Source organism: Nyctereutes procyonoides, unplaced genomic scaffold, assembly GCF_905146905.1.
Source record: "Nyctereutes procyonoides isolate TBG_1078 unplaced genomic scaffold, NYPRO_anot_genome, whole genome shotgun sequence".
Classification (NCBI taxonomy): Eukaryota; Metazoa; Chordata; class Mammalia; order Carnivora; family Canidae; genus Nyctereutes; species Nyctereutes procyonoides.
In genome coordinates, this window is record NW_026575135.1 from 7,953,339 (window position 1) to 8,214,845 (window position 261,507).

General features: G+C 39.6%; 5 protein-coding genes and 1 long non-coding RNA gene across 6 annotated transcripts; 3 read left to right on the forward strand and 3 right to left on the reverse strand.

Moving 5' to 3' along the window:
- Nucleotides 1–50,255: 50,255 nt before the first annotated feature.
- SHOC1 (shortage in chiasmata 1) lies at nucleotides 50,256–131,238 on the forward strand. Its single transcript, XM_055301551.1, has 26 exons — nucleotides 50,256–50,334; nucleotides 56,121–56,208; nucleotides 63,662–63,846; nucleotides 70,844–71,006; nucleotides 71,245–71,366; nucleotides 72,712–72,852; nucleotides 73,831–73,932; nucleotides 77,458–77,566; nucleotides 82,653–82,747; nucleotides 84,065–84,307; nucleotides 88,390–88,806; nucleotides 90,670–90,798; nucleotides 91,752–91,928; nucleotides 95,255–95,359; nucleotides 98,298–98,476; nucleotides 99,510–99,582; nucleotides 104,570–104,639; nucleotides 106,090–106,268; nucleotides 107,953–108,070; nucleotides 108,896–109,007; nucleotides 110,534–110,655; nucleotides 114,862–114,955; nucleotides 119,791–119,922; nucleotides 121,620–121,769; nucleotides 122,469–123,432; nucleotides 127,334–131,238. Exons 1-26 carry the CDS (start codon nucleotides 50,328–50,330, stop codon nucleotides 127,432–127,434), a joined length of 4,377 nt encoding a protein of 1,458 aa, XP_055157526.1. The 5' UTR covers nucleotides 50,256–50,327; the 3' UTR covers nucleotides 127,435–131,238.
- A 2,087-nt stretch (nucleotides 131,239–133,325) lies between these two features.
- On the reverse strand, nucleotides 133,326–140,089 carry GNG10 (G protein subunit gamma 10). The gene is made up of 3 exons (XM_055301550.1): nucleotides 139,929–140,089; nucleotides 135,203–135,334; nucleotides 133,326–134,282 (listed from the first exon to the last, which is right to left on the reverse strand). Exons 1-2 carry the CDS (start codon nucleotides 140,007–140,009, stop codon nucleotides 135,209–135,211), a joined length of 207 nt encoding a protein of 68 aa, XP_055157525.1. The 5' UTR covers nucleotides 140,010–140,089; the 3' UTR covers nucleotides 133,326–134,282; nucleotides 135,203–135,208.
- Nucleotides 140,090–140,194: 105 nt separating this feature from the next.
- LOC129494667 (uncharacterized) lies at nucleotides 140,195–162,362 on the forward strand. Its single transcript, XR_008661372.1, has 2 exons — nucleotides 140,195–140,563; nucleotides 161,081–162,362. It is a non-coding gene; the product is annotated as an uncharacterized LOC129494667 (long non-coding RNA).
- On the reverse strand, nucleotides 148,836–175,770 carry DNAJC25 (DnaJ heat shock protein family (Hsp40) member C25). Its single transcript, XM_055301549.1, has 4 exons — nucleotides 175,389–175,770; nucleotides 154,593–154,745; nucleotides 152,093–152,563; nucleotides 148,836–150,070 (listed from the first exon to the last, which is right to left on the reverse strand). The coding sequence occupies exons 1-4, from the start codon at nucleotides 175,719–175,721 to the stop codon at nucleotides 149,948–149,950; spliced, it is 1,080 nt and encodes a 359-aa protein (XP_055157524.1). The 5' UTR covers nucleotides 175,722–175,770; the 3' UTR covers nucleotides 148,836–149,947.
- A 24,463-nt stretch (nucleotides 175,771–200,233) lies between these two features.
- On the forward strand, nucleotides 200,234–221,311 carry PTGR1 (prostaglandin reductase 1). Its single transcript, XM_055301787.1, has 11 exons — nucleotides 200,234–200,466; nucleotides 201,750–201,830; nucleotides 203,196–203,311; nucleotides 204,860–204,905; nucleotides 205,924–205,980; nucleotides 206,461–206,628; nucleotides 209,515–209,632; nucleotides 210,341–210,496; nucleotides 212,983–213,091; nucleotides 216,352–216,470; nucleotides 221,114–221,311. Exons 3-11 carry the CDS (start codon nucleotides 203,206–203,208, stop codon nucleotides 221,222–221,224), a joined length of 990 nt encoding a protein of 329 aa, XP_055157762.1. The 5' UTR covers nucleotides 200,234–200,466; nucleotides 201,750–201,830; nucleotides 203,196–203,205; the 3' UTR covers nucleotides 221,225–221,311.
- A 14,264-nt stretch (nucleotides 221,312–235,575) lies between these two features.
- ZNF483 (zinc finger protein 483) lies at nucleotides 235,576–247,092 on the reverse strand. The gene is made up of 6 exons (XM_055301788.1): nucleotides 247,063–247,092; nucleotides 244,920–245,460; nucleotides 242,903–242,991; nucleotides 241,679–241,805; nucleotides 241,211–241,306; nucleotides 235,576–237,948 (listed from the first exon to the last, which is right to left on the reverse strand). The coding sequence occupies exons 2-6, from the start codon at nucleotides 245,305–245,307 to the stop codon at nucleotides 236,405–236,407; spliced, it is 2,244 nt and encodes a 747-aa protein (XP_055157763.1). The 5' UTR covers nucleotides 245,308–245,460; nucleotides 247,063–247,092; the 3' UTR covers nucleotides 235,576–236,404.
- Between the last annotated feature and the right edge of the window lie 14,415 nt (nucleotides 247,093–261,507).

Below are 261,507 nucleotides of genomic sequence, written 5' to 3' on the forward strand. Positions count from 1 at the left end.
ATTTTGTTTTGTCTTAAGTGAGAATTTGTCGTTTATTTTATGGCGCTCTCTCTCTCTCAACCTCTCTCCTTACTCTTCCTTGACTATCAGTTTTTTATCTCCACTCAGTCCTCTTGGTCCCTAATTCAGAGATTTCATAATCGTGGATCAGAGGCGATATTAAGGATAAGACAGATCTAGTCATGTACCATTGGGTGTCTTGGCTTATATCCTGGTTGCAAGGCTATGATCTGGGCCTTGGCCTTCTTTGGTTTGCAGTTCATCAGAAGTTATGGTCCCAGGCAGCAGTTAGCAGTAGCTAATTTTCACTCCATTTTCACAGTGTTGAGAATGCCCACTACTGCTCAGGGTTCTGAGCTATGTGTCTGGCTCCAGTCTCCTGTCTCACAGGCACATTTTTAATCCCTTTCACTTTATAAAAGGCACACTTTGAGCTGCCCCAGCTTTAGTTCTTTTTACTGGTTTGAGTTCTGTTCCATTTTGGATTTTTGCATTTATCTGGTATTTGAACCTACTTATACCTTTTGGATTTTTTTCTTTATATATTTTTTTAAATTTATTTTTTTTAATTTATTTATGATAGTCACAGAGAGAGAGAGAGAGAGAGAGAGAGAGAGAGAGGCAGAGACATAGGCAGAGGGAGAAGTAGGCTCCATGCACCGGGAGCCCGACGTGGGATTCGATCCCGGGTCTCCAGGATCGTGCCCTGGGCCAAAGGCAGGCGCCAAACCGCTGCACCACCCAGGGATCCCTTTTCTTTATATTTTTATTTTTGCTATGTCTATGGAGCAAAATGGGATCTCATGATATAAATCCACTGTATTATCTTGATCTGAAAGTCTTCTGCTTCACATTTGAGTCATGACTTTTTTCTAGATTTCTTTTCCTCGGTATTTCTAATGGCTTTTCTTTCTTCTTGATTTATTTGTATTTATGGTTTCCTAACGTTTCCAAGTTGTCAAAAATATTTTTTTAAATACTGAGTTCCCTTATTTATGTAAATTTTGTCCGAGAGCCCTTAACCTTCCAGTTTCAATCTGGAATATCTGCTCTATAGACCTACTGATTAGCTTTGTCCAGGAATTTCCTTTCTCTGTGCTTGAGTTAGATTTGTACACTGTTTTCTGGATTCCATATCTCATCTTTCTTGGTCTGTTCTCTAAATTTGCTGGGGTTACTTGGAAGGTAAAATTTTAGCTTTAGCTCTTTTCACACAAAAAGAGATGAAAAGATATGTTTTCTTTTCTGATTAATAGTTTTAGTGTTGGATTATATTTTGAAAATAATCTTTCCTTAGAACTGTAAAATTCTGGAAGGACTGTATATGGAGGGACACATTCTGGAAGTTGTCTCAGGGACATTAATGATCAGAAATAGGTAAGCAGTCCCTTCAGCCTCTGGAGGTCTGTCTTTACAACTGGTTAAGGTGCTTTAAGTGTGAGGACATTAGAAAGGGGTATATATCAAGCTATCAGATGTCTCTGTAGGGCATATTAAGGACTTTGGATAATCTGGAGGTTAGCTAAATTCTTTTTAGGACAAAGATAAAACACCGAGAAATGGGCTTCTCTGGTCTGAATTTTATTTCATTCTTAACTGTTCCTGGTCAGAGCAGCTCCCCCCCTGAATTCCTCATTTCCACAGGCAACCTCTGGATGGTAGGGTAGTCATAATCAAGCTCAGGTACAGAGCATCTGCATGCTTCCTGTACCAAACAGTGCCCAGTCATCACTGGGGCTGGATTGCTGAGATATCACAGGACAGAAGGAAGGAGAAGTGGAGAAATGTTTATACTATTATTTCCCTGGTTTGTGAGATAAGGCATTATCTACCTGCCTGCCCAGTGCATACAGGACCATCAGTAGGGCATGAGGTAAGCCTCTAGGTCTATCTCAGTTGCTTCGAGCTTAATCCCTGAGATTACCCCTCATGCTTCTAAGGCAGACTTCATTTATTTATTTTATTTTTTAATTGGAGTTCAATTTGCCAACATATAGCATAACACCCAGTGCTCATCTCACCAAGTGCCCCCCTCAGTGCCCATCACCCAGTCACCCCAACCCCCTGCCCACCTCCCTTTCCACTACCCTTGTTCGTTTCCCAGAGTTAGGTGTCTCTCATGTTTTGTCATCCTCACTGATATTTTCACTCATTTTCTCTCCTTCCCCCTTTATTCCCTTTCACTAATTTTTATATTCCCCAAATGAATGAGTCCATATGATGTTTGTCCTTCTCCGATTGAGTTACCTCACTCAGCATAATACCCTCCAGTTCCATCCACGTGGAAGCAAATGGTGGGTATTTGTCGTCTCTAATGGCTGACTAATATCCCACTGTATACATAGACCACATCTTTATCCATCCATCTTTCGATGGACACCGAGGCTCCTTCCGCAGTTTGGTTATTGTGGACATTGCCCTAGAAACATCGGGGTGCAGGTGTCCCGGCGTTTCACTGCATCTGTATCTTTGGGGTAAATCCCCAGCAGTGCAATTGCTGGGTCATAGGACAGTTCTATTTTTAACTCTTTGAGGAACCTCCACACAGTTTTCCAGAGTGGCTGCACCAGTTCATATTCCCACCAACAGTGCAAGAGGGTTCCCTCTTCTCCACATCCTCTCCAACATTTGTGGTTTCCTGCCTTGTTAATTTTCCCCATTCTCACTGGTGTAAGGTGGTATCTCATTGTGGTTTTGATTTATATTTTCCTGATGGCCACTGATGCAGAGCATTATCTCATGTGCTTGGTGGCCATGTCTATGTCTTCCTCTGTGAGATTTCTCTTCATGTCTTTTTCCCATTTCATAATTGGATTGTTTGTTTCTTTGATACTGAGTTTAATAAGCTCTTTACAGATCTTGGATACTAGCCCTTTATCTGATACGTCATTTGCAAATATCTTCTCCCATTCTGTAGGCTTTTAGTTTTGTTGACTGTTTCTTTTGCTGTGCAGAAGCTTTTTATCTTGATTAAGTCCGAATAATTCATTTTTGCTTTTGTTTCCCTTGCCTTTATGGATGTATCTTGCAAAAAGTTGCTGTGGCCAAGTTCAAAAAGGGTGTTGCCTGTGTTCTCCTCTAGGATTTTGATGGATTCTTGTCTCACATTTAGATCTTTCACCCATTTTGAGTTTATCTTTGTGTATGGTGTAAGAGAATGGTCTAGTTTCATTCTTCTGCATGTAGCTGTCCAATTTTCCCAGCACCATTTATTGAAGAGACTGTCTTTTTTCCAGTGGATAGTCTTTCCTGCTTTGTCGAATATTAGTTGACCATAGAGTTGAGGGTCCACTTCTGGATTCTCTATTCTGTTCCATTGATCTATGTGTCTGTTTTTGTACCAGTACCACATTGTCTTGATGACCACAGCTTTGTAGTACAACCTGAAATCTGGCATTGTGATGCCCCCAGCTATGGTTTTCTTTTTTAATATTCCCCTGGCTATTCGGGGTCTTTTCTGATTCCACACAAATCTTAAGATGATTTGTTCCAACTCTCTGAAGAAAGTCCATGGTATTTTGATAGGGATTGCATTAAATGTGTAAATTGCCCTGGGTAACACTGACATTTTCACAACATTAATTCTGCCAATCCATGAGCATGGAATATTTTTCCATCTCTTTGTGTCTTCCTCAGTTTCTTTCAGAAGTGTTCTGTAGTTTTTAGGGTATAGATCCTTTACCTCTTTGGTTAGGTTTATTCCTAGGTATCTTATGCTTTTGGGTGCAATTGTAAATGGGATTGACTCCTTTATTTCTCTTTCTTCAATCTCATTGTTAGTGTATAGAAATGCCACTGATTTCTGGGCATTGATTTTGTATCCTGCTGTACTGCCGAATTGCTGTATGAGTTCTAGCAATCTTGGGGTGGTCTTTTGGGTTTTCTATGTACAGTATCATGTCATCTGCAAAGAGGGAGAGTTTGACTTCTTTGCCAATTTGAATGCCTTTTATTTCTTTTTGTTGACTGATTGCTGAGGCTTGGACTTCTAGTACTATGTTGAATAGCAGTGGTGAAAGTGAACATCCTTGTTGTGTTCCTGATCTTAGGGGAAAGGCTCCCAGTGTTTCCCAATTGAGAATGATATTTGCTGTGGGCTTTTGGTAGATGGCTTTTAAGATGCTGAGGAATGTTCCCTCTATCCCTACACTCTGAAGAGTTTTGATCAGGAATGGAGGCTGTATTTTGTCAAATGCTTTCTCTGCATCTATTGAGACGATCATATGGTTCTTGTTTTTTCTCTTGCTGATATGATCAATCACACTGATTGCTTTACGAGTGTTGAACCAGCCTTGCATCCTGGGGATAAATCCCACTTGGTCACGGTGAATAATCTTCTTAATGTGCTGTTGGATCCTATTGGCTAGTACCTTGTTGAGAATTTTTGCGTCTGGGTTCATCAGGGATATTGGTTTACAATTCTCCTTTTTGGTGGGGTCTTTGTCTGGTTTTGGAGTTAGGGTGATGCTGGCCTCACAGAATGAGTTTGGAAGTATTCCATCTATCTTTCTGAACAGCTTTAGTAGAATAGGTATTGTTTCTTCTTTAGACGGTTGATAGAATTCCCCTGGGAAGCCATCTGGCCCTGGACTTTTGTGTCTTGGGAGGTTTCCGATGACTGCTTCAATTTCCTCCCTGATTATTGGCCTGTTCAGGTTTTCTATTTCTTCCTGTTCCGGTTTTGGTAGTTGTGGTTTTCAAGAAATGCGTCCATTTCTTCTGGATTGCCTAATTTATTGGCATATAGCTGCTCATAATAAGTTTTTATTTTATTGTTTTAAAGATTTTATTTATTTATTCATAGAGATACAGAGAGAGAGAGAGGCAGAGACACAGGCAGAGGGAGAAGCAGGCTCCATGCAGAAAGCCAACGTGGGGCTCGATCCAGGGTCTCCAGGATCACACCCTGGGCTGCAGGCAGTGTTAAACCACTGCGCCACCGGGGCTACCCTCATACTAAGTTTTTAAAATCATTTGTATCTCCTTGGTATTGGTGGTGATCTCTCCTTTTTCATTCTTGATTTTATTAATTTGAGTCTTTTCTCTCTTCTTTTTAATAAAGCTGGCTAAAGGTTTATCTATCTTATTAATTCTTTCAAAGAACCAACTCCTGGTTTTGTTTATCTGTTCCACAGTTCTTCTGGTCTCTATTTCATTGAGTTCTGCTTGAATCTTTATTAACTCTCTTCTTCTGCTGGGTGTAGGTTTTATTAGCTCTTCTTTCTCCAGCTCCTTTAGGTGCAAGGTTAGCTTTTGTATTTGGGTTCCAGTTTTCTGATGGATGCTTGTATAGTGATGTATTTACCCCTCAGGACTGCTTTTGCTGTATCCCAAAGATTTTGAACGGTTGTATCTTCATTCTCATTAGTTTCCATTAATTTTTAAAATTCTTCTCTTATTTCCCACTTGACCCTTTCATCTTTTAGCAGGATGGTCTTTAACTTCCACGTGTTTGAATTCCTTCCAAATTTCTTGTGATTCAGTTCTAGTTTTAAAGCATTATGGTCTGACAATATGCGGGGACAATCCCAATTTTTTGGTATTGGTTAAGACCTGATTTGTGATCATTTAAAACCATTTGTTCTCACTCCCACAGGAAGTAGTCGTGGCAGTCAGTTATCTGTGCCTCTATGAATATGATAACCCTGTACCACGGATAAAAGTAAAGCTTCCAACAGTATGGAGGCAGGGTAGGCTTGGGACAATGGAGTTTTCCACCACTTAACGATGCAGCATGTTCTCTTTTCTGAGGTGGTTTGGATAAAATTGGGGTGATGAATTCCTCATAAAACTAGTAAACCCCAAGATATGCTAAATACTTTTGAAAAAGTCCTATTTCAAAGCCATTGTTAAATTATTAGGTATCACATGGAAGCCTTTGTTTATGTGGACCAGTAATCAACCTGTGAGTCCTTAAACACAAATCTAACACTTAAGCCATTGTTTACTATACCATAGCCAGGAATATCCATGTCAAGCTAGATTTTTCAGAGTAGGAGGATGTCCCCAAACAATAAGCAGTGTACTGTCACGGTTAGCACTTGGGCTATCAAGTTAGGTTTCTGGGTCCTTCCTTCCTCTCTCTGTTACTTACTACCTAGGTAGTAAGTAACCTAGGTGACCTAGAACAAGTTATGGGCCATTATTAAACTTCAGTTTCCTTTTCTGCAAAATGTGATCAAAACTAGTACTTAATCCTACAGATGTATGGTTAGGCCTAAATGGGATAATCATAAAGTACCCCGCATAATGCCAGCACAGAATACGTATATAATACAGATTAGCAGTTATCAATAGCTATTGCTTTAGGAGGCCCTTCTGTATTCTTATCACTAACCACTGGAAGGTGATGGCAGGAAGGTTATCCAATAATCTCAGTAGTCCAAGAGTGTTCTCAAAGGCCAACGCATATCACAGGACCTGAAGAGCCAGGTCTGTTCACTGCTTTAACTATAAGTACCGCAAAGATCCAGCTTCGTGAACACCCATGTTCTGGGGTTGGTCTCAAGGTTGGCCATCAGTGACACTGCACAGCCATCTCCAATGATAAGCCCAAGGAAGCTGAACTCATCTTGCACCAGAAGGAATTCCCTGTTCCTCACAGAAAAGCTCCAAAATTGCCATAGATTTGAGAAGCTCCTTAGTTTTAAGTTTGGAAAAGGCATACAGCCATGTCACGGGAATACGTTTCACTGTCATACACATTCATACATGCAAAATGGAAATGAGTTACCTATAATTTAACTTTTAGCTCTGGAGTCCTTATTTCATTGATAATGGAAAACCTAACCCTGTAATCCAAAGTAATCTTGGTAACTTCTATTTTAAATTCAATTCTTTTTGGATAAATGGTCAAATTGAAATTTTTTTCCCTTCACCTTTTTCTGTCACTTTTTAGTAGTCACCTAAGATCTGGATGATCCGTGTCCTGGGTAGTCTATCACCTTGACTTTAGGGGAGAGAAATATGTTTTGCGGTCATTAGCAAACCACCCCATGGCTTCTGCTGAGAGGAAAAATTCATTTCCTGTGTAATGGCTGTCAATTGCCACTCTAACCATGCCAAATTGTGTGTCCTCTTAGCATATCAGTCATCAGGGCTTCACAAGTCACTCCACACCCCCTGTCTTTACATTCTAGTCATTTCTATCTTCCTACTGGGGGCATGGGAACTTTTTCCCCAATTTTTAAAAATTGTGGTAAAATATACATCACATAAATACTTCTATTTTAACCATTTTTTTCCATTTTAAGTGTACAGTTCATTGGCATTATTGTTCATATTCTTATTTTTTAAGAGAATGTATTTATTTATTTATTTATTTATTTATTTATTTATTTATTTATTTATTTATTTATTTTTAGCGTGTGTGCGAGGGGGAGGAGGGGCAGAGGGAGAGGGAGACAGAGAATCTCAAGCAGATTCTACGCTGAGTGCAGAGCCTGACATGGGGCGCAATCTCAGGACCCTGAGATCATGACCTGAGCTGAAATCAAGGTTGGATGCTTAACCAACTGAGCCACCCAGATGCCCCTCATATTCTCATTTTGTGAGACTATCACCACTACTCATCTTGACAACTTTTTCATCATCTCAACTAAAACCCAATACCTATACAACTTTCCATTCTCCCTCCCTCAAGTCCCTAGTCACCATTATTCCACTGTCTCTGAATTTGCCTATTCTAAATATATGCCATATAAATGGAATCATACAGTATTTGTCCTTTTGCATCTGTCTTATTTCACTTAGCATAATGTTTTATAGGTTCAATCCTATCATAGCGTCCACCAGAATTTCATTCCTTTTTATTGTGTGTATATATATATATATAACACATTTCACTTATCTGGTCACTTGCCAATGGATATTTGAGTTGTTTCTATCTTCTGGCTGCTGTGAATAATGCTGCTGTGAACATAATTACAAAAATGTACGTTTGAGTTTCTGCTTTTAACTGTTTTGAGTATATAGCTACAAATGAAATTGCTGGATCATATGATAATTGTGTTTGATTTTTTGGGGAACTATCATACTGTGGCATAGGAACTTTTGAAGGTTCTCTCACACCATGCAAGGTGTGCAGAACACCAAGAAGCTGCCTTAGGCCCAGCAATCCGGTGACCTCATTTAGCAACTGCCCCTCCTCAGTTCAGATTCTCTCCTAGAAAGTAAGCCTTCACTGTAAGGTGTGCTATCTCGTCAGGCAATATTCTGGGGAGTTTGATGATGGTTCTGCTCTGACAGCCCCCTAAACCTCAACGGAATAGCTAGCTGATGAGTTTCTTCAATATTCCTCTTGAGACTCAGCCTAAAAACTGTTAAGGATAGAAACTTAACCCATAAAGACAAGTTCCTTTCATGTCCTCTCCAATTCTGTTTCTCCTGCCAACTCCTAGAAATCTTACTTTCTTTTGGCTAGGAAAACTGCTCTTCCAGCATCCTATATTGTTCCAAAATCTGGTAATTATGGTATAAACTTTATATTTGGATTTTGGCTCTTGGTTTTCAAAGACAAGCTTCTGAACTTAAAAAATACCTCCACTCTCCAACAGCCCAACTATTGCAATTTAAAAGTCTGTGCTTGTAAGCCTGTTTTCTCTGCTATCAATTTCAACAGCCTACTTTAGAATTCAAAGCCAAGAATTTGACTTTTTGTTCTTGACTGTATAGGCCCACCCCTCCAGATCAGTATCTTTAGAAGCTATTGCTTCCACCCAATAGCTTGTTTAAGAAAGCTAGGAAGAGGATAGCTTGTTCAAGAAAGCACAAGGGTCAAAAAGAAAACAACCTTCAATATCTCAAAATATTTTCCAGCTGTTCCCTTGGCTGCACCACAGATCATAGATACAAAGTGTCTTACATAGTTACTAGGAGTATGGAACCAGTTAGCCAGAGAAGAGCCTGAGACAGTTTCTCAAAACCAACATACAACAGAACATCAGAGAGCTCTGAAACCTGAAAACTCAGAATAATAGGATATTCATGCATCCTGGGATGGTAATCTTAGCTAGATAAATTCCAGGATCCTAGGCAAATACCCTGGGCATTGAGAGCTGGTACTGGCGACTGACTTTGACATACTCTCTATAGGTTGGCTAAATCACAAGAGCCAGAAATAGGGTAACACACAGCATGGAAGTGAACTATCTTATATCCTAAAGTGTCCCTGGTACCTCTGTCTATAACATTTTAGCCTGAAAGTCCCCCTAAAGGGAGTCAGCATTTATTCTCTGATTATTTAAAAGTATTTATTAATTAGGAGATCACTATTTAGGAAGGAATTTTCTCAATAGATTGTGTGTATATTTGTGTGTGTGTGTGTGTGAGAGAGAGAGAGAGATTGATTCTAGGCACAATTTGCTTTGCTTATCTATGATACATACCAAGGAACAATACAGTCCAATTAAGCCCAATTCTGAATCCCACAAGCACAACCACAGAAAAGAACCATAAAATTGCTGAAGGTTAACAAAGGTTGATTGTACAAGGCAATTGTGATTTGATTTTCGGGGTTTATTGAATTCTAGTCTTTATCCTTGCTGTTCACTTGTTGTGGCTTTGGCTTGGTTACATTGTTTCAGTGCTTTGTTGTGGCTTTGGCTTGGTTACATTGTTTCAGTGCTTATGTTCCTTTGCTTGCAAAATGAGGTTAATTATTTAGACCAGATTCACTACCAAAGTGGTTTGTGGTTGTTGACTATTTTAATTAGCAAGTCTTTGGTACTAAGAATTATCAATATGAACCATCTATTTTCTTTACTAGTAATTGTATGGGTGGGGATGCAAATAGCACATATCTGAAGATTTTGACAGAAAGAAACCATGTGAGGGTCACCCTCCTTCAACAAGTGCCAGTTCACAAGAAATAATATGTTTCTGTTGGTATATTGCAGACACTTAGATATCTCTCCATGAATGCCCTTTTGGGAAAATAAAAATCTTAACTCTCAGGACCCTAAAAGGAAATGCAAATTAAGTTAATTACCTTCATAATTTTAGTCTTTGCCATTCTTGTGATGTATCCTATGGTTTGGGGGAATCCTACCAGGCTCTTTGTTTCCAAACTTCTCCAGTTTGTGAAAATATGTCATAGAAACAGGATTTTTCCCAAGCAGATGGAAACACATAACCTTTTAAAAGTTAATGGGCACTCATGTGAATGCTCCATATCATGTGATATCAGAATGGTTAACTACTCCCTGGCCTTCAGACAATGTTCACTTTGCATCAATTTTTGATCATCTTAAGGCTCGCAGGGTAACGAACACAGAGGGAAAGGATGATTATGTGCCAGCATGCTACTAGAGCTTGTGCATGCCTGATCTCATTTATTTCCACAACTCTAGGAATATTTTGCACTTGAAGAAATTTAATATTAGAGTTTAAGAACTTTCTTCCTATGACCACACAACTATAAAACAACAAAACCAGCATTTAGAACCTGTATGACTCCAAGTCTAGGTTTTTCCCAAGGTAACAAGTGAAAAGTATTCATAACAGTCTCTAATTTATATAGAAAGTCCCATATAAATGCTTGATATTCTTTAAATCATTATTATACATTACAGTGTTTCTCAAGAGTGCACCCTCTTTCTTCTGACAATGATTCCCATGGCCTGGGACAAATGTGGAGACACTATTTGAAGATGACTTCATTCTGTAGGGGAAGAAAGATTTTTCCTTCTTCCTTTCTAAGTTCTTTGGATGGTCTAATAATTAAACTGATATAATACAGATTAATAGGAGAAAAATATAATTTTGTATATACAGAAGCCCCAAAGATATAGGAGTAGAGAAGTTAAGGCTTATATGCTGTCCTGAGCTAAGGAATGGGATAAGGGCCCAGGGCTTCAAAGGGAATGTGGGTAATTCACAGGACTATAAGAAGAGATTTTTGGTAATTAGATGTTTGCCCTATCCTACAGAGAGGTCTTTTAGATAAAAAGTTATATATGATAAAAAGGAGCCCTACCCTACAGAGAGGTCTTTTAAATAAAAAGTTATATATGATAAAAAGGAACCCTCATACACTGTCAGTGGGAATGTAAATTGGTGTAGCCACTATGGAAGACGGTATGGAGGTTCTTCAAAAAATTAAAAACAGACCAGGATCCCTGGATGGCTCAGGGGTTCGGCACCTGCCTTTGGCCCAGGGTGTGATCCTGGAGTCCAGGATCGAGTCCCACGTTGGGCTCCCGGCATGGAGCCTGCTTCTCCCTCTGCCTGTGTCTCTGCCTCCCTCTCTCTCTCTTTCATGAATAAATAAATAAAATCTTAAAAAAAAAGAAAAAAAATCACAAACAGACCAAAATACACCCAGAATCTAGTGTACAGCTCTGTTCTCTTCATCTGTCTGACTATATTCACCCCCCTTGCCCCTTTTTCTCTTCTTCTTCTGGTCTTTTGGGTTTTTTTCTGCTTTGTTAAAGTCTTTTTAAGTTTTCATCTTTATGTTATATTCTATCCTTTCAATGTATTTAATTTTATTTTTGTATATACATGTTTTTCTTTCTTTACAATTTTGAGATGTAGTTTCTTCTAACAAACTGACCAAAATGCATTCAGGATATGGTATATTGGCTCTGTTCTGTTCATCTGTCTGTCTGTATTTTTTTTTGTCTTTTAATTTTCATTGTTACAGTTATATCTATCTTTTCATTGTATTTAATTTATTTTTGCATATATATAAGTTTTTCTTTCATTACAATTTTGGGATCTAGTTTTCTAACAAGCAGACCAAAATATACACAGGATCCAGTGTACTGCTCTATTTGTTCACCTGTCTGATTATATACTCTTTTAAAAAAAGATTCAGTTCTGAGTCTCTTTTGATTTGTTTAATGTATATTTATCTGGGGTCATTGTTGCCATTTTAGTCTTTTGTTCTCTCATTCATCTATCCCTCTCTTGACAGAATGACAAGATGAAAAAACTCACCTCAAAAAAAGAGAACAAGAGGCAGTACTATCTGCCAGGTATCTACTCAGTATAGACCTAAGGAAGATGTCAGAACTAGAGTTCTTAATAACGATACTAGCTGGGCTTGAAAAAAAGCACAGAAGCCACTAGAGAATCTACTAGAGAAATAAGAGAATGAAAATCTAATCAAGTCGAAATAAAAAAGGCTATTAATAAGATACAATAAAAAAAATGCAGGCTCTAACCACTAGGATAAATGAGGCAAAAGAGAAAATTAGTGATCTAAAAGACAAAATGATGGAGAATAAAGCTGAGAAAAGGAGAGATAAACTACTAGATCACGAGGGGAGAATTTGAGAGGTAAGTGATAATATAAAGTGAAACAAATATTAGAATAACTGGGATCCCAGAAGAAGAGAAAAGAGAGTGGGGCAAAAGGTATATTGGAGCAAATTAGGGCAGAGAACTTTCCTAATCTGGGGAAGGAAACAGGCATCCAAGTCCACAAGAACCATAGAACCCTTCTCAAAATCAATAAAAATAGGTCAACATCCCAGCATATATCAGTGAAACTTGCAAATCTCAAAGACAAATAGAAAATCCTGAAAGTAGCTCAGGACAAGAGGTCTGTAGCCTACAAGAGTAGAAACATTAGACTGGCAGCAGTTCTACCCACAGAGACCTGGCAGGCCAGAAAGGACTGGCATAATATATTTGAGGTACTAAATGAGAAAAATATGCAGCCAACAATACTTTATCCAGTTAGAATGTCATTCAAAATAGAAGGAGAGATAAAAAAAACTTCCAGGACAAACAGAAACTAAAAGAATTTGTGATCACCAAACCAGCCCCCAAAGAAATATTAAAAGGGATCCTTTAAGAAAAGGGAAAGCAAAGCCCAAAAGTAATATAGATCAGAAAGGAATAGAAACAATATACAGAAAGAGCGACTTTACAGGTAATACAATGACACTAAATTAATACCTTTCAATAGTTACTCTGAATGTAAATGGGCTAAGTGCCCCAATCAAAAGATACAGGGTATCAGATTGAATAAAAAAGCAAGATCTATCAATATGCTATCTGCAAGAGACTTTTTAGACCAAAGACACCTCCAAATTTAAAGTGAGGGAATGGAAAACTATACTAATGGACATCAAAAGAAAGCTGGGATGGCAATCCTTATATCAGGCAAATTAGATTTTAAAACAAAGACTACAATAAAAAAACGAGGAACAATACTATATCATAATCAAAGGGTATCCAACAAGAAGATCTAACAATTATAAATATTTATGCCACTAATATGGCAATTATATAAGCCAATTAATAACAAAGAAACACCTCGATAATAATATAACAATAGTAGGGGACTTTACTACCCCAATCACTGCAATGGACAAATCATCTAAGCAGAAGATCAACAAGGAAACAGGGGTGTTAAATGACACATTGGACTAGATGGACATCACAGATATATTCAGGATTTTCCATCCTTCCATCATTCTTCTCGAGTGCACATGGAATATTCTCCAGAATAGATCATATAATAGGTCACAAATCAGGTCTCAACTGGTACCGAAGACTGGGATCATTCCCTGCATATTTTTGGATCACAATGTTTTGAAACTGTAATTCAATCACAAGAGAAAATTTGGAAAGAACTCAATCAAATACATAGAGGCTAAAGAGCATCTTACTAAAAAATGAATGGGTCAAGCAGAAAAGTAAAGAAATTTTTTTTAAATTCATGGAAACAAATGAAAATGAAAACACAACTGTACAAAACCTTTGGTATGCAGCAAAGGCAGTCTTAAGAGGGAAGTATATAGCAATACAAGCCTTTCTCAAGAAACAAGAAAGGTCTCAAATACAAATCTAACCTTACACCTAAAAGGGCTAGAGAAAGAACAGCAAATAAACCTAAACCCAGCAGGAGAAGAGAAATAATAAAGATGAGAGCAGAAATCAATGAAATAGAAAACAAAAGAACAGTGCAACATATCAATGAAACTAATAGCTAGCTGGATTGTTGAAAGAATTAATAAGATTGATAAAATCCCTGGCCAGATTTATCAAAAATAAAAGAGAAAGGACCCAAATAAAATCATGAATGAAAAAGGAGAGATCACAACCAACATTGGAGAAATATAAACAATTATAAGAACATATTATGAGCAACCATATGCCAATAAATGAGGCAATCTGGAAGAAATGGATGCATTCCTAGAGATGTATAAACTACCAAAACTGAAACAGGAAGAAATAGAAAGCCTGAACAAACCATAATCAGCAAGGAAATTGAAGCAGTATCCAAAAATCTCCCAACAAACAAGGTTCAGGGCCCAATGGCTTCCCAGGGGAATTCTATCAAACATTTAAAGAATTAATACCTATTCTTCTGAAGCTGTTTTAAAATATATAAATAGAAGGAAAACTTCCAAACTCTTTCTGTGAGGCCAACATTACCTTGATTCCAAAACCAAAGTTCCCACCAAAAAGAATTACAGACCATATCTCTGATGAACATGGATGCGGAAATAATGACCCAAACACTAGCCAATGGGATCCAAAAGTACATTAAAAAGATTATTTACAAAAAAAAAAAAAAAGAAAGGAAGGAAGGAAGGAAGGAAGGAAGGAAGGAAGGAAGGAAGGAAGGATGAATTATTCACCACAACCAAGTGGGATTTATTCTTGGGCTGCAAGGGTGGTTCAACATCCACAAATCAATGTGATATACTCCATTAATAAAAGGACAAGTACCCTATGATTCTTTTAATAGATGCAGAAAAGGCATCTGACAAAGTATACCATCCTTTCTTGGTTAAAACTCTTCACAGTGTAGGAAAAGAGAGATACCTTAATATCAAAAAAGCCATGTATGAAAAGCCCACAGTGAATATCATTCTCAATGGGGAAAAACTGAGAGCTTTTCCCCTAAGGTCAGGAACACATAGCACGGATGTCCACTATTATCACTGATGTTCAACATAGTACTAGAAGTTCTAGCCTCAGTAATCAGACAACAAAAAGAAATAAAAGGCATCTGAATCAGCAAAGAAAAAGTCACACTGTCACTCTTTGCAGATGACATGATTCTATATAGAAAACCCAAAGACTCTACCCCAAAATTGCTAGAACTCATACGGGAATTCACCAAAGTGGCAGGATATAAAATCAATGCACAGAAATCAGTTGCATTTCTATACACTAACAATGAGACAGAAGAAAGAAATTAAGGAGTATCATTTACAGTTGCACCCCAAACCATAAGATACCTAGGATAAACCTAACCAGAGAGGCAAGGAATCTGTACTCATGAAAGAAACTGAGGGAGACACAAAGAAATGGAAAAATGGGGATGCCTGGGTGGCTCAGTGGTTGAGCATCTGCCTTTGGCTCAGGGCATGATCCTGGAGTTCCAGGATCGAGTCCCATATCGGACTCTCTGTATGGAGCCTGCTTCTCCTTCTGCCCATGTCTCTGCCTTCTGTGTCTCTCATGAATAAATAAATAAAATCTTTAAGAGATGGAGTACTTCCAAATTCATTCTATGAGGCCAGCATCACCTTAATTCCAAAACCAGACAAAGACCCCACCAAAAAGGAGAATTACAGACCAATATCCCTGATGAACATGGATGCAAAAATTCTCAACAAGATACTAGCCAATAGGATCCAACAACACATTAAGAAAATTATTCACCATGACCAAGTAGGATTTATCCCCGGGACACAAGGCTGGTTCAACACTCGTAAAACAATCAATGTGATTCATCATATCAGCAAGAGAAAAACCAAGAACCATATGATCCTCTCATTAGATGCAGAGAAAGCATTTGACAAAATACAGCATCCATTCCTGATCAAAACTCTTCAGAGTGTAGGGATAGAGGGAACTTTCCTCGACATCTTAAAAGCCATCTACGAAAAGCCCACAGCAAATATCATTCTCAATGGGGAAGCACTGGGAGCCTTTCCCCTAAGATCAGGAACCAGACAGGGATGTCCACTCTCACCACTGCTATTCAACATAGTACTGGAAGTCCTAGCCTCAGCAATCAGACAACAAAAAGACATTAAAGGCATTCAAATTGGCAAAGAAGAAGTCAAACTCTCCCTCTTCGCCGATGACATGATACTCTACATAGAAAACCCAAAAGCCTCCACCCCAAGATTGCTAGAACTCATACAGCAATTTGGTAGCGTGGCAGGATACAAAATCAATGCCCAGAAATCAATGGCATTCCTATACACTAACAATGAGACTGAAGAAAGAGAAATTAAGGAGTCAATCCCATTTACAATTGCACCCAAAAGCATAAGATACCTAGGAATAAACCTAACCAAAGAGGTAAAGGATCTATACCCTAAAAACTATAGAACACTTCTGAAAGAAATTGAGGAAGACACAAAGAGATGGAAAAATATTCCATGCTCATGGATTGGCAGAATTAATATTGTGAAAATGTCAATGTTACCCAGGGCAATTTACACGTTCAATGCAATCCCTATCAAAATACCATGGACTTTCTTCAGAGACTTAGAACAAATTATTTTAAGATTTGTGTGGAATCAGAAAAGACCCCGAATAGCCAGGGGAATTTTAAAAAAGAAAACCTTATCTGGGGGCATCACAATGCCAGATTTCAGGTTGTACTACAAAGCTGTGGTCATCAAGACAGTGTGGTACTGGCACAAAAACAGACACATAGATCAATGGAACAGAATAGAGAACCCAGAAGTGGACCCTGAACTTTATGGTCAACTAATATTCGATAAAGGAGGAAAGACGATCCACTGGAAGAAAGACAGTCTCTTCAATAAATGGTGCTGGGAAAATTGGTCATGCACATGCAGAAGAATGAAACTAGACCACTCTCTTGCACCATACACAAAGATAAACTCAAAATGGATGAAAGATCTAAATGTGAGACAAGAATCCATCAAAATCCTAGAGGAGAACACAGGCAACACCCTTTTTGAACTTGGCCACAGTAACTTCTTGCAAGATACATCCACGAAAGCAAAAGAAACAAAAGCAAAAATGAACTATTGGGACTTCATCAAGATAAGAAGCTTTTGCACAGCAAAGGATACAGTCAACAAAACTAAAAGACAACCTACAGAATGGGAGAAGATATTTGCAAATGACGTATCAGATAAAGGGCTAGTTTCCAAAATCTATAAAGAACTTATTAAACTCAACACCAAAGAAACAAACAATCCAATCATGAAATGGGCAAAAGACATGAAGAGAAATCTCACAGAGGAAGACATGGACATGGCCAACATGCACGTGAGAAAATGCTCTGCATCACTTGCCATCAGGGAAATACAAATCAAAACCACAATGAGATACCACCTCACACCAGTGAGAATGGGGAAAATTAACAAGGGAGGAAACAACAAATGTTGGAGAGGATGCGGAGAAAAGGGAACCCTCTTACACTGTTGGTGGGAATGTGAACTGGTGCAGCCACTCTGGAAAACTGTGTGGAGGTTCCTCAAAGAATTAAAAATAGACCTGCCCTACGACCCAGCAATTGCACTGTTAGGGATTTACCCCAAAGATTCAGATGCAATGAAACGCCGGGACACCTGCACCCCGATGTTTCTAGCAGCCATGTCCACAATAGCCAAACTGTGGAAGGAGCCTCGGTGTCCATCGAAAGATGAATGGATAAAGAAGATGTGGTTTATGTATACAATGGAATATTACTCAGCCATTAGAAACGACAAATACCCACCATTTGCTTCAACGTGGAGGGAACTGGAGGGTATTATGCTGAGTGAAGTAAGTCAATCGGAGAAGGACAGACAGTGTATGTTCTCATTCATTTGGGGAATATGAATAATAGTGAAAGGGACTATAAGGGAAGGGAGAAGAAATGTGTGAGAAATATCAGAAAGGGAGACAGAACATAAAGACTTCTAACTCTGGGAAATGAACTAGGGGTGATGGAGGGGGAGGAGGGCTGGGGGGTGGGGGTGAATGGGTGACGGGCACTGAGGGGGACACTTGACGGGATGAGCACTGGGTGTTATTCTGTATGTTGGTAAATTGAACACCAATAAAAATTAATTCATACATAAAAAAATAAAATAAAATAAAATAAAATCTTTAAAAAATAAAAGAAATGGAAAAATGTTCCATGCTCATGAATTAGAAGAATATTGTTAAAATGTCGATGCTACCTGGAGCAATCTATACATTCAACACAATCCCTATCAAAATACCATCAATGTGGGGGGAGGGGCAAGATGGCGGAAGAGCAGGGTCCCCAAATCGCCTGTCCCCACCAAATTACCTAGATAACCTTCAAACCATCCTGAAAATCTACGAATTCGGCCTGAGATGTAAAGAGAGACCAGCTGGAACGCTACAGTGAGGAGAGTCCGCGCTTCTATCCAGGTAGGAAGACGGGGAAAAAGAAATAAAGGAACAAAAGGCCTCCGAGGGGGAGGGGCCGCGCGAGGAGCCGGGCTGAGGCCGGGGCGAGTGTCCCCAGGACAGGAGAGCCCCGTCCCGGAGGAGCAGGAGCTGCACCAACCTTCCTGGGCGGAAAGGGGCTCGCAGGGAATTAGAGCAGGACCCAGGAGGGCGGGGATGCCCTCGGACTCCCGGGGACACTAACAGACACCTGCAAGCGCAGGAGAGTGCTCCGAGCTCCCTAAGGGCTGCAGCGCGCACGGCGGGGACCGACCGGAGCAGCTCGAAGGGGCTCGGAAGCGGCTCCGCGGAGGGGGCTGCGGGGCGGGAGCGCGAATCCAACAGCGCAGGCCCCGGAGCACAGGGCGCCGGGACACAGCCCAGGATCCGGCCTCCCCCGGGACAGGCAGAGGCCGGGAGGGCCCAGGACAGCGAGGACGCTCCTGCCCCGAGCTGAGCAGATCAGTGGCCCCGCCCCGGAGCCTCCAGGCCCTGCGGACAGAGAACCGAGAGCCCAGAGCCCGAGCCCCGAGCCCCGTAGTTCCTGCGGAGCCTAAATCCAGAGTTGCCATAGCAACTGCGGCTGATCCTCCTGGGGCCCCACGGGGTAAACAACCCCCGCTGAGCCCGGCAGCAGGCAGGGGCAGAGCAGCTCCCCCAAGTGCTAACACCTGAAAATCAGCACAGCAGGCCCCTCCCCCAGAAGACCAGCTGGACGGACCAGTGATACTCCCCCGTGTTCCAACACAACTTGTTTTTGGCCACTCTGCACTGAGCAAAATGACTAGAAGGAAAACCTCACCTCAAAAGAAAGAATCAGAAACAGCCCTCTCTCCCACAGGGTTACAAAATCTGGATTACACTTCAATGTCAGAAAGCCAATTCAGAAGCACTATTCTACAGCTACTGGTGGCTCTAGAAAAAAGCATTAAGGACTCACGAGACTTCATGACTGCAGAATTTAGATCCAATCAGGCAGAAATTAAAAATCAATTGAATGAGATGCAATCCAAACTAGAAGTCCTAACGACGAGGGTTAACGAGGTGGAAGAACGAGTGAGTGACATAGAAGACAAGTTAATGGCAAAGAGGGAAACTGAGGAAAAAAGAGACAATCAATTAAGGGACCATGAAGACAGATTAAGGCAAATAAATGACAATCTAAGGAAGAAAAACCTACGCTTAATTGGGGTTCCCGAGGGCGCCGAAAGGGACAGAGGGCCAGAATATGTATTTGAACAAATCCTAGCTGAAAACTTTCCCAATCTGGGAAGGGAAACAGGCATTCAGATCCAGGAAATAGAGAGATCCCCCCCTAAAATCAATAAAAACCGTTCAACACCTCGACATCTAATAGTGAAGCTTGCAAATTCCAAAGATAAAGAGAAGATCCTTAAAGCAGCAAGAGACAAGAAGTCCCTGACTTTCATGGGGAGGAATATTAGGGTAACAGCAGACCTCTCCACAGAGACGTGGCAGGCCAGAAAGGGCTGGCAGGATATATTCAGGGTCCTAAATGAGAAGAACATGCAACCAAGAATACTCTATCCAGCAAGGCTCTCATTCAAAATGGAAGGAGAGATAAAGAGCTTCCAAGACAGGCAGGAACTGAAAGAATATGTGACCTCCAAACCAGCTCTGCAAGAAATTTTAAGGGGGACTCTTAAAACTCCCCTTTAAGAAGAAGTTCAGTGGAACAATCCACAAAAACAAGGACTAAATAGATATCATGATGACACTAAACTCATATCTGTCAATAGTAACTCTGAACGTGAATGGGCTTAATGACCCCATCAAAAGACGCAGGGTTTCAGACTGGATAAAAAAGCAGGACCCATCTATTTGCTGTCTACAAGAGACTCATTTTAGACAGAAGGACACCTACAACCTGAAAATAAAAGGTTGGAGAACCATTTACCATTCAAATGGTTCTCAAAATATACCCTAAAAACTATAGAACACTTCTGAAAGAAATTGAGGAAGACACAAAGAGATGGAAAAATATTCCATGCTCATGGATTGGCAGAATTAATATTGTGAAAATGTCAATGTTACCCAGGGCAATTTACACGTATAATGCAATCCCTATCAAAATACCATGGACTTTCTTCAGAGACTTAGAACAAATTATTTTAAGATTTGTGTGGAATCAGAAAAGACCCCAAACAGCCAGGGGAATTTTAAAAAAGAAAACCATATCTGGGGGCATCACAATGCCAGATTTCAGGTTGTACTACAAAGCTGTGTTCATCAAGACAGTGTGGTACTGGCACAAAAACAGACATATAGATCAATGGAACAGAACAGAGAACCCAGAAGTGGACCCTGAACTTTATGGTCAACTAATATACGATAAAGGAGGAAAGATGATCCACTGGAAGAAAGACAGTCTCTTCAATAAATGGTGCTGGGAAAATTGGACATCCACATGCAGAAGAATGAAACTGGACCACTCTCTTGCACCATACACAAAGATAAACTCAAAATAGATGAAAGATCTAAATGTGAGACAAGATTCCATCAAAATCCCAGAGGAGAACTCAGGCAACACCCTTTTTGAACTTGGCCACCGTAACCGGAGAAGGACAGTGTATGTTCTCATTCATTTGGGGAATATGAATAATAGTGAAAGGGAATATAAGGGAAGGGAGAAGAAATGTGTGAGAAATATCAGAAAGGGAGACAGAACATAAAGACTTCTAACTCTGGGAAATGAACTAGGGGTGGTGGAGGGGGAGGAGGGCGGGGGGTGGGGGTGAATGGGTGACGGGCACTGAGGGGTACACTTGACGGGATGAGCACTGGGTGTTATTCTGTATGTTGGTAAACTGAACACCAATAAAAATTAATTTACAAAAAAAAAAATACCATCAATGTTTTTTACAGAGTTGGAACAAATAATCCTAAAAGAAAAATAATCCAATCAAGAAATGGGCAGAAGATATGAACAGACATTCCTCCAAAGAAGACATACACATGGGCCAAGAGACACATAAAAAAAAATGTTCAACATCACTCATCATTAGGGAAATACAAATCAAAACCACAATGAGATGCCACCTCACCCCGGGTCAGAATGGCTGAAATTAAGTCAGGAAATGACAGGTGTTGGTGACGATGTGGAGAGAGGGGAACCCTCGAATACTGTTAGTGAGAATGCAAGCCAGTGCAGCTACTCTGGAAAACAGTTTGGAGGTTCCTCAAAAAGTTGAACATAGAGCTACCTATAACCCAGCAATTGCACTACTACGTATTTACCCCAAAGACACAAATGGAATGATTCAAAGGGGCACCTGCACCCCAATGTTTATAGTAGCAATGTCACTATAGCCAAACTATGGAAAGAGCCCAGATGTGCATCAGTGGATGAATGGATAAAGATGTGGTATATATACCATGGAATACTACTCAGCCATCAAAAAAAACTAAATCTTGCCATTTGCAATGACTTATTACACTAAATGAAATAAGTCAATTAGAGAAAGACAATTTTATGATCTCACTCATATGTGGAATTTAAGAAACAGAGAATTATAGAAGGGGAAAAAATAAAACAGGATGAAATCAAAGAGGGAGACAAACCATAAAAGACCTTTAATCACAGATAACAAACTGAGGGTTGCCAGAGAGGAGAGGGTAAGGGATGGGGTAACTGGATGATGGACAGCGAGGAGAGCATGTGATGTAATGAGCACTGGTTTTATATAAGACTCCTGACCTCTATCTCTGAAACCAATAATATATTATATGTTGACTAATGGAATTTAAATAAATTTAAATTAAAAGAATAGGGGCACCTGGCTAAGTCAGTGGATGCAACTCTTGTTCTTAGGGTTGTGGGTTTGAGCCCCATGTTGGGTGTAGACATCACTTAAAAATAAGATCTTCATGCCTGACTGGCTCAGTCAGTAGATTATGCAACTCTCAATTTCAGGTTCATGGGTTCAAGCCTCATTTTGGGCATGTACCCTATACAAAATTATTTAAAAATTAAAAATAGAAATACCATATAATCCAATAATTCCACTATTTACTCAAAGAAAATGAAAATACTAATTCAAAAAATATATGTACCCTATGTTTATTGAAGCATTATTTACAATAGCCAAGACATGGGAGTAACCTAAGGGACCATGGACAGATGAATGGATAAAGAAGATGTGGGGGAGAATGAGATCTTACTATTTGCAACAACATGGATGGACACAGAGGGTATTATATTAAGTGAAATAAATCAGACAAAGAAAGACAAATACCGCTTTTTGGTTATAGGTGGAATCTAAAAAACCAACAAATTAATAAACAAAAAGGCAGCCCATAAATACAAAAAACAAACTGGTGTTTGCCAGAGGGGTGGGGGGGATGGGCAAAATGCATTAAAGGGAAGTGAGAGATACAAGCTTCCAGTTTCAGAATGAGTAAGTCACAGATATGGAAGGTACAGCAATAGGGAATATGGTTGATGGTATTGTAATAGTGTTGTGTGGGGACAGAGAGTAGCTATACTTGCAAGCATAATGTATATAGTTGTTGAATCACCATGTACACTTAAAACTAATGTAACATATCATATCAAATATACTTCAATTTAAAAAAAGGGGAAAAAAGTTATCTCTGATAATAGTTCTTTTTCTGGGCCAGGTCCCTTAACTAAATTCTTTTAGGTATGTAAGGAGAGAGGTAAAAGTTTTTCTTGAGTCTTCTGGGTCATAATTGACTTCAGCTCAAAATAATCCATGTTTTGATTATTTTGTGGCACATTCTGCCTCCCTTGAATTCCCAGATTCCATTCATGCCAGGAACTTAAGAGCAAGTATTTGTCCAATTTGTAGGTGAGGACACCCTGTTTACCACTTAAAAAGCCAGTTTTCAAAAGTTGTTTGGAAGTACATCTTCCTCCCATCATTTGCCCTCCCTCTGACCTTTCTGTCAGTTGTGATGTTGATGACATTTTTTGAAGCCCCAGAGTTAGGCTGGCTGTCACAGGTTTACCTCTTTCTTCAACCTTATGAAGACATGATTATGTCTTGTGACATGCACGGTGCATACATCTAAAGCATTCAGCATGGATACACAAATTTATGAATAAGGCAGAATTGTTCTCGCTTTGCTTGGGGGAGATATAAAAAGCCATGTGAGTGCCACATAGGACAGAATCAAGAGTACTTTCACCACAAAAAAGTAATGGTAATTATGTGACATGAGGGAGTTATTAGCTAATGCTTCAGTGTTAATCATACTGCAGTACAGAAGTATATCAAATCAGCATGTTGTTCACCTTAAACATACTATGTCAACTATATCTCAATAAAAAAGAAACAAGAATACTTTTTTAATCCACAAGCTATTCCACATAAAACTTCACACGATTTCAGATTAACATTCTAATACTGTTTATTTTTTACACATCAGACAAGGGGCATAAAGTGCCTTCTCTAAAGGAAAATAGGAAATACGGACTAACCTTTGACATAAATGCTGTACCTGCAGCAGCCATACTGGTAGCCATTCTGAAGTTCCCACAAAACTACATCTGTTTTGCTGCTAAGTATAGAGAGCAGCTGAAATTCAAGTATGTATGATACTAGTTTTAATGTTTTATTCACTTCAGATTCTTATAGATAAGAATGAGAAAAAGTGGCTGGGATATTGAAGGAAACACTAGAAAACCTTAGGGAAAGTAGGTTGAGGAAGGAAAGTGAGAAAGTAGATTCAGAGAGAGAAATTCTCCAGAACTCCATCCTTTATTTGCAAAATCCTGAATATGTTTACACAAAATGTCATTTATAATCAGGGTAACTATATTCCCTGGTTTGCCTGAGATAGCCTCAGTTTGTTCCTTTTGCCATGGTATTAATTTCCTTCTATATTCTCTAAAGTGTCACATCTGACTGGTTGAGATAGGATGGTGTAAGAGTTGAGAATAAGTAGTCCTATTCTGTAAAAATAGATGTATTTTTTAGAATAAAGTCGTACTGGATCAGAGCTCAACCACACAATAGCTCAGCAACAAAAAAAACCTGAGTAGTAGTAGACAGACTGGTTTGGCAATCCTTATTGGACAAAGCCCATCAGCCTGGCCTGGTATCATCCTCTTACTGTTAGGTGGTCCTCACAAAGCAACTAGCTAAATCTTTCAGCATTCATACTTTAATCCAAGGTATTCTTACCAAATAGCCAGATCAGGGATGCCTGGGTGGCTCATCGGTTGAGCATCTGCCTTCAGCTCAGGGTGTGATCCTGGGATCCGGGATCAAGTCCCACATCAGGCTCCTTCCAGGAGGCCTGCTTCTCCCTCTGCCTGTGTCTCTGTCTCTCTTTCTCTCTGTGTCTCTTATGAAAAAATAATAAAATCTTAAAAAAAAATAGCCAGATCAAATTACTGTTGGCTAATAGGAATCTCAGCACATATCAAAAATCAGGAGGTGATTATATTAGAATGTCCTTTAAATTCCCTCAATTCTGGATTTAGTGGAAGTCTCCATAATTATAGCAAATCAGTTAACAGGCCACCTACATCTATAGAAGCATTGTTCTCTTTCTAACCAGGGTTTTGGATTATTTTCTCAGAATACTCAAAGGGTGAGTATGCTGCTAAGATTCTACACTGAATTCTAATGTGTGGGTTTTTCCCCCACACCTAGCAAATTTTCTGACACTAGCTGAGTGTCCTACAACTTAACTCAATTCTAACCCAAATCTGACTCATATCTACCCAAAGATAGCATCAGATCCCACAAGTTAAGGGCTCAGTCCTACAAGACTATACCCCACCTTGCCCTCATCCCCCACCACATACACATTTCAGATACCAATCTCAAGTACAGAAAAAAAAAAATCTCAAGTACAGGTAGTCATCTATGTTTCTGACCAACAGGGTATAGATTGGAGATTCCAAAGACCTGTCCTTAGTTTCCATTAATTTACTAGAGTGGCTCACAGAAGTCAGAGAAACATTTTACTTACTACATTACCAGTGTATTATAAAAACATATAAGCCCGCAACAGCCAAACTGAAGAGATGCATAGGCAAGGTACGGGAAAAAGGATGCTAAGTTTCCACCCTCTCTCCAAACACACCACTCTCCCACAATCTCCATGTGTTCACCAACCTGGAAGCTATCTGAACCCTGTCCTTTGGGGCTTTTATGGAGGCTTCATTACATAGCTATGATTGATTAAATCATCAGCTGCTAGTGACTGAACTTCACTGCCAGCTCCTCTCTCCCTTCCACATAGGTGGGGAAGGACTAGTGTAAAAGCTCCAACCCTCAAATCAGGTTGGCAACCAGCACAGGCAACCAGCCTTAGCCTTAGGTGCTTTCCAAAAGTTGCATCATTAACATAATAAAAGATCTCTTTCTCTACAGTTAATTCCAACGGTTTATGGAGCCCTATGCCATGGGCACCTGGGTGGCTCAGTGGGTTAAGTGTCTGCTTTCAACTCAGGTCATGATCTCAGGGTCCTGGGATTGAGTCCTACCTCAGGCTCCCTCCTCAATGAGTCGTCTGCTTCTCTCTCTCCCTCTGCCACTCCTCCCAGCTTGTGCTCTCTAAAATAAGTAAGTAAAATCTTTAGAAAACAAAAACAAAAAAAGAAGCCCTATGCCTGGAACCAGAATGAAGACCAAATATTTATTTCCTATTATAAATCACAATATCACAGCTTCATTCTTTCTGTGATATTTTGCACAGATATTTAACATATATTACCTTGGAGGAGAGCTAGACTTTTCCCAACTTCCTCTTACCTCAGGCACCATTATATGTGCTGACAATCCAACTGATTTTTCTGTTGCATTTTTCAATACTCTCCCTACACTCTGTACTCTGGTACCATTGATAATTTCCCTCAGGGGCAATACTCTCACTTTGCCACTTAAATTAAAAGCAACACATAATTTGTATTAAATAAATGTAAAAAAGAAATGAATATGAAAGGGAAAGTCAAAAGAAGGAAGATAAGGAACAGAAGTAGAAAAAAAAAGTTTTTACGGAGAAGGACAATCATCATACAGTTTCACTCATATGCAGAATATAAGAAATAGTGAAAGGGACTATATGGCAAAGGAGGGAAACTGAGTGGGGAAAAATTAGAGAGGAAGACAAACCATGAGAGACTCCTAACTCTGTGAAATAAAGGGTTGCAGAAGGGGAGGAGCATGGGGGGATGGAGTGACTGGATGACAGGCACTAAGGAAGGCACTTGATGGGATGAGCACTGGGTGTTATATTATATGTTGGCAAGTTGAATTTCAATTAAAAAAAGAAAAAGTTTTTTTTTTCAGAAGAGAAGTAAGAAAATAAAACGGGAAAGAAAGATGCAAGAAGAAAGACAGGAAATAAGAGCCTGTCCTCAATACGATTTGAGGGATTAAGAAAGTTGCTCTCAATCAGAGCAATCTTAAGAAGGAAGAACAAAGCTGAAGCATCACACTTCCTGATTTCAAACTACATTACAAAGCTATAAGAATCAAAACAGTATGATTTTGGCATAAAAACAGACACATAGATCAATAGAACAGAATAAAGAGCCTAGAAATAAATTCACACATATATGGTTAAATAATTTATGACAAAGGAGCCAAGAATATACAATGCGAAAAATAGTTTCTTCAATAAACGATGCTGGGAAAACTGGACGGTCATATACAGAAGAATGAAACTGATCACTTTCTTACACTACACACAAAAATAAACTCAAAATGGATTAAAGACTTGAGCATAATACCTGAAACCATACACTCCTAGAAGAAAAAAACACAGGGGGCAGACTCCTTGACATCAGTCTTAGCAGGTTTTTTTTGGATTTAAAACAAAAACAAACAACAAAATCAAAAATCAACAAGTGGGACTACATCAAACCAAAAAGCTCCTGCATAACAAATGAAGAGATAACCTTGCCAAATAGAAAATATTTGTAAATCATCTATCTGATAACAGGTTAATATCCAATAAATAAAGAACTCATACAACTCAATACCAAAAAAAGAAACAATCCAATTAAAAAATGGGCAGAGCATCTGAATAGACATTTTTCCAAAAAAACATACAGACGGTCAACAGGTACATGAAAAAGTGCTCAACATCAATCATCATCAGGGAAATGCACTTCAAAAAAACAATGAGATATCACCTCATACCTGTTAGAATGGTGACTGTCAAAAACATAGGAAATAGAAATAGCAAGTGTTGATGTGGGAAAAAGCAAACCCTTGTGCTCTGTTGGTGAGAATGGAATTTGGTGCAGCCACTATGGGAAACAGTGTGGAAGCTCCTCAAAAGATAAAAAATAGAGTTACCATATGATCCAGCAATTCCACTTCTGGGTATTTATCTGAAGGAAACAAAAACACTAAATCCCCCCACAAAGATATCTAAACCTCCATGTTCATTTCAGCATTATTTATAATAGCCAAAGACATAGAAACTACCTAAGTGTCTAAGAAAATGTGATTTCTCTCTGTCTCTCTCTCATACACACACACACACACACACACATACACATATACACACAGGAATATTATTCAGCCATTAAAAAGAAGGAAATCTTGCCATTTACAAGAACATGAATGGACTTTGAGGGCATTATGCTAAATGAAATAGGTTTGACAGAGAAAGACAAATACAAAATCATATATATGTAGGTATGAATGTATGACTCACTTATATGTGGAATCTAAAAAACAAAACAAACAAAAACACACTCCCAGATACAAAGAATACTGTTGACAGAGCAGAGATTGTGGGGTGAGTGAAATGGGTAAAGGTAGTCAAAAGGAACAAACTTCCAGTTATAGAAGTCCTAAGAGATATAATATGTAGCATGTTGACCACAGTTAATAATACTGTACTGTGTATTTGAAAGTTAAGAGAATAGATTTTAAAAGTTCTCACCACAATGGGGCACCTGGGTGGCTCAGTCAGTTAAGTGCCTGGTGCCTGCCTTCTGCTTAGGTCATGCTCCAGGGTCCTGGGATCAAGCCCCAAGTCAGGCTGCCGCTCAGCAGGGAGCCTGCTTCTCCCTCTGCTCCTCCCCCCATGCATGCTCTCTCTCTCTCATTCAAAAAATTAAATAAAATCTTTTAAAAAAAAGTTTTCACCACACACAAAAAAATTTGTGTTGTGACCGATGCTAACTAGACTTATTGAGGTGATTATTTCATAATAAATACAAATATTGAATCATTATGCTATATACCTGAAACTAATTAGTCACATGTCATTTATAGCAAAATAAAAAATTATACATACACAAACCATAATACCCAGCCATTCACTCCTAGATGTTTATCCAAGAGAAATGAAAACACATCCACACCAAGACTTGTACACAAATATTCACAGAAGCTTAACTTGGGATAGTTGCTAAATTACCTAAGTGTCCGTCAACAGGTAAGAACAAATTATGATATATCTTTTATTTCTTATTGATATAATTGACATGTAATATTGTGTAAGTTTAAGCTGTACAATGTGTTGATTTGATATGTCTAAATTGCAACATGATTACCACCATAGCTTTAGCTAATACCTCCATCACATCACATAATTACCATTTCTTTTTTGTGGTGAGAACATTTAAGATCTAGTCTGTTAGCAATTCTGAAGTATATAATACAGTATTGTTGTGACTATAATCACTATGCTGTGCATTAGATCTCCAGAATTTATCTACTAGTTATATTGGTAGCAGAGGAAAAAAGCTAGTGAAATAAATGCTAAGTGAATGGACTCATATTCTTTTAAGATTTTTTTTAAGATTTTATTTATTTATTCATGAAAGACAGAGAGAGAGAATGAGAGGTAGAGACACAGGCAGAGGGAGAAGGAGGCTCCATGCAAGAAGCCCAATGTGGGACTCGATCCCGGGTCTCTAAGATCACAGCCTGGGCTGAAGGTGGTGCTAAACCACTGAGCCACCAGGGCTGCCCTGGACTCCTATTCTAAGATTGTCCTCACTCTCTGACTTTTGCTGGCCCTCTCCTCATCTGACAGTGTTAGCAGAGCATGCTATTTATGAGGTTGAATAGATCCAGGATACCAGAAAAAAGTACAGAGAACGTAAGAGAATGCATAGATTTATGAGGAAATTTTACATGTCTTGGTTACTTTTTTTTACCCCACCTATTCTGATGGAAATTTGAGGAAGCATACAAATCAAATTATAAATTAAAGAAAAAAAGTCCTGCTAAGTTAAATGAGAGCACTCAGGCTAAATATAGTTACTGCAATTGACATTTTTTTCTCTGAAATTGTAGGCAGCTAAATCCTAAAGGAAAATATTCTAAGTTAGGTAGCCATTACAGGGAAGTATCCTCTATTTCTCTGGCTTCATGTCCCCATGCAGTATTTCAGCTAGAATAATACTTCTGGCCTTTCTCTTCACCTCTCACTTAACCATAGAAAGAACAACTGGCATTAATAAACATATTAGCATCTACAAGGCTCTGTACAGAGAAGGTTAACACTAGTCAGTTCTTGCCATGTATTAAGTAACTAGTGCCTTCCAGATAGGCGTGAGGTTGCCGAACTTTGCCTATAACAGGATAAGGAAGTTTGATTTTAAGGTGAAGTATCAACAAGTCCAGTCTAGACATCAAAATCTTGTCCTCCAATATAGTTTTTACAGTAACTAGCGAACACTTTTGATTTCCAGTTTTGATCTGTATATATTTCTCAGTGGAGTCTGCCAAATTTTTATATATCAGCCTTCCTGATATACATATATATAATATATAAAATATATAGTATATAATCTATAATATACATATTTGTATATATATATAAATTTATTTAGAAATAAATTGACTCAAGAGTTCACAGTTTGGTGGGGGAGACAAATAAGTTAACTAGCATTTACAGAACTGTATGATAAGTCTGTAACAGAGGTAAATACAAGATATTGCGGAAGTATACAAGAGCAGCAGTTTCTTAGCTCAGATAGGGAGGAGTGAGAGAAGAAAAACCAGAGGTGACCCGAGTTGAGTCTTTATTTTTTTTTAATTTTTATTTATTTATGATAGTCACAGAGAGAGAGAGAGGCAGAGACATAGGCAGAAGGAGAACCAGGCTCCATGCACCAGGAGCCGACGTGGGATTCGATCCCGGGTCTCCAGGATCGTGCCCTGGGCCAAAGGCAGGCGCCAAACCGCTGTGCCACCTAGGGATCCCGCAAGTTGAGTCTTTAAAGAGAAGTAAGAGTTTTCTGGATGGAGAAGAAAATGTTCTAGGAAAGGATGACCAAACAAAGTAGCAAAGTAGGATATTAGGAGAAAAATGCCATGAAATATTTAGATTTACTTATTATTTAACTATAAATCAAAAGTTCATGTCTTAATATGCTGAACTAACTTTACATTCCTGAAATAAAATCTATTTGGATCATGGTATGTTCAACTTTTAATATGTTGTTGTATTCAATTTGTTAATGTTTTATTTAGAATTTCTGCATTTATTTCATTATTAACTGGCCTATTGCTTTTTCTTTTCATCTGCTATTCCTCACTAATTTGGCTTCTTAATTTGTTTTATAAACTTTTTGGCTTAATTTGTTTATAAAGTTTTCCATCTTTTTCAATGTTCTGTAAATAATACTGTTCCTAAAATTTTTGGGGTGCCTGGGGAGTTCAGTAGGTTAAGTGTCAGTCTCTGGATTTCCACTTAGGTCATGATCTCAAGGTCGTGAGATTGAGCCCTGCACTGGGTTCCACGTTCAGTGTAGAGTCTGCTCAAGATCTTCTCTTTCCCTTTCCCTCTGCCCCTCCTGCTGTTCACTCACTCTCTTTCAAATAAATAAATAAAATATTTTTAAAAAATCTTGGGGATCCCTGGGTGGCTCAGCAGTTTAGCGCCTGCCTTTGGCCCAGGGCGTGATCCTGGAATCCCAGGATCGAGTCCCGTGTTGGGCTTCCTGCATGGAGCCTGCTTCTCCCTCCTCCTGTGTCTCTGCCTCTCTTTCTCTCTCTCTATCATAAATGAATAAATAAATATTTAAAAATAAAAATAAAATAAAAAATATTGACCTAGTGCCTTTTTCAGAGGTAGAACATTGGTAACATTTTCCATTTTTTCTTCTGTTGTTGATCAATTCAAGTTTTCTGCCTCTCCTTGTATCAATTTTCATAATTTATATTTCATACATAATATCCTATGTTGTCAAAAAATTCACTTTATTGAGAGTTAAACCTTGAGTACTCTTGTAATTTTTAAAAAATTTCTTGGATATTTATATGTGGTTGTTAATTCTATTTTTTTTTCATTTTCAGTTGTTTTCTCTTTTTTCAATTTTACAAGAGGATTGCTTGTCCTGTTAATACTTTCAATGGGCTAGCTGTTGATCTTATTTATCTTACTTGACTTTTCAAATGGATCAGACACATTTTCCTTTTCATCACTTGGCTCTAAGTGACCTAAAATTCTTTAAAAAGTTATGGGAAATGCTGAAAACAAACATTCTCAGTTTCATACTTTGCCTACAGCTAGATCTGTATGTAAGAAAATGAGAGCAAATTATTCCTTCTTTTCCTGAATCCCACTTCATAGCCCCTTCTATGAACCCATAGAACCCATAACTCAAGCTGCTAATCCGAGAGTCATGGATAAATTACATCCTTGAAATAAGTAAGCTTTTATGGGGTGGGTGCCTAGAAAATCAACTATTATTTCTAACATTTCTGTGAGGCAGTGATTTCTAAGATGATTCACTTAACAAGTATTTACTGATTACCTACTGTGTGCAAGGCACTAAGCAAGGAACTTGTTTTAAGAGTAATTGTCTTGGAGAACATGGAAGACTCCTAACTCTGGGAAACGAACAAGGGGAGGAGGGGTGGTGACTGGGTGGCGGGCACTGAGGGGGGCACTTGGTGGGATGAGCACTGGGTGTTATTCTGTATGTTGGCAAATTGAACACCAATAAAAAATAAATTTATTATTACAAAAAAAAAGTTATGGGAAATGATAGCAATTCACAGGAAAGGGGAGCCCTCTGGAGGCTGAAATTTCAAAGCTTAGTGTTTACTGAGATTGCACTCCATAATCAAAATTAATAAAATGGCCATTCATAAGAGGAAAAAATTTCATTTTTAACAATAGTACATAAAACACAAATAAATTTAACAAGAAAAATGAAATGTGTATATATACTACATAATCATATAATCATAGTATTTATAGGATACTTACTGTGTGCTAGGTATTGTTTTAAGCACTTTAGATATATTAACCCATTTAATCTTCATGATAAATCTAGGATGCACTATCATTATTATCGCCCATATTACAGGAGGAAGAAATAAAGAACAAGTACACAAAGGTGAAAGAATAGGTTACATTGCTAGTAAATGGCATAGCTGAGTTTGGAAACCAAGTAGTTGATTCTTGAATATATGACATAAAGCACTATGCTTTATTAAAGTGGCACGTGCACACACATGCATACACAAATACATAGAAATTGTAAAATTATAAAATCATTGGGAAAAATGACAGAAGACTTGAGTAAATAGAAAACCATATTAGGTTCTCTGATTCTGAAGACTGTATACTAAAATGATTCAATTCTCCAAATTAATCTATCACTTTTATTTCATCTTAATCAGAATCTCAGCAAAAGAAAATATAGGATCTTGACAAAATATTTCTTATGCTTTTTATTTTTTTAAGAATAAACCTTAGAGGATGCCTGGATGGCTCAGTCAGTTAAGTGTCAACCTTCAGCTCAGGTCAAGATCTCAGGGTCCTGGGATGGAGCCCTCCATTGGGCTCCCTGCTTGGTATGGAGTCTGCTTCTTCCTCTGCCCCATTCCCCTGCTCATGCTTTCTCTGTCTCTGTCTCTCAAGTAAATAAATAAAATATTTTTTAAAAAAAGAATAAACCTTAGAAGGGTGCCTGGCTGGCTCAGTCAGAGGAGTATGCAGCTCTTGGTCCTTAAGTCATGAGTTCAAGCCCAATATTGGGTGTAGAAATTAAATAAATATATAAATAAATAAACCTTAAAAAAATAAGCCATAAATGGTAGCCAGAATTTAAAAAAAAAAAAAAAAAAAAAAAAAGAACAGTAGTGGGAGCACCTGGGTGGCTCAGTTGGTTAAGCATCCAATTCTTGATTTTGGCTTAGGTCATGATCTCGGGGGCATGAGATCAAGCTCCAGGACAGGCTCCATGCTCAGTGTGGAGTCTGCTTGTTTCTCTCTGCCCCTCCTCCTACTTGTTCTCTCTCTCAAATAAATAAATAAATACATAAGTAAATCTTAAAAAAAAAATAGCATATGAGATTGCTGCCCAGAAATTAAAACTTTAATAGTTAAAACAGTGTAAATACATAAATAAAATAAATAAAAAGAGCTCAGCAGTAAATCATCAATAGAAATAAATTTAAAATCTGGAAAGTTTAGTTTACATGTATAATAATTTGTATATGGAAATATATGATAAAGATGTAATTTAAATTAGAAGGGAAATCAATAATTCATTAAACTATATAAGAATATTATTTTAAAATTTAAAAAATATATATTTATTTGAGACAGAGAAAGAGAGAGAGAGAGACCAAGCAGGGGAGTGGCAGGCAAAGGAAGAGGGAGGAGCAGGCTCCCTGCTCAGCAGGGAGCCCGATGCGGGACTCAATCCCAGGACCCTGGGATAATGACCTGAGCTGAAGGCAGACACTTAACTGAATGAGCAGGACCCTGGGATAATGACCTGAGCTGAAGGCAGACACTTAACTGAATGAGCAACCCAAGTGCCCCCCCCCTTTTTAATTTTAAAAAATATTTATTTGAGATAGAGAGAAATATTAAATTATAAACCTATTTCATGCCTTACATACATGCATAGAAACACACACATGCATGGACACACAATCCCAGAGTTTCTAAATGTAGAGGATAACATGATAAAAACAGTAGAAGAAAATATATTTGAATATCTGTATAATTTTTGCAATAGAGGTGACCTTTCTAAACATGCCCCATAAGCAGACAATAAGGAGACAGAATGACAAATTTGGCTGCAGAAAAATGAAAAACAAAAATTGAAAAATTACTCTCAATTTTCTTCCTACCCACTGATTTTAAATAACACAAAAACTTGTTTGTTAAAGGTGTGTGGCATGGGTGTTCTTAGGTGGATAATAATACAGACTCGAACCTAATGTTGCCTAAGATATTTTATCAGAATGGGAGGGTTTGTTTTCCTTCTGCCTAAATGCTATGTGTGAGGATGAGTCACATCCTAAAGTGTTGTTATTCTTGGTGGCCAATAAACCTCTCATGACTTTCGACCTCAAAGAATATGTTCTTAACAGACATTTACTCACTCATTCAGCTCATATTTGATAACTACTATGACCAAGGTATAGGGCTAGGATATACTGGGGACCAAAATTCTGAAGCCCTACATAGTATAGTAGAAAGAACTCTCAATTAGAGATAGATCTCTTGAGTTAGAGCTTGGGTCATAGTGGAATATTTCTGCCCTGTGGCAGGTCACTTGATCTCTCTGAGCCTGAGTTTTCCTATCTGTTATTAAAGTATAATAATACCTCAGAGAATTGTTATGAATATTAGAACCAAACAAGCAAAGAAACATTTATTGAACTCTTGCTCTTTGCCAAGTTCTTAACATATTTGAAGGAGAGTTTATAAAATTCTACACAAAAATGTTACTATCACATAATGAGTTCCCTGTTCTAAAGGAGGTAAAAATATGGGGCACCTGGGTGGCTCAGTGGTTGAGCAGCTGCCTTTGGCTCAGGTCGTGACCCTGAGGTCCTGGGATCGAGTCCTGCATCAGGCTCCTCTCAGGGAGCCTGCTTCTCCTTCTCCCTATATCTCTGCCTCTGTGTGTGTCTCTCATGAATTAATTAATAAAATCTTTTTTAAAAATAAAGGAGGTAAAGATAGAGAAAGGGCAAAAAAGCATATACATAGTTTATAATATTAAAATTTGTAAGTGAGAAAAATTTCATCATAAAAAAAGGAAAAGATCAGAGATTAAGAAACTTGGCTGGGAAGCTTGAGTTGGGCTTGAAAGTGGGTGGGTATTTGGACCTCTAGAAATGTATGAGAAGAGTACATAGACAGTGGGTATGATATGAATGGGAGCAAAGAGAATAAAAGAGAGCATGCAAAGAACAGTAGTACTTTAACAGGAGTATAGAGTAGATGAAGGTCGGCAGGAGCTGGAAAAAGTCTGGAGCCAGATCACAAAGAGACCTAAAGGCCAAACTCGTCTGTCTGGACTTGACACCTTAAGGAGTGAAGAGTTGTGCAAAATGTATGCCAAAACTTTGGCATAAGACTGACCTGGATTTGAATCTGCTCCTCACATCCTAGCTATAGTTTTGAGCAACACACTTAAACTCTGTAAGCCTGAGTTTCTCATCTATATGATGGAGATACTAATACTAACCTAAGTCAAGTTCCAAGCATAGTATCTTGTAAACAAAAGATGCTGGATGTGGCATAGTTATTATGTATAGGCAATGGTTGATTACTAAAGAACTTTGATGAGAGTAGGTGACATAACCTAAATTCTACAGCACAATGCAGACTAGATTAGAGGCTGGGAGATTAGTTAGGAGAAAATTATAGGAGTCCTAGGGGATACAGATAAGTTAAAAAACAGAAGGATCAAAATAAGAGTTTTAAAGAATATTTTATTTATTTTTAAAAGATTTTATGTATTTATTCATGAGTGACAGAGAGAGGTAGAGACATAGGCAGAGGGAGAAGCAGGCTCCATGCAGGGAGTATGATGTAAGACTCCATCCCAGGACTGCTGGATCACACCCTGAGCCAAAGGCAAATGCTCAACTGCTAAGCCACCCAGGCATCCTTTTAAAGAATATTTTAAGACAATATAATTAAGTGCCTTTTAGACACAGAGAGAACCTGTTGTAGGGGATAGAATGAAGATCCATGGGAGGAAATAACCTGTGAACTAAATTCTGGAGGTGGTAAGTGGGGATGAGATAAAAAATCCAGAGAGAACAGTACCCTTTGCCTGATTTCTTATCTGTGTTATTCTGTGATACAGAATGCATTATTGTCAGCATCTTAAATAGTTTGGAAAATAGGGTAGGGCATAAATATTGGAAGAGGTTAGTCTTGGAAAGAAGAACATTTTTCCACAAAAAGAAGAAAAAAATGCCAAATAAAACTATGTGGACATTTTGATATAAAAAGAGAAAAGTGAGGGAACACAACTTCTCACTCAAGAAAGTGAAGTTATCTCCAGGGAATGGGGTAAGTTATATATGTATGACTAGGAGAGTGTGGATATAGTTTAGTCTTTAACCTTAAGATCAAGATTTCTCAACCTTGGTACTATTGATATTTTGGGCTGATAATTCTTAAGGGTGGTGGTAGACTTTCCTCTTAATTTTAGGATGTTCATACCAGGATCCTGGCTTCTGCTAATTAGATGCCAGTAGCAACCCTTCCCCTAATTATGACAACCAAAAATGTCTCCAGATATCCCAAATGCCCTCTGGGAGGCAAAACACTTCAAATGAGAACCACTGGTCAAGCTGTTGGAATATGACAAGGGGCCTAAAGATATGGACATTATCTTGAGACTCTTATTTCTTTTTTTTTTAAAGATTTTACTTATTTATTCATGAGAGACACAGGGGGAGAGAGAGAAAGAGGCATAGAGAGGCAGAGGGAGAAGCAGGTTCCATGCAGGGAGCCAGACATGGGACTCGATCCCAGGTCTCCAGGATCACACCCTGCGGTGAAGGTGGTGCTAAACCACTGAGCCACCCGGGCTTCCCAAGACTCTTATTTCTAACATTCAGAACATTACTGGCACATACAGACTCTCTCATTCACATATATATATTTCATATGTATATACGTATGTATATTCATATACATATGAAATATATATAGATAATTAGCATTGAAGGACCAGCTGAAGCTGCATAGCATATATTTGTAGTAGAACCAATAAACCTGATTTTATGGTTTTATTATTTTCCCCCCAAATTACAGAGAATCCAGGTGTAGAACAGGTGGGAGAGATCAGGAAGCTAGATGCTAAAGAAAAAGATATTTAAAAGAGAAGGAAGGTGCTCAATAGTGTTAGATATTATTGCTTCTGGCTACTTTCTTTTTTTTTTGTTCCTGTAAGTAACAATACAAGTTGCTAACCTACTATGTTTGTACATACCAAACACGTAGTAGGTGTTCAAAAGTTATTTGTTAAATTAGTTTACATTGTGAGGTACAAGATTGGGTCTAAATTCAAAATATGAAGTTGTGAGAACTGCTGTTTATAAAGCAACATTAAGACTTCTTTTGGAGAGAAAAAGAGAAATTGTTTGCCCGTCTTGTATAAGGATGATATTGGCTACCATGGATATTTGTGATTTGTTATAACTTATTATAGCTTCAATTTGCAGTTTAGACCTTAGGAAGTTATTTATTTTATAAGTTGGTTCATTTTCCATTAGGTACACAGTGGTTCTGTTATGCTTTTGTGATTCAAACAGCTAGATTTCCCATAGGTGTGGTTAATCTGGTGAAATAACTAAATGAGGTATCTATTCAATTATTCTGTATCTTTACAATTTATTTGTTAAAACAATAAAGAATTATTTCCTTTTTAAGCTCCTGTAACTCTTATGACATTAATTTCCTCAGGGAACAACTAGTTTTTTATATAAGTGTCTTATTTCTCCTGCCACATTGACAGAATAGAATCATATGCTCTCCCCAACTAGTGTAGTTCCTTGCACATAATATGTGCTAAAAATTACTGATAGGGGCAACTGCAGGATTAGCTGATTAAGCATCCAACTCTTGATTTCAGCCTAGGTCATGATCTGAGTCATGAGATCAAGCCCTGGGTGCTACGCTTTGCGCTGAGTGTGGAGCCTGCTTAAAATTCTCTCTCCCTCTGCTCCTTCCTTGCTAAAAAACTGATAGATTAAACCAATGAGTGAACAATTACACCTCACTGGGTGGAAGTCGAAAGACCTATATCCCTATCTCACCTATGTAATTTTTGGCAAATGCCTTAATTTCACTGGACCATAAAATATGAGAAGCTTTAGAGTGAATGTTACTCAGAGAAATTTTTTATTAAAGTGTAGTTAGCCCTTCCATTTTTCAGAAGGAAATGGACACTCAAGTACAACTGTTCATTCCAGCCTAAGGCTTCTTTAGGGGAACAGAGTCAAGTCCAAAACGGATAATGTTTTTATCCTAGCCAGAAGCTTAGCTTAGGTACATTTTTTTTAACGTGTGTATAAGATACAATAAACATTTAAGGTATGAGATGACTCATAATCAGAAAAATGTTTATGGGTTCAACATGTGGAAAAGAGAAAACTGATAGTGTTTTTAGGGACAAATGTTGCAAAAATAGGCTACGAAACATTTGGCTTCTGTATTTGAAGAAAAGGTAAACTACATGAATATGAAATATTAGGTTTTCCTTGTATACTGGTGAAAATTTCTTTACATGCTGATGCTACCACAGCTTGTTTCTAGTGTTATTATCTAGTTTAATTAGATTAATTATGTTGTGCCAAAATGTTTGCTCTCAATCTATGATGTAAAATCATTCCTTACTGATCAAAAGATAGTATGTGACTACACCCGTAAATTAACAACCAAAACACAAGTTACTTATGCAACACATTTGTGCAATATTATTTCATTCCATATATCCAGATTTTCTGCATAATCTGGTTCAGACTAATCTGCAACTCCATCTCAAATTGACTATAAGCCATATTTATGCCATGTTCGCTTTGGCTGATGTGTGTTGGTGTGTGTAATATTTTATACACATTAATGATCCTGCAAAAACACTGAACATCTACATTTAATAGAAAATGCAAAAAAATTTTGATTATTTCAGAATGACCTGGTGCCAAATTTCAAGTAGTGAATTAAATATCTATTTGAGAGATTACTCTAAATGTTTAGAGATAAAACATTGTGCTAGTGTATACAAAGCATATAAAGATAATTAAGACATGGTGCATAGCCCACCTTCTTAATAAGACAGCAATCTGGTAGAAGCAGGCATGAATAAAACAATTATAAAGCATGAAAACTGTCCAAAGTGGGACACTGAGAAAAGCTGCAAGAGTGCCAAACAGGTAACAACTAATTCTAAGATTATCAGTGGGAGGAGTAAACATTTGAACTGAACCCTGTAGCATAAACAGGTTCTGAACATGTGATCAGGATATATATAAAACAGCAGGAACAAAGACTTGCAAGTCGAAGAATCTGGGAGATGTTCAAAGAATGGCTAATGGTGCAGGGTTCCAAAGTAAACGGGTGGAATAATTGTTACATGCTAAGAATTTCAGATTTTACCCTGTATGTGATAAATTACAAAGTTTGAGCAGGGGAATGATATTCTCAATTAGTTGTTTTGGAAATATCATCCTAGCATCAGTATACAGAATTGTTTGAAGAAAAAAAAAATCAGAACAACATCAGACAAGAATTCATGAGCTTCTCAAAGGCTAAGATCTGTTTCCATTATTTTTGCATTTTCAATGCCTAATATTGTGTTTGGCACAAAGTATGTTCTCAGTAAATATTAAGCATTATTACTCTGTCCTCTACAGCACAGCATGCGAATACAATAATGAAGCTTATTATTATTAGAAGAGATTTCCATAAATGTATGGAATTGATCTGGATAGCAGGGGGTTTTTCCAGTTTCCTTTATGGCTCTTCAGCTTCGTTTATATTCAAGTGTGTTAAGGGGACCTGGGTGGCTCAGCTCAGGCAGTTAAGTGTCTGATTCTTGATTTCAGCTTGCTCATGATCTGTATTGTAAGATGGAGGCTCACACCAGGCTCTACACTCAGTGTGGAGTCTGCGTGGGATTGTCTTTCTCCCTCTGCTGTTCCCCGTGCGTGCTCTCTTTCCCTCTCTCTTTCTCTAAAATAAATAAATAAAATCTTTATATTCAAGTGTGTTTAAATTGACTTCCACCTAGATACAAAATAATAATAATGTAAGTAATGGTGAATTAAAATTTATAGACATATAAAGAAAGCTACTTTTAGAAATTTCCAAAGACAAGCAGGAGGAAAATCTTTGTTAAATATATGGCTAAGAGTAAATGTTCCTTTTAAAGAATCTATGGCCACCCTAAAGCATGGACTCTGAGCCAGACTACCTGGGCCTACAATTCTGTCCCATACTTTCTAGTTGCTTAATCTTGAGCAAGAACTTAAGTTCTCAATGTTCCAGTTTTCTTACCTGTAATATAGTATCCAGTTTATAAGTAGTTGTAAAGTGTTTAGAATAGTGCTTGGCACATAGTAAGTACTCAATAAAAGTTAGCTATGTTCAAATTATTATTCTTACATGGAAGAAACTATTATATATTTCTCAAAATCTGTTCTTTCCTTATTTTAATAATAGAATATCCAAGTTGTAACTATGCATATGACTATTCAGAATAAACAATGAATCTTCTAGCCTTTACTACAGCTAAGAGTGACCACGTGACTACAGCATAACCAACGAGATATAAGCAAGCAGAAGTGTCATGTGGCAGCTTAAGGGAACCTTCCTTGAGAGTCAACTAGATACTTACTAGATATTCAAAATTAATTAATAATGAAGCTGCTAATGGTTGGTAAGGACACAAAGCAACAGGAACTCTCAAACAGTGCTGGTAGGAGTATACATTGGTATAATCACTTTGGAAAACAGTTTGCTATTACTGAATAAGTGTGATGATATGCATACTCAATAATCTAGAAATTCATTCCTAAATTATATTGCAGAAAAATGTATATGTATAAGTAGGACATATGTACAAGGATATTGATAGCAGCATTATTTATCATTTGGAATAATCCAAAGGTCCATCAACAATAGAATGGATAAATCAATTGAGATATATTTATATGATGGTATATTCAGCAATGAAATTAACATACATACAACTGGCATCCACTGAATAGAAACAAAAACCAAACTAACACAAACAGCAACATTTAAAAATAAGCAAAACTGTATCATTTAGAAACGCATACTTGGGTGAAACTAAAGAAAAGCAAAGCAGTGATTACCATAAAGTCAGGATTATAGTAATCTCTAGGTCTAGGGGGAGAATTCCTCAAGGGAGAGTTGTGATTAGAAAAGGGAACACAGCTTCTGAAATTCTTGCAATGCTGCTTTCTTTACTTTGAGTGGAGGTTGCATGGATGTTTCTTTAAAGTCATTTTTTAAGCTATAAATTGTCTTATGCATTTTTCTATATTAACATTATATTTCATAATTTTAATTCCAGTTATATAAAGAAGCATTGTGCCCTTGGCCTCTCCTCTTTTTCATTCCTTGCTCTATCTTGCTGCCTGAAACATAAATACTGAGACCATGAAACGGAGGACCATGAGACAGAGGGCCACAATACACGAATATGAGAGCAATGAGCTGGATAGTTAAGTCCCTGAGGATTTTGTTGGGCACAGCTGCCATATCAGACCTGAACCTTTTAGTTCTGTACCTCATTTGTGTGACAGAGAAATAAATTTTATATGCTTGGAAATTTTCTGTTATTTAAATAGTCAAATCTGATATTAACTAACATACCTATATACAAGATCTCCACAAGACAACCTAATGAATGGAAAAATCCCCTGATCTTGTACACACACACACACACACACACACACACACACACACACACAAATTAGGCAATTAATAGGATTCACAGAAGAAGAAATCCAAAGGGCTTATGAACATCTAAAAAGTGTTTAATCTCAGCAGTAACCAGAAAAACGCAATTGAAAACAATAATGAGGGATCCCTGGGTGGCGCAGCGGTTTGGCGCCTGCCTTTGGCCCAGGGCGCGATCCTGGAGACCCGGGATCGAATCCCACATCGGGCTCCCGGTGCATGGAGCCTGCTTCTCCCTCTGCCTGTGTCTCTGCCTCTCTCTCTCTCTCTGTGACTATCGTAAATAAATAAATAAAAAACCTTTAAAAAAAAAAAAGAAAACAAAATGAGAGCATTTTTCTTGTCAGACTAGCAAACATTTTTAAAGAGCAAAACATTCATTTCTGTTGAGTATTCTGGAAAATGATCTCTCAGGCATTTTTAACATAACTTGCTATAAATTTTTGGAAGGTAAATTGACACTATTAAATTTGAAAAGCTCTTACTATTTAAGGCAGCAAAGCAACACATTTATATCATAGGAATAACAGCAATAATATTCAAAACTCTATGAGAATTCTTGCCATATTATTTGTCAAGGTAAAAAAAAACAAACCTGAAAACAATCTATTAAATCTATCAGTAGCAGAATTTTTTGAGTAAGTTACGGCATATTTTTACTATGAAATATTATGCAGCTGTTAAAAATGAGTTAAATCTATATATGTTTATCTGGAAGGTTGTTCATGATGTATTGTTTACTGTAGAAAATAAATCACTCATTTTTATGTAACTGGCCAAACCCTTTTGTATGTGCATGTCCATATAAATTTGTATGAACATATAAGGAGGTAAGAAAAGACAATACCCCTGGGTGGGGGATGGGGTAACTGGATGATGGGCATCAAGGAGGGCACTTAATGTAATGAACACCGGGTATTACATGCAACTGAAGAATCACTAAGCTCTACCTCTGAAACTAACACCACAATATGTTAATTAATTGATCTTAAATTTTACAAAGACACACCCCAGATTAACACTGGTTATCTGGGAATAAGCTTAGTAATAGAGATTACGTTTCCTGCGTTCATTTTAGGAATGGTTTTACTGGTTACAGGGAGTCTAAATGTGTTAACTTCTGTTAATTTTTACAAAATCATTTAATTTCGAATTAGTTTTTTTTTTAAAGATTTTATCCATTCATTCATAGACACAGAAAGAGAGAGGCAGAGGCACAGGCAGAGGGAGAAGCAGGCTCCACGCAGGGAGCCCGATGTGGGACTCGATCCTGGGTCTCCAGGATCACACCCCAGGCTGCAGGTGGCACCAAACCGCTGCGCCACCAGGGCTGCCCTCGAATTAGTTTTAATCCAAGAACACGCAGTCAGGTACCTCAAGGCCAGACGAACATCATCCTACTGATAACTGCCAAACATTAAATGCAGCCAACTGCACAAACCTGTACAAAATAGAATGAAGTCAGTAACTTGGGAGAATACTATGGCTCATCCACTGATGTTTCTCTCTTTCTTTTTTTTTTTAAAGACTTTATTTATTTATGAGAGACACAAAGAGAGAGAGAGAGAGACACACACACACAGGCAGAGGGAGAAGCAGGCTCCATGCAGGGAGCCTGACGCGGGACTCGATCCCAGGTCTCCAGGATCACACCCTGGGCCGAAGGCAGGCGCTAAACCGCTGAGCCTCCACTGATGTTTCATAATTAGTATTTTGTTAATAATTAACTGGAAAGACACCCATATGCTGGTAAAATAAATAAATGCATGTTACTTCTTGCAAGATCGTGGGAAGAAATTCGATGCCGAGTTACGTCACGGAAAGGAAGGCGGCAGTTAAGAAACACCGAGACAACCCTTCTTCCCGATTCTCACACGAGCGTGTCTGCGAAGGGGCGGCCATCGGTCAAAGTGTACAGTACGCATGTCCCAACTCCAGCTATCTCGCCGCCCTCCTCTAACGCCCTTCCGCCGGCAAGGCCAACACCTGAATCCGGCCTCCCCCTCCCTCTCGCTTCTCCGAGTCCCTGCACCTGGGGGCGGGTTCCCCCGTTTGCCTCCCGGAACGCTTCCGCCCCTGCTTCCCCGCTGGCACCGTTCCGTTCGGCCAGGATTAAGCTAATAACCAACATTAGAAGCCCAGGCCCCCTTGGCCGGACGGCCCAGCCTTTCATACCGGTTCCTTCTGGCTTCCCACCACCTTCCCCACTGTCGCTGTCCCCTCGGGGCCACCGAGGCTTCGTGCGTCGGCCACGCGAGGACGCCAAACACCCCCGACGCTGAGCCACCGCAGGCGGAAATGCTGGGAGCTCGAGGGGCGGGGCCTGGCCTGCGTGGCCAATGGGAGCGCTGAGCCCGCCCCCCCCTGCGCCGGAGATCACGTGAGCAGTAGGCGGGAATTTTCTCAGGCGCCGAAGGGTAGGTGGCGATTTGATCCCCGGGGAGCCGCCCTGAGGTGCTGAGGGGATGAGGGGAGGGGGGGGGGTGTTCTATGAGCAGAAGAGAAGAAGAGATCAGGCTGGGGTAGAGGATGGCAGCTCCAGAGTTTCTGGAAAACAGATTTGTGAGGGCGGCTTATGTGGCTCTGTGGGGCTGAGACCCCAGCGCCCGGGCCCGCGTAACCTGATGAGGCGGGAATAGGGAGAGTGCGGGGCGCAGAATGGCCCGGGGATCTCAACCCACTAACACCGAGTTGTATGGATCGAACGATGTGAGGAAATGTGTGAGCCTTGCCTCCTCTGCGGTGTTTACATGGCTCAAGTGTGGTTTTTAGGCAAAGGAGTGAGGAAGGGGAGAAATCTCCTTAGGGAAGCCAGCCCCCAAAATTCGTTCGCTCCTACGTGTCTTAAATAATCTTGGAAATGATGTTCCATTATGGATACGTACACTTTAAAAATGTAAAAGTTTTTATCTCAATTATGTGTCAGTAAAACTGGGTGGGAAAAAAAATTCTGTACCTTAACTTCTCTGGCCTTCTGCATAAGGGCCTAACCTAATTATTTTTTTTTAATTTTTAATTTTAAAAGACTTTATTTATTTATTTATTTATTCATGAGAGACACAGAGAGAGAGAGAGAGAGAGAGGCAGTCCCCTACTTCACTCCAAAGGGCTACTCCCAAGGGGCAACTACTTTAAATTATTTTAGTGGTTTCTTCTAGAAGTTACCTCCCAAGTTTGTTTCTTTCTTTTCTTTCTTTATTATTATTTTTTTTTTGGTTAAGATTTTATTTATTCATTCATGAGAGACACACAGAGAGGGACAGAGACACAGGCAGAAGCAGGCTCCCTGAGGGGAGCCCGACGTGGGACTCCATCCCAGGACCCTGGGGTCACATCCTGGACCAAAGGCAGACGCTCAACCACTGAGCCACCCGGGCTGCCCTCTAACCTAATTACTTATATGCATTTCCATTTTGACCCTGATCAGGAGGTAGCACAGGAGAAATAAAATCTCTAGAAACAGATAAGGAAAAATAATTCAGGAATTGCTGCAATTCAAAAGTTGATTATTTTTAAAAGACTTTTCTCTTTAGCTATGATTTTGCTTGTCCACTCCCTTTGATTTTAGAAATAAGGCTGACTTACCTCTTCCTGTCCATCCACTATTATAAGATGGTTCAAATACCTGTAATCAATGAAGTAAACCTGATAGGTGAAAGGAATTCTTTGAATATATATGATGTATAATATCTTATTTTACTATTATAGGTTCAGCATGAATTTAAATGATTAACTTCAACACAACAGTAATTATTGTTCAAAGTAGTTGATGAGAGTGACAAATCTGAAGTGAATGGAAATACTAGGCTTCCCAAGAAAGGAAAATTTAAGATGAACACTGCTGACAATAACCGAATGGATTAAGTAGAGTTGTTTTAAACTTTTTGAAATGACTTTTAGAATGAGGCACAGTCAGATGATGTTTTAGGAAAGCACAGTATCAAAAAATGGAAATTCTAAATTAATATTTACCTCAAAGATTATTGATACACCATATGGAGAAGGTATGGAGGCACAGTGATTAGGAAATATTTCCAGTGGGATCCCTGGGTGGCTCAGTGGTTGGACATCTGCCTTCAGCCCAAGGCGTGATCCCGGGGTCTTGGAATCAAGTCCCACGTCAGGCTCCCTGCCTGGAGCCTGCTTCTCCCTCTGCCTCTGTCTCTGCCTATCTGTGTGTCTCTCATGGAAAAATAAATACAATCTTAAAAAAAAAAAAGATGTAAAAAAAATAAAATATTTCCAGAGAAGTAATCACCAGTAAGAAAATGCTATGTTAATCTTTAATTAAGATTGAACAAGGTCACCAACACTATATTGGTGTATTCCCCACATCTGTTGATACCACAGAACCTAGTAATATTAAAAATAATTCAGATTGCTTATTGGGTTTTTCATTGGAAAGCTTATGTAATATCCAAAATGTCTTCTGATTCATTAATCAAATAAAGTAATTGTATTCCATAACCATTTTGCTCCTAGTATTTTAAGACAGTAGTTGAGTAGTTAAGAATGTTCAGTCGATGATGACTGAAAATAGGAATAGATTCATAGCTAATTAATGTAGATGAGCTCTTAAGGTTTTCTGGTGCAGTACCTTCACCATAGACAAGGGAACAGGTAAACTTCAAACAAATTTAAAATCATGAGGGACCCCTGGGTGGCCCAGCGATTGAGCATCTGCCTTTGGCTCAGGGCATGATCCCGGGTCCTGGGATTGAGTCCCACATCAGGCTCCTTCCAAAAAGCCCTCTGCATGTGTCCCTGCCTCTCTCTCTGTCTCTCATGAATAAATAAATAAAATCTTTTTAAAATTTTTTTTTAAATAATAAAATGATAATGGAACTAAGGTAAAACATTTGGATTAAAATGTTTGTTTCACTCGCTAAGAACTTACTGACAAACTACTATGTGAAGACTTCTGGTTTACTTCTGAATCCCCCAAAACATTTTAAATAACTGATCAGAATACTAAGAACTATCTGATACACTGGACTCTGTCGTACAGTGACTCTTATAAGCTGTAATTGCTCCAGTTCTCACATAAATGAGAACCATCTTGGACTCTTTCAGCATTTTAAATTTTACTTATTGCTAAATTTAAAAAAAATGTTTATTTACAATAGTTACCCATTTATCTAAGAATAATATGTCATTGTGGCTTTCTGAGCTAAGTATTAGGGAATTCTAACTTCAGCCTTTTTTCTTTTTTAATATTACTGAATTATTTTTCATATTACTTTTTTTAAGTTTTTATTATTTTATTTTTCAGTAATCTCTACTCCCAACATGGCATTTGAACTCATGACCCCAAAATCAAGAATCACATGTTCTTCCTACTTAGCCACTCCTGGGCTTTTTATTTTTTAAGTAAAAGACTAGAATTTCCCAAATTCTTCTCCCCTGCTTCAGCACAGTTTTATCTATGGTCATGCTATTTAAAGACCCCTTAAGAAATATGGTTGTCCTGAGAAAACCACTGTACCAGTCTTGCAAATTCCTGCCTCTTTTGCAACAAAATGATCACAGTATGTATATATTTCAAACCACCAACCAGAAGTTATATGGATTAAACAATATATGAACATATATCAAAAATAGATTAACAATTTTATATCAACATACATTATTTTCATATTAGATTTAAATCATAGTAACTAATGTTATTTTTAAAGTTAACTTTTTTATCATTTAGTGCCTTTTTAAAAATAAATGAACTAAAGTTTTGTGATTAAGAATGGTTTTCTACTCCTTGCTTTGCTATTTTGCCAACATTTAATTTTAATTTTTATATTTCCAGATACTGAAATTTGTACCGCTTTCAAAGAAAGAAGACATGTTTTCAGCATTCAAATATTGTGCAATAGACTACTTATATGAGGTAGACTGTTACTGGATCGCTAACTACTAAGAATTATGATATGAAAATATTATCTGCATTCACTATAAGATTATGATAATTGCAGTAGTTCTTAGATTAATCCTTAGTTTGATTAATTACTTTGACATTTATTTAAACTTTCTTCCCACTTCTACTATACCTTAAAAATGCCATTTTTAGAAGGAAATTATTGATAATGCAACATGCATTTGAAGTCAGCAGAAAAAGAAATTCTTGGCATATTTGGGCTGCTTTTATGAACATTCTTGAGTGATCTTCCTTGAAAAGAGTGGGGAGGGAGGGATCTTCATGAGGAAATAACAGTAACAGCATATATTGACCACTTACTATGAGTGAGATACATTGCTCTTTTGATGGATTGTGTCACTTGATCATCATAACTACTGCAAGAGCAAGATGCCATTGTTACACAGGTGTTACAGTTTTACAGGTTAAGAAACTCATGTCTAGAGAACTTAAACAGCTTATACAAAGCTGAGACTCCAGTACATTGTTAAGAAACTAATTGGGGTAATCGTCATACAACAATTCATTGTTCTTATGATCTTAATTGACAGGTTAAATTTTGATTTTCTTTATAATCTTGACCTCATTACTGGGAAGAAAAATTTCTCCAATGTAACTAAAACTCTGTTACATTTTATAGAAAATAAGAAAGACATTTATATATCTTCAGGTTTTATTATTTCTTCCCAACTGTGAGAGGTAAATGTGTTATTATAACATATACATGGTAGGGAATCAGATGTCATTGTTAAACAAATATACTTATGAATATATTGGCCACTTCAAAATTCAAACATCCTTAAACTTTTATCCTTGTCCATGGTATCTTAGTTTCTTGTTCATAGATCACACCCCATGATATAGTACAAATGTGATACTAGTTGATGGCAAATCTTGCAAAAGTTGTAGAATTTTGTAAGGTTCATGAAAACAATGTTGAGGAACCACTCAAATAACAGGTAAAGCTATTGTCAAATGAAGACCTTGCAATATTAGATTAGTTACAGGTAAGAGGAAGAGAATGGTTTGAATATTAAAGGAGTTAGAAATGCCTTGGGAATATTTCGGTTAAATAGATTTTTAAAATATCTTCCCTGGGTGGCTCAGTGGTTGAGCATCTGCCTTTGGCTCAGGGCGTGATCCTGGAGACCTGGGATCGAATCCCACGTCGGGCTTCCTGCATGGAGGCTGCTTCTCCCTCTGCCGGTGTCTCTGCCTCTCTCTCTCCCTTTCTGTGTCTCTCATGAATAAATAAATAAAATATTAAAATAAAATATCTTCTTTATAATCAAAAGTGAAGTAACTCTTATCATGCATATCATTATATAATACAGTTTGTAGGAAAATTTTGATTAAAAAACAGTATGGTTACAAGCCAATTATAAACAAAATTTTGTTAGATATAAAAATTCTTTTTTTTTTAAACTTAATTCTTATAACTACTTCATTTTTTTAGATAAAGTGTTAATCAAACTTTTTTCCCTTTTTGCTGTGAATCGTTGGTCCTCATTTTATATAAATTACTTTAACTTATCTTTTCTTTCTTTGTACAATTTATTCTTGGTTAGTTAAGACCTCTTATTTAATATGTATAACACCTTCAGCAAACATAAACTAGTTTCCCAAGAAACTATCATTTGTCAAAATATATAGAATAACGAATTTTATGGGAAGTTGAGAGTCACTGAGGAAAAGCTTCATAGAGGAGATATTGCTTAAGATGGACCTTGAAAGATTAAATAGGATTTTTTTTCTTGATAAATAAGGTTTTGATAATCTGAGAAGAATAGCAGGGCATTTTTCAGAAGCACACCATAGATGATGAGCTTGAAGAAATAGTTCTATTTGTTGATTTTTTTTAAGTTAGAAAATTATTTGCTGGTTGTCACAAGTTTAATAATGCAAAGACATAGAAAACAAAATCAAGACAGCTGTGTTATACTGTTAAGTGAAAAAAAGCATATTGCTAAATGGCATACTATATAAATGGTGTGATCTCACTTTCGTCAAACGCGCACACACACACACATTTTAGCCTAGCCTAGAAAAAATGTTGGTGGAAAATATGCCAAACTATTACCAATATTACTAGGGACCTTGACTTTCTCAGTTACATGTTCTGTGTTATTTTATATTTTGTAATAAGCAGGTATTACCTTCAGATAAAAATAATATAAATTTAAAAGAACAGAATTTTAATATTCTGAATATTGATAGTTAAAGCTGATGAATGTATTAAATGATTTTATAATCTTACTTTCTTACACAGACTGTAGTTAGAAAGAAGTTTCACAGAGATGCCTTACTGCTTCGAATCCCTTCATGTTTATATCAAGACAAAAATTATTATGGAGAAGTTATTGATGATAAGTTTAGGAGGCCATGGATGAGAAGTAAGTTTTATTTTTTATTTCTCAAAAAATGTATTTAATTTTATTTTTCAAATATTTATTTTTATTTTTTTGTATACTTTTTTATTGGAGTTCAGTTTGCCAACATATAGTACAACACCCAGTGCCCATCCCATCAAGTGTCCCCCTCAGTGCCCATCACCCAGTCACCCTATCTCCCCACCCATCACCCCTTCCACCACCCCTTGTTCATTTCCCAGAGTTAGGTGTCTCTCATGTTCTGTCTCCCTCTCTGATATTTCCCACTCATTTTCTCTCCTTTCCCCTTTAATCTCTTTTACTATTTTTTATATTCCCCATATGAGGGAGACCATATAATGTTTGTTCTTCTCCGATTGACTTACTTCACTCAGCATAATACCCTCCAGTTCCATCCACGTTGAAGCAAATGGTGGGTATTTGTCGTCTCTAATGGCTGAGTGATATTCCATTGTATACAGAGACCACATCTTCTTTATTTTTCGATGGACACCGAGGCTCCTTCCACAGTTTGGCTATTGTGGACATTGCTGCTATAAACATTGGGGTACAGGTGTCCCGGCATTTCACTGCATCTGTATCTTTGGGGTAAACCCCCAGCAGTGCAGTTGCTGGGTCATAGGGTAGCTCTATTTTTAACTCTTTGAGGAACCTCCACACAGTTTTCCAGAGTGGCTGCACCAGTTCACATTCCCACCAACAGTGCAAGAGGGTTCCCCTTTCTCCCCATCCTCTCCAACATGTGTTGTTTTCACCATTCTCACTGGTGTGAGGTGGCATCTCATTGTGGTTTTGATTTGTATTTCCCTGATGGCCAGTGACGCAGAGCATTTTCTCATGTGCTTGTTGGCCATGTCTATGTCTTCTTTGGTGAAATTTCTGTTCATGTCTTTTGCCCATTTCATGATTGGATTGTTTGTTTCTTTGCTGTTGAGTTAATAAGTTCTTTATAGATCTTGGATACTAGCCCTTTATCTGATACGTCATTTGCAAATATCTTCTCCCATTCTGTAGGTTGTCTTGTAGTTTTGTTGACTGTTTCTTTTGCTGTGCAGAAGCTTTTTAAAAGTGATGTCAGGGATCCCTGGGTGGCGCAGCGGTTTGGCGCCTGCCTTTGGCCCAGGGCGTGATCCTGGAGACCCAGGATCGAATCCCACGTCAGGCTCCCGGTGATGGGGCCTGCTTCTCCCTCTGCCTATGTCTCTGCCTCTCTCTCTCTCTCTCTCTCTCTCTCTCTCTCTCTCTCTCTCTGTGACTATCATAAATAAATTAAAAAAAATTTTTTTTAAAAAATTAAAAAAAAAATAAAAGTGATGTCAGAGCAGCCTGGGTGGCTCAGCGGTTTAGTGCTGCCTTCGGTCCAAGGCGTGATTCTGGAGACCCGGGATCGAGTCCCATGTCAGGCTCCCTGCATGGAGCCTGCTTCTCCCTCTGCCTGTGTCTCTGCCTGCCTCTGTGTGTGTGTGTGTGTGTGTGTGTGTGTGTGTGTCTATGAATAAGTAAATAATTTTTTTTAAAAAGTGATGTCAGAGTTTAGCACAGTAAATTATTAAGAAAGTGTGATTTTCTTCTTAATTGTGTTGTGTTTATTCATATCAGAACTCTAAGAAGGTTACAAATTAATATTTTTATGACAGAATATAGGTGACAAAGTAGGGAATTGGGAAGCTTTTATACTAGATATGAATAGAACAAATAAAATATATGTAGATGATGAAGTCTTAAAATATTCTAGCATTGTAAACGTTTATGGTGTTATAATAGGATCTTACTCAACTGTAGGAGAGCTACTTTAAAATGTTATGATACACTGCAAATAAAACTATTTTTAAATGCATATGTACAAAATATATGTTTTGCTCTTATCATGTCATGGATTTAAGAAAGAAGTAGCTTCCATAGAGGAGTCAAGTTAGTTAGCAACACTTATTTAGCATGTATTATGTACCAGGCATGTTATAGGTGCTAAGGACAGTTACTAAAAAGACAGAAGTAGTTCCTTCCCTCAGTGGGTTTTCAGACTGAAAGAAAGATATAGCAATAAAACCATTAAATATAGAAGCTAATGTCTGGTATTAATAAATGTGTAGAAAAGACAGTAGGGTAATGTGATACGAAATTTAGTAAGGAGCACTGATTCCTAAGATGCTTAGGGAAGGAGGTGGACATTTAAGTTAAGATCTGAATGAGGAGGGATCCCTGGGTGGCACAGCGGTTTGGCGCCCGCCTTTGGCCCAGGGCGCGATCCTGGAGACCCAGGATCGAATCCCACGTCAGGCTTCTGGTGCATGGAGCCTGCTTCTCCCTCTGCCTGTGTCTCTGCCTCTCTCTCTCTCATTCTGTGTGACTATCATAAATAAAAAAATAATAATAAATTTAAAAAAAAAAAAGATCTGAATGAGGAGAAGGCAACAACCATAAAACAATATGGGGGTAAAGCCTTTTAAGCAAATGCAAAGTTTCTGACTCAGGAATAAAGTTGATGAGTGTAAGGACCAGAAAATTAGGCCATCAGACAGATTAATGAAAACAGGATATCTAAGAAGTAGGTAGCTTCTGAAAGATATGAGGTACTGAATGCCATAATATGGAGTTTATTTGTCTATATTATAGCTAATGTGACAAATCATTGGACAGTTTTTAGACAGGGAGTGACATAACCTGATATATGCTTTGGAAAAATCATTCTGGTTGTCTGGAGTATAGAAGGGTGGGATTGGGAGACAAGAGTAGAAATGGTAAAATCAATCAGAAAGCTATGTATTGATTCAAAATCTAGATTGCTAAGTGAATCTACACTTTACATAAAAGATGATAGTAGCTTGAATTAGGTTTATATTAATGGAGGCGTAAGGAGTGGTTGAATTGCGATTATTTTAGAGGTCCAGCCAACAGTGAGAGAGTTAAAGAAAAAATAGAACAATAAAGAATTTCTTCTAGGTTTTGGACCTGAGCAACTGGGTGGATGGCAGTGCTATTTTCTTTATTTTTTTTAAGATTTTATTTATTCATGAGAGACACAGGGGGAGAGAGAGAGGGGCAGAGACACGGGCAGAGGGAGAAGCAGGCTCCATGCAGGGAGCCCCACGCGGGACTTGATCCCAGGTCTCCAGGATCACACCCTGGGCCGAAGGCGGCGCTAAACCGCTGAGCCACCCGGGCTGCCCTCAGTGCTATTTTCTAAGATAAGGAAAGGCTCATGGAAAGCCAATTTGTGGCTAGAGTCAATAGCTCTGCTTTGGCCAAGTCAAAATGCTTATTTAGGCATCTGAATGAAGACATCAAGGAGGCAATTTACTATATAAATCTTAAGCACAACTGGAGTTTCAAATTGGAGTAATCATATATGGATTGCACATAAACTTATGGAAGTGGATGAAGTCACTAAGAGCATGAGTATGTATAGGGCAGAGAGCCTAGGACAGAGCCCTAGAACACTCCAGATAAGAAGACAAGTGAGACAGAAAAAACAGATGAGTGTAGTATTATAGAATTCTAAAGAAAAAAGTGTTGCAAAGAAAAAATGGTCAAAAGCATTAGTCCCTGTTAAAATATCAAGTAAGATGAGAATAGTGAGTTGACCATTAATTAGCTTGACTAAATGTAGGTCATTAATGACCTTGGAGACGTTTCACTGGAATATTTGGTATGGAGGCCTAATTGGAATGTGTTGAGCTAAAAAAAATGAGATGTCAGGTGTGAGATGGTGAATATAGGCAACTCTTTTGAGCAATTTTGCTATGAAAATAGAAAATGAGATACTAGCTGAGGAGAGAAATGCAATAAAAGTTTTCTTTCTTCAGATGTGTGATTTAAAAAATGTGATAAGGAAAGAGACTATAAAATGTTTGCCAGTGGAAATCATCTTGATATAAAGAGAGAAAATGATGATGTAGGAAAGAAAAAGGATAACAGTAAAAGGAGATAGTATCAAGAGCACAACTGGAGGCCTTGGTATAAATAAAAGCCAGAATATTTTTTCCATTACAATAGATAGGAAGGCAGGGTTTGTAGGTAATTAAGCCAGTGAGATGGTAAAATTGGTGGTAGAAGATGAGGTAACTCTCTGTATCAATTTTCTATGTGAAGTCAAGGCCCTGGACTGAGAATGGTTAGGGGGAGGAGTATTGAAAATTTGAGAGGTGAAAGTGTTATATCATTGTCTTAAAGAATGAGAAAGCCAGGGGACACCTGGGTGGCTCAGTCAAACATCAGACTCTTGATTTCAGCTCAGGTCATGATTTCAGGGTACTGGGATGGAGCCCTACACTTGGCACAGAGTCTGCTTCTCCCTCTGCACCTTCCCCTCCCTGTGCACCTTCCCCTCCCCTTTCTCTCTTTCTCAACGTAAGTAAATAAAATCTTTGGGGGAAAAAAAAGGAGAAAGCCAGTTTGGTTGGGAAGGTGTACTATTATCATCTATCAATGTTTGGTGCCCATTTGAAATTTATGGTCATAATATGAAATTGGTTCGTTCAGCATGACTGGATGATCTTTTTCCCCCATAATTTTCAGCTGTTCTAGTGTATGTACACAAGTAGAGAGTCGGAGTTTTCCTAAGTTAGTACAAGGGAAAGAGAGGCAAGGGAATCAAGTGTCTTTGTAAGGGCGTGATTATGGGACTGGCTATGGAAACTAAACTGTAAGAGAGAGAGAGAGAGAGAGGAAGGAAGGAAGGAAGGAAGGAAGGAAGGAAGGAAGGACGGAAGGAAGGACGGAAGGGACGAATATCTTCATTTTACAATGAATATTGTAAAAATGGAATGAATCTTAATTAGATTGGAAAAAAGATAAAGAATAGCTTTCATCAAACTCCTAGCTAAAACTACAGAAGGAAAAATAAATAAACAGAAGGAAAAATGAGTTTATCATTTTGTCCTATTTCTTTTTCTCTTTTTAAAAACAATAATAGTATTAAGAGCCAAAATTTATTTTTAATATACAAGGCCCTGTTCTAAGCAATTTTTATGTCTCATCACATTTAATCTTTGCAATACTAGAAAAAGGCCATTAGTATTATTCCTAATTTGTAGATAAGGAAACTGAGGTACAAAGTGGTTAAGAGGTTTACTCAAGATCAAACACTTAATAAGTAGCAATACAAGTATTAAAATGTAATCAGGGTGACTCCAGAACCTGTACTCATAACCATTAAACTTATGTATTTTTTTTTCAATGACACACAGACTCAGATGTTAAGTGATTTGTTCAAGATTACAAAACTAGTAAGAAGTAACATTGGTGGTTGAATACATATCCTTTGACTCTTAACTTCACTCAGTTGCTTCTTCTGATGTTAATATATGACATGATCTCTCTCTCTCTCTCTCTTAAGGAACCAAAGGTCTAATTTGAGAGAGAAACTATAGATAAATTTAAAAATGTGCTTTGTATGATTATGTACCAGAGTGAGTGCTACTGATAATTATGGCCCTTCAAGGAAAATATATCAGAACAAGATGAAATGGTTAATTATAAAAGCTTTATCAGGAATAATATGAGCTGTTGAACAGGACTTTCTAAATGGTAGTGCTGTATAAGCAAAAGAGAGGCTGTAAAAATGAGGATGATATGTTCAGGTAATATTGTTCTGATTATAGTTAAGGAGTTTTGACAAGGGTGAATTGTGATAATGAGAAAGATTATTTAAACATTTGGAATCTGGTATAATTTTGGGAAAAGTACATTTGTGAGCAAATAAAGATAATGTAAAAGGTTCATGTTTGGCTTCCTGGTATTAAGTGCAAAAGAAAATTCTAGAAGCTAATGTTTACCATTCTTCTTTCTAGTTTCAGCTGTTTCAGTGTGGGGAATGACAGATACCTCAGTCTTGGATCAATGGAAAGCAAGTCTCTTTGTGGAGGAGTTCCTAGAGAAGTATGTGTCCTTAACCTCAATTTCCTCTTTACATTTAGGAGGGAAACAGTAAGTTCTCCAGACATATAAAGAGAGAAGATCCTTTCCTTTGTATCCTCACAGATTTTATTCTTTATTTTTTTTATTTTATTCTTTCATCTGAAGAAAAAGCCCTAATCTGAACACAAAAAAACAGGTTAATATACGTGATTTATACCCCTTTTATTTTTCCCTCATTTATCACATATTAACTGTTCTCTATGCATTTGTGTTATAAAACACACACAGAAACAAAGCAAATATGTTATTATACTTCTTGTAGAATGTGTCTATAGGATACTTCATACTAAAATCAGTCTTTTTTTCCTGAGTATAAGTGCAATTTCAAGGCTATTTGCTAACATACTTTGTCAGAAGATTATTAGTTCAGTCATTCACCAAATATTTATTATATACAATCCTGTATGCTGGATACAGGATACACAAATAAATAAGACACAGTCTCTACTCTCAAAGAACAGAAGAAAATAGGGAGTAGAGATTTATAAATAAATAATTACAAGAAAATACAATGAGAGAAATAGGAACACAGCATAATATAAGGAAGAATATCTAACCCAGTCTACATTGTTAATATAGATATAAATTAGAGATTTCAGTGCAAAGGTAATTTACTCTGTTGCTTCATTTTGTACAAAGAGTGTCGATGAGACCCAAGAAGGATTTAGGTATTATTCACATTTCCAGGCTTTAGTAATTTAAGTTGTCCTTAGTTGTGCTGGAAAGAAATAACCAATTTAAATGTGTCCCAATTCAAAATACAAAGAAGCCTAATATACCATTTCCAACACCTAGGAATTTAAAAGTCAGGTTAGGAAGATAATATATAGACATAAAAAATTAATCATTTAAGAATTAAATGATAAGATGACTATCATAAAGTCTAATCACAAGGCATTAGGCCAACACAAAGTATTTATTGCGTAACTAAACTGAGCGATGAGGAAGCAGGAAGGCATACTGAAAAGAGTTCTGCTCCATTAATTAAAAAATGTGGATTTCAGGTCTTGATTTGAAATGTCAAGTAGTATCTACTTGACAAGTCATTTTCTCTCTCTGACTTCACTCTATCAGTATAATGATACTGGATCAGTGTTCCTCAAACTTTAATGGGCATATGAATCACCTGATGACCATATTAAAAATGGAGATCCTGATTCAGTTGGCCTGTGTTGGGGCCTGAGATTGTGTACTTTTTTTTTTTTTTTAATTAAGTAGTCTTCATGACCAGCTTGGAACCCAACACAGGGCTTGAGATCATAACCTGAGCTGAGATCAAGAGTTAGACGCTTAACTGGCTAAGCCAACCAGGCACCCCAGAATCTGCTCTTGTTGTGTGCTCCTAGATGCGCTGATATGCTGGCCCAGGAACCTACCTAAATAAACAAGAAAAAAGATGATCTCTAAGATCTCTTTACCCCATGAATTAGATTGGTGGGACTGTGCATTTATAAGCAGGAAAGATCAGCTTTATCAAGAAGTAGGAATTGAGGGGCCCCTGGGTGGCTCAGTAAAAGGTTAAGCGTCTGCCTGGGATTGAGCCCCGAGCCTGGGCTTCTTGCCCAGTGAGGAGTCTGCTTCTCCCTCTACCCCTCCCTCTGGTTTCTCTCTCTATGCATTTGTGTTGTGTTGTATCTCTCTCTCCCTCTCTTTCTCTCAAATAAATAAATAAAATCTTTTTAAAAAAAAGGTAGAAATTGAGCTTTTCAATCAAATTGGACATTGAAGGAGAAACTAGCTTGAAAGAAAATATTTTAGGCAAAGGAAACAGCATGTCTGAAGGCATAGAGCAAAAATACGCAGTAAGTCCTCAAGAAGGCAATGATCTAGCTACTGACTCACACAAGATTCATGTATAGGAGAAATGGGAGGTCTTGAAAGAATGGACACCTGATCTTATCTGACCTTCCCTTCATTTTGCAGTACCAAGATAGAGCCCCCGGCAAAGAAGGTGGACCTGTGGCACCACCTAGATCACATTTACATTTCTCAGCTTCCCTATAACTAAGCATAGCCATGCAACTAAATTCTTCCCAATGGGATATTAAGCAAAAGAGGCTTATGCAATTTCTGGGAAATGTCCTTAAAGGAAGCAGCATGTTTTTCTCCTTCACTTCTCTCCTTCCCAACACTGAACTAGAGATGACTGACTCCAGCAATCAGCTTGGACTATACTAACAAGAACTAAATGTATGAGTCAAAGAATGGGACAAAGGAGCTTTAGTCTCTAACACACTGCAAACTGCTTTACTAGCCATGGACTTCTCAACTCCACTTTGTATGTATGTTTAAGCTATTATTAATTTTAATTTTGTCTCGTACAGTAAGATTTAATTTTTAATAGACTTTATTTTTAAAGAAGTGTTGGTTCACAGCAAAATTGAGCAGAAAATACAGAGATTCCTCATGTTAAAATTTAATTTGAAATAATTCTGCTACTGCAATTTTGTTACCTAATGGACTTTAGGAATAAACATTCTGATCATTAACACTAACTAGAGTTCCTAAATCTTGCTTTTCCTCTCATTCTCACCTCTCTTCGTTCCTTGTTTCTGTTTTTGTTACTTAATATTGATTAGAAGGCCTCAATTCTTTTATTAATTTGTTGGTGTACTATGTTTTAACATATATGGGCATTTACTGCCATTTCTTCCTAAGAAAGCTTATGTTCTGCAAAATTACACACTAAAAATAACAGGACATACAAGAAAATTAGCTGCTGTAGTCAAAGTTGCAAAACTTGCAACAGAGCACCAATGAAAATAACTATTCTAATTTTTTAAAAAGCACCAGCAAAGGAAAAATAAACAAAAAAACCTTCACCAGCATAGTTTAAAGACATGTTAAATTCCTAATAAATACATATTAGAATAAATATAGCACTCCTTTTAGCTTGATGGACAGGATAAAGAAGGGGTTGAGGCTATCAAACTATGGAGACAAGGGCAAAATGCAAAAACATCAGGGAGAACCATGCAATAAACTGCCTAGCTTCCAGGAGAGAGCACATAGCCAAGTAGAGTAAGAGGAAAACTGTGTAACAATATTCCCTATTCCTTGTCTTGTTGTATTCAGATGAATGCAATTGAATGCAGAGAATTGCACATATATTTATTTTCTGTACACCTTGTAACTATTATGTGAGGTGGATATTACTATCCCAATAGTAATATGAGAAATATGAGAAACTGAGACTCATTAAATAACTTGCCCACAGTCAATAGTTGGAGCTCTTTAAATACTCAACCCCCCCCCAAAAAAAAATACTAAAATCCTAGTCTGTCTGGCTTCAAACCCTATACTTACTCTATGTTTGGTTTATGTTTCAGATTTCTTGAAATATGATTCATAACCATATAATTCACCCATTTAAAATGTCCAATTCAGTGGTTTTTAGTTTATTGACAGAGTTGTGCAGTTATCACCACAATCAATTTTAGTGCATTTTCATCAACACAAAAAGAAATCTTATACCTATTAACATCCACTCACCATTTTTTTCTCCTCCTCCGGACAGGCAACTACCAGTCTACTTTCTGCTTCTCTAGATTTGCCTATTCTGGACATTTCATATAAATGGAATTGAATTAAAATCATACACCAGTTCTAGTATAGGGAGGGAGTGTAGTTTCCCCAAACAACAAGCAATGCTCTGACGTCGACTGGGTATCCTGCAGTTAACCCAAGTCTGACACTATCTACCCAGAGATACCATCAGATACCATCTGTTAAGGTCTCAGTCCTACAAGACTGCCTCCTCTTTCACCCTACTTTAGAATCCACTTGCAAACAGGTTATGACCCACCTGCTATAGATTGGAGGTTCCAGTAATAACTCCTTAGATTTGATCAACTTGCTAGACAGACTCACAGAATTCACAGAAATATTTTATTTACTGGATTGCCAGATGATTTTAAAAGTATATAACTCAGGAACAACCGGATGGAAGAGATGCATAGGGCAAGGTATGGGAAAGAGGCATGGAGTTTCCATACCCTTTGTCTTCACACCACTCTCTCAGCATTTCCCTATGTTCACCAACCCAGAAGCTCTCTGAACCCCATCCCTTTGTGTTCTAATGAAGGCTTCATTACATGCACATGATTGATTCAGTCATAGGCCATTGACAGTTGATTCAGGCTCCAGCCTTTCTCTCCTCTCTGGAAGTCAGAGGGATGGGGCTGAAATTCCAGCCCTCTGATCACATGGTTGGTTCTCTGGGCAACAGAGAGGTTTTCCAAAAGTCACCTCATTAACATAACCAAATACACCATTAGGAAATTCCAAGGGCTTTAGGAGTTCCTTGCCAGAAATTGGGATGAAGACCATATATATATTTCTTATTATAAAACACAACATGACGCTTACAATGTGGGATCTCCTTTGACTGGTTTCTTTCACTTAGCATAATGTTTTCAAGGTTCAATTGTGTAATAACGTGTATCAACACTTTGGGTTTTTTTAATGGCCAAATAATATTCCATTGTGTGGACATAGCATATTTTATTTATCCATTTTATCCATGTCCATATTTAAAAACATATTTATCCATGTCCATAGTTGATGGACATTTAGGTTGTTTTCAGTTTTTGGCTAGTATGAGTAATGCTGCTGTAAATATTTGGGGGTAAGTTTTTGTGCATACATATGATTTCATTTCTCTAGTAGTAGAATTACTAGATTATATTGGTAACTCAGTATTTAACTGTTTGAGGAATTGCCAAATTATTTTCTAAGCAGCTGTACCATCTTGCATTTCCACAGGCAGTGTATGAAGGTTATAATTTATTTACATCCTTGCCAACACTTGTTATTTTCTGTCTTTTTTATTATAGCCATCCTAATGGGTGGTTCATTATATGTCATTATAGTTTGGATTTGCATTTCCCTCATGGCTAATGATGTTTAGCATCTTTTTATGTAATTTGACTTTTAGTTTATCTTCTTCAAGAAAATGTTTATTCAAATCCTTTGCCCATTTTCCATTTGGCTTATGTGTCTTTTTATAATTGAATTTGAAGAGTTTATTATATAGTCTAGATACAAGTCCCTTATTAGATACATGATTTACAAATATTTTCTTCTGTGGATTGTCTTTTCACTTAGTATCCTTTGAAGCACAATTTTTAAAAAATTTTGATGAAGTCCAATTTATCTGTTTTTTCTTTTGTCACTTCAGCTTTTAGCATCATATCTAAGAGGCTTTGCCTAAGTCACGAGGATTTATTCCTCTATTTTCTTTAAAGAGTTTACCTGGAATTTTTTTTTTTAGACACAAATCAGATCATGAACTGTCTCTGTTATAACCTACTGAAAGTATCCCATTGCACATTGAATAAAATCTAAAGTTCTTACCAGTATTATAATGCCCAACATGATGTAGTCCCTGCCTACCTATCTAAATTTACTCTGTTTCAGTCACCCTGACCTTTCTGCTTTTCTTAGACTATGCCAACCCTATTACTCCACTTTAGGCCTTTGTATAGCTCATTCCCTGCCATTATTCAGGTAGCTGTGGAATTATCAGCTCCTCAGCTGCCTGTTCACTAACTACCCTCTAATAGACCTCTTACCAACAATCTGGTTCTTACTTGATGCCATAATATTTTATTTTATTCATAACAGTGTTCACCACCTGACATTATGTTATTTGTTTGTCTCTCATCCCATTAACAGGTTAGCTTCATGAGGGTAAGAATTTTATTTGGAATTCTACTACTACATTCTCAGTGCCTAAAATGGTATTAGCACACTGTGGATACTCAGTTCATATTTCTTTTAAGTTAAGGAATTAGTGAATTGGAGTGAATTTACCCAAATAGAATGATATGGAAAGAAAGCAAACATCATTTAGATTAGAAGCCGGTGAAATATCAGTATCTACAGTGTAGGCGGAGGAGGAGATGTCAGTGAACAACGAACAGATGATATTGGACATGGAGGTAGGAGAAAATCCAGGAAATAACTTTTCTTCATAGAACATTTATATCTAAGAGGAGAGAACTGACTGGATTTTCTTAAAAATGTAGTATCAATGATTATTACAAATTACTGATCCTATTAGTAGCATTTAAAACAAAAAAAAAGATAATTACAATCTAAATGCTACAATTTAAAAGTCTATAAATATTCACACAGGAATCAATGGTCTTATGAATAATATGGACCTGGGTGAGCTTGTTCCTTATATTGTGTTAAAGAGTAAAGGAGAAATTTAGAGATTTTTTCTATCAATAATTTGAAGATACAACATACTTTTCTCCAGTTACATTGGGGAATTGCATTGATTTTGGTTCTTTCAGTCTGTGTAGGTAATTATTGAGGCTAAAATATTCTAGGATATCAGGAGGAAAAAGGCATACTAGAATGTGTAGTTAAATTGCAAGTAATATATTTATTTGTTAGAAAATTCATTTAAAAGATCTCTTATAAGTCCAAATATCCCAATGTTACAGACAGTGGTAGATATACCTGGATGAATCAGGAAACAGGCAAGGAAAGGGCAAGGTCAAGGGAGCCAAAAAATTGCCCATGATCAGCAACACCAGGATGTTGTTAACACTCTAAGCTTGAAGGAGCAAGGGGACTGAGCAGTAATCAACTCAGTAAGAACTATGGCTAGCTGTAGGAGAGTGGCTGCCTGACATGAGATGTAATTGATGGTACAAGAATGCAGCCACTTCCAAATTGTGGCCCAGGAGAAAAGGATTTGGGAACAATAATATCCCAACTTGTCTCTCTTCCCACCTTTGATCTCCTGCCAATACTTCCTATTGGCTGAACCCAACCAGAAGCAGAGAGCAAGCGAGCTTAGTTCAGGCATGAAGATGACGTTCCCAGGTTGAAGAACAGAATATAAAAGGTTGGATAATGATGTGGAAAAGCAAACATTGAAAATCCAACATAAGGAAAACTTGACAATGCATGGCAAAGTCTAAAAATCTGTATACCTTTAACCTCTTCATTTCTGTTTTTAGGAAACATATTTTGAGAAAACAGGCAAAGGCACAAACATATCCCTTGCAGTATAATGGCAAGCAATTACAACAAATTTAAATTGCCAACAATAGGGACTGTTTGAGTGAATTATGGCTTACCGATACAGTGGGATCTTGTTCATCCATCAAAAATGAAGTGAATGTACATTGATTAACATATAAATGTACTCGTGTTTTATTGTTTACCAGAAACGGCAGGTTTTATAATACTATATATATGAATCCATTTTTGTTTAAAAATATCCAAAACTAATTGAGAAAGTGCGTATTTTTTTAATTTGTCTCAAGTGTTGGGGCTAACTTTTCTCTGTATCTGTTAGAATATTGTAATTTTTCTACAATGAACATATACTATTTGTTAATAAAGATATTTTAAAATGGGACATCATAAAATCAGTAATTTTATAATGTCATAGAAAAACAGTTACAGGAGTGATGACCGAGATTGACCATGGGTTTGAGGAAATTGTTCCAAGTTCAAACCCAAACTCTCCAATCGAAATAGAGGAAGCCAGTTTATATACTGATACGGACTATAATGAAGTCTTTACACCTATTGGCGGTTTAGAAAAATGTTCAACACTTCAAACACAGAACAAAGGTGAGACATTTGTTATTTCTATTGTTATAAAACATTTCTTACTAACATACAGATTTTCATTTTGATGAGTGTTTTTGTTTTATTGGATTTTTAATTTTTCTATTTTTTAAGGGTATCCACCTGCAAAATTATAATTCTAAGCTTTGCCACATTAGGAAAATATTTTTGTGTGTGTGAATTTGATTGTTTTTGGAGTTTCTGTGTCCTGGACATCAAAATAGCCTCAGAGATTTGATCATACTGTGCTCACACCATATTACTATAACCAGATCTGATGACAGCAATCTGTTATAACATTAAAATAGTAGATTATTAAATGATGGCTGTATTTTATTTTCTAAAATATGCTCAAGATTTTCAGTCTCATCTAATTGATATGAAACCATAATTCAAAGTACAGATGCATTAGTTGCAGTATTACATCAGGAAACTTACCTCGTTTTTACAAGTTTACCATAATTAATAATTAAAGTACATTTTATCCAAACTATATTCCAAATTTTCATCTTCCTTGAGGGTGCTGAATTCTTCCAATAGTGTAAAACTTGCGAGAACTACCTTTAAGACTTAAAGTTTAAGATATGCTATAGTGTGAGCTACAATAACTTAATAGATGATATATATAATAACGGTTCTTTTACTGCTGTTTTTATGTAAATACATAAGTTGTGTATAAAATTTTTACTGTTGGCAAATAGGTATGTGATGATTTAGTTAGATCCCTGTTAGTTAAAGATGAAAGAGTGTGAGAGATTTGCATTCAAGACTAAACTTGAGGGGCACCCAGGTAGCTCAGTTAGTTGAGCATCCAACTCTCTCGATCTTGAGGTTGTGAGATGGAGCCCTAGGTCTGGCTCTGTGCTCAACAGGGAGTTTGCTTCTCTCCCTCTTCCTCTTCCTCTTCCCTCGCTCCCCTCCTCCCCGAGACCCCCCCCCCACTCATTCATGCACACAGTCTCTCTCTCTCTCTCAAAATAAACAAAATCTTTCAAAAAGAATAAAGACTAAACTTTAGAACATGATATTTTAGGAATAATCTGAATTTGGAGTCAAAAGATTTGAAGATAGTCTAAATCTCCACTTTAAAAGTGGTGTAATTTGAAGACAGCTGTTAAAAATTTTATGGTTTTGGGGACGCCTGGGTGGCTCAGCAGTTGAGTGTCTGCCTTCGGCTCAGGGCATGATCCCAGAATTGTGGGATGGAGTCCCACATTGGGCTCCCTGCAGTGAGCCTCCTTCTCCTTCTGTCTGTGTCTCTACCTCTCTCTCAGTGTCTCGCATGAATAAATAAATAAAATCTTAAAAAAAATTTGTATGGTTTTCAAATTTCTTCTATAATATCTTTTAACTTATTCTTCTAATTTCTTATAAAAATACTTGTGGGGATCAACTAGTATATTTGTACACGTAATGAGATAGTTTGTAAAAAAAATGACAGATATCCAAACATAGCTATTATTATTAATGTGGAAAACTAGAAGCCATTATTAGTAAACTTCATGATATCTGTCATGAACCAGAGTCAGAAACTTCCTAAACTACTATTCAGTGAATGAAAATATGCTTGGGTTTCCAAATACATATAAATTATCCATATCCTATATTGCCTTAGGGGTCCTGTGTCATTAGACATCATTTTATAAATTTAGATTTGCCAATTTCATTTATTATCTTTGCAGCTATATTGATTGCTGCCAGATTTATAGATATTTTGGTCTCATTGTTTAAATCAAAAGGAATGCATTCTGTTTTGAAATTCAACTGATACTATAAATTTTGTCTTAAATGTAGTTAATTACCAAATTATATGTTAATGTCAAAACATATGTTTCTTTAAGACAAAAACAGTGGGTAATTTTCTTTTATTGTTGGTGTGTTGATATATACTAATATTCCTACAACACTCACATATTATTTGTCAATAAATGTAATTATTTTATGAATATCATTTCAGATGTCCTAGCAATATATAAGCAAATGCAAATGTAGCTTTATTTTAAATTTAATTTTATTTTTATTATTTTTTTAAAGATGTCCTTATTTATTTAACAGAGAGATTGAGAGAGAAAGAGGAGAGGGGCAGAGAGAATCAGGCAGATTCTGGGCTGAGTGTGGAGCCCGTTGCAAGGCTCAATCCCACTACCCTGAGATCACAACTTAAGCTGAAACCAAGAATCAGATCCTTAACTGACTGTACCACCCAGGCATCTCTATTTTTGCTTTAAAAAAAATTGTACATGCAGACAGTTTAGAGAATCAAATAGTTACTCAAAATTTGTAATAAAAAGCAGCAGTCCTCTGACTTCATCAACTACCCACATGTTTTTTTTCTGTTTTTAAAATGTATTTAAAGTGTAGAATGTGATAATTTAATATATATACATCATAAAAGATTCCCATCATTGAATTAACACATCCATCACTTCACATATTTACTTTCTTTTTTTTTGTAAGAACACTTAAGTTCTATTTTCTTAGCAAATTTCAGTTATACACTGCATAGTATCAACTATAGTTACTGTTTTATACATCAGATCCTCACACTTTATTCATCTTCTAACTAGAAGTTTGTACTGTTTTACTAACCTTTCCTATTTCCCCACAGCCCAGTCCCAGGCCTTGGCAACCACAATTCTACTCTGTTTTCATGAGTTCTACTTTTCTTTTTTATTCCACATACAAGTGATATCATGCAGTATTTGCTATTCTCTGCCTGGCTTATTCCACTTAGCAAAATATCCTCCATGTTCATCCATAATGCAAATATCAGGATTTCCTTCTTTTATAAGATCAAACAGTATTTTCTTAAATCTGTGTGTATAAAACACATTTTAAAGAAAACAATATTTTCTTTACCAATTGTTTTCTTTAAAACACATTTTCTTGGGATCCCTGGGTGGCGCAGCGGTTTAGCGCCTGCCTTTGGCTCAGGGCGCGATCCTGGAGACCCAGGATCGAATCCCACGTCAGGCTCCCGGTGCATGGAGCCTGCTTCTCCCTCTGCCTATATCTCTGCCTCTCTCTCTGTGTGTGACTATCATAAATAAATAAATAAAAAATTTAAAAAAAAAAAACACATTTTCTTTATCCACTTATCTGTGGACAGACCCTCATATGGTTTCCACACCTTGGCTGTTGTAAATAATGCTGCAATGGGAGTACAGATACCTCTAAGACAGTGATTTTGTTGCCCATCTGTGTCTTCCTTTACAACATTTATCTTTTTTTTTTTTTTGTCTTATTGTGCTGACTAGGACCTCCAGGACATTGTTTAATAGAAACAGTGATGTTACCATCCTCATCTCATTCTTGACAGTAAAGGAAATACTTTAAAGTTTCATCATTAAAAATGATGTGTAAATATCATTTCAGTGGTGAATCATTTACAATGCCTATGTCAGTTTCAATGGTTAAATGTTGGAAGAATTTACTTTATTGGGTTGAAGAAGCTCTTTCTGTATTGAGTTTGCTAAGAGTTTTTGATCATGAAATAGGACTGAATTTTATTAATGTTTCCTACATCTGTTAAGATAGCTACATCCTGGGGATCCCTGGGTGGCACAGTGGTTTGGCGCCTGCCTTTGGCCCAGGGCGTGATCCTGGAGTCCCGGGATCGAGTCCCACGTCGGGCTCCCAGCATGGAGCCCGCTTCTCCCTCCTCCTGTGTCTCTGCCTCTTTCTCTCTCTCTCGCTGTCTATCATAAATAAAAATAAATAAATAAATCTTTAAAAAAAAAAGATAGCTACATCCTAAATATGAAGAATGTCCCTTATTAAAAACTTCCAAACCTTTAATCTAAACATAAATCGTTTTTCTATTGGGATCATATTGTGTCTGCATTATATTATTTTTAATTGTTAACATTATCTTGAGAACATTTCACCCTGCACTTGGCTTCAAAAGCATTCTTTGTTCTTTTAATGACTGCAGTTCTAAATCTTATGTATCATACATTCCCCAATTTGAGAACACTAATGTTTTTAATTTCAAATATGTACATAAATGTATGCTTCCATTTCCTATTCTTTCTGTAGAGTAAATTCATGGAAATGGAATTATTTAATATAAGTATTTTTTTAAGCCATACACTCACTAGCATGATATGAGAATATCCTATTCATACTAGCCTTATCATCATTGGGTATATTTACTACTGATATTATGTTAATACATTTTAATCAATGTGATGGGCAGAATTATATTTTACTTGGATTTTAAAAATTATTTATGTTTGGGGTACCTAGGTGGCTCAGTAGGTTGAGAGCGCAATTCTTGATTTTCGCTAGGGTCATGATCCCAGAGTCCTGAGACCAAGCCCCGCATGGGGCTCCATGCTGGACAGGGAGTCTGCAAGATTCTCTCCCTCTCCTCTCCCTCTGCCGCTCCCCCTACTTGAGCTCATATGCACCCACACACTCACTGTCTCATTCTCTCTCTAAATAATAAATAAAATCTACAAAAATTTTTCATTTTTACTGGACATTTGCATATTTTTATTTTGTGAAATGATTTGCTTATCTATTTTTCTCTTCTTACATTTTATCTGTACATGTCAAAGATATATTTAATGTATATTTAATTTAAAACTAACCAGGCCATCAATGTTTTCCTTTAAGGTTTCTTTCATTGCTTTTATACTTAGAAAATTCTTCCTAAAATTAGAAAAATATGTATTCATGTTTTCTTTAAGATTTTCCTTAAGATTTTGGTATCATTTATGGCGTAGTCTTTCCTTTCTTTACTGATTAGATATGCCACTTACAAAATATGCTAAATCCTTGCCCACATTAGAGTGTTTCTGGATATTATGTTCTATTAATTTGTCTATTATTGTACCATACAGTTTTAATTATTTAATATATAATAATAACATGTATTAATAGTATCTTATTTTTTGTTTTTAAATTTTTTCCTACTCTCATGTATTCTTCTAGATTTACTTTCAGTAAATCAGTTTTTTAATTTCCAAAAGAGATCTCTTGAGAAATTGTAATGCCATTGAAATTTTTTACTTTTTTTTTTTTTACCATTAGTCTTACTAACCAGGAAAATGATTTATCTTGACTTTTATTCAATTTTTTAAATGGTCCTCATTAAACTTTTATAATTTCTTTCATATTCTTTCTGCACATTTTTGTTACGTTGATTTCTTGATGTTTGTATACTTATCATTATGAATGAATTTTCCATTAATTGGGGGGAGGGTTATATACGTTTGAAAACCGGAGATTTTCTAATTTTTTTTTAATCAGGCACCTAGTGAACTCCTTTATTTGTTTTCATTTAGTAATCTTGGGTTTTCTAGGTAGATAAAGGAATCTTCGGCAAGAATAAACTTGTCTGTCCTATCAGGTAGATCTTGACTGTTTCTTTTCATAGTTAACTAGCAAAATATTTGCTTCTTTACAATAGAGGAAAACAGTCTTCTCATATCTGTATAGAAGAGATATAATAAAGTAAGGACTCCAGGAAGTGTTGTATAACCTTAAGAATATACGGAAGTAGCACCCTTCGTAAAACTTTTGTGTGGTTACAAAGAACATTGGTTGTAGTGTGTTGCTGCCCTCAAGTGGCTCTATCAAAAATGAATGGTTGGAAAATAAGACCTCATAACTGGTAGATGTTTCTTTCCATAGACTTGCAGAAATAGTAGGATGAGCCTACTCATCTAGAAAGAGAAAATGGCTAGAGGACCTCTTGGGGATATAAACAAATGCTGTTTGGATTTTTACTACTAATACGACTTCAGTAATCAGAATGGATATACAAATGAACTATTTTTAATTGTCAAACATAAGCCCTGTTTAGATATGGAATCGATGCTAGCTCTCTTTGGTATATAAAAGAACTATGCCAAATTTGTTATGGGAAGCTCTTGGCCATTAAATTATCAGAAACTTGGCAGGTTCAGATAAGTAATCTCTTAAGAGGCTAGTTTATGGAACAAATTCTCTTTTGGCACTTCAAGGTAACACCAGGCAAAGGGATGTTTCCTGGCTGCCTGCTTAACACCACATATTTATTAGACACATGCATGTCAATGATGTAGTTGGTCATGGGAGTCATCACTCCATGCTATTCCTCTCTCATGACATTTTAAATTTACTTAACTGAAAGGTTATTACCCAGAAGAAGAGATTGTTGTTCCTGCTTCCTTGTAGCTTTGGCTTTGGGGAGTTTGGCTTTCTGAATAGCTCTTCATCTAAACTTATTATTTTCCCTTTCTTCCTTCCACTCAGGAGCTTATAGTAGAATGGGAACAGGTTTTACATTCCTCCCTTTGGTTCAGAAAGTGTTAAAGCACTGACGTAGTTGGCTAAGATTCTAAAGTAACCTGAACATAATAGGGTGGAGATCGATGGGAGAAATTTATTCCAGTAATTAACTGTTAGCATTAGTGTTTCCTAATATATGATGTATCACACTTGTCAAGTACTTTGCCATATTACTTTCATTATAATCAATTGCCAAAGAAAATTTTATTTCTATTTTATACCAGAAACAATTTTTTAATCATTACAGTGATAGAATCTGAATTGATCTCATTTGTAGGTTTTGTAGACCATCTCCTTTCCCTACATCTCTGAGCCTCTAGGGATGAATTCAAGATTTTAAGAGGTAAAATGATGCAGAGAAAAGACTAGGTTCCACAAAAGTCAAATGCTTTTATTTCTTTACAACTCTGATTAGGCTACCCCTGGTTATTTTGGAGGATATGGCTGCAAGATATTTTCCACCAATTATTAATCTTTGTTGAAAAGAAAAGCCATTACAACTCTTTCAGGATGTTTGGTTACTAGTCAGTGTACTAAGTAATGCTAAAATTTACTGAGCTTTTGCCTATATGCCAATCCTATGCTGCATGCTTTATATGCACAATACAATAAAGAATTAAAGAATTTAAAGGATGTTTAAATGGATACTTGGAGTAACTAACTAAATCCCTTTGTGTAACTTTTAGATTTTTTCTTATTCCTTTACATTTCTTTTTTTCAGATTTATATATTGATGAAGAAATACTTTTTGTAAATAACTTGATGACATATAAAAGTCAACTACCAACTGTGCATACTCTGTTGAGTAGGCTAAAACCATTTTTGATAAAGGACCCCATTTTAGATTTCAAAGAACAGATCTTCACAGAAGCTAATTTCTTCAGGTACTTAATTGTCTGATGCAAATATTTTTAAGGGAGAAAATATCTTTGTATGCTCACAAGTCTAGATGTTATCAATAATAATATTTATCATTTATCTTAATTCCAGGTTTTTCTCTTTTTTTTCAATTCCAGTTTTGATCATTGTGTTAAATTATTATTTAATTTGGTTGGCTACATTTAGTATGTACCTTGCTTTTTTTTTAGTAGACACTAATTTAATGTTTTATTTTTTGTTAAGGGAACATTTCTCATTTCAAGGAGATTTGAAAAGTCTTGTGAAAGAAGATTTTTACATGCATAAAGAGAACTTTTGTCAGGAAAAGCTAGAAGATACAGTAGGTTTAAATAAAACTAATACTTGCTTTCGGTAATATTTTTATAAAAGTTGGTAAAGCACACTTTTATAAATTTCAGTAATATGCATTGACTATCTACTATTGTCAAGTTAAAAAAGACTTGGTAATAGGTTAAATATACCAGTAATGGAGTCAAATTTACTTTAAGATAGTGGTTCTAAACTGTGGTTGCACATTGGAATTACTTGGAGAGTTTTAATAAAATCCTGGAGCCTGGGTCCTACTCAGATGTATTTTGGTTGATATTGTGCAGCCGAGGTATAGTGAATTTAAAAACATCTCTTAGTGATTTTAATAAATCTACCTGGTATAGAACATTAAGTGGTCATATTCTAATTAAAAAATTGGAAACCAGAGCTAGAAATGTTGATTTTGATTTGTGAGTTACACACAAAACAGCACTATGTCAGAGAAGTTTCTCATTGAAGTAGTAAGAATAAAGATGATCTGAGACTTCATTTTAGGTGCTGCCTGTGGTTAATAAGGAAGATAGCATCATTACATATTAAAGATCAAATTCCTCAAAGGCATCCCTTCTTTTTTAGCATACAGTTCCAATAGACACAAAATTGTTACTATGATATTATTATGTAAAGAATTTTAGCAGTTGAGAGTGCAAAGAATTTTTTACAATTTAACAAACTCGGAAAACTAGGCCCATATAAATTCAATGCATTTACAAATTAAACATTTTTTTGAAACAACTGAAAATGTTTCATATTTGGGGCTTTTCTTAAGACATTCAAAGAATATAGATAGAAATGTCAATATAGATACAGATACAGATATCATAAGGCATTGAAAGGGTTTCCTTACAATTAAAAATGTTAATATACATGGTGAAAATATTAATTTACTTATTAGCTTCTTTTCTAGTCCCCCCATCCCTCACCTATTAGCTCTGAGAATTGTGCACATAGAATCCTGTTCTGTAGGAATAAAAAAGAAGTGTATTTAATGACATGTAGCAAAGATCCATTCCATTTCATCTACCCTTTTAACTTCTCTCCGTTCACTATTTCTCATCTACTACAGTGATTATTTTTAATTCAGAAGTTTAGAAATTTGTTATTAGGCCAAAAGAAGATATTTCTGCATCTAGAATACTGTACATCACTAGTATAATCAGTGGCCATAAAAGACATTACTCAGAACATTGCTTGTAGTATATTTTTGGCTACTATACCTCTATTTTTTAAAAAGATGTTTTAATAACATTAAAATTTTTGAATATTTAGTTAAAATTTGATACACCAATTAAACAAATTATATCTGTTTGTGAGTCCAGAAATACTTACCTGGAAAACCTCCCTAAAAGCTTGTTTTACTTATACTATTTCAGCCATCAATTTTGTCTGAGTGTGAATTCTTAATATCTACAAGCTCCAAACAAGAAGCTGATATTCCATCACTCCCCAAACTGAAGGAATCATTAAACTTAGTTCCAGAAATAATAAATTATGCAGATGAAAATGAACTTTTCAAAAGAGGTGAGAATAAATTTAAAAATCCGTTACTTGTAAAAACTATTTAATAGTGTTTGTTATAAAAGCACTTGACTAAACTGTTTCCTGTTTAAAAAACCTCCGGATTTTTATTTATTTATTTTGAACTCCCAGATTTTTAAAAAGTGTTCTGCAGGTAAATCTTAGAATTATTGTTGGTGAGACTCTTTTCTCATTGTCTTTCTCTTTATACACTTGCAAACTTAAAACATCTCTGAAATTAACCATTTCAATATAATTATACAAGTAAAGCTAAATCACCTATGACTATACTAATTTTTTAAAGTTGTTTTCTAATAAACAATGACAAAGTAGTAACAACTTCTATGCTGACTTTAGTTAGATATGGAGAAGCTCAGAGTAAGATCCTGATTCATGGAATCAGGTAACTGGGAGAATCATAACCTAAAATGTAGATATTTTTTATCCCAGTTAGACTTTGTCAATATTGTTGAATTTTTCTGATGACAATTTAAGCCCAGATATTTAACTACTCTTTTATAAATTCCAATTGAAATCATTAAAGATATATAATATTAGGGAGGAGTGAAGGGAGATTTATGATATCCATTGAAAACAGGGATGCTTCCCATTACTAGATCACAGACTTGAAGGAATTCTTACAGACAAGACTAGATCAAGTATCAGCTTACAAATCAAAGCAAGGGAATGAAAAATCAGCCTGAGTAAGTTAATCAAATTCATACCAGAACTTGAGAATTTAGCCGGGCTTAAAACTGCAGGGTGGCCCATTGGCTTATTAGCAGGACACAAATCCATGAGTGCTAACGTAAAGGACAAGTGACTTTATTGACTGACTGTTAGGTTCCACTCCCAGCCTGCAGTTGGCTCTGATAGTATACTAAGTAAAACGGTGTCATTGCCACAGAGGAACGAACATTACAAAAAACCTGATGTGGTAGTTCTTATGCTGATAGTAGTCTTTCTTACTTTTCTTTTCAGATCGTACTGCCAAGCATGGAAGTGACATTGAGGATATAAAATGCAGCTCCACAGAAATTTTGGCCATTCAAAGCCATTGTGAACCAGAGTATAGTGAACCAGGTAGAAATTTTGGATGAATCATTGAGTTTATCAGCGGTTAGCTATATGTGATATAAAAGTATAATACACTCACATGTAAGGTCTACTATGAGACAGTTTTCATGTTTAAAATTTTATTATTGCAATCCAAGTTGTCATTTTTTCTCTTCTCTGTCCATTTACATTTGTTACTATCATTAACCGATTATCCTTCTAGCATCAAAACAGCATAATATACAGAGAGTTACAAAGACTGAGGAAGAGGAACGGAGGAAATAGCATTAATATTTAAATCAGAAATCTTATTATAGTTCAGTAAATAAAATTTTATATTTTACCTCATTATTAGTAATCTTGCTGACCTTTGTGCTTTTGTAAATTTAACTTTTTAATCGATTAAAACAATCCTGGGCAGCCCGGGTGGCTCAGCGGTTTAGCGCCACCTTCAGGCCAGGGCCTGATCCTGGGCACCCAGGATTGAGTCCCACATCAGGCTCCTGCATGGAGCCTGCTTCTCCCTCTGCCTGTGTCTCTGCCCCTCTCTGTGTGTGTGTCTCTCATGAATAAATAAATAAAATCTTTAAAAAAATTAAAACAATCCTATCATTATTGTTACTAATATTATCATACCAGATTTGGACTCTGAATCTTCTTTTGTTCCACTGTAATATCAAGTAGTGTTGCTTCTTAATTATGTTGATGAGGGGTACCTGGGTGGTCCAGTTGATTAAGCATCTGCCTTTGGCTTAGGTCATGATCCCAGGGGTCTGGGCTCAAGCCCTGCATCGGGCTCCCTGGTCTGCTTCTCCCTCTCCCTCTGCCCTTCCCTCTGCTCATTTACTCTCTTTCTCTCTCTCTCTCTCTCTCTCTCTCTCTCTCTCTCATAAATAAATAAATAAATAAATAAATAAATAAATAAATAAATAAATAAATAAATAAATAAAATATTTTACAAATTGGGTAGCTATTTTGATGATACTATTATTTAGTTACATTTATTTTATTATTTTATTTATTTATTTCAGCGGGGGTGGAGGGAGGTAGGCAGAGGTAGGGGGAGAGAGAGAATCTTACACAGGCTCTACGCCCAGTGTGGAGCCTAATATTACAACCCTGAGATCATGATGTGAGCCAAAATCAAGAGTCAGATACTTAACTGACTGAGCCACCCAGGTGCTCCTGTAGTTACATTTATAATTAAATCATATTAATCATCTATTTGGAAGTTTACTGCTTTATTTATGAAAGTGTTAGAAACACACTGCTGCTTATGAAAAAATGAGTTTCAGTTTCTTTTTCTTTAATAAATTTATTTTTTATTGGTGTTCAATTTACCAACATACAGAATAACACCCAGTGCTCATCCCGTCAAGTGCCCCCCTCAGTGCCCGTCACCCATTCACCCCCACCCCCCGGCCTCCTCCCCTTCCACCACCCCTAGTTCGTTTCCCAGAGTTAGGAGTCTTTATGTTCTGTCTCCCTTTCTGATATTTCCTACACATTTCTTCTCCCTTCCCTTATATTCCCTTTCACTATTATTTATATTCCCCAAATGAATGAGAACATACACTGTTTGTCCTTCTCCGATTGACTTACTTCACTCAGCATAATACCCTCCAGTTCCATCTACGTTGAAGCAAATGGTGGGTATTTGGCGTCTCTAATGGCTGAGTAATATTCCATTGTATACATAAACCACATCTTCTTTATCCATTCATCTTTCGATGGACACTGAGGCTCCTTCCACAGTTTGGCTATTGTGGACATTGCTGCTATAAACATTGGGGTGCAGGTGTCCCAGCGTTTCATTGCATCTGAATCTTTGGGGTAAATCCCCAACAGTGCAATTGCTGGGTCCTAGGGCAGGTCTATTTTTAACTCTTTGAGGAACCTCCACACAGTTTTCCAGAGTGGCTGCACCAGTTCACATTCCCACCAACAGTGTAAGAGGGTTCGCCTCTCTCCGCATCCTCTCCAACATTTGTGGTTTCCTCCCTTGTTAATTTTCCTCATTCTCACTGGTGTGAGGTGGGATCTAATTGTGGTTTTGATTTGTATTTCCCTGATGGCAAGTGATGCAGAGCATTTTCTCACGTGCATGTTGGCCATGTCTATGTCTTCCTCTGTGAGATTTCTCTCCATGTCTTTTGCCCATTTCATGATTGGATTGTTTGTTTCTTTGGTGTTGAGTTTAATAAGTTCTTTATAGATCTTGGAAACTAGCCCTTTATCTGATACGTCATTTGCAAATATCTTCTCCCATTCTGTAGGTTGTCTTTTAGTTTTGTTGACTGTATCCTTTGCTGTGCAAAAGCTTCTTATCTTGATGAAGTCCCAATAGTTCATTTTTGCTTTTGTTTCTTTTGCCTTCGTGGATGTATCTTGCAAGAAGTTACTGTGGCCGAGTTCAAAAAGGGTGTTGCCTGTGTTCTCCTCTAGGATTTTGATGGAATCTTGTCTCACATTTAGATCTTTCATCCATTTTGAGTTTATCTTTGTGTATGGTGAAAGAGTGGTCTAGTTTCATTCTTCTGCATGTGGATGTCCAATTTTCCCAGCACCATTTATTTATTGAAGAGACTGTCTTTCTTTCAATGGATAGTCTTTCCTCCTTTGTCGAATATTAGTTGACCATAAAGTTCAGGGTCCACTTCTGGGTTCTCTATTCTGTTCCATTGATCTATGTGTCTGTTTTTGTGCCAGTACCACACTGTCTTGATGACCACAGCTTTGTAGTACAACCTGAAATCTGGCATTGTGATGCCCCAGCTATGGTTTTCTTTTTTAAAATTCCCCTGGCTATTCGGGGTCTTTTCTGATTCCACACAAATCTTAAAATAATTTGTTCTAACTCTCTGAAGAAAGTCCATGGGAGTTTCAGTTTCTGAAGCCCACCCTATAAATATGTAATTCTGTGCTGGGCCACCCAGACTCCACACTTATTAAGGCAAAGAATTAGTCTCCATTAATACTATTTACTTAACATCACCAATATTTAGTATGAAGACAAAAATAGTATTGTCTCCTAAGTACTGACAACTTAAGTTGTCAGAATTGAAAGCATAATTATACATAAGACTCTTAGAATTTCTCTCATACAGTAAACTCAATAAAGTTTAGTTGTCAGTGTATTTTTTAAATCACTACTATCACTGTTGAGACAGCATGTGATATATGTGTAATTTCTTATAGATGGAAATTTAAAACTATTATTTTGTATTTCAAGTAGCCCAAATGTCTTTTTATTAAAACTTTGTGTTGGGGATGCCTGGGTGGCTCAGCGGTTAAGCACCTGCGTTTGGTCCAGGGATCGAGTCCCACGTCGGGCTCCCTGCAGGGGGCCTGTTTCTCCCTGTGCCTGTGTCTCTGCCTCTCTCTCTGTGTCTCTCATGAATAAATAAATAAAAATCTTTAAAAAAAATAAGTAAAATAAAACTTTGTGTTGTAGCAGAATGATCAATATAATAGTCACTTACAAAGAGTTCTAAACTAAATTTTATTCAATGTTTATGTAATTAATTATTTTTTAAACTTTTTGTATTCTAGTGGAGTTAGAAATGCCATTAACTCATCTACATCTAACAAACCAACCTTCTTCCGTGACTTCATTATGTACAAGACTTCAGACATTTCCATTTTCTCCTGTTTGTAAAATGTAAGTAAAGATTATGGCTAGAACTCAAATTACAATTCAAAATAACCAGTCATGGGCAGCCTGGGTGGTTCAGCGGTTTAGTGCTGCCTTCAGCCCAGGGCGTGATCCTGGAGACCCAGGATCAGGTCCCACGTTGGGCTCCCTGCATGGAACCTGCTTCTCCCTCTGCTCGTGTCTCTGCCTCTCTCTCTGCATCTCTCTGTGTCTGTCATGGATAAATAAAATAAAATCTTTAAAAAAAAATAACCAGTCTTTAATTAAATCCCTCCATATAAAAGCAATTTCCAAGATACCTCTGTGAAAGAATGTAAACAAAAACAGTGTTTATAGTAAGCAAATAGAATATATGAATATATATGTACATACTTATTTTTATACGTATAGAATATCTTTAAAAAGATGCAAGAATCAAGTAACTTTGGTTATGTCTGGGAGGGAACTGGGTAGCCTGGCATACCCATGGGAGCTAGTAAGTGATATAGCCAGGTTCTTTCATATTTTTCGTATTTTGAATGTGAACATATTACCATTTAAAATAAATAACTTGAAAAATTTTAAAGATCTGGCACTAGAACAATTTGCTTAGGATATTGCCACTGGATACCTGCCAATGGAGCTCCCACTATTGGCACTCACTGCTATGAAAGACAGTGTAGTTGTATATTTATTTGCTCAGGCTGCCTTAACAAATACAATAGATGAATGGCTTAAACACCCAGACTATGGTAAATTAATTTAAATTTATTTAGTTCGGAGGATAGAAGTCTAAGATTAAGCAGGACTGGATTCATTATGAGATGTCTTTTCTTGGCTTCATCTTAGGTAACTGTCTTCTATCTTCTTTTTTTTAAAAAAAGATTTTATTTATATATTTATTTGAGAGAGAGAAAGCATGAGCAGGGGGAGGGGCACAGGGAGAGAGAGAAGCAGACTCCCCGCTGAGCATGTGAGGTCTGACACTGGGCCCCTGAATCCCAAGATCATATCCTGAGCTGAAGTCAGCCACTTAACCAACTCAACCACCCAGGTGCCCTGTCTAGCTTTCTCTTCTTACAATCTTTCCTCCATGCATGTCTATGTCCTAAATTCCTATTCATATTGGATTAGCTTCTACCTTAACCACCCCATTTTAACTTAATTATCTCTTTAAAGGCCTTGTCTACAAATACAGTCACATTCTGAGGTACTGAGAATTAGAGCTTCAATATATGAATTTGCCCTCCAGTGGAGTCTGAGATAGCTTTTGTTGCTATCTTCTACCATGTGGCATCGTGTATCTTAATGTTTTCTAAATTAGATCAGTCTGCTATCCGGAATTGTCGCTGCATTTCCTTTCTCTTATGCCAGTTACAAAACTAGGAGCATAACCAGTCCATCCCCTTTTATCCCCACTGTAACCTTGAAACTTAATGAGTCCTAAAATAATACACTTTCTGGAAAATTACAGGAAAGTCTACAAGTGTCTAACGAATTATTCGCAGAATGGATGCTGTGGGAGCTGAGTATTGAGTTTTGAGTTCTTAGCTCTGATTGGCTAATCTGTCAGAGGAGAATTCAGAGGAGAATTCCAGAGGGTTTTTGGGAGCAACTGGAGCAACTTATCACTAGCTGCTCAGGTTTCTATTTAATGGTCTCAGGAAGGTGTCACAGCACACAATGAAGGAGTCTGGTATTGAGGGCCCCAACTAGCAAAGGATTCATCTGGCAAAGGATTGTGTCATTTGGGGAATAAACCTATGATATATAGAATCTACCGTGAATCAGAACTGCCCCTATCCGATTCTAACTCTAAAAATAATCTCACAGAACAAGTACAGAAACTACTTATAATTTGTTTAAATACTTTTAGTTCCTTGGCTAAGGTGCAGATGTTTATTTGCAGGGCATGTACTATCTTTTTTAGTGCTCTTTTACTTCACATACCCTAATCCATCTATTAGGGCAGATTGATAATCAAAAACAGAAACTAGCAGATATTAGTACAATCTTGAATTTCAATCGGATATTAAAAGTATTTACTTAATTATCATAAACTTTTAATCACACAAGCTATATATCTACTTACTCTTATAACTCAACTAATTAGAACTTACAAAACTTAAGTCTTTTCTATGTATTATTATTTTCATAAGTTAGAACAAAAAAGGCTTTTTAAAATTAGCCATAGGTTCTAGGGCCATTGGAAACAACTTAAAGAGGTCGTCTCATCATGCTACATTCATTAGCAAGAGGTAAATCACTTCAATTTGGTTTATGAATATAAAAACCTTAAAATTCCTGTTTAAAAAATGGATTTTCACCTCAACTGTGAACCTAAAAACAAAGAAAAAAGTGTTAAAATAAAAAAAGAAGGGAAAAATAAAATGTAGTGTTACTGTACCTTTAACTTGATTTTATGTCCCCAGTTACTTCTATTTCATAACACAAGATTTTGGCTGGAAATATAACCAGTTAACAAATATTTTGAGTGCTTACCACATGTCAAACTCTATGCTAGATTTTCTGAAGCTGAAAAGTCTGTGTAGCATCAGACTTTATTTCCATGCTGATTACTGAATTACGAACTTATTTTTATGTATGACTAAACAATATATCAAATTCAGACATGTCTTCAGAAAGTTATATTAAAAGTAAGAATATTTGTTTATTTTATGGTCTCCTGTTGGCCTTGGCTTGCCTTCCTTTTGCCTTAAAGTAATTACCTATAATCTGATGAGTCTGCTTGTCAAAGAGATCTTGGTGTAAGGTTCAAGAATTATCTAGAATCTCACATTTTGCCACCTCATGATAGATTTGGGATTATGTTGGTAAACTGGATAGCTTAGACATAAAACCTAGCTTTCTACTATCTGAGACTGTCAACTTAACTAGCAGTACTTATAATTAGCGTGCCCATATATGTCCCATATGAACAAAGAAACAGAATACAATCAATTCTTTCTTTGCAGGGGGTTGGGACACCTGGGTGGTTCAGTGGGTTAAGTGTCTACCTTTGGCTCAGGTCATGATCCCAGGGTCCTGGGATCAAGCCCCACATTGAGCTCTGCATTGGGCTCCCTGCCCCATGGGGAGCCTGCTTCTCCCTCTCCCTCTGCTGCTTCCCCTGCTTGTGCTCACTCTCTCTCTGTCAAATAAATAAATAAAATATTTTTAAAAAATTCTTGCCTTGGAGTGAGAGGTTTGGGGGCATAGATTAAAGGGTTTGTGGATTAGTGTTATTTTCCCTACCAACGCCATTAACTTCATAGCTACTGATAAACTATGATTTACACTAATTGTCATGCGTCTTTCTTCCTTTCTCTTCCTGGTACCCCAAGACATGCAAACAGACATACATCACTCACACACCCACTGAGTTTGAAGAACCTGAAATAAACTTTAGCACTAAACTTTTACCTTCCTAAGAAGTTAGAGGGGACAACTTTTTCACAATGACCCTCAACCAGGAGTGGCTCCAGAATTTGTTTAGAACGGACTTGGGGACAGCAATTTCATAAAAATTTGTATTAAAGCTATTGTTTTATATATATTTTTTTATTTTGGGTGGCTTGTAGGGTTGGTGCCAGCACACTTCATGGAAGGAAGTGCTAAAACCCTCCTAAGTCAGCCTCCTCTGGCTCCAGGTTCCCTTGAGGGATGTGGAGGTAGGGGTTGAGATATAGGCAAAACAGGAGCAATTCAGAGGCTAACAAATTCCCAAACCTTCCAAGGGGAGGAAAAGTAAGTATTTGAAACTTGGTCTGTAGAACATGCTACTTCAGTCCACACATTTATAGAGTAAATTTTTCACTTGCTTTTGAATGTAAAAAAAAAAATACTTAGAACAATAATTTTCTTAAGGCTCCATCCTGGGACACAGGGATCATGACCTGACCCCAAGACAGCTACTTAACTGAATGAGCCACTCAGGCACCCTGTGGAGCTTTTATTTTATTTTATTTTTTAATTTTATTGTGGTAAGAACACAATGTGAGATCTATCCTCTTTAAGTATCCGATAAATAATTATTGACAGTGTTGCACAGCAGATCTCTAGAACGTATTTATCTTAACCTAACTGAAACTCTATACCTGTCAATTGATTAGTAACTTCCCGTTTCTCCCTCTCTCCAATTTCTGGTAAACACCATTCCAGTTTTTGATTTTGGGAATGTGACTATTTTACATATCTCATAAAAGTGGAATCATTCATCTTTCCATGTCAGCTTATTTCACTTAGCAAAATGTCTTCAAGCCCATACATGTGGTTACATACTGTAGTAGTTCTATTGTTAATTTTTTGAGGAACCTCCATACTGTCTTTCAAGGTGGCTGCACCAGTTTGCATTACCACCAACAGTGCATGAAGGTTCCCCTTTTTTCTCAACATCCTCACCAACACTTGTTTCTTGTGTTTTTTTTTATTTTAGCCATTCTGATGGGTGTGAGGTAATATCTCATTGTAGTCTTGATTTGCATTTCCCTGATGATGAGTGGCAATGAGCGCTTTTTCATATAGCTGTTCGGTAGATGCTCCCCATCAGGTTGAGGAAGTTATTTTCTTTCTTTTTTTAAAAAAGATTGATTGATTGATTGATTGATTGATTTAACAGCGAGAGTGAGCTAGCCCACAAGCAGGGAGAGCTGCAGGCAGAGGGAGATGGAGAAGCAGACTCCCTGCCAAGCAGGGAGCCCAACGTGCGGCTTGATCTAAGGACCCTGGGATCATGACCTGAGCCAAAGGCAAATGATTAACCAACTGAGCCACCCAAGTGCCCAGGAAGTTATTTTCTATTCCTTCTTTCCTTAGCATTTTATTGGGAAATCATGTTTTATCAATTTCTATTTCTGCATCTATTGGGATGATCATGTTTTTTTCTTCCTTTTGTTGTGTGTTAGTATGGGAAGTTACATTGATTAATTTTTGAATGTTAAAGCAACCCTGCATTGCTGGAATAAACTCCACTTGGTTGTGATGTATTATCTTTTTAATATATTGTTGGAATAAGTTTGTTAAAATAGTGTTAAAAAAATAATTTTCTTAAAATTTTAGTATGTAAAAAGGCTCAATATTATTAATACATTAAGCTTTAACTCTTCATTCTCAGTAATTTGCTTTCTGCTGAAGAATCAGCTCACAAGTACTGGATGATGTGGCAGTTAGAAAGCTGCAGAAGCTCTTTGAACCCATTTTTGTTTACAGGTAAAGATTAATTGATTTTTGAATGCTAAACAAAAAGTAAATGTGAAAAGGTATAATTAGTAGAAATGTATTGTCAGTATTCTTCTTATTTTTTATTACTGTTACTGTCGTTATAAAAAACACAGTTCCAAGGACACCTGGGTGGGTCAGCGGTTGAACCTTTGGCTCAAGGCATGATCCTGGGGTTCTGGGATCGAGTCCCACATTGGGAGCCTGCTTCTCCCTCAGCCTCAGTGTCTCTGCCTCTCTCTCTCTCTGTGTCTCTCATGAATAAATAAATAAAATCTTAAAAAAAAACACACAGTTCCAAAATTAGGATTTCAAAATTTTTCATCATAATTTTGTGTTGATGCTTATAATGCAGATAATGATTTAAGTAGTTGCGCTGCTTCAGTTCCTCCATATATTGTGATTTGTCATTATTTAGGTTAGAAGTAATAAGGTAGAAAACTCTATGCCACAATATCTAAGATGATAGTCATCATAAAATCTGATCAAATATATCTTCTAGTTTAGGTTCATTATAATAAAATAGAATTTCAAATTTAGTAAATCTTACTTTAATTCTTCAAAATGCTATCAAATGTATTAATTTAGTAATTGCTAAAATGGTCAAACAAAATAATGGTTCTATCTCCTAGTAAATACTAGAATAATTTTAACTTCATGATACTTCCACAGATTGAAATAAATCCCTAGGACTCCCTGGGTGGCGCAGCGGTTTGGCGCCTGCCTTTGGCCCAGGGCGTGATCCTGGAGACCCGGGATCGAATCCCACGTCGGGCTCCCAGTGCATGGAGCCTGCTTCTCCCTCTGCCTGTGTCTCTGCCTCTCTCTCTCTCTCTGTGACTATCATAAATAATAAATAAAAAAAATTGAAATAAATCCCTAAATGACTTCTGTTGCTATAATACTCTGGACTTTTATTTTTTTTTTATTTATTTATGATAGTCACAGAGAGAGAGAGAGGCGCAGAGACATAGGCAGAGGGAGAAGAAGGCTCCATGCACCGGGAGCCCGATGTGGGATTCGATCCCGGGTCTCCAGGATCGCGCCCTGGGCCAAAGGCAGGCGCCAAACCGCTGCGCCACCCAGGGATCCCTACTCTGGACTTTTATGCTATAATACTCTGGACTTTTATAAGTATTAACATCTTGAAGATGCTAGTTATATAACTTCACATTTCACTTTTTTCCCCAATGTGTGAAAAGCTATTTCATAAGGAATGTTCAGTATGATTTTATTTATTGTATTTTTCATCTCTTTTTGCCCTGTGAACTGTTTCTATTTGTTTTTGGTTTGTTATTGTTTTTTAAGTGTCAAGAACTGAAGAGCCCCGCAGCCAATGTTCAGTTACAGATTTGAAAAAGATATTTTCTATTGAAGAAGAAAGCCTTGTAGTTAATCCTATAAGCACAGAGTGGTGGAAAGAAGGAGGACTAAATCTGATAGAAACAGAAACTTTGGAACTTCTGAAAACGTATTTGTCTGGTAATGATTTATCTTCTAGTGATACTACAATGGAGATATTTTTGCCAACAAAACTACTTCAATTAGAATGTGAGTACATAATAGTAAATATTACTTGTGTGAATTTTTCAGAATGAGAAAATGTTAGATGCTGGCTTTCCACTAGGTGATTGGGAAAATAAAACTAAATTCCAGCATTCAGTATTACCTCTGGCTCTGCCAGAATTTATAACTTTAAGCTCCATTAAGCCCCATTTTCTTCCTTGAAAAAAATGAGAAGTTTGGCTAGCTCCTCCTAAAATCCTTTGTTGTCCTAAAATTCTATAGACTGTTTTTAAATTTCTAGCCATTTTCAATTAAAGTGACTTTGTTTCTTTTTATAAATGATTAATTGCTGGCCTAGTGTTTATTTTACATCAGACTAGACTCAAACCAGCACTGTTATTTTTAAATCTGACAGGTGAACTCTGGGTGTTCAATAATAATATCTAGTAACCTCTCTTTAACAATAGATAATCTATCTTTGTATCCAAAGTATTTATTTACTCACTTAACTAACATTTTTTACTTATACAATTTAAGGCAGCAAAAATGTCTTTTGAGTATCTATCTTTCGAGTTATTTTTTTATATATCCCACTATTATAAATATAACATACTTTGCCTGAATTATACCTTTTTGAGTATATGGATTGTTTTTAAATTAGTTTGTGCAATAGTAAATTTAAATCTTAAGAAATTGGGAAAGTTCACTTTTAGTTTATTATATTTATATAAATATTTATATATTTTTAATACAATTTTATGTGTATGTTGGAGACTGCTCAAGGAGATAAAAACTGGGGCAAGAATGGGTATCAACAAGAGATGTTTCAAAGACAGAAGACAGAGGGCTTTGGTAAAAAGGAAATAGACTATGTCAAGGAAATGTACACCTATCCTAAGGCCTAGATGGTTACTCAGGATGGAAAAAGAATTTTAAAAGAGATTAAGTCGATTGACAGACAAAGAAAAGGGAGAGGAAGATTTTATGGGGTCTTCAAATATCCAAAATAATGTATTAAATCTATAAGACTATGTAAAATCTTTACTAGTATATGTAACTATTTTGAGGTTAAAATAAAACATGTAATTCACCTTTACATCAAGAGAATTATGATAGTTTAATTCTAAAGTTTAAAAAACTGCAACTGAGGGATCCCTGGGTGGCGCAGCGGTTTGGCACCTGCCTTTGGCCCAGGGCACGATCCTGGAGACCCGGGATCGAATCCCACATCGGGCTCCCAGTGTATGGAGCCTGCTTCTCCCTCTGCCTGTGTCTCTGCCTCTCTCTCTCTCTCACTGTGTGCCTATCATAAATAAATTTAAAAAACTGCAACTGAAAAAGTAATAAAAATAAATAGCAATAACTGTATTAGTGCTGGCGCATTGTCAAGTTGTCAAGATAGCGGTGATCAAACAGAGAGAAGTAGAAGAAAATAATCAGAAAAGGAAGTAATGACAGTTCATATTTGCCTGCTAAACATACCAGGATATCTCTAGAAAATATCTCAGAAGTTGCAAATTGGTGACACTCTGGTCTTAGCCCACATATTATTGACCCATATTAATGTTTTAATTAACTACCAATATGTACAGTTTCAAGAGTTGCAGATAAATGATCTGTATTTTGTCCTTAAAAATTCCAAATACCAGACCTATATTCCTATATAGCAACAATTGGTTGGAGCCACTAGCAGCTCATCACTTTAGACATGCCCGTTATAGCTCACCAACCTCCAATTCCCCACAGTTCCCAGCACTCATAAATTGAGACCAGGTGTTAGTTGGCAATTAGCATTACTCTTGCACTTTTGCCTTACATTTAATATAGTTAAGAGGAAAACAAAATGTTTCTTATACCATTATCTCTAATAAAAGCAAAAACAAAAAAAATACAGACTACTTTTGGAAGAAAAAAACTCAAAATCTATCTTCCTAAAGATTATGATTTAAGCACGGGCCATATACTTCATTCATTTACATAGCTTATTTATCTGGTCCTATAGACATTTAAGTTTTTCTCAAATAAACTTTGTAAGGTATAATTTATAATAATAAAATCTACCCATTCTAACTGTACAGTTTTATGTATTTTGACAAATGTGCATACCAATGAAACTACTCATCATAACTAAGATATAGAATATTTCTATCACTAGAAAAGTTCCCTGAGCCCCTTTGCATTCTGTAGTCATTCCCATCCCTCTCTTCTTACAAACTTCACTACTGACCCCAGGTAACCTCTGATCTACTTTCTGCCACTAGGTAGTAGTTTCCCTTTTTCCAGAATTTCATTTATGGAATTATATAGTAATTCTTTTGTGTCTGGCTTCTTCCACTCAGCATAACATTTTTGAGATTCATTTATGATCTTATGTGTATGACTAGTTCATTTCTTATTACTGAGGAATTTTTCATATGGATATATTAAACTCTCCTGGATTTATTGCCAGATTTTTACTATTAGGAAAAAACTTCTATAGTGTTATTAAAGAAGTCTTTTTGTGGACATATGTTACCATTTCTTTTAAGTGAATATATGTTATCATTTAAGTGAATATCTATAATTACTCAGTCTTACAGTAGGTATATATTTAACTTCATAAGAAACTACTAAATTGTTTACCAAAGTCATTGTATCATTATGTATTCATACTAGCAACGTGTGAGAGTTCCAGTTACTCTATATCTTTGTCAACAATTAGTATTGACAGTCTTTGGTTTTAGCCATTCTTATGGGTGTGTTGTGGTATCTCACTGTGGTTTTAATTTGTATTTCCTGATGACTAATGATGATGAACATCACTTTACATGGTCACTGGCCATTTGTATACCCTCCTTTAAAAATATATTAGAAGGGAGCCTGGGTGGCTCAGTTGTTTAAGTGTCTGACTCTTGGTTTAGCTCAGGTCAAATCTCATTGGTAATGAGATGGAGCCCTGGGGCAGGCTCCATGCTCAGTGGGGAGTCTGCCTGAAGATTCTCTCCCTCCGCCCCTCCCTCTACTTGTATTCTCTCAAATAAATAAATAAACCTTAAAAATATATATATAATGGATTTATTGAAATATAATTCATTGGTATGCATGGGTGCTTCAGCGGTTAAGCACTTTTGGCCCAGGGTGTGATCCTGGAGTCCCCGCATCAAGTCCCACATCGGGCTCACATTTATGAATAAATAAATAAAATCTTTTTAAAAAAGAAATATAATTCACATACCATGCAACTCATCCATTTAAAGTATAAAAACCATTCAGTGGTTTTTACTATATCCATGGAGTTGTAATCGCCAGGAATTCTAGAACATTTTTCTCATCACCTAAAAGAAATCTCATACCCCTTAGCAGTCACTCCCCATTTTCCCAGCCGTGGAACTACTAATTTATTCTCTGTATAGATTTGTTGACCCTGGTTGTTTCATATAAATGGAATCATACAATATGTGGTTTTTTGTGATTGGCTTCTTTCATTTAGCATATTTTCACAATTAATCCTTGCTGTAGCATACATATATGAAGTATTGTTCAAATACCCTGTCCAATTTTAAATTGGCTTTCTTTTTAAATATTAAGCTATAAGAGTTCTTTGTATATTTTGGATATTGTCCTTTTTCAAGTATATGTATTGCAGATATATTCTTCTGGTCCATGGATTGCTTGATACCTAAGGTTTTGACCTTCAGACTTAATTGCAAGCCTATTGGCAATAGGACTTTTCTGAAATTCTTTGCCTGGTAACCTAGCTCCAGAAATAAGAAAAAGAGGTGCTGAATTATTGCCCTTTTTAGAAATTTATTTTATTCAGGCCAAAATTGATTTTACTTATTTATTTATTTAATCATGAGAGGCACAGAGAGAGGCAGAGACATAGGCAGAGGGAGAAGCAGGCTCCCTGCAGGGAGTTTCATATGGAACTTGATCCCAGGACCCCGGGATCACGACCTGAGCCAAAGGCAAACGCTCAACCACTGAGCCACCCAGGTGCCCCCAAAATTGATTTTCAAAGTAGTAAATAAAGTACTTCTTAGGATCAAATTATAATAATAAGAACTTACAAAAATTATCGTAATACCCAAGTAGTACACTCATTTATGCTTGGAAGTCATTTGGATATATTTATTTTCTGTTTTCAGCATCGCTAGAACATAAAAGTTGTTCCTCACCTATTGAACTTATTGATGAGAAATCTACAAATGATCATTTATTACTTTCACAAAATATTTCATCTCCAGCAAAAGAAGTACCAGACTTGTGTTTTTCTGATGATAATTTATCTGTTAAGCAACCAACAAAAGAAGAAAACCCAAAGAATGATCTAGAACCAGTTTACAGAATAAGCCAAAATAAAGAAAATGAAGATTACTTGGAACTTGACTGCGCAGTACCATCTGATGAATTATCTTCCTCTCCAAAAATTGAAAAAGCATCTTTTAAACATGGTAAAAAATGGGAGGATGATTTGGATCTTTTGAGTGACTTTATTATGCTGAGAAATAAATATAAGACTTGTACCTCCAAGACTGAAGTCACAGGCAATAAAGAAAACGATGGTGGGTAATTTAGTAATATTTTGGCACAGATATGATAGCTTTAAGGGCTAAATGTATAATTCATTACAGAAAGTAAGGAAATATAGCTCTTTCAAATAGAACATATTATTTTTCAAAGTCAAAGGAAATGGCATTCATTCATGATGATACTGACTATGGAGATAGATGTGGCTATTTAAAATATAGATATAGATACATATTTTCCAAAAAATTTAAAAGTGCATTTCAACTTGTAAAAAAAAAGCCACTATTTGTAAAACTTGCTTTCTGCAAGTTGGTTATACAGGGTCATAGTATTTCTAACTTTTATTGATCATTCTGCCATTCTTTTTTCTCCTTTAGCTGACAGTCCTCAGTATTATGACTTATATTTTAATGTATACTTAAGAATACTTTGCCCATTTGGTTGTTCTACTCTTTTTAACTTTGCTAAAGAGTTTCTGTGTTAGTTGTAACTGTTTTACATTCACTGCTTATAACTATATCAAAGGGAGTGTGTGTCATGTCATTTCACTTCTGGTAAAGAAACAATAGGTATTCTAGAATATGTTTGACATAAATTACCCAGAAGAATTAAGTACAAAAATATTTTTGTGTGAGAATTACAGTATACTTAGGTCTTATAGTCTCGTATTAATATACAATTCCACTGTTTAGTTAGTAAGCCCATTTGACTCTCAAACTAAGCTCCTTTCTCCAAGTTAGACTTGATTAGTAACAGGTAATATTTTGGTGTATATTTTACTTCTTGCCTTATTTTATAGTTAATTCAAGAGCAAGAAAGAATGGTACAACTTATTAGGCCCCCTCAAAAACTCTAGTAATTGGTATTATTTAATCCTAGTTATTCCAATTATTTATAGTTAATTAAAAGTGTACTTACAATCTATTTTAGGATATTTTACTCCATGATTTTTCACATGCATTTAAAGCTAATATGTTAAAATGGTATTACATTTCCAAAATTATCTTGTAATCATATTATTAATAGATAACATTGCTATCTAATTAACATAAGTAACTATAAATAAGTTAATTAGTTATATGTATATTTGTAATCCTCTACAATGCTTGGGAAAGAAGAAAGGAAACTGACATTTTTGAACATGGAATGCCAGCACTAAATTACATGTTGGAGATAAATACGATATTATTGCTCACCCTGAGAAGCTAACAACATAGTAGAGTAAGGCTTATAGAAAATGCCTGAGAGCTGAAGGGGGTGAGTGGTAAGAATTGTCCTAATTAAGAAAGGATGGAGGGATGCCTGGGTGGCTCAGTAGTTGAGGTCTGCCTTCGGGATCCTGGGATCGAGTCCCACATTGGGCTCCCTGTGAGGAGCCTGCTTCTCCCTCTGCCTATGTCTCTGCCTCTCTCTCTGTGTCTCTCATGAATAAGTAAATAAAATCTTAAATAAAGAAATAAAGGATGGAGACAGGGAGGACTTGGGGCATAGGAGAGAATTAGTAGCAGGAAGAGTATATGAAAAGCCACAGAGAAATGCAGTTGAGCTATATGTGCCTTTTAGGTGTCAGGAACTGTATTTGATGTTTAATCTTTATAACAATATTCAAAATAGGTATATTTATCTATATTTTATATATGAGGACACTGAACCTAGATCAGAACTGAGATCGAAACAGTGATCTGAAAAAAAAAAACAGTGATCTGTTGATGCCAAGATTCTTTATGCTACTGCCATTCAGCACTGTGTCACATCCATTAACCTGAATAGTTGTTCAATTTAATACGGACATGTTTCAAGGAAGAACTTTAACAACTGTGATCATATTACATGAAAGCATTTTAAGTAAAGCAGCATTAAGTTTTCCTGAGTAATGCAAAATAATATTTTTTTATTAGAATTTCAAGATAAAGAAGAACCTTCTTTGACTCTTCAGGAAGCAAGTCATATTGTTTGTACTCCTAAAGCTCTAGAGAAAATAAATCAGGAAAGGAGAGCAGATAATGTCATTGAAATTCAAGCATCAGGTATGATGTATGCTTTTTAAAATATATTCAAATTAAGTAAATTTGAATGTACTTTCCTGAGTAGGACATACCTAATTTTCCATGCAATTTTCTTCGCTTGTTTCAGATGTTTCTTCATCCCATTCCTACTTTCAAGATATTCCCACACCTGGAACACCCTATTCACTGCCTCTGCCCTGTTCATTGCTCTACTCCAGGGCACTCAGTATTATGTCTCCCTTCATTTAAACAGCTGCTTCCCTACATTCATTAGACAACAGCACACTGCAGCTGCTCAGGCTCTTCTGCCCAATCTGGAAAAATGAAAAATCTGAAGCTTATTCCCTGTGTTCTTTTACCCACTGTCTGGGTGATATTTTAAAAAGCTATTATTGTTTCCAATACTGACTAAAATTTTTGCTTCTGCTATGAAGAATACTGTTTGACTCTTAAAGAATAGCCTGCTTAAGAACATCATGCTCATTATTAGAATCAATAAGAAAATATGACACTAGCTTTTAATATCTTTTCATTGTTTTGGTTTAGTTTTATTTATGACCTTAAGGTGATAATGCTCATCTTTAAGTATTGATACTCTAAGTGAAAACTAGAAACAATTTGTCATTGTTGTAAATTCGTTCAGCTTAAGGTTGTAAGCTGATTGCGGAGGGAAAAGAAAAAAATTATGTGATTCTCTTTATATGGCTCTTCACACTTGTCATGCCAAATTAGTTACTGAATAAATACCATAAAATTATACTAATTCCATAGAGGGGTCTTTGTTTGTTTCATTGTTAATTAGTTTACTTAGAACAAATATCCTAAAATGAACCTCTACATAAACTCATGATTTTTAACTCAGAAAAGAATTTGGATGTAGTTCAGTTTTCTGTGAAGTGACATATTTAATTGGTTTGTCAAAAAGAGCATACCATCCTTATAAAACACTATCTTTAATGCTTTTATTTTCACAGATAGCCAGTGCCAAGCATTCTGTCTCCTAGAAGCAGCAGCTACTCCTATCTTAAAAAAGCTTGAATGCCTCTGTACTCTCCCTGCTGCTGATTGGACATTTGCCACTGTCATTTTTGACCAAACAAGGTTCTTCTTAAAGGAGCAAGAAAAAGTAATAAGTGATGCTATTCAGCAAGGTGAGGACAAATAAAAGTCAATTATTTAAAAGGATAAAAATTTATGTATTATTGTACCAAATGAGTAAAAGTTGAATATAGAAGGTATAGAAATGAGCCATGAATGAAGGCATAACTTTAATTCAGAATATGACACCCATAAGCTATACTGCAGGGTCAGCTAAGTAAGGAGAAAAAGGTAACAAATGTCATCTGGCATTGCTTCTCAGTGATGCTCCTAATTGACATATATTACTTGACAGATTCCTATTGCAAAAATCAAGTTAACCCTATTATTGTTAACATCTGAACCACCTAATTGCCTCCCAAGATGGGGGGAGGTTGAAAAATAGATTAATTAAAGTCAATCCTGGGACTTTTCTTCTGGTCAATCAAGATGGAGTAACAGGGATGAGTTTACCCTCCATTCAGGAAAAAAAGAAAAGACAAAGACAAAATACACGAAACCAATTTTTAAGACCCTAGACATGAGGCAGTGAAGCACAGTGATACCCGAGAGATGAGAAACAAGTAAGGTGTGAGCCCTATCATTGCCCTAGCTTACTGCATTGAAAGAGTCACCAGGCCATACCACAGGGAGAGATACTAGAGGCAGAGCCCAGTGGAGAATCCGTGTTGAGGAAACAGAACTGAGAGTCCAGGGAGACCAAGACAGCTAGAGTTCAGAGGATAGGATATGAGAGAGTGGAGAGCTTCATACAGAGGACTGAACAGAGTACTGATCAAAGAGTGTATGTGAGGAAACCACCTGAGTTTGGGAAAACAAACCATCTGAAAGGATTAGAGTAAGTAGTACTCTGCACTCACGCAGGGCAGGGAGTCATGCCTGCTCCCATCAGCTAGATGAGAAAAACTCATAATTTGTTGGGCACCCAACATGGTAAAATTCACAATGTCTGGCATCCAATCAAAGATTACCAGGCATAACAAGATAGGAAACCACAATCCATAATGAGAATAATCCATCAAAGCAAGCTCAAAACTGACAAAGATGTTAGCATTATTAGGGAAGGACACTGAAACCTCTTATAACTGTGTTCCATATGTTTAATAAGTTAGAGATGTAAAAAGGACACAAATCAGACTTCTAGAAATGAAAATACAATGTATGAAATGAAAAAATGTACTGGATTAATGGCAGGGTAAATATTGCAGAAGAAAAGATTAGTAAATTTGAAGACATAGCAATGGAAACTATTGACAAAATAAAACACAGGTAGATAAAAGAATCGTTAAAAAGAAAAAAAAGAGCATCAGTGTCCTGTGAAATAATTTCAAATAGCCTGACATAATAGTAACTGAAGTCCTCAAAGGAGAGGCAAAGGGGGTAAATAGAAAAAGTATTTGAAGTGGGTGACAGGCACTGAGGGGGACACTTGACGGGATGAGCACTGGGTGTTATTCTGTATATTGGTAAATTGAACACCAATAAAAATTAATTTTTTAATAAATTTTTTAAAATTTATTTATTTATGATAGTCACAGAGAGAGAGAGAGAGGCAGAGACACAGGCAGAGGGAGAAGCAGGCTCCATGCACCGGGAGCCTGATATGGGATTCGATCCCGGGTCTCCAGGATCGCGCCCCGAGCCAAAGGCAGGCGCCAAACCGCTGCGCCACCCAGGGATCCAAAAAATTAATTTACTAAAAAAAAAGAAAAAGTATTTGAAGAGATAATGACTGGAAGCTTTCCAAACTTAGTTAAGAACTACAAACCCAGAGGTCCAAGAAACTCAGTGAATCCCAAGCACAAGAAGCATAATGAAGCTACATCAAAGCATATCATTATCAAATTGCTCAAAACTAATAGTACAGAAAATTGTAGGAGCAGCCAGAGAATAAAAAAAAAAGTTGCATAAGGAAAGCAAAGATAAAGATGACATAATTTCTTATCAGAAATAGTACAAGTAAAAAGACAGTGGAGTAAAATCTTTAAAATACTGAAAGAAGGGCAGCCCCGGTGGCGCAGCGGTTTGGTGCTGCCTGCAGCCCAGGGCGTGATCCTGGAGACCCTGGATCAAGTCCCACGTCGGGCTCCCTGCATGGAGCCTGCTTCTCCCTCTGCCTGTGTCTCTGCCTCTGTGTATGTGTGTGTGTGTGTGTCTATGAATAAATAAATAAAATATTTAAAAAATAATAAATAAAATACTGAAAGAAGAGGTGCCTGGGGGGCTCAGTAGGTTGAGCGACTGACTCTTGATTTGGGCTCAGGTCATAATCTCAGGGTCCTGGGATTGAGCTGGGAGTCTACTTGAGAATAAACTCCCCTCCCTTTACCCCAGTTCCTCTCCCTCTCTCCCAAATACATATTTAAAAAATAAAATGAAATACTGAAAAAAATCCTAGTTTTCTATACTAGGCAAAAATATACTATGAGAGCAAAGGTGAAATAAAGATATTTTCATACATACAAAAGCTGAAAGAATTTGTCAGCTGCAGACCTGCACTTTAAGAGATGTTCCCCTAAAGAAAGAAGAAAAATGGTACCAAATCTAGTTTCTCTGCCCTGTTCTCATCCCTTCCAGGCCATGACTGACTTGTTTCCACAAGTCCTTACAGGGGCTGGATATACTACCCATAAATGATTCTCCTGTTGCTTCTTGTTTTCCAGTGATGACTTCATATTTGCCTTGATCTTTATTGATTGGTTTGATGAGTTTTCAAAATTTTTAGCAGAACTTTTGGTACAAATAAATATTTCATGGGCTCCCATTATATAAAATGGAGAAAATTAGAGCTTTTCTGGTTGAAGTGGGGCAGCAGGCCTAGATTCCTATCTTCTTGATTTCACTTTTGCACACAGTGCAGAAATCCAATCTATCATCTTCAAAAAGCTCTGGAACTACATGGAAAACATTAAGTAGACAGTTGGTCTGTCCTTGTAAATACATCTCTGGTTTGAGTCATATCTTTGGACAAATATTCCCAGGTGTCTCTACCTCCATTTCAGGGTATTGCTTTATGTTATAATCACTCATCTTTATCTTCACCAGTTGGCAAGCTGTAAGTTTCATTTTCTTCAAGAGTAGGAACACTAAGGATAGCTGTCTGGGTTTGAATGCCAGGTCCACCATTTATTCACAAATTGACCTTGGACAGTTACTTAACCTTATTCAGACTATTTCCTCATCCAAAAAATGAGGATCATAATAAACTTGTCTGACAGGGTTATCATTATAGATTCAGTGAAATAACCAACTTCTAAACAGCCTGGCACATAGTAAGCACCTGATAATGAATGTTACCTAGTGTTGTTAAGCATTCTGATACATATTCCAAAATTCTTATGTGTATCTTATGTTTTTAAATATGTTTTTTCTTGCTTAGGTACAAACCATGGAAAAGAAATGACATTTAAATATGCTGCTCTCTTACATCTTCTGGTAACAATTAGAGATGTCCTTTTAACGTGCGGCTTGGACACAGCATTGGGTTAGTGAGAGAAATTTTTACTTCTCCTTTTGTTCCTATTAAAATATTTCATCTGAAATAACTTACTTTTTTGAAAAAGAGGCACCTTATGAGAAATTATGTAACCTCTTTTACTTCCACATTAAATGTTATGTACATTTTGGCATAATTATAATAGAATATATATTTTTATTCTGCCTGTATCCTTTAAAAGAAATCATTTGTAACAAATTTCATCACTTAGAAGAATAGGTTTAAGATTCTTTAATCTAGGCCTGAATTACAGAGTCGTAATGGCCTTAGGCAGATTTGATTGTATAATCATTGTCATGCACTACTTTTTAATGTAAGATGATATTTTGCCATGTACATTATAGGTCTTCATTGAATGTTTGTGGCTTTGAATCTTTGCTAGCTGAATATATATAATTAATATAACCAAATTAATAGTAGTAGGATATTTTACAATTTCTTTTTTAGTTTTGCCTATAAATTAGGGTATGAATTACTAGAGGAATAAAAATCAAGATATTTTGAATACATTGGAAAATTTTAAAGATTTTAGAAATTTTTTCTAAACTATCAAATTCATTGAATACATTGGAAAATTTTAAAGATTTTAGAAATTTTTTCTAAACTATCAAATTCATTAAAATATTTGTCTCAAAAAATATTTGTCTCAATACATTACTGTTCTAGGCTCCTTATTGCAAGGATATGTAGACTTGTTTAGTAATGGTATGCTTATAGAATTGTTTTATACTTTAGAATGAAACCCATTTAAAATATAAAATGAAAATAATTTTTCTCTGCTCTATGACCCAAAAGTTTTGTTTTATCTGACCCAGACAAGTATTTCTCTAATCCAAGGTTTGATAAGTACTGAGCAGCATTGAATTACAGCTATACTCCCTCTACAGCACTGGGAGTTAATATTTGCCAAGTACTATATTAGTATTTTCTGGCAAAGTATTATAACTAAGTTATAGCTACATTTAGAAAGCCCAACATGGTTCTTTTCCTTTCCTCTCCAATTAAACCACTTGGGTATTGATGCTGGATTGTTTTTTTCCTTCCATCCCCAGACGAATATGGACTGGGGGCTCTCGCCCTAGTTTACAGTACCAGAAACTGGTATAAGGATATAGTATCACATCTCCTTCTATTTAGTTATCTGTCTTCATTATACTTTGCTTTTTCCATAAAAGATCATCAGTTCTACCAAAAGCATAACATAAGGCAGAATGTCAGAATCTAGAATATCTGAGCCCCCAGTGCTGTAGAGAGTCTTGTGACTCTGCTGCTCGATACTTAATAGTTTTAGAGAAATATTTATGGAGGATTGCTTGAGGTATGTTCACCTTTAAGTACTCTTAAAATCTACCCTAGGATTAAGTGTGACCATGAAGAACTATATACTGTATACTTGGGCTGAATTATTTTTGTTCCTCGAAGAAATACTTTTACTAAATCAAAGTTGGGCATTGCTATTTGGTTACCTTGAGGCATACTATGAAAGTAAAATACTTATTGGAAAACAAACTTAAGCTCTGTACCAAGCTTTTAACCACTAACATTTTTAGTGGAGAGATCTCTCACTTCTCTAAACCTCTCAAAATCAAAGAGTGAATTAGACTGTTCAGTTTTCTTTTTCTCTGCATAGTGCCTGAGAAAGAAATTTGGTCCATGGGGATCTGGCAGTCTGTCTTGGTGCCTTCCAGAATTCTGTATTTTTCTACCAGTTTCCAGCTTGCTATGTTTCCCAAGCTAGGAAGCTAATGAGTTTCAAGATTAAAGTATAGAGTTTCACTTCTGGGCTTTAACCCAGAAATAAATTTAGTATTGTGTAATGCATATTATGGCAGTGATATGTACTAATGGCATAAAGGATGGAGACTGTTACCCTTAAAGCTGAACATTTGTTTAAAAATAAGTAGGAGCTTGACAAGTAAGTAAAGTATGAAAGGGTATTATAGGCAGCATTAAGAGCCCAGAAGAATGACCCAGTGGGTATGCTGCATATGGTTCTGTGTAGCTAAACTGAAGAGTATAAGGTAGAAAGGAGTAGGAACTAAGCCTGAAGACATAACAAAGAACCAAACCATGAATAGCCTTTTAAGCTGCACAAAAGAGTTGAGATCTTTTTCTGTAGATGATAGGGAGCCATTGAAACAGGGATGCTACTGGATTAGGCTTCTCTTTCAGAAGGTTAGAGAATCAGGAAGATCTTTTAAGAGAAATTCCTGGGAGAGTCTGGATTTACTATGAACTTTCAAAGATGGGTCTCAGGATTCTGTGTTTAGAAACTGCTTTAGTGAGTCTGAATTTAGGCTCTGCTGTTTTAGCAGCTATACAAATAAATTATGCATAAATATCATGGATTATTTACCAAGAGCTTATAGACTAATGAGATTGTTATATACATGAATAAGAAATCAAGTATAAAAGCCAAGAAAATTCCAATGAAGTGGTATTTCCATAGGACTTGCATATAACTGTAGACCAAGGCAGGAGGCAGGAAACGATGGGATATATTCAGAGGATATATAGACTATGTTATGTAACTTAGAAGGAGACATTTTTTAAAAGATTTTTATTTATTTATTTATTTATTCATGAGAGACACAGAGAGAGAGAGGCAGAGACACAGGCAGAAGCAGAAGCCGGCTCCCTGTGGGGAGCCCGATGCGGGACTCGATCCCAGGACCCTGGGATCACAACTGAGCGGAAGGCAGATGCTCAACCACTGAGCCAGGCGTTCCCAAAAAAGGAGACATTTGATACATATTTTTCAGCTTCATTCAGTTTTGAGGTTTTCATTAGTCGATATCTTTGATCAAAATCAGAAAAGGATTAAAGAAAATTTATGACTCTTGTGTTCTGTCAAGTTTTTACCATGGAATTTCTCAAAGAACAAAAAGGCATGCCTCCCCCACCCCTCCACTTTTGTTTTTAACAGGATATTTGTCAACTGCAAAAGATATCTACAGAAACATTTTAGGCTCCTATTTGGATGACATTTGGAGACAATTGGAGATTCTACAGTTTATTAGGGAAAAAAATCCTGAAACCAACTACAAGATACAAGAACTGCAATGTCAGATACTAAATTGGATGCAAAGTGAACAACAGATTAAGGTAAGTGCTGGAATAAAGCAGATAACGGTAATTAGCTTAAATAAGAATTGGATGTAAGATCAATTTTTGCATTTAACACTGAAATTTTGAAATAGGCTAGACTATTTGGCTCCTTGGTAGTTTTCTTCTTGAGTAAGTTAACAAAAAGAATCTGACTGAGAGAAAGGGTGAGTTGCGCCATTGTTCATATATATTGAATTTTTAAAAACTTTAATTTTTATTTTATTCAGTTTTCTATGGATTGGCTTTCCAAAGCTCAAAATTATTGTCTGGCACGTTATGTTCATGAATATATACCAAATAACAGAACCAGAATAATTTATTTTTAGATTTTGAGCCAGAATCTCATCTTACATGATTCCATAAAAAAAAAAAAAAAGCATTTAGCTTTGGATTACATTGGAAATTTTTGCCCACCCCTGCCTCAAGCATATGAAGGTTGCATTGATAAAGACTTAAGAGGAAATACGTTCTTAAATGTTTTCAAGCCAAAAAACATTTCAAATGCTTTGTGCTAAATCTGGATACAAATTCGGCCTTTTTTCTTCTTTGTCCCTCCTGTCTCTATCTCCAACTCTGGTTACTTAGATAGCTTACTTGTCATTAAAGTAAAATAATCAGTAAGAAATTGAAATTTATTTGTTGTCCTCCACCATCACAAGAAAAAGCTGTAATAATAACTAGGAAAATAAAGCAACAAATCATTGGTTTTCTCCAACCAATTCAAACTTATCTGGGTTGAATTTAACTAACAGTGCAGATAGAGGCAATTTATGTATACACTTACCTATATGAGAGTACATGGATGCTAAAAATGCTCTACTCCAAAATATTTTCCTCATTGATGTTTGATCTTACCAGAATTTATTCCTTTGTGTTTAAGCACTGACATCTTTTACAGCACAAATATCTACTTGGTAATCTTATTTGTCAATAGTTTCATGTAACCAGTTAAGCTTGTTATTTTGTCACAGTAGCAAAACTATGAAAAAATAATTATTCAGAGATATATGAAATTCTTATTTTTGATCAGGTGCTGATTATAATAAGAATGGACTCAGATGGTGAAAAACATTTACTCATAAAAATTCTTAACAAAATGGAAGGTAGGGAGTTTTAAATTATACTTCTTTTGGTAGCAAATATTTGGAACATATAAAAATGTAGCGATCTAAGTTTTTAAATTAAGATATAATAACATACCATAAAATCCATTCTTTAAAAGTACATAACTGGGGATCCCGGGTGGCTCAGCGGTTTAGTGCCTGCCTTCAGCCCAGGGCGTGGTCCTGGAGTCCGGGGATCAAGTCCTACATCAGGCTCCCTGCATGGAGCCTGCTTCTCTCTCTGCCTGTGTCTCTGCCTCTCTCTGTGTGTCTCTCATGAATAAATAAATAAAATCTTTAAAAAAATAAATAAATAAAAGTACATAACTCAGTGGAATCTAACCAGTTTTTAAATAAATCTTGACTAAGTCTGCAATATAAATATTATAAGGTACTTATGTGTACATTGTATGTACCTTTGTGTGTATTATTAAGTTGACACCTTTTATTGTCTACTAGTTGCTAAATGATTCTGTATACTTACAATAACTCTATACATCAGTTTTACAAATAAGGAAACTAGGGTTCATAAGGGTATAACATGCCACATCTCACAGGTAGTAAATGAGGAAATCAGGATTTGAACCAAGGTCTGTCTTGTTCTAGTGTCATTCTTCAACTCTTCTACCTACTGTTGCCCCCTCTGCCAACCCTTTCCACCTTGTGCCATGGAACCTGTTGCTTATATGGAAACTCTTCTCCTTTTTTTATCTTCTGGTGTTAAGTGAACCCAGCTTTCCCCTGATGATACAGCTCCCCTGTATCCCTTTCATAGGGTAGCTGATAATTCTCTCTCATATATATATATGTGATATATTTATTTCATAGAGTTGAAAGGGCCATTTCTTGCTTTCCATTATCCTTACTAAAACATTATTCCTCTATCCTCTGAGGCTTTGCCATATTGCCACACCCTTCTCTACCACTCTGTATTGCCATCATTTAGTAACCCCCCAAGCATTCCCCATCATCCATGGATAGTTGTGCACCTGCTTCATGGTATTCTTTTCACTCCTAGTCCTGCAATTATCCTAGGTGTCATTAATGTGAATGACTCATTCAACACCCGGATCCTACAGTCTCATTGGCTTCCACAGCAGAAATGATATTCACTTCTTGGATATGCCATTGACCTTGTAATAATGCAGAACTGTGCTCCTTATGAACTTTAAATTCTATTACATTGTTCTCTGTCCACAGCCATCTGACCTCCTCCATGATGTTCAGCATCTAAGAGATCTGTAATCAGTCAACTCCTTATTTGTTTCACATTTTTCTCTTTCCAGAGTTGGTGATGTGCCCATGACTTTAATCAGTCTTGTCAGGCAGCCCCGGTGGCTCAGCGGTTTAGCATTGCCTTCAGCCCAGGGCATGATCCTGGAGACCCCCTGCATGGAGCCTGCTTCTCCCTCTGCCTGTGTCTCTGTGCCTCTCTCTCTCTCTCTCTCTCATGCATAAATGAATAAAATCTTTAAAAAAAGATATAAAAAAATCAGTCTTGTCCTTCTGCTGTACCTTACATTTAAACCTCAGCTCTAAATCCATCAAGACATTTAATCCCTCTGTTCCTCTACCTGAGCTCCTGAGCATTATTAAAGAAAATCAGATAGTTTGGTACCACTACAAACTTACCTTCTCTGACCTTATATGGGCTCTTAATACCTCTTCACAACCTTTCATCTTACAACCTTATCATCTGCAAACTTACCTTCACTTTTCTATTCTTTTATCTTTTCATCCTTTCTTTATAAAGGAGGTGAACCTCTTCCCCTTGAAAACCAACTTTTCACTTCTGCTTTGGATCCTATCTCTTCCTACATCAGTGTGTTCCCATCAGTTACCTCCTCACCCAGCCTTCCTCTCTAATGACTCTCCCTTAATCTTTAAGTCCTTCAGTCTTAAAAAAATAAAATACCACCCTCAACCTATCTTACCCTTTGTTTACTATTTCTCTTCCTTCCATAAGTTGCATCTTTGGCCACCTCCAAATATATTTCTTTGCTGTAACCCTACCCACTTATTTATCATGCTGTGTCCTATCTCCATGCTCTTACACCTCCTGTTCCTGCTATCATAGTACTCTTCTCCCCTTCTTTAGCAGCTAACTTCTATACATCCTTTAAAAATCAGTTAAAACGTTTGTTCAGGAAGCTTTGATTTAAAGGCTTTCACTTGTACTCTCAGTGTATTATGCTCATACTTCTAAGGCAGTACTTACCATCTTAGGCTGTAACAACTGATTCTCTTGTGTGTTTTCATCACTAGCATATCACCTTCTGGAGGGTAAGGACCATGCCCTAATTTGTATTCCCCACACCCCCTAAAATGCCTGGAATATAGAAGGAACTTAATAAAAACGAACGAAAACTGAACTAGTGAATGCCTCTCTACTTACCTAGTGGACTGAGACTAGTGAAAAAGATTAAATTGAACTATGTACAAATATTGAAAATGTCTGCTTATCAGTGCAGTTAGCAAAATTAACTATTAAATTATAGTAATATGAGAATGGAAGACTCTTTCAAGCAGAACTTTATAAGGGGCTATTTCTAGACATTATCATGTATTTAGAATCCAAATTTGCAAGCTTGGATCTTATTATTTCATCCAGTTTTCCAGTCTTGGGAAGATGAGGTCTTATCCACCAAATTCACAAGCTATTACTAGTACCAAAATGTTAAAGCAGTAATTAACAATTGTGAGCCTGAACCACTGCCACACCTGTCTGGATTTAGGGTAACTGAAAACATTTTTTTAAATTAGGAAAGTGGGATCCCTGGGTGGCACAGCGGTTTGGCGCCTGACTTTGGCCCGGGGCGCGATCCTGGAGACCCGGGATCGGATCCCACGTCCGGCTCCCGGTGCATGGAGCCTGCTTCTCCCTCTGCCTGTGTCTCTGCCTCTCTCTCTCTCTGTGTGTGTGTGTGTGTGACTATCATAAATAAATTAAAAAAAATGAATTAGGAAAGTGCTGAGCAATGTAATATTATGAAACAAAAGGATTTGGGTAACTGATGTAATACTTTATGAAGAGGTTTAGGAAATATTTCTGCCCCACAGAGAAGAATACTTAAACCCACTTAATGGGGCAACTTTTCCTTTGATGTACTTAAGACACACGGGCAAATTATTATTGGATATATCACTTGTTCTCTAGGCTTCATGCTGAACATTCTGTTTCTTTTAGCTTTGGGGATTATATCATCATTACTCTATTTCATTTCAATAAGATCTACTGACACAAAATATTTGACTAAGTTGAGAAAATGTTTTTCCTCTCTAGCAGCTCTCCTCTGTGTCTAGGAGTGAAGTCTTTTTTTCTTTTTTTCCTGTCTAGTATTAGAAAGTAGAAATTGTGATTTCATCGTCTCTGGGCTTGCAAGATCCTCATAATGCACTTAGCAAGTAATCTGCTTTGAAAACACAGTTAAGGCAAAACAGCTAAAGAGATTAGGTTTTAAATAGTATGACCGTGGGGTGCTTGGTGGACTCAGTCAGTAGATCATGTGACTCTTGATCTCAGCATTATGAGTTGAATCCCACTTTTGGTGTAGAGATTACTTCAAAATAAAACCTTTTTAAAAATATTTTATTTATTTATTCATGTGAGACACACAGAGAGGAAGAGACACAGGCAGAGGGAGAAGCAGACTCCCTGCAGGAACCTGATGTGGGACTAAATCCCAGGACCCTGAGATCACAACCTGAGCCAAAGGCTCAACCACTGAGCCACCCAGGTGCCCAAAATAAAACTTTTTAAAATAAAAATATGACCTTATAAATTTATATAAGAAGAGAAATACTGCTTATCCTCTTCTTTTTGGTACCCAAACTATTGTCATATCAAGCCAAGTAAACATTGAATTATTAAGCATTACTCATTATCACATCATGCCTTTGTGAACTTAACAACTGACAAAAGTACACTAATAAAGTGTAAAATTTATTTTGAAAAGAAATAGCTATTCTTAAACCAGTAGTGCCTACCAAAAATAAACTGTGTGGCTACAGAATTTTTGAAATTTATTTTATTTTGTTAAAATATCAGTAACATAAGAAACTTAACTTATGACATTTAGGAAGCAGAAGTGAATTAAGAAGTAGATGGCACCCAATAGGTCCACTTCATATACAGTCAATAGAAAGGAAAAAACGACATCAAAATGTAGTCTCTAGTTATTTAGTTATGTACTTACGTTTTTGACTAAAGAAAAAAGGTAAAATCAACCATGATTTTTAGCAAAGTAAAATTAAATGCACAGGGGCATCTGAGTGGCTCAGTGGTTGAGCGTCTGCCTTTGGCTCAGGTCATGCTGCTGGGGTCCTGGGATCGAGTCCCACATCGGGCTCCCCATAGGGAGCCTGCTTCTCCCTCTGCCTATGTCTCTGCCTCTCTCTCTGTGTCTCTCATGAATAAACAAATAAAAATATATTTTTTAAAAACTAAAATGCACAGAATTGATGAGTGATTCATTTAGCTACTTCCAAATTAAGATTTTGGGATCCCTGGGTGGCTCAGCGGTTTAGCACCTGCCTTTGGCTCAGGTCGTGATCCTGGAGTCCCGGGATCAAGTCCCACATCAGGTTCCCTGCATGGAGCCTGCTTCTCCCTCTGCCTGTGTCTCTGCCTCTCTTTCTCTCTCTCTCTCTCTCTCTCTCTCTCTCTCTCTGTATCCCTCATGAATAAATAAATAAAATTTTTTTAAAAAATTAAGATTTTGATCCATTTTATTTTACATAAATTCAGAATTTCCATGCTTATACATACAAAACATATATACTCACACACCAGAAATATTACCCATGCTTCAAACTTTCTGATACCCACAGACAGAAAAATAATCCAGCAAATTGTATTTTAAACAGTTACCTTGTTCACAGATCTTTAATTCATTTTTATGGTAGTGAAATATATGAACACCTAAAAATTATATATGAAGAAAACACTGGAAAACATTTTTTTGTATTATTCTTTTTTTCCCAACAGGTTTAACTTTGACTGTCATACATTCAAACAAAAGGAAAGATGTTCTGGAATCTGAAGGTGTTTTAAATGGGTAAAAATATGTATTTCTTCACCTGGGAGGAATAAGCTACTAGTTTCACAGGAAAAGCATAATTTCTCCTGGAATTTGATTTTTAAAAACGGTTTAGTAAATACTGAGATGAATCAATGTCACTCACTCTCCTCTTTCTGAAAAGTGTTTTACATTAGAATACTTAACTCAAAAAAAAAAAGAATACTTAACTCAGGTCATATATTCTATATTATTGTTGTCCAAAATTTTCATTCAGTCTTGCTTTTTAATATTCCCAAATTATCATGATCATTGTTATTGTTAGCAGAGGAAGTGCCCATTTAGATTTATCCTTGTTTATACCAGTTTTGGGGGTTTTATTGTTTCTTGTATCTTCTTTCTTTTGAGTTCTCATTCTTCCTGAAGTATCCCTTAGAAATTCTTTTGATGAAAGCATGCTAATAATAAAATTGGTGTTGACTTATCTAAAAATGTTTTTATTTTGCCTTATTTTATGTAGAAATTTTTATGTCTAATATTGAGATCCAAATAATAGAAAGTTGTAAATCAAATAGAACCCCACAAAGCATTTAACTTATGTCTATTATCTAACTAGATTGCTCTAGAGAGAAAGCAGCAGTAGAGAATTTTCAGTATAATAAGTGCTATTTATTATATGGAATTTGAAGATGGAAATGATAAACTTATGATATTTAAGTATCCCTGATTTTTATTGTTGCTAAATCATCTATGAAGTTCATTGAGAAAAAGAAAAATCATTTCAGAGTTGTCAGATAATCTGTTGTGTAGATCCTCAAAGATGAAAACCTCACATGTGTAAGAAAATGAGATTGAATTCTCATGGTGACTTGTCTGTTATTGATAGGACTCAGTTAGTAAAATTAGGATCCCTTGCATTTGAGGATGTGAAGTAGTCCAGTTTTTAGATTTTGTTTTTTAGAAAAATGTATGACCATCAGCTCACCTGGCTGGCTCAGTCAAAAGAACACATGTACTCTTCTCAGGGTCGTGAGTTTGAACCCCACATTGAGTGTAGAGATTACTTAAAAATGAAATCTTAAAAGGGGCACTTGGGTGGCTCAGTAGGTTAAATGTCTGCCTTTGGCTCAGGTCATGATCCTGGGATCCAGCCCCAAGTGTTCACTGGGCTCCATGCTCACTGGGGAGCCTGCTTCTCCCTCTGCCCCTCCCCTCACTTGTGCTGGCTCTCTCTCTCTCAAATAAATAAAATTTTTTTTAAAAATCTTAAACGTTAAAAAAAATGTATGACCATCAAAAAGAAAGATAAAAAGGAATTAGCACAATTGGAGAATAAGTCAACAGAAAATACAACAGTGCCTTTCCAAGATAAGCAGGCACAAACTAGAGAAGAATAAAATAGCCAAAAACAGTCATGATTTACTTTGGCTTTCCAAGTAAATAATGACACAAATATAATTCCATTTTCTTGGTTTTCTTTTGTCTTAAGTACAAGTTCCTGCATAATTGTACATAATCAACATATTGGAGCAGATTTCCCATGGACTAACTTTTCATTTGTGGTGGAATACAATTTTGTAGAGAACTCCTGTTGGACCGAACACTGCAAGAAATTGAATATTCCTCACAGGGCCTTCAAAGTGATTCTTCCAGACACAGTTTTAAAGAGTAAGATATAAACTAAAATCCTTTTGTGGTTATGGTAGAATGGAAATTGTCTGTTTTCTGCATCTGATCTATGGAAAGAGAATGAGCAATGGCATTAGAGGACTTGCGTTCAAGCTTGAACCTCAGTGCTCTGGGTGACCTTGGGCAGGTTCTTTATCCCGTATCTCATATTCCTCATTTGTAAAGTAAGCTTTACTGGCTATATTTGTCTTCATCCCTTTACCTTCTAATTTTTACTTATAATAGGACAATTTATTATAATTATATCTAATCTTCACCGGATACTTCAGCAATAGTATTTTTTATTGAATTTTAGGGGAAAATTCTATTGTAGTATATTGACTGATTCAGAAAACTTAATGTGCAACAAAAAATTACACAAAACCCTTCTGAAAGAGTCTAATAAAACCATTTTGTATATCATTTTGGTTTCTTTGTATTTCTCAGCAACACTGCATGTGACTCAAGTTGTGAATTCTCACATCCATTAAATTAAAAAGCCCAGGGGATCCCTGGGTGGCGCAGCGGTTTAGCGCCTGCCTTTGGCCCGGGGCGCGATCCTGGAGACCCGGTATCGAATCCCACGTCGGGCTCCCGGTGCATGGAGCCTGCTTCTCCCTCTGCCTGTGTCTCTGCCTCTCTCTCTCATTCTGTGTGACTATCATAAATAAATAAAAATTTAAAAAAATTTAAAAAAATTAAAAAGCCCATACATTTCTAGTCCCAGTGCATCCCTTTCAATACTTGCTATAAGTTACTTTCTGTCCACCTCTAATCTGAGTGGGAAGTTTGAATTCTGAGACATTCCAATTCAATTCTAAAAAATACAGTCACCATAACTATTACTTTGGAATCTTTGATATAGAGAATTAAATGTTAAGTTGATTAAATAATTGAAACATGGGCCCCCCCAAAAAAACATAAAAGATAAGCATCCTAGTTTATATGTAGAGGCTTCTTCCATTCTTTTGAAGATGAACTTAATTGACTGAGCCAATTCCTTATTTGGAGCATTTACAATGCTTCAATTTTACACTATTGTACTATGAGATTTGTAGTACCTTTAGTACCTTATGTATCTTTTTTATTTTTATATACTTGTTCTAAGAATTAAAATGAATTCCTGAATCAAAGGTATACACACATTTATATATTGCCAATATCCTTCCAGAAATGCTATCTCAATATTTGTGCAGAAAGTATGAGAATCCCTTCCCCACTATCTTTACTGTAGTAGGTGTTATTATTCCCTTAAATATTTGGCAGAATTACAGGCAGAAAATATTTTATAGTTATAGTTAATTAATTACAGATATTATCTTTGATTATATGTATCTTTTCAGATGTGAATTGATCTTGTATAGCCATTCTTTTGTAAATTGCCTATTAATGTTCTTTGTCCATTTATCTATTGATGTATTTACTATTTTCCTAATAATGTATCATATAGTACTTTTAGTAAATTCTGTTAATGCTGTTTTATTTTTAGGTAGTAGGATAACATAGTTTTTATTTTATTCTTCAGACCTTTCTTTTTTCTGACTTCTGATTTTTTATAATGGATATGTTTTATTTTTATACTACTCTTTGAACATACAATTGCTATTCTCATGGTTAGTAAAAAAGAGAAAGAACTGAAGGATGAGAAAAAAAGAGAAAACTTTATAAACTTTCTCTTATTTAGGAAGTACCTTGCTGGATAGTTTTGGTGGTTTTCTTCTGGAAATTCAGGTTCCATATGTGTTTTTTGCATCTGAAGGACTTCTTAAAACTCCAGAAATACTTCAGTTGCTAGAATCCAAGTAAGTTATTGATTTCATAACTTTAGCAAAGGTATATATATCCTAAATGGCTAAACATTATGCTATATATGTGGCATTATTTCTCTCTGATTCAAGCATGCAATTATATCACATAGGAATAGTTTTCCAGAGAGTTTATGTCAAGTTACACATCTCTCCCTGTAGTACACCATAATAATTACTGAATACTATCTTTTTTGGTAATACATATCAGTCTTATGGAGAAAACATATTTTATTATTGTTTATATTTATATTTACTTTCATTTCTTTTGTTATCTGGACATATGAGCACTTTATGTATCTTTTTTACTGTGAATTTTATGGTCATATCTTTGGGTCATTGATAATATTGAGAATGAGTGTTCTTAGAGGGCTTTAAATACGGCATGGGAAACAGGACTGTGAAGTTCTAAATGAAATACCTAAGTTCTAAATGAGACATCTGGGTGGCTCAGTGGTTGAGCCTCTGCCTTCAGCTCAGGGCGTGATCCTGGATTCCCGGATCAAGTCCTGCCATCAGGATTTCTGCAGGGAGCCTGCTTCTCCCTCTGCTTATGTCTCTGACTCTCTGGGTCTCTCATGAATAAATAAATAAATCTTTTTAAAAAAAGAAATACCTAAGGCAATGCACATCTCAACTAATTAGTCATATATACTGAATAAAATCATAATTTCATTCCTCAAATTTATAAAGTAAAATAAATTGATGTATGAAAGAAAAGGCATGGTAGTTCAAATAATTTAATATGCAGGAGAACAATACAGCTTTTCTTAAAATTTTTTTCTTGGCCATTTCATCACCCCAAAATATGATATTTTACAGATATAATATCACACTAGTGGAAAGATGCTGCAGTGAGTCATTGAAACTCTTTGGAGGTACAGAGTCTTATGTGGTGGTGACAATTGATGAACACACTGCTGTAATGTTGCAGGTAAAACTGTATAGTAAAAAATATAAATCAAATATATTAAAATATATGTATAACCATGTAATTTATTATTAGCTTTACCTCAGAGAGCTTAACTATAATCCATTAGTGATATCTTCCGAAACTTTGCAAATGGACAATAAGTATCAAAATTACCACTATGGAAAATGATTATTACCAAGCTTCTTCAATGCCTTCTAACTTTTAACATACTTTAAGAAGACAAAGCATATATGGAATCTCTAATGTTATATATTGACCTATTTCAAAATATATTTACAGAATAATTACATTGTTGAAAACCTTAAAAATAAAATAGTAGCCACCATGTTTCTTGAAAGGTGGTAGTATATTAGGGATACATGGGTGGCTCAGTTGCTTAAGCATCTGCCTTCTGCTCAGGTTGTGATTTTGGGGTCCTGGAATCAAGCCCTGCATGGGGCTCCCTGCTCAGGGGGAGTCTGCCTTTCTTTCTGCCTACTCCCCCCTGTTTGTGCTTTCTCTCTCTTTCTCTCTCTCTCTCTCTGGTAAATAGGTAAAATCTTAAAAAAAAAAAAAAGAGGGGGTAGTATATTAATCCATGATTAGTAACATGGATTTACTCTAAGGTAAGTGGGGAGTGCCTGTAAGTAAGCCGATATTAAAAAAAAGAAAATTTCTCTTTAAAAAATTCCCTATAGTTTGGAATTAAGATGTACAAATTCTTGACTGAATTTCCCTGATATGTTTGCTTGATTGAAGTACAAATTACAAAGAAAATAATTCGGTAGAGTGGAAATAAGAAGGGGAAACCAGGTTTGATGATATATAGTATAAATTAATGGCAAATATTATGGTAAAGTAGAAATCTAATCTGATGAGGAAATATTAACAGTGTAAGAATTATGTGATGGAAACACAAAGCTCTGTTAGAGGGGTTCTTAAGAGCTACTATGTCTTACATATTTAAAGTTTAAAAACACTTTTTTAGGGGGAAATACCATTTGGGAAACTGTTTTAATCTTAATTCATAGTTACATAACTTAGAGTGAAACACTTCCTGAATCATTCACTCTATCAGAAATTAATTGCATTAGAGGAAAAAGATAATTCTAGACCATTTGAGAGCAATTCCTGAAAATCCATTGATGGCTTCTATGTCATCTTCCTTAAATCAGCATTCAGTGCAGATTATCCCATAGGTTTTTGAACATATTTTGTATTGCCCTTAGGAGAGCCAGATCCCTATCGATAAAGGATTTTGCCCAAATAAGGGCACTCTGTAGGCTGCTTTCTTTATATCTACAGTTGAAGAGATTCATGAGCCCTCCTTGCTGAAGCTATCATTCGCTGGTTGGCATCTATAGTTTTTCCCCAACTACTTCCAGTGAGATTTTAAATTTTCCACAAAATGGAAGCCCATACCCATGCCTCTTCTCACATTATAATTTATGTATGTCATAGATTCTTGACATATGATAACAATAATTTCATAACAACTGTTCAACCTAGTGAATCTTTTTTATTTTATTTTATCTATTTTCTGTTAGGACCTAAAAGAATTGAATTGTGAGAAGGCATCAGACAATATCATTATGAGACTGTTGGCATTATCATTCCAGTACAGCTATTGTTGGATAATCTTATATACCAAAAAAACATTAAACTCAGAGTAAGTAAGCATTTCTTCATCCAAAGTCACGTTTATATTTATTAAGTTATTTGGTCCTCTTCTTTGAGTAAAAGGAGCTATGCAAATTTTCCATTTGCTCATCTAGTTTACTTTGAGCCCACGGATCCTCAAGGGGGAGGCATGCCCATAAGAAAACAAGTCTGAATTTTAGAGATGTTATATTTCCACTGGATATTCTTTGCAAATCATCCTCTACTTCACTAAGAAATGCTGCTTCAATTGCTTCACTTTTTACTACTTTTGAGTTTCTGGACTTGTCTGTTAAAAGATGCCGTCTTTCAATCACTTCTCTCTAAAAGCTTATTAAATTTACCAACTAAATAGCTTCTTGTTCTACTTTGTTCCATTGATATGGTTAACTTAAAAATTATAAAAAATCCATGCCAAGACACAGGCTCAAGTTATCATTATATGTCCTTCCTTTCCTTCATCTCAAAATTTTATGAACCCACATAAAAGGAAGCTGCCACTTACTATTTTTATTCTCTGCAGTCTGGCTTCTCTTCCTACATCTGTATTGATCCCTGTCTCTCAGAATCACTTCCAACCTCCAAAAGTATTTTTATCTTTCACTGCTCTAAAGTATTTATTTATTTATTTATTTATTTATTTATTTATTTATTTATTTATTTATTTATTTTTAAAGATTTATTTATTTATGATAGACATAGAGAGAGAGAGAGGCAGAGACACAGGAGGAGGGAGAAGCAGGCTCCATGCTGGGAGCCTGATGCGGGACTCAATCCCGGGACTCCAGGATCGCGCCCTGGGCCAAAGGCAGGCGCTAAACGGCTGAGCCACCCAAGGATCCCCACTGCTCTTAAGTTTTTTTTTTTTAATAATAAATTTATTTTTCATTGGTGTTCAATTTGCCAACATACAGAATAACACCCAGTGCTCATCCCGTCAAGTACCCCCCTCAGTGCCCATCACCCATTCACCCCCACCCCCCGCCCAGTTCTCCCCTTCTACCACCCGTAGTTAGTTTCCCAGAGTTAGGAGTCTTCATGTTCTGTCTCCCTTTCTGATATTTCCTACCCACTTCTTCTCCCTTCCCTTCTATTCCCTTTCACTATTATTTATATTCCCCAAATGAATGAGAACATATAATGTTTGTCCTCCGATTGCTCTAAAGTTTTGAAACCGTTGCCAGTGCTTCCTTACTGGAAGCTCTTCAGTCCCGTGACACTTCATAGTTCTGATCTTCTGTCTCTCTAACTGCTCTTTCTCTGTCTTTACCTCTTCTTCTGTCTTGTCCCAGTCTCAATACATTTGAATTCTCTACTTTCTTCTGTTGGATCCATTAGAAACCTTACCCTCTGCCATAGCATCAATCATCATCTTTCTGGTATATAATTATTTTATTTATATCTACAGGTGCAGTCACTTTGAAATTCCTGACATGCATCTCTAATGTTGTGTTAAATTTTTCCACCCTGATATTTTATAGGCTCTCAAATTTAACATGTTCCAGGGTGAATTCACTATATTCTCTATCCCCTCCAAAAGTATCTCCTCTCTTCTGCCATTTAGCTATTTATGACCACTGCCTTTCTTTTAGTCACTGAAATTAGAAAACAGATCTTATGGATTTAACCACTAGTCTCTTTTTTATCTATCGCCTGTCTCCATTTATATTACCAGCATTTTAGTTCAGATCTTACTGTTTTATGTGGACTGCTAAAATAGACTACCAACTGTTTTCCCACCTCCAGATGGTCTCCATGTTACTTTCTATCATCTGTCATACATTCAATTAATAAACCAAAAACCAGTCTCTTACTGTTTCTCTCTGATAAAAAGCCTTCACTGACTTCCCTATTATCTACTGAATACATTCATACTATTCACCCTAATACTTAAAGTCTTCAGGATATAATCCCAACCTATATTTTCAGGCTTAATTTTCACTGCCTTCCATTTTAGCCAGAAGGATTGCTTATTGGTTGGCAAACATGGTCCTTACTTTCCCACTACTACTTTTGCTGATACTTTTCTCTCTTCCTACAATATTCCCTACTTCCTCCAACTATTTGGTGAAATTGTGCCCATTTTTCAAATCCTGTCTCCAAATATCACTTTTTCTTTTCAATCTTTCCTTAATATCCTTTAATTCATGCACACATATAGTTAATTGTGACCTCTCCATCCTTTGAACTGTGTCAGGCTCCCTGCTCAGCTCGGAGTCTCCTTGTCCTTCTCCCTCTGTCCCTCCTCCACTCATAGGCTGTCTCTCTCTCTCAAATAAACAAATAAAAACCTTAGAAATATATTATTTAGTTATTAGAAAAGGTATAGAGGTCTTTCCATACTTGACATTGCATATGTGATTTTTTTTCTTTACTGACTTCCCTGTTTGATTCCATTTTTGTTTATGTACTATACCAAGTTCTTTGTATACAATTGTTATTATGTGAGGATAAGTATAAGTTAAAATGTAAGAGTCCAAACACCTTGGCTCTTGTTTCTTTTTCCATTAAACTCCAGCAAGTCATTTAACCTTGTTTTTCCTTTCTTTCAAAATTGAGAAATAAAAATCATAATTTAGGTCTAAAATCTTCATTTTGAGTATGAGTAAAGGCTGTACAGCATTTTAAGCTTGGAACTTGCTTGTAAAGCATTTAAGCTTTAAGATCTTGGAAGTATCCTATAGATAAAACTGTTCTGGAAAAAATTTTAAGTTGTTTTTTAGATTGCTATTCACCTATGTTTCAGAGGTGTAATCGATGTACAGCAAAAAAAAGAGGAGACTCACATTTATCACCCAGATTTTCATGAAAAGAAAAACTAATTATCCCCCCGCCCACCTCCCTTTCCACCACCCCTTGTTCATTTCCCAGAGTTAAGAGTCTCTCATGTTCTGTCTCCCTCTCTGATATTTCCCACTCATTTTCTCTCCTTTCCCCTTTATTCCCTTTCACTATTATTTATATTCCTCAAATGAATGAGACCATATAATATTTGTCCTTCTCTGATTGGCTTATTTCACTCAGCATAATACCTTCCAGTTCCATCCACGTCGAAGCAAATGGTGGGTATTTGTCGTCTCTAATGGCTGAGTAGTATTCCATTGTATACATAAACCACATCTTCTTTATCCATCCTTCTTTCGATGGCTTTATCCATTCATCTTTCGATGGCAGGAGTCTTCTCCTAATAGAATCACACAGAATGTGTTTAATTTCCACAGGAAAGTGTTGTGACAACACTTGTAAAATGTTGTGTACCAGGAAAACTCACTAGAGACTCAGTGCCCAAGGTTCTCACTAAAGATTGGCCGGGTATGCACCCTCTACCTAGCACATATCAAAATTCTACACTCTAAAGAAGAAAAGCAGGGTTCAGCAGAAACCACCTTGTTTGTACAATTTAGGCACAGCAAGCCACTTTTTTCAGCCACTTTTATGGAAAGAGTTTGCCTGAGAAAAAAACTAGCAAGGCCAAGAAAGAAAAACCAAGAAATTGAGAGAGCCCTTGTCTCAATGAAATGGCTTCAGTACCTGAACCCAATGATGCCTTATCCTGGACTTCTTACTAATATAAAGCAATAAATTTTTGGTGCTTAAAGTAGATAAAGATAATAGAAATATCTGGCTATAGCTCAAGACTCACATCTGAACTGCTTAATAACCATGGAAGAAAAAAGAGTGTTCTTTTAATTGAAATATAATTGGCATACCAGATAGTGTATGTTTAAAGTCTACAACATGCTGATTATTTGGATATCGCAATATGATTACCACTGTAGGGTTAGCTAACACCTCCATCACATTACATAACGATTGTTTTTAAAAGTGTTTTTTCTAACAGCTCAAGAAAAAGACCCAGGGAGGATTCTAGTTATCCTGACTTTGGTCATGTGTTTGTTCATATCTGAACCTGTTACTTTGGCCAGAGGGATAGAGTATTTTAGTTGGCACCAGTCAGATAGCCATCCCTGGAGCCAATAAAGGTATGAGTTAAACTTCTCTCCTCAAATATATATTCTCAGTATCCCCTAGATTTAACTGGATTCTTAAAGAATGGAGGTGGAACCATCTTCTCAACAGCGTGCTGAATCTGCCACATAGCATTATCTTAGCCAGATTATTCTCATAACCTGAAATGTGGAAATGCAGTGAACTAATAGGTACAATCACACATCGAATGAGTACAAGTGTAGTATTACAATTTTTTTTTTTTTAGGTACCATCTTACAGAAAAAACACTTCATCATCTAGCACTGATTTATGCAGCTTTGGTATCATATGGGCTAAAATCAGAAGAACTGGATGTAAAGGTATTATTTTCTTAAATGTTTGTTTATAAGTATTTTTCATAAACCAACACTATACTCAAACTCAAGTGCCCAGTGCAAAGAAACATTAAATTAGTAAACTAAAAAAAAAATGCCTTAAAGCTCTTTAAAGAATAGTTTTCAAGTTAATAAATATTCTTTCCACTTAAACTTCTGGTCTAAAAGCTTTTAATGAGGGGGTTGGGTGGCTTAGTCAGTTAAGCATCTGCCTTTGGTTCAGGTTTAGATCCAGAGTCCTTTTTTCCAGAGCAGAACCTTCAAAAAAATTAAAAGATTATGCATTTTCAAAAAAAAAAAAAAAGATCCCAGAGTCCTGGGACTGAGCCCCATGTCGGGCTCACTGCTCAGTAGGGAGACTGCTTCTCACTCTCCCTTTGCTGCTCCCCCTGCTTGTGCTCTTTCCAAAATAAATAAAATTTAAGAAAAATTAAAAGCCTTTAATGAATTTAACGTCATATTTTATCTCTTAATTATTACTTGGCAGGATATGAATAAATAAATATGCATTGATTAAAAACGTTGACTTGTGAAACATACTCTTTGTATCTGCTGTAGTGATCTCTAACCAGCATCCTTTCTTGGTTCTTTTTTCAGTGTCCCACTGAAATTTAGACACTCCCCCAAATGCAAGGCTCAGTCCTCTTCTGTTATCACCTTATACCCTTTCTTTAATAAATTCAGACATTCCCACAAACTTAGCTTTCATTTCTGAGTATAATTCTTAAATTTTTCTTGACTTTTCTTAAGATCTGCACCTATATTCTAGCATTCTACTGGAAGTCTCCACATGATTATCCCACAGGTGCCTCAAACCCTACATGTCCAAAACACAACTTCTCATCCTCCTCAAACTTAATTAATGACATTACTACTGTAATCTAATCAGTAGCTGCAGTGTGTCTAGAGTATGTCTCTTCATCCTACTCTCCCTGCTTTTTCTCAAGTTCAGGCCTTCACCTCTCACTTGGAGTTTCAAAGCAACTTCCTGACTTATCTCTTTATTTCTAATTATTCTCCTCTGGTGCATCATATAGATTGACACCAATTACATTTCTGAAATACAGCTGCGAACATTTCACTTCCTCAACTGTAAGCTCCTAAAGGAAAGGAAAATGTGTATTTGTTTTCCCGGTCCCTCGCACCCAGCACAGTGTCAAATATGTAGTAGACTCTTCATAAATATGTTGTTAAATTGAATTTTCTTGCTCAAAAGACCTTCCATAGCTTCCTACTTCATTCAAAATAGAGATCAAACTCAGCTAGATTCACACTTCATGATTTGGCCCCTAGTTATCCTTCCTTTAGCATAATTCTACTCACCATTTCCTGAATATGTCCACACTATCACCATACAGCTAATGGACAAACATGTCATACCAGCCTGTCTCCCACTTCCCCTTACTGCCAGCCTTCAGAGTTGTCTTTTGTTGCCCAGCTCAAATACTATCTTTAAGAAATGTTTCCCAGGTATATCCTCTCAGGATAAATCTCTCCTCCCATTCTCCCAAGAGCACTTTCTACCTTTATTATAGCATGAGATATTCACTCTTATACCATCCACCCTGGAGGGTAAGAACCAGACCCTTTTTTGTAAAATGTATAGCATCCAACATGGTGCTTTGTACACAATGAAGATGTTCAACAAATATCTACTGAATAGAATTAAATCGGAGCACAATCTGTTAGGAAAATTAACAAATGATTTATTTGAAATAGAATCCCAATCATTTTGATTATATGATGCATATTAAATATTGAAAGAAAATTCTTAGAAAAGTTATCACTGAATGACAAATGTAAGTTTGTCTCATTTATCCATTCAAGTGTGGTTTCACCTCTTAAACAACCTCTTTTCAGCTAGTGGTAAGCTGTTTTATGCAAAATATACTTCAGAGAATCATTTTACTCCTCTATCCCTGGCTTATATGATACAGTGAGTAATACTATATTCAGGTACAGTGACATGGCCCATAGAGGACATGTTCCAAGGAAGGCATTCTGGGATGGAACAGGAAGTACTGCTGAGGCACAATCCATTCCAAACAAAAGTCGGCTTCCCACCTGGATCAAACTATTCCAAAAGCTTTTCAAGTTTTACATAATAATCTTAAAGGAGGTCAGTTTTTCATTGAATTTGAGAAACAACTGTCAACTTGCTCTATTATCAATATACCAATACTCAAGCCTCCTATTCTTCTGACTTGATGACACTACCACCTTAAAGGGGGTTCCCTAGACTCATTATTTTATTTTATTTTTAAAGATTTTATTTAATTATTCATGAGAGACACACACAGAGAGAGACAGAGGCAGAGACAGAGGCAGAGGGAGAAGCAGGCTCCATACAGGGAGCCTGATGTGGGACTCGATCCCGGGTCTCTAGGATCATGCCCTAGACTGATGGTGGCACTAAACTGCCGAGCCACCGGGGCTGCCCCTCATTATTTTAGAGTATATTGTTGCTTTACTTTACTGTATTTAGTAATATGGCTTTTGGCCTTTTAGAGCACATCAGTACGGATATAAAAAAATTTTTTTCAGGCATCTGAAGAGTCTAGTGATCAAGGAAGCATTAGGAAGCTTAAGTACATTTTCTTAAACTAAAAGAAAATACTGCTTGTAGTGTTATGCTATATTTTATTCTAATGTCAAAAAAAGTTCTATAAATTGCTATGAACTCTTTTTGCAGAATTCAGATAAACATATATGCAAAATTTTGAAAACAATGTAAGGGGGGGTCCTGAATCTCCCGAAGTCTAGCTATGAGCTCCAGAATCCTTGCCCTAATAAATTAAGGTAATATTCATTACCATCACCATAAAATTGTGCCTTTTTATATTTAAATAAAAGTGTCAGATCTTCTCAAAACATCCAAAACTGCAATAAAATTAATTAGGAATCAGTGTTACTTCTGTGCTCTCTATACATATTTGGGGTGCCTGGGTGACTCAGCCAGTTAAGTGACCAACTCTTGATTTTGGCTCAGATCATGATCTCAGGGTCATGAGATTGAGCCTGAGTTGAGCCCCAGCCAGGCTTTCCACTCCACTGGGGGTGGAGTCTGCTTAAGATTCTTTCTCTCTCTCCCTCTCACTTTGCCCCTCCCCACACTGCTCACATACTTGTTCTCCCAAAAAAAATATCTATACATATTTAATATAATTTAAAGAAAGTCCTTCTTTAGGATACATGTACTCCCCAGATATGTGCTAACAGTTTTGTATTTGTTAACTTATGAAAGAAAAAAATTGCCATATTTATTTTATGAGGTTTGTAGAATCTTTGTTTCCTGAATTTTCACTACAGGACAGGACATTTATATTTCTAAGATATGATTATTTCGGGCAGTGTTCCCTATACATATTAAACTGCTAATCCATGGACTGGGGTGCCTGAGTGTACAGCTGGGTTGAGCCACTGACTCCTGGTTTTGACTCCAGTCATGATCTTGGGGCGGCAGATTTTAATATTTGAGTATAATTTTAGATATAATTTATTAAAATGTCTATGTGAAATCTAGCATATTTTATAAGGATAAGCAATTGTCTTTCCTTCTTTTAATACGATATCCTTATACCTGGGTAGCTTAGCAGTTTAGCACCTGACTTCGGCTCAGGGCATGATCCTAGAGTCCTGGGATCGAGTCCCGCATCGGGCTCCCTGCATGGAGCCTGCTTCTCCCTCTGCCTGTATCTCTGCCTCTCTCTCTCTCTCTCAATGTCTCTCATTAATAAGTAAATAAAATCTTTAAAAAAATATGATATCCTTATAGTTTTCCAATTTTTAGAACTAAATTTCTTCACTTCCATTCAGCATTTATTAATAAATTTATTTGCAATTTAGAGTCAATAATATTTAATATTTTGCTTTTTCAAGTTAAATCTAATAGTTCTCAAAAATAAGAATTTTAAAAATATAGTACAAGATTTTTCAAAATGACATTAAAAGATAAAGAATTTTTATAGATGTATTTGATTCTATATTCAAAAAGAAGAAAAGGTTTTTTTTGTTTGTTTTAAGATTTTATTTATTTATGAGTGACACAAAGAGAGAGAGAAAGAGAGAGGCAGAGACACAGGCAGAGGGAGAAGGAGGCTCCATGCAGGGAGCCCAACATGGGACTTGATCCTGGGTCTCCAGGATCACGCCCTGGGCTGAAGGTGGCGCTGAACTGCTGAGCCACCTGGGCTGCCCAGAAGAAAAGTTTTGATTTGGAGTATTTTGGGAATTGTTCATCCAATACTGGCTTATTTGATGCTAAGCTCTGTGTGTGTATGTATTAAACTTAACTCCAAAAAATGTTTCTTAAAAAAAAATGTTTCTTAATATCTCTTCCTGTCACTTGTGTTTTCCTCCATGCTCTTCTGGCTCTTTTGAAATGCCAGGCTTTTTCTTCTGCTTTCAGTTCTGTTTTTATCTTCTTCATCTTTTAGATTCATTTGAAGGAAATATGGTCCATGGGTTAGCAGAGTTGTGGTTTTTTTTAAGATTTATTTATTTATTTTAGAGAGAGAAAGGGGTAGGAAAAGGGGAGATGGAGAGAGAATCCTAAGCAGACTCTGTGCTAAGTGAGGATCCCGACAGGGGGCTCAGTCTCAATTCCCTGAGATCAGGACTGAGCCAAAACCAAGAATCAGTGGCTCAACCAACTGTACCACCCAGGTAACCCAGTCCATGGGTTAGCAGGTTAATATGGTTAGGGAACACTGCCCTAAATAATCATATCTTTTTTTCTTCTAATTACAAACAATTTTTGAATGATATATTTTGCTTCCTTAATGTTTCCCATAACCTAATATATAAAAAATATATTTTAGCTTATAATTGCCCCAGGAGTGGAAGAGGCTGCGCTGATAATTCGACAAATTGCTGATCACAATTTAATGACCTCGAAGAGAGATCCTCAAGAATGGTTGGATAAATCCTGGGTTGAAGTTTCACCATCAAAGGTTCATCTCCCAATATGTAAATTAGATATTTGCAAAGCAAATATAAATACATGTACTTGAATTCTCTTTTTGGTAGCATATTTTTGTCCTATAATGTTTGCATGAGCATATTTAGCAGTAACCATAATATACAGCATTTATTTAGATAATTTTCCAGAATCATGGGTATTTTTCAACTTCACAGCAGTATTTTAATGAGATCTTTTATAGTGAACTTCCAAAACAAGCATATTATAGGGTGATCTAATGACTTCAATGCCTAATATTTTTAAAATGTAACTTTTTCTAATTCCTAAATTTAAATATTTAAGAGTAGTAAGTATAAGAATAGCAAAATTCTAGCATTCTATTTGTCAGTAATTTGGTTATATAATTAAGACTGAAATAGAGTTGTAAAATATTTATAAGATTGAGTAGTTAAATTTTAGAAGTTTCTTTTGTTTAAGCATATTTTCAAGTTCTCATACCAACCTAGATTCTGTTACCTTTATTTTTTTAATATATTCAAATCATGAAACCATAAAAAAAGAATAATGAAGCTTTTTATATACTAATATGGAATGATACTTAAGATATATTACATGAAAAATGAAGTTGCAGTATAGAGATTGTATACTACCACTTGTGTAAAACAAGGGGAAATTAATGTTTATATGTGTTTGTAAATGAAGAAAATATCTCTGGAAGGATACCAAGAAATAATAACATTAGTTATCTGCAGAGGGGAGAACTGGGATAATGGGGTAAGGATAAGAGTTTTTACTGCACACCTTTTAGTACCTTTTTGAATTTTGAACCATGTGACTATTTTACCTATTCAAAAAATAAAATTATACAACAAATAAATAAAATATTAATGTATTCATATATTTGTATATATTTAATCACAGATTAATTCATATATTAATTCATATATTAATTCATATATTTAATCACAGATTAATTCATATATTAATTCATATATTAATTCATATATTATATTAATATAATTCATATATTTGTATATATTTAATCACAGATTTTATATATGCCTAAACAGAACATAGTACTATTGGCAAGTATGGGGATAATTAATTATGGGATATATGTATGTCTGTGCAGTTTCTCTCTTACCAAGGCATGTCTAATCTACTCACATGTCTGTCATTTGATAAATCAAAGAGGGTGCAAAAAACCAGCACAATCCAGAAAGAAAAGGGAATATGGTAATAGTAAAACATGGTTGCTGTACCATGAGATCTCTCTGAAAACACACATTTTAGACAATCATGGTCAGTTCTGGTTGATAGAAGTTCTTCCTATACTCTTCACAGCAAGGCTTTCCTGAAAGTATCATAAACATGGTTCATGTTAAACAATGATAGTAGTACATGGCCTACAAAGGGAGAGCTAAAGAAATCTTGAGGTATAAAAGTCCCCTAGATTTTCTCATTAGAGAATCTACCATTAGGTAAAACAATTGTTGTTTGAAGGAGATGAACTGTAACAAATTTTTTTGGATAAGTGATTAAAATGAATGAACTTTAAGATTTTTTCTCAATTCTGAGAGCATATGAATCTTAACTGCCAAAGTTTCTTTCCCTACTAGCCATACTTTTTTCCAGGCATCTCAAATTGAGCAATAAGTACAATGACAACAATTTTAATCTGCTAGGTTGAGCGGAGTATTGGCTGATTATTCCTTTAAACTTTTCTAGGAGGAAATGTACTTACTTGATTTTCCATCTATTAACCCACTGGTGGCTCAGCTCATGTTAAATAAAGGACCTTCACTGCACTGGATATTATTAGCAACTCTGGGTCAACTTCAGGAGCTTTTACCTGAAGTACCAGAAAAAGTGTTAAAGGTTAGTTACTTGTATTCCATAGCCTTATATGAGTTTGTTTCCTTTCCATTTGGGTACTTATTTTTACCATAATAGTTTTCAAAATGAAGTTATCCAAGTTTAATTGTTTTGGACTTCACGTAACAAAGAAATAATTTACTTGAACTAAATTTCATATTGAATTCTCATTGGCTCAATTTCATATTGAATTCAATTGAATTCATATTGAATTCTCATTATACATTTTAAAGCTATCTTATATAAATAATTCAGTACAGCCAGTTTATCACTTTAGATTATTTTGAAATGTTATTACATCCACAAGTATGTGATCACACACACTATACATATGTGCTTACAATCCTGAAGCCCTTCATTATAGTAGTAAAGAGAACTTTAGCCTTACTGTTAAAATTTTAAATTTTTATCAAGCAGATGGTAATCATGTATAACCTGCAACTAAAATTTCTGTTACAAGTGATTAGAAAATGTATTTTCTAATTATAATAATTTTTTTTTGAAATGGAGCCAATTATGTTATGTTCCTATGACATGGAGCTCTGTAATACCCTACTTATTTATATTTTGCTTTCTTTACATATAGATAAGCATTGTTATTTATATTTACTTGAGTGATGTTTATATTGTATCTGTTTATATTACTTGACTGATGTTTATATTATATGTGTATTATATTAATTAACTTTTAAAATTTTTTAGCATTTTTGCAGCATCACTTCCTTATTCCAGATTAGTTCTTCGTCCATAACAAACTCACCTCAAAGTCCATCACCTCAGGAAAATGGGAATCAGACTAATACCTTTACCTCCCAGAGTTCAGCTTCTGGCTCTTCAAACTCTGTCTTTCAAGAACATAATGAATTTTACCACTATTCAGACATAGGAGAGACAGTATACGAAGATACAAACAGCACTTCAAACTCTAAGTCTTCCCTTATGGAACTAAGAGAAATGCCATGCGTTTTACCACCTATGACTTCTTACAGTCAAGCCAATTACTGGAAAGATTCCAGTTGTAATGCTAACACAGTACATAATCCTTTCCTGATTAATACAGAATCAAGAACTGTGACTGGTAACTCCTTTCAAAACCAGAATGATTCAGAGTCAGATGTCTTTTATTTGGATCTAACACAAATGAGCTGTGAAAACATAACATCACCAATTGACACTCAGAGGAGAGTTGCCCCTAATTTCATAAGTTATCAGGAAAAGGGAACACATGATGCAAAAGGGCCTATAAAAAAAGGAGCATATGCCTCTAACTTTTCTCTAGAAGGCGCTCAATCTCCTCTTCCCTGGAACTTTAAGAAAAATGTATGGAAACAACAAAATCACTCATTCAACTTAGAGTATGGTGCAGATCAGACTACATGTGACAAATGGTTCTCTCAGAAAGATAATTTATTCACTAATCAGCAAAAATATCCATCGGATGAGTTAGAAGGCTTCATATATGAAAGTTCAAATGATGAGACTAAAAAGACTTTCTCAAAAGAATTACCATCTGTCCCTAGTTTGGATTTCTTTTGTGCTGCTGATCCTAATGTAAATCAAAAAGAATTCAGCAGTCTTTATTTCCACCAAGGAGCTGGAAAATGTATAGGACAGAAAAGGCACTCTGAATCCTCATCTAACTCAGGAGACAAGAAATCATTACCAGGTAACACTGTCTTAAGTTATTAAAACTACTCACAGATGTAATTTTTTTTAAGTTTATTATTTTAGTAGTCTACATCTCGTGTGGGGCTCAGACTCATGACCCCAAGATCAAGTCACATGCCCTTCCAACATGAGCCAGCCGCCTCTTGCAGATATGTAATTTTAAAAGAACCATTTCTAAATTTTAAAAATTTGTTTGCATTCATTATTAAAAGAATTTTCAATAGCTGTGGGGTCAAAAAGAAAATCAAAATTCTAATTATAGACATCTAAGAAAATAAATGCAAACAAAATATGTTAAATTCTTGTAGCTTTGGGGGCACCTGGGTAGCTCAGTGGTTGAGCGTCTGCCTTCAGATCAGGTTGTGATTCCAGGGTTCTGGGATCGAGTCCCCACATCGGGCTCCTGCAGGAAGCCTGCTTCTCACTCTGCCTAGGTCTCTGCCTCTCTCTGTGTATCTATCTCTCATGAATAAATAAATAAAATCTTTAAAAAAAATTCTTGTAGCTTTAGATGAACTAAGTGTTCAACTTAAGTTAAAAATAACTCAGAACAGGGCAGCCCGATGACCCAGCGGTTTGGCACCGCCTTCAGCCCCGGGGTGTGATCCTGGAGACCGGGGATCGAGTCCCACATCGGGCACCCTGCATGGAGCCTGCTTCTCTCCCTCTCCCTCTGCCTCTGTCTCTGCCTCTCTCTCTCTCTCTGTCATGAATAAATAAATAAAATCTTTAAAAAAAAATCAGAACAAGTCTAAAGCCGAAGACTAAAATTAACAAAGGCTAAAAAGAGAAGTCAGTGAATTAGAAAATTAGCTTCTTTATCAGGCAGGAATATTTAATAGGCTAACATTTTTTGAGAGCTTATGATGGGCCAGGTGCCCTTCCAGCCCTTTTATGTGGATTATTGAATTCTGACAATCCTACTAAGTAGATATCACTATTAGTTAGCTCTTCTTTACAATTGATGTTTCTGAACATTTAATCATACCAATTTTTAAAAGGACAATTTTATTTTCTCATTTCTTGTAATGATATACCTCTTAAACCTTTATTTTCTGTATCATTTCGTATTACATTGGCCTAAACATCTAGAATAAAATATTAAGTTCTAATGGCCCTAGAGATGTGGCCTTACCATGATAGGGAAAATAATAATAATAATAATAATAATAATAATAATAATAATAATAATAAATAAAAAAGAGAGAAGCTTAAGCTTCAAAGCTTCTTTTATGCATAAGCCCTTTTGTGAGGATTGAGAGAGGCCCAGAAAATCTCATGTTCTTTGTTTGTTAAAAGAAGACTTCCCCTAATACCATATGATCTCACCCATAAGTGGAATTTAAGAAACAAAACAAATGAACAAAGAAAAAAAGAGACAAACCAAAAAACAGACTCAACTATAGAGAACAAATTGATGATCACAGAAGGATGATGGGTCAAGGAATGGATGAAATAGGGAAAAGGATTAGAGAATTCACTGGTAGTGATGAGCACTAAGTAATATATAGATTTGTTGAATCACTATATCGTACACCTGAAACTAATATAACACTGTAAACTATACTGGGATTAAAAAATAATAATAAAAATAAATAATAAAATACGGCCTCCAACCTGTACAATTGACCCTTGAACAACAGAGGTTTGAACTGCATGGGTCCACTTATACATGGATTTTTTTTTGCTAAATACAATATTGTACTATAAATTTATTTTCTCTTCCTTATGATTTCTTAATAGCATTTCTTTCCTCTAGCTTAGTTCCTTGTAAGAATACAGTATATAGCACATATAACATACAAAATACGTGTTAGCTGACTATTTACGTTATCAGTAAGGCTTCCAGTCAATAGTAAGCTCTTAGTTGTTAAGTTTTGGAGAAATCAAAAGTTATATATAGATTTTTGGGTTGCCTGGCTAGCTCAGTCAGTAGAGCATGTGACTTTTTTTTTTTAAGATTTTATTTATTTATCCACAAAAGACATAGAGAGAGAGGCAGAGACACGGGCAGAAGGAGAAGCAGGCTCCATGCAGGGAGCCCGACATGGGACTTGGTTCTGAGACTCCAGGATCCCTCCCTAGGCCAAAGGTGGTGCTAAACCACTGAGCCACCGGGGCTGCCTGAGCATGTGACTCTTAATCTCAGGGTCAGGAGTTTAAGCCCCATGTTGGGCACAGAGATTATTTTTTAAAAAGACATATATATATATATATATATATACACATACATAACATATATATATATATGTTATATGTTACATATAGATGTTTGAATAGAGAGCATTCCTAACACATTATTCAAGGATCAACTGTATAAACCCCTCAGGACTCACAAAACTTGGATTTGGTCCTGTTTAATTTAATAGTCACAATTTGTTTTGTTCATAATTTTAATGGGAAGTATTCCATCCCTAGTTTTGTAGGAACTTCTGTGAGGAATAAACACTGAAGGGATGCCTGGGTGGCTCAGCTGAGCATCTGCCTTTGGTTCAGGGTGTGATCCCAGGCTTCTGGGATTGAGTCCCACATCGGGCTTCCTGCATGGGGCCTGCTTCTCCCTCTGCCTGGGTCTCTGCCTCTCTCTTCGCTCTTTCTGAATGAATGAATAAATAAGTCTTTTAAAAAAAAAAAGGAAAAGAAAATTCCATTTTTTTCTCCAGCGTGAACCAAATCAAGCATATGAATTGCTATATGTTCTTGAGCAGAACATCCCAATATATAAGATAATCCTCCCATTTTCTCAATGAGAAGTTCTCAGAAGTTATTTCTAATAAATTTTAATATTTAAGCTTTTGGGGATATAAATGGATTACTCAAATGTCTACTTACATTTAATCATTAACTAGTTATAAATATTTTTTAAATATTTAATTTATTTATTTATGAGAGACACAGAGAAAGAGAGACAGAGGCAGAGACACAGGCAGAAGGAAGCTCCATGCAGAGAGCTCAATGTGGGACTCGATCCCAGGACTCCAGGATCATGCCCTGGGGCAAAGGCAGGTGCCAAACCTGTCTCTGCGTCTCTGTCTCAGTCTGTGCCTCTCATTAATAAATAAATATTTATAAATAAATAAATAATTTTATTCAAATAGTTCACTTGAATCTTTGATACTAGATTCATTATCACTATGGAAATTTTCTACTTTTTTACTGTGGTTTCCCTGTAGCACTTTATTACCTTCAAATACATTGCTTAAGATACAACAGTTTTAAAATTCATATTAATGCAGCCCTAGACAGTTTATTCCAAAGATTATTGGCATAATCTCAAAATAATTTTCCATTTGTCTTATAGATGTGTATTTGTGATCTCTATGATGAAATTACCTACTACACTGATTTTTAAATTTGTTTATAATGGCATCCAGCTTTTATAATTATGAGATTTATTCCCAGGAATAATTACTAAAACAATTTAAAATATTTTATCCTCCTTTTTTACTGATTTAATTAACCAACCTCTAAAAGAATTCAAATCTAGGACATTTCAGGCTAATGTGTCATAGATAATACAGTCATAGAAAGTGAGTCCATCCATTACCACCTATCAAATATCAGAGCTCAGGATAAATTCCACAACATTACAGATAGGAGGTAAGGAACAGGTTTAACGAGGGAAAACTTAAATGAAAGAGCCTTAAATTCAGGGAGATTTAATTATTTGTGCAAAGCATGAGCATGCAAATATGTGTAGATGACATCAATTGGTATTGGGCCATTAGGTACAGGTGCATTTATGCTAAAAATGTAATTTTTATAGTCATCTCAGTTTTGGAAATTTTAACACTTTGTAGATAGATGAAGAAATAGGATGCACCAGAATAGCTGGAAAAAATAGCTACACTTTTTTATCATCAGGAATAAAATGGTTTTCCTTTTTCTCCTTTTGACAGATTTCATGTGCTCACAACTACCACAATTCAAAAAACGGCGGCTAGTGTATGAAAAAGTCCCTGGTAGAGCTGATGGACAAACTCGTCTGAGGTTTTTTTGAAAGAAATGATAGTGTTCTGTGCCACATTTCTGTTTTTGATGAAAATCTAGTAACAAAATGATTTAGATTTGCTCATTCATTAAAGAAAATGCAGTTGTTAGATGTTCTCAGTGTTTTTATATTAAATTTTCAGAATCTACATTCTGTCCTATAGGTTGCATCTTTGTAAGTAAAATATTCTAATTGGCATAAATGTCATAAGATCCAAATATCTTCCAGATTCACCTGAACATTGTAAGCCTTTTTTTAGAGCAGTTGATATGATATATACATTTAGAGCAATAGCAATATATATTGTCTAGTTGTCTTCTGAAGAGCTCACTGCTTCCCACCTTCCCTCCAGCAAGCCTTTTTAGAAATGAGCCTCCATCTCAGTCTGACCCTTTAAGTCAAGAAGTGAAGATCACCAGAGTCAACCCTCCATCACTAAGAAAGTTAAAATCTAGGCAAAGTTGGAAAACTTCCCATTTAAAGTGTTCCCTCCAGGGGTGCACCTGACTGGCTCAGTCAGAGGACTGTGCAACTCTTGATCTTTGGAGCATTATTAGCTGGAGCCCCACATTGGGTGTAGAGACTACTTACATAAATAAATAAATGCTTAAAAAAATAAAGTGTTGCCTTCCTAAATAAAAATTTAAAACAAGTCACTAAGAAAATATTTGCAACCTACATAATAAAAAAAGATTTATATTCCACATATACAAAGAATCCTACAAATTGATAGGAAAAAGATAACCTAATAGAAGACTGAGCAAAATATATGAATAGATATTACACTGAAGAAACAAAAATAGCCAATAAACATTTATCCGTACCTTCATTACTCATCAGACAAATGCAAAGGAAAACAAATCACCTATCAGATGGGCAAAATTTTTGAAAATTAACTGTATTTAATGTCCGCATATTGGAGAAAGAACAGTTTCCTATACTCTTGGTACAACATTTTTAGAGGATAGTTTGTATATTTTTTAATGGCTGATTGTAGGTTTCTATTACTATGGTATTTATATTCCCTTGAGTACATTTTTTAAAAAGATGTAATAATTTTATTTTAAAATGTCAGAATTTTTAATAAAGTTACATTCTTTGCAACTATTTGGTTATTAACAAAACTTTTATATGTCATCTCTAAAATGTAGGTAATGGGTTTTTGACATTAGTGGTACACCACCAAAAATGTTTAAAGATCACAAGCACACTCTTTTTCCTGGCTTCTGAAATTATCACCCTATTACTACCAAAATTGACCTCTTCCTTCTTAGATCCAAGAGACAGATATCACCTTAATTGACATCTCTTCAGTGTTTGATACTGTTAATCGTGTCCTCCTTTTTGAAAAGGGCTCAACACCACCTCTTACCTTCCTCCTCCTACTGTCTTCTTGCTATTATACTTTTATTTATAGGATGTTTGGTTTTGCTTGATTATGTAGCAGGTAGAGACTTTAAAGAGAAACTATTTCTGGAAATCTAATTGCAATTTCTGTTCTAGTCTCTTAAAGTTGTGGCAGGATTGCTTCTAAACTAAGGTAAGGCTAAGGCTTCTCAGCTTGCAGATCTCCTTTATCCTGCCTTTAATCAGCTTCCAGAGGAGAGGAGTTTCTTCATAGACCATAGACTGCAGCAAGTCTTGAGGCTAGGCTATCAACACTCATGGCCCTGCTTCCTCACTAAATGGAGTGGAAGTATCTGAGTCCTCTCAATGGCACCTGCTGTTTAAGGACACATTCTGCCTGGAACTGGAACAGTCTGTCAGAGGTATTGGAAAGCAAGTCTTATGTTAGGAGTCTGGGAACAGTGGATTATAGTAAGAGTTTTGCTTTAGCAGGGCACTCCCTTGGAGTCATTGTCACATGAGGTTGGTTGATCCATAGAAGCCCAAAGGGCCTAGCTGAGCCCTTGTTAGGGGTCCAGAAGGGTGGATCTAGCCTCCAAGATCCTCTCCTAAATTCCCCATCACAAGGAATTGTTTGAAACAGCCCCAACTTCTCAGGTTGCCTCTTGCAATGGAACCTTTTTTTCCCCCCCTCTGAGAGCATTTCCCTGTGAAGTTTTTCATGTTCCAAAGAGTTACTTGTAGGGGCTCCTGGGTGATTAGTGTCTTCCTTCAGCTCAGGTCATGATCCCAGAGCCCTGGAATGGAGTCCAGCATGGGGCTCCCTGCTCAGTGGGGAGTCTGCTTCTCCTTCTCCTTTTGCCCCTCCCACCTGCTTGCGCTTTTGCTAGCCCTCTGTCAAATAAATTTTTTTTGTTTTTTTAAGATTTTATTTATTTATTCATGAGAGACACACACACACACACAGAGAGAGAGAGAGAGAGAGAAGCAGGCTCCATGCAGGGAGCCTGATGTGGGACTCGATCCCGGGACTTCAGGATCATGTCCTGGGCCGAAGGCAGGCGCTAAACTGCTGAGACACCCAGGGATCCCCCTCAAATAAATGAAATCTTAAACAAAAACAAAAAAAAAAAGAGTTACTTGCCTTTAGATCCATTGTTGGTGATAGTGCTACTCACTTTTGAGGCCTTTTTAGAGATCTTACTGTAAGTTTCTAGGTCCAGCCCTAAGTTTGTAGGCCTCACCAGAACATCAGCAGTCTCTTCCAACTGTGGATCGACATAGATTCTCCTTCCCTTGCCACTGAGACTCAGGGCACAAATTGGAATCAACACCAGGCGTCCCACTCCTTGCCTCCCACACTAATAGCTTGGTTATGCTCCCTGACATAATAAGCCTGCCCTGAAACAAGGGATCCAATAATTTTAATAAATAGAGCAGCCTGGGTTATAGAGGAGGTGGGGAATGCAAAGAGCAATCCAAAATGAGAACTGAAAAAGTACATTTTCCTGTCTTTTTATCTAGTTTATGATTTAATCATACAAGTTTTTTTTTTTAAGATTTTATTTATTCATGAGAGACATACACAGAGAGAGAGAGAGGCAGAGAGAGATACAGGCAGAGGGAGAAACAGGCTCCATGCAGATAGCCAGATGTGGGACTCGATCCTGGGACTCCAGGATCACACCCTGGGCTGAAGGCAGCACTAAACCGCTGAACCACCCAGGATGCCCATAATCATACAAGTTTTTAGCAATACTTAAATAGAATTATTTAAATTAGATTTTATATAGTCCAGTATGCACATCTTTTCTTTTTTGATTTCTGGGTTTCCTGCCTTGCTTAGGAAGACCTTTTAATTTTTTAACTTAGTCATACAACTGTTCCCCTAGTTTTTCTTCTAATGCTTTTGTATTACCTTTCTTTAACCCATGTTTTTTTCTTTACATAATGCAAGCCCAATTTACTTCCTTTCAAATGGATGGCCAGTAATGCCAGCACCGTTTGTTAGTAAACTGTATTTTCCTACTGAATAGGAAAAGTTAAGTCTATTTCTGAACTGTTATGATCCAATCATTTGTCTATTCCTATATCGCAATAATTTTGTTTTTAATTTTTTTAAAAAAATCATAGTTTTGATTCAGCATCTTCAAAGTAAGGTTGGTGGTTTTTTTTTTAAGATTTTATATATTTATTTTAGAGAGAGTGCATGTGAAGGGCAGGGAGGGGCAGAAAGAGAGGGATAGGGAATCTCAAGGAGACTCTGTGCTGGGCATGGAGCCCATGGAGCTTGATCTTATGACCCTGAGATCAGCCTAAACTGAAACCGAGAGTCGGACATTAACTAAGCCACCCAGGTGCCCCATATTCAAAGTAAGTTTTTTTTTTAATAAATTAATTTTTATTGGTGTTCAATTTACCAACATACAGAATAACACCCAGTGCTCATCCCGTCAAGTGTCCCCCTCCGTGCCCGTCACCCATTCACCCCCACCCCCCGCCCTCCTCCCCTTCCACCACCCCTAGTTCATTTCCCAGAGTTAGAAGTCTTTATGTTCTGTCTCCCTTTCTGATATCTCCCACACATTTCAAAGTAAGTTTTAATATCCAGTAAGACATGTTTCACTCTTGCATGTTTTATACACACACACACACACACACACACACACACACACACACACACACAGAGTTTTAAAAACTATTCTTGGGGGAGGGGCACCTAAACATATCTTAAGAATTTTTTAATTGTCACTAAAGTAAAAATGGCATATAATTTCCATTTCCATTTTTAATTAGCTCTTGCCAGTATTTTTCTACATACTTTGTATCCAGTGAGCCCCTCAAAATCTATTACAAATTTGAGTATTTCTTTTCATCAGTTTTCAAAGTGTACTATTATATAATCTATAAATACATTGCTTCTAAAATGTTAGCCCCCTTTCATTTTTTTCATCTTACTGCATTAGTTAGCACCTCCAAAGCAATGCTGTATTGGGGTCCCTGGGTGGTGCAGTTGGCTAAACATCTGACTTGATTTCTGTTCAGGTCATGATCTCAGGGTCCTGGGACTGAGCACCTTGTCAGGCTCTGCACTCAGCAGGGAGTCTGCTTCTCTCCTTCTTCCCCTCCCCCAGCTCACACTCAATCTCAAGTAAATCTTTTTTAAAAAAGGAAGCAATGCTGAACAATAATAGTGATAAAAAGTATGCCTATTTTGTTCCTAACATGCTGAATGCGTCCACATTTCACCACGTAGTATGAAATCTGTTGCTTTTGATAATTAGCGTTCTCTTCCAATTTCACTTAGCCACTTAGTTCTTATTCAGAACGGTTCAATTTTGTCAAATGATTTGGCATAGATTCTCTTCTTTAAACCATTCATGTAATGAATACACTGGCAGATTTCCTTTTATCAGACTAGCTTGGTCATGTTGTATGTTCTCTTGATATACTAGTGAATTTGTTTATATTTAGGACACGTATCTATTTTAAGTGAGACATATATAGCTTCTTGTACTGTCTTTCCAAGTTTTTGCCAAAGAAGAAATTAGAATCAAGAAAAGATTTTTTTATACACAAAAGTCTGTACATAATAACGTATACAACTTAATGAGTTTGAAGAATATTCCTCTGAAACCATTATAACAATCTATGCCATAAACTTATCCATCATGTTCAAAATCTTCCTTCCATCCTATTATTCTCTGTGGTAAGAACACCTAACATAAAATCTACCTTCTTAGTAAATTTTTCAGTATATAATACAATATGCTAACCATGGCCACTATGCTGTGGAGTAGATCTCTAGGACTTGTATAAGTGAAAATGTGTTTTTTAATGGAGATTTTTTAAAATGCTTATTATTGTCAAAATGGAGAATGGAACATGTTTCAATGTTGACAGAAGGGATCCAATAGTTGAAGATAAAGGAGGAAGGAAAACTGATAGTGTAATTTCAGAGAGGATAAAAAAGATCCAGAGAACAAATAGAAAAGAGACACCTGAATTCTGACTGAATGGAAGAGATTCAGATCACTTAGACTTGGAAGTTTAGTGGCCAGTGGAAGTTTAGTGGCCAGAAGTTAAGGGAGTTTCCATATGATGGCTTATTTTTTCTAAATAGTAACACTAATTATGCTAAAAGATATATTCATTTATTTATGGGTTTATACATAACTATTTCAAAGTGCAGATGTCACCAGAAATTGAGCTGTTTCTGCAAATTATACATATTTTTTTCAAAGTTCTATGAGGACTCATAAGCAAAAATTTCATTTCCCACTTCCAACACTCAATTTCACAAGGAAACAAAAATTCATGAAGCCTTACAACAAAATCAGACACAAAATGTTGCTCCCTAGAAAATGATGAATTGGAATGCCTGGGTGCCTCAGTGGTTGAGTGTCTGCCTTCGGCTCAGGGCATGATCCCGGGGTCCTGGGATTGAGTCCCACATCAGGCTCCCTGCACGGAGCCTGTTTCTCCCTCTATTTCTCTGCCCCTCTCTGTGGTCTCTCATGAATAAATAAATAAAATCTTTAAAAAAAAGAAAATGATGAATTAAGCAGAAATTTTATTTCCAAGCTCATCCCAAGATTATTACAAACACAAATAAAGTATCCTTTTAAAAGTGTCCCAAATTAAATCAAAGGCACATTACCAAAGTAAAACACTTGTGACATTAAGAATTCAGTTAGGCCGTAGTATTTTCACATTATTTTGTTTTTAGTCATTTGCAATGTTCCAAAGATAACATTTAAACATTTTTTTAAAGACATAAAATGTAGGTTTCTGTGTGTGTGTGTTGTTTGTTTTTTTAACAAAGTACATCCACAACTATAAAGCAGAGGAACTTAAGACAAAGACCAAATCTGCTTCATACACAGGATGGAGCAATCTAATACACAACATAACATGAATCTTTCCAAACAAGTTTGTTAAGAAACAGCTCCCATATTTAGTGTTACAAATAGTCTCCTTGTTTAGAAAAATCAAGACATAATTTAATTAATAAAGTCTGTTCTCCCCCAGTTTTATACTTGCTTATTTAGAAACTGTAAATTCATGAGAAAAGAACAAGCTTTGTTATGGTATAAAAATCTTAGGAGAAACAAATTACAAATACTCAATTTTTTAACAAACAAGAATGTTTGCCTTTCCAAAATGTAAACATCCAGTAAATAAAACAAACATAATATTCCAGGTATAGAAACACCAGTAATTCACTTATGAAAGAGGTGTATTTGGTGGTAACATTTTTGTCTTAAATATAAAAGCATTTTACCAAAAGTCTGGCCATTATTATCTAAAGTCTTCCCCTCACTCCGTTTCCTTATCTGAGTAGAAACTCATCAATTTCTATAGAATTTTGGCTATAGGACCAGGCCAAGGAAAGGTCTGAAATATCTAAAAGTTGTTTGGCTGGAGAAAAGTGTTTTCTTGAGACTTGGAGGCAGTTAGTTATTCATCACTTTGCGCCTGAAAGCATTCCTCAGTGAGCTCCTTCCTTACTGCAAAGAGAATTAGGCAGATTTTCACATTAGTAAGATTTATACATAAAATTAACTAGTCATCATTTCAGGTCACTTTAGTGTTCTCAAAGTAGAAAGTAACAATATAAAAAACATCCAAGCTACATCACTGAATGAGTACCCATTAAAGTGCTTCATAAAAAGGAAAATGCTATGCCAGCATAAGACTTATTTTAATACCACAGATGTAGACATTTTCCATTAAAAGGTACAATAGTACCTGATAGCATGATTACTTCCTTCTAATATGAATAACTTTCTTTTGCAAATCTATGAAAAAGATTCCAGTAATCTATGCCCTGATTTCTTCCCAGAAAAGGAAAAAAGTGAGAATGTGGATGAAACACATTAGGACTCATGAAATTTCTAATATGCCGCCAAAAAGGTGTTTTCATTTCAGTAATCAATTTTTAAACCTCTTTTAACTATCCACGTTATCCCCTAATAGCTACATTTCTTGCTCTATTAAAACAGATATAGTCTGAAAGCCTCCAAGAAAAGAAATCACAGCTGGTGGTAGGAACAAGTGTCCTCTGGAGGGTCCGTAGTCCCAAGAGCAGCAAGCGTGCTGATAGCGCCAAGCAGCAGATCACAACTCTGGGATGGTGTTAGGACAGAAGACGGTGGGATTAAGGTCATGAAATAACTATTAGCCAACTCATTTAAAGAGCTCAAGTACATAAGGATATTAACATCTTATGAGTTAGTGCCCAAGAGGATTGAGATTCTCTCAATGAGATGTATTCCACAGGCATGCGTTCTGCTGTTTCTTCAGATACATTTTGCTGTTTCTTAATTTCCCCAACAATAGTAGATATTCAAAACCCAGTTGCCCAACCCCTTGGGAAGACCTGTGATAATGGCATGGCCCCAGTTTAGCATGGTGTATCATTACTCACCCGCCTTTAGAATAAAGCACAGGATCTGGGCTCCCGGAAGGGGTTGCTTCCAGCTGGAACACCTACCAGCAGGGCATCCTTGCAGGCATTCTGCATGCAGTACTGTTGAAGCTCTGCAGCTGCCTGCGAGACCTGAAACAAAGGGACAACAGCTTGACCTGCTGCGCACAGCCAGAGCCACCCAGCAGCCATCTAATACTCTGAAAAATGATGCTACAGCCTGATAAAGGTCCCACATCTTGTGATTTCCAAAAGTCTCTTTTTTGCTGAAAGTTCTAATAACCGAAGTCAAAGAGAAAATGTTACAATTTCCATGATTCAGGGTATATTTTTATTTAGTTGCTTCTTTTTTTTTTTAAAGACACTCGCTTTTATTATTTTTTTTTATTTTATTTATTTATTTATGATAGTCGCAGAGAGAGAGAGAGGCAGAGACACAGGCAGAGGAAGAAGCAGGCTCCATGCACCGGGAGCCCGATGTGGGATTCGATCCCGGGTCTCCAGGATCGCGCCCTGGGTCAAAGGCAGGCGCCAAACCGCTGCGCCACCCAGGGATCCCTATTTAGTTGCTTCTTAAATAAAGGAAAAATAAAGCTGTAACTTTGATCCATTTAGAATCCTAGTCTTGAGACTGAATTGCTAAAGAAATAGCACATTCTAGTGCTTCCTTTACACATTTTCACTTAAAAAGTGTGCATTGATACAGTCAGCTTTGCCATGTGAGCAAACTGTTTTAATGTTTACGAGGCTGGAGCCTTACCAGTCTGCCCAAAACAAGTGACAAGTTTTCTCTACCAAGCTTTTAAGGCAGGATATCGTATTGGTTAAGAGTGCAGCCTCTGGAATCAGGATGCCTAGACTCAGGTTCAGCTCCATCATTACCTGTATGATCTTGGGCAAAGTTAGCTTAATTTCTCAGTTTTTGTTTTCTCATCTGTGAAACGTATTTTGCAATAGTACCTGACTCGGTGAGTTGATGAGACAATCAAATGAGTTACATGCATGTGAAACACTTGGAATAGTGCTGACATAACAGTCAGCAATACATCTGTGGCAGACTGCAGAAACAGTCACAATATTTTGCAGCTCCCCTCACCAAGAAGTAGAGTCTTTACCCACCCCTTGAATCTGGGTTGGCCTTATGACTTGCTTTGACCAGGAAAATGTGGCAGAAATAATGGGCAAGTTCTAAGGCCTAGGCCTCAAGAGCCTTTGCAGCTGCCTCTCTTGCTGTGGTTAGAACTGTAAGACGACCACCCAATGAGCCCATGCTAGCCTACTGGAGGTCTTGTGGAGAAGAATCAGTGAGCCAGCTCCCACCACCTGCCTACTAACCTCCAGACATGAAAGTGAAGCCATCCTAGATCATTCGGCTACCAACCCACCCTCCATCTGATTGCAGATGCATGGAAGAGCCCAGCAAAGATCAGGAGAACTGATCAAACAGGCGAGCTCAGCTCAAATTGTTGACCTAAGAATTCCAAGTTAGCAAATGCTGCTTTAAATCACAAAGTTTTGGAGAAGTTTAGTAGGCAGCACCGATAAATATTATTCTACCTTTCTTCTTAGCCTCCATTTGATGCCTTTTTGTACATCGAGGCTTTCCTCACATTCCATTTTATGTGCACTGAGGTGTTTTGTATAAAATCTCACTCCTATTGTACAAAAATGGTTCCAATTGCTGTTCAAGTATTACTACTAGTTTGTGTTACTTTCCCAAGCTTCTAAATAACTGCAAAGTGAACTCATTATGTTTACCTCCTAGTTTCTAGAATGCTTTAGGGATTTTGGTTTCATTCATTCATGAATTCATTCATGTAAGAACAGTATTATTATATAAATATAAAAATATTATCAAGCTAATGGTTAAGCTTTCTTTTCCCTCAAAAGAAGTTCTAACATTTTCATATTAATTATAATTGGAATTACTGGTTATATTCAACAATAATTCACAAGGAATTTTAGAACCAACTATACTAATGCTTACTATTTCTCCATCAGAGGAACAGATGAATTCCACACATGATGGATAGAAGGAGACTATCTTCCAGGATCCCTGGAAAAATGGGACTAACTAGACCCTAGCCTAAAGAACATGATCAAAAAGTTAAGCTGAATGGATATGCTGAGAAAATAAGAGAAGAATAAAAGTGGTCAGCATTTCTCTAGCACTTTTACAGGAAAAAGACTTTGGGGGCCAGGGGTGGAGTGGTGTACAAGCCCAAACACGTAGAAGCTGTCATTTGCCATTGCCTTGGTTTGAGTCCATGCTCACCCAGCAACCTCGCAGAGACTTCTCCAAAACAGAGAAGGGGCCCTTAGAAGGATATCAAGCACTACAATCCCTGGGAAGGGATGCTCTTCACTAAATGCTAGGAAACCAGTGTCCTGGCGTATTTACTGGTCAGCAAGTCTGCTGAGAGCATCCATTCATCACTGAGCCCTGAAATGAGGCAAACTAGACCCTGAAAAGTCGTGACACCCTAAGGTGCTGCCTGAGAGAAGCCTACCAAACACTTGAAACCATACTACCGTTAGAACAAATAAGGTATTATCTGTGTGACCTTGGGCAGTTTACTTGAATTCTCTGGGTCTGTCGCATCACCCATAATTTATTCTTAAATGTAGAAACTATCTTGCCTAGCTACTCCACAGGGTAGGCAGGCATCTGGTCCACAGCTCTCCTTTCCCCCTCAGATGCCAACATCATCCCAAACAGTTTCAATAACCCTCGTTTCAGTTCCCTGACCTCTTTCCTCCGATAGCTTTCTCAATTGCAACAGTTACAGCCAACACCTGTAACCGATCCACATCTGAAATTTTTCGCTTCAACTTCCTACTTTCTGATCACAATCTCTCCTACCCATTTCGAACGCTGCTTCCTTATCACACTATGTCTGTTCTTTGACCTCTGGGAGAACACCTCCTCCCCTTTTGCCACGTCTTATCACCAGGAGGCTGGTGCAGTTCCTTCTCTATCCAGCCAGTGTTTTAGCCCTTCTGGCTAACCCCTCAACTGCCTTGCCCTTTGCCCCCTCCTTCCATCTTTCTCCTGTATTTCCTCTGCTCACCCACTACTTGGATCAACCACCATTCACCTTGGACACTCAGATTTCTGGGTGGCCAAATACTGCAGGAGAAGAAAAAAAAAATCCACAAGTAGGACAATCAGTCTCCAATCTCAAAGTAGCTGGGTCTTCCGAGTCACAGGTGTCTATGGATTAGGGGCTCCTCTCCCATTCCCAACAGCACTGTCCTCCACCCTCACTCTTGGGACTCTCCTCTGCCCTAGAAGAAAACCTGGCCTTCTGGGACACCCCGGTGGCTCAGTGGTTGAGCATCTGGCTTTGGCTAAGGGTGTGATCCTGGAGTCCAGGGATGGAGCCTGCTTCTCCCTCTGCCTGTCTCTGCTCTCTCTCTCTCTCTCTCTCATGAATAAATAAATAAAATCTTAAAAAATAAATAAATAAGTAAAAAGAAAACTTGGCCTTCTCCGTCACAAAGAAAACTGTCGTCATACAAGTCCTTAAATCCATACGTCCAGAAACACCTGTCTTCACACACCTTCTGCTCTCCTTTCTTCCTATCTCAGAAGGTGCCCCTCCAATCCCATGTCCCCATGCAGTGTCTCCTCTACCTTCAATTCTCCTCTATTTGTTCCCCCTCAACCTAAAACTAGTTTGTTCCTTTCCCTCAACCTCGAAATAAGGCTTTTCGCTTTCTAAAAAAAAAAAAAAAAAAAAAAAAAAAGTTTCCTCTTTAAAACCAGATTTCTCTTTTTAAAAAGCCTACGTACCCTATCACAGTCTAGATTCTGCTCCTTCCACATACCTTACTGGAACCCCTTCGGCGTCCCATGGACTCTCCCTCCCTTGTCTTACGATCCTCACTGAGGGTGAAGTTACTTTACTTACTGGTTGATGTGTTTACCGACGGCCTTCGCCGCTGTCATCGCCGAAGTCTCAGTACCTAGACGGGCGCCAACGGCGGGAGAAGGCGCCGTGGAGGCCCTGGAACACCACGAACATCCGTCTACACGGAACGCTACCCTAGCTGCTCAACACACTACACAGCACGCTTTTCAGTCAAGTGACTGCACATCGGACAGTGACTAAGCCCCACGTAACGAAAGCCGCTCCTCCCCCGCCTTGGCCCGCTTCTCGTCGCCTCAGCCATCTTTCGGTTGCTCCCGGCGGCCACACTCTGGTCCTTTCGTCAACACTGTTCCCTCCCACTGACCCCCTCAGCCTTGTTCCCTGAGCCTGCGGCCGCGCGGCCAGACACCGGGTGTGGCGGCGGGGCCCACGTCCCCCACACCGCGCTCCCTCCTCGCCCTGCGCGCAGTCTCCGTCCCGCTCGCGCCCCCGACCCGTCGCCAAGGCGGGTGCTCGTCGCCGCCGCGCGCCCCCAGCGCATCCTCAGCGCATCCTCAGCGCATCCTCAGCGCCCCCGCGACCCCAGTCTGCGCGTGCGCCCCGCCCCGCCCCGCCCCCACCCCGGCCCGGACACGCCCCCAGGGCGCTCGGCCTGGGCCGCGCTCAGGGGGTCTCGCCCTCCCTCGCCCTCTCCCGCCCCGCCGGGCCCGGCCTCCTCCACACGGGCCCGCGTCCCCGCCGAGGCCGGCCGCCGAGCCGCCGCCCACCGAGACCAGCGGCGGCGAGGGGCAGCCGGCCTCGCCTCCCCGTCTCACCGCGCCCCGAGGACGGGGCGCCGCCGGCCGCCTCACCTTGATCCTCTCCACGCCGGCCTCCAGCTTGAGCTGCTCCACCAGGCGCTGCAGGGCGTTCACGCTGGCGCCGGAAGACATGGCGGCGGCGCTGGGCTCCGAGGGCGGCGGAGCGACGCTGCGGGAGCCGCGAGGCCGGGAGCCGGAGCGCCGCCCCGGGGGCGGGGAGGCCTCTGCGCCCGCCTCGCCGCCCGCCCCGCCCCCAACCCCGCCCCCTGCCCGCGCCCGCCCCGCCCCGCCCCGTCCCCACCGCGGCCCCCCCTCGCGCCACCCGAGCCGCAGGTGAGCCACCGCGCGGGGCCCCGAGTGGCCGGGCCCGTAAGTGTCTGCTCCCCAAGCGCGGAGATGCCCGCCCCTGCGCCTGGACGCGGGCCGCCCGTCTCCTCAGCGCCGCGGGGCTTGAGGAGGAGCGAGCGCCACCTGCGGGGCCGGGGCTCTCGCGGGCGGAGACGCCCTCCTGAGGGATCGGAACCGTGACGCCGCGTGGCCCGAGCCGGGGGCGAAGACGTCGCCGTGAGCTCCTGAGGGCTCGGGTGCCTCGCCAGGGTCTGGGGAGAGGAAGGACGGATGGCAGGAGCCCCGGGAAACCGTGGCGGGGCTGTGAGTCCCCTGTTGCCGCTTCCTGGCGTCGCCAGGTGAGTCGGCAGGTAAGGTAAGCAGGGCCCAAGGCGCAGGCAAGAGAAGAAACTTCCATTCAGCCTCCCCCGCCCCCTCCCACCTCACCGTTTAACTCTGACCATTGTTTCTGTGGTGTTGCATTCTTTTTTTTTTTTTTTTTTAAAGATTTTATTTATTTGAGGGCCTCTGGGTGGCTCAGCGGTTGAGCGTCTGCCTTTGGCTCAGGTCCTGACCCCGGGTCTCAGGATCGAGTCCCCGCATCGGGCTCCCCGCATGGAGCCTGCTTCTCCCTCTGTGTCTCTACTGTGTCTTTCTGTGTCTTTCATGAATAAATAAATAAAAGTTATTAAAAAAAGACTGTATTTATTTTACTGGAGAAAGAGGCAGAGCAGGGTGAGGGGCAGAGGGGAGATTCTCTCCCCTGGGACAGGGGTTGGATCCCGGATCCCTGAGATCATGACCTCAGTGGAAACCAAGTATCTGGGCCTCAACCGACTGAGCCACACAGGCGCCCCTGCATTATTTGTTTTAATTGGGTACATTAGTTTTACAAAGCTGGCATCATTATTACTGTATGTAAAATGTATGTTTTGTGTTAATTTTTTTCACTTATGTATCATAAATATTGCCTTTAGTATTGGTCACCATTGTAGGTAGTAGATTCTTGAGCAACACAGGTTTGAACTGTGTGGGTCCACTTATGTGGGGCTTTTTTTTTTCAGTACAGTACTGAAAATATTTTCTCTTATGATTTTCTTTTCTTTTTTTTTTTAAGATTGATTGATTTGAGAGAGAGAGTAGAGGGGCAGAGGGAGAAGGCGAAGGAGAGAAGCAGACTCCCTATGGAACATGGAGTCCCCACATCTCCGGGCTGGACTCCGGGCTGGATCCCAGCACCCTGAGATCATGATGAGAGCCAAAACCAAGAATCAGTAGCTCAACTGACTGAGCTACTGAGGAGCCCCTTCCTTTTGATATTCTTAATATTTTCTATTCTCTACCTTTATTGGAAGAATACAGTAGATATTACATACAGCATACAAGATAAGTGTCAGTCGACTGTTACTGGTAATGCTTCCAGCCAACGGTAGACTGTTAGTAGTTAAGTTTTGAGGGAGTCAGTATGTGGATTTTTGACTGCATGAGGTCAGTGTCCCTAACCCCCATGTTGTTCAAGGGTCAACTGTATTCGTCAGAACATTTTGAGTAATGCAAAAAGGTAACATATTGGCTTATATAACTGAAAAACCCAGGAACTTCAGAGTAATGGATTTAATTGCCCAAATAATAGCTTCAGGGCTCTCTGTCTTTTGGCTCTGCTTTTTCTAGGTTGACCTCATTTTCTTCAGTGGTAAATAGACTCTAAGAGGTGCTGTGAAGGAATGTTCATTCCATGCTTTCACTGTCCCAGCCTAGTGTTTCTTTCCTTTCTCATTGTTCCAACAAAAACTCCCATACTGGATCTCACCAACCTTATTCAGTCCTGTGCCCACCTTGAACCAATCATTATTGGAAAGCAAGCGCTATATAGAGTATGTAGAATTCGAATGTCCAGGTTAGGTGTGCCTGGACAGCAGGAGGAGGGATGCAACACCAGCTTCCCCTTTTTGGGACTGAGGCACTCATTCTCCCGGCTGATGGGAGTAGCTGCAGCTGATGCCTCAACTAAGTCCCTCTCTGGGAACTGCCCCTAGCTGATAGCCATCCCTCCCAGTGTCAGCACCTATCCAGATTGATGTGGGATGTGTAAGACCTAAACCCCAAACCCTTTGCCTTAGGTTGGAACAACACTGAAAGATGGTCCCAGCTCCACAGTTCTTTGCTGGGATCATCTGAGGCCTTTATGGCAGCTATTTCACAGTTCAGCTCCTTCTGCACAATCCACACTCCCTAGACTCTCCCACAGGTGTTGATTTTGACACTCCCCAGTAAACTTTCTGCATGAAAATCTCTATCTTACAGTCCTTATCTCTGAGGAACCAAGCTAAGACACGCAAACTACATGGACTGAGGAGCGTAGAGGAAGATTGGTTCCCCAAAGGAAAACCGGGGTGCTGAAACCAGAAGGGGGCCAGGAGCAGTCAGAAAAGATATACCCTACATCTGTTACTTTTAATAACTGCATGATACTCCATTGTACAACCGGATCATAATCTACCTGCTGCTCTCTTACTTAACACTAGGAAGATCACCTTAACATACAGCTTTGTGCATGTCTGAGCTTGGGTCGGGGGTGGGTGGGTGGGTGGGTGCATGCATGCATTCCTAAAAGTGGAATTGATGCACTAAAAAGATAAAATTTCTTGAACTTTTCCCTACTTTATCCTCCAGAAGTGGTAGCAATTGCTAGTCCCACCAAAAGACTACTTATTTCTCTGCACCCTCACCATTCTAGATTGTGATTCTTTATCAACCTAATAGATGAAATATCGCATCTCAGATCTTTTAAGTATCTTGACACTGAACATTCCTTTTTATTTTGTGAGCTATGTGTTCAGTCTTTGGTGTGTTAAAGTTTTTCTTATGACAAGAGCAGATTTGCAAATGTTAAAGCCCTCACTAGTAACAAGTTCCCTCACCACAAAGAACTTCAATCATATCCTAGTCAAAGGATGAAAATACATGTTGGAAACATTACTAGATTGCTGAGGAAGACGGAATAGAATGGTCACATGTCAAAAAGGCATGGCAGAGAACTCCAAGCAACGGTACAGACTGGAAGGGCTGTAGAAAGCTCCTCAAAAATGGCAGATCTGAGATTTTGAAAATATGAGTCCTGCACATGGCACAGAGGAAGGGCGAGAGCATTCCAACAAGGAGAGAGCAGGCCATGCACGCAGGAATGGATGGATGGATGGATGGATGGATGGATGGATGGATGGATGGATGGAGAAGGCTCTAGTGAGCAATAAAGATACAAAGTTGTTAAGACTCAAAGTTACAGAAAACCTCAAAAGAAAAGGAAAAATTTGTGGCAAGTAATGACGTAGCCACATGGTAACACATTTTAGGAATATTAATCTGGGATGAGGATACGAAACGAACTGAAAGTGAGGAAACAAAATGACTTCAGTGATAGCTTTTTGTCTTTTTGGTGGAGAGGGTGGCTGAATGAGGCCCTAGATTGGACTATGAAGATGGGATGGAGAACAAATCCAAAGGACTAAGTCAGGCATACTCCATGGTGGTTATAAAATGTAAAGGAAGGGATGCCTGTGTGGCTCAGCAGTTGAGCGTCTGCCTTGGGCTCAGGGTGTGATCCCGGAGTCCCGGGATCAAGTCCCACGTTGGGCTCCTTGCGTGGAGTCTGCTTCTCCTTCTGCCTGTGTCTCTGCCTCTCTCACTCACTCTCTCATGAATAAATAAATAAAATCTTAAAATAAATAAAATAAAATGTAAAGGGGGGGGGGGTAAAGGGATCTGAGCAGAGACCTGGCTAGAACTGGTACCTGTAACAGATGTTAGGAAACAGGCCTAGGTTTGAAGGGAGGAGTAAAGGACAAAGATGAGTTTGGCTTAGGAGAAACCAGGTCTTCAGCTATAATGCTATGTGCCTCTAAGCTGTTGGAAATGTTAAGTGGCAAGATGTTGATATGAGAGACATCTGCTCAGCACAATGGTAGCTGAAACGGAGATTATCTCTAATTAGAAGAGGCCACTTTGGGGCTGTGAGGAGACACATAATGTAGTACTTGTGTGTCAGCCATAAGTAGCAGAAAATGTTTGGAGGTGTCTCCCATCTCTTTCATGCTGTATACACCCACCACTTCTGCCCACCTCTGCATAACTGATTGTGCTACTCTTGGAGAGGAGTCATCTCCAAGAGCCTTCCACAGTGATCCATGGACAAGCAAGCTTGGTGCCACTGACCATCTGTGTTTTGCTTTATACTTTACCAAAATGTCTTCTCATCAAGTTTTTGCGTCATGGAACTTCAGAGTGAGGAGACCTTTATATAATGTAGTCCATCCCAATTTTAGAGATGAGGAAACTTTTCCTCCCTACTGAGGAAAGTGACTTACAGAGTACCTCATAAAGTAGGAGTAGGGAAAAGAACTTTCATTTTAGCTTCCAAGAGATGTCACTGCTCATCTTGAGTACAGTCTGTTCCCACAGATGTAGTTATTTCTAGAGCTCTAAAAGTAGGTGAGGCCCATGGACAAAGAATCCTTTCCTCCTTACCTCAGCTAAAAGGTACAGATTACCAATATATTATCTTAGAAATTTGTTACATTTTTTCATGGTTAAAATAAGAACTTATAATACAGATCCAAACCACAATGAGATACCACCTCACACCTGTCAGAATGGCTAAAATTAACAACTCTGGAAACAACAGATGTTGGTGAGGATACAGAGAAAGAGGGACTCTCTTACACTGCTGGTGGAAGTGCAAACTGATGCACTCTGGAATTGCTTATTGTTTAGCAAATTTGATTTCATTATTAGGTTCTAGATTTGGCCTTAACCCATACTTAAATGTGAAGAGTATCATGTTTTTCAAATAAGATTAATTATGTTTCATCCATACACTCGTTTGTGTCAGTACCAATATTTATCTCCCTCATTGGCCTTTTGGGGGGGGTCCTCTCTGTATCTCTTGGATCTGAATGCCTGTTTCCTTCCCCAGATGAGAGAAGTTTTCAGCTATGATTTGTTCAAATATACTTCATGGTCCTCTATCTCTCTCAGCCTCTTCTGGAATCCCAATTAGACATATATTCTTCCTTCTCAAGCTATCATTTATTTCCCTAAACATTTCCTTGTGGGCTTTTTTCTTTTTTTCCTCAGCTTCCTTCCTTTCCACCAACTTGTCTTCTATGTCACTTACTCTCTCTTCCACCTCATTAACCCTAGCAGTTAGAGCATCCAGTTTGGATTGCATCTCAGTTAAAGTATTTTTAATTTTGGCCTGATTAGATCTCAATTCTGCAGTAATGGAGCCTCTAGAGTCCTCTATACTTTCTTCCAGAGCCACTAGGAACTTTCTAATTGTATTTCTGAGTTGAATTTCTGACATCGTATTTAAATCCACATTCAGTAACTCTGGCAGAGTATTGCTTCTGGTTCTTTCTTTTGTGGTGAATTCTTCCTTCTAGTCATTTTGTCCGTGCACAGTGGCTGTATGAGTGAGCTGAGTCAAAAATATCAACCACTACCTAAGTAAAATACGCCATAGATGATTCTGAAGAGATCGGAGACTAGAAAGTAAAAGAAAAAGAACAGAACAAAAGAAAACAAAAGGACCACTTAAAAAACAAATTTTAAAACAAAATAGTAAAAATGAAAAACCAAAAACAAGAAGAAAGAAAAAGGAGGGGGATCGTGGTAGTGTGGAAGTGATGGTGGAGAGAGAATATATAAAGACCCAACATCAACCACAAAAACATAAACAAGATAAAAGGGGGGCAGAATGGGAGGGAAGAGAGAATATAGTCTCACAGAATGAACCAACCTTCGTGTGTTAGAAGGTACTGACTTTCACCGTTGTAAAACAAAATGAGACAAAAAACAAAAACCCATATTTCATGTATCTACCAAAGTTAAATTGAGTACATTGAAGGAAATCCAGAAGCGAAAAATATATCTAAGACATGTAATTGCAGAAATATGAAAGTCAAAAAGGAAAAAGCTTAAAAATGAGTTGGTAAAATAGTGTAGTTAAGGCGGGAAAAAAGAAAACATTGGAATTTTTTATATAAAAACAAGTCATAATGAAAAGAGAAAGAAATGAAAAAAAAAAAGACCTCTAGCTCTACATATTTTCCCTCAGTCCTGGAGCTTTCCAGTGCTGCTTGTTCAGTAAACTTGCTTTTCCCCTGTTCTTCCAGCAGTTCTGGGGGAGGGGCCTGCTGCACTGATTCTCAGGTGTCTACCTGGGCGGAGATGCCGCGCCCCTTGCCAGGTGCGGGGCTCAGCTCGAGCTGTGAGCTGTTGATGGAGCTGTGAGCTGTTGATCGGGTGAGGCCTTTGCTCCCTAGCGGCCCCACCTCTGCCAGGTCCAAGGTGAAAAGAAGAGGGGAAAAAAATGGTCAGATTTCCAGCTCTGGAGTCGCGCTTCCGAGAGTGAGTAGTCTCCCAGTCCGCAGGCCCGGATGCCCCTGGGGTTGGGCTGGGGTGTGCTGATCCGCACAGCCCGGGGCGCCCCGCCGTGTGCCTCCCCGCCTGTGCCCGCCGCAGGGGGAGCGGAGGACAGCCAGTTTTGTCCGTCAGTGTCCCCGGATGGGGGCCCTGCACCGCTGGGCCTGCGCTCCTGGGGACCCCCTCTCCCGGAGGGAACGGAGGACGGCCGCCTGCACCTGTCGCCCGGCCCTGGGGGCTGGCTTCTCCCTGATGCCCCGAGGGCGGCGGCGCTCCCGCCCTTCACCGAGTCGGGACTGCGGTTTGCCGCGAGCCTTCTCCGAGCCTTCTCCCGGGCGCTCCTCCTCTCCCAGTGTCTGCGGGAACCTTGAGGCTCCTCGGCCTCTCCTGTGGTTCTGCCCGATTTCCCTGCCAAGCACTTCCCGTCAGGGAAGACTCCGGCTTGGATTTTTAAGGTTCCCACTTGTCCAGGGCTGGGCTTTCCTGGCTCCACTTTCGCCCGGCTGGTGGCAGTTCCCCTCCCCCACTTGTTTTTCTCCACCTTCCTACCTTGTTAGAAGCGAACACTTTTCTCTGTAACATTCCAGCTGTTCTCTCTTTACATCTCAGGTCAAATTCGTAGGTTTTCATGATGTTCTGAAAGTTATCTAGGTCAGTTTGTGGTACCAGAGGAGTTGAGGACCCCTACTCTTCCACCGTCTTCCTGCCGTTCTATTTATCTCCCTCAAATGCACAATTAGAACTCAACAGAGATCCTGTCTGACTTAATGTCTTAAAGTAGCTAGATCTATTTATAACGCCTAATAAAAACCATTTCTCTTTACTTTCCACAAAACTTTCAGTTGGGGCCAGCAGACTGATTCATAATACTAGCTGAATGTTAGCTTAGCTTAGCAATGGCCTTCACTCAAAGTATCTCCAAGGTTTGGGCGTCAAAGTTTATTGCCTGGTCAAATCCACAAAAACAAACAAATAAACCCTCAAAGAAAACGAACTAGGATTTTCTAAACAAATTCAATAGTACTAAAATATTTAATTCTCTAATCTCAACTATTTTTTCACCTAACACTTAAATCCTGTTACTAATTGTAGTTTTTAAGATTATCCGCATGGTTCCTACCTAATAGACGTGCTATGAAACACCAACCTAATTTGTAGAACTTGGAGAATTTGTAAAGAAATAAGACTGAGGAAAGGGTTAGTAGTGGAATCTGTTCTGAAGACATTTGTCATGAATATGATCCTAAGAGTAATTTTAGCACATAATTATATGGAGTGATGATAGCAATGAACAGCTATGCACCATAAACCATAAACCATTTAGATGTCAAGCAAAAGGAAATGGTGATAGGATAGCTTTAAAAAAAAAAAAAGCACAAGAAAAAATGTCTAACTAGTGAGGTTGTTGGATCCTCTGCCCAAGATTCTTCTCCAGATGGTTCTAAAATTGAGAAACTTTTGGGTTTTTTTGGTGGGGGATGGGCAGAGTATGGAGACAATAAAGATTACACTTGTAACAACTAATTGCTCTTCATTCTAGGATTTTGAAGCATATTTTGTTGAGGGAATGAAAGAGAAGAATCATAGTCATTCAGTTAAGGAGAGTCCATTTATCTTGACCCATGCAATGACCCTGATTCTAAAAGAATGACCAAACTTTTACCAAGTGAGCAGGCTGCTGGGGCTGATTCCAGAAATGAGGTTTCTATACAGCCAGGAAAATATACAACAATCTAGCAGATATGCAAAATAATATCCAACTTTACTTTGTTTTTATCAGCCAGTCTTCATGAATGCTAACATACCCCAGTCCTTTTATTATTCCATATTACTAGATTTTTAAAAAAACCTAGAATACCAAAAGTTTGAAATTTTAACAGATGGGCAAGTGCCTTAGAAAAATAGAACTATTTCAGAATTTTAGAACAGCAGAGGGGTCCTACTGATAATCTAGTTAAAGTCCTTCCCCAGTTTTCTATCTAATGAGGCAACTGAGGCCTTCACTCACAGACTAAATGACTCACAAGGACAAAACTTTCCTCAAGCCTCTTTGTATATATCACATATTTGGGCTGAGCTCCTGAAAGAACTCGTTTGTTTTAGCTAGAAAAAGACTCTGCATATCTATTATCTACACTAATCTTTTAAAAGTATGTAATACAAAAGCAATTATGTTAATCCTTGATTTAAAATGTCATACCAACAAACTTATGATATATTGCAACCATTTTATTAATATGAAGCAACGAGATAAATCCTTTAACAGGAATACTGATTGACTACCATGATTGTGGATTGATACTTTGATGCAGTATCAGACTTGCTTGAAATTATGTGTCAATTACTTTCACTTCCACATGTATAAAACATATATATTTCACTGTTTGAAAGAACAGCACACAGCCATGCACCTCCTCTTTCTGGTTTAAATGCATGTGAATACCTTCATGTACGTTAGAATGTTCATGGCTCAAGGACTTCATAATACATGAACAACTTTTCAGTACACTATTTCTGCTCCGTCATTTCTTCATTTCTTTTTTTCTTTTTTTTTAACTGAACGGGGTGGGGAAAGCGATACTGTGGTAGAAAAGACCTTTTTACAAGGTTTCTTCTGGAAAAATGTTTGAGAATACAGTTTTAGTCCTATAATGACTGTAATCAAGATCATCCTACAAGGACATGAAGGTAGATTCACTCTCCTGGAGAGTTTCTGATCTTATTAAGAATATCACAAGGGGAAAAAATAGTATAAACACATCCTGGCAGCAGACTCTCCTAGAGAGATATTTTGAACATATTTCAATCCTAGAATGACTGTAATGAAGATGACATGACAATTGAAATCATTTTGCTAAAGAAGTTTGTGTCTGAAGACACAATGTAATTAAATGCTGTTATAATTTTTTATGTTTTGTGAAAATATTAGAGGCCATGGAAGCAGAAAAATGTAGTACTATAACAAAGAATAAGGAAACACTTATAAAGAATAAACACTTAACACGTAAAAATTTTAAATGGTATCTAATAAATTTTCATGTCAAATCTTTTAACTAAACATATAAAAATTTTAAATGGCAATGAATAAATCTTCATGTCAGATCATTTAACAAAATCCACAAATAGATTATAAAAATTGAACAATCATAAATGTCTTATGTATAAAGTTTTAAGGGAAAGTTTAAATTTCTACATTATTTTGTTTAATCAAATATTTGAGGAATTTTAAGTACTGCTGAGAAGCAGTTGATATATTTCTAAAATAATTCAGTTATGAAAATATCACAATTAAAGTTTGGCATAGTAGCATTCCGCAATCCTCAATCATCCACAAATGTTAACCGTCCAGGCCCTTCATTCTTCATCCATCTCCTGTATCTCTTCCATCTGGGATCATTTGCCAATTTTTTCTTTAGTTCTTCCTCTTGTTCCTGTTTATAAACCTGTAAGTATAAATCACATTAAATGACTTTACCACCCAAAAGGAAATATTTGTTATTACCTTTATGGCATATTTACATTTTTCAAATATAACTTTAGTAAAAGTTTCCTATGAATGTAGTGGTTTGTCCTCTGAAGACCATACATCTAAGGATACTAAGCAGTTAAGCACTTTAACACTTGGTGTTAAATTAAAAAAACAAAAACAAAAAAAATCATGTACAAGAATTTAGTTAATTTTTGTCACTGATTTCTATACTTGGGAATACATTCTTTTCCTCACTGAAATCATATATCAGCTGAGTTTCAAGGGTTTTAACATTCTCTCTCTACAACTAATGTCCAATCTTAAAGAATCACACTTCATTTCTTTAATATGGTACTCTGAAAATTTAACTGATGACCTGCAGTATTTGTTGATCCTAACCAAGGAACAAAATGACCTTACATATAATCTGTATCCAAATTCAAAGATAATTATCGGTTTTTCAAAATATTTCATCAAGGTTCCTGAAAAGAGTTAAACAATGTAGGTTAAGGACAAAGAAAATTCTCTCTGTAACATCTTAAAATCTCAGGTGAAGCTAAAGTGACAAGTTTTCATAACCAGTTTCATCAAATTTTAGGCAGAAATGACCTTACTTCCAAATTTTAGGAAGTAACGACAAAGATCACCTCATATAATAACAGACAATTCAGCCCAGGTTAGCCCATGAAAGATACAGTTTTGTGAGCTGGGCTGCTTACCCTACTTAAAAAAAAACTTTTCAAGTAATTTAGAAGCAAAATAGTATGTTACCTTAAATTTTTATGTTATTTACAAGCAGGCTAACTATATCTACTTGTAAAAATATTCTTGCAATTCATAGTAAGTTACTTAAATATAATTCAGACTGGAACTCTACTTTCAGTAAAATCTATTTAGGTATCCTAAATATATAAACCTATATATACCACCATACATAAAAAGGAATGTCTATGAAACTAAAAAAATAGGGATCCCTGGGTGGCGCAGCGGTTTGGCGCCTGCCTTTGGCCCGGGGCGCGATCCTGGAGACCCGGGATCGAGTCCCACATCGGGCTCCTGGTGCGTGGAGCCTGCTTCTCCCTCTGCCTGTGTCTCTGCCTCTCTCTCTCTCTGTGTGACTATCATAAATAAATAAAAATTAAAAAAAAAAGAAACTAAAAAAATAAATATATTAAGATTCCTTAAGATTTTACTGTGCTATATTCTTTTTGTTTTGTTTCTTTAAAATAAACTCTACCCTGATGTGGGGCTCAAACTCATGACCCCCGAGATCAAGAGTCACATGCTCTACCGACTGAGCCAGCCAGATACCCCATCACTATTTTATTCTTATATTTAATATATTAGCCTATTAATTTTACCTCAAACCTGAAATAATACTATTATGATGAGATTAATAGTTCCTTTAAGTTAGCTAAGCAGCTGATCACCTCAAGGTAACTAGTGTAGCTGACAATTATAGAATATAACATTTATTAAACTGCCCAAAGTTTAGAGACATTAAAGAAGTAACTTTTCATACATATGTTATTATACAGAAGATTCTATCCTCATATATTTTGAAGTTATTTCAACAAAATTTCCATGTCTTATTCCCTCCCTGTTTTGTTTTTTTAATCTCTGTAGCTAAGTTTACATGACTGAAAGAAAATTTGGAAAACAAATTTTACTTAAAGCAATTAACAGAAAGTTGTTGACACCCCTGCAAACATACATACTATCCCACTGCAGTTTAACACAACAAATTAGACCAATCTTAAGATTTTCAACATGAGTCAACGTATTTGAAGTTTATCTTTTAAGAGAAATTACAGGTTAAAAACCCACTGTCCCACTACCAAATACAGTCACACTTTCAGTAAAAATAGTATCTTTATTCACTACTTAAATCTTGGATTTCAGAAACTGGAGTGCACTTCTGTGATCTGATCCCTTCTCATACACCAAATTTTAACTTCATAGGTAAGATGACACAAAAATCCCAGTAATTACTCACCTCATAATTCTCCTTTATCCAGAGCTCTCGTTTAAGAAAAGTTTCTTTTTGGTGGTCTTCTAGACTATCAAACTGAGACTTCGACATCTTCATGGATTTACGTATGATATATAGTCTTTCTTCTTCCCCATATTCTTTGCCTTTGATGTTAAAATTATAAATCCACCGGCAATACCAGACTATATATGAGCACAGGTGAAAAGGTGCTAAGAGAATTTGAAATAGGAGAAGGTCACATATCTGGGGTTTCTGATAGCCTCCTTTTATATCTATTTTACTTTTTATAATGTTTTTTATGATGTTCTCCTCCTCGTCACGAATTTCCTCTTTGGACTTTTTGTTTCTGCCCTTCTCTTTGGCTTTTCTGAGTAACCCCTGCTGCTTGGCAATCTCCATGGCTTGGATGCGGTATTTGGGTACTGTGGCTAGGTAGCTGATTGCCTTGTCATAGCTGTTCCACCAGCTGAAAAACTGAAATATTTAACAAAGAAAAATAGATCATTTTTACTATCAAAATGCATCTTGATGAACAGCATCCCCCCCCGCACCCAAAATCATTCTGATTAAAAATAGGGACCTCAGGAGTACCTGGATGACTCAGTCAGTAGAGCATGCAACTCTTGATCTTGGGGTCATGAATTTAAGTGCCATATTCAGCATAGAGCTTACTTAAAAAAATAAATAAATAAAATAGGTACCTTAATCATCCTCTGTAAATAAAAGATAAAATTAAACAATGCCCACATGTACATGGGACCTAAGGCTGGATGGATAAATCAGGTAAGCCCTGAGCTGCTCCAGAAAGCCATTAATTCATACAGGAGATACCCAAGATTAGGGGATAAATGGAATCATACCATACCTGTGAATTCACAGCTACCATTTGGCTTTCCCTAGATCACTATTAAGAAATCTCTTCCTCTCTTTTTTTTTTTAAGACTGTGAGACTGTGATCTACATTCTGGGGGAAGACCTAAATGGCAAAACTAGCCAGTGAGAAACTTGTATAAAAAAAGAAAAATCTGGGGATCCCTGGGTGGCTCAGCAGTTTAGCGCCTGCCTTCAGCCCAGGCGTGATCTTGGAGTCCCAGGATCGGGTCCCACAAAGGGCTCCCTTCATGGGGCCTGCTTCTCCCTCTGCCTCTCTCTCTGTGTCTCTCATGAATAAATAAAATCTTAAAAAAAAAAAAAGAAAAGAAAAAAGAAAAATCGGGCAGCCTGGGTGGCTCAGCCGTTTAGCGCTGCCTTTGGCCCAGGGCGTGATCCTGGAGACCCGGGATTGAGTCCCACATCAGGCTCCCTGCATGGGGCCTCCTTCTCCCTCTGCCTGTGTCTCTGCCTCTCTCTCTGTGTGTCTTTCATGAATAAATAAATAAAATCTTAAAAAAAAAAAAATCACAGGATACAGACTCAGGCAATTATATTCATTCCATCTCTTTCTTAAACAGTCTCAATATATCACAGTAATGCTCAATCATCTTCTGAAGTAAAAGATTCCAATATATTTGACTCTTATTTGACTAGAAAACACATAACTTATTTCACAAATATAAGGTTTTGCTAATTGTCAGAAAGAAGTCCTATTCCTTACATTTCCACACATTTCATTTGCTATTTTACTGAATGAATATTGCAGTTAGACAATAATATTATGAAATATTATAGTAGCAATCTATTACAACTAGGGGAGAGAATGTTACCAGGATATTACATTATCTAAAACAGAAAGGTAAAATTATCCTTGCTTTCCCCTTTGAAAGGAAAATACTTCTGCAAAAGCAGATTCCTTTAAAGTCCACAACCTTAGTTTTCAATAATAATTTTTTTGGCCTTATAAAGTAAATGTCATTTCTGGGAATTAAACTGAAGAAGCACTTTTCATTCTAGCAAATTGCTTCATTCTAGTCACTTGACATGTTCTTTTCCTCTAAAAAAAAAGACATGAGGGCGGCCCCGGTGGCTCAGCGGTTTAGCGCTGCCGTCAGCCCAGGGTGGGATCCTAGAGACCCGGGATCGAGTTCCACGTCGGGCTCCCTGCATGGAGCCTGCTTCTCCCTTGCCTGTGTCTCTGCCACACTCTGTGTGTGTGTGTGTGTGTGTGTGTGTGTGTGTGTGTCTCTCATTAATGAATAAATAAAATCTTAAAAAAAAAAAGTTCAGGTTTTCCCCAAATTTAATGGGAAATCATTGAAAAGTCCTGCAAAAGTAATGATAATATCAGGTTAGAAGAGAAATACTATAATAGGAGCAATGAGAAAAATATCTGTTGTTGGGTTTTCTTATTATATAATGACATTTATCATCAATTTCTTGGATTTCCCACTAAGATTCCAATGTTAATGAAGTTGGTTGAATATTTTTCTACTCTAAAAAAATTAGTCTCAACTACAGGTAAAATTTTATAAAAAGGTACTTCTAATTCAGTTTTAGTGACCAGCACTAGGCAATGTGCACTTAAGCACACACATGTAGACAGACACACACCTCCATCAATACACACCTGAAACACTGAAATAGCACATACACTGACCAAAATCACAATTCTAACATCCACTTTAGGAGCTAAGCGCCTGCTGTAGTAGTGGTAGTAATGGCTATAGTACTCTTCTGGGTGATCCAGCATGTAGTCATAATCTTTTCGAGTTTCTTCATCCTGTAAAATAAGATACCCAATTTCATAGGATAGTTCATAAAATGGCCTTAGTTTATAACTTGTTAAGTCAAACAATTTTATAACCATGTAAGATTAATGTGAATAAAAGAAATGAAACTATCAAAATCAAAAAATTCCCCACCACTCTTCAAAAGCACACATAAATTTGTTTCTAGAACTTTAATATAAGGTATAAGCATAATAAAAGTAATCTCCCCAAATTCTTAAGTGTGTTAGTCCTCCTGGAAAAAGAAAAACATTTTAATAACAACCAGGCCATTTTAGCCAGTGTTATGGTGCTAATGAGGATACTGTGTTCTTGTAACTTCAGAACATGTTATACCTACTTTTGATAATTGTTGAAAGAACAAATGTTTATCTCTATTACAGATATTCACAATCATTTTCCAGCCTTGTGCAGAAAGTTTTCTGTTGAAAGCAATGATTAAGACAATAAAAAGCAGACGAAGCCAGTCTGTGTCTATAAAACTGAATTATGCTTATCTCAAAAAACTACTGATGCAGTATAACGATGAAAGTTTAACTCTGTGACTTCAAATGATATTTTTAGCCTCTCTGAGCCTCATTCTTCCTCATTTGTAAAACGAGATAATATCTGCTCTAATTTTATTAGTTGACTATCAAATGACATTATACAAAAACATATTACAAATATATAATACATATTATAAAACTATTATAACATACTGTTACAGCCCAGTTCATAAATAACGTAACATACACATCTTTCTTAATCATACAAACATGTTGAAGAAAAATCTCGGCATTTTGAAAAGCTGCTCTGAGTCTAAAGTTGCAAATTCTTAACTAAAGGCATTTCAAAATCTACAGCTAGTGCTTTCCTACTGCACAAAGAGACTCTGGGGCCTATTCAGGACCCCCGGAGTCCTCCAATACGCAGTTTCTTAGGTTTAAAATAGGTCTGTTAATGACAAAATTTCCTCTGTACCCATTAAATCATATATTTTCTATTAAGAAATCTGATTTGTGGGGTGGCACAGTCGGTTAAGCACCTGACTTGGTTTCGGCTCAAGTTATGATCTCAGGGACCTAATATGGAGCCCTACGTCAGGCTCCGCACTCAGCATGGAGTCTGCTTGTTCCTCTCTTTCTGTTCCTTCCCCTGCGTGCTCACTCTCTCTCTCATAAATAAATAATCTTAAAAAAAAATAATTCTGAATCTGAGCACACTCTCAGTGACAATTCTCTTAGATTTAGTACATTCAAAATATTTTTAAACTCTGACTAGAATTTGAAACTAGATAAACTAGTATCTAGTAGAATTAGATGTAAATATATTTAAGGTCTATTCCATAGCGCTATATGGAGGGCCACTATGAGAACTGTTATAAAGGAGGGCCGAGTTCAGGCTCTCATCATTTTCAAATTTACTCCCTGAATGTCTTTTTCTGTCAAAAAAAAATTTCTTGGGGCAATTGCCAAACACCTCAATTGCCAATCCATTATTCTTTCTATAAGCCATTATCATATTTTAGAGCTCTAACCTAAAGATGGTAAAACTTTATAGGTCATATAGAGTTCTGAAGACTTGAAGACTAAAGCTCCATCTTTTGCTGTATCTCATTTTGGGTACTTCAAGACATCTTTTAAGATTTTTTTCTATTCCCCCTCCAGTTTTTGCCTTTTGGACTAATTTTATTTTATTTTTTTTAAGATTTTATTTATTTATTCATGAGAGACACAGAGAGAGAGAGAGAGAGAGGCAGAGACACAGGCAGAGGGAGAAGCAGGCTCCATGCAGGGATGCAGGGAGCCTGACGTGGGACTCGATCCTGGGTCTCCAGGATCACGCCCTGGACCCAAGGCAGCGCTAAACCACTGAGCCACTGGGGAAATCTCTGACTTTTTAATTTGGCCTCCCAATCTTGGCAGATGCCCTTTGAAATGTATTTCTTCAAATATGATTCTTCTCCTTGCTCCAACTAGATTCCAGGTAATTTTGAAGCTAACTGCCATACCGAGATCAGATTCCTAAAACCTCTAGCATCATTATCTATACAGAGCCCTGTGCCAGCCTGACTGTACTCCTGGTTAAAGTATACAGCAAGATCTTTGAGTGTCATTGAAATCTGCTATGTGAATGTCATGGATCCAATAGCTATTATCCATCCTTCTCTTCTCTAAGGGAAGGTCACAGTCCATAGAATCCAGATATCCCTATTCAAACATTTCACCCAGATCTTCCACCAGGGTCACCATCTTCTCACTGGTCCCTACCCGTGTGACTTACTCCATTGAGTCTTAAGCTCCTCTAACAGGATGGTCAACTATGTTGACCATAGTGGCAGATGTTCCAGCAACCAGCCACTCCAAAATCTGTACCTTGTGTCTGGCCTCTCTACTGCAACCAGGGTCCTCTAAGGAGTCCTCAAATTAAATAATTCTCACAGAAGGTTTCAGGATCAAGTCTGACTTCTCTTAGGGTGGTTTTCTTTTCCTTGGGGTCACAATAAATTTAAGTTCCTGTCATGATTAAAGACAAGAAAGTATGGCCACCTCCTGTTATAGCATTTAATCTTTACTTGGGTATACAGCTTTCTCTACAGAATGAAGAAAATTATTTTAAGTTGAGGCATGCATAATACTCTTTGGAAGGTGTTCAGGGTTGGCACAAATTGGAGTTAGTTCTCAACAGTCTAAATCAAAATCTTACTCTCTGGTAACATACAAAATTAAGAATTAACCTAGTAAGAACACAAGGATACCAGGAATATTAGCAAAAAAGAAAAGACCAGAGAACTGGACCCAATTGAGAGCTACAGGTATATACTTATTTGAAAACCATTATACTTATTTTTTCTTCTACCCATCTTGAACTCAGGTACTCCCACAATTTTTTCTTCATCTTCAATGCTTCCCCATGGCTAATACAGGAAGTTAAAATTTCTTTGGCATGAAACAAGACCTTCATAACTAGTCCACTCTTAACTAGCAACATCTCATTACTTGCCCCTCTTTTGCCCCATAGCAAACATCAGATAGTAATTTTTGCAATTTGGTTTGTTCTTCTGGTACAGCACACTCTTTCATACCTATGTCTGAACATATAATTAATTCTCTCTACCTCAAATACCCATCCCTTTCTTCCAAACCCACAATTCATCCTTTAGGACACAAATATTACTGCTCCAGAGTTAGACCACTCTTATTACACATGTACCTATTTATTATAGCACTTATCACATTGTAATCATGTTTTTTCATTTCCTTGAATGAGAATTTCTGGAAGTAGGTAGGGTAACTGACACATTAATCTCTGTATATCCAAGGCCTACCACAGTGCCTGGCATTCAGTAAATGTCATTTTAAAAATGAGTAAAATTTTGTAAAGGTTCTCCCTCGCTATAAACATCCCTTGTGCCCCACGGGTCTCTAATCTCATCAGGAAGGCTGGATGGGTGATTATTTTACAAAACCTTTGGTTTAGCAGAAATGACTATTTGATTTCATGGCTTATGAAAACATGCTACTGTGGCTAAAACGGCTTAAACCTTAAAACAGTTTAATGTCTTACCTTTCAATAAGGTAGTACTTTTTCTTTCAGCAATTTTGTGGATCTTAAGGTCCCAGGGTCAGGAGATTCCAACTTCTTTCCAAAACCAAAACCTTTATACTTGTTTCTTCCTCCTCTCTGTCCTGAGCCTTGACAAGCAGGGCAATAAGCTCCTTGTTTCTAATCTCTACAGGAAAAAATGGTGCTTCTGCTGGTGTCCATTCCATTCCCAATCCTCTTGGGCACATGCAGGAGGACTGGAACATAACCACCAATATCTAGATCAAAAGTGAACAAGAGGAAACCCACAAGCAAAGAAAGCACTGAATCCTTCCTTCTCTTATGAAAATGATCATTCTCCCCCCTCCCCAGAGGCAAAAATATATTCTGTTCTTGCCCTTGAAAGAAATAATGAACTGTTTGATCTCAATATACATAAGTTGCAATAATTTGATATTGCAGCCACTTTTACATTAAAAATTTTTAGTTACACAGATAGTAGAAACCAACGGTTTTAGGATGTTAAAAGCCAGGAATCAATAATATATGAAAACATAATAATATTTTGTTCATTTTCTTTTTTAAATTCTTTATTTAAATTCAATTTAGTTAGCATATACTGTATTATTAGTTTCAGGGGTAGAATTTAGTGATTCATCAGTTGCATATAACACCCAGTGCTCATTATATCTAGTGCCTTCCTTAATGCCCATCATCCAATTACCTCATCTCCCCACCCACCTCTCCTTTAGCAACCCTAGAGGGTTTGTTTCCTATACTTAAGTCTCTTATGGTTTGCCTCCCTCTCTGTTTTTATATTATTTTATTTTTCCTTCCCTTCCCCTATGTTCCTCTGTTTTGTTTTTTTAATTCCACATACAAGTGAAATCACATGGTATTTGTCTTTCTCGGACTTATTTCGCTTAGGACAATACCCTCTAGTTCCATCACTGTGAATGGCAAGATTTCATTATTTTTGATGGTTAAGTAATATTCCATTGTGTGTGTATGTGTGTTTGTATGTGTGTGTACACACACGTTTTCTTTATCCATTCGTTGATGAACACCTGGGCTTTTTCCATACTCTGGCTATTGTGGACAATTGATGCTATAAACACTGAGGTGCAGGTGCCCCTTCAAATCACTATATCCTTTGGATAAATACCTAGAAGTGCAATGGCTGGGCTGTAACGTAGCTCTATATTGAACTTTTTGAAGAACCTATGTACTGTTTTCCAAAGTGGTTAGACCAGTTTGCATTCCCACCAATAGCATGAGGGTTGTACCCCTTTGTCTGCATCCTCACCAACATCTGTTGTTTCCTGAGTTGTTAATTTTAGCCATGCTGACTGGTATGAGGTGGTATCTCATTGTGGTTTTGATTTGTATTTCTCAGATGCTGAGTGATGTTGAGCATGTTTTTCATGTGTCTATTGTCCATTTGTATGTTTCCTTTGGAAAAATGTCTGCTCATTTCTTCTGCCCATTTCTTGACTGGATTTTTTTGTTTTTTGGGGTATTGAGTTTGACACGTTCTTTATAGATTTTGGATACTAGCTCTTTATCGGATAAGACATTTGCAAGTATCTTCTCCCATTCCATAGGTTGCCTTTTAGTTTTGTTGACAAATTCCTTTGCTGTACAAAAGCTTTTTATCTTGATAAAGTCTCAATAGTTCATTTTCCTTTGTTTCTCTTGCCTTTGGAGATGTGTCTAGTAATAAGCTGCTGTGGCCAAGGTCAAAGAGGTCACTGCCTGCCTTCTCCTCTAGGATTCTAATGGATTCCTATCTCATATTTAGGTCTTTCATCCATTTTGAGTCTATTTTTGTGTAAGAAAATGGCCCATTTGTCCCAAAACCATTTGTTAAACTTTTTTCCATTGGATATTTTTTCCTGCTTTGTCAAAGATTAGTTGACCATAGAGCTGAGGGTTCTCTATTCTATTGATCTATGTATCTGTTTTTATGTCAGTACCACACTGTCTTGATGATTACAGCTTTGTAATACACCTTGAAGTCCAGAATGTGATGCCTCCTGCTTTGCTTTTCTTTTTCAGCATTACTTTGGCTATTTGGGGTCTTTTCTGGTTCCCTACAAATTTTAGGATTGTTTGTTCCAGTTCTGTGAAAAATGTTGATGGTGTTTTGATAGGGATTGCACTGAATGTATAGACTGCTCTGGGTAGCATAGACATTTTAACAATATTTGTCTTTCCAATCCATGAGTGTGGAAAGGTTTTCCATTTCTCTGTGTTCTCTTCAATTTCTTTCAAGAGTATTTTTTTTAAGACTTTATCCATTTATTCATGAGAGACACACAGAGAGAGAGAGGCAGAGACACAGGCAGAGGGAGAAGCAGGCTCCAGGCAGGGAGCCCGATGTGGGACTCGATCCCGGGTCTCCAGGATCACGGCCTTGGGCTGAAGGCAGGCACTAAACTACTGAGCCACCCAGGGATCCCTCTTTCATGAGTATTCTATAGTTTTCTGAGTATAGATCCTTTGCCTCTTTAGTTAGGCTAATCCCTAGGTATCTTATGGGTTTTGGTACAATTGTAAATGGGACTGATCCCTTGATTTCTCTTTTTTTCTGCCTCAGTGTATAGAAATGCAACTGATTTCTGTACATTGATTTTATATCCTGCAATTTTGATGAATTCCTATATGAGTTCTAGTAATTTTTGGGTGGAGTCTTGGGTTTTCCACATAGAATACCATGTCATCTATGAAGAGTGACTATTTGACTTCCTCTTTGCTGATTTGGATGCCTTTTATTTTTGTTTTCTGTACAAAAAAACAGATTTCCAGTACAATGTTGAACACCAGTGGCGAGAGCGGACATCCTTGTCATGTTCCTGTGACCTTATGGGAGAAGCTCTGTTTTTCTCTGTTAAGGATGATATTTGCTGTTAGTTTTTTGTATACGGCTTTTATGATACTGAGATATGTTCCCTCTATCCCTACACAATGGAGAGTTTTTAACAAGAAAGGATGCTGTATTTTGTCAAATGCTTCTTCTGCATCTACTGAGAGAATCATACAGTTCTTGTTCTTTATTTTATTGATGTGGTGTTATCACACTGATTGATTTGTGAACGTTGAACTACCATTGCACTTCAGGAATAAATCCCACCTGGTCATACTGAATAATCCTTTTTTTTTTTTCTTAAAGATTTTATTTATTTATTCATAAGAGAGACTTAGAAGCAGTGAGATAGGCAGAGGGAGAAACAGGCTGCCTGGGAGAACCCTGATATGGGACTCAATCCCAGGACCCTGGGATCATGACCTGAGCTGCAGGTAGACACTCAACCACTGAGCCACCCAGGCATCCCAAATAATCCTTTTAATGTACTGTTGGAAAAATAATAATAATAATAATATACTGTTGGACCCTATTAGCTGATACCAGGGTGAGAATTTTTGCATCCATGTTCACCAGGGATATTGGTCTGTTATTCTCCTTTTCAGTGGGGTCCTTGTCTTGTTTTGGGATTAAAATAATGCTGGCCTCACAGAATGAGTTTGGAGGTTTTCGTTCCATTTCTATTTTTTGAAAGAGTTTCAGAAGAACAGCTATTAAATTTTTCTTTAAATGTTTGATAGAATTCTGCTGGGAGACCATCCAGCCCTGGACTCTTACTTGTTGGGAGATTTCTGATTACTACTTCAATTTCTTTGCTGGTTATGAGTATGTTCAGATTTTCTATTTCTTCCTGATTCAGTTTTGGTAGTTTTTATGTTTCTTAGGAATGCATTCATTTTTTCCAGATTGCCTACTTTGTTAGCATACTATATGCCAACTTGCTCATAATATTCTCTGATAATTGTATTTCTTAGGTGTTGGTTATGATCTCTCCTCTTTCATTTATGATTTTATTTGAGTCCTTTTTCTTTTCTTTTTGGTAAGTCTGGCTAGCGGTTTATCAATCTTATTCTTTCATGGAACCAGGTCCTAGTTTTGTTGATCTGTTCTACTGTTCTTTTGGTTTCTATTTCTATTGATTTCTGCTCTAATCTTTATTATTTCTCTTCTGTTGGATTTAGGCTTTATTTGCTGTTCTTTTTTAAGGTTTTTTTTTTTTAAAGATTTATTTTTATTTAGTTATGATAGACAGAGAGAGAGAGAGAGAGGCAGAGACACAGGCAGAGGGAGAAGCAGGCTCCATGCCGGGAGCCCGATGCGGGACCCGATCCCGGGACTCCAGGATCGCGCCCTGGGCCAAAGGCAGGCGCGAAACCACTGAGCCACCCAGGGATCCCCATCTTTAAGTTTTTTTATTTTAGACAGAAAGAGAACAACCGTGTGAGCAGGGGGAGGGGCAGAGAAAGAAGGGGAGAGTCGCAGACTCATCCCTGAGTGGTAAGCCTGATGTTTGACCCCAGGCCCCAGATCATGACCTAAGCTGAGATCAAGAATCAGCTGCTTAGCTGATTGAGCCACCCAGTGCCCTATTTACTGTTCTTTTTTCAGCTTTTTCAGGTGGTGTATTTGAGACTTTTCTTGTTTCTTAAGAAAGGCCTTTACTGTTATATATTTCCTTCTTGGACCACTTTTGCTGCATCTCAAAGGTTCTAAACTGTTTTCTGAAAGTGTTTTCACTTTAATTTGCTTCCATGTATTTTTTAAATTATTTAATTTCCTGGTTAACCCATTCATCTTTAAGTAGGATGCTCCTTAACCTCCATGTATTTGTAGTCCTTCCAAATTTTTTCTTGTGGATGACTTCTAGTTTTAAAGCATTGTGGTCTGAAAATATGCATGGTATAATCTCAATCTTTTTGTACTAGTTGAGACCTTATGTATGGCCCAGTATGTGATCTATTCTGGAGAATGTTCCATATGTACTTAAAAGGAATGTGTATTCTGTTGCTTTAGGATGGGATATTCTGAATATATCTGGTATATATCTGGTCCAGTGTGTCATTCAAAACCCTTGTTATTATCAACAAGTTTCTTTAATTTTGTTATTAACTGGTTTATATATTTGGCTGCTCCCAAGTTAGGGGCATACATATGTACAACTGTTAATCTTCTTGTCTGGTAGACCCCTTTATTTTAATACAGTGCCCTTCTTCATCTCTCATTATAGTCTTTGGTTTAAAATCTAGTTTGTCTGAGATAATGATGATTACTCCAGCTTTCTTTTGATGTCCAGTGGCATGATAAATGGTTCTTCACTTCTTCACTTTTTTTTTTTTTTCCACTTCTTCACTTTCAATCTGGAGGTGTCTTTAGGGTATGAAATGTGTCTCTTGTAAACAGCTTATCAATGGGTCTTGTTTTTTAATCCCTTCTGATACCCTATGTCTTTTGATTGGAGCATTTAGTCTATTTACCTTCAAAATAAATATTGAAAGATATGAATTTAGTGCCATTGTATTCCCCGTAAAGTTGATGTTCCTGTAGACTGTCTCCATTCCTTTCTGGTCTTTGTTACTTTCGGGGTCTCTCTTCACTTAAAAGATCCCCTTTAATATTTCTTGTGGGGCTGGTTTAGTGTTCACAAATTCCTTTAAGTTTTTGTCTTGGAAACTCTTTATCTCTCCTTCTATTCTGAATGACAGCCTTGCTGGATAAAGTATTCTTGGCTGCATTTTTCCCATTTAGCCTGTTGAACAGATCATGCCAGTCCTTTCTGGCCTGCCATGTCTCTGTGGACAGGTCTGCTGCCTGCCTTATGTTTCTATCCTTGCAGGGTAACAACCTCTTGTCCTGAGGTACTTTCAGAATTTTCTCTTTATCTTTGAAATTTGCAAACTTACTATTTTATGTTGAGGTGTTGACCTATTTTTATTGACTTGGGGGGGGGGTTCTCTGTGCCTCCTGGACTTAAGTGTGTTTCCTTACCCAGATTATGGAAGTTCTCTGCTATAATTTGTTCAAATAAACCTTTGCCCTTCTCTTCCACTCTTCAAATTCTGAGAGCCTATTATCCGGACATTGTTTTGCTTTACAGAATCGGTGAGTTCTCTAAATCTCCCTTCATGATCCAGTAGTTGTCTTTCTTTTTAGCTTCCTTATTTTCCATCATTTTACCTTCTATATCACTCACTTTCTCTTCTGCCTCATTCATCCTTTTTATAGCCTCCATTTGGGACTGCATCTCAGTAATAGCATTCTTCATTGCAGCCTGACTAGACTTTAGTTCTTTTATTTCTATAGTAAGGGATTCTCTAGTGTCTTCTATGCTTTTTCCAAGCCCACTAGTATCTTTATAATCATTGTTTTAAATTCTAGGTCAGACATCTTACTTATATCCATATTGATTAAATCCCTAGCAGTGAGTACTACCTCCTGTCCTTTCTTTTGGGGTGAATTTCTCCATTTTATCATTTTTGTCCAGAAAAGAAAAGAAAAGAAGAAAGAGAAAAAACAATAACAGAAAAAAAAAAAAAGTAAACCAGAAAAAAACAAAAACAAAACACTAGATCCTAGGTGTGTTTTGATCTGCTTGTTAAAAGAAACTAGATCCCAATATAAGAGAGAAAGAAAACATATATATACACACACACATATATACAAAAAAATACAATGAAAAGAAATATATATACAATGCATATAAAAAATGAATTAAAAAAGAATAGAAAAAATTAGAAAATAACTGAAAAAATAATACTGGAAAAGACTAAAGAATAAAAAATAAAAAACATGAATGCTATATACTGTTTTCTCTAAGAGCTGAAGCTTTGTAGCCCTCTATGATCAGTAAACTGGGTGCAAGCCACTTGTTCCTGCTGGTCTTCTGGGGGAGGGGCCTGTTGCACTGATTCTCAAGTACTCCTCCCTAGTGGAAATGCATCTGTTGTCGAGGACAGGGCTCAGTGTAAGCCACTCTGCGTCCCACTATGTGGTGGTGTTTTGCTCCCTAAAGGATTTCAGCACCAATCAGTGGAAAAAAACTGGCAGTGCCCTCTCTCTAGCCCTGGAGTTTAAAGTTCGCACCAGTGAACTCTCACAGAAAAGCAGTCTAATCACTCTTTTCTCCCTTGTTTCTGTCTAAACTCTGTGTTCACCCAGGCTGTGACCAAGCGTTTTTTAACTCAGGCACACCACTGAGTTTCAGAACTCAAATTTTACAGACTCCTGCTAAATAGGCCTGTGCTTTCCTCTCACCACGCTCCTGCCTTTTGCTAGACCCCTGCCAGAGGAGTGGTCATGTGACTCTGCAGCAGTTCCTAGTTTATGGCAACCCAGAGCACAAAGCTGGTGCCTAGACTCACTGTTTTCAGCCAGCTTCTCCACTCTTGTGCCTGGGAAGTCTGCCACACTTGGGCACCCCTGTTCCTTTTATGATCCCAGGGATCCCGATACCAAGCTGTCCCATCTGGGATTCCAGCCCACTTCGCCACCTGTGCACCTTTAAGCCCCCACTGTAGCAGACTTCTAGAAGTTCTGATTTTGTGCTCTGCTGCTTATAATACTTTGTGGTGGCCTCCTTAAGCAGGCTCCCTTCCCTCCACTGTATCCCGTGATATATCCCAGATTCAAGTATCCTCACCTCCTACCTTCCAAAAAGTGGTGGCTTTTCTATTTGCAGAATTGCAGCATTTCTTTTCTCAGATCTCCCAACTGATTTTGCAGATGTTCAGGATGATTTGATATCTAGCTATATTTGAGGGAGTAGACAAACTTGGGGTCCCCTAATCCTCTGCTCTCTTAATTCTATTTTGTTCATTCTTAAAAATATGTATTAATCCCATTGGGGCACCTGGGTGGCACAGCCAGTTGAGTGGTTTTGGCTCAGGTCATGATCTCAGGATTGTGGGATCAGGCCCCATGTCGGGCTCAGTACAGAGTCTGCTTGGGACTCTCTTTCCCTCTCCCTATCAAAAAAAAAAAAATCTTTATTTTTTTATATATATCCTATTTTAAAAGAAATATACATATACAAATAATCCTTTAAAAAAAAGGGGGGGGGATCCCTGGGTGGTGCAGCGGTTTGGCGCCTGCCTTTGGCCCAGGGCGTGATCCTGGAGACCCGGGATCGAGTCCCACGTCGGGCTCCCGGTACATGGAGCCTGCTTCTCCCTCTGCCTGTGTCTCTGCCTCTCTCTCTCTCCCTCTGTGACTATCATAAATAAATAAAAAATAAAAAATAAATTAAAAAAAAAAAAAAAAAAAACGTAGGGCAGCCCCGGTGGCACAGTGGTTTTGGCGCCACCTGCAGCCTTGGGTATGATTCTGGAGACCCGGGATCGAGTCCCACATCGGGCTCCCTGCGCAGAGCCTGCTTCTCCCTCTGTCTGTGTCTCTGCCTCTCTCTCTCTGTGTCTATGAATAAATAAATAAAATCTTAAAAAAATATATAAAATAACATTTGTTTCCCTAAATTTTTTTCTAAGCCACTACATCCTACTAAAAGAGGAAGAAAATTAACTATGTTTTATTTCTCTTCTTGTTCCTTGCCCCCTAGTCACTAGTACAATTGTCTTCTCATATGTCTTCTGTCTACATGTGGCCTCAACAACTTCCATGATTTGCAGTGTCACCTAAATACTAGTGACACACAGATTTGCTTTTCCTGTGTCCTCCTATTTTCAAATAGGTCCTAATCATTTCCTAAATGTAACATAAATATCCCAGAGTAAACATGCTCAAAACCCAAATCTATCCATCCGTATCTCAGTTAATAGTATAGTATCACCATCTACTCGGTTACTTGAATTTTTAGAAACCTTAGTTATTTCCAATTCAGCGAATAATTATGCAAGGCATTAAGCCTTCTGCTGGACTCAAAGGAGGATAAAAAGACGAATAAGATAATGTTCTGGTCTCAAGAACTCTCCCTTCTAGATGAATCTAGCAAGCAAGAAAAATGGAATTTGATGTGCTGGGGGAAAAGGAGTAACTGCCTGAGATCAAGGTAATGGGATCCAGAGCAGAGAAGACGGGAGTACTGGATCTTAAAAAGTAGGATGTAGTAAAACTTATTCCAAACAAAGGTAACAGCAAGTGTTAAGATACAGAAGCATCAACGAATAGGATGGATTCATTGGAACTTGAGCACTAGGGAAATTTAAGAAGGTGTAGTAAGTATGGCCAGGAAGACTGGTTTGGATAAGAACTATAGAGAGGATCTTATAAGCCTGCTAAAGTGATAGTGTTATTGTCTGTGCTACTCAAAAACAAAATGTTTTGAAGTATGAGAACAATAACACTGAGTAAATGTGTTTATTTTTGAAAGCGAACTCTGACAATATTGTAAAGAATGGAATGACGGAGAAGGATTTTAGAGACTAAGAAGTAGAATAATTAGGAGTTTAAGAACCAATCATGTAGAGGATTAACAGTGAAGTTTCTAATTATAGTCCCTATGTGGACCATGTACTCTGACATAAAGAATTAAGGAACAGGGCATCAAGTCTTGAGAAGATGCTGGGAACATGGTGGAAGATTCTGAAATAGGGTGAACAAAATTACTGGAATCTTTTTAATTCCTGGAGCCTCTAAGATTATCTATTCCTGTAGGAGGGGTGTGCCTCTCTAGAGATTGAAGTAATTTGTAGAAAACTGGAATACAAATAATTCTTGTTTACAGAAAGACAAACTGTGTCCGTTGGAATACAACTGATTATTGCCTTATCATATTAGCCAGTTTTACAGGCATGTTAGTGTTCCCTGTTGGACTATGAATGTGTGACACTTTTTCTCTTTTGAATTGGTTTTAATATCTTACTGGTGCCTTCATTAATTAATTAAATAAAACCTGACAGATGTTCATTTTGTGCTTGTGTAAGAGTCATGATTATATCCTTTTTCAAAGCATATGCTTTGGGGTACCTGGGTGGCTCAGTTCATTAAGCGTCCTACTCTTGATTTTGGCTCAGGTCATGACCTAAGAGTGGTGAGGTCAGCCCCACACCATGCTCTGTGCACAACATGGAATCTGCTTCTCTCCTTCCTCACTCTCTGCCCCTTCCCCACCCCATGGGTGCACACTCTCTCTCAAGTAAATAAATAAACGTTAAAAAAAAAAGTATGCTTTAAAAAAAAAGTATGCTTTTTTTTAAAGATTTTATTTATTTATTCATGAGAGACACAGAGAGAGAGCGAGCGAGAGAGAGAGAGAGAGAGAGAGAGAGAGAGGCAGAGACACAGGCAGAGGGAGAAGCAGGCTCCATGCAGGGAGCCTGATGTGGGACTTGATCCTGGGTCTCCAGGATCACGCCCTGGACTGAAGGTGGCGCTTAAACTGCTGAGCCACTGGGGCTGCCCAAAAAAGTATGCTTTAATAAACATAGCAAGATTGGTTTCCAAAATGTTTAATTTAGGGTAACTGTGCTACAAATGAAACACAACTGAAAATATGAACCTAGGGAACACACAGATTTTAGAGTTGTCACAGATAGGAATTTCATCAGGAAGAGCTTAGAAAACAAAAAGAAAAGAGTACCCACCCAAAGGAGAGAACTCTAAGGAAAAGGAATGTTTAAGGTGTAGGCAGAAGAAAAGAAGATTATAAAGACTGAAAGGAAATGAGTAGAAAGATACGAGAAAAAGGAGAGAATAACACTGAGGGAGTTAAGGGAGAGCAGCTTAAACAGCTACATGATCAACAACCTCAAATGCCACAAATAGTGCCAGGAGGGAGAAATAAAGAGCAGCAATTAAATCTGACCTGTCAGACTACAACAGCTTGAAAGAAAAGGAGATGAGGCGAAGACAGCCAACAGTTTAAAAAAAAAAAAAGAAGAAGAAGAAAATTTTGACTATAGCCTTAAAAGAAGCAAGATTAAGCAAACTATACTGTAAAATACACCAACAAGAGGTTTTCAAGTTACCAAAGAGGAATGATGGGATTCCAAAAAATGGCGGAAGGAAAAGAATTCAGTCAAGAACCTCCCTGCCTTCCCCAAACCATTCTCAATATTGTTCCCAGAATTTTCCTTCTGAAAGAAACATATGATTGCATTATTTCTCTCACTATTCAATACATAAAGTTCAAATTCCTGAACACAGATTAAAGGGTTGTTCATCATCAAATCCCAAACTATGTTCTAGTCTCCTGAAACATTCTCCCTACCATGCATCTGACAGGTTTCTAACCTAGTAGTAGATCCTCTAATATCTGTGAAGAATGTAATAGGGTGTTTGTGCTGTGAATATCTCAAAATTTTCTTTTATCTGTGATAAATCCACACAAGCTAAATTAAAATCTCAAGTGCTCCGTTTCTGGCCAGAATTATATCAACTCAGTAGTTTTTATGTTAATCAGAAGCTCTGATTGGTTGTTGATAACATCGTGTGTAGGACATCACAGAATTAAAATTGAACACATTTGGTGTACAGCCAACCTTTGCCTTAAGTGGGGAATAACAGCTGAAATTAAGGTAAAAAAAATAAGTAACACTTGTGGATTCACAGCAGAAATAGTGAATGTGGTACATAAAGTACCACACCCTTATTCTGGGCCTGTGGGAGAAATCACTATCAAACACCTCATCTTTCCCACTAAACTCAGACAAGACCTCAAAACCTTTACAAGTGTTCCAGGGAGTCATGACAATCAGAGTTGACAGTGAAATGAAAACTATCTGCCATCAAGCTTACTTAGTTTCACTATTTATTGGCATCCCATCTGTAATAGAAATTTACGTTTTTTATTCTTTTTATAAATGCCCAATTATTATGAACGACTGATTAATCTGAATAGATGCTGAAAAAGAAAAACAATAATACTAAGAAGCCACAGTTAATTGTTTTTCTCCAAAACAAAGAGTCCTTCAGAGAAACATAATAAAAGTGATCACTGGTGGAAAAAACACTATTATAGTACCTAACAAAACTACATCTCGTTCCCAGAACAAGTCTTGCCTATTCACGACTCCATGTTTTTGTTGATCAACTTTTCCCTCTACCAGAAATGTCCCTTCATTGTCAACATTTTGGCAACTGTTCTAAATCCAGATCAAAGAGTACATTCTTCTCCAATCCCCAATCTCCAATACAATAATTGTATCCTCTCAGTGCTGTAATATAATCTACACATATCTTTATTGTATAACTTAAATAAATAATAACCAAACAGTAAGTATCTGTCTCCTTGTTTATGTTAAAGGCAAGAACTGTGCCTTCTTCATTGTTATGGCTTCCTCCCCAGCACCTACCTCAGTACCAATTACAAAAAGGATTGAATTGAATAGAATAAACTAGAAAAGAATAATGAACAGTAACATAAAAGGGCAGGTTATTCATAATGCCCCCCTTATGCCAAATTCTTCATAAGTCCTAAAGCCCTGCTACACATCAATCAGACTGATAAAAAGAAACTGAAGTGTTCTTGTGACTGACTTCCTCTGCCAAGACAAGGCTAGAGTAGTAAAAGGCTCTTGCCACGTATCTCTTACCCCATCAGATAACCTTCATGCCAGTAATACTGCAAGACCTTTTGTGTTCTCCTTTTGTGATTTTGCAAAATGCTGTCAAATTCTATTTTCCCATGCTCAAATGTTCAAAGTGCATTCTTTCCACCTGCTCCCGCATCTGTTCCCTCATCTGTTTATTTCTATGCCATCCTTATTTCATCTACTTCATGCAACTCTTATCTATATTAGTGTCCTCACATAAAAAAACAGAATTTCTCCTTAAAAAATAGAAGTGCAACTTTTCTCTCATGTGGGAAAATTTTTCATTGATAGCCATCCAATCTACTTTATCTGTGCCACTCTTTAAACCTACAACTAATGTAGGGTAAAATGCCAAAATAGGCTTCCCATAACGATGTCAAAATGTCAGAAATCCACTGAATCTATCTCCAGATACCAGTTTTCATTTAACAAACATTCATTATCTGATGTGCCAGACACTGGGCTAGGTGCCATGGATATACAAACAAGAAGGCAAGGAGATGGTTTAGTGGAGAGGGGAGGCCACTCAGTATTTACAGTGCAGTGTGATAAGTGCTATATCCACATAAAAAGATCCAATGTTGACACAGCAAATGAGTCCATTATTTAACTTCCAAAGTCCATGAATTCCCTGAATCCCCAGTAGTCAAATATAATAAATACTATTTCATTGTCTTAACTTTGCTTGTATTATGAAGCCGATGTAACAGTGTGTGAAATCATAATGGTCTGAAGTCCAGCTGAGAACTGTAATTTTAAGTTATTCGAGAATATAAACTAAGCATGACTGGATGAAAGCATCTGACCATGGCCTTCGCCTTCCATTATTACCCATCCTTCTTCCTCTAGTTTTCCTCAATCTCTCGATGCAGGTAGGCAGGTAGGATCTGTGACAGTATCTTCTAGTCTTACCAACTGTATTTAAGTCGTTAGGGTACTTATTTCTTAACAACCACCATGAACCCCCCCCCAAGAGGCATTTATTTGACCAAGACAACCTCAGACTCATAAATCTACTATATTTCACAAATATAAATTCCCATTTTGGTGATGTACATATTACCAACATTCAGAGCTCCTTGGTTATTAGAGGTTTTCATGAACACCACTATAAGGTTAATACAGCTTCTTATTCTTAATCACAAACATTAAAAATATTGAGACTTAAACTAATAAGAGAAATTAAAAGGTCATCAAAAAATTATGGGGGGAGGGGGGACCTCCGTGGCACAGTCGGTTGAGCCTCTACTCTTGGTTTTGGCTCAGGTTGTGATCTCAGGGTGGTGAGATCGAGCCCTGTGTTGGGCTCTATGCTCAGGGTGGAGTGCTGGAGATTCTTTCTCTCCCTGTCCCTCTGTCCCTCCCTACCCCACACGTGGGCACGGGCGCGCTGTTATCTCCGTCTCTAAAATAAATAAATAAATCTTTTTAAAAAATTAATGAGGGAAGGAAAAAAAAAAGACTCCTAGCTCGGTGCACTTACAGCTCAATTATTTCAGATTTCAAAACAGGAACAATTTCCGTTAGATACACCGTTTCAGAGATGGAACCTGTGCATTTTAGGAAACAAACAAAATCAGCTGCTTCTTCCATATGCCAGCAATAAGGAGGACAGTCTTCCCAAGTCCATCCCTCCTTTTTGGCTGGCTCTGTAGAGAAGTACACCTTTCTGGGACGCCTGGGTGGCTCAGCAGTGGAGCGTCTGCCTTCAGCCCAGGGCGTGATCCCAGGATCTGGGATCAAGTCCCACGTTGGGGTCCTTGCAGGAAGCCTACTTCTCCCTCTGCCTGTGTCTCTGCCTCTCTCTCTATGTGTGTGTGTCTCATGAATAAATAAAACCTCGAACCTTAAAAAAAAAAGAGAGAGAAGAGAGAGAGAGAGAAGTACACCTTTCATAGAGTTTACTGTTATTCTTTATGGAGAAAGATATAGTGTGTAACAAAAACAGCAAACAAATGAAGAGGACCTATGTAGGCATCTGCTACCTCCATGAGACGGTATGTAGAATTCTATCTAGGCTTCTGCATCTCCTCTTTATTCCAGAGTCACTGGAGCTCATCAACCTCTCCCACTATTCTATTTGACCTGCTCTCAGCCAAGGCCATCTGGGCCTCTTGCCCTCATTTCAGCCTGCAGATATAATTCAAGTAAAGCAGTGGTTACATTCTCATTGCCTCAAGGGGATAATTTGGAAGGCTGAGGCTTTCCAAATTGGATGACCCCAGTTCATTAAATCTTTGCATTACCCAGAAATGAAATCTCTGGAAGCTTACTCCCAGTTTTCCATTATGACAGATATAATCTGACCACCCTGTTTGTTTTTAATAACTTCCACATATAGCAAATCAAAGTCCTTTTCCTTATTCCAGGAGAATGCAATGAAGTCCCAAAAGGAAAGTTTCTGGAAGTCTTCCACCTAGAAATCCATCTCTGTAACTTTTAAATAGCTTTCATGGAGCTCAGCTAGGTCTGATTTTCTTTTTTTTTTTTTTAATTTTTATTTATTTATGATAGTCACAGAGAGAGAGAGAGAGGCAGAGACATATGCAGAGGGAGAAGCAGGCTCCATGCACCGGGAGCCCGATGTGGGATTGGATCCCGGGTCTCCAGGATCGCGCCCTGGGCCAAAGGCAGGCGCTAAACCGCTGCGCCACCCAGGGATCCCCTAGGTCTGATTTTCAAGGGTCCAAACCATCCCCAGACATCCCTTTGCTTTGACAGTTACACCGCATGGGGTGAGGAAACCACAAGCACATTCTCTTGCTCCCTCCTCCATCGGTGTAACTCCAATTCTTGTTTCCTGTTTGGAGACATTTATAGTACCACAAACCTCTTGCTGGAATCAAAATTAAAAAACTACTTTCTCCAGGCGTCCCAGGTTTTAACTGCCCAGAAGTGGACAAATGATTTTACCGAGCTTTTATTAGCTGACAAATCACACTAAAACTTTAGGGGCAGAAACTTTTAGAGGCAACCATTCATATCAGCCTCCAAATTTGTCTCTTCAAGAAAATGGCAAGAACAGAGTCTTAGGGTTCCTCCCACCGAGAATTTCTCTATTGTCTCTCTTTCTTGGTTCATGTCTTACTAACACACTCACCACTGTCTGCCAAACCTACCCATCTCCAGCCCCAGGAGAAGGCAACAGTTGCCAAGGTTTCTTCTGCCCTCTCTTCTGGAAGTTCTCCAGCCTCCCAGGGCTTCCTTATGTGCCACCAGAGCCTTCTGGCTGCTTGTCTGGTCCACTACCTTTCCCTACTGCAGAAGAACAAAGGTTGGGACTTTAAATGCTGAGTTGCCCTGGATGGAGAAGTTCTTTCTCATTTTTCTGAAGTCTTTCCTCAATCACTCTGTATCCTAAATAATAAGCAAGTAAACCCTCTGGCAGCCCAGCCCCCACCCATTCTTCAGTCAGCTGCCAAGAAGAAATAGTCTCACCAACAATAGGGAGAATACAGTGAACTTGGCATATCCATTAACAGGACTCCATGTTACATAAAGTGCTCTGGAAAGCATGGGTGAAGAGCCTTTAACTCTTTTAATTCAGTATTTTCAGCTCTGGAAAACTAATCTGGACAAACAATCCATGGTTAAATTATAGTATACCCATTCAAAGTAGTCCTTAAAAACAGATTACACAGCAACATGAAAAACTTTGCCTGAAAAAAAAAAAAAAAACGGGGGGTGGTGGTGGAAAGAAACAATGACAATCGCTGTCACATTAGCATGATGGGGCCCTTCAAGCAGTAACACATCAAATGTGATTTGTACCTTGTGATTCCTTATACGGCTTGATATCTGCAGTAGCCCAAGAAAACGGAACAGGCTACGTCTCCCCATCCCCAAAGAGCTCGATAAAACTTTTGTCAAATGACTACACCTATATTCACAACATTTCTTCCTGGCAGAAAGTCTGAGCCTTGAACCCCAAGTCATTAAGCACCTATTTCCAGGTCTTATATGGGGGATTTCTCACATGTATTCAATTCTCATGATAACCCTGTGAGGAGGTATCAGGGCTTTAATTCTGCATATGAAGAAACCGCTACTGTGACATATTAAGTCACTATCCAAGGTCACACTGGGGTGTAGGAGCCAAGAGTCAAACATCCGGTCTTCTGACTGCTTGTTCATTGTTCTTCTTAGTGTTTTTCCAGGTCCTTAAACCCCAGCTAAATGTCACATTTATTTTTACTTTTTAAAAAGATCTAACTTATTTATTTAGAGAGAGAGCGAAACAGGACGTGGGGAGAGAGAGAATCCCAAGTAGACTCCCCGCTGAGCACCAGCCGGTCTCCCCACACTGACACTGAGCCACAGGCCAAAATCAAGAGTCCGACGCCCCCCACGCCCCCACGGGGCCACCCAGACGCCCCTAAATGTCACATTTAATACCATCCCCAGAAATCAAGTTCTTGTCATGTCAGGTTGGCGCCACCACCGTCATTCAGTATCGGAGGCCTTTCCGATCACCCTGCTTTCCAAGCGTGAGCTGCACGTTTCTCACGCTGCTTTCGCGAAACTGTACGATGCCCAAAGCTTTGCGTAACAAAAAGTGCCGCAAAAAGGAGAGGGCTGTGGGGTCCTCCACGCCCGGAGGGGGCTCCCACCTTGGTTCCTTCGCAGGGCCACGCGGGACGTGGCGACCATCCCAGGGGTGGCGGCGGCGGCGGCGGCGGCGGCGGCGGCGGCGGCCGCGCCGGCGCCGGGTCTCCGAGAACCTGTCCCCGCCGCCCTCCCGCGCCCCCGGACCTCACCTTCAGAGTCTCGTAGGCGGTCGCCACCAGCAGGAAGGCCTCCTCGGCGCTCTGCGGCGTCCGCCCGGGGCCCTGGTCGCCGGGCTCAGGCCGGTAGCGGTCGGGGTGGTAGCGCCGGGCCAGCTGGCGGTAGGCCCGCGCGATCTCCGCCTTGCCCGCCGCGCGGCTCACGCCCAGCACCTCGTAGCAGTCCCGCGGGCCGCAGTACAGCCCCTCCACCAGGGCGCCCGCGGGCCGCGCCAGCAGCAGCGCCAGCAGCAGCGGCGGCAGCAGCGCCAACCAGCAGCGGCCCGCAGCGCCGGCGGCCCGGCGCCGAGCGAGCGGCGCCACCATCCCGGCCTCGGCCGCGGCTCCGGCTCCGCCGGCCCAGCCGCCCTCCCGCACTCCGCGGCGCGCCGGCCTCGGCCGCCCCGACCCAGCTCCACGTCAGCAGGCGGCGCCTCCGCGCAGGCGCACCGCAACCACTTCCTTCACGACCGTTGCTAGGGGAGCGGGACGCCCCCGCCGCCGGCCGCTTCCGGCGTGAGGCTGCCTGCCTTCCGGCCGCGGCGGCCGGGGTCCGCTCTCCCGCGGGTCCGGAGCGGGGCTCAGGGCGCAGGCGCGCGGGCCGCCGTGTCCCGTCCGCCGCGGCCTCCGCAAGCGGGCTTGCCTTTCTTTCTTTTTTTTAAGATTTCACTTATTTATTCATGAGAGACACAGAGAGAGAGAGAGACGGGCAGAGGGAGAAGCAGGCTCCGTGCAGGGAGCCCGACGCGGGACTCGATCACGGGACCCCGGGGTCACGCCCTGGGCTGCAGGCAGAAGCTCCACCCCTGAGCCCCCGGCGCCCCGAGCGCTCTCTTCTGCGTGGTTCCTTGGCCCGCGGCATTGCGTAGTCTGGCCCTCGTGCCGTCGGATGATCCACCTGAAGATGTGTGCGCAGAATTTTAAAGCCGAGGCCCCCGCCCGGACGCCTTCCTTTCACTGACCTCATGCCGTCTTTCCAAAAGGAGGATGAATTTAGAGATTCCGGGAGCTGTCTGCAACCACAACCATCTAGTTGAGCGATTCTCAACCTCCGCACTGTTGACATCCTGACCCGGTGATCACTTGCCAAGGAAGGACTGTCCTGTGCATTGTAGGGTGGTTAGCAGCGTCTCTGGCCTCTGCGCACTGGGTCACGCTCCAGTCCTGACCATGCAGGACGTCTCCAGATGGCGCTAAAGGTGTTCCGGGTGCAGGGTCGCCAGGACAAACACAGGTCACGCACCTAAATTTGAATTTCTGGCACCAATAAATTATTTCTTAGTGTAATTATGCCCCAGATATTGCATAGGGCTCTGCAACAGCATGAAGGATCTTGCCTCAAAAGAAATGTGTTTCTATCATTCACTCAGTATGTATTAAGTCGCTGATATGAGCTGGGCACTGTTGTAGGCTCTGGGGACATAGTGGTGAGTAAGGTAGACAAGATTCTTGACCTCAGGGGACATATATTCTGGTGGATGACAGACAATAAACAAGCAAATAAATTTCAAGATATAATAAATTCTCTTAAGAAAAGGGAACAAGATAAAGATATACATGACATAGAGCATACTTTCTATGTAGAGAGAGAGAGAGAGAGAGAGAGAGAGAGGGAGAGAGAGAGAATTAATGCAAACACATAGGAGGATCACCCATGCTGAAGTTAATAGAGTCAGGTACAATCATGAGAGTCCATTCCAGGACATCTAAATGGACTCGAAGGGCAAATAGAAGATGACTTGAAGGATGAGTGTTAGGAGTTTTGGGATAAGAGAAGGGAAAAGAGGGACGCCCGAGTGGCTCAGCGGTTGAGCATCTGCCTTTGGCTCAGGACGTGATCCTGCAGTCCCCAGATAAGTCCCACATCAGGCTCCCTGCCCTGCTTGGAGCCTGTGTCTCCCTCTGCCTGTGTCTCTGCCTCTCTCTCTCTCTCTCTCTCTCTCTCTCTCTCTCTATATATATATATATATATATATATATATATATATATATATATAATAAGTAAATCTTTAAAAAAAAGAAAAGAAATAAAAGACAGCCATATGCCTAGGAATGGGGATGAGGGGTGGAGGCCATGAAACTGGAGGAAGCCATGTTGAAGAAGTTGCTCTTTACCCTAAGAGCAATGGAGAGCCAGTGTGGAATTTTAAGTAGTAAAGTGACACCTTCAATTTTGCATTTCAGGATAATTACTCTGCTGAGAAAATGAGTTGGACGATGTCAGGACCACCATTATGAGACAATTTTAAGGGTCCAAGTAAGAGATATTACCCATTTCAAGACAGTAGCACTGAGAATGGAGAAAAGACCAGTGAAAAGCTGAGACACATTTATGAAGCAAAATGGGAAGTTTGGGGTCATTGGTTCTGGAGGAGTGATGAAGAGGAATACGTCATGATAATGCCCAGGTTTCTGGATTGGACAACCAGGTGCCATCTCTAAAATAAGGATCACAGAAGGAAAGTCGGCTTACGGTGTAAGATGATGCATCCATTTGGGACATGTTGTGTTTGAAATCATGGCCATGTCCACGTCAGGGTATGTCATGTACGTATTTGAAACACTTAATGATTCTTATTGAACCTTGCCTCCCATGGGGCTCTTCAGATATACGGGTTTCCCAATCCACTTCCTCCACGCAAGCTCTTCTTAGAGGAGCTCACTGGTACCTGTTCAGGGCTCTCCTTCCCCGGTGGAAGAAGTTCCCATGCTATCTTGAGTTAAAGGAAATTTTCTACACTACAAATCTGATCATGTTACTCTCCCCCAACTTGACCCTCAGATTAGAGTTGAGATACTTCAGCAGGCTTTCAGGATTCTGTGACAATCCAGGGTCTCATATGCTTTGCTTTTGCTCATACTGGTCTCTCTGCCTAAAACATCGTTCCTCGCCCACTGCAATACCCTGCAACCCCCTATATCCTGCAGGATTTGGCCTAAGTTCTCTTCTATTTGGCCTCTTCCCTTGTCAGGTCATAGTCCCACAGCTGCTTTAGAGCTTGGTGGTCAAGATTGAACTAGCACAGTTTGAAGTGAGTTCAAAGTGAGTTTGGCTCACTTTGAAGCAGACAGCACCTTGACCTGTGGCCATTATTAATATACTGTCTCTGAGCTCCACACTTAGCATTCTTTGCCCTGGGGAGCAGTACTCTGCAGACTGCACGTCCCCGTTGCCAGCTGGCTGACTTAAACTCTGCCTGTAGAGGGTGCTTGAGGCACACTGCAAGGCTGGAAAAAAAACGGACTTGTTTTGTTTCTTGTTTTTCCCTCTCAAACAGATGAATAGACAGTGTTCCCTATTCAGTGCTGGTTTCCATGTCACCACATTGGTGATGGCTCCTATTGCGGATTGAATTGGGCCTCCCCAAAAAGACACATTCAAGTCCTAACCTCTGGGACCTGTGAATGTGGCTTTTTTTTTTTTAAAGGCTTTACAGATATAATTAGTTAAAATGAAATTGCAGGGCAGCCCAGATGACTCAGCGGTTTAGCGCTGCCTTCAGCCCAAGGCCTGATCCTGGAGACCTGGGATCGAGTCCCATGTCGGGCTCCCTGCATGGAGCCTGCTTCTCCCTTGGCCTGTGTCTCTGCCTCTCTCTCTCTCTCTCTCTCTCTCTCTCTCTGTGTTTCTCATGAATAAATAAATAAAATATTTTTAAAAAATGAAATTGCACAGGATACAGATGAGTTCTAATCCAATGACCCATGCCCTTCTAAGAAGAGAAAACAGCCATACACACAGGGGAAATGACCATGGAAAGGCAGAGGCAGAACTTGAAGGTGTGCCACAACATTTCTTTTTGGGGTGATAAAAAGTTCTGGAACTAGATCGTGGAAATGACTGCATGACACGGTGAAGGTACTTAACACCCTTAACGACCAGAGAATGCCAAGGATTGCCAACAACTGCCAGAAGCTGAGAGAAAGACAAGGATAGATTCTCAGGGGCCCCAGAAGGAACCAACCCTGCCAATATCTTGCTTTCAGAATTACAACTTCAAGAACTGTGGGACAATAAATGTGGTTTTCAGCCAGCCAGCCCTAGGAAACTCATGCATCTCCGGTCAAGACCTTTGTCACCACAGGAGTGCCAGGTGTTAGCTTTCAGCAGAAGCCAATTTCTTCACAGCAGCAGGCAGCATGCTTCGGTGACGACCACACTCTCTCCTCAGAGCAAAAGAATTAATATACAGTCAAGGCATGCGTAATGAGTACAGGATTTGGGGGCGATGAAAAATTCTGGAACTAGATCATGGTAGTGGTTGTGCAAAATGGCTAAGATGCCTGATTTTATTTAAAAAAAAAAAAAAGTAAATGCAAAGGGCAGCTACTACCCATAGGGCTGAGGGAAAAGTAAACAAGGAACTCAGAAACGCAGAGGAGGCTCTTGCCCCAAGTCTCAGATTAATTTATTTTAAAGATTTTATTTATTTATTTGTGAGAGACACAGAGAGAGGCAGAGACACAGGCAGAGGGAGAAGCAGGCTCCATGCGGGGAACCCAATGTGGGACTCGATCCTAGGACCCGAGGATCGCGCCCTGAGCCAAAGGCAGACGTTCAACCGCTGAGCCAGCCAGGGATCCCAAGATTATTTTTTTTTTATTGTGGTAAAATACATGTAAAATTTACCATCTAAACCATTTTTAAAGTGTAGAGTTCGATGGTGTTAAGTACTTTGCAATGTCATGCAGCCATTTCCACGATCTAGTTCCAGAACTTTTCATCACCCTAAAAAGAACTGTTGTATTGGTTAAGCAGGCATTTACTATTCCTTTTTGCTCTGTACCCTTAGAGCTCTCTTTTGCCCCTCTCAGTCACTAACTGTAGCCAGCACCATGAAGGAGCATGCCTAACCCAAGGGTAGAACTCCGAGGGAAGATAAGACAAACTACAGGGCCACCAGGGAGGACCACGAAAGGCCAGGCCAGGGTTGATGCTAGACTAGTCACAGGACACTGCATCCTGGGAAGAATTACCCAGCTCAGGGAGGTGGACAAGGTGCTTGAACAGTGTGGACCCACTCACGTCTCACTTCCCCTCTCTCATTGTGGGCAACTCCATGAAACAGAATCTGGAATAAAATATTAGGAAAACTACTCTATGGATAGTAAATTGGAAAATTTGGATGAGATGCAAACAATCCTAGAAATATAGAAAATGCCAATATTGGTGATTGTGTAAATATTAGGGAGGCAAAAAGTCATCAGACTGTCTCTCCTGAAAAGAACAAGTTGTTACAAAATGATAGAAGACTGACTTTTGGGCACCTGGGGCGCTCAGCGGTTGAGCGTCTGCCTTCAGCTCAGGGCGTGATCCCGGGGTCCTGGGATCGAGTCCTGCATTGGGCTGCCTGTGGGGAGCCTGCTTCTCCCTTGGCCTATGTCTCTGCCGCTATCTCTGTGTCTCTTATGAATACATAAATAAAATCTTAAAAAAAAAAAAAAGAGGACTGACTTTCAAAACTCACCTCCTCATTTTATGAGGTTATTAATACTGATTCCAAAACCAGATAAGAGCAATACAAGAACATAATAACCGTGTTGACCCCGACAGGGTATGTGAACAGTTTTGCATCTTGATCCAGCAGGGATGGATGTACTCCTAACTGCAGCTGCAGGGCTATGTCATTTATAATAGTCTCCTCATAATCCTGGCCCTCAGAGCAGAACTTCTTCCTTCCTGGCGTTCTTTCCCTAGGCTGTAATAGAAGGAGTAGGTGGGAGCTTATCTATCATTCACTGGTTTATCTCATGCTAGAAGCCCCCTCCTTGAGGCTGTTGCCACCTATGGCTCAACTGCTTAGATAAAAACATGTTCAATAAATCAGAACAATCTTCTGGGTAGGTTGTGTTGACCAGTATAAATTATCTGCGTAATAACATCTTTTTTTTTTTTTTTTTTTTTAGTAATAACATCTTAAGCCAAAACATCCTTGTTACTTAAACTCTGGTCTTTGATTCTATTTCTTCTATTACTGTTTTTAAAGATTTATTTATCTATTTGAGGTGGGAGAGGGGCAGAGGGAGAGGGAGAGAGTCTCAGGCAGGCTCTGCACTGAGCACGGAGCCTGATGTGGGATTCAATCCCATGACCCCAAGATCACCACCGCAGCCAAAACCAAGAGTCAGACACTCAACTGAGAGGGCCACCCACCTGCCCATGATTCCATTTCTTTTAGTCTGAAGTTCAAGATTAGATAATCTTGGAAGTTTGAGAGAGTCTCTAATTCCATTCCAAAATTATCTGTACCCTGAATTTCTTCATAAAGTATAGGAAAGGAGAAACAATAAGTAAATAATCATTTCTTCACAGATAACTTTTCACCAAATGACTCCAATCAATGAATTAGTAGATTCACAGGCTGAGTTTGTGATTAGCAACTTGATGACAACTGTATTTAGGATTCTGGTAATTGGGATTGATCTCTACAACATTTCTAAATTGTTGGGGTTTTATTAAGATCTTATTTATTCATTTGACAGAGAGAAATAGCACAAGCAGGGGAAGCTGCAGAGGGAGAGGGAGAAGGATGCAGGGCTGGAGCCCAGGACCCTGGGATCATGACCTGAGCTAGAGATAGATGTTTATCCAACTGAACCATCCAGGCACCCTGAAATTACAGTTTAAAAGGTTAATTCAACTGGAATATGGTGGTGACTTTAAAGATACAATACCAAAGGCACAATCCATGAAAGAAATAATTGATAAAGTAGACTTCATTAAAAAAAAAAAAAAAACTTGGGGGACACCTGGGTGGCTCAGCGGTTGAGCGTCTGCCTTCAGCTCAGGTCGTGATCCCGGGATCCAGGATTGAGTCCCGCACTGGGCTCCTGTGAAGAGCCTGTTTCTCCCTCTGCCTATGTCTTTGCCTCTCTCAATCTCTCTCTCTCTCTCTCTCTCATGAATAAATAAATCTTTTTTTAAAAAAATTTAAAAATTAAAATTAATTAAAAAAAAAACTTGGGACACTTGGCTGGCTCAGTCAGTAGAGCATGTGACCCTTGTCTTGGGCCTCATGTTGGATGTAAAGATTACATTAAGAAAATTAAAAATCTTTAAAAAAATATTAAATCCTTCTGCTCTGTGAAAAACAACATTAAGAGAATGGACAGACAAGACACAAACAGAAGAAAATATTTGCACAAGACACATCTGATCAAGACATATCCAAAATATACAAAGAACTCTTAAAACTCAACAGTGAAAAAACAGATAACCTAATTAAAAGGTGGGCCAAAGATCTTGACACTTTGCCAGAGAAGGTGTATAGATGGAAACTTCGCATATGAAAAGATGCTCCACACGGTATGTCAGCAGGGAAATGCAAATTAAAACAATGAAATATCACCACGTACCTATTAGAATACCAAAAATCTGGAACACTGCCAACACCAAATGTTAGCAGAGATATGGAGCAACAGGAGCTCTCATTCATTGTTGCTGGAAACGTAAAATGATACAGTCACTTTGGAAGACGTTTTGCATTTTCTTATAAAACTTAACATACTCTGGGGCGTCTGGCTGGTACAGTAGGTAGGGTGTGCGACCCTTGATCTCGTGAGTTCAAGCCCCACATTGGGTGTAGAGATTACTTAAAAAAGAAAAAAAATGGGCAGCCCAGGTGGCTCAGCAGTTTAGCACCTGCCTTCAACCCAGGGCCTGACCCTGGAGTCCCGGGATCGAGTCCCACTTTGGGCTCCCTGCATGGAGCCTGCTTCTCCCTCTGCCTGTGTCTCTGCCTCTCTCTCTCTCTCTCTCTCTCTCTCTCTCTCTCTCTCTGTCTCTCATGAATAAATAAATAAAATCTTTAAAAAATACATGGAAAAGAAAAAAACTCTTACCATATGAGCCAGTAATTGAACTCCTTGGTGTTTACCCAAAGGAGTTGGAAATTTATGTCCACACAAAAACCTGCACGTAAATGTGGATAGCAGCTTTATTCATACTTGCCAAAACCTGGAAGCACCAAGCTGTCCTTCAGCAGATGAATGGATAAACTGTGGTACGTCCAGATGATGGCGTATCACTCAGCACTATAAAGAAATGAGCTATCAAGCCATTAAAAGACTAGAGGAAGCCTAAATGCATGTCACTAAGTGAAAAAAGCCAATCTGAAAAGGCTGCATACTGTATGACTCCAACTATATGACGTTCTGGAAAAGGCAAAACTATGGAGACAGTATAAATAGCAGCGGTTGCCAGAGATTAGAGGAAGGGATGAAAAGACAGAACAGAGAATTTTTAGGGCGGTAAAAATAAAAATACTCTGTATGACATGTGATACATGACACATGTCACTATACCTTTGTCCAAACGAATACAATGTACAACACCAAGAATGACACTAATATAAACTATGGATTTGGAGTGATTATGATGTGTCAATGTTCACTGTAGCAAATGTAGCGAATTGATAAAATATTGATAATAGGGGAGGTTGTGCATGTGTGCGGCAAGGGGCATATGGGAAATCTCTGTACCTTCCCCTCAGTCTTGCTGTGAACCTAAAACTGCTCTTTAAAAAGCCTGTATATAAACAACAACAAAACAAAACACTAAGGCCATACTTTGTAGCTCTTTGTTTTCTTATAGTGTCTTTATGTAATTAGCAGTCAGTATTTTCCAACTGATGAACAAATTGACTGATCTACCAGATGAGTAATCTGGGTAAAATAATTTGGAGTTCGTTGGCTTTTACTACATATGCGATGGTGAAACAGTAAAGATAAGAAACTATGCTAACCGTGAATTTTAGCCTAGTGCATCTACACTGTCCAACTAGAGCAGTGGGTGTCATAATTTCATACTCCCAGATAGCTGGCATTCATACCACAATGCTGGATGCCTACTGATCAGTCTGACCGAAAGGGAAAAGGTACCTACAATCTCCATTCACCTGAAACTAGAGAAAACCTCATTATAATTTCTGAGTATAAGGCTTAAAAAAAGATTTTATTTATTTTAAGATTTTATTTATTCACGAGAGACACAGAGGGAGAGAGAGAGAGAGGCAGAGACATAGGCAGAGGGAGAAGCAGGCTCCTCGTGGGGAACCTGATGTGGGACTTGATCCCAGGACCCCGGGATCATGCCCTGAGCCAAAGGCAGATGCTCAACCACTGAGCCACCCAGGCATCCCATTATTTTATTTATTTAAGAGAGAGAGAAAGAGAGTACAGTGGCAGAGGAGCAGAGGGAGAGGGAGAAGTGGACTTACCACTGACCAGGGAGCCCAACTCAGGTTCATCCCAGAACTCTGGGATCATGACCTGAGCTGTAGATAGCCGCTTAATGGACTGAACCACCCAGGGGCCCACTCTGGGTATAAGACTTTTAAAAGGTGTTTCTATTCAAATTGAACATACTTTTTTCCTACTTACATTGACTTGCTGGCCTCGAAAGTTGATTTGAATTAAGTGAACAAAAGTTACACCTACATACCCACTAATCAATAAATAGTTGAGGGAGGCCTGGGTGGCTCAGCGGTTGAGCGTCTGCCTTCAGCTCAGAGTGTGACCCCAGGACCCAGGATGGAGTCCCACATCAGGCTCCCCGCAGGGAACCTGCTTCTCCCTCTGCCTGTGTGTGTGTGTGTGTGTGTGTCTTTCATAAATAAATAAATAAAAATCTTTTTTAAAAATGGTTGAAAAACCAACATTCCATATACAATGTGGGGTAATACGGTATTTTAAAGTTCTCTATACTAAAAGGTAAGGAATCAGTACCACAAGATCTTTTTTTTTTTTAATTGAAGGATATTACAAAACTAGGAAGGAAAAAAAACGTGAATTCAAAACCAGCATTGCTTTTGATCTTTCTTTTGGTCAAATCTACTAGTGCAGAGGTCTCCTAGTATGAATGAGGGGGTTCATGGAATTGGAACACCACCAATGTCATTGCCAAACAGGTTCTTTTTAGGAGGAGAGAGGGAGAGAGAGAATCTTAAGCAGTCTCCATACCTATGCAGAGCCTGACATGTGGGGCTCCATCGCACAACCCTGAGATCCTGACCTGAGCCCACATCAAGAGTCAGACACTTAACTAAGCCACCCAGGCACCCCTGCCAAACTCATTTTTAAATTTTGTTAGACTTCTAAGATTGTAACTTCTCTTCTGCTTTTTGATATATGTCTACTTTTTTAGAGGAAGTAATATCTGTCTCTTGCCTATCTCTTCTAACAGCCATCTGTTTGAAGAATGGGGGAGAGGAAGTTTCTGACTATATTTGTTCTTGTTGTTTTTCACATCCATTTGCCTTTTAACTGTTTGGCCCACTCAATCACTTCTGCTCCAGAAACTCGTTTTGCAATTCTCTTCTCATCTGGCATTCTTTTTTAAGGCAAGAAGAAAAATCACAACTCACATACCCTCCTCCTCCTGGGTTTATATTCTGGACCCATTAGGTCATCAGGGAGACAGAAACCAGTTGTTTACTTGCTGGCCACTAAAGAGCCACAGGTAAAATCTTGTTGAGCAGAAATTCTGGAGACAACCCATCCCGGCCCTGTATCTCTAACTCGTTCCAGCGGGCAGGCCAGAGACTATGCCCGTTCCAAATTGTCCACCAGAGGGTATACCCATTCCTCCACAGTCTGTTACAGATGTCTGACCGCTAAATTTCACAATTTACAACGGCTTCACTTTTTCTTAGCCTCCCCAAAGAATTCTTGAATGAAGCACTTTTTAAAACCAAGGATCTAAGAAGGGAAAATAAACCTGATTGATTGCATAGACAAAAGAGGAAAGCTAAACATAGCTCCAATGCCCACTCCCACTCATAGCAGGATGGTAGTTGCAAGGATTTTTCAACAGCCATGTAATATAAACAGCGGCATTTGGCTCTGTTTTTAAAGGGAGGAAGAGGGGCACCTGGGAGGCTCAGTCAGTCAAGTGTCTGCCTTCGGCTCAGGTCATGATCCCGGGGTCCTGGAATGGAGTCCTGTGTTGGGCTTCCTGCTCAGTGGGGAGCCTGCTTCTCCCTCTACCCTTCCCCCTGCTTGTGATCTCCCTCTCTCTCTCTCACTCTCTCTCTCAAATAAGTAAATAAAATATTTTAAAAATAAAGGGAGGAAAGACATTTACAAAGAAAAATCTCTAATATGCAAACATAGATCTTTTTTGCCTAAATAATGTGTGTAATTAGGTAAACAGTCATTTCAGAAATATTCCCTGCAATAAGGTTTTACATGAGAAGTTTAAGGACATGTGCATCTACTAATTAGCATAATGCCCACTCAGTTCTGTCTGGCTCCTGAGTGTGGATGGAGGATATAAATTTGAGAACCTTTAGTCTATAAGTGGCTTTTGTCTTTTTATTTGTAATGGAAAGCATTCTAGTTGATACAGAAGAGGCTGATTATGCAGGAGAAAAGAAATAACCCAAGTAGCCTAAGAAAGTTAGAAGAGATACACTCTGTGTTCTTAACCTTGAGTAGGAGAGACCTTCCCTCCATCATCAGGGGGAGAAAAGGGAAGATGGGTACAGAGGCAGAGAAGTTTGTAACTTTCACCATGAAAAGACAAGGTCTCTGACCTAATGGTTTCTATTTTCTCAATGAAGCCTAAGGTAAGATTATCTCTTGAGAGCTGAGGTTTTTTGTTTTGGGGGATTTTTTAAAGATTTATTTATTTATATATTCGTTCACGAGAGACACAGAGAGAGGCAGAGACATAGGCAGAGGGAGAAGCAGGCTCCCTGCAGGAAGCCCAATGTAGGACTCAATCCCAGGATCCCAAGACCACGACTTGAGCCAGAGTCAGATGTTCAACCACTGAGCCACCCACGTGCCCAAGAGCTGAAGTTTGAGACCAGAAGTAAAAGTACAAAATTGTTATCACACTGTGTGAGAAAGCAAATTTGTTGGAGAATGACTGGGATTGCTGGGTGGGGTTGAGCATGCCAATGTGTTGTTTGTGATCATTCAAGTAAAACCAGTCAGTCTGGTTGCATGATTTTCTCCAGTAATGTTCAGCTGCTCACAGGAAGGCAGGGAAAAGGAAATAGTTGGTTTTATTCGGGGTTAGTATTACACCAAGTTGACTGATAAAGGAAGAGAGAAGCAAGGAAGATGAAGGCATTTGCCAGGCAGTAATTACAATGAAGCTCTTTGGAATTTTATATAAACTAAATTGGACTAAAATTCATACCCACTATGATAATGAAATGAAAGCAGGGAAAGAAGAGCACATCAATAAAAGGTCTATAGGTTATAAAAATTGAGTTTCCTGGATGTCATTCTTGGTGGCCTGTATTTCTATTGGGAATGGGTCAGCCATCAGGATGTCAGTGGTACTAAGTGGACTAAGGAAGTGACAGGGACAAAACTATGTGGTTGCTATGAAATTGGGTGTTTAGGTAGAAAATGCTGGGAACTGTGCATAACATGCTAGGACGCGGAGGGAGGGGTCAATTGAGATATTGGAGGGAATTCAGAAATGCTAACATACTGCAGCTCTACCTCTTGGCCAATGATCAGTGGTTTTGGACAGTGGCCAGATAGATTTAGATTCCAAAGGTCATTAATAGTATCCTTCAGACCAGGAGATAAGATGGGGACCATAACTGTGTGAGAGGGCCTAGATGGTGCCATGGTTGTGCAATAAGGTAATGATGAATTGAATCCTTTAAATATTCATTTAAAGATAGAAGTGAAAAATGAAATTGTTTCGGAATCACTTCTGGTTACCAAATTTTGCTTCTCTATGCATGACTGCATGCTTTTTTGTTTGTTTTTGTTTATAAATATTTTTATTTTTACTTATTCATGAGAGATACAGAGAGAGGGGCAGAGACATAGACAGACCTAAGCAGTTGAGCCATAGGTGGTAACAGCCTCAACCCCCACCCCTGGGTTCTAGCATGAAATAAACCAGTGAATGATAGATAAGCTCCCACCTACTCCTTCTCTTACAGCCTAGGGAAAGAACGCCAAGGAGGAAGAAGTTCTGCTCTGAGGGCAAGGATTATGAGGAGACTATTATAAACGACATAGCCCTGCGGCTGCCGTTAGGAGTACATCCATCCCTGCTGGATCAAGATGCAAAACTGTTCACATACCCTGTCGGGGTCAACTCGCTGTTATTATGTTCTTGTATTGCTCTTATCTGGTTTTGGAATCAGTGTTAGTAACCTCATAGAATGAGGAGGTGGGTTTTGAAAGTCAGTCCTCTTTTTTTTTTTTAAGATTTTATTTATGTATTCATAAGAGACACAGAGATAGAAGCAGAGACATAGGCCAAAGGAGAAGCAGGCTCTCCACAGGGAGCCTGAATTGGGGACTCGATCCCAGGACCCCGGGATCATGACCTGAGCCTTTGACACCCTCAACCACTGAGCCACCCAAGTGCCCCATGACTACATGCTTTTGTACTTTATAATCGTCAAGAACTGTGAAGGGGCAGAGGTTTTTACCTTCCTTTGCAAGCTAGCAAGTTAGCCTGCCACAGTTTCACAGATGCTAGCAGAAAACACAGACTCCTGGGTCAGAGACGCAGGACTTTATTATTTATGGCACAGCAAGCAGCATGAGGTTCATGTCCACTTTGGCTCCCCACCTGCACCCCCCAGCCCACAGGAGGCAACATAGGGGAGCCCAGGTGAATGTTGTGCATGAAGTGGATTTACATCACAGCTGAGGAACTCTGAGCTTAGGGAACCCAAATCTTTTATAATAGACACTTAACACCAAAGGGGGCATTTTTACATTATTACACTAGACAGAAAACAAACCCGCCCTCCGCTCTGGAGGGAGACCCTATGTCTTCCCAGGCTGTTTGCTGTGCAAATGCCCTGAAGAAAATAGTCCAGGACACCAGTGGTCAGTGTTCTTGCTCACAAGCATGAAGAAACAAGCAGAATTATCTCCTGATAAAAGAAATATAGCCTCACTCATGTAGTGCTTACTGTGCATTAGGAATGGTTCTAAGTGCCTTGGTGCCTTATACACATTATGCCACTTAATCTTCACAATAGTTCTATGAGGTTATCCTTACTTCACAAATGAGAAAATGGAATTTTATAATAATGCAGAATGATAGAGTGTCTATAATGATTTAGATCACTGGAGACTCTGACCTCCTAAGGTCTGAAAGGGCTGTTTGTTAGTTTATAAAGGAGGCTCCCCCTCCAGTGTGGAGCTTGAACTCATCGCCCTGACACTGGGACATGAGCTGAGAACAAGAGACTGAGCCACCCAGGTAGCCCCAACATGATGTTTAGTTTTGTTTTTTTTAAAGATTTTATTCATTCATGAGAGACACAGAGAAAAAGAGAGGGGTAGAAACACAGGCAGAGGGAGAAGCAGGCTCCTCATGGGGAGCCTGATGCGGGACTTGATCCCAGGACCCCAGGATCATGCCCTGGGCCAAAGGCAGGCACCAAACCACTGAGCCACCCAGGGATCCCCAGAGAATCACCAATTTAAAGCATAAGTATCACACCTGTCTGAAAGAAAGGAAACCAGTTTCCAATGAAGATGTTTAGAGAAAGCATAGACTTTAAAAAGATTTGCTCAGGGGATCTCTGGGTGGTTCAGCGGTTTACTGTCTGCCTTCAGCTCAGGGCGTGATCCTGAAGTCCCGGGATCGAGTCCCACATCAGGCTCCCTGCATGTGTCTCTGTCTGTCTCTTCCATGAATAAATAAAATAAAATAAAATAAAATAAAATAAAATAAAATAAAATAAAATAAAAGACTTGCTCATCAATTTAAAATACAATGTCTATTTTAAAAGAAAAGAAAATCACAAAATTGCCAACATTTCCAAGTTCTTAGTGGAAAAGCCTATTTTCTCACGTGATTGCCATAGCCATAAATGTTGCTAATTTGCAAAAGATCAGCATTGAAAATATTAGGGTTGGAATTATGTTGGTAAGCAAGTGACTTACAGGAAAAAATTCAAGTTTCATTCATTTGGGGGACTAGAGGCATGCAGGGTTTAAAAAAAAGTATGTAGAGTGATGGCCGTGTTCTTTTTTTCTGTTTTCTTTTTGTTTACATTTTAGAGTGCAAAGATTTCTCTACATGACTAAGAGGTTTGATATGCATGTGTGACCTGCAATGGTGACAGGGCAAGGTATCATTTGCTCCCAATGACACAAGGAGTGTGTGTGTCCTTTTTCCAATTTTTATTAATTTAATCCATTTGTCTAAGATTCCTTTTAAACTTATTTTCTCTTTCAAAGTTGATGTACTTTTGTATCTTTTTTTTTCTTTTAACAGTGATTACATAGGTTAACTAAACTGAGCAGTCTCCTGGCAGGAGACAAGAGGGCACACCCACCCAAAGGGCAGTGTGCAGGGGAAAAGGAAATCAGCGGTGCCTGGGAAGACACCTCTTTTAACAAATCACCAATCCAAAGTAACCCAACAGGGAGACTCAACAGCAGACCCACGGAAACCAAGCAGAAGTTTGAGGAAAGGGGCTGGATTTATAAAAGCAGAGTGGAGAGTGGGTCTGGAAGGCAAGGGGAAAAACCCAAAGAGAGTTGCTCCTGTCTCTCTTTAGAAGTTGGTGTTTTCAATTGCTTGTTCCTATCACAGAGCACGTTGGCCCCCGTAGTAGTGATTGTAACCCTTACCTGTAGAGTCATCTGAGGCTGGAGATTGTTCTCAAGGTCCCTATGTCAGGCACATAAACATGCATCATCCTGTGATACAAATGGAGCAATTTAACATAAGCAAATGAAGAAGGCGAGGTGTTTGAAAAAAAAAAAAACCTCTGGTTAGGGTTAACCAAATAATAACCAACGAATGCCTGATTCACTCCCCTACATGAGTTTTTCTTTCACAGAATATTGTCAAGTCGGAGAGGCTGCGTCAGAGCACCAGGCCCCCCACCCCCAACACAAAGGCAACAGCAGGTGCCTCCCAAGGTGAACCTACCTTCCTTCCATTCTGCAAACGCCTCGCCTCGTCACAAAAATACTGCACCTGCTCGTATTATTTTCAGTGTTGTGATAAGAAAAAAATCCAAATTGTCCCCACACAACTCATGAGTTCTGTATCACCAGTAACTTTGACTTGAATAGCAACAACATTGTAAAAAATGATTTGCCCTCGCCCAACATTCTTTTGTTTTAAAGCAAACTAAAGAAGCTTGGAGTCAGATTTTATTCTAGGATAATGAGAACTTAAAACAGACTCGAAATGTCTCTGACTCCACCCCCAGGGGTGGCTGGGTGGCTCAGTCGGTTAAGTCTCTGCCTTCTGCTCAGGTCATGATCCAAGGGTCCTGGGATGGAGCCCTAGGTCCAGCGGGGAGCCTGCTTCTCCCTCTCCTTCTGGCCCTCCCCCTGCTCATGTGTACTCTCTCCCTCCCTCAAATAAATAAAATAAAATAAAATAAAATAAAATAAAATAAAATAAAATAAAAGGAATGTGTCTGAATCCTGCCTCCTTACCTTCCAAAATGTAATTTCTTTTCTTTTTTCTTTCCTCTTTTTTGACTTCTTGACTTCCTCCCTTTCTTCAGTTTCTTCCTTCTTTTTTTATAATAACCCTGAGGGGGACACAAGTTCTCCTATGAGCCCGGTGCATACTTCGAAAATTCTCATTAAAAAGTGTCCATAGTGATCTATATAGTAGTAATAATCTATAACATGTATTTTCTACTTGAATGAAAATTTGAAACTTGGGTTTGCTATTGTCCTGCTGCTCTCATAATATTTTTAAAAGATTTTATTTATTTACTCAAGAGAGAGAGAGAGAGGCAGAGACACAGGCAGAGGGAGAAGCAGGCTCCATGCAGGGAGCTGGATGTGGGACTCAATCCTAGGACCCCAGGATCACGCCCTGAGCCGAAAGCAAGCATTAAACCGCTGAGCCACCCAGGTGTTCCTATAGAAAGAATTTTTAAATTTCAAACTCAAAGTACTACCTGTTCTAAAAAAAGATTTGAAACATATCAGCTAAACACAGTGTGAACAATCAATAATTTTTAAAAAGAGAGAAAAGACATATAGGAAGAAGAAAAAATGTGACTAGACATCTGTTGGGCTGAGTACTTCGATCTTTAAGTTTCTCAGCTATAATATAAAGCAGGACATTTTGCCAGGTTTTGTATGCAAATATGTAACCATATATGTATTGTTTTGTTTTGTTGTTTTTCATTTTCTTATCCACCCATCTCCCCCCTAAAAGAAAAAAGAACAACAGATAACTTTGCAGAGACAAACTTTGATGGAGCCAAATAAAAAATGCACTGCTTGGGAGGACATCATTTTCAGTTAAGATCTTATGAAAGCTCCATAAAAGCCCATCGATTGGAAGATTCCATTATCAGTCCTCTGTAAATGGGTTTTAACACTTGTCATTATTTTTTATAATTTTTAACTGTGATATAATCGTGAGCTTTCAGAAGTTACAAGAATCTTTGTGTGTGTGTGTGTTTGTGTGTGCATGTACACAGACATTTTTCCCCCCTCTGGGTCACTTAAAAGTAAGTTGCAATCACCCCATCCCCATACCTCAATATTTACTAATATTCTCTCTAATAACCACTAATATTCTCTCTAATAACCACGACGCGATTAACAGAATCAGAATATTTAACACAGACATTATGCTATTTTCTGATTGAGGAGTCAGCAAATGTTTCTCTGAAGAATCAGAGTAAACATTTTAGGCTTTGCCAGGTGGTCTCTGGCTCAACTACTTAATTTTGCCATTTTAGTTCTAAAGCAGGCATAGACAAGATGTAGATGAAAAAATGTAACTATTTCAATTAAACTTAAACTTAACGGAAATTTGAATTTAATACAATTATCATGTGTCATGAAACATTATTCTTTTTTTAAAGATTTTATTTATTTATTCATGACAGAGAGAGAGAGGAGAGAGAGAGAGAGAGAGAGGCAGAGACACAGGCAGAGGGAGAAGCAGGCTCATGCACCGGGAGCCCGACGTGGGATTCGATCCCAGGTCTCCAGGATCGCGCCCTGGGCCAAAGGCAGGCGCCAAACCGCTGCGCCACCCAGGGATCCCCTGAAGGTGTTTTTAGACGTATACGGTTCTGCATCAGACTCTCCCCTATTTATTTTAGCTTCCATGATTTTTGCCTGAACCGATTATTAATGCAATGGTGAGAGAATGGTGACATTCTAATTCGGTCCTTCCATCCACATTGATTAATTGCAATTCTACTATAAGGAAGATCTTTATCTTTACGTTTATAAACTCATGATAACTTACTTTATGGGTGATAAAATATATTAATTCCGTTAATGTATTAGCTGCTATCGTTACTCGCATGGGTACTGATCTGTTAATTTCATTACTTATTTTTCTGCTCGAGTTGTCTTAGATTTGACCAATGGAAGCTCATTTAAGATGGCTTCTGGGTCCTTTGGACATGTGTCTTGTCATTTTATGTCCCATCATATTTTATGTGTTTTCTTCCTTACTTGTGGTACAAAAAGTTATTTCGGGTTCATCTGATATTTTCTCTGCCCCAGTCCCAGCCACAGCCATCACGAGACAGAGAGAAGTGCTGCCACAGAATTCTATCAAACACCAGCCATGTGGCTGGGAGGGTGGAAAGAGGGGCTAAGAGGGAAACCAGGATGAGAGAGTGACATTCTAAGACATTCAGTATATTTGTATGTCCAAAATAGCATTACTAATAGGAGTTTACAGAGATCCCATAAGTGTGGCCTTTCCTAAATTTGTCCTTCCCTACAAGGGGAATCCATCTCACCTATACCGGGAGATAAAATGGAATAGTGCAAAGTGCAGGGCTTTGGAGCAGGTTAACTGGGATTCAAATCCCAACCCTCCTTCTGACTAACTCTGTGATCTTGTCTAATGGATTTCACCTCTTGAACTTCAGGCCCCTGAGGCTCTGAGGAAGATACTGATAATATTTTCTTCCCTGGACTGTTGTGAGGCTTAGAAATTAGATACCAAGGGCTCCTAGTTGGTGCTGTATCGGCCACATTTCATTGCGCTGTGCGAAAAGGCATAATCATTCTCTCTCCAAATGTAGTGTCTTACAGGTAGGAAGGGATTTTTTTCAATTATGAGAGTATTATTACTATCCAGTTTTATAATTCTTTCACAAGCATTATCTCGCCAGACCAATGCAATGGAAGCTGTAGAAAAGAAAGGGAAGACAGATCTGTCTACTTTTAAAGTGCATTGCCATACAAAAGTTTCAGAGGTAATTTCCACCAAACAGATAACAGTGACTTTTGCTTTTTACACCATACACATCTGTATTACCTGAATATTTGACGAGATACATTCCCTTACTACTTGCATGATTGTACTGTGTTAAGTGAAGTGTTCCCTTAGCTCGCTAGACCAGAGCTCTTTGAAACCTAAGGTCGGAGCACTGAATTGAGTAAGATTTCGTCTTAGAGCAAAGCAAAGGAAAATCTTCTTTCTTCCTTGATCCTTTAATTCATATTCTAACCAACTCTGTGTGATGATGCAATAGTCAAGATTGAGCTTTATCACCATGACTGCTCATTTTAGTCATTAAGCTGAGTCACAGTGACGCCTGTGAAAGAGATCCTGGTTGACCCAGAGTCGTTAGATTTTTTTTTTATTTAAGGTTTTGTTTATTTATTAGGGAGAGAGAGTGCAGGCGCAGAGAAGAGAGAGAGAGAGAGAGCATGAGCAGAGGCGAGGGGCAGAGGGAGAGAGAAAAGCAGGCTCCCCACCTTGCAGGGAGTCCCAGGACCCTGAGATCATGACCTGAGTGGAAGGCAGATACTTAACCTCCTGAGCCACCCCGGTGCCCCTGGGGTGGTCACATCTTATCCTGTACCTTCCATTTAAGATAAATGAGTAAGTGTTCTAGGGAGACTTTGTTCCTGGTACTTTCTATCTATAACTCTTATTTGCTTTGCAAAGACTTTTCATATCTGTGATTTTAATAGCTCTTCCAATATTTGATCACAGAGTATAGAGCTCACTTTTGAATTCTGATGTGCTTGAAATATGCTTTGTTCACAATAGGTGCTCAATAAGTAATTTTTTTTTAAATTTGAGTATATTTGACACACTATGTTACATTAGTTTCAGGTGTACAACTTAGTGATCTGACAAGTTTATACACTGTGTTATGTTCACAAGTGTAGCTACCATCTGCCCCATTACATCAGTATTACAGCATCACTGACTCTATTCCTTATGCTTTTTATTCCTGTGACTTGTTCATTCCCTAACAGGAGGCCTGTATCTCCCACTGCCCTTTACCCTTTTTGCCCAACCCCCCTACCCACCTCCCCTCTAGTAACCATCAGTTTGTTCTCTGTATTTATAGGTCTATTTATGCTTTTTGTTTATTCAATTTTTTAAGATTCCATTTATGAGTAGAAACATATGATATTTGTCTTTCTTAGTCTGAGGAGTATTTCACTTAGTATAATACCCTCTAGGTCCATCCATGTTGTCTCAAATGGCACAATCACAATACATGACTATGTAATATTCTGGTGTGTGTGTGTGTGTGTGTGTGTGTGTGACATTTTTCCTTATACATTCGTCTATTGATGGACACTTAGGTTGCTTTTATGTCTTAGCGGTTATAAATAATGCTGCAGTAAACACAGTGATGCCTGTATCTTTTCAAGTTAGTGCCTTTATTGTCATAATGCCCAATAGTGGAATTATTGAATCATAGGGTATTTCTATTTTTAATTTTTTTGAGGACCCTTCCATACTATTTTCCACAGTAGCTGCACCAGTTTACATTCTTACCAACAGTGCACGAAGGTTCCATTTTCTCCACATCCACACTTGTTGTTTCTTGTCTTTTTTATTTTAGCCATTCTAACAGGTACCAATAAGTATTTTTTTAAAAGATTTTGCTTATTTATTCATGAGAGACACAGAGAAAGAGAGGCAGAGACATAGGCAGAGAGAGAAGCAGGCTCCATGCCGGGAGCTTGACGTGGGACTTGATCTCCGGTCCCCAGGATCACGCTCTGGGCCGAAGGCAGGCGCTCAACCGCTGAGCCGCCCAGGCATCCCTCAATAACTATTTTTAATTTTTTTAAACAAGATAGAGAAGAGGGAAGAGAAATGAAGATGTTTGGGGGGCTGGCTACTTGCTGGTACTTTATATCCCATGTCACACTTAATCTTTACAACAATCCTGTTTAGTAGTGTAGTGAACACTGCAGATGCTTCCTCTAAATCTACTCCATGGAGAAATTCTCATCCCAGAGGCAGAAGGGGCTTCTTGACCAATTGTCATGACTGTCGTCTCTTCATCTAGAAGAAAGATAGCCTTGATAAATTCTCACCAGGGAAGATGGTGGCACAGGCTTAGCCTGTTCCATTCCAAGGATGTGAGGGCTTCATTCAGTGGTTCCAGAAACCAAAATCACAATGGCTTAAAAAACATTTTTTTTCATGTAACAAGGAATCCAAAGTAGAAAATCCAAGGTTCATGCAACTGCTCAGGAAACAAGACACCTTTTCTCTCCTCCTGCCATCTGTAGTGAAAGGCCTTCTTCCGTGGTCACAGAATGTTTATTGTACCACTGGGCAGCATCTCCACAGTGCAGACAGGAAGAAAGACAAAGGACAAAAGAGACATGTCTAGGGGTGTCCGGCTGGCTCAGGTGGTAGAGCATGTGAGTCTTGATCTTGGGTTGTAAGTTCAAGCCCCACATTGGACTGAGAGCTTAACAAAACAAAAAGGTTCATGTCTATTAAGTTTGCCCCTTTTCATTTTAATCAGAAAAACAATAACTTTCCTAAAAGCCCTACCCATTAGATTTCTGCCTATATCTAGACGACCAGAACTGTGTCAAAACCCCATCTGCAGAGGAGTCTGGAAAGCAGAGTTCTTTAACTGGGCACACCATTACCCTGAACAAACTTGGGATATGTGTGTAGGAAAGATGAAGCAGAAAGTAGAAATTGGAAAGGCAATCAGCATGGTCTGCCTCTGGATATACCAAGCATGAAATCTTTTTCAAAATCTTTTTATTAAAAAAAATTTTATCTGGCTCTCCACCATTAATTGTACATGCTTGTTACTTGGGTTACTTTGTGATATTTCCACTGGCTAACAGAGAAAACCATAAATTCTCTATGCCCCAAATAGGAAAGGAAATGTTGCCATTGGATGTGACCATGTGGATCAAATACCTCAGATTAAAAAGAAGAGAGATATTGTCTTGTGTCCTTGGATCTGGACCACAGCAAAAGCTTTCTGTCACCCTGCTAAAAAGAGAGATTGTTATAGCTTCTTCACTGTTCATATTTAATTTCAGACCTCAGGGCTAGAGAGTTGAGTTCTTCATACTCTTCATAGTTTATGGTGTATTATAACCACTAGTCTGCCAAAAATTCTGCCAATAACTGATGTGCTGTAGGGCAGCCTGCGTGGCTCAGCGTTTAGCGCCGCCTTCAGCCCAGGGCGTGATCCTGGAGACCCGGGATCGAGTCCCACGTCGGGCTCCCTGCATGGAGCCTGCTCCTCCCTCTGCCTGTGTCTCTGCCTCTCTCTCTGTGTGTGTCTTTCATGAATAAATAAATAAAATCTTAAAAAAAAACAAACCTTATGTGCTGTAAAAAAAAAGAGCCTCATTCTCTACTCTCCTCCTTCTATAGGCAACTATTATGATGTGTTTAATGTATAGTTTGCCTTTTTTGTAAATGTTCCTGCATAAAGTGCATTGGGGGATATACATTTATGTATTTATGTATTTATTTTAAGATTTTACTTTTAAGTAATTCCTACACCTAACATGGGGCTCAAACTCACAACTCCAAGATCAAGAGTTGCATGTTTCACTGACTGAGACATTGACTGGGCATATACTTTTAATTTGAGTTTAATTTGAACTGATATTGAGTTACATGCCTCATTCTGTTCTGTTCTTTTCTCAGGCAGCATTGGGTTTTTAGGATCCATCCACATTGCTTTTTTGTGCATCTAACCCAATGCTTCTTATCACTACATTATATCTCACCGTGTGTATTCACCACTTTTCATCCATACATTTTGTGATTGGCTGAATTGTGTTCCCCTAAAATTCATATATTGAAGCCCAACCCCAGTACGCGAGAATGTAATCATATTTGGAGATAGGACCTTTAAAGAGGTAATTGAAGTTAAATCTGGTCATAAATGGATGACCTCTGATTTACATGATTGTATTTGGAAATAGGACCTTCAAAGAGATGATTAAATTCAACGGAGGCTGTTAGGTGGGGCTCTAATCCAATATGACTGGTGTCCTTACAGAAGAGAGACACACCAAGGATATGTGTGCACAGAGAAAAGCCATGTGAGGACACAGAAGGAAGGTGGCAAGCCAAGAAATGTGGGCTCAGAAGAAGCTACACTTGCCAACACTTTGATCTTGGAGCTCTAGCCTCCATAACCATGAAAAAAACTGAAATTTCTTTGTTTAAGCTACCCTTAGGTATTTTGTTATGGCAGCCCTAACAAGCCAATATACACTCTCAGAGACACCCAGATTTCTTTCAACTCTTCTGTTGAAAACTCTTCAAGCCAAGAAACAAACCAGCTTTCCTGCAAAACTGACAATACTGTAGAACTAACATCTGATTATTACGTAATGCTATTTTATGTTGAAAACTGGGAAGTCTGCCTCTTGGAGTTCTGAATCTTTCACGCGGTGCCTTGTTAAGCCCAGCAGAGAGAAGGAAGGAATCCTATCGCTGATGACACCTGACTGGTCTAGGTAACCCAGGCTCACACTGTTCAGTCTGCAAGTGGTCTGAGGTTGGTTTAGAGACATTTCAACCAATGAGAGGAAGAAGACTCTTGCTAGGAATTTTGTAACATGGTTATTTTTCTTTCCCTTAGGTTAGTAGAGCTTCTGCAGCCATTGCGTCACCAGGAGGGAAGCAAGCCTTAGGATTCTGCTGATACCACAGAAAGTAGTGTGTAAGGATGAAATATGCCAAATCATGATTCAGACACACCCTGAAGCCCATCCTACTTCTGGACTTTCCAGTCACGTGAGCCAGTAAATCTCTCTTATTTTTTAAGCCAATAGGAGTGATCTGTAACTTGCAAAACAACAACAACAAATTTTCTAAATAATACAGGTAGGTGCAAGGGTACAAATATGAATAAAGTCGGATCTCATCCCTTGGGGGGCACTGATCAGAGGAGCAAAAAAGTGAATACGACAATAACAAGTTCTGATGTTGGCTTTAGGTAACAGAAACGCACAGAGATTAATGGCAGGAATGTAAATTGCTGCTATATTTTTGGAAAACAATGTGGTAATATACTAGGCTTATTAGCCCCAGGCTGGAATGGAGCTCAGTGCAAAGTCGGCTTGAGATTCTTTGCCCTCTGCCCTTCTCTCTCTCTCTCTCTCTCTCTCTAACAAATTAATAAAAAGTAGAAAGCTCCGCACTGTGACCCTGTGTTTGTCTCCTCCCCGCCCGAGCAGGGAAGTCTTGGCTGGTTCTCTCGCACAGCAGCTTTGCCCCGGGGTCCCAGTTAGGAAGCTGGTGCAGGTACAGCTCCACCGGGCGGGGCTCCGGGGGAGGCCTGTGCTCTGGGACGCAGCCCCTCCACACACACACGCACACACATGCACACACACACACATGCACACACGCGCACACACACACGCACACACACGCGCACACACGCACGCACACACATGCACACGCGCACACACACGCACACACATGCACACACGCGCGCACACACGCACACACATGCACACACGCACACACATGCACACACGCGCACACACACATGCACACACACATGCACACACGCGCACACACACACGCACACACACACACACACATGCACACACGCGCGCACACCGCGATTTACCCGCCCCGGGAGGAGCAGCACCGCCCCCGGGAAGCCCCACCCCCGGGGCGGCCACACGTCCAGGCGCTGGGCGCCGGGCTGCAGAGCGCCGACCTCCTGCCGGGTCTCGGGACGCGGAGCTGCGGACTCCGGGGTACACGGCCCCGCCCCGCTATTTTTCTCGCCGAGTTTCCAGAGCTGCGGACCGTTCGCGCGTCGCTCCCCCGCTGCTCCCGCCTAGTAACTGGCGAGTCCTGCGCCGCGAGCAGAGTGGGAGCGAGGCCCTGCGTGTTCCCGGAGAGGTGAGACGCGCCTGCACGGACGGACGGACGGACCGGACCGACGGGGCCTGCCTGCGAGCCGGGGGCGGCGGCGGCCCGGGAACCTCGGCGCCTGCGGAGCGGGGACGCGAGGAAGGAGGAGGGTGGGGTTGGAATGCGGTTAGCGGGCACGATGGGGGCAGGGCGGGGGGAGGGCCCGGGGGGTGCGGGGCGGGGGGGAAGGGCACGGGTGGGTGCAAGGCAGGGGGCCCGGGGGGCATGGACGGGTGCGGGGTGGGGGGGGCCCGGGGGGCGCGCACGGACGGGTGCGGGGCGGGGGGAGGGCCCGGGGGGTGCGGGGCGGGGGGGAAGGGCACGGGTGGGTGCAAGGCAGGGGGCCCGGGGGGCATGGACGGGTGCGGGGTGGGGGGGGCCCGGGGGGCGGACACGGACGGGTGCGGGGGTGGCCCCGGGGACCCTGCGCCCGACCCCTTGGGCTGGCGGGTGGGACTCGCCCCGAACTTGGTCCGCTCCGGGGGCTCCCGGACCCGCAGCGAGGCCACCCGTCCCCAGGGGCTGCCTCTGCGGGAAAGGAGGCAAGTGGAAGAGCCGGGCTGCGGCTCCCCGCCCCGCGACCGCCCCGGCAACGCCAAAGGCCCGGGCGCCGCCCCCGCCCCCACGGGGGTCGCGCCTCGGTGCGTGTCGGGCCCAGAGACACAACGAAGCCAACGAATAGGAAAAGGAAGGGTTTCACTTGCAAGAGTAAAGGAGAACAGCAGGGCTGCTTCGCCAAGCCGTGTCACCCGGAAAAGCAAAGTTGGGGAGGTTCTAAGCCAAGGGTGCCTGCGTATTCATGCGGGGACTGGGCGGAAAAGAGTGTTCCGGGGACGCCCGGGGGGCTCAGGTGGCCCAGGGCGTGACCCCGGGGTCCCGGGATCGAGTCCCGCGTCGGGCTCCCTGCAGGGAGCCTGCTTCTCCCTCGGCCTGTGTCTCTGCCTCTTGCTCCCTCTGTTTCTCATGAATAAATAAATAAAATCTTAGAAAAAAGAAAGAAAGTTCCGCGTGGGGCGGGGGCGAAGGCGCCCTAGGTGGGCGGAGCCCGGGTGCGGGTTGATGGAGGCCTCGCGGGCCTGCCCGGGGTCACCCTCCGACTCCAGTCTGCGGGTCCGACTCCAGCCCGCGAGCGGCGGAGGGCAGCCTTCGCCTTGACCCAGCGACGTTGGGAAGCAAAGGAGTCTGGTCACCGATTCGTGGCCTCTGATTTGGTTGGGCTGTGCCCAGGCCAGGTAAGGTAAGGTGAGTTCTTGCATTCCCTTTCTTTCCAGAAAATCCTGAACGACGGAGGTTTCTTGCATTCCTTTGTGAATCTAACACCTCCTAGGAAGCTCTTGCGGCGGAGGGCTAGGGTAAGTAGAGTCAGCAGGGCAAGGTGCCAAGCATAGCCGGAGGCCTAGACTGAACTTCTCTCCTGTGGCGGGAAAGCTGTGTCCGGTTTCCTTTCCCGGGGACCCCCCCCCTCCCTCTTTGCAGCTTACACTGCCCGCGAGCGCAGGCCTGGGGGCGGGGGGGGGGGCGCAGGTGCTGCGGGGCAGGTGGGTCCCAGCAAAGTGTCCTGCTCGCCCAGCTCAGGGCGGCCTGAATCATCTCTTGGTTTCCTGCGGAGGCAAGTTTAAACCCTGGATTTCCCTTTTGGTGCCAAAGTAAACTCGCCCCCGGGCGGAGCAGCAGCGCCCCGCGGTGGTGTTCGGGAGGATCAGACTGTCTGTCGGCCTTAGAAACTTGCTCCCTCCGTCTCACCGGGGAGCATGGACCTCTCTTAGGTTCTTTGTGTTTGAGTCTCAGGATTCGTTTTATGTGAGGTGAGGAACAGAACGTTTGCACACCAGGTAGTTGTCCAGGGCCCTCGTGAAACCCAAGAGGTGGCTGGGAAGAATTTCTTTTTCTCTTCCTTTCATTTCTTTTCCTTTCATTTCTTTTCTTTTCTTTTCTTTTCTTTTCTTTTCTTTTCTTTCTTTCTTTCCTTTTCTTTCTTTCTTTCTTTCTTTCTTTCTTTCTTTCTTTCTTTCTTTCTTTCTTTCTTTCTCTTTCTTTCTTCATGAGAGACACACACACAGAGAGAGAGAAGCAGAGACACAGGCAGAGGGAGAAGCAGGCTCCTTGTGGAGAGCCTGATGTGGTTGGGACCTGACCACCTGAGTCAAAGACAGAGGCTCAACCACTGAGCCATCAGGCATCCCAGCTGGGAAGAATTTCTGTGTTGGCTAACATTTTTCCTTGGAAATTTCTGGGGAAGCCTCGGTTTCCTCATTTGTACCCTGGCAATGATAAGAATGCCTATCTTAAAGGGAATTTATGAAGATAAAATGAGATGATGAGTGTGAAGTGCTTAGCACAGGAATAGAAATGCAATAAATACTTAATAAATGTGGTTGGTGTCAAGTGATAATGAAGAGAAGTAGATGATGAGTAGACCCTGCCATCTGGCTTCAAGGCCGTGGCTAGGAAGTCTTAATAATCCAGTCACATCAGGCAGCCCAAGTGACTCAGCGGTTTAGCACCGCCTTCGGCCCAGGGCATTATCCTGGAGACCCAGGATCGAGTCCCACGTCGGGCTCCTTGCATGGAGCCTGCTTCTCCCTTTGCCTCTCTCTCTCTCTCTCTCTCTCTCTCTCCCCCCCCCCCCCCGTGTCTCTCATGAATAAATAAATAAAATCTTAAAAAAAAAACGCAGTCACATCATGGCAGTTGACTACATGCTTACTGTGTTCCAGGAACTTCAAGATGGTTCATGCTAAGAGCTGGACTCTGAAGAAGCACTTTGAAGGCAGCCCTACTCATAGTAACTTTGAGTTAAAGACGGTTGAACTCCCGTCCTTAAAAAATGGAGGTAAGTCATAAGATTTGAGCTGGAAAAGACTTTCAGTTAGCCTTTGCTGCATAACAAACTACCTCAAAATTTAGTGACAACAGGATATCTAATCTCAGGGTGGACCTCACTTATCTGTCTGGTGGTTAGCAAGCTTTCTGCAGAGGTGCCGGCCTCAGTCCTGCTAGTTTCTAGTAGGCTGTGAGCTCTTTGTCTTCACAGTGTTGGCAAGTACCTTTCAAGCCTCTCCTTATACCATGTTGGCTAATACGCGAAGCACGTCGCACAGCCGAGTCCCAATTCAAGGAGTGACACATAGACTTCTTGATGGGAGGAGTGGCGAGGAGGCCCCACACAGCAATTGGAGCAATTTTGCACTCTATCACAGAGACTTTTAAAGGTTTTCTGGGTGAAGCCTTGAGGTCATGTGGGAGGATCCCTCTAATTTCCTTCATCATTGAAAAGGTACATTGTTCATGACTTTGAGCAAACCTTGGGGAGGATTTCCTCTCGGTCCTGGCAAGCCTGATGATTGGGTGAGCGAGTGGGGTAAGCAGGGCGTGGCAACCATGTGCAGAGCTCAGACTTATCCTGTGCACAGACAGGAGAGAAAAACTCTCCTCCTTCATTGAGGAGTCTCCCATCCCATTGGGGGAAGTGGAAGGACAAAGGGAGAGAAACAGCAGCACATTCTGTAATGTGTTTGGAGATTAGCCTTGTAGAGAGACAGCAAGGGGTGTTTGCAGGCAGGTAGGCAGGCTTTGAGGAAGGCACACACAATCAAATAGCACGCCAAAGTTCAGTCCCATCGAAGTTGGGATAGATGGCCAGGACTCAGATTCAGAATTCCAGAGAATGTGCATGAGGGTCACTCCAGCAAAATGTATATTCTTTAATCCTAATGGGGGCTGTCAGTGAAACCTCATAGGAGCGCTGCAACCTAGTGCAAATGATAATGAAGAGAAGTGTTAAATGATAATGCAGAGAAGTTCATGATGACTAGACCCTGCCATCTGGCTTCAAGGCTGAGGCTAGGAAGTCATAATAATCCAGTCACGTCATGGCAGTTGACTACATGCTTACTGTGTAAGCATGCAGGTTCCTTAACCTAAGCCTGAATAAAACAAAACTATAATAGCTGGGAATCTCCTGGAAAATAACCCATGTAAAGCATGGAGTGAGTGCTAAGTAAATAATAGGATGATGATAATGATCTGGGCTGGCACCCTCTCGTCTCTTCAACAGCAAGCACAGATGGAAGAAGGGCAACCCTGCAGCGGAAGGATGATCTGTGTTTATTTAGAATGCCAAAGTCAAGGAAGGCATCAAGCCTTGAGTCTCTCTCTTTTTTTTTAAAGATTTTATTTATTTATTCATGAGAGACACACACACAGAGGCAGAGACACAGGCAGAGGGAGAAGCAGGCTCCCCACAAGGAGCCCCATGTGGGACTTGATCCCAGGACCCCAGGATCATGACCTGAACCAAAGGCAGACGCTCAACCACTGAGCCACCCAGGTGCCCTGAGCCTTGAGTTGCTAATTGCCTGTGGAATGCTTTATTTTATAGAGGTCCTGCTGGAAGCTTTGTTCCTTACCGTGGATCCTTACATGAGGTATGATTTTTCCTCCTAAAAATTCATGTGTTGTGTTTTGGACCCTGTTTTGAAATAGTCCATCTTTTAAAATATCCAACTGATTGTCATTTCCCCCTGTTGTCCCAGTATGATTCAACGATAGGATTCATGGATGTTCATCTTTGCCAGCAAAAAGATGTCTTTTTGGGATTTTATGGAGGCTTATCACATAGGCATGGTTGGTTAAATCATTGACCATTGGCAACTGAGTAAGCCTCCAGCCCTCCCCTACTTCCCGGAGGTCTGGGGAAGGGGCAGTGAGAATTACAGCCCCTCTAATCTGGAGTTCTAGTTGGCTTCTGGCAACCATCCCCCCCTCCTTAGGTGCTTCGCAAAAGTCACCTCGTTAACATAAAAAAAGATAACTTTATCAACCTCATCACTTAGGAAATCCCAGGAGTTTTAGGAGCTTTCTGCCAAAAATAGGATATAGACAGACTATATTAATTCTTACTCTAAATCACAGTATCTCCAGGATCACGCCCTGGGCTGAAGGCGACGCTAAACCGCTGAGCCACCCAAGCTGCCCTGGGTTATGTTTTAAAAGTTATTGGTAGAAACTCATCCATAGTGGAGCATGATGGTAAGATTCTCATGTTCCTTTCACTGGAAAATGCTCTCAGAATGCTGCTTTGGGGTCACAGAGCAGAACTACCACTAACAGCTCTCCTCCTGCATTTCACCAGGTTTTATTGCCTTCACGTCTCAGCACACACTTTCTTATTGATTTTTCATGTGGCCTGAACTCAAGATGGTTTTGTCCAGATGCTCTTTTATTTTTTTTAAAGAGAGAGAGAACACACGCACGAGTGGGGGATGGGGAGGGGGCAGAGGGAGAAGGAGAGAATCCAAAGCAGGCTCCACGGTCAGCATAGAGCCCCAGGCCATGCTCGATCTCACGACCCCCGCCAGAATCAAGTGGGACACGCAACTGTCTGAACCACCCAGTCGCCCCTCCCCAGATGCTCTATGTATTAAGAATTTTTTTTTTTTTCAGAGTGGCAGCCAAAAGATTGAAGGAGGGAGATATGATGATGGGGCAGCAAGTGGCCAGGTATTTGTGTGTCTCAGTGCTTGGAAAATATGTCTGTCCTCTACCTCCTGCTGGGGTCTCTCTCTACGACTCCTACAGTTTCTTTCTTTCTTCTTTTCTTTTTTAAAGATTTTATTTAGACAGCCCGGGTGGCTCAGCGGTTGAGCATCTGCCTTCTGCCCAAATTTATTTATTTAAATAAATTTAAATATTTTATTTATTTATTCATGAGAGACACAGTGAGACAGAGAGGCAGAAATACAGGCAGAGGGAGAGGCAGGCCTCATGCAGGGAGCCTGATGCGGGGCTCCATCCTGGGTCTCCAGGATCACGCCCTGAACTGAAGGCAGATGCTCAACCACTGAGCCACCCAGGCATCCCAGACCCCTATAGTTTCTTCATCCCATGGGGTTCACTTCAGTCCCTTTTAGGAACACCAACCATGTAGCATCACATCCCTTGAAAGAGGTTTCCCATGTCTTAATGTGCTTTATCTTTCAGAGTTGTGGAAAGTAAAAACTCAGCCTTCCCAGCAGGAACTGTGGTAGTGGCTTCTTCAGGCTGGACATCGCACTCTATTTCTGATGGGAAAGATCTGGAAAAGCTGCCTACAGAGTGGCCAGACACGGTACCAGTGTCTTTGGCTTTGGGAACAATTGGCATGACAGGGTGAGTTTCATGGGTGTATATTTCATTTGTTTAAATACCTGACATTCTGGTTTTCCAAAATAGTTTGTCCAGAATTTGGTCAACAAGAAGAGACTTGAGTCATTCTAGGCTCAGGGACTGGTTAGAGTAGATGATAGGACCAAGAAGGGAAGAGGATGGGCTAGAGTTAGCCTTGGACTGAAGGAAAGAGAAGGAAAATGAGGCTAGAGACCCCCTGGTCCAGAGAGCAGCAGTGAGGAGCAGCATGGGGCATGATCCTTCTCTAGCAGCTGGCAAATGGTAACACAGTGAACCAACTCCTGTCCCTGGAAGCATCTTGGCTTCATTCTTCACTCATCTCTGCCTCCATTTCAGAGTTTAAAGAGGGGAAAGGAATTCATTCTAGCTTGGCTTTTCTATTCTGTCTCATTCCCCACATTTCCTTACACACATCTGAATTTCCTGAGGTATAAAGGGATCTGAAGTTTAAATAACTGAAATGAGTCATAAATATGGTTTTGAACAGCCACTTAGCTTGACACAGACTTGAACTACTCAGGAGTTCCTTGGCCTTATCCCTCAAGAAGACTCCTGATCAGTTCATCCTGTCGCAGCTGCACTTAGGACCTCAAGTTTCCTCTTATGGCCTGGAGAAGCAAGGTCAATTGAATTCTTTTTGTTGGAGTTTCCCTCAAAAAAAACTTTTTTAGCCTGGAATTCATGAATTTCCTTTCTTTCTCTAAGTTGTATGATCTTTTCCTTCCTTCTTCCCTTCTTCCCTCTCTCACTGTTTCCCTCATTCCTTCCCTCCCTCCCTTCTTTTTCACACTTCAGAGGACTTCTAAAGAATGAAATGGAAATTCATACCTGAAACCATCAGCCTCTAGCCAAACCAGTCCCTGACACCCCAAATTCATATTGCACTCAGAATATGATTTCCTCAGAACTGCTGTGGCCAAGAGACAATATTGTGAGATTGGAGAATGCTCAATAGCTTCTTACTTTAATAAGAGGGTCTTCAACAGAATTATAGTGGTTCTGGGTCCTGCCTGCCTGCCTTGTACCCTCTACTAGTGAGCTCTTCCTCCCACCGTATTATCCCACCCGTCTCTCTCTAAATTGTGAGCCAGGTGGAGGAATGCAGGGGTGAAGGGAGACATGAGGAAACCTTGAAGCCAGTCTCCCATGACTTCGTTGGGGAGAGAGTAATCTGTAAAGTAGTAGGAGGTTTGAATCCTAAAACAGAGCATAATTTATTCGTTTGCGTGTGCGTCTCATTCACCTGTTCCAAGCCCCTGAGGACTGCACTTTTACTCCAAACAATCACCATTATTCTGGCGGTTCTCACTGATGGGGGAGGAGGAGTTATGCCTTGTTTCTCACCTCCTATGACACACCGCCCATTTCTTGAGCATGCCTGCCATTATGGACTACTTACCAGTGGGATGGGTCAACGCTTCAAGAACACTGGAACTTCTGCTGTAGACTATAAAAGAAATTGAACTCTGAAACCTAGGGTGTCGTATAGCTGTCCGGGTTCCAGAGATTTAACATTCCCCCCGAAGGTTACATTATTTCCTTCATTGGACCCCTGTTTTCTCTGTGAAGCTGAAGGGGTTCATGGGGTTCATGTGTTTTGCTCTCCAACGAAGCAATTTTGTTACTTAAATCCCCCTCAGGGACACCTGGATGGCTCAGCGGTTAAGCGCCTGCCTTTGGCCCAGGGTGTGATCCTGGAGTCCCAGGATCGAATCTCACATCGGGCTCCCGGCAGGGAGCCTGCTCCTCCCTCTGCCTGTGTCTCTGACTCTCTCTCTGTGTCTCTCATGAATAAATAAATAAAATCTAAAAAATAATAATAATAATGTCTCCCTCAGACCAAAGTGTGCCTTTACTTTTTCCTCTAAGATTTCTTTACTGTTGGCTTTTCCACCTTACCTCCTTTCCATTTTTAGAAGGATGTGATGTTACGGAAAGGCCTTGTGTATCCTAGCTCAGTATGTCTAATTAAAAGCTGGTTTTAGAATGTTCTAGGACAGGGATCCCTGGGTGGCGCAGCGGTTTGGCGCCTGCCTTTGGCTCAGGGCGCGATCCTGGAGACCCGGGATCGAATCCCACGTCGGGCTCCCAGTGCATGGAGCCTGCTTCTCCCCCTCTGCCTATGTCTTTGCCTCTCTCTCTCTCTCTGTGTGACTATCATAAATAAATTAAAAAATTAAAAAAAAAGAATGTTCTAGGACAGAGATTGGGGTTGGGAGGGCGGTCATGGGTGGAATGTCACAATCAGAAATGCACTTTCTCCCTCTCGTCTGAGGTTATGCAAACTTGCCTGGCACCGTCTGGCTTCAGCATTCATTAAGCCGATGGTTCTCAGTTGCTTACATTCATAAGAATCACCTCATCATATAACGTTCAGGTCTTCACGTCCCAGTATTTCTGAATCAGTGGGTCTGAGGTGGGGCCTGGGAATTTAAATTTTAATAAAACTCCCAAGTGATTCTGAGGCAGGTGGTGCTCCATCCAACTTTCGAAAAACACTGTGGGAATATTAGCTTTGGGGTCCTCAGAAAAAGTGCACATTTCTGTGCCTTTCACTGCCTCACCTTCAATGTTCAACTCTAATGGGTCCCCAGACATACTCAAAAGCAGATGTATAGTTTCTGTCTCATATAGAAATAATTTTACATGAACTTGTCTGAAATTTTGCAAGCGGCTTGGCAATCGCCATAGTGGATATAGATTTCACTGGCTCAGACTCGGGGTGCAAAGACATAACTTAACATTTTTCTACTACTCATCCTATCTCAAGGCTGCACCTTGGCTTGTGTAGTAAAACAGAGCCTCAGTTAATGAGTTACAGGGAAAAGCAACAAATCTATCCACGTATCTTTAATTCTCTTCCCTCAGACTAACAGCCTACTTTGGCCTCCTTGACATCTGTGGTGTGAAGGGTGGAGAAACAGTGATGGTTAATGCAGCAGCAGGGGCAGTGGGCTCTGTGGTGGGGCAGATTGCTAAGCTCAAGGTAAGTGTCTTCTGGTACCAAACATTGACTCAATACCCAGGGTGTGCACTGAGAATACAACAGTGAGCACAGCAGACCTTCCCTAGTGTCAGGGAGTGTAGTTTGGTGGGTCTTGTTTAGAAGTCAAAGATCCATTGACAATATAAGAGAGATTTCTGAAGAGTCACTCTCATTGTACCAATACAGTCTCTAGTCTCATCCTGAAAGTGATTTTCGGAATGCTCTCTAGTTCCTCTGATTAGACAGGATCAAGTCCAACACTTTAGCCCAAATCGAATAATAAGGGGACAGTCACCGGGAGAGCTGACAAGAGGGCTGAGATTCCCAGAGCTGGAGCCAAATTATAGTCTAAAGGACCACTGTCCCAAAAGATAGCATGGAAGTCACTGCAAGAGAAGCCCCAAAATAAACAAGAGAGTCAAATAAATAGATTGTCAAGCCAACAAGTTAAAACGAACAGCAAAGCACATAACCATAGACTGGGATCTATCGGTTGGTCAGAGGCGAGCTGAAGCTACAGTTGGGTATAAGCTGATTCAGGGACTAATTTCACCTAAGAGCCTATTGGCCCATTATGATATCTTCATAGATGTGGCTCAGCACATAGAAGGGTGTTCCTGGGGAAGCTGACCATACTAGACTGGGAAGGGGGGAGGTTGGTCCATGATTTTGGCTTATAATGGTTTCCATTTTTTCCTCCCCATTTAGGGCTGCAAAGTTGTTGGAGCAGCAGGGTCTGACGAAAAGGTTGCCTACCTTAAAAAGCTCGGATATGATGTTGCCTTTAACTACAAAACCATAAAGTCTTTGGAAGAAACTTTGAGAAAAGCCTCTCCTGATGGTTATGATTGTTACTTTGATAATGTGAGTGCAAATTGGGCTTAATATCTTACTTACTAACAAAGTACTATACAAGAGAATATGCTTCTAGAGCTTCCACCTAAAATATATGAAGAAAGTATGGGTGTCTTTAAAAAAAAAACAGCTTTATTGAGATAAAATTCGCCCATTTTTAAAGTGTTGAATTTAGTGGTTTTTTAGTATATTCATAGAATTATACAACCATCACCTCAATCAATTTTAGGATATTTTCATTATTCCCCCCAAAAAATCCTGTACTCATTTATAGTGACTCCTCATTTCCCCCAAAGAGTGGTCTTTTGTTACTGGCTTCTTACACTATACTGTAGCGTGTTTTCAGGTTCATCCGTGTGGTAATGTGTATCAGTGCTTCATTCCTTTTTGTGGCCAAGATATATTCCATTGTATGGATATACTACGTTTTATTTATCCATCCATGAATTGATGAGCATCTGGGTAATTTTCACTTTTTGGCTATTATACATAATGTTGCTATGAGCATGCACGATCAAGTTTTTGTATGAACGTATTATTTTCATTTTTCTTAGGTATAAACCTTTAAGTGGAATTGTTGGGTCACGTGGTAACTCCATATTTAACATTTTGAGGAACTGACAAAAATTTTTGCAAAATGGCTGCACTATTTTACATTCTCACCAGCAATATATGTTGGTTCCAATGTCCCTACATCCTCACCAACACTTACTATCTCTCATTTTTATTGTGACTATCCTCGTAGGTTTGAGGTAGTATTTCCACTGTGGTTTTGATCTTTATTTCCCTAATTGTTCATGATATTGGACATCTTTTTGTGTGCTTACGGCCATTTGTATATTTTTTGAGAAATGTCTTCAAATCTTTTGCCCATTTTTTCAATTGGCTTATTGAGTTTTAAGAGTCCTTCGTAAAGGTTCTGAGAAGTCCCTTATCACATATACTCAGTTCTCAATATTCCTGGTAGTTTGTTTTGTTGTGTTTTGTTTTATCAAGTCACCACAAACCCGGAGTCATTGCTTCTAGGGAAAGTATGTACATATATATACATGTTTCACCTTGATTACAATCTTAAATCCTAAAAACAACTCTTCCTACAGCTTCTATTTTCTTTATTTTTCAAAAGAGAAAGGAGTTCAGAAGTGGAAAGAAGCTTGCCTGAGGCTTACCCAGAAACCCATTCTTCAGAATTGGGATTCACACCCCAATCCAACCAGCCCCAGAGCTGGAGCTTTTTGAACTACTCTGCACTGCCCCCTATTGCCTTCCCTCCCTGGTAATCCCTCGGGAGAGCTGAAAAAAGAAAACAGAGCCTTGGCCTTTTTTTGACCTTAGCTGGGAACTTTGTGTCTCTTTCACTGCCTCTAGGCATGTCTCCAAATGGACAGGCAAGCTTGTGTTGATTTTGGGGTTATAAATAAATGTTAGCAAGTAAGTAGTCTCATTCTCAAATATGGAATACACTAATAAGGAGGATTGACTCTATATGATTTGCAATTCTTCTGTGAGTTGCCTTTCACTTTCTTTTTTTCTTTTCTTTCATTTTCTAGATAGTGAAAGACAAGTATCCTTTGAAGCACAAAAGCTTTAAATTTTAATGAAGCCCAATTTTTTTCTCCTGTTGTTGCTTAGGCTTTTGGTGTCCTGTCTAAAAAGGCCTTGCCTTATCCAAGGTCACAAAGATTTACTCCTATGTTTTCTTCTAAGAGTTGTATGGTTTTAACTCTTAAACGTAGGCCCATGATGCATTTTAAGTTAATTTTTGTGTATTGTGTAAGAAGGGGTCCAATTTCATTCTTTTCCATATCCAGTTATTCTGCACCATTTGTTGAAGGACTATTTTTTCCTCTTATTGCATTGTTTTGGCACTCTTGTCAAAAATCAATTGACCATAAAGTAACAGTTTATTTCTGGACTCTCAACTCAGTTCTACGGATCTATATTTCTGTTCCCACACTTTCTTTTTTTTTAATTTTTTTATTTATTTATGATAAGTCACACAGAGAGAGAGAGAGAGGCAGAGACATAGGCAGAGGGAGAAGCAGGCTCCATGCACCGGGAGCCCGACGTGGGATTCGATCCCGGGTCTCCAGGATGGCGCCCTGGGCCAAAGGCAGGCGCCAAACCGCTGCGCCACCCAGGGATCCCCCCACACTTTCTTAATACAGCTTTGTAGTAAGTTTTGAAATTGGAAAATGTGAGTCTTCCAACTTTGTTCTTGATGTGGCTTTTGAGTATTTATTCCATGCTTTTAGGTAGGAGCAATGAGATTATTGAATTGATCAGAGTATGTTCCTACTGTCAAAGAGAAATCCCAGCCTCTCCTATCTTTTCCAACTGCAATTTTCTGCGCTGCTGTGCTAATTCAATTAGGTGTTTTTTTACTTCTAAAATAAATTTTGTGAAATGATGGTTGTGACTTACTGATACTTCTGAATCTTCTAGTGCTTAGATTACTTAAAGTCAGTGATTTTTTTTTCTTCCTCTCTGTTTAGGTAGGTGGAGAGTTTTCAAACATTGTTATTCCCCAGATGAAGAAATTTGGAAGAATTGCTATTTGTGGGGCCATCTCGACATATAATAGTACTCGCCCACTTCCCCCAGGTAATAAGCTCATGCACATGATCACAGATGTAGAAAGACTAGACAAGGAGAAGATTTACAGACATGGTATAGGCCAGTGACTATCAAAATGTTAAGACTTCCTTATAATTCTTGATGAAATCGTCTTTATTAAACTAAAAATATGTAGTTTCATATATTTGTACCAAATAGCTTATATTACCTTTTTTGATATATAAAAATAACAATCTGAAAACAGACAAATGTTGATAATTTTAAAAGTTTTCGTTTTTTACCTGTTATTTTGGGTAAAGTTGTAAAAAGACATCTGATCTGATGTAGAAACAGAACACCTTGGTCTGGCTGGTGCAATATTAGGGTTCTTTAAGATATTGGAGACAGGGCAGCCCGGGTGGCTCAGCGGTTTAGCGCTGCCTTCAGACCTCCCTCTCCTCTCTCCCATCTCCACAGAGGTCCAAAAGCAGTGTCAGCTAAAGAGCTATATTCCTTGAGTCCTAATTCTCTGAGAGATGTTGTACAGGCCTCTTGTTATATGGATGGGAGATGAATGGCCAAGAGGACCAGGGGCTCTTTAAGTCCTATTCACCAGAGTCTCAAAGTCAGGTCTTCTGAACTCTTCATACTGAGTCCTTCTCTATTACTACAATTTTTAAAAAGATTTTTATTTTATTTTATTTGAGAGAGAGAGAGGGAGGGAGGGAGGGAGCTGGTGTGGGAAGGGGGAGGGCAGTGGCCAGGCTTGAGAATCTCCAGCAGACTCTGTGCCAAGTGCATGGGGCCCAATCCTACGACCCTGAGATTAAGACCTGAGTGGCAACCAAGAGTGGGTCACTCAATCCACTGAGGCACCCAGGCACCCTCCACAATTCTGTGTTGTTGATGAGATTACAGATTTACCTGTGGTCCAAAAAAAGGAGGAAAACAGAGCAAAAAGGAATTTTGGAGCGTGTCATCGGGATCTGGGATGATAACCATAAATAAATTGGGTATTCGTTCTGTGATAGGCTTCACTCATGCGAATGAAACCCTACAGCCCTGCTAGTTAACGACCCACAACTGCATTCAGACAAGTGAGCAAGAGTGGAAGGAGCTGGGAAAGGACAGCCTGTAGATTCCCTCTTGGTAGTGAAAAATCAAAGACACTACCTTCTCTAAGAAGACGACTCCAGGTGCAGTTGGCAGTCTTATTGTTAGGGACTTTTTTCCCCCTATATTTTTCTAACTGATGCTAAGCTAGAATCATGGGAAATCTGCTGCCTGGCCACTTGAGCAAAGCTCCAGGATGCATTTTCTTGACCATAGTCCCAATTAGGTACAGCCAAATATTTTGGGTCCAGTAACTTGATCTAGTCTTTTTAGCAATTAGAGTTTGGAAGTTCAGCTGCTCAGATAGGTCTTTGGGGCATCAGCTGGCCTTGTCCATCCGTTTTAGATGAGATCCTGCGCTGCCTCTGATCTCCAGAAATTCTAACATATTACATTGTTAGGATAGCTGAGGGGGTAATTAATTATTTCCCTGGCTTTAATGCCACATTAAAAGGCCACATTCTTTTTTTTCTGTTTGATTGATGGGTTTTAGCCTTTTTTAAGATTTAAATTCAGTTAATTAGCATATAGTGTATTATTAGTTTCAGAGGTGGAGTTCAGTGATTCATCAGTCTTATATAACACCCAGGGCTCATTCCATCATGTGCCCTCCTTAAAGCTCATCACCCAGCCCATCCACCCAGCCCCCTCCTCCCCAGCACCCCTCAATGTGTTTCCTATGATTAAGAGTCTCTCATGGTTTCTCTCTCTCTCTCTTTCTCTCTCTCTCTGATTTTGTCTTGTTTTACTTTTTCCCTCCCTTCCTCTCTGCTAAAACGTCACATTCTCATTGCTTCCAATAAAGAAACCATATTCCCATCAGGATGGATAAGCCCAGAAATAGTATTTCATCCTCTTCCAAGATGAGGAAATGAGGCTTCCAGTCCTTAACCCCAGAAGAAGTACGGTTGGCGTGGATCTTCTGAAGAAGCACTCCTTCTGCAAGAGCAACCTAGCGTTTGGACGTGCCGCTCTCTTGTGTCATCCTCATGTCTCACTCACAGGGTAGCCTGGTGCTTCTTCCAGGCTGGTGGTTCCCAAAGTGTGGGCCCAGTACCAGCAGCGTCACCATCTCCTGAAAACTTGTTAGAAATACAGATTCTTAGGATCTACTCCATATCCACAATCAGAAATTTCGGGGAAGGGCCAGAGACCTCTTTCTAGAAGCCCTCTGTGTGATTCCCATGCACACTACGTTGTGAGCCTCCTGTTTGCTCTACTCTTGGTATCTCAGAACGGCAAGGGCACGGGTGGTTAAAATTGCTGAGCCCCTTGACCTCTTCTTTCTTGGCTCTTAGGCCACGGTGGACACTAGATTTTTTTTTTTATATCTGCTTTGAGAAGAGAACAGGAGATAGGTCTATGCCACAGGACAACAGTAAGCCATAAAAGAAGAACACACTGAGCATCGGGAATATCAGGGTATTTAGGCTTGAGTCACACATTTTCACAGGTTCTCCTTTGGGGCCTCCTTCTGTCCTGCAGAACTGTTTGGGAAGTTTTCAGTGGGCCTTGCTCCTGGCATGTGAAGGCTGGACGTTCCCCGGCCGCCTTGCCTGTGTAAGGGCTCTGAGTGTGTGTCAGTCACGAATTAGCTCAGTTTTACGGCTCTACAACAGATTTATTGTCGTATAGTTCTGGAGATCAAAAGTCTAAAATGGTCAGCAGGGCTGAATTCTTTCTGAAGGCTCAAGAGGAGAAGCTGTTTCCTTGCCTTTTCCAGCTTCCAGAGGTTGCCTTTATTTCCTGGGTCATGGTCCCTTCCTCCATCTTCAAAGCCAGCAACACAGAATTTTCCAGTGTCTCTCTCTCTCTCTTTCACTCTGATCTGTGTTTCCATCATCCGTATTTTTTCCTACTTCTGACTTTTCTGCATCCCTTACAAGGACCCTTGTGATTATATTGGGCTCCCCTGGATAATACAAAATCGTCTCTTCACCTACAGGCTCTTGACTTGATCATACCTGCAAAGTCCCTTTGCCATGTAAGGAAAGGCATTCACAGGTTCTGGGAGCGAAGATACGGCCGTCTTTGGGGACCATTACTTTGCCTACCACAGAGGCCCCTGTGTCTGATCCACAGGGATCAGAAAAGAGTGGAGAAATCTAGAACAGTGACGTGATTTGTACTGCTTGTGTTTTCACCAGGGCCACCTTCCTGGACCCTGTCATCTAAATGTGTCCTCCTGTTCACAGGCCCACCCCCGGAGAATATTATCTATCAGCAGCTCCGCATGGAAGGGTTCATTGTTAATCGCTGGCAAGGAGACGTCCGCCAGAAGGCTCTGAAAGACTTGCTGACATGGGTCATAGAGGTAACGGGCTCCAGAGCCACTGTCTTGGTTGTACACTAGAATCTCATTCCCTTTCTTTTTTTTTTTTTCTCCCTCATTCCCTTTCCACACAATAGGTTCCATCTCCACCGCAGACACAAGTCTCTCGGTTTCCCCCTTTATTTTTTTTTCTAAGTTTTTTTTTTTTAGAGAAAGTTTTTTTTTTTAAATTTTTATTTACTTATGATAGAGAGAGAGAGAGAGAGAGAGAGAGAGAGAGAGAGAGAGACAGGCAGAGGGAGAAGCAGGCTCCATGCACCGGGAGCCCGATGTGGGATTCGATCCTGGGTCTCCAGGATCGTGCCCCGGGCCAAAGGCAGGCACTAAACCGCTGCGCCACCCAGGGATCCCTAAGATTATTTTTTTTTAAAGATTTTATTTATTTATTCATGAGAGACACGCTCAGAGAGAGAGAGGCAGAGACACAGGCAGAGGGAGAAGCAGGCTCCATGCAGGGAGCCCGACGTGGGACTCGATCCCAGGTCTCCAGGATCAGGCCCTGGGCTGAAGGCGGCGCTAAACCACTGAGCCACCCGGGCTTCCTGGTTTCCCCCTTTAGAACAAAATCCCAGAGTGTTGTTCACACTCACTGTCTGTAGTTCCTCTCTTTCCATTCTTTCTTAAACCCACATAATCAGGCTTTTACACTCTTGCCAATCCACCAAAATTGCTTTTGTCAACATTGACGGTGTCCTCACACTGTGAACTGCAGCGGTCAGTTCTTAGCATCACTTGGCTGTGGGGAGTGCTTGACAGAGGTGATCCCGCTCTCCTTGGGCACTTTCTTCCCCTGGCTCTTGGTTTTCCTCACAGATTCGTCCTCCCCAGAGGATCTCCTCCTCTGTTAGCTTCTTTTCTTCTCTCCAAATTAATAGTAGAGTGTCCCAAGGGCTGGGACTGGGCTTCTTTTCTTCTCCACCCACAGTCTGCCCATCCCTTACTTAGCTCAGCCAGGCTCTTGGCTTTAAATATCATCAGTGTGCTGACAGCTTCTAAATGTCTGTCTCCAGCCTGGATCTCTCCCCTGGGCTCTCAGCCGCTCAACAGCTGCACTTGAATGTGTAAGACACATCTTCCACTCAATACGTCAAAAACTAAATATGTCTTGATCCTTCCTGCCAGAGCCATTCCATATACAGACCTCACCATCTCAGTTACGGCACTTCTATCCTCCTAGTTGCTCAATCCAAAAACCTTGAAATCATCTTTGATTCTTTTCTTTCTCTCATGCCCACATCTCATCTGTTGGGAAATTCTGGGTGGCTCAACCTTCAAGCTACCCGCAGGATCTGATCAGCTCTCCCACGTCCTCTACTGCCGCCCTGGCCCAGGCTGCCATCTGCTCTGGCCTGGATATTACAAGAGCCTCTGTCCGACCTCCCGACTGCCCCAGCAGCTGCCAGGGTGATCTTTTTAAAGCATAAATCAAGCCCTGTCATTCTTAGGCTCCAAACCCTGCAAAGTGCTCCATTTCACTTAGAATCAAACCTACAGGGCTGTACAGGATGTGACCTCCGTTACCTCTCTGATTTCATTTCTTAGTGTTCACCCCCTCGCTTGCTCTGCCCATCCCCTCCCCACTGCCCTCTGTCCCTCTAACTGCTTCCTTAATTTGATCATTTCCCTCAGGTCTTTGCTAAAAACTACCTTCTTAATGAGGCAACTTTTAAAATGGTCCGATTTTATTTTATTTATTTATTTTTTTTAAAGATTTTACCTGTTTAGGGGATCCCTGGGTGGCTCAGCAGTTTAGCGCCTGCCTTTGGCCCAGGGCGCGATCCTGGAGACCCGGGATCGAATCCCACGTCGGGCTCCGGGTGCATGGAGCCTGCTTCTCCCTCTGCCTGTGTCTCTGCCTCTCTCTCTCTCTCTCTGTATGACTATCATAAATAAATAAAAAAAAAATTAAAAAAAAAAAGATTTTACCTGTTTATTCATGAGAGACACACACAGAGAGAGAGGCAGAGACACAGGCAGAGGGAGAAGCAGGCTCCATGCAGAGAGCCTGACGTGGGACTCGATCCCGGGTCCCCAGGATCAGGCCCTGGGCTGAAGGCAGGGACTAAGCGCTGAGCCAACCGGGCTGAAAAATGGCCCTATTTATTTATTTATTTACTTACTTACTTACTTACTTACTTATTATTTATTTATTTATTTATTTATTTATTTATTTATTTATTTATTTATGGCCCTATTTTAAATTGAAATCCTCTCTCTTTTTTTTTAAGATTTAAAATTTTATTTTTTTGAGAGCGTGCGCACATGAGTGTGTGTGCGTGTGAGTGTGCGTGCATGCGAGCCGGGGTGGGGGTGGGGAAAGGCAGAGGGGGAAGGACAAGCAGACTCCCGCTCAGGCAGGAGCCCATTGAGGGGCAGGATCCCAGGATCCTAAGATCACAACCCCAGGATCATGACCTGAGTGGAAACCAAGGGTCAGATGCTTAACCAGCTGCGCCCCCCAGGCATCCCTGCAATCTTCCTTTGTTCTTGATCCTCCTTAGCTTACTTTTACCCTTAGCAATTATCATCTTTTAGCATGATGCATACTATAATTCACTTATATTTATTGCCCATCTCCCTCTTGTGAGAATGTAACCTTCACGAAGACAGTAACATTCGTGCATTTTGTTTTCTTTTTTTTTTTAAAAGATTTTATTCATTTACTCATGAGAGACACACAGAGAGAGAGGCAGAGACACAGGCAGAGGGAGAAGCAGGCTCCATGCAGGAAGCCTGAAGTGGGACTCGATCCCAGGACTCCAGGATCACACTCTGGGCCAAAGGCAGGTGCTAAACCGCTGAGCCACCCAGGGATCTCCCTCGTGCATTTCGTTTTCTGACGTACCGCAGCATCCAGAATAGTGTCTGGTTCAGTGTCAACACTAGACGAATATTGTTGAATAAATGTTGGAGGGGCATATCTTTGTGCCGCAGCTCTTCCAGGTCCAAGATTGGTGTCTTCTTGTAGCCATGGCTTCAGAGCCACAGGAAGACACCCATCCCCTTGTCCTGTGCTATGATATACTCTCCCAGAACTCTGAATAACCAAGGGGCATTACTCTAGTTTTAGAGGAGAAAGGTGGTATTTCACCTCTAAACTCCTGGCTGTGTCATCGTTTCCCAATTCACAGAAATAGATTGCTCCCCAGGCAGCCACTGGAGATTGGTGTTTTTCCCAGGCTAACGCTTGGAGTGCTGAGCTGGGCTCTTTCCAGGAAGCTGAGAAGAGCTGAATGATTTTTAAGTCCCCAGTGTGGAGCCTCTTTGTCCCTCTTGGTGAAATCTGATCTAGCCCTCCCATGATCACAGCTGAGGACAAGAAGCCACCGTGCTGGTGTTCCTAATGCCTCCTTCTAACAGAGTGGGCCAACGGTAGTTTTGTTTTCAGTAACTAGTGACTTGGCCTAATTTCTCTCCCATCTACTTATTTTTTTTCCTCATCTCTTCCCCTTCTGAAAAATATACTTTTCTTTTAGAACAGTTTTAAGGAAACAAATCACAAAATTAGTACAAAGACTTTCCATATGCCCTGTGTTCTGTACCTTAACCTAATGTATTATTAACGCTCTACTTTTAACTTTTAAACTTTCAGTTATAGCTTTTAACTCCTTTCCAGGTTCTTTGCCTCCTTTATTTTACCTTTTTTAAGATTTTATTTATATATTCATGAGAGACACAGAGAGAGAGGCAGAGACACACAGGCAGAGGGAGAAGCAGGCTCCATGCAGGGAGCCCCATGCAGGACTCCGTTCTGGGACCCAAGGATCATGACCTGAGGCAAAGGCAGATGCTCAACCACTGAGCCACCCAAGTGCCCCTCTTTGCCTCTTTAGAACAGGAAGGAGCTGGCGCTTTCTAGTCAAGAGTTCAAATCCCTGCCCTCCATACATATTAATTAGTGGAGTGACCCCAGGCCAATAGCGCCTCCATAAATCCATCACGAGGCGTAGGCCATCGCTGGAATACATTAGGAAAGTAAGTGATATCAGCTAACTCCAGTCTCCACATAAGATCCCTTAAAAAACAAAACAAAAACCCTTGAAAACATAAATTAGTCCCACTTAGTAGACTGTCTTGTAGTAGAAAGGAAAATGAAAAACCGTCACTAAATGAACCCTTCCCTCCCACACTCCAAAGAGAATGTTCAACATATATTGAAAGAATCTGGGCTTGACGGGAGGACAGATTATTAGACTGCCATGGTATTTACATTTGCTGAACAGGCTCTTCCTCTTCAGGGGTCAAAGAGGTAAGGATGCTACGTCCTGAAGCTACTGGAAGAATTAAAGCAGATAATCCCCTGGAATGGGGCCCCTTTCTCCATCTTCCACATCTTCTGAGATCACTGCATTATTAAATTTTTGCATGTAATTTACTTAGAAATTGCTTAATCATTTCCTGGGACATTCTTATTATACTGTGACCTAACGCCTATTATTAAATTGTTCGGTGTACTCTGTCGATCACGCCCCCAGACTGACTCTAAGGTCACGGAGGACAGAGCCTCCATCTTAGATTTCCAACCTGCCTGCGGTGTAACCCGGTAAGTGTGTTGCTATGATGGGAAGAGTGTATCAGTTAGAATATGAAATTAATCTGTGATGTTTGTTGTTGTTTTGATACAGGGTAAAATCCAGTACCACGAATACATCATTGAAGGATTTGAAAACATGCCAGCTGCATTTATGGGAATGCTGAAAGGAGATAATTTGGGAAAAACAATAGTGAAAGCATGAAAAAAATGACACATGGAATCTAGAAATCATTTGGATGATGACTTAATTTCTTTTTAACCATTTAATAAAAAATATATACTACCTTCATTATCTAAGAAATAGTCATTGTAATGAGTTTGATCTACCTTATGAAACACATTTAAGTGGTATGTAATTAGAACAGGGGTGAAAATTACATAGTGAGCAACAACCAGTCACCTCACTCCCTGCTATGCTCCTTCTGGGTTATGGTACAAAATAATGGTTTAGAGTCAAAAGTTAACTGCTTCTGTGACTTTAGAGTTTTGATTTTTTTTCCTCTGATCTGTAAAGTGAGGATAGTAACATCTGCTCTATATACGTATTATAATTTACTTCAAATACCAGCATGGGTGTGCCCTGGGGGGCTGCCATTAAGTGTCCAACTCTTGACTCCAACTCAGGTCATGATCTCAGGGTTGTAGGATGGAGCCCCATGTCAGGGTCCACGCTCAGCAGGGAGTCTGCTTGAGGATTCTCTCTCCCTCTGCCCTTTCCACCTCACTGCACAAGCTCTCAAAAAAATAATAATAAAATAAAAAAAAATGGGCAGCCCCGGTGGCCCAGCAGTTTGGTGCCACCTTTAGCCCGGGGTGTGATCCTGAAGACCTGGGATCGAGTCCCACGTTGGGCTCCCTGCATGGGGCCTGCTTCTCTCTCTGCCTCTCTCTTTCTCTCTCTCTCTGTCATGAATAAATAAATAAAATTAAAAAATAGGTTTTAAAAAAATTTAAATAAATAAATAAATAAATAAAATAAATAAATAAATAAATAAATAAATAAATAATAAATCTTCAAGACAAAACAAAACACCAGCATAATGCCTGGCCTGTATTAAGTACACAGTATTAGCCACCTCCCTGCAGAAATCACTGAATTTGAAGCCATCAGGTTACCACTCTATTGCTTATTACATGAGAAGAAATAAACATTGCTATTGTGTGGGGGTCTCAGGGCAGCCCATACTGCTCCTCCGTCGTGGAGTCTAACACATGACAGACCAAGGAAGGGACACAAAAGCTACAAAAAGGTAGCACATGGAATTATAAGCCTATAAAAATGTGTGAGACTTATTATTTATTCATGAGAGGCAGAGACCCAGGCAGAGAGAGAAGCAGGCTCCCTTGGGGAGCCCAATGTGGGACTCGATCCCAGGCCCCCGGGATCATGCCCTGAGCCTAAGGCAGAAGCTCAACCACTGAGCCACTCAGGAGCCTCTCCCACAAACACTAAAACATTACTGAGGAACACAAGAGACTTGGCACATTTGGGAAGGACCATGCTTTTGGACGGGAAGATTCAGAATTTTAGCTGTCAATTCCGTTGATCATTTCTGCCTCCAAATAGAGTAGGGGTTAAGTCAGACTACAGTGAAAAAATGGGAGAAATATGTGAGTATGTGAGTGTGTGTGTGTGTGTGTGTGTGTGTGTGTGTGAGAGAGAGAGAGAGAGAGAGAGAGAACCCTCTGGAAGGATGAAATAAACTGATAACATGATTTGTCTCCAGGGCGAAGAACTGGGAAATGCCTGAAGGGCAAGGATAAGAAAGACACTTTATACTATATAACCTTTTGTACCTTTTGAATTCTAAACCTTACAAATTATTTATCTGCTATTAAAAAATACAATTAAAAAAATAAAAGCTCCTGCCCTCCTGAATCCCCATTCCATATGGGGAAAGTAAAACATGTGTGAGATAAAACTCAGGCAAGTGTGAGGGTGCCCCCACCCAAGATGTGTGCCTCTGGTGTTTTTGTTTGTTTTTATTTATTCATGAGAGACACAGAGAGAGAGAGGCAGAGACACAGGCTCCCTGCAGCGAACCTGATGTGGGACTCGATCCCAGCACCCCGGGATCACAACCTGAGCCAAAGGTAGATGCTCAACCACTGAGCCACCCAGGTGCCCCTGTATGATTCTATTTATGGGCAATGTCCAGAACAAACAGGCAAATTTAGACATAGTAGATTAGTGGTTGTATGGATGGGGCAGGGAGGAGTAGGAAGTGAGGGCTAGAAGGTATGGAATTTATTTTGGGGGAGAGAAAAATATTCTTGAAATACAGTGGTGATAGTTGCACATCTTTGTGACGATGCTAAAACCACTAAATTGTACAATTGAAATAAATGAAGTTTTGCAGCATTATTCATGGATAGTCAAGGTATGAAAACAACCTAAGCGTCCATCAGTGGATGAACGGATAAAGAAAACACACACAAATATCTTTCAGCCTTAGGAAAGGAAATTACCATTTGCAACATGGATGAAACAAGGACATTATGCTAAGTGAAATAGGTCAGTTAGAAAAAGACAAATACTGTGTGGTGTGGTATCATTTATATGTGGAATCTAAAAAGAAAGAAAAAAGTCAAATTCATAGAAACAGAGTAGAAAACTAGTTGCCAGGGCTTGGGGGTGGGGAAGATAGGGAGAGGTTGGTGAAAGGATACAAACTCAGTTACAAGATGAGTAAGTTGAGGGGGACGCCTGGGTGGCTCAGTGGTTGAGCATCTGCCTTTGGCTCAGGTCGTGATCCCGGGGTCCTGGGATCGAGTCCTGCATCATTGGGCCCCCCACAGGGAGCCTGCTTCTCCCTCTGCCTATGTCTCTGCCTTGCTCTGTGTCTCTCATGAATAAATAAATAAAATCCTTAAAAAAAAAAGTTCTGAGGACCCAGTGTATAACATGATGAATATAGTTGATAACACCGTATTGTATAATTAAAGTTTGCTAGTAGAACTTAAATGTTCCCATCAAAAAAAGGTAAGTATGTAAAGTTTAGGATGTGTGAGTTAACTCTGGAGGGGGGGATCATTTCACAATGTATATCGAATCATCACTTTGTATGCTTTAAATGTCTTACAATTTTGTCGATTTTACCTCTATAAAGCTGAAAAAAAGAGGTAAAATTTTGTGATGTGAATTATATCTCAGTAAATCTGTTATAAAAAAATTAAGAAATACGGGATCCCTGGGTGGCGCAGTGGTTTGGCGCCTGCCTTTGGCCCAGGGCGTGATCCTGGAGACCCGGGATCGAATCCCACGTCGGGCACCTTGCATGGAGCCTGCTTCTCCCTCTGCCTGTGTCTCTGCCTCTCTCTCTCTCTGTGACTATCATGAATTAAAAAAAAAAAATTAAGAAATACATGTAACCCCAAAGAACATTGTATGAAGGCACCTATCATTTAAAGGAACTTTTATTGACAGCGCAGGGGGAAAAAGGCACAACTGCTTTCCTTCAAAGGGTACCGAGGACACCTACAAAGATTTGGGAGGTGGAGGCATCAGATACTCTGCAAGTGGGGAAAAAATTGCGGAGCTAAAAAGACAGCGCTTGAAAATATGTGTAAAAAGCAGTTTGGCCCACAATGGCACTCCTACCCTTCCCTCCATTACCCCCCACGGAAAACTGAAATAGTCTTTCACCAAGTGGAACCTGAGAGGTTAACTTGGGTCCCCTTGCCCTGGAGGAAGGCAGAAATGAGGTGTCAGGCTGAAAACAGGTTAAGTGGAAGTCTGTATAAGGTGGAGTGAACTCCAACTCCCATCCTGCCCTGATGCCTTCTTCCACCTCATCCACAACAGCCACGTGTATAGCCCCTGGCAGATGAGCTCCCTCTCTGGAAAACTACAGATCCTTCTGGAGAAATTACACTGCTCCAAGGATAAATGACAGACACTAACCTTTGGGGTCCTTAGAGTGAAAACTCAGTGAACACCCAATCATCCTGTGAAGCCCACAAGTTAACCTGCTGCTCCCATGTTCTCAGGCTTCTAACCCAGAGACCCTGGACTTCCAGGTGGAAACACTGATCAACAGACTCTGGATTGCCTCCCTTAGGAATAGAAGGTATGTGGGGTGAAGGGGAGGGGGTGGTGGAAGGAAAGGACAGAGTGATTAGAAGTTGTGGCTGGAGCAATCCATGCTCACAATGAGGGGGAACCCAATTCTGGCCAGTGGAAGAAGAGAGAAGGGATTTCTAAGCCACATTCCCAGTTTCTTGGTTAGAGCATTCTTAGCACCATAATCTTCTTTTCACAGTGCCTCTAGGCACAGTTAGCTAAGAAATACCTAATTGTCCCATTTGCTAAACAGGCCCAAACGATAGGAGTTGGGGGCTTTGCCCATTAGCGATAGCTGTGTTTTCCTAAAATTTAAAATGTCCTATGAAAACTCTCTACAGTAAACCTGGGACACGTTGGCACCCGGTGGGGACCCACGGTTCTAAGCTGTTTCCAGGTTAGTGTTTAAGTAAAATTTACATTGTAAAATGCTCTCGTTCTTCTTTCTTTGCCTCTGAGGCCTCCAGATGGCCTACCTACAAAAATGTTGGAATGCAACAAAATGCAGGAATGCAACAAAATGCAGGAAGCCTGTCTGGGAAATTAACTGTTACTCAGTTAAGCCCCCTTTGATCTGTTGGGCTCCCTGGCTAGCAGCACTGCTTACTCTGACTCTGTGTTGTCCAATGTGGCAGCTACATAAGGCTGCTGAGAACCGCAGGCATGAAGGGTGCCACATTTTGAGATTAAAAAACAGAAGCAGAGTCAACATTTTCCCATTCAACACAACTTTTATTGTTTTCATAGAACTACAATTCACTTTAACTGTTGCATCGCATAGGATGTTGCTGTACTGTAATGCTTGTACAGGAACGTGCATTAGTTCTAGTATTACAGATAAACACTTCACCAATCTAGGCAGTATCAACAGATTGATTTGGTTCAGATGATTTTCTTCTATGCACTGAGATAACATCACGATGTGTTTACTTGGATATTTTATGTGGTTAGCACAAGTTCAAGTATACCAAGGTAGACAGCACAAGTTACAGTGATACCTATGCAAATCATAATCATCAACTGAGATGCTATTTTAATTATAATTATTTTCTAGATTAAAAAAATATGGGAAAATATTTAAATTTTAAATGAAGGCATATTACTGAGGCAGAATTCAGTTCACTACAGAAGCCAGTACTACAACTAGTACAATCAAGAGAAAAGGGGACGGGGGTAGAGTGCACATTCGATGATGAATGGCGATTGCAACTTATTGCAGGCACAGCAAAATGAAAAAGCTGTTTGTTGTATACAAAAGTGTTCAATACTGTAGACAATATTTAAGACAACAGCTAGTATTTGTCATTTTCAGCAACGATCTAGTTAGTTCGATAAGTATTCTAACAGTCAAAAAAACCCAACAAAACGGTCACATGAAATGAGCAATTTCCATAAAAAAAAAATTTAACAGCATTGTTGAGCTTGTAAATTTGGCCAACTCTACAATACTTGAATTCTTGAACACACACATAACAAAGAATCTTAGGAGGAGAGATGATGAAATTATCATTTTAGTTATGGTAATTTCGTCAGAAAATTATAAGACTTGAAGACATTTACAAAAATCGAACTTTTCAATTAACCCTCTAAACAATGTTATTCATAGAATATAGAATACAAGAAGTTTCTAATACTAATAAAGATTAATTGACTCACAAATTGAAAAGTTGCAAGTATTTACTTTTAGAAGAGTCACATAATATAAGACAGTTCCCATTGAAAATTTTGGTACATTCTGTCTCAAAGAACAATCCAAATTTACGAAGAAATGTCAATTCATTGCCTAAAAACTCAAACTCATGACAGGTATTTTTGACATTTTCTCATCTGTTGGAAGAATTTCAGCTAGACATAGAAAAATTAATTTCTATGATGAGACTCCAACTATGTTGTCAAAAGACCAAAAGTACTGGAATTTTAAAGCAAGAGAATGATGTTTCCCTCATTCTTTTGTTCCACTATCTGGTAACTATTGAAAATATTTGTGTTCGGTTTTCTAAAGCAGACTCTAGAAAGAGTCATGAATACAGATGTTAAAATTCTTCAGTATGTATGTGCAAATGCTATAAAATATTCTTTGCCAGGTTAGGGAACTGGTGAAGATAATATATTTTAGTGATCTTGTGTTTTTATTAATGTTCCTTGGTTGAGTTATAAAAGAATTTTTACAAAGATTCCCTGTACTAGAAATTCCAATTCAAAAAAAAAAAAAAAAAGAAAGAAATTCCAATTCAAGGTTTTCTTAAAACAAAGGAATGCCTGCCATATATTCAAAAACCAAAGACAAAAAGTGGCAGAGCAAGAATTCTCCATAACACTGCATATGAATATGCTAATTTTGAAGCTCCTTAGAACAGGAAAAACTTGTACCTACTTAGGTGAAATACTTTAGTTAAAACTGAAATATTTCATGATACAAATGAAAAATGACAATTGTACACATTTTTCTAACATTGGGTCAATATACAAATTTTAAATGTAATCAGCAGCATCTTACATAAGTTAGCTACAAAAAACAAAACAAGACAAATGAAAGGACTGGTTTGTTGATACGGATAAATTTAGTTTTGTTTCCATTTTATGCACTACTTTATGCCAAATTTGCTGTTAATAATACTGAGGTGACACAAGAGTTAGTGAATTTACTTGAACAGTTTTCAAAATGATATGCTTTTGCTTCAAAATCAATTCTTCTAATAAGAAAGATGAACTGTTTTGTCAATGTGGATGCAAGTATCCGAGTAAAGTAATTCCTTTGATATTTGGTCCAGTTACTGGAAAACTTTAAGCATATTTAGAATAACAAGATATGTTTGGAAGAACCATGTGAACCTACTTTTAAACACTAAGTTTTATAAATCTAAATATGGATCAAGTAATTCAGTGTATGAACTGCTACAACTTTTATAAAACACACACTGGGTTTTGAAGACAATGCAAAACATAACATAAAATGCCTCACCAATAATGTTTACACTGGTTAAAATATGTTGAAATAATATTTTGTCTCTCTTGGGTAAAATGAAATATATTGTTAACTTCATCTGCTTTGCTTTTTAAAAGTAGCTATTAGAAAATCTGAAATTACGTATGTGGCTCACAGTATGCTCCTTGGATAGTGCTGCAGTAATGAAAACACCTTCCAGTCAGCTTTTTAGCGCCGTCTTCTTAAAAGTGAACAGAGATTGCCAGAAATTTGAGGAAAGCCTCCCATGTGAAAGAGAGAAAACAGGTGAAAAACAACTCAAAGGAAAGACGGATAATGCAGGGAGCAGAAAAACATGGAAAAACACTGTATTAGCATCCGCAGAGGGGGAAAAAAAAATCACCCATGAAGAGGAAAAAAAAAAATCACCCATGAAGTAAAAGAGATTATAAAAAGAGAACAGAGAATCAGAAAATACACTTAGAATTACTGTGACAACAACAATAAAACATTTAGTAGTAGAGTCAGGGGATAAAACTGAAAAAATTTTCCAGAAAGAAAGATAAATTCCAAAGACATGGAGGAAGTGATGTCAGGGAAGATGGGGGAGTAAGTAGCGCCAGGAATCCATCTCTCCAGCTAGACAACAGCTGTACTGGAAGCAGGTGTCTATCTAGTGATTACTCTGGAGTCAGAGTTCTAGATCCCAGCGGAGACCCTGACTGGTCAGCCGTAGAGGTCAGCCTCCAGGACGCCAGGAGCCACCCAGCCTCTACTGGCGCCCAGATGAAGCCCACGGCCCTAGTTTACTTGCTGGAGCGTAGAGTAGGAATTAAAGCCTTTGCCTCGGGATCCCCGGGTGGCTCAGCGGTTTAGCACCTGCCTTCAGCCCAAGGCGTGATCCTGGAGACCCGGGATCGAGTCCCACGTCAGGATCCCTGCATGGAGCCTGCTTCTCCCTCTGCCTGTGTCTCTGCCTCTCTCTCTGTGTCTTTCATGAATAAAATCTTAAAAATAAAAGAAAAGAAAAGAAAACCTTTGCCTCTAAGCGCTGGAGTTCTGGGTTCTGACTGGGGGTGGCTATTTCGGATCAGGAAGGAAGAGCAGGCACAGAAGGCAGCCGCCACTCTTCCCACCCCCACCCGCTGAAATAGCTTCCAGAGGATTTAAGGGACAGCACCTGGTTTTTTGGACAATGATTAAAAAAAAAAAAAAAATCACGTATGGGAGAATTTAGAAAACCACGGCCTCTGCCCAGGGAAATCGGGCTGGAAAAATTCAAGCTTCGCCACAGACTGCTCCCCAGCACAGAGACACCCTAAAAATCAAAAAGACCATAAACTCTGAATAGAGGGAAAGCCTCCTCTCCAGAGCTACCAAACTAGAAGATTCAAATGTCAAGTTTTCAATGAAAAGAATCACACGGCGAGCGAAGAAACAGGAAAGCCGAGGCCCAGCCGCAGGAATAGAGCAACCAAGCGAGAATGCGGCTGGGGAAGCCCAGGGGTCACACTTGCTCAACAAAACCTTCAAACCAAGGGTCTTGAGGAGGCTTCGAGAGCGAAAGGAAGCTTCTGGTGAGGCGGGCGGGTCAAGTGAGAAAGTGAAGAGACTCGGAAGCAGAGAAGACCAGGGGCCACGCGCCCGTTAATCGCCGCCGCAGAGCGGCTGCTCTTGGCGCGGCCTCACAGACCCTGCGCGCGTCTCGAGCACCAGCACCGGCGGCCACAGGCCCCGGAGAGCCTCCGAGGGTGCGCGGGAGCTCTGCCACCGGGACCGCGACCTTGGAACCTGCGCGAGTCCGGCAGGCGGATCGCACGCACGTTCTCAGCGTGGAGAACACTTCGCTAGGGACTCGCGACTTCCTGCGCGGCAGACGGACTCCGGGGCGGGGGGGGGGGCGCCCCGCGAGGGCCCGGGTTTGGGGGAAGAAGCTTCCTTGGGGCAGGCCTTTGGGGACGTCCACGCCGCCACCTGAAGGACACCCCTCAGCGCGCCGCACGGCGGACTACAGGTTTCAGACGGCGAATTTTCAAGACCTTCGAAGGTTTCTTTTCATCAAGCGGCTCCTCCACGTCGGAGGAACAACTCGGAGGAGGACACGGAACAAAAACAACGAAAGCAGAGGTCTCCCAGGTAGCGTCCCTCTCAGGTGGCGCGTGCACACACGCTCGCACGCGTGCTCTCAGGTGGCGCGTGCACACATGCTCGCACACACGCTCACAGGTAGCGTCCCTCTCAGGTAGCGCGTGCACACACGCTCGCACGCGTGCTCTCAGGTAGTGTCCCTCTCAGGTAGCACGTGCACACACGCATGCATGCGTGCTCACAGGTAGCGTCCCTCTCAGGTAGCGCGTGCACACACGCATGCACACGTGCTCTCAGGTAGCGTCCCTCTCAGGTAGCGCGTGCACACACGCATGCACACGTGCTCTCAGTAGCGTCCTCTCAGGTAGCGCGTGCACACACGCTCGCACGCGTGCTCTCAGGTAGCGTCCCTCTCAGGTAGCGCGTGCACACACAACCTCCAGCGGCTCTCCGCCGCCCGGGGAATCACACACACACTCGTCGGAAGGGCCGGCCCGGGGGACCTGACCTGCGGCGGGAAGGCGGGCAGCGGACCCCTACCCCCAGGCTTCAGGCCGTGCCTGGGCGCTCCACGAGGTTTCCCCTCCGGGCAGCACCACCAGGCCCAGGGCCCGCGGGGGGGGGGGGGGAGGGACTCGCACCCCGCCCGCGCTCCAGACCCCACACCCGGGTCTCACGCCCAGCCTGCGCTTGCACAGCGTGGCCCGCCGTCCCGCCTCTCTCTGGGGCACCGCACCACTAAAGCGTTAATGCGGCGGGGGGGGGGGGGGGGGGCATTTGCAAAAACGGAGCAAGGCAGATCTGGGGTCATTGTGCTTCAGATACTGCGTGTGGTGGGTTTTTTTTTTTTTTTCTCAAACGAACAAATTGAAGGTTTGTGGCAACCTTGTGTTGGGCAAGTCTGTTGGCATCATTTTCCCCAACAGCATCTGCTCCCTTCATGGGTCACGTTTTGGGGATTCTCACGGCACTTCAAGCTTTTCAGCCACCACTCCACCTGCTACGGTGTCCTGTGATCTGGGAGCCTTCACGCTACGACTAGCGCTTTGGGGCACCACCAAGCACACTCGTGGAAGACAGTGAGCTTAACTGATAAATGTGCACGTTCTGACTCTCCCGACACCCCCACCCCGCCTCCAGGTCTCCCTCTCCATCCTCAGGCGTCCTGATTCCCTGAGAAACAACAATACTGAGACGAGGCCAGTTCCTAACCCGACAATGCCCCCCCCCCCGCAGTGTTCAAGTGAAAGGAAGAGTCACACATGTCTCACTTTAAATCCAAAACCCAAATCGATCCGTTTTAGGAAGGAAGGCAGGTCAAAAGCTGACGGGCCAAAGGCTAGGCTTCTCGAGTCAGTCAGCCAAGTTGTGAACGCAAAACGAAACTTTTCCGAAGGAAACTAGAAGTGCTGCTCCAATGAACACACGAATGCTAAGAAAGCAAGACACCCCTGCTGGTGATAGGGAGAAAGTCTGGAGAGAAGATCAAACCGATCATTAACAGTCCCTTTAAGCCAAAGCCTAATCCAGAGTGAGGCCCTAACTCTCCTGAATTCTGTGAAGGCGGAGAGATGTGAGGAAGCTGTGAAGAAAAATTCGAAGATCGCAGGCGTTGGTTCGTTGAAATTTAAGGAAAGAAGGCACCTTCGTAACATAAAACACTAAAGCAACCAGTGCTGATGTAGAAGCTGCAAGTTACCCACCCAGCAGATATACTTAGTGAAGGTGGCTGCACCAAACAACAGATTTTCAGTGTAGACAGAAGAGCCTTATAAGAAAACGTCATCTAGGACTTTCCTAACCAGAGAGACGCCAGCGCCTGGCCTCAAAGGAAAGGCTGTCTTGCTGGGGACTAATGCGCTTGGTGACTTTAAATTGCAACCAAAGCTAACTTACCACTCTGAAAACCCCCGGGCCCTCAAGGCTTGTGCCAAATCTTCTCTGCTCGTGCTCTACACACAGAGCAAAACCTGGATGACAACACATCTGTTTACAACATGGTTTTTACTAAATTTTGTGAGCCCGCTATTGAGACCTACTGCTCCAAAAAAAAAAAAAAAAAAAAAAAATCCTTTCAAAATATTACTGCTCACAGTAATTTACCTGGTCACCCAAGGGCTCTGATGAAGATGAACGAGACTGGTTTTCGTCACTGGTATCCACTCTGCAGCCCCTGCATCAAGGACTGATTTCAACTTCTACGTCTTCTAAGAAATACATTTCGTAAGGCTATTGCTGCCATAGACAGTGATTTGTCTACGGGATCTCGGGAAAGTAAGCGGAAAACCTTCTGGAAAAGAGTCTCCATTCTGGATGCCAGTAACATCTGTGAAGAAGTGAAAACAGGGACTCTTGCTGTTTTACACCGCTAAGAGTAGCTGAGATGGTGGAAATAACCCAAATGTCCGCTGATGGATGAACGAACAAATCATGGTGTATGCATACAATGAATACTACTCAGCCTTAAAAAAGGAATGAAATTCTGACTTTTGCTACAACATGAACCTTAAAAACATTCTGCTAAGTGAAAGAAGCCAGACGCAAAAAGGACAAATATATTCAATGATTCCATTCATATGAGGTACCTAGAATATTCAAGTTCAGAGAAAGAGAAAGAATAGTCATCTCCAGGGGTGGGGGGCAGGACAGCATGAGGGCTTAGTTTTTAATGAGTTTTAGTTTGGGATGACAGAAAGTTCTGGAGATACACAGTAGGGATGATCACACAACATGAATATACTTCAGGCCACAGAGCTGGAATCCCAAAAGAGTTAAAATGTACATTTTATGTATGTTTTACCACATTAAAAATGAATTCATAAATAAGTAAAAGTAGATTCACTGACAGGAGAAGCTTTATCTTGTCCTGTGACCTGAAAGAAGTTTCTTCAGTAGAAACTCATTAAGAAGAAACATTTTTAAAAGCAAGGTCTTCATTTTAAAGTAGAATGTGCTAAAGGGCTGATTTTAACACCTGTCAATGTACATACACACGGCATTAAGTCAAATACTGGTTAATACAAACAATCCTGTAAGGGATCAAAAGAAATTTAGAATCTCTTGATGATCTGATAGGATATAAAAAATGAATTTAAGTACTTAGGTGATGGCCCACATCAAATATCCTTTTGGCAAGCATACATAAGCAGTTATTGAGCTTTTGATAAATATCGTGAAGCCGGGTTTGAGGATGCTCTCCTGTGGCTAGTACTTAGAGAGTTTACTGGAGAAAGGACTTTTACATAGAATAAAAAAAATACGACACGAAAAGATTCTCCACATTATTAGCCATCAGGGAAATGCAAATTAAAACCAGAAAGAGATACCATTTCAACCCTTGGGACACTAATGAGGAAGACAATATAACAAGGGCTGGTAAGGATGCAGAGAAACTGGACTCAGGGCTTTAGTACCCTTTTCATTTAGAAATCATTCAGACTCTGCCAATGAAATTCTCAAGAAATAATCCTCTAATGTCTGCACACTGTATTCCTCTGAGGTCTAATTTCACAAAGAAAACTTAACTGAAAAGTCACTGTAGGATTTTTTAACGTTCTTTTCCTGAATTTTACTTATCAATGGAGTCTCTTTAGATTTCAAGATATGTATTTCCCAGATTGTAGGGGATCATACAGCGCTGTTCAGAATGAAAAACGATGTACTCACTTGGAAAACAATTTGGCAATTTCTTAAAAAGTTAAACAAAAACTTACCATAAGAGCCAGCCACTCAGGTGTCTACCTAAGAAAAATGAAGATGTGTCTACAGACTTACACGTCAATGTTCAAAGCAGCATTATTTTTAACAGCCAAAAACTGTAAACAACCCAAATGTCCTTCAACTGGTGAATGGACAAAATATGGTGTACCCCTAAAATAGGGTATCATTTAATAATAAAAATAAAGGACTGATTTGCTACAACACGCATTTAGAAAATACATAAATGAAAAACAAAAGACCACATACGATCCCATTTGTATAAAACATCCAGGAAAGGCAACTCTACAGAGACAAGAGTGTAAACTGTTGAGTGGTTGCCTGAGACTAGGTGTGGGAATGGGGATCTTACTGAGGTGGTAAAATGTTCCGAAAATGGATTATGGTGATGACTGTATAACTCAGTGGATCTGCCAACACTCACTGAATTGTACACTTGAAATGACTTTTTTAGGTAATTTACACCCAGATAAACTTGTTAAGGAAAACCCCTATGTTCCAGATACCCAACTGATACTGGTATAAAACATCCTCTTATGAATGCTGGAGGACGTAATCAGTAAACATCATGGAACATGCCTCAAGAATTTTACACATTTCTCTCTATAAATTGTATCTTTTTGGGAAAAAACCCACCAGGGTTTATATACGCTCAGAAAAAAACATAGACCAGGATGAATGATTCTCATAAGCCACATTCCTTTCATGGCTAGAATGTCTCTGGTTGGTCCGTTTAGCAGTAACTACGCAGATCTGTTTACCACACAGCAGTGTCTGTGAACCACAAGCTTTTGGATGGGGGGTGAGGGTTGGGGAGTTGGGAAGAAACCAAAAGCATTATCATTGCAAACCTATACCCATTAAATCACAGCAAATATTGCTGAGTCTCCGATCAGCATTAAGGATCTCTTCCCTTCCATAAGCCCCAAGTTCTGTTTTCCTTCTCATTTATCTAGGAGCTCCCTCAAGTTTCAACTTTAGGAACTTTTTGGTACCATATTGTACGGCGCCTCCAGAACCCAAAGACTTGAGACCTAAACCTGACTCAGGGTTTTCATTCCTTTTTCAGTCAGAAAAAGTATTCACACCCCACCAATGGGATTCAGAAGAAATAATCCACAAATATCTGCTCACCCTCCTTTTCAGGTCTACTTTCACAACAAAACACTTAACTGACAAAGTAATTTTGTGTGATTTGTACAGTCTTCTGGTTTTTACTATCAATGGAGTCTCCTTAGACCTTAGACTGCGTACTCTCCAGATGGCAGGGGATCATAGTATCAGGTTTCTGAAATGGGGCAAGTCAGGTCCTATAAATCAGAGAACTAGGCCAGTAGAAGAGTAGATTAGATTCCCTGTGTAAAGGTAGCAGCTGCTACCCCAAACCAGCTGACTATTCCACTAAAAATATGGGCCAGGGGTGTCAGCCCTTATAATTTTTCAAGGCAAGCCTTTTTTTTTTTTTTGGTATGAAATCTCCTAATTTTCAAATAGTGACAACTAGTTACACACACACACACACACACACACACACACCCCTTACCATGCAGACCAATCAACACATATCCAATGGCCCAGTCTTAACTTGTGAGCTTTGTCACCATACACGTTTGTTTCCACTCCGATTACGGGAGGGGCTGTGCTTGGGATACACAAACTCTTAAAAAAATAGAATTCTATTTTGTAAAAGATAATCCATCCAGAATAGCTCTGTTTTCAGCACCCGTTTCCTCCCCCACCCCCCCTTCCCAGCCCCCAACCTACTTTCCCAGGACTGGTACCCTCATGGCTGAGATGGCTCCAATGTGTCCTCTAGATTCCTAATCCCCTCAGTCACAGCCCAGAGGGAAAAACAGGTTGGAGAACTTTGTCCAGTGGGAACATTCCCTGAAGACACACCCGTGTGAGCTCCTCCGACTCCTTCCTGTTGATATTCTGGGATTCCAGCATCAGGCATTCAGAGTATACTGCATTCTCACTAAGCTAGAAGTCCAGAATCTTAAATGAGTACTTTCCTACTAGAGAAACTTGAAACTTCCAATGAACCAAACGTGTTTAGCTTATTCCCACAGCTTCAGAGGGTATCAGAGGTAAACTTAGAAGTCGTGAGCCCCACCCCCTTCATTCCACCAGCAAAGAAACTAAAATTTAGAAACGTCAAATGATGTGCCCAAGGTTATATAGTGAGTTGGCTGGCAGAATGGGTACAGAACCCAGAACCCAGGTTATGGCTCAAGCCCAGTTCTTGCTAGAAGCAAGGATTATATGAAGAAGGCCGCTTCTCCGGAAGTAGAGGTTCTTGGGTGGGTCCCGTGAGCCTCCTCTTGCTTTTTAAATTTGCATTTGGCCTTTCAGAATCATTGCACATATCATCCTGCTTTCTTCATTTTCCACATGACTTTACCAACCTTAATTATGATTTGCTGAAGAGTGGTGAATTGCAGAAAGTGTTTTTCGCCAGCTGCCAACCCATCAAAGTTGTAGCTACTAATTGACGCTGTGGTAGTTTCCACCCCAGGGTTTTAATAAGGGACCATTTGATGAGATTCCACCCCCATCCCCCCCCCCACCTTCCTGTATTTCAAGAATTACTCTCCAGAATGAAATCCCCGATGTCTGATGAGGCCTGAGTTACTCTTAAATGTCTTTTCACATTCATTACATTCATACTCTCTCCTCCCAGTGTGGATTTTGAGGTGTTCTACAAGGATCGAGCTCCGGCTGAAGCTTGCTCCACAGTAGCTACATTCATAGGGCTTCTCTCCGGTGTGAATACGGTGGTGCTCATTAAGCGATGAACTCTGACTGAAGGATTTCCCGCATTCTTTACATTTGTAAGGTTTTACGCCAGTATGAATTCTCTGATGCCGACTGAGGAGTGAGTGGGTAGGGAAGGCTTTCTCACACTGGTTACACTTGTAGGGCTTTTCTCCTGAATGAAGTCTCTGGTGATAAATGACAGATGTAAAATGGCTAAAGGTCATCCCGCAGTCGTTACACAAGTAGGGTTTTTCTCCAGTGTGGATCCTCTGATGTCGAGTAAGGCAAGAATTCTGTCTGAAGGCTTTTCCACACTCCCCACATTTATAGGGTTTCTCTCCAGTATGAATCCTCTGGTGTTTGGAAAGGGACGAGCTGTGACTGAAGGATTTCCCACAGTTGTTACACGTGTAGGGTTTTTCTCCAGTATGAATTCGCTGATGTTGGATAAGAGATGAACTGTCACTGAAGGGTCTCCCACATTCTTTACATTTATAGGGTTTTTCTCCAGTATGAACTCTCTGGTGTTTGATGAGGTGGGCACTCAGGGTGAAAGCTTTTCCACAGTCATCACATTTGTAGGGTTTCTCTCCACTATGAGTTCTGTGATGCGGCGTGAGGGATGAACTGTCACTGAAAGCTTTTCCACACTCATTGCACATGTAGGGTTTCTCCCCTGTGTGAATTCTCCGGTGTTTGGTCAGTGAGGCACTATAGCCGAAGGCTTTTCCGCATTTACTGCATTTATGGGTTTTCTCTCCCATCTCAGCTCCCTCATCTTTATCTGAGGTTGTTTCTCGATTTAAAATTTTCCAACATTTTTCACACATAGAGGACTTTTTTTTCTTAAAGGATGAGCTGTGTGTAAAGGCTATCCCACAGTTAGTGCACTTCCGGGCCTTCCCCGCAAAATGTACTTTCTGATGTTTCTGATGTTCGGTGAGGGATGAAGAGTGACCTAAGACTTTCCTGCCTTCATTACATTTCCGTGGCTTTTCTCCAGTGTGTTCTTTGCGGTTCAGAATAAGGTCTGAGTGAAAACTAAAGGGCTTCTTGCCTTCATTATACCTCCGAGATTTCTTCCTTAAGTAGACTCTCAGATGTTTAATTATGTCCGAGGTTTGCCTGAAATTACTTCCAAAGGGGCTCTTTTCTGGGTCAAATTCCTCACCCTTACTGCCTCTCCCATGAGATTTCTTTTGTGGGACTGCGAGTTGTGAATATTCCTTACTACCACGCTTCCGGGACTCTCCCATTGAGCCATAATTACCACTCATTAGGCATCTTTCTATTATTTTATCTAAAGTTGATTCATCCAGAAGAACATCTTGATTTCGAAAGGATTCCTTCGATTCACCTGTAGGTTCACACTCTAAAAGAAATAACAAATAGAATGTGTTCTGTTTGCAATAAAGGAAGCTGTCCTATTTGGGACTCAGACAGGAAGAGAGATAGCAAGGACCATGAATTATATGAATATGGCTTGGGTGGTTTTCAGAATCTTATGAAACAGAGAAAGAAAAAGTAATACAGAGAAACGAGGTATAGTGGTTAAGAAAAATATTGGGGAGGGATCCCTGGGTGGTGCAGCGGTTTGGCGCCTGCCTTTGGCCTGAGGCGCGATCCTGGAGACCCGGGATCGAATCCCACATCGGGCTTCCGGTGCATGGAGCCTGCTTCTCCCTCTGCCTGTGTCTCTGCCTCTCTCTCTCTCTCTCTACGACTATCATAAATAAATAAAAAAGGAAGAAAGAAAGAAAGAAAGAAAGAAAGAAAGAAAGAAAGAAAGAAAGAAAGAAAGAAAGAAAGAAAGAAAGAAAGAAAGAAAGAAAAAAAGAAAAGAAAGAAAGAAAGAAAGAAAGAAAGAAAGATAGATAGATAGATAGATATATAGATAGATAGATAGATAGATATTGGGGAGAGGCGCCTGGGTGGCTCAGTGGTTGAGTGTCTGCCTTTGGCTCAGGTTGTAATCCTGGGGTCAAATCCCACATTAGGCTTCTTGTGGGAAGCCTGCTTCTCTCTCTCTGCCTATGTGTCTCTCATTAATAATAATCTTTTAAAAAAGAAAAATATTGGGGAAAACGAAAAGTTAATGCCTTACAGTTAGATTAAAATGCAAGTTCTCACCTTCCTTTCAAATTTCTGCAATAGGTTCATTATTGCTCTCTCTAGATCCAATCTATTCTCTTTCCAAAGAAAAATGACAGTGCAAATGTTTACTGAATCCAGGCCCCATATCAAGCACTGTATTTGTATTTTCCCTTAATCTTCCTAACAACCCTATAAAGTAGGTCCTGATATCATCCCTGTTTTGTGGATGTGACAACTAGGCACACAGAGTGTAAATAGCTTGTCCAAAGTCACATGTATTGTAAGCGACAGAGCCAGATTTTTAATCTAGTCTGACAACAAAGCCCCTACTTTTGATCGCTACACCACATTGCTTTTCAAAGCAGCCGAACAGCACCAAGTTTACAGAAGATGTTCATCACCTCACAGACATACGGCATTGCATACACTAGACTTTCAAAGGTTACCATGGTCTGGCCCTATCAACCTTACGGATACGCTCTATTCAAGCATCTGTTCACTGTCCCTACCACACTACAGTGTTTTTAATCCTATTCTTTCAGTGTCTGCTCTACCTCAAATGCAATCCCACAGCACCTTCACAAACACAAACACCTAGGGCTTCAGGTTCAAATCCTCGCCTTCTCTACTACCATACTCTATTTACACTCTTCTCAGAACTCTGAACTCACTTAACAACCACATCATTCATCTTGGCTCTTCATCATGAGATCACACCATCACTGTCACAAAACTATTTTTTAAAGAATTAACTATGAAACCCAAAATTCAATTCCCCAGAAATTAACCATTATTAAAAATTTGGTGCATTTTTAAAAGATTTATTTGAGAAAGAACACTTGCATGCATGTGTGAGCAGAGGGGAGGGGCAGACAGAGAAGGTGAGAGAACCTCAAACAGACTTCAAGATGAGTGTGGAGCCTAATGAAGGGCTCAATCTCCTGACCTCAAGATCATGACCTCAGTACAGTTGCTTTAAATGTGTATTTCATTGTTGACCAGTGACTTAGAACTTTTATTTCAAGATTACAGCAATTTTAGTTTTGTCACTTATTTTTGTCAGCTATCTGCTCAAGGTCTTCACCCATTTTTTTAATAGACTGCACTCCTTACCGTTTTGCTTAAGTATTTTATAAATTATAGCTACCGATTCTGCTTTGTCTGTCAAGAGCTTCTTCTCCAGTCTGCTGTAAATAATTCTGTATTTATTTATTTATTTTAAAGATTTATTTATTTTTTAAGATTTTATTTATTCATGAGAGACACGGAGAGAGAGGCAGAGACACAGGCAGAAGGAGAAGTAGGCTCCTTGTAGGGAGCCCGATGTGGGACTTGATACCAGGACCCTGGGTCACAACCTGAGCCTAACGAAGGCAGGTGCTCAACTGCTGAGCCACCCAGACGTCCCTGTAAATAACTTTTTAAACAAGTTGTACATCTACATGATGTTTCTAGGAAAGAGGGGCACATATTTATACTGAAAACGATCAACAGGTTGACTTTGGTTAAGATGGAATAGAGTGAAGTCAAATTACAGATTTTTTTCTTTAAAATTAAAAAAATAGTAAAGTATTGATATATAAGCAATAATTTATTTTTTAAACATAAATTTTAATATGCTTATTGTTAAATTTTAAGATAAAAGATGAAGAAAAAATATAATCCTTCAAAGATAACCAGGGTTAACATGAATGTTCCTGAGACATTAAAAAAAACAATCTCTATGTATACTGAGATATATACATGTATATATAAGTCATTTTCCTTTTAACAAAAATTAGATCACACTCTCCATGCTGTCTGCTGGACGAATTCCCACTTATCCTTCAAGATTCAACTTACGTGTTAATTAAGCCATCACTCCTGCATTTCCCACTGCCCCTCATACAGGTGTTAGTATAGCACACATCCCACTAACACCTTGTGTTTTGGTATCTGTATGCTGGCGTCCACAGAAACGCGCTTCTCAGATCTCCAGCTCTGGGGTGCTCACGTAACGGCCCCAGGGGCTGCTCTCTGATGCCCACCCCAGCATTCACGCCAAGACCACTTTCCCACAGGCTGCTCCCAGTCAATGCCAAGTAGAGTAGGAACCCTTGGGCAGGCCCATTTCTGTGAGACACAGGACTCCTGATGGGCCACTCCTCATGGGCCACTCCGGCTGGGGAACTTTTCTTTGGCCTTGCCAAAATTTTCTTAAACTGCGCATCAGTCTAAGATGCTTCCTCCCCAACCTTCCTTCCTTCCCTATCTCATTCACAGGTGTGTTATACCCACATTATGCTCTGAGAGCCCTCCCCATTTTCATTCACGGCAAGTCTCCCCCAGAAGTCCCTGGCAGAGCTAATCATGCCTTGGCATCTACTTCTCAGAGGACTAAACTAATGTTCTCTCCACTAAAATGAATATTCCAGGAAGCAAGGGGGTATATCATAATCACCTTCCTGTTTTAGCATCTAGCCCATGCGGCATTTCAAAAGCTTCTCATAAACAATTTGGTGAAGCAACTATTTTAATTTGTCTGCTTTTCACCAACTCACCTGATCTGGAGCCTTTTGAAACTTCTTTTTCCAGCAGCCACGGCAGTTCAACCCACTTAAACTGGGAAATCAAATCTAATTTGGAAACTGGAAAGCCTGCTCAGAGAAAAGAATAAAAAATAACTGTTTCTGCACAGGGCAAAGGTGGTCCAGCATTCACACAGAGCCTCCGGCTCCCCAAGAGAAGATGCTATCAAATATAGACATCAATCCTGGTATATGAGGAGGAACGGGGGAAGGTGTGCCCTGGATGACAGCACAGCGATACTCAACACTTCCAGCTCAATGAAGCAGAAACTCTTTTTTAGAGAAGACACTGCAGAAAAGTACATTTTCAGAACCCACTTTTAGGATTAGTCATATTATCCCTGCATGCCTGGTCAATATAGTTAATAGCACTCATCTTTCAGTAATAGTGGATGAAAAGATACACAGTTTATACATTAGATCATTAAGAGACAGCTTTACCCAGAAACTCTAGGTTCTTCAAGTTCTCCAGGAGCACTTCCTTATAGAGCTCCTTCTGAAAAGGCTCCAGCCTCCTCCACTCTCCTCTGGAAAAGTTCACTGCCACATCCTTGAATGTCACAGATTCCTAACAGACACAAGAAATACAGTCTTTCAGCACTGGATTAACATCCACAGGTTCCAGGGATTAGGAACTGGACATATTTTGGGAAGCCATTATCAGTCTACTAAAGAGGTATGAATTACTATCGTGAACAAGATTTTCTGTTTCGGGGCACCTAGGTGGCTCAGTGGGTTAAAAGCGTCTGTTTTTGGCTCAGGTCATGATCCCAGGGTTCTGGAACTGAGCCCTGGGTTGGGCTCCCTGCTCAGTGGGGTGCCTGCTTCTCCTTCCCCTTTGCCCCTCATGCATGCATATGCATACTAATAAATAAAATCTTTAAAAAAAAGAATTTTGGGGGACTCCAGGGTGGCTCAGTGGTTGAGCCCTGCCTTTGGCCTGGGGCGTGATCCCAGGGTCCCTGGAGAGAGTCCCACATTGGGATCCCTGTGGGGAGCCTGTTTCTCCCTCTGCCTGTGTCTCTGCTTCTGTGTATCTCATGAATAAATAAATAAAATCTTTAAAAAAAATAAAAATTTTTCTGATTTGTAATTCATCGATTACAAATTATTCTTTGATTTGTAACCAGCCCCTTTTCTCAACTACCATGAGTTTTAGTAGTTGTTCAGTTGATTCTCAGATGTTTTCCAAACAGACCATTTATCTGCAAATAACACCCATTTGTCTCTTACATACCAATACTTACCTCATTTCCTTCTTATCTTACTGCATTGGCTAGAATATTCAAAAGCTCATCAACTGCAGCATGATTAGACATCTTTATCTTTACAGGCATTGTGAGAGCTGCTTTTTATTTTTCCAATACCGTTCAGCTAGGGATTTTTTTATTATATTAAGGAAATAAAATTCTATTCTCACTTGACTAATTTTATCAAGAATAACTGTAGAATTTTAATAAATTTTTTGTTTTTCTTAGAATCAGACGTATGACAAATTCTGGTAAGTGAAGTAGAACACCATCTGAAGAATGAGCTCAAAGAATGTGAAGAATGTGAAGGAAACTGTCTTCATTATTCTAGTATCTTTATACCACTCTGTAGGAGCTCAGTAGGAGCTCAGTTAAGTATTTGCTTAAGAATGAAAACCAGTGAAAGGAAGCTTACCCGGGACTCAGTTCTCGGAAGGACAGAAACCATTTTATTTTCTTCAGGGTTCTCCTCTTGGGAAATAACAGACTCTTGAGAGACTGGATCTGGGAAGGGGAAAAGAACACTATAGTCTTTCAGATGCATTCCTCAGACTAGAAATTCTTATACATGTCTCTCTGGAGGAAAAAGTACAGAAGAAACAAATATTTTTTCCCACTCTAAAACTGAGATAGATTAAAAAAATAAATAAAATAAATAAATAAAACTGACTAAAAGCCACAGATACACTTTTTTAAAAATCCAAGCTTCTCCCCTGCTCCATAAAATACCCTTTCTTTTTTTTTTTTTTTTTTTTTTTTTTTAAATTTTTATTTATTTACTATAGTCACAGAGAGAGAAAGAGAGAGAGGCAGAGACACAGGCAGAGGGAGAAGCAGGCTCCATGCACCGGGAGCCCGACGTGGGATTCGATCCCGGGTCTCCAGGATCGTGCCCTGGGCCAAAGGCAGGCGCCAAACCGCTGCGCCACCCAGGGATCCCAAAATACCCTTTCAATTCCTAAGCTCACCATAAGTGATTTCATTCAATCCACACACCTACAGTTTTAATGTGTTTAATTTACAGGATGGTTTTTAAAATATTCAAAGGATGTGCTAAGGTAAAACAGCGTATTTGCTTTATTAATTCATTTGTTTTCTTCCTAGGCCTAGCATAATGCCTTGCAGAGAACCACTTATTGAATGGAAGCACTAAGCTGGTCTCAGGAACAGACTTCTCTTCTGAGGTCACCAGCAGTTGCCTAAAGACAGAAATGAGGAATCTGAACATACCAAAAAATGACATACCCTGAGATGTCAACAGCTCTTCTTCCAATACTGATAAAGTACTTTTTAGATCATCCTTTATTGTCTTATGAAAAGAATTCTAGGCAAGCTTATTGATTAGACAACCAACAGAAATTAAGAAGCAAAATTATGTAATCAGAAAGAAGGGACTCTTTTAAGGAAACTGTTCTTACCGAATGCTAAAGCAATCAATTCATGAACTTCTTTATTGCAAAGCCTTCCACAGAGAGGCTCTAATTTTGGAGAAGCACCATGTTGCAAGGACAGACAAGTCAGAGAAGTCAGGAAACCCAAATGTTGAACATACCGATTAGCTATGTGACCACAATTTAACTCTGCGGAGGTAAATGCATTTCCCCACCTTGGAACTTTTTGTAGAATACAAACTGTCCCACATATGTATTGAGAACTTTATGGTAACTCACATGCTACACACATTTGGAACATCTATAGCATATTAGAGGGAGTTTAACAAAGTTGACCACATGCCCCTAAAGGGCTATCAACCCAAGTCTTTTTATCAATATTTTTCAATGATATGTTACAACTCAGTTTATATCCTATACATTTGTATATGTATAATAATGTAATTTAAAAAATACAAGTGAAAAAATTCAAGTGAACTATTCCTCCTCTAATGCTGTGGAGCTGCACTATTCAATAGGGTAGCCGATCACCACATATGGCTATTTAAGATTCAATTTCTTATTTGCCCTAGTCACAAAGTGCAAAATAGTGCAGAACCATTTCCATCATCACAAATATGGGCACCCCAATCTAGAAACTTGCTCCTGCCCACTGGAGGCAGAAGTTGAGGCCTGGAGTGGTTGATATGCTTGTGACTCCAAATAATTTCAGATGATCTTCTTCTCTCCTATGTTCTAAGAATCCCTCTTACTCAAGGCAGAAAGGAAAGAAATTAGGATTATACCTTATCATGTTTAACCCTCACAAGAAACTAAGCAGATTGGAACCCCATTTCACCAGGTTAAAAAAAAAAAAATAAAGGTTCTGAAAAGTTACATAGCTTGCCCTAGATTACACAGTAAGAGGCGGAGCTGATCCTATGCCATTCCCACCCCCAAACTCAGACTCATTTTCAGCAATCAACTGCTTTCTTTGGGGGAGTTTCCTTTCACACCTTGAGGCGATCTCTCCCTCTTAGTCCTCCCATCTATATATCTCACCTTCCTTCTCTTCAAGCATTTGGGTCAAATCCTCTATTAGGGTCACCACCTCCTCACTATTCTCAGGATGTTGAGACTTTACCCAAATCCTCATCTCCCCAGGCAAAATGGTCAGGAACTGCTCAAACACCAAAAGCTCTAGAATCTGTTCTTTCGTGTGGATGTCTGGTCTCAGCCACTGCATGCAGAGATCCCAGAGCTGATTTAGGGCTTTTCTGGGTCCAGCCACTTCTGAGTAACAGAACCACCTGAATCTCTGTCTGAAAGTCTCTGGGTCAGCACTGTCTCCTCTCGGGATAGCTTCTTGATCCCCAGGAGTTTCCATCCCTAGGACCTTATTTGGTTCACTTGAGACCAGAGTCTGAGGATCTGGAGAGATGGTGGTCATCTTATTCAAGGGTTCTACAGCTTGCAGTGTGTATCAGCAGCAGGAATCCAATCCCTGTAGACTCTAGTTGCCAGGACAGTCCACCAACAGGCACTAGAGACAGCAAAATATCAAAGGCTCAAAGCATTCATTCAGCTTCTGGTTTTGCAGAAACTGCCAAAAAATAGGAGATGTTAGGTAAGTAAAACAAATTATTACTCCTAAAAACATTGTTGTTGGTTTGGTTCAGATATATATCAACATACCCAGAGGCCTAGAACAACCCTGTCCAACCTCTACATTAAAAGGAATAATTTTCTTTTGTAGGTGAAAAGCTGAGGAGTTATTTATGGGTAACTAACGATACCCTCCAAGAAAAATTTCTCCAGACTAAATACTCCTCATAAGCAAAAGGGATGAGAAAAGGGTCACTGCTCCAAGAGAATCCAGTCCCAAATTTATTCAACTGCTCCTGACATACCACAGTGAAGAGCCACACATTTCCCACCCAGGTGCCCAACGCAGAAGCCTGATTTTATATTTGCCCCTCAAATTTCTCACATAATCAATAACCAAGTTCTGGCAGTTTTATTTCCTAAGAACCTGTCCATTCACTTCATCCACCTAACCACAGGTTTCTTCAATCCAGTCTCACACTGCAGCCTAAGGATTCTTTCTAATATGCAAAACTGGGTCCTATCACTCCCCATCAGTCCCAAGGTAAAATTCAAATGCAAAGGCCATGCTTGATGATCTAGAGACCCTGCTCAGAGGAACCTCACCCCTTGAGCTCTAGCTGCCTCTGAGAGATGCCACAGTCACAAAGAAGTCTCTCTCCAATCCCACACACCCTCCACCCCCTTCCATCCTCTGCACTGAGCGGTTCCCTCTCCTTGGAACCTGCGTTCTTCCCCTCTCCTACCAAACTCTCCCTCATCTTTCAAAACTTGACTCCTTTCAACCGTCACCTCTTGTACAAAGCTTCCTCTGATCCCCCAGTGCTCTTCTGCACAGAGCCTACGCTGTGTTACACGCGTTCTTCCACTCTGCAAATAACTGAACATCAGGACACTGTGGGCACACGCGGGGGCCGATGAGGCAGGGTCCCCACCCGCAGACGGCACGCAGGAAGGGACCGCACAACCTGAGAAGTGCTACAATGCGCCAGGTGAAAGCACACTCTCCACCTCCTGCAACTATTATACCCTTAACTGCCCACCTCCCAGCAGCACACAGCCCGGCACACATGCATGCATGACGTCACTTATTCCTTCGCCAAATGTTAGGCGCCCACCACGTACCTGGCGCCGCGCTGAGCACCTGGGGCTGCGCGGGGACTGAGACCCGCTCTCGGTCTCCAGGGAGCCTACCAGGGAAGCTCCCCGGAAAATGTGACGCAGGTGGAGAGTTCTCAAGGGAGGGGGGCGCCGAAGACGTTTTGGTTATCACGCCCGGAGAGGAGGGGGCGACTGTACCGACCCAGTGGGGGCAGCCGGGGATGCTGCTCAACACCCTGCACTCACCGCGGGGCTCCCCCCACCGTGGCGCTCCCCCCACATCAAGGCATTTTCCCGCCCAAAACGTCCGCGGACCCAACTCGCCGGACCGTAGGCGCAGGGAGGGGATGGAGAAAAGCTCCGTCATTCGGGACCCTGCCCTCCTCCCCGCGGAGGCTGCGGCCCCGGGTGCACGGTGAGCTCGCCCGGCTCCCTGCGCGCCCCGGGGCCGCGCGACCTGGCCGAGGCCCCCACACCAGGGGCCCGGGACGACCGCTACCTGCATCCGCACCCGCAGTCAGGACCGACGCCACCGCAATGAGCTTCTAGAAACTGGTCCTGCAGGAGCTGCGCGCGCAAGCCGGCGGAGGGGGGCGGGGAGGGAGCGCTGCGCCTGCGCAAGGGCGCAGAACTACGACTCCCGGAATGCGTTCGTCCGGCCCGGCGAGAGTCCTGTGTTTTCCATAGGCTCCCACCTGGCCGGCTGCGCAAGGTCAGTGGGGAAGGGTGGTGGGCTCGGCCGCGGAATTCTTGCTGCGCCAGAGGCCTAGAGGCCCGGAGCCGGCTCAGGTTCTCAGATGTGCGATGCTGGGTTTCCTTGGTAACCTCAAACCATCCCCCTCCCTCCCCTCGCTGCCCTTCCCTGAAATCCAGCCTGGAAAACCCCACTGCAGAAGACCAGGGATGCATTCTATGCAAGCCATAACGAGTGCCGCCACTTTGAATTTGAACACATACTAATTTTGTGACTTTTACACCTGCCACCATGGTCCAAGACCCCATCCTGCCTCCCCTGGATGCAATATTGCAATAGCCTATTGAATGCACTTTTTTCTTTTCTTTTTTTTTTACCCTGCCAACTGAGAGACGGTTAAAAACGTAAAAACAAATTATGTCTCTCTTTTGCTTAAAACCCTGCAAAAGCTTCCCATTCCCCTCAGAGAAAAACCCGAATTTAAACAGTGGCAAAGCTTGATAGAATCTGGTCATCCGCAACCTGCCTCGCATCTTCCTGGACCTAACTGATCCAGTCACAATGGTCTGTTTGCTCTCCCTCTCCTTCCAACCGCGCGCTTCTGGCTACATGCTCCTCCCGGGGTAGCCATATGGCTCACTTTCCCTGCCTTCCAGATCTTCTCCATGAAGCTCTCCCACCACACTGCTTAAAATGGAACTGCACCCCTCTCTACTCCTGTTTCCCTTTCTAACACACAATTTTCTTGTTTACTACTTACTGTCTATCTTGTTTTTTTTTTTTTTTTTTTGCCTGTCTTGATCACTAGAATACTGATTCCATAAGAGTAAGGATCTTTATCTGGTTTGTTCCATGACACACAATCTCCAGGCCTTAGAACAGTGCTTCGTGCATAGTAGAGCTCAGTAGATTTGTTGAATTTATGAATGGACGCTTGCCTGGATTCCTGGGGGCATAGCAAAAAGGGCTGAGAAACTCCAGAAGGATTGTTTGGAGGGTACTAATAACTAGATGACTTTTGGAGAGTTGGTGTTGGGAGAGAAAAACATTCTAGGGGCACCTGGGTGGCTAAGTGCTGAAGTGTCTGCCTTTGGCTCAGGTCGTGATCCTGGGGTCCTGGGACTGAATCCCACATCAGTTCCCCGCACAGAGCCTGTTTCTCCCTCTGCCTCTGTCTCTCATGTCTCTCATGAATAAATAAATAAAATCTTAAAAAGAAAAAAGAAAAACATTCTAGATGGAAAAGACCACAGTGAGTCAAGGCCCTGAGACTTAAAAAATTTTTTTCAAAGATTTTATTTATTTTTTCATGAGAGACACAGAAAGAGAGGCAGAGACACAGGTAGAGGGAGAAGCAGGCTCTGTGCAGGGAGCCTGATGTGGGACTCAATCCCAGGAATCTAGGATCACACCCTGAGCCAAAGGCAGACAGGCACTCAACTGCTGAGCCACCCAGGCATCCCAAGGCCCTGAGACTTTAAAAGGACAGAGCAAGCTCAACCAGATGAACCACTGGGTTCATTTCACAGGCAGGGGGTAGGCTGAAGAAACTGCCCACAGTCAAGAAGAAGCTATCCCAGTCCCAGGTCTGAGTACATATGCTTCTCCTCTACCCACCTCTCCTTGTCAGGCTGAAAATTAGACATCAAGGAGAAGCTGGATAAAACAGAGAGACATGAAATAAAATTGACTCATAGGTTTAACAGGGCAAGTCAGAGAAACTTTAAGTAGTGACTCTCAAACTGTATGTGCCTTGGAATCACATGGCATTCTTCATTTGAATACGAATGTGGGACTTTCCCCTCCAAAGCCCATGGTGGGTGATCCTTGGACTACACTTTGAGAAACATTAACACTAGTTGACTCCTAACTCTGGGAAACGAACTAGGGGTGGTGGAAGGGGAGGAGGGGAGGAGTGGGGGTGAATGGGTGACGGGCACTGAGGGGGGCACTCAACGGAATGAGCACTGGGTGTTACTCTATATGTTGGCAAATTGAACACCAATAAAAAATAAATTTATTATTAAAAAAAAAAACACTAGTTGAAATATTCCGTGAGCGGTATGCTACATACGAATAAATCTCCAGAGGAAAAAATGACTCCTTCTTGTAACTGGTAACCAAACCGTAACTTTTGATTAAATGCAACCATCATGGTAAAAAGAGTGGTGGGTTATTATACAGCAGTAAAGAAAGAGAAAAACCACAAATTAGTTTCACTTGTAAGCGGTCTGGTGGGATTTCTAGTCAGGATAAGCATGCTAAGGAATACATAATCAAATAAGTGGGCTTTTTGTTTGTTTTTTAGCTGCTTTGGCTTCAGGATGGAGAAGTGATTAGAAAGATAAGGTAGGAGGCAAAAAGACTAGTCTTGATAGGAAGTTGTGCAATAATCCAGGTGGGATGATGAAGGTGGTCTAAATGATGATGAGCTAAAAAAGATTCAAGACATAGTAGTAGTAGGATTTGGTGACTTATTGTAAATATTGATGGGTGAGAACAAAGAAATGATCAAAATTATGCACTCTATGGCAGATTATATTTTGTAAAGATGGCTGTACTGGTGTATATCCCATCTAGATATATATTATTGATATCCTTCCAATGAAAGGAGATAACTGTTTCTTTCCCTTCAGTCCCGAGTACTGAAACAGCTGACAAGATAACTGCCTTCCCATTGTCTGTTCTTTCACATTTATTCACTTTTATTAAACATCTGAGGATACAAATGAATTGAATATGGTATGGGAGTTTAATGCAATTGGACACGAACGATCAAGACAAAAAGTGACTCACAATGGATAACTTAATGCCTATTGTCTCATAAAAGACAGCATAGAAGTTTCCGTGAGATTCAAACATTTTCCTAGTACCAAATTTCTAGGAAAAGCTATTCCTTGGTTACAGGAAACTGGAAAACATAGTAACTTCTTCAAATCGAGTTTATTTTTTAGAAATGTAAAAAAAAAAAGTTATTAATGACGTAAGATAGCTCAGTGAGCCCGAGTAAAATCTTAAGGCAGAGCTCTACCTCTGCAGGCTAGTGGAGCTAACAGCTAAAGCAAACAAGGCATTGGGGAGGGTAGAAGAAATTGACAGTACCTTCAAACTTCTGAGGAGTCCTTATTTCCAACCTAGAATTCTATCCCAGGCATCCTGGGTATTTCAGGTGGAGATTGGAGACATTTTGAGACATATAAGTCTCTCAGGAAGCTCCTAGATGAGAGATCAGCAGACCATGGTCCTTAGTCCAAATCAGCCCACTGTTTTTGTAAATAAAGTTTTATTGGAACATGATCATGCTCCTTTGTTTCTGTAGTATTCATGACTGCTCTCGTGTTAAAATGACAGAGTTGAGTAGTTGTGACAGAAACTGTGTGGCCCACAAAGCCTAAACTGTTTACTAGCCAGCCCTTATAGAAAAGGTTTGCTGGGATCCCTGGGTGGCGCAGCGGTTTGGCGCCTGCCTTTGGCCCAGGGCACGATCCTGGAGACCCGGGATCGAATCCCACGTTGGGCTCCCGGTGCATGGAGCCTGCTTCTCCCTCTGCTTGTGTCTCTGCCTCTCTCTCTCTCTCTCTGTGACTATCATAAATAAATAAAAATTAAAAAAAGAAAGAAAGAAAGAAAAGGTTTGCTGACGAGGTACATAATGGAGTAGGGAGGGGAGATGATAATGCAATCAGGGGAACTTTAGAAAGATAGAAGAGGGTGCCTGGGTGCCTAACAGTTAAGTGAGCATCTGACTGGGTCCGGGGTTATGATTGGGGGGGGGGTGTCCTGGGATAGAGCTCACCCTCAGGCTCTTTCTTGAGCTCCACGCTGGGCAGAGGGTCTGTCCTTCCTCTGCCCTTCCCTCTGCCCTTCCCCTTCATGCTCATGTGTACTCTCTCAAATAAATAAACTCTTTAAAAAAAAAAAAAAGGTAGAAGAAAAATGAGTCAAGGGTGACAAGAGAGGATGGAGTTGCAAGAAATGTTTGATATTTGAGAGATGTCAGGGAGCCTAAGCTGTCTTGAAAAACCACTAAATATGATATAATATGGGGGTGTGCAAAATGAGTGAAGATGGGGAAAAGGTACAAACTTCCAGTGACAAGATAATAAAGTCCTAGGGATATAATGTACAGCACGGTGACTCTAGTTAACAAAATCTTACGGTTTAGAAGTTGCTAAGAGAGATGATCTTAAAAATTCTCATCACAAGAAAACTCTTAAACTATGTGTGGTGATGGATATTAACTACATTTATTGTAGTGATCATTTAATAATACATACATATGGTAAATTGCATTGTACACCTAGAAGGAATACAATGTCATATGTCAATTGTAGTTAATTTTTAAATTTTAAAAATACATATGTATGCTTTAAGTTTTATAAATTACATTTTCTGTTTATAATAAAATATACAAGATATTAAAATATATGCGTAAAGCATATATGTTTATATTTTTTAAATTACATTAAAACATAGAGAAATCGGGATCCCTGGGTGGCTCAGTGGTTTAGTGCCACCTTTAGCCCAGGGTGTGATCCTGGAGTCCTGGGATCGAGTCCCACAACAGGCTCCCTGCATGAAGCCTGCTTCTTCTTCTGCCTGTGTCTCTGCCTCTCTCTCTCTCTCTCTCTCTCTCTCTCTCTCTCTCTCTGTGACTCTCATGAATAAATAAGAAAAATCTTAAAAAAAAAATAGAGAGGGATCCCTGGGTGGCGCAGCGGTTTAGCGCCTGCCTTTGGCCCAGGGCGCGATCCTGGAGACCCGGGATCGAATCCCACGTCAGGCTCCCGGTGCATGGAGCCTGCTTTTCCCTCTGCCTGTGTCTCTGCCTCTCTCTCTCTCACTGTGTGCCTATCATAAATAAATTAAAAAAAATAGAGAAATCATGATACACTTTCAGAGTGACAGTGATGATCTTTATCAAGGTAAAGTGAAGAAGCTAGAAGCTAGAATGCAAAGGATTAAAGATCGAGTACTTCTTTTTACCAAAAGATGGCTTAAAGAAAGTAGATTGGGGCACTTGGGTGGCTCAGTGGTTGAGCATTTGCCTTTGGCTCAAGGTGTGATCCTGGGGTCCTGGGATCAAGTCCTGCATCAGGCTCCCTGGGGGGAGCCTGCTTCTCCCTCCAGCTATGTCTCTGCCTCTTTTCTGTGTCTCTCATGAATAAATAAATAATAAAATATTTAAAAAAGAAAGAAAAGAAAGAAGATTTAAAAAAAAGATTTTATTTATTTATTCATGAGAGACACAGAAAGAGGCACAGGCACAGGCACAGGCAGAGGGAGAAGCAGGCTCCATGTGAGGAGCCTGAATGCAGGACTCGAACTGGGAGCTCCAGGATCACGCCCTGGGCCGAAGGCAGGTGCTAAACCAGTGAGTCACCTGGGCATCCCAAGAAGTGGATTAAACCAAGGTATAGAGAGGAAGTGGCAGAGTGGAGCCATTTTAAGGAGAATGAATATTTGCTATTTAGACTAGTGGGAAGTGCTTGCTCTTGTTTGTCTAACTATTCAACGTTCCCATTCCCCTTCTATTAATAGTCCCAAATCCCCACCAACGTGGACAAGTGATCCAAACCAGATCAATCAACTTTCCCATCCCAGGATTTTAAACTTGACACTGTTGGAGAAATCAGACTTCGTTTGTTTTTGGATCAGTTATTTGAGAGGTGACTTTAATTGTTATAGGTCTGGGAGAAAGTCATTCAAAATACTCCTGATTTGACAGAAGGACCCACGCAGTGTGTGTAGTACACCTAAGACCAGTGAATTCATTTATAGCATGAATGAGATAATTCAATTACGTAAGCATAGTGTCTTGTTCCTTATTAAACATTAAAGAAGCTATAACCATAATAACAAGATATAAAACACATTTAAATTTGAATTTTTAAAAAATATCTTATTTTTAAGTAATCTCTACACCCAACATGGGGCTCAAACCTACAACCCCGAGATCAAAAGTCTCATGTTCTACCAACTGAGAATAGCCAGGCTCCCCTAGATTTGAAATTTAAATGTGATCTTTGCCATTTATGAGTTGGTCTCTTATTTATTGTGCTCCTTTTGTCATCAGAATGTAAATTTTTAAAAATCAACTCTTTCTTGTTGAGAAATGTTAGACCAACAGAATACTTTGGGTTCCCGAAGAATTAGTCAAGGGTTGTCTACCTTTCATCTATTAGCATTTGCACCTACGGTTTCTTTTATTTTTAATCAAGTTCACTTAAAGGGGGCAGCCTGGGTGGCTCAGAGGTTTAGCACCGCCTTCAGCCCAGGGCCTGATCCTGGAGACCCAGGATCGAGTCTCACATCGGGCTCCCTGCATGGAGCCTGTGTCTCTGCTTCTGTGTGTGTGTGTGTGTGTGTGTGTCTCATGAATAAATAAATATAATCTTAAAAAAAAGTTCACTTAAAGGTTTGGGGCTTATAATTCTTATTCCACAACATCTAGAAACGAAAGGCTGTGTTGTTGCTGGATCATCTGGTTGTAATTCCCTGAGGGACGATCCTCCAGTTCCTGTCGCAGAGATCCTAGTTGTATCTACTTCTTATCCTTTTGAAGTCTAGTTCTTGGGATCCCTGGGTGGTGCAGCGGTTTAGCGCCTGCCTTTGGCCCAGGGCGTGATCCTGGAGACCCCGGATCGAATCCCACGTCGGGCTCCCGGTGCATGGAGCCTGCTTGTGTCTCTGCCTCTCTCTCTCTCTGTGTGTGTGTGTGACTATCATAAATAAAAATTAAAAAAAAATGAAGTCTAGTTCTTTCATTTTTCTTTATTTCTGTGAACTACTTCAGTCCTCTTCTTCAAATGTTGTTGTATTTAGACGAGTGGTTTCTCCACTGGGAACCAGAAAACCCATAACTGATACTACTCAGTGACAATCTGCAGATAGTGAGTAAAACTGAGAACGGTGGGCTACCATTCTCTGTTTTGGTCAACTGGTTGCTGGTTCCACACACTCTGAGGGGTACGGAAGGTAGTTTGAGAGGGAAAATACATTCAGTTGGAGGTATATCAACTATGAAGCACATGTAGGACATTTAGGTGGAAATGTCCAAGAGAACTTAACCAGAGAGAGAAATTAGCTATTTAGTAATTGAAGATGAATGAGTGGGGAATGCAAAGAAAGAGCACGTAGAGTGACAAGTGGTCTGGGACTAAAAGCCAATGAAGCGCTGACCTCAAAGGGTTGGCAGAGAATGAGAAGACAGTAAAGGTAACTGATAAGTAGAAAAGAATCGAGAAAATTGTGTAGGGATGACCTGGTAGAGGAGTTTTGAAAGGGAGAATGGAGTCCGTAGTTCAAATGAGATCAAGAGGAAAGTGTCCATCAGAGTGTGCTGTTGATTGATCTTCATGTGATTGGTTTCAGGGGAGTCCAGTGGGTTGAGGAAAGAGTAAAGGTGTGGCTTGAATATGAGAATGGAAAGAGAAGGATAGGGTAGGTTTTATATATATATATATATATATATATATATATATATATATATATATATATTATTTTTTTTTTTTTAAGAGAGACTAGGGATAGAATAGGATAAGAACAAAACACTCAAGATGCCCTATCCTGAAGCTAGGGACCTCTAGGAGTAGTGAAGGATTTCTTAGGATACAAAGAAACTAAAGAACTCTTAGGTAGTGTTAAGAGAACCAATCCCTAGGTCACATACCTTCTTCCTTTATTTTATTTACTTATTTGTTTATTTATTTTTGAGATAGATAATTTTTTTTTTGAGAGAGAGAGAATCTTAAGGAGGTTGCATGCTCAGCACAAAGCCTGACAATGTGGGGCTTGATCTTAAGACCCTGAGATCACGACCTCAGTCAAATTCAAGAGTCTTTTTTTTTTTTTAAAGATTTTATTTATTTACTCATGAGAGACACACACAGAGGCAGAGATATAGGCAAAGGGAGAAGCAGGCTCCCTGCAGGGGGCCTGACATGGGACTCAATTCCAGGACCCTGGGATCATGACCTGAGCTGAAGGCAGACACTCAACCAGTGAGCTGCCCAGGTGCCCCAAGAGTCCAAGCTTAATGGACTAAGCCACCCAGGTGCCCCCATTCTTCCTTTAAATTGCTTTGCCTAAGAACACTCTAGGTTCAAGGTGTCCATGGGACGCCTGGCTGGCTCAGTCAGTAGAGCGTGCGACTCTTGATCTCCGGGTTGTGAGTTTGAGCCTCACGTTGGGTATAGAGGTTACTTAAAAATAAAACCTTAAAAAAAGAAATAAAGTCAAGGTGTCGTATCTCACAAGGGCCCTTCTCTCACCTTACATAAGCAAGCCACACCTCTTAGCCACCTCAAGTCTAACTATGGTTGATTACCCTCAGGGGAGAACTTCAAGTGACTTTGAAGGGACAATGTGATATACCAAATTAGATAACGAGGAAGTGAATAACAACACCTGGATATCTCTCTCTCTTCTTTTTCCCATAAAGCCCCTGTCTCTTTCATTAAGAGATATATTTATTTCAACTCTCTCAAAAGTTGTAACAAAAGTATGTTAATAACTAATAATTGAAACCTTTAAAAAAGTTGTAATATACTTATGTTGTTCTGATAAGTTGGCACTACTGCTAATTATGATTCATCATAATAATTTTTTAAAAGCCCACAGAAAACATTTAAATATTTTAATTTACATATATATTTTTGTTGAAGAAAAGATTGATAAAGTGAACAATAAGGCTTTCAAGTTTAAAACTATATTGCAAAAAATAAAAAATAAAAAAAATAAAACTATATTGCATTATTTTAAATTATTGAGGGGAAGTAAAACTGACATACAAATTCGAGGAGAAAATGCAATTATATGAAATTTTTGATTTTTAAAGAAATTGCTCATGTATTTACATATTTTTTTAAAGATTTGTTTATTCATGAAAGACACACAGAGAGAGAGGCAGAGACACAGGCAGAGGGAGAGGGAGAAGCAGGCTCTATACAGAGAGCCTGACGTGGGACTTGATCCCGGGTCTCCAGGATCAGGCCCTGGGCCGAAGGCAGTGCTAAACCGCTGAGCCACCTGGGCTGCCTCTATTTTTAAATAGATGATAGTAGGCATCAAATCAATATCTCATTTAAAAAATCTTACTTAGGGGGCAGCCCCGGTGGCTCAGCGGTGCAGCGCCGCCTTCAGCCCAGAGTGTGATCCTGGAGACCCAGGATCGAGTCCCAGGTCGGGCTCCCTGCATGGAGCCTACTTTTCCCTCTGCCTGTGTCTCTGCCTCTCTCTCTCTTTTTGTATCTCTCATGAATAAATAAATAAAATATTTAAAAGAAATTTTACTTATATATACATGTTTTTAAAATTTTTACTTAAATTCTTTTTTTTTAAGATTTTGTTTATTCATGAAACAGAGAATGAGACAGAGACATAAGCAGAGGGAGAAGCAGTCTCCCCACAGGCAACCAGATGTGGGACTTTATCCCTGGACTCAGGGATCAGGACCTGAGTCAAAGGCAGACCCCAACCACTGAGTCACCCAAGTGTCCCAAATTTTTTACTTAAATTCAATTTCATTAACATATACTGTATTATTAGTTTCAGGGATAGAATTTAGTGCCATATATATAAAGAAGTAACAGAAGGGTTTTCATTTTATTTTATTATTATTATATATTTTTTTTACAAATTTATTTATTTATTTATTTTAGAGAGAGAGAGCATGAGCTGGAGGGGTGGATGGAGGGGGAGGGACAGAGAATCTTAGGCCGACTCCACCCTGAGCAGGGAGCCTGACTTGGGGGCTTGATCTCAAGACCCTGAAAACACAATCTGAGCAAAACCAAGAGGTGGATCCTTAACTGACTGCGCCACCCAGGTTTCTCAGTTTTTATTTTAAAATGCTAATGTTTATGATAGAATTTATTGTCAAAATTTCCCTCTTTCAATCATTTATGTATGTGTGTATGTATTTATTTATTTTTTAAAGGATTTTATTTATTTACTTATTCATGAGAGACACAGAGAGAGAGAGAGGCAGAGACATAGGCAGAGGGAGAAGCAGGCTCCTCGCAAGGAGCCTGATGCGGGACTCGATCCCTGCACTGGGATCACGCCCTGAGCTGAAGGCAGATGCTCAAACGCTGAGCCACCCAGGGGTCCCCCTCTTTCAATTATTTATAAGGGAAAATTTTAGATGCCAATCTAAAAATGTGTGAATGGATTACATTGGTTTTCAAAAATTTGGGTGGTGGTGGTGGGAAGAATGTAAACCAAAAACTCTGAAGCCACTGTCTAAAGGAAATCAGAGGAGATATCTCTTCTGGTATAGAGGTAGATTTCATCCACAGAGGAAATCCTGCCTTATCCTCTAAGGTGCAGGCCAGTGTATTGTATTGGACCAGGTCAGCTTTCTGCCTTTTCCCAATGATATTTGGGAGGGAAAAATAAAGTGACTGTTAGCTTTTGCCAAAAGTTGGGAATTGATTGGCACTGTCTTAAGATAGAAACCGAGGAAGGAAAGGCTTGACTTCATTGCCATGTTTGGGGTTCAGGCTAAGAACAGAGCACGTGGTACTTAGAGGAAACACAGACCAGAAGGCAGTGGACATGTTCCAGGGGATGAGGACAATCCAAATGTACTCTGAGTCTACAGGAATTAGGGAGTAAAAGAGTGGAAGGATTGTATATGGTGGTTAGAGACTGATGTTTCTGGGTTTCATTTTTAGAAGTGGAATGTTTTGAGTCATGACATGGTTTTATGTGTAGTGAAACATGTTTTTAATTAATAACTTAGTGAAAAGAGCAGAGATGAAGACCATGAGTGCTGTGGACTCTGTTGGCACCCGGGATCCAGTTCCTGACTTCTTCAGCAACCACAATGAGTACTGTATGAGACTTATTTCTATAGAATTTGGCTTGTCTGGAGCTTCTTGGGAATGGATAATTGAATCATTTGGGATAGTTGGATTTTCTAGATAGTTTAGAATTAGTCCTTTTAGGCATCTAACATTGCCTATTAGAGGGATGCCTGGGTGGCTCAGTCAGTTAAGAGCCGGATTCTTGATTTTGGCTCAGGTTGTGATCTCAGAGTCCTGGTCCCAGTGTTGTGGGGTCTAGCCCCCTGACGGGTTCCATGCTGGACATGGAGCCAGCTTAAGATTCGTTCTCTCTCCCTCAGACCCTCCCCTGCTGCTCTCTCTCTCTAAAAATAAAATAAAATCAATAAAATAAAATAGTTATCATTTTGAGTTAAAAGCTTGATAAAAATTTTGTATTTCCTTGATTCTTGATGCTGATATAGTAAACATCATCATACTGTATTTTCTTTTTCTCATAAAAGATTTAAAAAATCTATTTGAGAGACAAAGAGCACTAACAGGGGGAAGAACAGAGGGAGGGGGAGAAGTGGACTCCCCTCTAAGTAGGGAGCCCAATGTGGGGCTCGATCTCAGGACCCCAGGATCATGACCTGAGCCAAAGGCAAATGCTTAACTGACTGAGGCACCCAGGCATCCTTGTGCTATTTCTTGATGTCAGGATTATCACCATGGACATCAGTCATTCAAATGAAATGACTTCAGGGACTCTGGGTTGGGTAGTGCTTTTTGTACTTTATAAATAACCCTAGAATGTTTTGCTGTTTGAGTTCTTACAGCTTCTTATCCTAGTGTTTCTGCTTCTTCCTTCGTTTTTAGGGTGTCCATTAGCTCCTCTGTCATCCAAGCACCTGCCCAGGAGAGTGCTAATATTTGCTTCTAATTTGCTTTTACTGTGGAAACAAGACTACTTTGTTACCACTGTACATAAATTTAGTGTGATTAGGGCCTATGAGAGGGGAGAGGGGACTTTGAAAGAGTCAAAGATGTAAGTTTTTAGTTCTTGGACTTTGCGATACATTATTTTGGCTTCTCGGTGGCCTCTTCTTTGTCCCCTGTTCATCCCCGCCCACAATTTCTTCTTGTCTGTTTTCGGAAATCGAAGCAAATTCTAGAGAGAAAGTATCTCCAGGGGCAGCCCCAGTGGCTCAGAAGTTTAGCGCCGCCTGGCTTCAGCCCGGGGTGGGATCCTGGAGACCCGGGATCAAGTCCTGCATCAGGCTCCCTGCATGGAGACTGCTTCTCCCTTTGCCTGTGTCTCTCTGCCTCTCTCTCTCTATGTCTCTCATAAATAAATAAATAAAATCTTGAAAAAAAAAAGAAAGTATCTCCAGGCCACTATTAAAAACCAAATTGTCTAGTCAGACTATAAAGCTATTTAGTGGGAAAATACAAGTAATTTGAAGGAAGAAGCAAGTATGAAAAACGTTAGAGCTTTATTTTTTTTTTAAATTATTTATTCATGATAGTCATACAGAGAGAGAGAGGCAGAGACATAGGCAGAGGGAGAAGCAGGCTCCATGCACTGGGAGCCCGACGTGGGATTCGATCTCGGGTCTCCAGGATCGTGCCCTGGGCCAAAGGCAGGCGCCAAACCGCTGCACCACCCAGGGATCCCACGTTAGAGCTTTAAACACTAGTGATTAGAAGCAGCACTGGAAACTGCTATAAGCTGCTGTATATGATGAGATGTTAAAGACATCTTAAAAAAAAAAAAAGCCTTTATTGGGACACCTGGGTGGCTCAGCGGTTGAGCATCTGCCTTTGACTCAGGGTGTGATCCTGGAGTCCTGGGATCGAGTCCCACATAGGGCTTCCTGCATGGAGCCTGCTTCTTCCTCTGCCTATATCTCTGTGTCTCTCATGAATAAATAAAATCTTAAAAATTTATTTATTTGAGAGAGAGAGAGCATACACAGGAGGGGCAGAGGGAGAGAGAGAATCTCAAGCAGACTCCCTGCAGAGTGCAGAGCCTCAGCAAGCCCATGATGTGGGGCTTGATCCCAGGACCCTGAAATCAGGAACTGAGCCGAAACCAAGATTGGGCCCTTAACTGACTGCACCATCCAGGTACCCGTAAAGGCTTCTTCTTTTTTTTTTTTTTTTAACCTAACAATACCACCTCTACCTATTTCTCTCTGTATATGCAGTATGCAACTCGGTTGATATGAGTTTACAGTAGCATTTGCTTCTGCTAGTAGAAAAAATTGTTGACAACCTAAATGTTCATTAGTAGGGAAATGATTAAATAAACTTTGTCATGTGCTTGTCATGCAGCCATTTGAAAGAATGAGGTAGTTCTGTACATTTAGATCATAGTGGTGAAGAATGATCCACACTGCTTTGGTTTAAATCCCCGCTCCACTGCTTTCTAGTTTGTGGCATTTTAGATTTTTTTTCCCTCCATGCTCTGGTGTCAGAGAAATCCCTTCTTTGGGGAGCCTGGGTGGTTCAGTGATTGAGCATCTGCCTTTGGCTCAGGTCGAGGTCTTGGGGCCCTGGCATAGATCGGGCTCCCTGCAGGGAGCCTGTTTCTTCCTCTGTCTATGTCTCTGCCTCTCTGTGTCTCTCATGAATAAATAAATAAAATCTTTAAAAAAAAGGAAATCCCTACTTTATAAGATTGTTGTGAGGACTAAATGAATTCCTCCATATAGGACACTTTAAACGCGGCCTGGCACAATTAGTATTAGCTGTTATTATCATTACTGGTACGGAAAAACACCTCTGATATATTGTTTGGTGAAAAGATAGTTACATAATAATACGTGTAGTAGGATTCCATTTTTGTTAAAGCAAACACAAATCTGTACATACCCATATATCCATGATTTGCATATGTACGGACTCTGAAATTTCTAGTAGGATGAATTTAAGAGATGCTAACTAGTCTTGTCTGGAAGTTAATATTGCCTAACAAACTTTTTTTTTTTTTTTATAAACTTATATTCTCTCTACATTTTTTTTTTTTTTTTGGGTAGCTTTAGAAGGATCTATTTGAGGTTGTGGGAAGTCAAGGCTTCCTCAAACCAATCCTTGGTGCAGCTACCTTATAAATTCACAGTCAGGAAAGGGTGGATGCACCAAATTGTTAACAGGATTATTTCCAGGGAGTAAGAAGATGAGGGGATGGTGGGCAGGGAGGAGGGGGACAACCTTTACTTGTATACACTTCTGTACTGTAGTCTTTGCAAATAGTTTGCCATGCACTGACTTTATGTCAATATCAAACTAGAGTCAGAATATCCTCAAAATAGGAATTGGTTGACCTAATGGGGTACGAGGTCATTAATAAAAAGACTGGCGGTGTAGACCTTTTTGAATTAATGCGGGAGAATGTTTATAGGGGAAAACAGGGATACAGAACTTTATTGTAGGAGCCTCACTCCATCCTAGTCACTTCTGGGGGTGGGTGGGTGTA

What these genes read in the sequence shown, in the direction of transcription:
- GNG10 (XM_055301550.1), bottom strand. Translation starts at nt 140,009, where the DNA reads ATGTCTTCCGGCGCCAGCGTGAACGCCCTGCAGCGCCTGGTGGAGCAG. An exon ending in CCGGCGTGGAGAGGATCAAG is followed by an intron (nt 135,335 to 139,928) that starts GTGAGGCGGCCG and finishes CCTTTGTTTCAG; the next exon opens with GTCTCGCAGGCAGCTGCAGA.
- DNAJC25 (XM_055301549.1), bottom strand. Translation starts at nt 175,721, where the DNA reads ATGGTGGCGCCGCTCGCTCGGCGCCGGGCCGCCGGCGCTGCGGGCCGC. An exon ending in CCGCCTACGAGACTCTGAAG is followed by an intron (nt 154,746 to 175,388) that starts GTGAGGTCCGGG and finishes CTTATTTTACAG; the next exon opens with GATGAAGAAACTCGAAAAGA. An exon ending in GGATAAAGGAGAATTATGAG is followed by an intron (nt 150,071 to 152,092) that starts GTGAGTAATTAC and finishes TTATACTTACAG; the next exon opens with GTTTATAAACAGGAACAAGA.
- PTGR1 (XM_055301787.1), top strand. Translation starts at nt 203,206, where the DNA reads ATGGTTCATGCTAAGAGCTGGACTCTGAAGAAGCACTTTGAAGGCAGC. An exon ending in TACTCGCCCACTTCCCCCAG is followed by an intron (nt 213,092 to 216,351) that starts GTAATAAGCTCA and finishes TCCTGTTCACAG; the next exon opens with GCCCACCCCCGGAGAATATT. An exon ending in TGCTGACATGGGTCATAGAG is followed by an intron (nt 216,471 to 221,113) that starts GTAACGGGCTCC and finishes GTTTTGATACAG; the next exon opens with GGTAAAATCCAGTACCACGA.
- SHOC1 (XM_055301551.1), top strand. An exon ending in AAAACTACTTCAATTAGAAT is followed by an intron (nt 84,308 to 88,389) that starts GTGAGTACATAA and finishes TTCTGTTTTCAG; the next exon opens with CATCGCTAGAACATAAAAGT. An exon ending in CATTGAAATTCAAGCATCAG is followed by an intron (nt 90,799 to 91,751) that starts GTATGATGTATG and finishes TTATTTTCACAG; the next exon opens with ATAGCCAGTGCCAAGCATTC.
- ZNF483 (XM_055301788.1), bottom strand. Translation starts at nt 245,307, where the DNA reads ATGACCACCATCTCTCCAGATCCTCAGACTCTGGTCTCAAGTGAACCA. An exon ending in TTCCGAGAACTGAGTCCCGG is followed by an intron (nt 241,806 to 242,902) that starts GTAAGCTTCCTT and finishes TGTGTCTGTTAG; the next exon opens with GAATCTGTGACATTCAAGGA. An exon ending in TTCAAAAGGCTCCAGATCAG is followed by an intron (nt 237,949 to 241,210) that starts GTGAGTTGGTGA and finishes TATTTCTTTTAG; the next exon opens with AGTGTGAACCTACAGGTGAA.